General features: G+C 40.7%; 2 protein-coding genes across 2 annotated transcripts; one reads left to right on the top strand and one right to left on the bottom strand.

Annotated features, from left to right (window-relative positions):
* Positions 1-108,980: 108,980 nt before the first annotated feature.
* Positions 108,981-145,388, top strand: PHYHIPL (phytanoyl-CoA 2-hydroxylase interacting protein like). The gene is made up of 5 exons (XM_082002518.1): positions 108,981-109,290; positions 135,033-135,229; positions 139,913-140,087; positions 141,071-141,188; positions 144,649-145,388. The coding sequence occupies exons 1-5, from the start codon at positions 109,185-109,187 to the stop codon at positions 145,181-145,183; spliced, it is 1,131 nt and encodes a 376-aa protein (XP_081858644.1). The 5' UTR covers positions 108,981-109,184; the 3' UTR covers positions 145,184-145,388.
* Positions 145,389-147,556: 2,168 nt separating this feature from the next.
* Positions 147,557-274,876, bottom strand: FAM13C (family with sequence similarity 13 member C; the record flags this gene model as incomplete). Its single annotated transcript, XM_082002398.1, has 20 exons — positions 147,557-147,680; positions 148,433-148,534; positions 150,092-150,291; positions 151,527-151,622; positions 160,080-160,291; positions 162,717-162,798; positions 164,222-164,360; positions 165,308-165,518; positions 170,523-170,588; positions 170,983-171,133; positions 178,010-178,073; positions 186,862-186,983; positions 192,703-192,901; positions 194,619-194,675; positions 199,581-199,619; positions 241,989-242,029; positions 266,858-266,993; positions 272,490-272,673; positions 274,448-274,657; positions 274,852-274,876. The coding sequence occupies 20 exons, from the start codon at positions 274,874-274,876 to the stop codon at positions 147,557-147,559; spliced, it is 2,460 nt and encodes an 819-aa protein (XP_081858524.1).
* Between the last annotated feature and the right edge of the window lie 13,482 nt (positions 274,877-288,358).

Genomic DNA, 288,358 nt, shown 5'->3' with positions numbered 1-288,358 from the left:
TCTCTCTTTCATTTCCGTATCAATTTTTATATTGGCACTAATCAAATTTTTTTCAGGTGTTCCTGCGTTAAATCACATCTCACTATAATGGTACTAGAAACTGGTTCTTAGGCAGATTTTTTCCCTTTCTCTGTCTCCCTAGTGTAGTTATCTGATGAGATTGTTCCAAAATCAAGCCACTTGGTAGTGGACCAGTCCTATTACGCTCTTACAAAGCAGTCGTAATTCTGCTTGCAATAATACTCACTCACTTTAACAGATGCAATGAAAGACCAAAATGGACCTTGCAATATTAACCCTTTGCAGTCATCATATTTAAATGCTGCCTGTTATGCTAAAACTGTTTTTAATGGTTGTTTCAAAGCAAAGGGCTATTTTTAGTACCCTGCAACTAAAGGACACTTATTTATATCAGACTTTTATTTTTAGACTCTATACACCTACAATACGTAACAGATTAAACTGATCTACTGCAGATTTATGGTAGAGAACGAAAGGCATTCATCAAACTAGAGCTCTGGGCTGTCAGTTTGATTAAACAGACAACTAATCTAATTTGACAAGACAGCACTGTTGCCATTTAATAAATGACGCCTATTACTTACATGACTATGCATGCAGCAGTTAAGCGACCTACATGAAATAGGTGTAATAGCATCTGTTTTGTTGAATCTAGATGTGTCATTGTCAGCTGCAGAAGTGTTTAAAACTCTGGAGATGAACTATTTCTGAAACAAGTTATGTTCAACAGAAGGAGTCCATATTATAAGTGGCTAGAGCTAACTATTGCATTCTTATACTGTGAAAGTCCAAATAATTTGGCAATATTATTCCTCTGTCTTTACAGATGTCTTGTTATGGGTTTACGAAGGGTTCTGATATAATGAAGGAATTCATAAAGTGCCTCTTTCTGCAATGCAATATGAAGTTTCCAAGCGTTAATTTGTTGAAAAGCATTCCCATAAGAAATATTGTGAGTTACCTCTACTGTAATGTATTATTTATGTTCAGTGTACAAGCCTTTTGAGATGGACATAAACCACTGTCGAGTGCTCTTAACAGAAGGCATTAGAATAACATTTACAGTAGTTGGTTTTTATGCAAAAATGGGTGAGAAATAGTTTTGACACTTTTCATGGATAATTCTTTTAAGGTGAGAATACAAAATGTTGTATAGAGAAATTTGCACACACAAAGGGAATTTAAAGAAATTTATTACTTGTGGGCATAGATGATCAAGCAATAATATAACGTCTTATTGCGGTTAGCAAAAAATAACTGCTCAGTACTCATTTCAGCCATATCTACTTAATGATGTATAGCTGAGTGACTTCCCCTGTAGATCAAGTAGCAGTTAGCTTCCTCTGGTTTTAAAATTGTACTAGAGATCTGAATGGATAAAACTTCATCTTGTACACAGGCAGTTGATCACATCAAAGTTACTGTGCTCAAATGCCAAAAGTCAATATCCACATATCTGAGATATTTGTGTGTATGTGTGTTACACGGGCAAGAGCAACTTCATGGAAGGCCTCGTGGAAGCCACAATTTGTAATTCTAAAACTATTTACACTTGTCCTTACTTCTAAGCATGTAGATAGTTCCATTCACATGGACTACTTATGTGCTTACAGGTAAGCTGTCATTTAAATGTTTGCATTTGCAAGACCAGTGTTTGCAAATCGAATTGTATTCAGTTACGTTAATTTTATAAAATATTTTAATGAAATAAGTATTCAACAGCACTTTGTACAGAACTTTCTGCAACCCCTTCTTGCTTATTTTGCCTAAACTTAAAAGTATCAAAAAACCTCTGCACTCCTAGATTTTTTTAGTCTTTCGTAAGTACATACTATGTATCTAGACAGTACTATACTCAAAAACTGATTTTATTACAGTATTAAGTTGATGTGGTCTTTTGCTGAGCAGTGCTTATATCATCTACACCAAAGTGAAGAATTTCCCATTAACAACATTATTTTTCAATAGGGCTTCACACAAAAAGAAGAACACACTGGAAGAAAAAAATTTCTCACTTATTTTGATTCCACAAAGGGAATATAACAGTACAGTGTACCATATTGTTAGTGTTATATTATGCACAAATATTTGACTTGCTACATAAAAATGTTAGTTTTAAATCTGTGCCTTAATAGTGACCAGTTATCTGTAAATATAGAGCAGATACAGATTGTATTTTTGTGGGTTGTGTCCTTTTAGTGATTTTTTTTTTTAAAATAAAAGATGAAATTAAAACATTAAAAATGGGAATTTTCAAAAGTAATCAATGTTGCATAAAATAAATTTCTATAACTCCCTTGTATTCTGATTGGTTAATGAAGTATTTTTTATATAGACCCAGTTCCAGGGATGCTTGCTTGTTAATAAAATATAAAAAGCAGTATTTGACATAATTGCAACACGTTTCTTTCACACGATAATGCACCATGTGTTTTACTGTTCTTTTTATATCACATACAGTGTGTTTGTCTGCCTCTTAAATGACAATGCTTTTTTGAGATGCCTCTCTTTAAAAATGAATATGAAAGGAGTTAAATTAGCTCAGGTTCAGTTCATAGCAGGTTTTAATGGTTTGCCTTTCACATGAGTTTTATTCTTTCTTTTGTCTTCGCATTTTAATGACTATATTTTGGTGTAGTTAGCAGGACGGCTGTATGTATTTCATGATGGTCATTATACTATCACTTCCTTATTGTTTTTTTTCCACTTCTGTACTGGATTCTCTATTTCGGATGCTGGCCACGCAACCAGTCAGAATCTAGCGAGAGGCCTAGCTTTCACACTGAGGTAACATGTCCATAATGTTACATCAGTCTTGTCTGTTTGCTTGACATGTAGTGATACAAGCTTAATATTACTTACCTCACACAGTGCATTCAGGCATTTCATTATTCCAGTCTACTGTGTTTTCTTTGTTAACTATTTTACACACACAGGTCTCCACTTAACTTTTTCCTGGCTCACTGACTTTTTATAAATCTGAGTTACTTTTCTGAATACCTACTGGGAGTTGCGGATGTGGCAACAAGTCTGGGAAGGGGACAGATGAACAAGCTTGTGTTGAGGACAGCTGAAGGGTATGGTGCTGAGTACCAACTCACAAGGCACTGGCATAAACTATGTGGAAATCGCACAGGCAGGTGGACTTGCAAATTGCAGTGTCTCTGGTGCCTGAGCAACACTGAACTACAAAGTCTGAAACATGATAGTTTCCTTTGTGGACCATTTATTTGGGAGTACTGCTTCTAATGGACCATCATTTGGCTTCAGTCCGCAGAGTGGTAACGATGGCGTGGGAAAGAGGAGGAACAGCGATGGAGCGTCAGAGGTAGACGGCCGCTCTCCTTGCAGTGCGAGCAGTGTTCCCAGCAGCTGGCACGGCACGGCATGGACGGGATTGCTTCCTGAACAGAGAGGCTTCACTGTCCAGATGCTCATCACCTGTCTCTGCCACCAGTCTACCAGAAGAGCAAAACTGGTGATTTCCAGTCTGAGGAGGAAGATGTCTACTAAGAAATGTTGCCAATACACAAGAGAAGAGAGGTGGATTTGCCAAGCTGTGTAAAGGTTAACTGTCCTTACCGTTTGACCCCACACCAATCAAACCCTTGGTGGAGGAGGCTTATTTTGCCAAAGCCCTGGAAAACACGGTTACAAAAGGTGTATGAGTACTGCTGCAGGCCGGTCAGGAAAGGTGTGGTAGGCAAGGTTATTCAGAAATTTATATTTATACTGTTAAGTAAGCCAAGAAGTATTTGATTCCAGGCAGGTCTGGACACTGCTGGAGCTACCTTTTATACTTGAAGAACCAGCTTGCTTTGCGTCACAGACGTCTGAGCAAGCGAAAGGCTTGGCTTTTATTTGGAGTTCCTGCAAAGTTCTTGAGGATTTGAGAAGGTGGAAAAGCAAATGGACTTCTAGAAATGTTTGGAATATGCATCATTGGTGTCTACAGTATTTTCGACAGCTTCTCTGAAAGTGGAAAACTGTTAAAGACGTAGGCAGCTAGGGAAAGTGTTTACAGAATGCCTGAAATGATTAAAACCTTAAATGAGATTTTATTTTGAATTGGGGGTAGTTGTGAGTGAGGAAAACCCGCATCCTGAAAAACACCACACAATAAACTCATGCTTTTGGTATAAAATTCCTTTCTTTTTCTTTTGGTTTAAGATACTATCTGGGGTACTTCTACATCTGAAAACTAAATCCAGAAATTACAAGAGGCTTTTTGCAGATTAGGATTTGCCATTGCATTAAGGAAAAATTGGGGTTTATCGTTGTTTCCTGTGCTACAGACATACAGAAGTTTTTCTTTATAGTGTTCCTGATTTTAATGTTTTACATTTTTTCATGAAACAACAAAGAAAATTTTATCAGTTTTATAAATGTATACGTTTTATAAATTATGCAGGCTCAATAGCAGTCAGTAGTGTCTCCTGGCAGCCAAAAGAGCAAACCACATCCCGGGATGCATCAAACGCAGTATAACCAGTTGGTCAAAAGAGGTGATTATCCCACTGTATTCAGTGTTGTTGCAGCCTCACCTTGAATACTACGTTCAGTTCTGAGCCCCACAGTTTAGGAAGGTTGTGAAAGTCCTTGAATGTATCCAGAGGAGGGCAACAAAGCTGGTGAAAGGGCTGGAAGGCGTGTCCTGTCAGGAGTGGCTAAGGACTTTGGATTTGTTCTAGTTCGGAGAAAAGGAGGCTGAGAGGTGACTTCATTGCTCAGCAGCTTCCTGAGGAGGGGACATGGATAGGGAGGTGCTGAGCTCTGCTCTTCTCACATGGGAATGGTTCAAAGCTGTGCCAGGGGATGTTTAGACCAGACATTAGGAAGCATTTCTTTACCGAGGGGGTGGTCAAACACTGGAACAGGCTTCCTAGAAAGGTGATTGATGCCCCAAGCCTGTCAGTGTTTGAGGCATTTGGACAATGCCCTTAATAACAGGCTTTAACTTTTGGTCAGCCCTGAGTTGGTCAGGCAGTTGGACTAGATGACCATTGGGGGTCACTTCCAACTGAAAATACTCTATTCTATAAATCAAAGTGAAGTAGTAGAACAGTCATATTTGCCATTTTTTAATATTGACACAACTATCAGGAAGAGCTAATGGTTGTTAATTAGAAAATTTTTTCCTCTCACTTTGAAGAAAATACACTATTAAAGAACAGACTCAAATGTTAACAAACTACTTACTGTAATAATGTTTAATAGCAAAACAGACATAACAAAAAGTGAAAACAATTAACTCATAACCTCTCATGAAAAAAAAGCAAGTTTTCAGCCTTGAAGGAAAAAATTGTTTGCAAACTCTCAAGTTGTTGGTTGTTGGGGTTTGGGGTTTTTTTGATAAAATAGTACAGAAAATACTCTGAAATTCTTCAAACTACATGTGAGTATATCTACAGCATATTGTTTTGTTATTCCCAGTACTCTTCAGAGTATCTTGATCTATAATTATGAGAAGTATTCTATGAATTTCTTTTGACATTGAATTGAATCAGAGTAGATATGAATTATGTTGGGAAATGAAGATACTTGGTTATGAAGATGCAGAAACTTACGCGCTAGTCAAAGCATCATCTAGTGTCAAGTTTCTCCACTCTTCTAAGGAGTAAGATTTGGGCAATATTTGCTCTATTGAGAAATGCAGAACGATTCCAGATGTTTGATGAAAATATGAAGATGAATACATTGTGATGGAAATTACATAGTTTGTGCCAAAACTGTGTTGCAACTTCATGGAAACTAACAGATGGAAAAAGCAAAGCATAATATGAGAAAAAGAACCAATTATATAATGAAGTAAAAATTTGTCACTTATAACAATGGGTGGTGAATGTTTTAAGAAATAATGTTGCCACTAATGTAATAACCCTAGGACCATGAATTCATATGGATGTTGTTACTTTTTTGCTATGATAAAAATCACAGTTTGTCATCTATGAAGGAGAGAAGATTTGAAGAGGCCTGAAATGCACATGGCACGAGGTTATGGTTCTCAAAATTAAAACTATCGATGGAAAATGCAATCTCATGCTGTATATGGACCATATAGAAGAGAAGTGGAAAAGATGTAAGATTTTGGGAGGAAGAATAACGTGAGACACCTTCAGTAGACAGTAAATCTTGCTGTATGTGACATGAATGTACTAAGGGAAAAGAGAGATGGAACCCAAGAATGAATCCATTTAAAGTTCAGATAAAACAAAACATTCACAACCTATTTCTCTAGCAGGAGTCTTTCCACCATGCAGAACAGGTTTTGGTTTCTCAAGAGTAAGCCTCTATTTTCATGCCCAAGCTCACCTCAATGTGAAGTTGGTATTGCATGGTACCAAAAAGATCCTTACTCTGAAATAGCATGAATGCAGCCTTTGATGCTTAGCAATGACAGTTCAGTACTAAAAATGCTAATCCTTTTGGTACTGAATGATAACTTTTATGTAGCTGGGCATCTAGAAATCAGTACAAACAAGCTAACATGGTAAGTGAGGCCAAATTGCTGACAGATTTGAATCTTACTTGGAAACTGGATGGGAGACAACTAGCTAACTAATCCCTGTGGGCCAACAGATATTTTTGTGCAGCTATATTAAAATTATCTTTGTCCCAGCAGTGTTTCTCCTTGCACCAAACGGTGACAATAGCCAGCAGGCTGGAATGCTGAAGGCATCTGTCATGTAGGAAGGCTCCTCCTGCACGTGCCTCCAGTGCTGGTTTATCTTCCATCTTCACTGAAAATGGTTGCAGATGCTCCACTGTTGACTCAGTGTTTTCTTTCCGTTATACTTTTGGACTCCAAATGCTAGAGAGGGACAGTTTTTAAATTTTACAGGCAGTTTCATGAGGTTTTTGCTTGCACAAGCACAACATTCACTTATTTTCCTAGGAGTGATTAATGTGGAGAGTATCCAGAACCACTAGTGTGGATGAGACCTTTGAAGGATTTTTTTTTTTTTTTTTTAAGAGATTTAAAAGTCTTGACTGGAGACTAGAAATAACATTTCTGGCACTGTTGCCTGCCTTGGCTGCTGGTGGTGTCTGCTTACCTCTCCTAGATCTTGGCTCTCCCATACTTGGCTCTAGTTTCTGCTCTCTTCTGGTGAACAGTCAAGTTTCAGACAAATACTGTTGGAAACTTGTGAAGCATTTTAAATTTTCAGGCAGACTTGTGTTTCCTTTGCTTTTTGTGTTGGACTTAAAAACTATGGCAGTGAAGGTTCAGATGCTAATGGTCATCATTGGCCAGTGTGAGGAACGAAATTTGTAAGCGCAACATCAACAGTACGTTGTGATTACAAGGCCAGTTTAGATGAGGACATAATTTTTTCAGCTGTGCGGTTGATCATGAAGAGTAAGTAAAGGCAACATTAATTTACTTATTTGGTTGATTTTATTTATACGTTTACAGAAAGGAGCATCTATCCTTTCGCATAGTGTTCTTACTACAGTTTAAAAAGGATTATGCAAAATGACTCCACAGGGCAATTCGGTAACCAGTAACAGTGACATTCACAGACAGAAGGATTCTTTAATGTCCGCCCATTTCCTCTTTAACATTAGTTATTGGAGCACAACAGCACATTTCCTCCATGGTTCCCATCTGTCTGTAATATTTCTGCTGAGGCCAGTGGCCAGCACACCCATGTTCTTTAGCTGCGTATTAATACGTGGTTATTCTCTGCCCTGGAGCTGCTGCAGAGACAAGATAATGAAACCCTAAATCCGGAATCGCTTATGATCTAGTTCGTAGTGCATCTTCTTGCTGTGTAAACATGTAAGGAGGTACGAGAAAATTTCTAGACTGAACAGATACAATGGTCTGCTGAAAACTTTGAAACACAGTGTTTTCCAGTCCTCTCTCTGCTTAGTCGTTATGTGATGACTTTGTAAACTTTGTTTTACATCTGGTTCTGTTTGTCAAATCCCTTTCAAGTGTTTGGTATTTCGTGATTATACTATTTGGGATAAAATGGGCATTAAATCAAATACTGTATGAAAACGCATTGTCTTTTCAAAGCTCTACTAAAGTTGAATATTGGAGGGACTTTGTACCCTTGGTCTATGTGGAGTTTAAGTGAGATTTTATGGACATTTCAGAATTTGTGTGTATACATAAAACCCCATAATGTTATGAGAAAAAAATCACTGAGACACTGTCCCTTCCACCTCCCTCCACAAAGCCAGATTACAGTTCAGTGTTTCATCTTAAAGCATTTTTTTATCTAATTAAGATATTCTAAGCTCACAAAATCTGGCAGGAGACAAATGAAGTTCTTTATGGTTCCTGAAGGCAAATAGTTTTCTGATAAACATTCTGGTGTTTTTTCATGTGCTATTCAACATGGGAGGTGTGCGGAAATATCAAAAAGATGTTGAAAGCTTTCTTGCTTGACCTCTAACTCTTCATCAGGTCAGCTTTTCCTTTTGCTTGAATCTAGTGAACGTTCTGTGTTTAAGCATAGAAAAGAAACCGATGGTAGAGCCATACTTCCTTCCCCTATGCATGCTGTGATTTTGCCTACGTTTTTTGAAAACAAGTTCTCCAGACTTCTAAACTTGGTAAGACATTGTAAGCTGCTACATGTTCACCTACTTGGACATGAAAACTTGTGCTCTGTGATGAACAGGCTCTGAATTTTTGTGCCCAAGGGAACCAATTTATGCCCGTGTTTCATGCTGGAGCATGAAAAGGCAGAACTCCAAGATGGTATAAATTTTCAGGTCTTCCTTTTTCCCTTTTTCTTGCTAAGCCTCTTCTATGAAAGTAGAGTTCTTTCAATTCCCGTTAAATGAAGTGGACTGCCCCGGTTCAGTAGTTATTTGCCAAAACAAATGTAATGGTCTATCTGCTGGTGGCTACTCAAGTCTGCATAAAAGGGAGTTTTACTCCACGGGGACCCATAACTGAAACCAACAGTGGCAAATGCTTAATGGTTTGTTTTCCTTCCGCAGCCTTCACAACTTTCATTATGTAACACCCTAATGAAGAACACTTCCAGCACGATTTTCTTCTTATTTGCAAGGTATAATATCGCCGTGTTATAAACAAAGTGAGGGTTGGATGGTCAAAGATTAACATGAACAGCTGTTAGGAAAATTGTGGATGAAAGTGTCCATATTTGACTTTGGGAAGAGTTGCTGCAACAGGTCTTGAAGGAACAGAAAATACTGCAAACCTTTGCTTTTGTTGTTGCTTATTAGCTGGAGTGGTAATGATTAATGATTAGAGGAGGAGACCAACTGTGTGGTGCACTGTGCATTTTCAGGAGCTTTCTCTGAAGTGAATAATGGGCGAAGGGAGCATCTGCTTGGAAGTTTTAGAAACGTCACCAAATCACTGCTCTCAAGAAAGAGAGGTAGTGTTTCATGAATGTTTTTACTATCTCATTAAATGGTACTGAGCCTATTTTTGATAAATGTGGGTTCATACCTCTACTGAGAAAATTTGGAGGTCTTCAATTAACAACAACAAAAAACGCACTCTCTTAATTTTCAGTTATTTGCCAATATTTAGCAGGTGTTTCAATAAGCAATTTCCCTTCTAAGCAAAAAGGCTAACCTTACTTTATCTAGATTTAAAGGCAGAATCTATTTCCATAAGGTGATACTTAAGTTGCAATAAAGTCATGCTTTGATTTTTGCCTCTGCAAGTTAGCTCGATGGAGTTCCAGATACCTCTTACCGCAGGCTTCTGGCTCTCTCTAACCCCTTCTCCATCCTTTCCGGGCGCTGCCATTTAGTTCTTCAGCATCCCTTCTGCGATGGGAGCACCAGACATGGACTCGCTATTATTGCAGCAGCGTGGGCCGTACCCAAGACAACAGCAGTGCTGTAGCTTGAGGGGGGCATAGGGAGCCGTGATCCCAGATTTGGTGTGCTACTTTCCGAAAACAGGAAGAGAGACTCCTGCCTCTTTCTTTTCTTCCCCTCTGTTATTTCAAATCTGAAATAAAAGCGCTTTTTTTTTTTTTTTAATGGAGACAAAATCTAGAACCCTTCTCCTGCTTTGCTGTGTGGGCAGGTGCTGCCCCGCTCCGAGCAGCGCCGGGGAGCAGGCGCTGGGGCTCAGCGAGGCTCAGGGCCCCAGAGCACCCTGCCTGCGTGGACAGAAGTGAAAACAAAAGCTGTTTTCCAGAAGCCCTTCAGCCGGCTCCCCGAGGAGCTCCTGCTCGGCTGATTTACCTGCCCTCTCCCCCCTCGCCCTTTCCAGTGCCTCCAAATACTCTGTCTGGGCCACAGTCCTAAGCTAGGTGTCTCACAGGGGCCTGCTCCACCCAGGTTTATTACTTTTAAGTGGTACAAGGTGGCCAAGACCCACCCTGAGCCCCTGTGGTGGGTCAGCTGTGGGCAGATGTGAGGGGCCCCCCCCAGCTGCTCTCTCGCTCCCCCACCTCAGGGCAGGGGAGAAAATAAGGCGCAAAAGCTCATGGGTGGAGATCAGAGCAGGGATGTCCCTTACCCGTTACTGTCACAGGGGAAACGGACTCAACTTGGGGAAAATTAATTTCATTTCTTGACAAATAAAATAGATTTGGATGGTGAGAAACAAAGACAAGCTGGCCCCACCACCCCCCTTCCCCCCCTGTGGTGCCACCTGTGGGGCTGAGGGGATCAGTGGGGCAGCTGGAACTGGCTGGAACCAGCTGGAACCTGCTGGCACTGGCCGTGCCCCGCCCGGGGCAGCCCCCGCCTCTCCTCACAGAGAGCCCTTAGCCCCGCTGCTGCCCCACATCCCTCCTTGGCCCTCGTGAGCTCCCTCTCCCCAGCGTGGGTTTGGGAGCAGCCCTGGCCAGCTCTGACGTGGAAGATGCTGCTCTTGCTCATGGTGTCACCTTCAACCGAAGAGAGATGGCACCTGCGGCCGCCTCTCCCCCTCACCTAAGCACCTGCAGGCTGGGGAGCCGAGACTGGTTGTGCTGGTTTAACACGCAAGGGTAAGGATGTCCCGGCTGTGGGGAGCTATTGGGGAGTGGTGGTTTTGGTGCACAATGAGGTGCACCTGGAGTGGCTGCTGGTGAGCCACCCCAGGTCCAGGTGGGGGCCGTTGCTGGTGCCAAGTTGCCCTGGGTCCAGGTGGGAGCCATTGCTGGTGATGAGCTGCCCCCAGAGCCCGCCCTTCCCCAGGCACTGGCCAGATCAGGGCAACATGGGGCTTCAGCGCTGCGGAGTTGTGAGCAGTGTGTGGAGAAGATGTCTTTATTGCCACAAGCTCTTGCCTGCATTGCCCTGAAATGAGGAATGCCAGCCCTGGTGAGCGGAGATAGATGAGGCGGGAAGAGCGGTGTACCAGGAGCATCCGCAAAGGTAAGTCCTCTCTTAAAATCCTGTAGAAGAAACAACTTGATTGCAAAGCTGCCAGTGGCACGGCTGGGTCTGGGCAGTGTGTTCCTTCTCTTTGCTGTCTGTTAGATGCATGACGGGGTGCTTCATAGCAGGGCTTGGGTGTGCTGTCCCTGTAGGTGATACGTTTTCTGTGTGCTGGCTTGTCCTATAAGCCTCTAGTGTCTGGCTGCGTGGCTGAGTGTTAATGCCCGTATTTGGACCACAGAAGGGTTGTAGGGGATGCTTTAGTCTCTAAATGTTTGGTTTTCCTTGTTCTAAAATGCTTCTTTGTAGCCAGGCATATTTAGAATTGCAAATCTAGCCTCATCTAGGGCTTTGTTTGTCAGGTGTGGGTCTAAATACTTACACTAAATCAAATAGTAGCACCCTGAGGAAGCTCCCCTCCACCGCTGCATGCTCGGTCTCCAGCTCTGGGTGCTGCACTGGCAGAGACAGTGTGTTTCTGTGTATCACACTGCATGGTTTTAAATCGCATTCTAGGTGATAAGTTGTGTGATGAATTTAGGTCTTGGCTTTGGGAGAGAATCATGTTACTCACACAGGTCAAAAGTCATCCACAGTTTAAAAAAAGTTTTTGTAACAAATAAGTTTGGGGCAGACTGTTGAATATATTTAGTTACTTAATATGCATACAGATGTAACTTGCATCTTTATTGATTTGCTACCTTTGTGTGACTATAAGAGCAATCAAAAAGCAGTTATGATTCAAACTAGCAATATTTCTAAACATCCGATAGAGGAATTGCTTTCCATTTGGAGTCACTGATATTTTTGTGAGGCATGGGAGTAAAGGCAATAGCAGATGGCAAAAATTTCCAGCAACAGGCAGTGTGACATCTAAGCAGAGCTTTCCCAACACCCCTGCTGTGGTAGCAGATGGAGAGATTGGCAAGTAGGGAGGACATTACTTTTATAGTGCACAGTGCTTCGAAAGACAGGCTTTGCCGGGTGAGCCGGGCTTGGCAGGGCTGAGTGCGCTGCGGCGGCCAGAGCTGAGGGAAGAGTAACAAATACTAAGAAAGAGGATGCCAAAGGCGCCGCAAAAATGTAGCAGAACTCCTAATGGTTCTTGAGGTTTTCCTTGCTTTTGACCTTTTATGACTTTTTCCAAGGCAAAATATCAGAACTGCAGCTTTCCTATCAACCTGTGCATGTGCGTGCACACATACACAGAGAAAGGTGTTTCAGGATTTTGTAAACCTGTTAAACATTCGGAAACATCAAAACCTTTCTGTTGTTTCTGGGACAAATCAAACTTAAATATCTGAGCACATAATTCAGGTAATCGTTATCTGTACTTGCTACTGGAAGTGTTTAAAGTAATGTTTAATTGTGCTAGAAAATGAACCCACCTTTCTTCTGTTACAACTTTGATCTTTCAGAGCTGCTAGAAAACAAATTTTATGAAAGCTTCTGGGTTAGGTCTTATTTTACATCATGTGTTACCTACCTCATGTTTTCTTCTCTTCACTGAACCCAGCCAAAATGATAAAACTTTACCATCTTTTTATGAGCAACCTCTGTAGAACTAACATTTGGAACTGCAGTTCCACTGGTCAAATTAGTATGTGAAAATCTTCACTTTTTGGGCTTGTGTTGACTGGGTTGTTATTTTTAGGGCCTTTAAAATGATATCCTGACCAAGATGCCTCCACTTGTTGTGGCGGGATTGGACTAGATAACCTTTGATGGTCCTTTTCCAACCTAAACCATTCTACGATATCCTTAACAACTATGAAGCACAAATTTAAAAACTTCCAAATAACTTAGTTTAAAAACTGAGGGGTTTTAAGGAGTTGTTGATTGATTGTATTGCTGAACAATGAGTATGTTTAAAGGGAGACCATTTAGAGCATTTTCTTCTCTGCTTCTCAGGCTTTGCTATCAGCTTGTGGAAATAAAAAAGTGTTAGGTAGCTGGAGGGCTGGCATGTCAAACAGACATGAATCTCCTAGTGAAGCCACAGAGAAGTGTGCCGGGGCTTCACGGGTGCTCTGGTATGGTGCGATGAGAAGTGCACTTTCTCCCATGCACATCCCTTCCATGGTATATGGAAGGCTAAAGAGCTTCTGGTGTCAAAGAGGAGCACAAGGACAGCTGCAGCTCAAATTTAGGTCAGAAGCAATAAAAGAAACCTCCCTGTGAGTGTCACTTATTAATCATTAAAGTGAAAGTTTTTTCTTCCTTTGCATGTAAAGTTGCAGTAGGTTAAAATTGCTCTTAGTGGATTGTTAGCATGATACACTTGTACCTAGCTGAAGCTTTGTCTGAGAACTGTGACCTGTGGATTGTATTTTAAAATCTTCCACTGAGCTTTGAGGTGCCCAGAGGCACTGTCTGAACTCATCAGGAATTGTGAAGCAGCTGTATTTCATAAACTCGCTGGGTAATTGCCTCACAAAACAATATCGTTCTTGCTGAAATGATAAACCTCATTAGGTCAATATAGCAACACGTACTAAAGAATTTAAAACATACTTTTACAAGATTACATAAAAACATGACATGCTTATAGGCCTTATAACTAGTGAAGTCTGAGGAAAATTACCTAGTGCTTATTAAATTTTTCTTTTATTCTCTGAATTCTGTCATCAACAACACTGATGTACCTCGGCTATTACTCTCTTATTTTCTTCTCTCTGGTTAAAAAGCAAGTTAAACATTTCTGTAGTTTACACATTTCAATACTAAATAACTCTATTTTGTATGGCTTATGGATTTGAAGTAACTTCCACTTAATTTTTTTCTTATTTGAGCGTATGATTTATGTAACTTCAGGAAGGCAGGAAGAAGACTTGAGATGAGCTTAGGGAGCCAGTGATTAATGTTTTATTTTGTAAATGTTGTATTGCTTTGTAAATAACGTTAGCTTTTGGGAAGTTGCTTTTTGAGAAGTCACAGGAAGCTGGTGGTGTTCTGAGTATATTTATCCTTACTCTCTTCAGTGGTTAATATTGAATCAGATGTAGTACTGGAAATGGGAGATTCGGTGCATCTCGAGTTGTTTGCACAAAAGCTTAAGGTGGATTAAGTGTTTTGGCAAAAGTTGATTGCAGGAATTAAGATAAACCATGTGTGGGTTTGGGGTTTTTTTTTAAGCATAGAAAGGTATTTTTTGCGTGCATCCGTGAATGTGCAATTTTAATGCAGGTTTCTATAACCTGCTACTTTTTGTCTTGCTTTAAATTGGGAGATTAGCTGATAGTTCATCTTAAGAGGTCCTGAAGTTGCAGAGCGGAAGATCTTCCTGGTAAGAAATGAAAAACATATTTGTGCTCCCCAAGCAATGGGAAGAGGAGAGGTAAAACTTTTATAACTGCAGTGTGCTGCACAAGTACTTCAGCTGTATGTACTAAAAAAAGCGACTTTGTAAAGCCCTCCTTGGTCAAAGCAGGCGATGGCATACCTGGGAACGGTTGTGCTGGGGTAGGTCAAGGTCTGTCTGGTCCAGGACTGTGCTGCTAAGAGCCATGAATACTCCCTTGGATTTCCTCTTGGGCTCCAGCAGATTTCCTCAGAGGCTTCCACACAACAGAATCAGCTTTCATTTTGATAGTTCTTTTGATAACATGGAGAAAAGGTCCACCACTTGATTTTCTAAATGTCTTTTTCTTTTCCAAGTGTGTGTGAGAGGCACACAGCCTGGGCGCCCGCCTGGGGCAGCAGTGTCTGTCCCTCCCTGCCCGCTTCGCAGGCAGGGGCAAATTGCCATTGCTGCCGCAACCTTAACCTATCTTCTTCAGACAAACTCGTGACTTCTTGGGATTTTTGGGTCTTGGGGTTTCGGGGTTTGTTTTTTCCACGTTTAAAAGTGTTAACCTCATTTCTTGATCTACCCTAATATTGCCTGAGTGAAATACATGGATGAATGTGATGAGGGGGAAAGGTAATGTTATCCACATGTTCCTATGTTGTCCACACAGTAAAAAAGGGACAAAACAAACTCTTCAGTGCCTCAGGCCAGGCTCATTCCTTGGTTATACAGGTTACAACACTCTCCTCATGAGTGATGCTCTCATGGTACAATGCTGGGAAAATGTTCCTTTTTTTTATTTTTTTAAGAAGAAAAATGTTGTTTTTGTTATTAAATACTACAAGGATCCTTTCAAGTTCTCCAAGAAATCTCTAGAGCTTCCCCTTCCCAACCAATGCTGCCCTTGATTTGCAGTTGACCCCTGTGGGATGGAAGTCATCAGGAGAAAGTTCTTATTTTCCTGTATCTGTTTTCCTACACAGCCTTGTTGCTTTATTAATTTCACCAGAGTAGGCATGTGTTTTAAGTCTGATGACTTGTACTACGTTAGGAAATCCTCCCACAGCACAGACCTTTCTAAATATTGTTTGTTGACTTACGGGAACAAGATTGTTCCTGTTGCTCCATGCTGGCCTTCGGAAACGGACTGACATCTGCGTGTGGCAGCCACATGCTCTGGGAGACGGGGACAGCTCAGTCCCCTTCCTGTTTGCAGAGTCGAACCACCAACAACAAAGTAAAAATGCTGTTGTCTGAGAGGGGCCTTTCTGTGTTAAAATGTGTGGCAAGACAGCTTTGAAGAGGCATCCCTTCTATTGAAAAGAGATGTTTGCAGCCAGGAGGCTCCTGAGAGCCTCGCGTGCAAGCGTTGAGGGGGCAGGCGGTATGTCTGTATCTGTCAGCCTGCCTGAAAGAATTGGGCCAGGAGCATCCAATTAAAAAACCGGCACCGATTTTCTCTCATCCTAATCCCCATCCACCAAAAAAGTGAAAAACTGAGGAGGGGAGGGGGAGTATTTGGCATCTCCCCGAGGAATGCAATAATCCCAAATGTGGTGTGAGAGCACTTTGCGATCACACGCTGGCACTCGCTCCCCGTGGTTGCTGCCAGTTTCCCTCCCACGTGTGCTCAGTCTCGGAGGTAGTGTGAGCCTGAATGCTGGACAGTTAATCAACTGCAGGAAAATTAACGTTTTGGACACTGCTCTTCTGTTGCGAGGTGCTTGCTGTTTAATAAAACACAGCACGCTGTCACGTATCGCATGCTTACATGACCCTGCTGGCCGCCTGCTCTGCTGGCTTTTGTTTTTGGCTGGGGTTTAGCATTTCTCGGTGTTGATTTTCTCTCTTCTGTTGCCATTGCCGAGGGGAAGATGGGCTGTGCCGCGCTGGGGAGGGCAGCTGAAGTCTGGCCCCGACTGGCCTCTGTTTTCTCCAGGGCTGCGCGCTCTCGAGAAAGCGGCGTCCCCTTGTCCCTGGGTACCTGTGTGCAACCGGGAGAAACGCTTGCCATGTGGAAACTCTGTTTTGAACAGTCCTTTTGAGACTGTTGGAGGGAGAGGATGATGAAGGGGAGGTGAAGGGCCATCTGCTGAGAGGTGCACAGGTGTTTTCTATGGTGATTTCCCTGCAAATAAGAGGCTGCAAAATTTTTTGCTATGGCTATGAGCCTGCAGGTATGGAGCCAAAATGGCCTCCCATTGCAGACCTCTTCTCCCTTGAGGACAAAGATCCTTGCACGGTGTGGGGAGGCTTTTCAGAAAAAGCCTGCCAGCAGTGGTGGGGTTGTTCCCATGAGGGCAGAGCTGCGGGACAGGCACAGGCCAACCATGGAGAAGAGAGGAGTGGAGGTCTGCATGCAAATCTAGCACCTTACGTTGTTCACACCTGACAGCAGGCAGGATGCTGGCATGTGAAAACCAACCCATCCCTAAAAAAAACTTGAAGTCATTCTTTTGCTATGGTAAAACATATGAAAAATATTTCCTATGAAAAATAACTCCATTGAGATGCACGTGAAGTGTTTTGCCATTTACTGCCTAGAGTTTGGGTAACAGTAGTGCTGTCTCCTTCCAGTGAGGGTGATTTAGGGAGCGGTGTGTGATGTCTGTAAATCCCACATCAGCATTATCTGCCTGTGGGATGTGGTGTTGCCCAACGTGGCCTGACACACGGCCCCTGTGCTCTGGCCCAGCTTACGTGTTTTGTTCTGGAAGGACTCAGTTTGCCCCATCCCACTGGCCAATAAATATGTACAACTGCTGTAATTTTTTGCTTGAGCTTTAGCTTTTGTTCACTTTTATAATTTAAATAAATGGATGGAATGTGATAAAGAATAGAACAATGCATGTCCTGTGATATAATATCCAGAAAAGACTGCAAACAATATACCGTGACTCTTAAGGAGGATTTTTCAAGTTGGCTTTGCTCACATGGAAGTCTTCATTACTTTACCTTTTTCTAAGTAGTTTAAATATACTTATTTTCCAGCTCCATGACATTTGAAAAATGTAATGGTAATCTTGTTTCCTCATTTGCAGTTTCTTACAGGGCTTTTCTTGAGCACTGATCTCTGTCTTGGTAAAAACCCCACAATTTCAGCATTGAAAAGTAATGGACTGAAGTTGCTCTTGTGAAAGGTTTTCTTTCCTCTTTTTTCCTGGTATATGGAAAGATTTTAGAAACATAAGGAAAAGATATTCACATAGCATATAATTTAATTGACCTTCACCTTCAGAATGGTCCTTTTTGGACTGTTCTGCACCCTGGGGGAACGGTTAGAGAAGCTCTCGCCAGACCAAAAAAACTGGTTGCTATCAAGCAGTTGGGACGGTGCAGGCAGCGTGTTGTGCTCTGGGGTTATGGTCACAGACCAGCAAAGGAAGCCGCAGCTCAGAAAACAGCAGAGGCAAGTGGCTGGAAGAGGTATGCAATTTTAGGCTTGTCCAGAAACAACTGAGGCAAGTTTTTAGAGGGATAATTTAGTGAAAGGAAATCACTCTCCTCCCACCCGTCGCACGCAGGCAGGCAGATGCAAGGAGGGGTGGCCAGACAGAGGCAGAGGAGAAGGGAATGTTTTGTACTGACACGGCAACGGCGTTGTCTGGAGAGCAGCAGAAACTTTGTCACTGTTTCAAAATAAACAGATGATTTTGGACACAGAATAACACACAACAGGTCTTCAAGAAGACATTGACCACTGCCCGTCAGCAGAAGTGCACTCTCTCACCACAGGAAGAGCAAAGCTTTACCCCATAGATGAGGGGTAAAAGATGAGGGATGTGAAGGGAAACTGTTTTCTGGCATTGGTTTGCTGGCTGGGCAAGAAAGGAGCCTCTGGGCCCCTAACTGCTGCCCATCTGGGTCTGTTCAGCCCCTGGGGGCCACTTGCCTTTCCAGACAAAAAGCATCAGGATGCCTCTGAGGGAGGACAGCATTTGATCTCTCACTGCCTATACTCTAGAAGAAAAATCGCTATAAAGTCACTACAGTTATTTCCACCATTGAGGAACAAATGGAAAATATCAGCATGGGAAAAATTTTAATTGTTAGGGTGTTAACCTTTCCTCACCAATGAAACTGGTCCCGGCATGCATAGGCTGCTGTTGGGGAGCCAAATACGGTCCCAATTCAATTTAAGCTCTAGTGCTTTGTTTTATTAGGTACTTTTATATCTTAATATTTGCCTTAGGTGCCTCTAAAGTCCTGTCAGTAAAGCAGACATTATTGCAGCCAGCTGAGAGGTGCAGGATCTCAAGCGTGTTCCCATAAGCTTGGTAGGGTGGCTCCTGCCTTGGGAAAATGCTCTGTCATGCTCCTCAGTAGTGCTGGTCTGTGACGGCTTCCCTGGTGGTGGGCACTGAGAAGGTTTGTTGTTGTTTGGCCTTTCTTAAAGCAAGGCTTCTTGCTGAGCCAGCCTGCAGCTCTGCTTATTGCAAAAATGTAAATTTTGCATAATGACTCCCCTGTGCTTGAGCTCTCCTCTCCGCCCCTATTCTCCAGCGGACTGGGACGGACCAGGGTCCATTAGACTATAGATTTTACATTTTTAAAAAATTATTTTTCCATCACAAGGCTGCAGGCACGGCATTGCTTCGTATTGATTTCTGACAGCATTGCAAAGGGTGCATGAGATGATGTGTTTGCAGGGCCAGCTCATGTGTAGGGAACATCTGCAGAGCTGCACATCTGTCTCCACCCAGTCCCAAAGGGGAAAGCATGGGGGGAGAGCACTGATGTGAGAGAGCAAGGGCAGCACCCATCAAGTGGCTGACAAAAACATGCACCGTGGCTTATTAGTGGGACTGTCTTGGCCCCTGACTGAAGAAACTTGGAGTTTTCAGAATCTGAGAAAACTTGCACCTGCACTTCAGTCTGCTCCAAGAAAATTGCTCTGCTGCTGCAGTATGCAGCAGGGTCTGGGTTTGCTCAGCACCTAAAGACAAAGCAGAAGTGAATTGTTTAGCACATCATAAAGCACATCATTTCCAAAGAAGTTGACCCCAAATTGTCATGCAGGGGTCTGTTCCCCTTTGACTATTATATCCTGTCTATCTAAAACTGCAATCTCGCTTTTAGTATTTGTCTGCCTGAATAATTTCTAATGGGCCTAGGACTTCTGTAGCTAGGTGTCATGGTTTAACCCCAGCCATCAACTAAGCCCCACGCAGCCGCTCACTCACTTTCCCCACAATAGGATGGGGGAGAGAACTGGGAGGCTAAAAGTGAGAAAACTTGTGGCTTGAGAGAAATACAGTTTAATAGGTAAAACAAAAGCTGCACACGCAGGCAAAGCAAGGAATTCATTCACCACTTGCCATGGGCAGGCAGGTGTTCAGCCATCTCTATCTCCATCATGCATAACAGGTACTTGGGAAAACAAACGCCATCACTCTGAACGTTCCCTGTTTGTTCTTCTTCCCCCAGCTTTATATGCTGAGCGTGACGCCATATGGTATGGGATATCCCTGTGGTCAGTTGGGGTCAGCTGTCCCGGCTGTGCCCCCTCCCAGCTCCCCGTGTACCTCCAGCCCCATCGCTGGTGCGGTGGGGTGAGAGGCAGAAACGGCCTCGACTCTGTGTAAGCGCTGCTCAGCAGTAACTAAAACATCCCTGTGTTATCAACCCTGTTTCCAGCACAAATCCAAACCATAGCCCCATACTAGCTCCTGTGTAGAAAATTAACTCTATCCCAGCCAAAACTAGCACACTAGGACTGATGCTCAGACTGCAGTGCTGGATGTTCCTGCTGTCCACATTTGGATTGGAGACAGCTGCAGCTTTGCAAAGCATTTGATCTAGATCTGGACATGAAATTTAGCATTTCAGAGTTTTTTGCAGCCTATCAGGATACATAGAGCACAACAGTTATTTTAACTGTCTCAGAGCTGAGCAAATCTGGGAGTTCAGTCCTGTGAGCTCTCTGAAATGCTTCAGCTGCATCCCAGGGCTCTAAATGGAAGTTGTGACTCACAGATAGTGCAGCAGCAAGGGCCATAACCTGCAGGCTTTTTAGCTTACAGCAGGTAACAGAGGTGCTCGCAAGAGCTTGCCAGTGGCTTTTGTGTCCCCAGCAAATAGAAAGTTTTGGTCCTAGGATGATGACTGTACCACAAAAGACTTTCCCTGCTGCTCTCCTCTCCTTTCCTTGTGCCCTTCCCGTGTGCCATCATAGCTGGTATTTTGCAGAAGTGCGAGGCAGAGTTTTTTGTTACAGGCCTGGGTGCTTTGTTAAGGCACAGAGGCTGCCAGGGACCACATGGTTGCTGTTCACCTGGGAGCGGGGCAAATCCTCCAGTGCCCTGTAAATCCTGTGGTGCAATGGGTCCCCTTCCAGCATCTACAGCCTGAAGAAGGATGAAAAACCAGGACCTGTTCAAAAGTTAAAGTGTGCTTTAAAAACTAAAAAGTTAAAGTGTGCTTTAACTTTGCTTCAAAAGCAAAAGTTAAGGTGTGCTTCCTTCCCTCTTACATGCCTATTACAACAGTTCAGGTTTGCCATACAATAAAAGGCAAATTAGTTCACCAAGTCCCAGGGAACACCTATATACATAACCCCCCACTTTGTTACTTTTAATGTATTTCATGTGCCACTTACACCACTGTTTTCCCCACCTTCCTGATGGCCTTCTTACAAGGCAGATTTGCGTGAAAATAAATGGGACACACTGTGTGACTAATGGCTGTAAGGATGATGTTGTTTTCCTGTAAAGCAGGAAAGAAAAAAAAAAAAAAAACTGTTCTCAATTCCTCTGCTTAGGTGTGAAACTTGCCAGACAGCTTTCAAACCATGTAGGCACTTAATTCCCAGGAAAAAGCAGGATTTGTCTCTACAGTAATGAACTCGCTTTCTTTGGAAGATGTTGGTGCTATAAGAGGGTTTTCTCATCCAAGTGAGCATTTCCATTGCTTTATCACCCTTATTGCAAAGTAACATAAGAGGCAACACAATGAAATTTACTGTAACAAATTGATGCATTTAATAAGCTACGAAAAGTCTTTATATTTAAAAAAACCCAAACAAACAAAACCCCCAAACTAAAACAAACCACCTCCAGTAAATCCAAGAGTAGCTTGAATTTTTTTTTCTTCCCTTCAGCTCAGTCTGAGCTTCCCTGTGTCTGTTCCCAAAACAGTTTGGTCAGTGCATGTTTGGAGTATTGACTAAACCATTGATAGGAAAATTCAGCAACCCTGTACATTACTGCTATTTACAAAATGATTTAGCACTAATAGACATTGCAGAACCAAGACTGGTGGTTTGTGTTTGTTTTTTTTAATGGAGACTTTTCAAATTAGCATGCATGCAAACTTACATATTGTTTTGAAATTAAAATGAAATAGAATTTGGGAACTGGGGCACATAGAACCTTTTCTCTGCTTAAAATCTCTAACAAATGTATCTTCACTAGTTTCTGTCTACACAGGAGCTGAGAATGGGCTCTTAGAAGGCAGATTTTTGCCTGAGGAGCAGCATCATCGAAATATTTGCATTTGCCTTTCAATCTGAGTCGCTTACATAAATAATGGTTTGATTAACTGCAACTAGTTGTTCCTTGCACAACCATTTTAAAGATGCTAGGACTTGTAAAGACACAGCAGGTGTCTTGCACCTCTTGACCCGCTGCCGGAGAGCAACAGCGGTGGTGTTTGTGAAGCCTTGGAGCAACTCAAGTTTTAGATCTCTTCCTGCTTGAGATTTTTGTGAATTATGTACCGCAGTAATGTGTTAATCTCACAGCTTCTAAAAACATTTACTGTTAACAATGAAAACATTTTGGTCTTTGAGGGCAAACTTGCAACACTTCCAGAAATCATGTCAAGATGGAGCAAATTCCTGTGTTATCAGCCAGGATTATTGTCATTCATAATATAGCTGAAAGTGCAAAATGCTGTGTTGCATCACGACTTTGGTGTAGGTTTCTATAGTGCATTTGCCTTCCTTTGAAATACCTTGCGTAATTGAAATTGAACAACTTTGGTTTTGTTGGGGTTTCCCCCCCGCAAAAAAAAACCAAACCTACTTTACAATTAAAAAATAATGTGAATATTGTACAAACTTTTCTCCACACACAACAAAATTCTGGTCCATTTTCTGTTTTATCCTGTTTTGCCCATATGTTGGGAAGATTTCAGGAACCTGATGCTACATTCCTGCATGCAGTAGGAAGAAATTATATCCCTAGGATAAGGAATGAGCTACTTACTGATGTTTTAATAGGAGTTGTTTCTCAGTTCTGATGAAAGCACATTAGAGGTTTGTTTAAAAAAAAAAAACACCCACAGGTTTGAACACAGGGAGTTGATGGCCACAGCCTTGGTGGCTGCCGTGTCCCCAGAGGAGGGATCCGGGGAGGCTGTGGCTGCCCGGAGGAGCTGCTTTGTGTTCCTCCTCCTTCTGGCTGGGGCTATTGGGGAGAACTCTCCCAAGAGGGTGAACTTGGCTTTTGTGATCGTCCCCTCAGGCAGTTGTGGGCATCTGGGCAGTTTTGCAGCCCAGTCAGTTTCTTTTTCAACTGGGAAGTGAAAAATCCCCACTATAACTCTTGCACAGAGCGGAAGTGCTGCCCTTTACAGAAAGGCCCTTTCCCTGAAATACGGAAACTAGCCCAAAGTCCCCTATGGCTTTGGACTCTGTAGATATGGTGCAGCATTCATCTGGTTGGGAGATGGAGGGCTGCAGCAGTCCAGAGTGATAGTTTCCAGCCAAGGATTCATCCAGGTGAGGAGGAGGAGTCCTATAGGCGACTGGATAAGGTCCAGGGGAGGGGAGAGGGCACTTGCTGCGTATGTTTCTGTGCTGAAGATGCTGCAAATTCCTATCTCGCTGCCGATGCGCTGTGAATCGGGTGTCAAAGGCTTTGGAGCATAGGTCGGGAACACAAAACCCATCACTTAGAGCAGAATTGTGTGGCTTCCTTCACTTGGGAAAAATCTTGGTGTTAAAGGCATCTCAAGCCCCCAAAGCTCAAATGGAGTCTAAGATAGCACAAGCCTTTCTCATAACCATAGAAAATATATTTTAAAGTTGGGGAAAAAATGCAGCATTCATTTCCCATTTATCTGTTTCTGTATTTCCCCATTTTCTTTGAGCATCCCCAAAATGACAAAAATATTTTTTCCCCCTCCTGTTTCTGCTCTGACCACAAAAAAGCAATTCTGCGACTCTGATAGGAAACCTGTTCTCATGGGCTTCCCAATCCATATCCAGCTCAGGCACTGGCTCGGCTCTAGTTCAGCAATAAACCAGCCTCCAGATGTTTGGGGCTGGTACTAATAGCTGAGTTCACCCATTTTTTTCTCCAATTACATGCCTTTTGGGCTGCAGAATGTTCTTTGACAGACAGCCCAATATTGGTAACCTGACTGCTGACTGTGAGGTCAATGACAGCTGCGCAGGCTCAAACTCATAAATCCATTTTTCAGAGATCCGCATGCATGTACTAGAGAAATTGTTAGACCTTGGATACACAAATCAGTAAAATTCAGCAAAGTTAGCTGGTGACCTTGGATACACAAATCAGTAAAATAAAGCAACAGTAGCTGCCTGGTTTCTGAGTAACTTGGCTACAGCCTCGCCCTGTGCACTGGCATGTAATTTGCTCTCTGCTGTCACAGCCAGATTGTCTTTGCTGTCACTGTTTTTGAAGATTGACAGAGTACCAGTCAGGTTTCCTGTTTGCCAGACACATCAGTCTAGGCAATGTCCCACACAAACCTTGCTTCATTAGCTCTGCTATCTGGAGGTGTGTGTCTCATTTTCTGCAGCTCCTTGGGTATTTAGCGCTTTCTCTACTTGAAAACAGAAACTTCTCCCAGCTTGGCTTTTCAGGTCCTTTACAGTGAGTCAGAAGGACCTACCCTTGTTCTGTTGAAGCTCTAGTAGATGCCAGGAGGACTCTGGTTTACAATCACACTCTTTTTCTGAAGCTCTGTGACCTGCTTTGTATCAAACTGCATTTCAGAGCAAGCCAACTTAATGGCTTCCCTCAGGATATCAAACAGCAGTATATCAGTTTTCTTACTGAAATCCATAAACATTAAACTGTCTCCAATTAATTTCTTTAGTCCTTAACTTTTTCAGTTTCTTTTTAAAAAATACCATCAAGCTTGTTTGGTAATATTTTCCTTTAATGAGCGTATGTTGTTTGATTGCCAGACATGAGTCACCTTGACCTTGTTTTCAATTAGCATTTCATGCTCAGTAATGAAGGTGCCATATCATCTGTTGAAAATCCACTTTTCTTGTGAGACTTTGGAAATTTTAATTCCAAATTGCCAAATAACCAGTTTTTCTCCTTGCTCACAGCCAGCCCTCTGTCAAGCAACCTACTAAACAGGGAAAGGTTACCCTTTGACTCCTTAAAAATTATGATTCACTGCTGAAAAATATTCTGCTCTCATTTTCCTCTCCACTGTTGCTATGCCAGCAGTTTCCTAGATCAGGGAGGCTTAATCTTTTTTTTTTTTTCTTTTTAACCTCACAGTTATGAAAACATCTAAGGGTTTGATTGTGTTTCCATTTCTGTCTGTGAAAATTGTGCTGCTGAGGTGGAGGGGAGAGAGAAGGCCTGGGTGTACGGATCATGTTGACAGCTGCACCATCGTGACGAGGGTGCTCTCGCAGCGGCGCTGACTGCAAAGCCAAGGCTAAGAACTAAAGGGGGATACCTAGTTGAAAAGGTAGTGCTAGGATGCAGAGTTTACGTTTCTTAGGAAGTGGGACAGCTTTTGGAGTACATGTACATAAGAAAGATGGGCTTCACCTGAGCCAAGCCTGGTTGGTTATAGTTATTCTGGTGGCATTATACACCACCAAGGCTTATATGCATTCTTTCTCAAACTGAGAAAGTCTTTTCAAACTTCCATTTTGCATGGAAGACTGCACAAATCTGGGTGACACATCACAAGCAGACAAAATAGTGAAAATCCTGTAATCCAGGAATAAAAATTATAAAGTATAATAAAATTTGTGAAGGAATAACAAAGAATATTACAAGTAAATAGCCCCTGATAATCACAGCACATAAAACCAGACAAGAAACAAATGTAGATGCATTTTATACACAAATGCTACAGGTCTAAACAAAAAAAAACCCAACTACAGTGCAACTACATCTGGGATTTACTTAAATTGTAAGCAGTGCTAGATCCCCATTGAATTTATACAGTTGAGGTGATCTATACTTTGCAAAATTTCTGATATTTGTAAATTTTTGGGGAAGAATTTTTGTTTTGTAGCTACTAATTAATCAGTAGTAGATATCCACAGCTGCTTCTGTTTGCTCAGTTTTCCTTTGATATCAGTAGGCTTGGATGCAGTTTGAGAATTATACCAGAAACTGTTATTTAATAAGAACAGTAAACTGATTTAATGAAAGTTTAATTTCTGAAGGATTAAGTCTTTATGGGCTTTCATTCAGAGGTTGACTGCATAGCATTTAGAATGAACTTCTCTTAAATAATCAAAAAAGAACCTTTTTGTATAAAAACCTCTTGCAATCTTCCTTGTGACTTTCACGATTTATTTAATTTTTTAAAAAATACATTTTCATTTTTGCAGTATTGTAATCTGGACATGAATATTTAAATTGTGTCTGGATTGCTGACCAAAGCAGAAGCTATTGCAGAAGAGTCTCTTACATTCAACAAATTGAGAATTGCACAGCAAAACAACCAAAATATGGTGAATCTCAGTCTTCCTGTTCTGGTTCATTACACACAGAGTGAAATTCACTCTCCTCCCACTCAAGCTCACTTTTGCTAACCCAAACTGCTGGGTGGGTGAAATTTATCTCCTCAAGGAACTGATTTTGGGATTTGTGCCCAAGAGCAGCTGACCAGGTGCCTGAGAAGTAGGGCCCACCACAGTGCAGGGAGCATGTGGGAGTAGATTGTTTGCTTTATGAAGTTTAAGCAGCAAAATGAACTGTAAAACAGCTTTTCATGATTGAATGAAGTGTCTATCTGCATATAGAAGTATTCATATTCAAATGTATTTTATACAGAAGTATTAGACAACATACAAGCTTTTCCTTTTCACTGCTGAGATACTCATTCAGCAGCCTTGTTTCCTGCAAATTTGTTCACTCCGTTGACCACACAGATGCATTTGCTATTCTGTACTGAGCTGATCCACATTTAAAAAACCCTCAGAGGGTTTTTTAATGGAGTTGCTTTTCATTAATGCTTTGCTGATAATATATGTAGGAAGATGGGAAGAAATAAGTCATTTATTGTTTCATTTGAAGAAGTCACTTAGGAGTAAAAAGATTATTTTTTTTTTTCATGGAAAGTGTAATAGCCGACCTTTAAAAGACTGGGTTTATTGTTCTGATAAGATATTGAAGTCCATTTTTAAACTAAAATCTCTTTTCTAAGCCTCACATTCTTAAATGAGAAAATATAAATTATTTCATTGCTCATGGTTACTTACGCTGCACCACTGAAATGATAAACAAGTATTTAATTGGAAGTAAGATTAGTGGCTTCTTCTCTGTTCCTCTCTTCTCCCCCACATCCCCTCCAAGTCTGTTACAACTGTGAATGCAAGTTGTAAATAAGATATTATAGAAACAAATGTTTCTTGTTTGCATTGGAGCTCAACCAAAGTTTCAAATCTAGACACAAATACAGAATTGCTATTATATGTTAATTGCTTATTACAGAATCATATAATAGTTTGGTTGGAAGGGACCTTTAAAAGTCACCTAGTCTAACACCCCTGCAGTGAGCAGGGACATCTTCAACTAGATCAGGTAGCTGCTCTGAGCCCCGTCCAACCTGACCTGGAATGTTTCCAGGGAGGGGGCATCAACCACCTCACCTCTCTGGGCAACCTGTGCCAGTGGTTCACCACCCTCATTGTGGCAAATGTCATCTTTGTGTCTAGTTTAAATCTGCCCTCTTTTACTCTAAAACCATTACCTCTTGTCCTGTCACAACAGGCCCTGCTAAAAAGTCTGTCCCCATCTTTCTGGAGCACAAGTCTTATGAGGAGCGGCTGAGGGAACTGGGGTTGTTTAGTCTGGAGAAGAGGAGGCTGAGGGGAGACCTTATCGCTCTCTACAGCTGCCTGAAAGGGGGTTGTGATGAGGTGGGTGTTGGTCTCTTCTCCCAAGTAACCAGCGATAGGACAAGAAGAAATGGCCTCAAGTTGCACCAGGGGAGGTTTAGATTGGATATTAGGAAAAATTTCTTCACTGAGAGAGTGGTCAAGCATTTGGAACAGGCTGCCTGGGGAGGTGGTGGACTCACCATCACTGGAAGTGTTCAAAAAACATGTGGATATGGTTTAGTGGGCACGGTGGTGTTCAGCTGATGGTTGGATTTGATGATCTTAAAGGTCTTTTCCAACCTTAATGATTCTGTGATTTTTATAAGCCCACTTTAATTACTGGCAGGCTGCAATAAGGCCTCCCTGGAGCCTTCTCTTCTCCAGGCTGAACAACCCCAACTCTCTTAGCCTTTCTCCTTAGACCTAAGCTGAAGAATGGTTGCAACTGTCACAAATATTTTCTTTAATATCTTTTAAAATGAAGTTCCTTCCCAGAGTGTATAAATACTTCTGAGAATCACATCAGTTCAGTTGAATTACAGATAGCTCCTCAGAAAGATAAACTCACTACCCTGCAGCAATTTATTTTCCTTTAATTAAGAAAGTGATATATTGTCCTATTTTATCATCCTCTGAAAATATCTTAGGAGTATACTCCATTAACTGAGAGCTAATCTGAGCCGATACCCACTTTCTCTTTCCCCCTCGCTTAAATGGGAAGATTAATGTAATGCTTTGCTTTCAAGTAGGAATCAAGTTGTAGGATCTTAAATAGGATCAAATAGGAGAATTTAGACTTTGATGCCATCCAGTGCACCTTCCTCCATCTGGGATATGCCCAAATATTGTCCCCATTGCCTACTGGCTTCAGAAGACATAGCGAGGGAAGAAAATGCCTTTCCCCACACATTTGTTGCACAGACAACAGAGGATCTTGTAAGTGGTGGGTCTGTAACCCCATTGTGAAGTCTCCTGTTTTGGCAAGCCTGGGGAGGAACACGCTTCCCCACCTTGGCCTGTGTTTCTCACCTTCTTCCTCTCTGTGCTGTGTGCCACCAGCTCCTGAATTGCAGTTCGTTAAGAGAAAGGAACAGCAGTTTCTGCAAGGAGATGATGATTGGCAATAAAGTTGTTCCTTGTAAAAAGCAGCTGGATATGAATGGAAATGGCTCCAGCGTCAGAAGCAGCATCCTGCCATGTCCTCCCAAAGCTTAAAACAAGGAGAACAAATGCCTTAGAAGAAATATAAAATTGTATATAACGAATCCCACCCTCATCACGTTGCTTGTGGAGGCAGTGACTGCCCTGTTTTCCTCCCAGCTCTCTTTCTCTGTTCATGGCTTCAGGCTCTTGCATGGAGGTTTTCTGCCCGCTGCAGTAGAGCTGTGGAGCTCCCTAGAGACTGAGCGCACTCCCCTTTCTCTTTGACTTTGCCCCACCCAAACTTTGTGACTTAATAGGAGCTATTTCTTATTTCCTTTGGTGTAAATAAGGGGCTCAGCAATAAAAATGCTCATTTTAGCCTCCCAAAGAAAGGCTTATAATTAACTGCTATGTACTTTTTACCGCTGGACTCTATTGATCTGCAGGAAGAGCGAAGATGAGCCTGGGGATGGGGGGAGAAACATCACACGAAAATACTTTCTTTCCTGAATGCTTCCTCCCCCCGCTACTGATACAGCATTGATCCTCTGCTGTCCCTGTGGTCTGTGACTTTTGAGTCCGTGTTTTATAGTGCAAAGAGGGCACAGGGTCCTTCTTTGTGCCTGCAAAGTACCTAATGCGTTTGAGGCAGTAGGCTGTCAAGTAAGTGTTTGTCTGGAGACCTGCACAGCCTGTCTCATTTCAGGCTCCTACTTAACCTATCTTTTGTTTGTTTTAACTACTTGGGGAGGAGACCAACCCCACCGTTTCTCCGGCGCCACCCTTTCAATTTGGGTGAACTGTGTATTTTTTACTTATATGTGTGTATATAAGTATGTATTAGTTTTGGGTAAGCTAATGCAATTGTGAGAACTTTTCAGTTGTTTTTTTTTCTTCTTTTTTTATTGCCATTGGCAGAGTTTGAAACCATTTGAAATGCAGCCACATTGGCTTATGCTCTGTAAGAAACCAGGGGAAGGAATTGGTGTCTGCCAAATGGAAAAGGATAAAACCGGTGTAACGATATGTTGCAATCACGCTGCAAAACCTACCACAGTAAATTACTGCTGTAACAATCTCCTTCCTGTTGCGAAAGGCTCCAGCCCAGGCTTTCTTGTGTCTCTCTCTTTGACATTCCTGTTCTTGAGAGAAAGTTATCTCTGCAACCCTTAGCACTGAGTGACTGCTAAGCTTCTTGGAAGACAAACTGAAAGCAAAGATGGAGGCCAGGAGGAGCAGGTGCCTGGTTTTGGGCTGGGTGATGCTGCAGGACGTGAGTGCCATCAGTCTGTGGCAGCTGTGGGCACAGTGTTGTGGGCAAGGCTTCATCTGGCATGTTGGTCTTTGCTGTGTAGAGTCTTTTTCTTCTGTTTGCTTGCTGGTGGTTGGTATCAGTATTAGTAGGTCACCCTACGCTTTCATGGCATTGCCTGCATGACCCAGCTGTGGGGATGCTCTGCCCTCTCTGCCCTGTGCCTGCAGCAGCGGTTTGGCCAGGCTCAGTGGCCCAGGGCTACCGCGTTGCCCTCTGAGGTGGCCTGTGGGAAATGAGCTGCAGCTCCTGCTTTCGTCCGCCCCAGATGCATCTCCTCACCACAGATGTTGTGCTGTGTTTGGCACACAGTCATGTTTTGTTAACGCTGAATGAAGGAGTGAAAAGCAAGGGCGCCAGAAAACCGAATTGCTGTCCTGGTTTCAGAGTGATCCTCCTAAAGGGAGGGGTGAAGGTGATAACCTCAGTGTGGGAAAGTTTTCAGGCTGCTCTCTAAGTTGTTTATGTTCTGTGGAGAGAGTGGTTTGGGTCTCTGAATCCAACTGCATGTTTGAGTGAGAATTATTCATCTGTTTAGGGAAAGGAGGAAAGAAAGCCTCTGCTTTGAGGGAAAAGCAATGAGATCCTGGTGGTTTCAGAGGTGTAAGGTGATGGTCCTTTGACAGCGCTTTCCAGAAAAGCATCATACAAAACTTCATCTGATGGTTAGCATGAAAAGAGGAAAACACTGGGAGGAACGCAGAGCTGCCTTGTACTTAAAATGTGGAAACCACCCTGTATGATCCAGGATCCAGGCTGACAGACCAGTGACCAGGGAGGCACCTCTTTCCAGGGACTTCACCTCCTGCTGGTAAGATGGATGATGAGTATTGAGGATGCTGGGAATTACACAGAGACAAAATCTGGGAGTCCCTGAAAGCTGAGTGGAATGTAAACTCCCTTTTCTCAAGGCACTTTCCAGACTGGCAGACTGGGGCTCCTAGCACCCTGCACTTGCGTGCATACTTAGCTGGGTCCTGCTTCAGCTTTGGCTTTCCACAGCTGAACGTGCTGTGCTGTTTCCCCTGGATGTGAATCCTTCTAATTTCTCTTCCGTGGTGTTTATACAAATTTTTTTTTTTTTTAAACCCAAAGACATAATTATCTTCCTGTACTTGAAGTTCACCACCGCATCCTTGCACTCCCCGAGTCCCCAACCTCTGCTGCTTCCAATAATATTAATAAAACCTGAAAAGCCTTGCCTTGTCCTCTTTACAGCTACAAGAAAATAGATGTAGATTTAGCTGTGCTTTTCCCTTCAGATATCTGGCAGCACTCCCCTTCTTTTGCTCCAAGTCCTCCCTGTGAGGAATGAGCACAGCTGATCACAGGGATAAGGATCAGCTCAGGGGAGCATGTGCTGGCCAGGGAATTTTTTCCCTTTGCCCGTTGCTCCCCACCTCTGATGTCTCATGTGCATTTCACATTCTCCAAGCCCGGAGTCATCTGAAGTCACAGGCTAGAAGCAGCTTCTCTCCCCTGTCTGCGTAGACCAGATCACCCCAAGGGGATTTTCCCTTGTTAAGGTTGCCAGCAAAGTATTTTGCATGGCTTAAGTGGAGGTATCAAACTATTTCCCAGCTAAGGCCAGTTTGAACCAAAGGCTGTTATGAAGAAATGCTGTCTGTTACATTAATATGAGTGGTCAAGAAAAGCCCCAAATAAAAGCTCTGAATAGGCAAGATCCAGTTGGCCAACTTCTTTCTTTTCATTTCTCTTGTGAGTTTAACTAGACTTTCTCTCTTAAAATGAAATCTGATATTTATGGGAATATCTCATTCTCTCTAAAGCTACAAATTATTTTTTTTCATGAATAGACCAAATGCTACATATAAACCGCATGGAACAGATAAGTTGCAGTATGTTTAAAAAAAGTGGATTTTTTTTTTTTATATACCAGAAGTGGGTGTATCTCATTCTTTCATGCACTGGATGCTGTCTATGGAAAATCCATAAAACAAAATGGGAAATAAGAAACCAGTTCTCGGCTGCTGATGTAAAATGACAGAGAGGAGGAAGTTTCTGAATTACAATAGGTCAAGCAAAAGTTCCTCCCTGACTACTGTTTCAAAAGAAAATTGAACAAGTCTGAAATCAGTGGGATCAGTTTGGACTACTCAGTCCAGTTTTGCATCACGGGAGTTTGGTTTTATTACTTGTGATATTAAATTCTCTTGGCCGTAAGTACCTTTTAGCGAATGTCACAGAGTATCCATTTCAAACTATGTTTGGGTAATTACTCAAAGTGGAAAACAAAGGGAACAGAGTGTGGTTTGGGGTTAGACTGGAAAGGGATGGCACGTCTCGGAAGTGGGGTTTAGTTCCAGTGCTGTGAGGACCTTAGGTATCGGGAAAAGGAGAGTGGCTGGAGGCAAGCAGGAGCCCAGGCTGGGGTCTCGCTGCTTGGGGCTGTGCCATGAGGGGAGTATTTCTGCTTCAGTTGTGTCAAACGTCAGCTTCTCACCTTCATTGCTGCAAAGAGAATGTGTTGGGAAGCACAGAGAGTGGCTGCTACCACTCCGTATCTTCCTGGCCAGGTAGGGAGTAGGGGAGGTGCCTGGGCACTGCTCACCCCACGCCACCTTGGATGGGGGCTTCTTTTGCTCTTGCCCCATCCTTTGCTCCTTGAAAACCTCTGAGAAGTCTAGCTAGCAGTGAAGGAAAGGCCAGGCACTGCTGCCCCACCACCCTGCATTGCTTTAATCCTGTCATGGCGAGGAGAATCGTGGCAATGAATGACCCATGGAAACATGTAATTCACTGCAGCTGAAAGCTGCCTCACCAAAGGCATTTAGTTTATTATTTCTGTGTATTGCTCCAATAACGCTGGCTGTCAGGCCTGTATTCAGTAAATGAGAATTTGAGCTCTGGAAAGGTGTTTTGTTGCTGTCACAGCTAGTGTCTCGTCAGAGTTTCCAAGGTAATTCTGGTATTTTAGGAGACCAGTCCTGATTGTTTCAAAATGCACTGGGCTTAGTCCTGTATCAGCCTAAGGAATATGCTTCTTTATACACCCTTTTCTTAGGAGCATGCAAAGCAACTTTGCTTGTTTACTTTGACTGCTTTTTTTAAAGCTTTTTTGAGCAGACCTGCAGCCTGCTGTGGGATTTATCTCTGTTCTTCTGCTGCTTGTTGCCCACCTCTGTGATGGGCAGAATTGTGGATGGATAAGCACTCAGCTGGGAGATGCCCCGGTCAGATGCAACTCCCCCATCAGCCGCAGGAGAAAAGGTGACATTTTTACTCTGCTGGACCACTAGATGGGGAAATTGTATTTGCATTTTTGGCTTTTAAAATGGATCCTGGCAGCCAGGCTGGAGCTCTTGGTAGTAATGAAGTGTATCAAGCCTGTTATCTGTTAAGAGGTGCGTGGTGATGACTCAGACTTTGCCCCCCTCTTCAGCAATGCTGCCGCAGCTCCTCTGCAAGGACCCAGGCTCTGCTGAGCCACGCTGCGGCCTGATGCGCTTTTGGGGAGGTACTCTGCAAAATTGTCCTTTACCGATGTTCCTTCCTTCAAAAGGTTTCTGTGGTGTGGGGCAGCAGAGGGTTTGCTCCTTGGGGCCAGTGGGTGCCTGCCCCACTGCCAGCCTTTGCATGTAGCCCACAGCTTCACACGGGAAATGGGGAGAGGGCATAAATATTTCAACAGATTTCTGAACAGGGAGCTCCTGAGGCCAGGAAACTGTGAATATCCGAGAGATCACATCAGGTTCAAGACAGAAACACAAGGCTCAGGGCTTTCTCTTGCTTTTGGTATTTTGCTGTTGCTAAGCCATTGGCTTTTTCGTGATGAAAGTATTTCTGCACAGAGTGGCAGAAGTGACAGCTGTACGGTGACCCTGGGTCTGACAGGCTTGCAGGTAGGAGACCGCTGGTTGTGGAGCATGGTAATTCATAGGATGAGCTCAAGAAGATTTGGTAGGCACAAGAATATTTTGAAGTTGGGTATTAAAGATCTTTGCCCCAAACATCATGAGTATCAATTCTCAACCATTAGATCATTTTGATTTAAAGCAAACATTCTATGACACAGTGAACTCTCTTTCTTGTAAGAGACCAGTAAGACTGGTTATAGTCCATTTTGGATTACCCAAAGCTGTAAGTCCCCACAAGGTGATTGGTGACCTGGTAACGCTACGTAAAGATGCAGTTTTTAAAAAAAAAAAAAAAAAAAAAAAAAAGGGAAAGAATAAAAAAAGTAAAAAGGCAGAATGCAGGTCACAGGGATGATTTTCCTTGCTGCAGGGCGTGAATGATGGGATCGCAGCCTGATGCAGTGCTTTTGACTCAATGTTATAGCAATTCAATAACAACCTTGTCTATGCAGTGCTACTTACAGAGCAGATGTACCTTCTGCTAAGGTGTGTAAAGTATTTCAGACTTTCTACAGACAATATAACTTTGGAAAGCAGCTTTATTTCTCTAAAGGTAGTGCTGTACTATTTTGGGGGGGATATTTAAAGCAGTGCAACCATCGTGGTATGATAGAAGCTATAAAAAGGCACACCTCTCCCTGTGCAGGCAGGGAAATGTGCTATGCCATTAGAAGTTACCTTCACGCTACCATGACCAACTCCGTGCAGCTCTCTGTTCCCACATCTCCCTGCCAGTCTCTGTGGGGTGCAGGTTCTTCATGGTGTCTGGGCTTCCTCCTCACTGCACCGCCGCTGTACTCAGAGATGGGTCTTGTCGTAGCTGATGGATGCTTTTGTTACCCAAAGTTTTGAGTTTTGCTCAGTTACCCAAAATCAATGTCAGCTCAGAAAGAAGCCACAAGAATCTGTTTAAATAAGCACGCCTGCATCTTTTTAGCACTTGGAGCTACTGTAAATAGCTTAGCCAAAAATATGGATGGGTGTTTATATCCTTTCAGCTATTGCCACCAAGCAACTAGCGTGCCAAATATTTTTGCAGCAGTTGTGTGCTGTATCTGTACGTGCTTTATTAGAGGAATAATGTCTTTGGATTGGGGTGTGGAAGTCAGAGGTATTAAGGAAAGAAGATTCCTGTGAGTAACAGTTACAATTATCCTTCGGGTGATTTCAGTTAGCTGTTAAGGAAGACATCTTATGTTTAACCAGATTTGCCACTAGGACTCTACACTTCATTAGTTGAGAAACTTGTACAGGGTCCTTTTCTTCTATGCCTTTGGCTAGGAGAAGTCTCTGTCATGTACCACAGTGTGCTTGGGGGTGGATGATTTGTGGAAGTTTTCTCCTTTTGATTTATAGAAATGCTTCCATAAGGGAAACCTTAGGCCAAGGCTCCTCACGAACTGAGAAAGTCCTGATACAAGAGCAGCAATGCAGTGTGTGCTCAGGGGAGTCGATGTGCTTTGGTAGCAGCAAATCTTTTGTGTGTCATGGAATAGATGTAATCTTTCTGTTTCATGAAGTCATCTGCTTTTGCATTTTTATCCACAGATCTTAAAATGATTCACACAGGGTATAAGTAGGATTAATTCTGTCTTAAATATAAGGAAACAGAGAGTGCATGTGCATGCACACAGGAACAGAACTTCTCGCTCCCCAACCTGTGAGTCAACTTCAAATGGGATAAATGCATATTCCCAGGACGCTTCCAGTGATAGAAGGAAGAAACAAACCTTCTCCAGGGCCCTGATTTTATGATTGGAAAACCTTCCAGATGTATTGAGTCTTCATATCCTGACACGCGTGGCAGGTTGCACTGCTAAGTCCCTTGAAGCAAGTGGTGCTTTGGCTGAAAGCTACATGAACATCAGTGTCTCCTGCTTTGATGTCTTATATAATAGAGATTCTTGGGTTTCCTTCTGTTGTGCCAGAGGGGTGATCATGGTGTGAGTGGGAGGGTGAGGCAGCAATGCAGGAGAGTGTGGCAGCGCAGGGCTGGATCTCAAAGGCTTACGCAGTAGGCTGCAAAACTGAGGGCTGCTCTGGCATCCCAGCAGGGCAGACTGAGTTTCCAGTCACACCACAGTGACGGCACTGCAAAACACTTTCTTGCCTTCAAACTAACTTTCACACTTGGTGATGTGCACAAGGCGCTTTATGCACTCTTATTTTTCCAGACAACCTAGGGTTACTCTGTATCCTAAAGCATAAAAAGCCTTTTTCTGCAGAGTTAGATGGTGTCTGTCAGCTCCCCCCCATGTCTGATGGAGTTGAGGTTCAAAGATACTGCATCAAAATGAGGTTTTAAAAATTCATCTGTGAGCCAGCATAGGGAGATCTAGGAGGTGAGACATAATCACAGTCCAGCTTTCCTTGGGCGTTGAAATATAATAGAAATATCATTGTTACAGTCTTAGCTTGTATTTTATGCTCTTTGTCAAGAACTTATTTATCTATTATCTTGGTTTATTTATGGCCACTCTTTGGCTGGTGCAGGAGATACCACTGAGCTTTGGTGCTGCTTCTCACCGTCCTTTTGCAACCATTGGTTAAAGAAAAAAGCTGCAGATCACATACTGCATGTAAAGGATCAGTACCTTGGCAGGATAGCGATAGAACAGAATTGCTTATCCTTCTCATTTGGGTATATGGCTCACATGGGCTGGCTTTACAGACTGAATTGTGGAGAGGCATAAATACGTGACTGACAGTTTCTTCAGTCCCTCAAGGGCTTCCCAGAGCTCTCCATCTGAGAACTCACTTTTAATGGAGGACCATCTGCTGCAAACGCACACAGTTGTTAGCAAATGCCTACCTAATGCTGTTCCAAGCAACACCCAAGGTAGATGAAACAAATTAAGAAAATATGCCACCTGCTTTTCTATTTGTTTAGTTCATTGCATTTCACAACACATTGTGTACAGTCACTTTTACTGTTCCCCTGTGTGGTCTGTCAGATTTTGGTTTTGTAGGGTTTTTACACATGTGTGGTGAGAGATAATGGAGGAAACCATAAGGATTGTAAGATCACACAATAAATAGCTGGAATGCAGAAGTATGGTGCCTGAAGCTATCTGAAAACTGAAAATGGTTAGATTTGTAGTAAACAGCAATGTACCTTCAAAGCCCAAATTATCTTCAGTCTGCAAGTGTAAATTTATAGTTTCTTGCCATGTCCCTGTTGGTTAGGCTGCAATTCCCAATGCAGTTGGGAATGGTCGTCTTGTTGCTTTTGAGCCCACTAGTTACATCTATCCTTTAATTAATTAATTGTATCTCATTTGATTTCTAGAATGACTTACCAAACTCACTTTGCTTTCAAACTTCCTGACATCTAGACATTTTGTACAATTTGCATTTTCAATTAAAAATGATTTGCTTCTCTGACCTTTGATACACAATGTGAGCTTCATTTGGCCGCCTACTCTTTCATAGCCAACGTTATTAGCAAAAGCCTTTTAATTATTGAGATATGGTTGAATTCTGTGAGTTAACATTTACAAAGCTGAGTACCAAAATATTGTGATGCTGCGTATGACCGTTCCTAAGCTCTGAGACTCTGTTGTTCTCAAAACCTCACTATGCATAGGGCAAACAAGGTGCATCTTCATCTCGCCAACCTCTGCCTTGTCAGAGTAACTGCCAATGAAAGGTCAATATGTAGGCTGTGGGAATTGCCTGGGGTGCATCACTACACAGCATTATCAGTCCGATACCAGGCAGTGCTACAGAATGACTGTGACCAAAAATAAGAGTGCGGGACCCAAGTGTCAGGTTGAGATGACTTCATTTCAGATGCAGGATTTGTGACTGTGTGACTGTCCCTTCTTATTGAGAGGGAAGTGAAAAGGGATGCCCCTACCCACCCAGGGCAGCCCTTCTGTCCTCCCTCCTTGCCAGGGCAGCTGCCCTGGGTGGGTAGGGGCATCCCTTTTCCTTCCCTCCTGCTAAGAGCAGAGAGCTGAGCTGGCTTGGCCTTGGAAGGCTTTGTATTGGCTATTGTGACACCTGCAGTTTCCTTTCAGCAGTAGGTAGTTAGGGCTCTTCCCCTCTCCCTAATTTGGGGAAAATTACAGTTCAGCTACACAAGAGCAGCTCGAAGTCATGCACTGGTAATGGTACCCACTCTCCGATGAAGGAATCCTTTTTGCTCTCTCTCCCTAATTGAGTGGGCTGTCTCCACATGAAGCTGGTACAGCAAATAGCTAAGTGAGGATCTAGAAATCCCAACTGGGGGGTTTACATAAGCCTTTTGCTTTCTCTAGGCCCAGAGCTTGGATAAATAATAAATGCATCTCTGCTAGTGTGTCTTTGCAGACCTATCTCAGACAAATGCCCGCTTGTTCTCATATAAAATGTCCCAAGTGTCATAGGCCAAAACTAAAAAGTGTTGTTTTCTCTCTCTTCTCTCTCTCTTTTTTTTTTAATCTTCTTTCTGGCTTGGCTTTCAATTGCATCAGTAATACACACAGCTGCAGGCTGAACAGGGACACTCTATAATCTGGCCAGTATGACAGTGGTATTGCGTGGCACAGCCCAGAGCAGTCAGATTGTCATGTCTCGCAAAATCTGCCACCTCCTCATGACTCTCCACCTGCCAAGGGCCAAAGGGTGTGGGCTGGTGCTCTTGGGAGGGAATGTGGCCTTCCCACTCTGAATATCCCGCAAGGGCTCTGTACTTCCAATTTCTTTCCCTGCCCACATGCTGGGCATCACAGGTGACCTAAACCCTTGCAGATTAGCTGCTCCAGGGATTTTTCTGGTGGGTTTTTCTGTCCCCTGTGATTTCTTTGCTTTTGTGATCAAAGTACTCACCCTTTTTGTATACCTCACTCCCCCACTGCACACCCCAGGTTGTGGGGTGTCAGTGCAGGGCGAGTTGCACAGGCATCTAAGCATGCTGTGTTGCGTCCTAACCCTGTTATTAAACTCAGAAATTTTCTTGCGGATGCAGTATAAGTTGGTTTGCAAACCAAGAACTTGTTCTACGTGATTCTTGCAGCGGGAATACAAAGTTTCAGCACTTTCTCTGCACAGAGAAGTGTATTAATTATCTCTACCAAGTGTTACGGCATCATCAAAGTACCTGTGCTGCTCAATTTGCACAACATCCTCTGGATAACTTTACTGAGCTATGCTTGGAAAGAGCTGAAACTGCTCCAGGTGTCCCAGGCTGGGCCTGGCATTTCCTAGACTGCACTCAGGTTGCCAGGCATGCATGAGGGATGCAGCCTCCAAGCACATGAGACCCTGGCAAAATGTGAAAGTCAAAGAGAAATAGAAGAAAATAGATGGTAGGAGCTCAGTTCAAAATTGCAGGCAGTAACTGAGCTGCCTATCTATTTTTTTAATAATGTGGTCTTCTCCCTGTGCTGTCCTTAAAGACCACTTTGTGAAACCAATGGTAAAGAGCCTGTATGATTTACTGCCCAGTTTACTACAAAAAGCACACAATTCATTAAAAGAATTAAGGGATAATGTCATACTAAAAAGTGTACAGCCTGCAATGTAAACTAAACAGCTTGTAGGCATGGTTAAATGTCAGCACATCATGGGAGCATTTAATAACCACAAAAGCCACTTATTCCAAATATAAAGGACAACAAGAAGGAAAATATTTTGCTTTGGCTTGCAAGAATTTGAGAAGTCTGAACCACCTGATCTCTCAGGTTGGCCCTCAACATGGACTGGAGGAACAGGGTGAGGAGGTGGCTGGCTGAGGTGGTCCGGGGAAGTGAGTAATTAATCTTGGCCCTAATTTAGGGGAAAAAAGGTAGGTCAGCATTTACTGACTGGCTAAGGAAGCTGTGGCACTCGGCATCCTGTCTTATGTTTACCTGGCTTATTAAGCACTGGGGGGTGCACAGCAGCTAATACTGATTGCTCTTTTTAGATGAATGTAACCATGGTTTGAGAAACTGAGCTTTAAACTGTTGTTTGAGATCCCACCCTGCATTAAAAAGAAATGGGATGGGTAGGGAAGGAAAACGGGATTTTGGAGGGTCAGAAGTCTCATGACACTTTAAGTAATGCCAGTGCTCCCAAAGAGTCGGTCTTGCAGCTTTTAAAAAAGGCAGTGTCACACAGCAGCCCAGCGGGGCTGTGCACATCTGCCCGTGCCACCAGTGCCCTTTTCTGAAGGGAGCCGTGGGCTCTCCAGCAACACAGCCCAGGCCTGTCCTGCTGCGGGGTGGAGAGCTGCACGCCTGGGCTGAGCGGGCTGCCGCTCGCCTGGACTCTGGCTCTGTGTGGCTCTGATCCAGCCCCTGGATGTGCTGCTTTAGGGAAAGCATTTCCTAAATGCTTTGGGGAACTACAAATTCCCACGGACAGCCATCCATCCATTTGGCTTTGTAGTCTGCTGCTGCTTTTTTTCCCAATCTTCCACTTTGTTTTCTTTCCATACCGATTTGTTTTTCTCCTGTTCTGCACTCGGGCAGGGAGACTCTCGTCTCCTCCCAGCTCATGTGTGGCCCCAGCAGCTGCTGCCAGCACGGACTGACCACTCTTGTCATCAAGTAATGCAATTGTTGCTGCCAGGAGTCTTGCCCTGACTCTGGATACGTCGCAATTACTGTTTCAGCTGAAACCGTTGCCTGTGGCCACAAAGAACTATGTCTGATGGGGACATGGGCAGCCCTGCAGCAGCACGGGAGAATGGAGCTGCACTGCATGCTTTCACTCTGCCATGTGGGGTGAGAATGGGGCTGCCCTGCAATCCTGCATGTGGCCCTCGTGTGGTCAAAGCACAACAAACCCCAGTGCTGACACATGAAACGGTATAAAAGGATTGTTCACTTTCTTCCCATCTGCACTCCTCTCTCTGTGGCATGTGTCAATGGGGAGAAACAGCAATGGAGGCGTTTCCCTCTGGGATGGGAAGGAGCCGGGACTGCGATGCTTCCACCTCCCCATCCCCTGCATCCCACAGCCAGCAAAATTTCAAGGTACGTTTCGTTTTGTGAGAGGGCAGCAAACCACAGGGATGTCCTTGGGAGAATACTCTGTGTTCAGGGTGTGAAATTTCTCACTTTTTCTAGCTACCAGTGATGCTTCTCAACTGCAGCAATGATATTATTAACCCTGGCCTAGGCTCCTCCAAGGTAGAGCAATCTGCTGCAAAGCAGTCCCTCTCCTCAGGGTCAGAAGAAAATGGAGTCCCAGTCTGAAAGAGAACATAAGCTGTTGGTTTGCGTTTCAGTCTTGTTTTCCAGTGAACATTGCACACCTGCAGGACAGCATGATGCAGAGCAAAAGCAAACGTGGACAACTCTGGACACAATGGTGGCAACAGGGGCACAAGGAGGTCCCTGTAGGGACAGCAATGGGCAGGGAATACACATACTGCTTACATATTCTTCAGGCTCCCTTATCTCTTATGCCTGGGAAAGTACAGCACTGGCTGTGGGCCGGGATGGACCACGAATATGGCGAAACCTCAGTGCAGCTCCATAGAGGATGTTCAGGCTCAACCTGCCTGTGCCTTCGCCAGGCACTGATTCAAAACAGCTATTGAACTCCCTGCCAACATCTTCTGGCAGCAGCTTGGGCAGAAGTACAAAGGAAGAAACAGTCTTGGTACAAAAAGCAGCTTCTCTGCCCTGCTGATTAGGGACAGCGGAGCCGGTTCCCCTTCACAGAGCCACAAGGTGCTGGATGTGCTGCTCTGCTGCTGCCGAGTAGCAGCTTCATAATCTTCTCCTGTCACCTTGAGACCAAAGCTCCCAGTTCCTCTGCTGCACAGAGCCATGAGCCCCAAAGGGTCTCAAGAAATGGAGAATTTGGGAAACTCCTGAAAATTTCACCACTGGGGAAAACAGTGTGTTCCCCTGAGTGACACGGTCATTCAGGAACAGATTACATGACCACATGCTGACAAGCCCATGGTTATTCCTTTAATCTATCATTAGCATATGAGACGTTTTAAAAACAAAAACGAACTCCTTCAGGACAAAGAAGCCTTCACTGCTCTGCCAGGCAGTGTGCAACGGCTGGTTGCATTACCTGGAGGCTAGAAGTTGCTTGTGTCTCAGTCTGGGCTTTTCTGTCTGTAGTTGGATAGATGTGAGGAGATACTAAAGATGAGAAAGCACTGGGAAGAGAAGAGATTGAATGGTTTGAGATGAAGATAGTACTAACCACTGTACAATACTGTACAAAACAAGACCATCTTTGTTTTTTGTAAATGAAGTGTGTTCAACTGCTCTCTCCATCTCTTGTCTCTTTCTTTCATTAGTAAGACTGGTATTTCTGTTATTTTGATTAGCCTGCAGACAATATTGAAACGAAACTTAAACCTTTTTTGGAAATGGCTCATTTAATCAAAGAAATTTACGTGGAAGTACCGGGATAAATATGTACCTTCTGAACAGAACACCGAAGAGATGCAGATTTGAGATAAACCTGTGTGTGCTCTAGAGTAAATTATTCTAATTTCGCTGTGAATATAGTGCTTAGCAGAAATCCTGCCTGCTGCTAGGAAGAATAAGCCATGCTCAATTTATAAACACACACACATGCCCCCCAGCAGCAATATTGCTTGTCATTAATAACCACACACTGGAAGTGAGTGTTAGTTGAGTTAAACACTGATTCCCCTTTTTCTGTGTTTCACAGGTCTTGCCAAACTGTACGCACTAGCATGTGAACACAAACCATGGTAAATTCCAGTTGGGGAGAACCTAAACTCTTAACTGGTTTTGGTTTTTTTTTAAAAAAAAAAAAAAAGAAAAATCCTGATGCTTTAAAGGTGTGGATGGCAGAGGTATGGCAGCCAGCAGTGTCCCTGGGGATGGCTGAGTTTACTGGGTCAGCCGGTGTCTGTGTGCTCTGGGTTCCTGCCGGGTGCGGGAACAGCTCCTCGGGCCTCTCCACAGCCCTGTCAGTCACACACAGAGGGTAGTTGTATTTGGTATGCTCCGTTTGGCTTCCCTGCATCGCTCTTGGGTCTGTGCTCTCCATACCACGCAGGTGTTGTGCAATGGATTTTAAAGTAGTTTTCTGCTTGCTTTTATCTGGATAAACCTCAGGTTTGTGAGGTTGGCTTTCAGGATTTGTAAAGCTGTATCGATGGCAGCAACTGCACCTCCTGGGATGGGAGAAGGCTATGGAGGGAGCAAAGAGAAAGGTTGTTTGGGATATGGGTGTGATGGTGTTGGAATAACACAGTGCTAATAACTTTCCCGTCTATCTGAGAGTGTTTGTCGCCAAAAACACACAAATAAGAGCCTTTTCATGCAGAATTAATTTTGCTCTTCGCAGCCCAGTGGGCACATCTTTTTAATGGAGTCAGAGATGCACCTACACTGAGTGTGTTTATCTATGTGTGTGTGTCTGTATTTATATCTTAAAGCAGTCTGCATTGAACTGATGTTAACCTCTGTAAGAAAGCTCAAAAAATGTCTTAAGTCTCCAGGAGAGTTGAACTATATTTAGAAACCAGAGGGGGACTGCTGTTACGTTACGGGTTATTGCTGCTGCCAGCGCAGTGCTTAGGCAACATGTTGAGCTAAGGTGCGCTAAGATTTTAAAGATGTCTTGGGTGCATGGACTGTAAGCCTGGTACACTCAAACTATGCTACCAGAAATACCCCAGCCATCTGAACTAGGATTACCCTCAAGAGAATGAGCAACTTCTGATTTTCAAAACCCAGATCTGAGTTACCTTCAGCTCTAGGCTTTGCAATCCTGTTCAACTTCAGTTGATGGAGGATATAGTCTGTGTAGTTTCTATTGATCTGGTTATTTTTGCTGTATCCCTTCAACATGTTTTTAGGCTTTTATGTTGTTGTGTGGGGCTATGGTATCTCAGATAATTCAGGCCACTCACAGCCTGTCCACACCTCTGGTTTCTCCAACCTGTGGGACACTCTGTGTCCTTGCCTGCTCCTTGGGAGTTCACAAAATGTCCCCAGGGATTATAAATAGCCCTTTTTAGGGCAGTAGATATACAAGTGACAACTTATTGGAAAGAGATGCATCTAGGATGAATAACATGAGGTTTGATTCCTTGAGACGGTCTGTGCTTTCTGACCAGGCAGTGACAAAGTTTAGAGTGAGTTGTTCTGTGCGTGTGCGTGTGAGGCACCTTCCATTGTGGGATATGACTTGGTGTTTGAAATCCGGCCTAGCCTGAGAACTTGGTCTTTCATGCCAAAATCCTGTGAGCACCTGACCCACGGCAGAGGCTGTAGTGGGAGACTTTGGTGGCATTACAAATTTCCAAAAGCACGAGCTCTGGCAAGGGTGGTGTAATGAGGCAGCTGGAGAGCTGTCCTGGGATGGGGAGGTGTCTCTGCCCCCGCAATCCCTTTCACAGGGGTGGTATGGGGCAGAGTGCTCTACTGAGTATGTGGGTGTATGTCAACGTGGCACTGGAGGTTTTATAAGCCATGCCCAGCTTGCAGAAGTTTCAAAAATTCAGGACAGCTGCTATTCCCTAAATTATGCTGGGGGTCAGCAATGCTTGGTGCCTGGTGCACCTCCTCCCCCTCTTTCTTCACTGACCCTAGTGTCTGCAGAGCTGTTCCTCTCGCTTATTCTCTTCTCTCTGGCTGTAGTTGTTGTTGCACAGGTTTTTTTTTTCCTCTTAGCTGTATTACCCCAGAGGCACTACCACTGTCACTGGTGGGCTCGGCTTTGGCCAGCAGCAGGTCTGTCTTGGAGCCAGCTGGCGTGGACTCTATCGGACACAGGGGAAGCTTCTGGCAGCTTCTCACAGAAGCCACCCCTGCAGCCCCCCTGCTACCAAAACCTTACCACACAAACCCAATACACATGGAGAGACTCATACTGCTAGTACAGGAAATTATTGCATCATGTCCCTGCTCATTGCAGGGGGGCTGGACTAGAAGACCTTTAAAGGTGCCTTCCAACCGAAACTATTCTATGGTATATAAGAACACCAATTCTTATCTAAATAAACTAACTGTATGCATGGAATCATCTGTTTTATATAAACACTTCTCACGTAAGCAGATTATAGGTACTTCAGTCTGTGAAAGTCACTGTGCTCAAGCTGAAACCAGCTACCTTTTATAAGCCTGTGTAGGACAAAAAATAAGACTAAATTATCTATTTGAAAAGCTAGGGGAATTTCAGTTACTCAGATATCTGTTCAGAGCACCGTACGTTGCTACAGCTGCCCCTGCAGAAAGTGCCACAGGAGCACTGCTGCTCAGGAGCCGGTGGTGCCGGCACCGCACGAGTGCCTCGCGGTGAGTCGTGAGCTCCTGCTCTGACTTGGCGATGCAGCGATATGATGAAGAGCCCCTGTCTCCGACCTGTGCAACCACTGCTCATCCATCTTGATGCAATAGCCTCAGTGTTCCTGTGGTACACATCTGTGATTTGAAGCATGATATTAACAAATATTTTGTGCAAAAAAATCTAGTTTCTTCCCCCATTTCCATCCTGTTTAGGTTCTTATCCCAGGCTGACCAGCCTGAAATGGGAGTGCTTCATGCTTTAAATGTCATATCACTTATTTGTCACCCATGATGGTCCTCCCCTTCCTCAGGGAGGGTGAGAACGTGGGTTTTTTGTGGGAACACATGTTTTGTGCCCAGGCAGGTGAGGAGGAGCACGCCTGCAGGTGGGGAGAAATGGCTGGATCTGAGGTGGCTCTGCGGGTCCCCAGTGGCTGCTGCCTGCCTGGCCAGAGGCCATGTTCACCACAGCTTGCATCCAGGAGTTTATGGCAGTGACGGCATGTTACTACCTAAAAATTGACTTCATTCAACATTCTCCTAGTAACTGAAAACTTTACTGTACATCAGTGTCTTAGTAAAATATGGTGTTCTGCTCTTCTTATCCGATTCAAGCTGTAACATATAGTTATAAAAAATATTAGCAATGCATGTGTCTAAACTGTGAGTTCCCAGTTCATCCCAACAGCCGGAAAGCATTGCAGCTTGCCTGCAAGAGGCTGTGCACGGCTTTGAGGATGAGCATTAGCCTGACCTGCGTGGTGCAGCTGCACTCCAGCCTTGCAAGGGGCAAAATGCAGAATGCCAGGAAAAAACAAAACAGTCTCCAGCTACTTGGCTCTGAAGAGTTGGGGTCAGGGAGCATGTCTCCAGTGCCTGCCCTCTATTTTCACTAAAACAGATGAATTTTAGAGTAGGCGCTGACCTACATAATGTGGGAAGCCTTGCATGCAACTCTTCTTGGGAGATTAGCAGAGGGGCTGGGTGTGGGGTGTCAAGGGGTAATAACTTTTTTTTTACTTTTTTTTTTTCTTATTAGCTATTTAGAGTCCAACCTCATTATATCCATGCATTACAATTCAGTGGCTTTCGAATGAATGGATTAATTCAGTGTTGTTTTATCGCTTTCCTCCCGCACCCTGCAGCTGCGCAGTCTAAAGTTATCTTGTTTTCTCATTTATAAGTGTTGTAAAGGAAGCTCCCTGGAGATGATGCCGTGTGCTGAACACGAAAGCCTCTGCTGAGCTCGATTGCTGTGAACAATCATCATAACTCCTCAAAGATGCAGCCTGGCCCACACTTCACGGGGGATGTATTAACTGTACATTTCCCCTTTTTGCTGTTTCACCTAGGGATCTCTGCAAAACACCTAGAAAGGTGCAGAACATCAAGGCAGCAGTATTGATTTGTGAGGTTTGGGCTCTTTTTTTTTGGTCTGACTGTGAATTACACCTTCCAGCAACGGTGTCAAAGCAGCTGCAGGTCCAGAAAAATAGTATGAAGAATGGGAATTTGTGCTTTTCATTGCTTTTATATAGGAAATGCTGGATTTTTGTTTTTTTGTAAACAGAAATCTCTCACGCTGAGCATAACAGGCTTTAGAAAAAAGTATCTAGAGTATCTCAGGCCACTTCTGCTCAGTGGGCACTAGGAGGACTGTGGTAATATGCGCCGCATTTTAACAAAAACCTCCCATCTTCTTTGGCATAATGTTTGAAAAGCCTTGCTGGATTTCATCTTCCCTGGTAGATAATGAAAGTTAGATTTCAGGATGTACACTTATTCAGACCAGTAACTGGGAATGCTATCTGTATGTAGTGTATCTATGAAACATCCTTGACTTCTCCAGAGAAGGGACAGAGGGGTGATAAGTCTCATCCTTTAATGTCTGCAGCAGAGGTGCCCCAGGCCAGCCCTCCCCTGAGGGCTGGTGGAAAGAAAAGCCAGCAGCATTTCTAGCGTGCAAACTTCTCTAGGTACAAACTGTGCTGTAGGACCCCTCATTTCCCCGACGCTTTCCCCCTCCTGCAGGCTTCATCGGCCACATCTCACGTTTTCAGCGTTTGTGTTTCAGATGAAGAGGGATCACCCCAGGGCTTTGTGGTAGGGGCAGGTCCCACGCAGCACTGCCGCAGCTCTTTGCAGGGGAAATACAGGAAACAAAGGTTTTCCCCTGGCAAATGGGTGTTGGGTGCTAGAAGAAGGTGACACCTGCTTTGTGATGTAGGCAGGATGGCCATCAGTTGGAGGACAGCTCCACTGAAGCCGCTTTAGGATTTCAGAAGCTGAGCAGTAAACGTGACAGAATCAGTGGAGCCCTTTCCACCTGGTCACTGCATACTGTATGCTACAACCTCCTAGGAGCTGGTTATGTCTTTTGCTTTATCCAGAAGTTTGCTTTTACTTTAGTTCAAAAATCTCCTCTGATAAATCTGGGATAGCAACCCTCCCACTCAATTTTTTTTTTTTCTTCCTGTAGAATTTTAATATGAATAATTTCACAGCTGGAGATCTTAGACCTCTGTGCAAGTTCCCCTGTGAAATGAGCAGCCTGCCCACAGCCCTGGGAAACAGTGCAGCCAACGCAGGCAAGTGAATCTCTGTGGTTTGTTTGGAGGACACTGGAGGCAGGAGGGGTCTCAGAGATGACCCAGAAGGCTTGTTTTGACCTCCTGGTCTAAGGGACCTTGGGGTTACCTAATCTCCTCTAAGGATCACCTCTGTGGACGCTGTGGCCACACACACTGCACGGTCACAGGGAGGCTGAGCTCTCTGCAGTCGCACTGCTGAGAAATTGGGACACTGTTGGTGCTGCCATGAGGGCGTGGACGAGCCACCTTACCTCCAAACCAGCCCAGCCTGTGTCCTCTGCTGCCCAGCTGCTGGGCGTGCTGTGTATTTTGTTTAGGCTGGGTGTTCACAGGTCCTGACTTATATTGCCTTGTAGGATTCATTCCTCTGTCCTATGACTGATACCACTTTGCTCCTAAGATGAAATCTGTTGTCCTCCTGCCTCTTGCCAGCTATGGGTTCTTCCTGCAACAGGAAGAACAGCCAAGAAGCTGTGTCCCAGGAAGGCAGACTCACTTTCCAGGAGTAAACCGCAGCCTCAATCCAGAAGTGCTTTTCTCCATTCTGTGTGTTTAATTTTCTGTTTGATGTTGCATCAGGGAAAAGCTGACAGGTAATGGTAGTTAAAGAGTTCCCAAAGGCAAGGTACTTAGGCTGTAAAATTTCTTAGACTACTCCCTCCCTCTGTAGGCAATTAGTAAACTGCTCACTGAGATTTTTTTCCTATTAACAGGTTTAAGTAAGTGCATAGTCCTTATGCTGCTTTGGGTTTGGTACCTGATAACCCGAAACCCACATGTAGGTAAATGTGGAAAATAAATTACTTGCCAGTGTTTGTGGGCTATAACTCCAAGTCTAACTATGAGTGAGCTGACTTAATGCCACTTTAAAGGGGAGCTTGTTTATGAGGAGCTGGACGATAGATCTGCAGGAGGGAATTAGACTCAATGTGTCCTATACCTGTTAATTGAGTCAGGCTGAGGTGCTGGATGATGCCCAAGCAGGGAGGGTGCATTTAGACAACATCAGGGCTTCGTTTGCGCCTGTACTGCCCTGGTTGAAAGCTGGAGCTATGCCTGTAAAAAAGTCAAAGGCAAGTGATGAATCATCTTCATCCCTTGCAGCTGCTCCAGTGTCGATGTCTGTTTAGCAGAGGTGCTTTCAGCCTGGTTTCTGCTCGGCACTGCAGCACGATCAGAGAAGGACAAGCTGGGGGCTCTCTTAGGACCAAGAAAAGCCGGCGACAAACCCACTTGCGTGAGGTCATGCACTCCCTGGGATGCAGAGCTGTCAGCCCCCGTTTCTGGTTATGCTGGCAGACTCGCTCTGTGCTAGCTCATTAACTCGTGTAGAAATCATTCTCTCCCAGGGTAGCAAGAGCATCCATTTCTGCCAAAACCATTTCTTTGCAATTAGCTCCAAAGAGAAGGGCCCTTAGTGCAGAGATAAAACACCAGTGGGATGAGCAAGATGTTTGCTCCTTTCCTCTGAAAGTCTTTTGTTTTCGGGAAGGATGTGGCTGTCTTCTCATAATTAAGTTCTGGAAAATTATCTGCATCATTAGATGGAGGTTGTAGTGGGGAGAAGAGGTTTTTTTGATCTTAAAATCTAAGAACATTTATGTATGTTTGGGCAATTTATAAATTGTAAAATACAAATCTTTGGGAAAAGACTTAATGCAGAAGTCATTAATGCCAGCATTAGGTCAATGCAGAAAAATCCATTAGTGCAGCAGAAGCTTTCTGGTTTAATTTTGGCATTCTCTCTTACAATTATCTTTGTTTTACTTTTAACCAGAAGCACTAACCTTGATATTCACAGATGTAAGTGTAATATAGGAGGGGGAGGGACCTTTGGAGAGTCTTCAGTCCAACTCTAAGACAAGACCAAGTTCATCCACTTCACCCCTGAGAAATATTTGTGTAACCTCGTCTTAAAGCCTTCCACAAAGATTCCCCCAACTTCCAAAGAAAAAAATTGAGTGTCAGGCCCCAGACCATACTCTTTATTCTAACTGAGGCCTTATCAACATTGAAAAGAAAGGAATAATTGCCTGCCTTATTAATGCAGCCCATGAAATCTGCATCTGGTTCATCAGCATTGCTTTGCAAATTCCTGTTCAGCTCAAGATGACTCCTAACATTTTTCTACATATTGCTGCCTGACTAGTTATCGCTGACGTTGTACTGCAAATTTCATTTTGTCTTCCTCTGTGTAGGGATTTGCATGTATATAAAACGTTTTGAATCATGCCAGACAGGAAAGATATATATCAGAAGCAAATATGGCTTTGAAAGTCAATGTCGTTGCTAAGGTACAGTCAGTTACTCTGTGATAGCTGCTCCAATAACAGTGGAGAGATTTCATTTCCATTTGGTAGGGGTTATGTATTTTGTTTCTAACAAATATTAATAACTGTGGTAGACACTCATTTTCAGTTAAGCGGGAAGCTACTGATTTCCTGTTGTCCCCAGTACACATCTGAAGGTGAATATATTTATGTTCCAGACCATAGGAAATTTCGTGCATTTATTGCTACAGTAATTTGGGGTTTTGTGGCATACAGGAAAAGTCCATGAGACAGGATATATTCCGAGTAGCAGTGTCTTCTCATTGACTACAATTAGCTACAGTAGTTTTCTGTACCTGTTCTGACATAATTTTCCATTAATATAAAAATTTGAGCCCAGTGATATGTTCAGCTTTGTGATACAGACCTGGGGAAAGAAATTGTGCCGAACAGGTAGTACTATTTTAAATGTGGTTCAAAGACATTTTCAATACCTGAAGAGGCTATGTGAGATAGCTTAGGACTTCCTTGAATTTCTTGATATGTGATCTCTATGCATGGAGCTTTTGTTCTGTTTACGGGCGTAAAAACACCCGGGGCATGTGCAGATGAGGGTGTTAGCTTCAGCTTCAGGCAGCTGCAGTGACTCTAAATAGGAATAGGATAGATCACAATAATTTATCAACAGACTTGTTTTCAGTCTCCTGTTCTAGGCTGAAGAACCCCTTTGTGCAACAGCATAATAACCAGTGGGCAGATGACTTTGACTCTCTCACTCTCAGGGGCACATGAATAAGACCTAATGAAAATAGCAGGAAGACAAGAGCGATAGCTACTTCACGCTGCTAGCAAAGATAGTCCTTTCTAACACTCCATACATCTGCAACAGTCCGCATCTACAACACACTGGACAGGGCCAACAACTGTAAACTTTATCAGAGGACAATATGCGCTGTATTTTATGTTTATTCCAGATAAATTAACACAGGCCTGTTCTTCACTGGAGCAGAGAAAAGAAAGCAATTGTTTGTCACTCTGCAAAAACCTGGTTTGAAAAGAGCATTTTTAACCAAGAATATTTGGAACTTGAATGTTTGGTGATGAGAGGCTGATCTTCCACACTCTTATCTTTCACTGTCATCCTTTTTGTTTCTTAGAAAGAGGGACAGTATCTAAATATGCTACTTATGAGAAATGCAAAGCAATGTAGAGACATGTAGATCCAGTCCAAATTTTTGGTTATGGTGTCTTCATAGGCTCTAACAGAGATGTTTAATTCCCCGAAATGACATTTGCTCTTCTGCTCAAAACAAAGATGGTCTTTTACTAATTCTTAAAACCTGCATCCAATAGTAAGACAAATAGACTGAGCAAATCCTTCCTTACCAAAATAAAACATCTTTAAAATGCTATGTTTGGTCTCGTAGCAAAACTCCAACTGAATGCACCAAAATAAATGGGATGTTTGCCTCATAGCTGCTAGTAGGACTAGACACAAAACATCCAGTATAAATTATAAAACATAGGTGCAAAAATAGTTCAATTTTACATAATACAGCTGTGATAGATGTGCAGTGCAATAATAGCCTATGGAATGTTAGCCTGAAAGAAAATCTTTACTGTATTACCATGACAATAGTTTCCCCACTTCTACAAGTCTTTTTTTAATTTTTTCATTCTTTTATCCCTGCACTTTCCAAACAAACACTGATATATGATTAGGAGACATACTTGGAAAAGAAAGCCCAAAGAAGGTAAGGCTGAGATTATGTTTTTAAAACACTCCCTCCCAGCCTTGACTGGCATGGTTGGGTACGTTCCTCACAGGTGCCTCATGACTCGCTCTAGGAGTAAAACCTGAGATCTGCAGCTTGTGCTCCCCTGCATGCCCACTCCATACCCATCCCACAGACAGAAATACTGAAAAGCATTATTTAAGGTATTTTGAAACCTATGGCTCTAATAACGCCCTTATACAAATAACTCTTAGGAGTTATCCTAGAAAAAATATATGGTGAATTCATTGCTCTTGTACACAAGAGAGGACGTGAAACTGGATCAGGTATGAGGTAATGACTGAGATGTGGAGAGTATCATACAGAAGAAGACTGAAGGGCTTTATTTGTTCAGCCTAGGAAAGGGCAAGAGGATCTGTGATTACTTTCAATTAGATGAATCAAGGAAAGAAAGACCATGGAAAACTATTTTAGTTCAAATAAAAAGCTGTCATGAGGAAAACTGGGTATAAAGTAGTCACAAATCTAAAATGGAAATAAAATACAATTTCTAACCTTCACTAAAAAAAAAATTAGGTTGGGCAAAAAATGAGTTTTAAATGAAGTGTTTATTGGCTGTGGAACAAGGGGCATAATGGGGCAAAACTCAATGGCTATCCTTTGTTTAGGAAATCTTGAAGACTTATTTTTTCTTTTAAAGAATGCTAGGTGCAGCAGTTTGAAAAGCATTCATTGCTTATTGAAGAACCCTTTATGCTCAAGGGACCAATCTACTTAACGTTAATAGGTCTGTGGTGGTACAGCCTTTGGTTGTGTCACAGTTCACACTGAATAACAACCCTGCCACTCTTTGAAATACATGGGAAAACTTCCACTGGCTGTACTTACAGTAGCCCTTTGCTGTGAATTGGGCAATAGAGCATCCATCCCTGTTGATTTTGCAGCTCTGGCCGTGTTTCACAAAGTGCTCGGAGCAGGAAAACATGCAAGGACTGCTCCGACTGTGCCCACAAGCTGGCAAGCAATTCATAGTAAACAACCCATTAGGCTTTTTTTCCCCCTGTTTATTGTGAATTTACTGTGAGCAGATGGTTATAATGAATAAATTCAGCCTTCAGAATTACTTCATAAACATTTTTATACCTAAAAATTCCAGTCTGAAGCATTTGCTTTGACTTTGTCTTGACTGTTCATTCCAACAAGATGAACCCTTGCTCTGCTTCCTGCTTGGGAAGGCCAGAGGACTAGGAAGTGATGCTGCAATTTATAGCCCAAAGGCAGAAGATCCAAATGTCAAAAGCATCATGCTCCCTATTTCCAGCTTTCTGGGAGAGAGAGTCCTATAACGAGTTGGACTGAAATGTTGCCAAAGCCTCGGTCTAAAGCCCAGCTACGCACAGTTTGAAAAGCAGTAGTAGTTATGCTAGGATCAATTGAAAAAGTCAGCTATGCAAGCAAGCACATGCTATAGTTATCTTTTGATACTGTCTTTTACAATACTGTAAGTTTTAACTTCATTTCATTCAGTTAGTATCTATTACTGTTGTACTTCAAGTTCTTTTTTAATTAGAGTGCCTTTCCATAACAAAGGAAGGAAAACTATTTGGCTTGCTATCTTCTAGTCATCCCCTAGAAATTAAACTAGTGTATTCTGAATAGATACTCTGGAAGTAAGTATTCAAAGTAAACTCTCAAATGATGATTGTCAGGTTTCCAGGGACCACACTACTAATTACTTTTCTTTTGTTATCAAAGCTGTATCTGAAAATTGAGCAGTGCATTTACAGATGTGTTTTGGGGTTTTTTTCCCCCCACGCTACAACTAAAGGAAAATACACCATAATTTGTGAAAGACTATCAGGGTGCAAGGAATCACTTTTCCCTGTGTTTGTACAATGCTTGAAACAATTATGCACCTGAGCACTACTATAGCAGACACGAGTAGCAACGGTGTGATAAGTAGCCTATTAAAATGACAGTCAACGCCATGTGAATAATTTCCTTCTCATTTGTCACCAGTCACTGCAGGACTGGAGATGCAGGAACTTCTTTGTAAAGGCAGCTCCTCCAGCACACTTGCCTGGGTGCAGGGCTCGGAGAACAGGTTTGGGCTGCCCCGAGCATCCCGCAGTGGCTGCCCCGCAGCCCCCAGCACTGCTGTGCAGCCAGCCCGTGCAGCTGGCGAGGGCCAGTCTGCCCCTTAGTTGATTTTCTGTCTTGGATGTTTTGGCAGCATGAATGCCTGTATGGGAAGTACTTCTGAATGTGATCTTGGGTCAACCTGCTTCTGCCTTGTTTTCTGTGTTTGTGTGTGTATAACAAACGTTGTTGTGGATGGAAGACAATGATGTGTGATTGCATGAGGAAGATGCTGGCCTCTGGGAAGAGTTTGCTGACATCTGATTTGTAAAAGCAAGAAAAAAGATTGGGGTAGGTTGATATAAAACATGTTAAGTAAGCCTACTTTACATCCACCTTGCCTGCACAAAGATGAAGACCTTTTTCCGTGCAACTCTGCACATCTCGACGCCGTCCAGTGCCCAGTGCAGTGCCCCGAGGGCTGCCCTGCCTCAAGCCACTGTGCTGAGCTCTCAGAAATCACCAGGGTGTTGCCGGTGCTGGGAGCAGTGTCGCAGCTGTGCCAGCAGCACTCTGCCTGGTACAGGAGCAGCTACGCCAGCTTGCCTTGCCATGGGCATGCTCCTAAAAGCTAGGTGGGTAAAAACGCGATTATAACTCTCCAGCCCAGTAAGATCTTCTGCTTGTTTTAGGATGTGAGTTGGGCATCATCCTTCTTGCCACTGCGGTTAGGCTGGCAGAGATAGGGATGAGAGTAGGAACTGTCAAAGTGGTGGGATTAAGAGATAGTCCCCCTTGGTCCTGGTGGAGTCCCAGCATTTGACTTGCATCTTGTAATAGTGAGTGCAGTGTTTGGGGAGATCTAGGGGGGGGAAATGTTTTGTGCATTGTTTTGTTCCAGATTTGTATAAAAACTACTGGGAGATAAGAGCCAAGCTGTAAAGAGAGCCTGACTCTTCCCAGTGGTTAGGCGAGTCTCAAAAAAAGTGGGAGACCTTGCTCCATCCTCTGCTTGGCATCTTAGCTTAGCAGGACATCTTGACATCCAGGGCTTAGCAGGACCCCGGCTGCAGCTGCCTATCCCCACATGCTCTCTCTGCTGAATAACTGCACGCTGCGATGAGGTATCCCCTGCGCTCACCCCAAAATCCCAGATAATCTCATGGTCCTCAGAGCATGCACAGCAGATATGAGAGACTGAGCCCATGCAGCCTGGGAAGCCTCTGGATTGCAGTTTATCTGAAATAGATATATTTTAGTTTGGGGAACTGGTGCTTATCTATTGATTACAGCTCACAAGCACATACTTTCTTTGCCCTAATGAAGCTACGGATGCATGCTGTTTGATTTAAAGTTTGAAAAAAGCAATTGGCTCTGAAGACTAAACCCATATTACTGCAGAAATGAAGCACCTTTCCCATCAGAGTGCTTCAAAAAGGCCTAATGGCATAATTTCCCCAAAGTTACACAACATTAACTTTGTATGTTTTTTCCAGAAATGAGGGGAAATTATGTGAACATCTAATGCAATTAATTGATATAAATATGCCTTGTGGCAATAAAGAAAATCAAATAATGTTCTTCCTTAACGTAATGAATCAGTTAAGAAATTGTAAAGCAATAAATTTATCGGACTTTGAATTTAACAGCACACACTGGAAAAAATGATGCTGTTAGAGCCACGATTCTAGAAATGTTATATTTCTCTGAGGTAGCAACAGAAAAAGAGAAAGCTCAACTAAAACAGAATAAGCTGAATATCAATGTGTTTCATGCCTGATAATTAAGAAATCAATAACAATACTATATGATATGCCAGGCTCAGCTGCTTTTGACATTTCTAGGACCTGAACCTCCAGACTTTTATGTAAACACAGGATTTTATTCATGTGAGCATTATCGTTGTTGTCAGGGAGACAGTCACTGGTCTACCGTTGCCACACAGAGCATTTTAATCGTCCCTTCTCCAGTCAGAATTCCTGCTTTTAAAATAGCAGACAAAGGTTCCTTTTCTCACTTGCTTTGCATCTAGGGATTGCAGTTAGACAAGTCTTGCATCAGGTCATGTGTGATGAAGGGAAGAAGTCATTCTCAGAGAGAAAAGAGGCACCTATTATTAGTCTTCCCAAGACACGCTGTTGTAAAACAAAAACATTGATTTTTTTTTTCATTCTTACTGTGTTCTGTGCTGAAGCCTGCTATTTTTGCTGTTAGCTTTTCACATTTGTTCAACTGTTTTATTTGTTACTTTTTTTATTAAAGCAACAACCATCTTGTACCAAAAAAGAAAAAAAAAAAAAAAAAAAGGAGACTGGTAGGCAGATTTTTTAGTCTCTTGTCATTGAATTATTTTGGCACAGAAACTGCCAAAGACCAGCATGTCACAGAATTGTGGGAACCCTGTCTGCCGCTCGTGTGGTTTTAGTATTACTGAATAACTTACATTTTGTGGGAAAATGTGCAGTCCTTGTCACTTTTTATTTCCGTCTTCCCTATAAATTTAAATTTCTCAGTGAGACAGTATGGAACTGCTATAAACACGATAGGGATTGTGCAATAATTTCAGACCCCATAATTTAAAAATTGTGTCTGCTAATGCAGAATAACTGCTTCTCCAAAGACTAGCATGATTCACCTGCAAGTTCAGCCTCTTAACCCAACTGCTGACTCCCAAAGGCATCTGGGCTGTGACGTAGGTTTTGTGTAATTCAGGGCTAAAATAACCACACAAAAAAATACTCCAAAGTGGTTGGATTTGCGTGTCCCTCCGCACTGTGTTGACACTACAACTATGGTACGTCCTAAAACTGTGCTGAGCCATTAGGTGACATCTCATCCAGGTTTGCGTTTCTGTGCCCGGGCTAGGCTGGCCAGTTTTGGCAGGCTGAGTGGGGACATGACCACCCTGTATGTGCCAGGAGGAGGATGATGCCATGGTGAGAATTGTGTGAGACTGGTGAGAGATGGACTCCTGCTAACCCATGAGAGAGACGTGAATCTTTTTTGTACATCTAAACAAATAACTAATGGGCCTCTGGTGAATGGAAATGGGAAATTCAGAATTGATGTTGGTTTTGCAGCTTCCTAGTGGCCCCTGGCAAGTCAGATAGATCCTGTCTCCTACCTCTGTCTGTAAAGACCATTTATTACTTGTCTTGTGGGCACATTACAAGGGTTGCTTAGTTAATACTTGTGAAATGTGTTGGACAAGAGCTTGTTTCTTTCTAAACTCTTTCTGAGGTAACTATAAGCAGGTATTGGAGTGGTTTTTCAGAGCTACACTGTTACAACAAACAGCTAGTTTGTGAAGCAGCATTTTACAGTTTGGGTTGGTTTTTTTTCATGTTCTTCCCCAAGTTATTTGAAGAATTTCTCCAGGGAGAGTGCAGAGTAGGGAGAATTGAGCACCTCACAGGAAAAGCTTACTGAAACATTAAGGAAGCTGGGCTAAACCTTGGTATCAATGTTGATATTTCTTTTTAACATTGTAGTGGAAAGGAGGAATTCCAAGGATAAGTTGTTTAATTTTTATTTCATGGGTGAATCTATGAGAAAATGGTCTACTGCCAGCAAAAACTATAAATTTTATGATCTAAACTCATATACTACGTTGTTCTGTAGACCATACCAAAGAGAGAGACTTGGCTGAAATACCAAGCTGTTTCTTGGGGTTTTACTGGCTGCACTGTGGATCTTGCCCTCTGCAACGTGCAAATTCACTGAGATTTGTTCCCCATGTAAAATAATCCTTTTTCCTTGTGTCCATTGTGTTTATCAGACTATAAGATTTTTGTGATGGAGACTCCCTTTTTGCCTGTTTGGATTTTAACAAAATAATCCTCCTGCCCAGTAATAAGTGCTCATCTCTGCTCACCTACCTAACGTGATAAATTGGTGCCACAACTAATACCTGGCCATCATTATAATCTGTACAAGTATATTAAAGGATTCATAGTCGATGAAACTCTTTATCCCTAGACAGTAGACTTTCTTTAAAATTAGTATCAGGAAAAAACAGTTGTGCATAACCAAAGCTGTATCCATGTTTAGTTTGTATTTGATGAGCAGATTCTTTGGGAAAGCATATGTAAGCAGGGGTAGGGACTGAGACTATACAAATAGAATCAATTTTTATAATTTTGTTAGGGAAGCATTTAAATGAAAGGTAAGGAAAGATCTGATAAGGAATGAAAGCTTAATGTTCCATTTCAGGTGGAAAATAACATTTCAAATTACTTGACCAGGCATACGTCAAAACTTGAAAGAAAAATTTTCACTCTGCTCTGCTTATTCTTCTATATTAGCTTCTGGAAGTAAAATTTTCTTCCTGTGGCACTCTGGCATAACTTTTGCACAGTATCCATTTTGATTAGCACCACTGGACAAACTTGTGCCCAGGTTACAGGAGTAATTTATTGCTCAAGCAACAAGAGAAACCCATACTTGTTTGCAAACTACACAGCTTTAGTTACAGTTTAGTTAAACGAACTTTAGTTTAAGTGTAATTCATGTCATTCTAAGGCAAAACTTCCATGATACCGTTCTGAAACTAATAATATATTCAACAAATTGTCTTCCCAAGTGCATGCAGTGGCATATGTCTTTGTAGATTTAATATAAACTGAGCCTACTTTCAATAAAAAGCCACCAGAATCTTCCAAGCCAGTAGGGACCCACGTATTGTGTAAAAGTGTGGAATGCTAATAGAATAAACTGGTCAGCACCATTAATTTCTATTCCAGTATAAAATCCAGTTTTGCTCATTATGGAGGTCAATAAGGAATTTTGAAGTTTTCAAACAATTGTGGTGTTTTTTTCTTGACTGTTTGTTCAGAGTTGGCGAGGCTGGAAGGCAATGCTACCTCTACCTCATGATGTAGCTGTATTTTACAGTGTAGCCTAGGCACTACGTCTTAAAGTCATGTTGTATCTTACCAGGCTAGATTCTCCTCCTAATTACACTGGCATAAACAGTTGTAGCTTAATTGAATAATTGCTGTGAGAAGAAAGTACATGTTACTGAATTCACAGTCCAAATTCATGTTTTAAAAACAAACCCAGTAGACTCGGAAGCTATGCAGAGTGATGAATGTTGTGAGCTCTTGTAGAAGTTCAAAAGAGTTGCATAACGTTCCTGACAAATCCTTGCTTGGTGCATGTTAATAACCTGCTAATTCAACTGTGCGTTTTTGTATGATGTTCCATAAACAATAGAGATGTATGAAGTTTAGAAATCAGATGAATTTGCTCTTCTAGCAACAGAACCCAGTCTCCTTAATTCTTCTGAGAAGTACATTAGCCTATGCACTCCTGCAAGGGCTTCTTCTGGGTGTGCTTAAGGCATAAAGTGTGCGGCTGGGACCTGATCCTTTGGGTGAGCCATCTTTGGATATGGACCAGTCCATTGCTTTCAGGGAGACTTCTTGGAGTAAAACACTTCTCAATGAAAGCCAACACAGCATGGTGATAGACACACAGCAAAAATGATGCACAAAACTGTATTATGGGTCAAATGGAAAAGGTGTAGCTGGCAAATCTGTAAGCTGCGGCTATAATTTTTTGAAGTGCTTTAAAAATACTAGTTCAGACTCACAGCCTCCCTGAGGAGTGAGGAAATATAATCATGTCAGAGACACTTGCTGCTTGGTTAGGGTCATACACTTAGTGGCAAAATGGGGACTAGGAGCTGGAAACCCCAAGAACCTGAAAGGCTTGAGGATATTCCAGGTAAAATAGCAGTTAGTTCTCATAAGTATTTTATTCCTGGTGATTATGAGAAATTTTGCCTTGCAGTTCAGTTTCCTAACTCGACGAGTCCTGTTAAGATAGCAATACCGTAAAGAATTATTATGCATGAAAATTATTGAGAGGGAAAAGTTTACTTAACTGATACTTTACTAAAAAAAAAAAAAAACTTCCAATGCCATAGAGAAATCTGAACAACTTTTTAATGTTCCCATGAGGAGCCTTAAGGCGACTTTGAAAGGTGAATAAGATATGACCAAACTTTACCCTTAGTGAGGACTCGTTAGTCCCTCCCTAACAGGCTCACCCGGAACACTGAGAAGAGCCAGGGAGCTGGTAAGCCACTGCAGCTAGCCACTGTGGTATCACAGCGCACATCTATTTATGGATGCTTCCCTAAAGAAAGCTTATCAATAGACAGTGTGTTCGCTTCCCAGCTGTTCTGCAGCAGCCTCAGTAACCAGGACTCCTATCACATGGCTGTTGCAAATCCTTTCTTGGGCTAGACACACTATGCATGTAATCAACTGCCATTCAAGTTCGCTCATATGACATCCCCTGCAGAAATAAACAGATAAATTATTTACTGTGCAGGCAAGATGATACTGAATAATATGGCAGCTAAATATGTAGTTACACTAAGTTCCTGTGAACAGGACATAATTTATTCATAGTCAAGAAGTGCAAGAACCCTTTCGCAAGCTAGATTTTTGTCAGTCATGATGATTTTCCATGTGTTCTGTACTATAGGAAGTCCTCCTTGAAAAGAGGACAGTAAATTATTTACCATGCAGGGAGGATGATACTAAATGGTACAGCAGATAAACCGTGTAGCTGCAGTGAATTCACATGAGCATGATGTGATGTTCATGAACCATTTCTTTAGCCTGGCTTCCATGCTAAGCTGGTGATCACTGGCAGTTCATGTATGCTTTTCAGCTGTGAAACAGAGCTGTCTTCTGGGGAGCAGGCACAGGCTAGCCCTCTGACATCTGCAGAACATTCACGTCTGTCCAATAAACAAGTTTTTCTTGCTGTAAATCTACAGGAGGTATCTAAGTCATTATGGTGTCTCTAGATAGTGCTCTGCCTTTTTAAATTTGTTGTCATGTGGGGCCAGACCCTGCCTCTGGTGGACAGAGATGTAATCATTGCTCTGCAAGGTGATATATGTGCTGCTGAGTGATGGCTGCAGGACATGGTGCTCTCAAGGGTTGTTTTGAGGTGGAATTGCACCCTGCAGCTCATGTACAGCACACTGTGTACACAGTATAGTCTGCCATAGACACTGATATAATGTGACATATCATTAACCAGAATTCCTCCTTAAAGAGAGAAAAGAGAAAAATACCAATGATACCAAATAGCAAAGATAGCAGACAGCACCTTGAATACTGAAGTAAGTGGACTCAAATGCTCATCCACTACAGTGGCAGAATATTTGTTTTGAACACCAAACTCTCTTTGGAAGGCTGGAAGAGCTTGTTGTCATCAAAAAGGATTCTTCTTTGTTTTCTACAGAAGTGTTTTGAGGTGTCTGTGATGATTATTGTGGTTCCCGCATCATGTTCTAGGGCACCTGGAGCCTGGTTCAGGAAGGAAACCCCCCCCTGCTGCAGCCCCTAAGCCTGTGCTTTTGTCCCTTAGTAGGGAAAGAATATGAAACATCAGTGGTTACAAAATCTTTAAGGAATGAAACAAGGAGAAAAATTCACTTTTGGCTTCCTCATGCCTATCCGTAGAGTTCTTTTGTATGCTTGTCTCCATCTTAAGAACTTCTGCATCTCCTGCCTCCAACCTGTAGTGCCGTTGTACTCATTTTCTCTGGGGCGTGAGAGCTCCCGTCTCTCTCAAGCAGTGGCACAGTGAAGCTGAGTGGCTTGCCCTGAGCAACACAGCTTGTGACTATCTCGGGTGACTGGACAAACCTCCTTTCCTTCTGCAGTGCTGCTGAGGAAAAGGACTTGTCATCCTCTTTATAATTTAACATAGATGTAGCAGCACGAGAACCAGTCTGAATGCAGATTGGAGAACATGTACCTGCAGAGAGTTAAAATCTGCTCGTCCGATTCATTCATGTAAGACTATATATAAATGTGTGTGTTGAAGATAAATTAGCTATCATAGCTAATTTATTCTGCATACTTCTTATTAGCCATGTTAATTCCCTTAACTCACCCCACCATATTTCTCATCTTTGCCTCGATTCTGTTTTGATCCTCTTAGCACTGGTTTGAATAAGTTTTATACCATGAATGCTGGGTTAAAACACTTCCAGAAACAGCCCTATGCTTACGCTTGCTTGTGTAGCATTTCTCACTTAGAGCATGGAGTTTTTGTGGTTTGTTTTTACTTTATGGACCCTCTTCCAAACACAGTGGGTTTTGGTTTTGCCTTATTGTGCCTCACAATTTCTGGAAGCAGATGTATTTACTTGCTTGTCACCTACTTCTGTACAATAAAATTGCTCCTTGATTAAAGCCTACACTGAAGCCCTGAGCCCAGCCCTGTGTCTATAGGGACTGTGCGGTCCTTTCTAGGATGCAGAAGGAAGACCTGTGTCTTACTGAGTATTTATAAGGGGTGATGCCATTTCAAGTAGAATAGAAGACTATGTAAAACAATGTTTGTTGAAGTCGTTTAGTAAGAAGTGCTAAGAAAACACCCCGCACCATGCAGTACACCTGGGAAAATACTGTTCCTTTTCCTGCTGTGGAAGTTGTACACTGATTTTGCAAATGCATTTGTTGTTCAGTTTTTGAATTAATGCCTTCTGCAACAAGATTTTCCCAGCAGATTTCTGAGAAACTATATGCTGCTCATGCATCTTTATATGCTGCATCCTGCATCTCAGCTGTGGGATGCACCACAGGTTGTGTCCATGCATGGTTAACACAGTGACTGAGCCTGGGAGCTCCATTTACCTTCCCACAAGACTGAAAACTCCATTTTGACTGCGAGGCTGCTCCTTGCCTCCCATTTCTTAGGGAGCTCACTAAAGACTTGCAGTATGGAGTTTTTGGCTAAGTGCTATACTGTCAAAATCTAATTGCTGTAACCAGTTAGAGCTAAACTGTGGCTCTCCCGGCAGACAAGAGGCTGCTGGGGAGGAAGTCACCCTGGCAACACTGCTTGCAGGTACCTGCTGGGGATGGCTGATGAGAGCTCATCAGGGAGCTCTTGCAGAGCAGCAATGGGTTTTTGCAAAAGCGACTATGGCTTTTGCTCTCTCAGGCTATTTCCAGCAGCTCAGTGAGAAACCCAGAGAGACGAAGGAAATCCTGCTTTCCTTAAGAATGTCAGACCTCCAGGGACTAGGAAAGGAAAGGAGAGTTAGTGATAACCATTGCTTTTCCAGAGTGTTGTTTCTGTGATGACCTGTCACTTCACTCCTTTGGTAAAAGCTGTGCCATATTCAAAATGCCGTGAAAAGTATTTTCATTCACAACTATTAGAAACTTTCTGCAGATTTATCTGGAAATCAAAATTATCCTCCAGTGGGAAGAGGGTGTTAAAGCATAGTGGGAGCCTGAGTCTCTGCTGGGATACAGCTGCCTGGGGATGCAGCAACCCAGCACCTCACAGTCGTTTGGTGAAATGCTCAGCCAGTGCCACCGTCGCAGCATATGCAAGTCTCCTGGGCTTTCTGTTCAAATAGCGGGACAGCCTGACCTTTATGAACTGTTGTTTAGAATTTTATAACTGTATTTCAGAAATTTTGTTTATCTTTTCTGCTTTTTTTTATAGCTACAAAGGTGATTGTCTCATATTTTTGCAAGTAGGGCATGAGGTTTCTGCATGGGGAAAAAAAGGGCTATTTTATAGCCATTCATACAACAAACTGTTTTCTAATCAGGTAAATGTTATCCTTTTCATCAAAGTTTGAGCCTTCTGTAGTGCAAAGCTGTTAACTATGATCATTCCCTCAAGGACATTAGATAGTCTTTCAGCCAAGCTGAGCTTTGAGTTATTTCTCTAGAAACAGATTTAAACCAACACAGACCCTCAGCATCGGAGCAGGGCATCTGTGTAGCTGCTATTTCAAAAGCACCTTTAGCTGTGGGACACTTCAAGGAAAATCCGTGCTCTGGAGCAGAGCCTTTCTGCTCCCTCCGATCTTCTTTGTCAGGAATCTGCCACTCCTTCAAGTCTGCTCTTAGAATAAGACTGCAATTAGAAAAAGCTGGTTGGGGTGTCAATTCATATTGGCAGAATATTCCCATTTAAAAAAAAAAAAATCAACACAAAAAAGAACCAACCCATGCAACAAGCAAAACCAATCAGTCTTTTGCCTGTCAGGTGCATGTCCCATCTGCTGCCCAAGTGAGCAGGTCAGGTGAGCAGAAGACATTGCCCGTGCTCAGCTGGCAGATGCAGGTGGGCATCTCTTGCTGTTTGCCTGTTCTGAGAATGTCCCTCTGAGATCTAAAATCTCTTGCTGTGTTTAATTTACAAAACTCTCTGTTAATATTACCCCCAAATGCTTCTAATGGAATTACTTAAGCTTCAGTTTCTCAGGTTATCTGTCTCTGGAAATACAGCTTGAGAGAGAACTTTCCAACACTTGAGGCAAAACCCAGTGGCTTGATTCTAACATGTATTTCTAAGCAAAATGAATGGTACTAAGAGCTCTGATATATCTGGTCCTTCATTTAAACACCCTCAAACATGAACTTTGATATGTAGATTATGAATGATGAGTGCCATATTTTAAGGAGTTTGCGAGGTAGAAATAAGGAACATTTGGGTAAACTGGAAGTTATCACATTCATAAAAAGCATGAGCAGATTAATCAAAAAGGATGTTTTTTAAAATAAGATCAAAACTGATATATGCCGGAGGCTTTCTGACTTCACTGAGGAATATATTTTCATCAAATAGCGATTTGCTGCATCTCTTCATAAAAAGCTAGGCTTTTACTCTAATTTTAATGAGACCTGCAGCAGCAAAATATTTCCATGTTGATGTTTAGAAAGCATGTAATCCAGTAGTTAAATGCTATACAGGAACATACTATTGACGATACCTTTATAATTATTCCTCAGAAAGTTTACAATAGCATAGCTTTCGGTAGTTGAATATGTATCTACACAAGAGTATGCACAGATCCCAGCAGAATAAATCTCTTCTGTTATAATAAAAAAGAAAATAAATCCAATACATGCAGAGTGGGAAAGTTCCAAAGCAGGCACAAAGCACTGCAACAATTTAAATTGAGAGAATCACTTGGCAGGCTCCAGCTTTCCTGAACAAAACAAACTAGTGAGATAGAGCAATTAGTAGCTGTGTGAGGATGTCCTTATCTTTAACGAATCTCTGATAACTGCTGCTTTCCACAAGACCTCATTAAAACCTTGCAAATTTGGAGGTAGGAAGAGATTGGCTTTTTGGATTGAAGTCTTTGCGAGTGCTTGCCGGATGACCAGCTGGTCACCCCCCACTAAAACAAGTTGTCATTCACAGACAGAGTTAACAAAACAGAGCCGGGGGACACACCACCAACGTGCTGCAGAGAACTGGTGAAAGGGGACATAAGAGCAGTGATGTTTGGGGGCAAGGCATTTACCAAAACATTGTCAAGAGATGTGCAAACCCCATTTTCCTTCCCTTGTGGGTGCGATACAAATTTATTAGTGTTATTAGCACAGCTTTTTTTTTTTACTCTAGTGTAATAGGAGGCCTTTGCAGAAAGTCTTTTTCTGCTGTCCATCAGGAACTAGCCTGCAAACAGGAGTTTGTTCCTGTTCCTTGCAATCAGTGCTGGCTTGTCGTGCCCGCAGCTTGTGAAAGAAAATCGGCCTTTTCTGATGATGGTAATTCTTCAGACAGCATGAGGGCTGGAGGAGGTGGGGATTCAAGACACCCTGCCTAAAATTTGTCATGTCAGTTAAAAGTGTCCAGTTCAATTTGAAAAAACAAGGGTGAAACATTTCTGCAACAGCCAAAAGTAACAACGGGCCTTGACAACAACCCATGTAGCCTGTTGTTTCAGAGAGTGACTGTAGCCCATAGAGAAGAGTGATATTTCAACTAGTCACTGACTTAAAAAAGGAAATATGCTTTGAGTAGTGACAATTACAGCACAGAAATGTCATCTCAGGTTTTGATCAGAGCATATATTAAAGGAAAAAAATAACACATATATTTTACCTTATGTCTTCTCTCTGGCTAATACATAAATAAGGTTTGGGGAAACAGGGGGTTTAAAAATTGGATCATTTGTCTGCTCCAACGCATGTATTTTGCTGAACCCTATTTCTCAGACCTTCTGATTTGTTACTTTGGCATGAGTGCTTCACATTTTTATTCTACTGTTCTGATCTAAATTGTGGTTTCTCTGATAAAATACAGACAGCTCAGCAAAGTGAAAAATACACAAGAGCCTCATCGCTGCAGCTTCCTGTGACGTAAAGAAGCAGAAAACTTGATTTACTTGACCAGGCATGCAGTTATTTGTCAATGTCCTTTCCTCATGATTCCTGGGCTAGGGCAAAGTGCTGATACAGTGTTTTCTGACCCAATGTCTAAGATACTTCCTATGGTATTCCCATGGCTTCTTTCTTCAGCAATGTACTTTGTTTACACAAGTTTTAAGTAATAACATTTTAATTTTTCCTTGCTTCCTTTGGCATTGTTTGCTTCAAACCTTCTCCTGCAGGCAGCATCATAAATCTTGCATAAGGTGCCTATACCTTTCTTGTCATGGCATTAAGGAGTTCAGCGAGTCCGCAGTCACAGTCACTGGTCTTGCTGCGTTTGCTCCCTGCTTTTTCTGCTTCAGTGCAGGTGCTAGTTCCTGTTCGTTGTTAGCTACAATAAAATTTCTTTATTATCTGTCCACTATAATGTTTTTATTACAGGTGTTCCACTCTTTCTTTGTCTTTGTCTTTTTTTATGCTGTCAATTTAACCACTGGCTATGATCTCATGTCTTGGTTTGATATCTGAAAGCCTGATGGGAGCTCTCTGATTACATCAGATGTTCTGAAATAATTTCCCAGTTGATGTGGTCTCAGGAAAAACAAGCAGTGCGTGGTGCGCTTTGCGTGTGTCCCTACTACCTGTCGCACCTGAAAAGGAGGTAATTTTTGGTACATGTTCTTTGCTCTTATGCACAAAGCTGCTTTCAAACACAAAAGCACCACTGTACTCACCAGGCAGCAGTGTATCAAAGCACGCGCCAATTTTCACAAAACATCCTCCTTCTCTTGTGTTCAGTGCATTCCTGAGTTATTGGGCTAGGGTGCCTTTGCAGGAAAGCTGGACTTTTGACAATAATTAACTAGTCATTTTATGCTGGCATTGGCAGTGTAAAGAAACTGTGAGTGCAATACCTTTTAAACGCAAAACTGCTTTCTGCAGGCTGTGAAATGGTTTCCATTCTCCAGCGTTGACCTTGGGAGCACAGGGGAGAAGCTGGTGTTCAAAGCAGAGTTACGGAGCTGTGTGTTACCACACCATCACGTGGTGATCAAAATACTCCTCCCACGTGGTAGCGGTGAGGCCCCAGCAACTGTCAGCACGGTATCGGGAAAAGTATTGGGAAGATGTTGATTTTAGCAACCAAGATTGCCAAGGCCATTGTTTTTGATAGGACTGTTTGGTTGTCAGGGCCTTGGCACTTAGGTTAGGTAAATCTTGTATTCCCTTCTCTCTGCAATGTCATGTTTATCAGGTTTCTCCATACACTTAGTGTGACTTGGCACTGAGAATGAAGGCAGGCAATTATGGGCAAAAATTACATAGCTAATAGATAGTAAAGTGTGTTGTCTCCTGATCTTACCTCTATGCACTGATCTAAACCTCCTTCTCCTCTTCATGTTAGCTCTTCTCTGCTGCCTCTTTTCTTTGCTGAGCCTCCAGATTAACCGTCTTGAAAACTTGGGTATCTTGTGTTGTATGTAAAGCTGTAGTAAGACATTTATATAACCTGTCAGTTGAAACAAGGAATAAAAATAGAAATAGTCACACAATGTATAAGTCATTCATAAAACAAACTACACAGCTTTGCACCTAGGGGCGGCGTATTAAAAGAAAAATTCCCCGGGCTGGAGGGTTCTGGCTTAGCAGTTTTCCACTTGTGCTCCCCTTGTGAAAGAAAAAAGCACTGGGGCAGGTGGGAGAACTGCAGAAGCACAGTGGGCTGCTGCGCTGGCCGGGGAGGGCTGTGGGGGGGACGTGGCAGCTACCCTCCCAGCTTCAGCTTGTGCAGTGCATTTTGTCTTTACCCCAAGCCCATAAATAACCAGGAGACCAAATTCTAGCTGCTACAATTGACACACACGTGGATTTCCTACAGAAAAGCAGTTGAATTCTACTGTAATCTAGTATGACTTTCAAACTATCATAAGCAGCTTATTCTTTTTCTTCCATGACAGTGCTTCTAAATCATACAGATTTTACAGATAGGATTTTAAGCCATAAAGAATAGAGCGATCTGTACTAAGGTAACTGGAACCATTTAATTTGCCAAGTTTATCAACAGCCTTTGGCCTGCACAGAATTCAGATAATATTTAGGGAAAATTAGGAACCTGGAAGGGGATGGATCTGAATTAGTTTTCTGATGATGCATATGTCTGTTAACTGGAATCCTATAGAGACCTTTGCTTGTATTAATTAATTGGCAAATAAGAACAGATTAGTCCTGATTCAAATGCATTACTGCTGTAAAGCCCATCAGAAGATACGAGTAGGGAACCTTTTGTGGGCCATAAATAAAATGGGAGAACATGACACACAATTTCCTAAGTCCCCCTCCAAACTGTGATGAAAAAAAAAAATCAGGGCTTATGGGAAATTTGAGCCTTAAGCTCATATGTCGAAGTTCTTAGGGGCCCAAAGTGAAGCATTATTAAAGTTCTTAATTGTAAGGCCAAATTTTCTATTTTAAAATGTCTTGCTCTTTATACGCTGCATTTTGAACCTAATTTCTAAGGAGGAAATGAGTTAGTTGGTGGGCCAGAAATCAGTGTTTACAGAGAAGCTGGTGATTGTGGACTGATTACATCAATAATAGATAGAAACAGGACCAGTGCCAACCGCTGTTGTCTATGGTGACTGATTCCCAACATCTGCTGGGACCAAGCTGGAGAAAAATAAGGACAAATATGACATGTGTGTATATGTGGGCACACAGAGAGAAAAATCGCAAAGAAATCTCGAAGATTGCTAAGATTTTTCGACATGGCCAAAAAGCCAATATTCCTTGGCAATGTGAAAATATTGTTTTGGCTAAAAGCATATCCTTTTTAGGAACTTTAGGAACAAATAAAGTCAGGAATTGGAAATATAGAATGTAAAAACTAGGGGAAAATCAAACAGCATACATTAGAAGTATGGAGGAGCAGGAAAGATCAAGAATATCACCATCATTCTGCATGAGCATGGAATTTCCTTAGTGACATTTCCAAAAAATGGACTGGTTCTCATTTTGTAGAGAAAGGCAAGAAAAATCTTAGGAAAAAAAATTCTGACAGAGAGAACTGAAGAATAAGAGTATAATTAACGTGGTCAGACAAACTTGATTTCAGCCTCTGAGATAAATTTACTTTTTGACCGAGATGTATATTTTTATCACTTAGCATTGCAACGTGGAACCTGTAAAGTGCACTTCACTGAATGATGAACGGGCTAAATGGTAGGCGCAGTTTCTCAGTAATCTGAGAGTAAGCATTAAAAATGGGATAACACAGTGACTGGTAGAATATTAAGTAACAGGATGAGCAGGGTATCAGAGATATCCGAGCCACTTGCTAAACTGATTAACTGATTCATTGGAAGAATACACCTTTAGGAACAAGGATTGTCAGCTGCATGTATGGAAAGGGGAGCTGTGCCTGTTGCTGAATATGACAGGCAACTGAGACAATATTCCATGTGCAACTTACAATATGTATTCGGCACTGGAAAGAAAATCCATAGATGGCTAAAGGAGGCATAATAAATAGGAAAAATTGGGTGATGCTGTTTTGTATACCTTTGGCAGATTGGTATTGGGGAAGATGATAGGATCATGGTTAAAAAAAAAAAAGAGGGGGAAAAAAAAAAAGCAGCAGCCAGGAAACAGTAGAATGTGGTAAGAATTCCTAAACTGATTTGAGGGCTAGAGATAATGCCTTCCATGAAGAGGCTTAAGGAGCTCAATCTGTTTAGTTCATCAGGAGGAGGCTTGAGGGGTGACTTGATTACAACATATAAACACTGTAATGGGTTCTAACGGGCTCTTGATTCTAGTGGAGAAAGGCATGAGGAGGATCATCAGCTGGATGCTGCAGCCAGATGAGTGCAAATAGTAAGCCAAGAATGTTTAACACTGACAGTGATTTCCAATTGGAACAAGATATCAAAGAAAGTGACATATTCTGATGAAGTATCCAGTTCTGTACTGACTGCTTTTCAGCACACCATGATTTAGTCTGACAAAAAGTCACTGGATTCAGTTCTGGAGCCTTTAATAAGCAGGCCTGGCTATAAGATCTGCTTGTTTTCCCTCTGGCCCTCTATTAATATATTTCTGGAATAGATACACTTGTATATTGAGTAAAGAACACTAGAAACTCTACTATTTTGGTATAATGATGAACTCCAGCACATTCTGTTACTGTATAATAAGTTGGACTCGCTGAAACATCATTTTATTTTCTGGAAAAACAAAAAAATTTAGAAAAATTTCTAAAGTTTCCCTTAAATATGCTTTTGATAAATTGCTTCTCCCTCTCCTCCAAAGCTCTGGTAAAAATGGGGTGTCTTCTGACAATGTATACTTAGATTTTTTTTTTTTTTTAAAGTATTTTCAAAGCAAAGACGCTGAAGAGGATTTTGAGTGATGCATTGGGCAATCTCAGGTAGCTCTTGATGCATGTGTGCCATATGGCAAAAACTATTTGTGGTATAGCAGTTCTCACATGTCAGTTTTGGGATTTGTGTCTTCTGAAAGGCCCTGCATTTTCAACCCCAAAGCCAGGTTACCAAAGTCATGTGTGCTTTTGCAGAGCAGCTGCACTGAATTAGCAATACTGTAGGTTTTCCAGTGTTTCAGTCCTGACCACAATAAACTATCCAGTGCACTGAGACTACTTTTATAGTTCCAGAACCATTTACTGACTACTGCAGAAACTGGCAAGGCAGGCAATAATTCATGGTAATTGTGATAAATTTCTGTGTCAATATTTTAAAATATGTGGTCTCAAACAATGTGCTACATCTTACATAAAGCGCACACGGTGCATGCAGATTGGGAGCTATACCTTGCCGCAGGCTGGTAGATCTCAGGTGGTGCTTGCTGTCCCTTCCCCTCCCTTGCCTTCGCCATCTCAGAAACATTACAGCACTGCAGCATGTAGGCTTCACATCACAGCAAATACTAACTTTTGCTACATACACTGTGAAAAGAGAATGCCTGCTGCTATGAACACGATGAAAAATTATTTATCTGAACCAGCAACGCTGTGTTAAAAGGCTCCGTGTTACTGTGAGTTACTTCACTACAAAATGCATTTGCCAAAGCACATGTGTGAATGTGGGGAGAGAGTCCACAAGCTGAAGCTGATCCACAAATGAATTTTGCTTTTGTTCAGAAAAACATGACCTCCCTTTTTGTAAACCAGACATATATTAATTTGCCAACCATTCATGTCATCCAAATTTGAAGCCAAAATGTGCCCCCAGATGGGGGAGGGGGCATTTATCCATTTACTCATGGGTAAATCAGTGTTAGAGATGCATGTGCTTAAAGGCTAAAATGGATCTTTTCTGAATAGGCTTGGGGTGCATTCCTAAAAGCTGATAGTGTTTCATTGCAAGGCTCACTTTGATAGATGGAGGTTGCCCTGTTTGTGAAGCACAGTACTGAATGTCATAAGATTGATTGGGATATTTAAATAAATGAAAATGAGTGTACAACTTTATGGAGCTTGACCGTTATGCAGAATCTTCCTGCTAATAAAATTAATGGACAATAGTTAGCTAGTGCATGAAAATATATGTTAAAGCAATTATAGGACAGAAAAGTAAATGTTTAAAGAGGAAAAATCTGGCAATAATATCGTGCTCTGCAGAACAGAGATTCATGGCAAAATTCCATAGCAAAGTGATCTATTTAATCTGATTTATGAGTACTTTTCTTCTTTAAAAAAAGCAATCAAACTCTATGAATATGATTAGAATCAAAATAGATGCTAAAAGGGGAAATATTTATATGGGCTTACAATTCAGAATTTTAGCGGTGATGAGGCCAAAATGAACGTAATCCAAAAGCCAGAAATCTCTGATTGTATTTAGAACAATAGTGTTAAACAAAATAATCTGATCAATTTACTGTATAAAAACCCACAGGGTATATCAGTGCCAACATATTACGCTTGAAGAGACAGCATGCTTTCAAAGTACTAAATAATGGGGAGTTTTTAAAAAACATTAATAGTGAAAATGAGGACACAGAACTGTCCCTTTGCAGGCAGAGGAAGGAACTCAGCAGTATTTACGATGAACCGACCACAGCTGAACTCTAGAAACAGAGCAGCTACCGCTGTGTTTGTAAGTGCAGAAAATGTCTGCCTGTCTGCATTAGGTACCTCTTGCATGCCATCAAGTCATTAGATGAAAGACCTTGAGGATGAGGTAGAGTTCTTTAGTTCTTCCCATGCACAATCTTTCTTTTTCTTGGAACGCAACCGTGGAGGGGAGGTAGCATGGCATTCAGACAAGTAACTGCGATGCAACTGAAGAAGTACGAATATTCAAAACAAGAAATCAGGAAAATTAATTTTGTCAGCAAAGTAGCTAAATGTTGGTTTAACCTGACTGAACATACCACGACTTATACTGAGTGGTGATTCTTCTCCTTTTAACCTCCTTGAGGTGTTTATTGTTATAATGAGCAAAATACATCTTTGTAGAGCTAAGTTTTCAGGTTAGGCTGGTTAGGGGCTGTCAGTTCTAGGACTTCCCCCAGCACATGAGCCAAAGATCCTGCCTTGGCGAAGGTACAAGAGGAGATGTTGGGCTCTTTCACCTTCAAGTGCTGCCCTGACAACCCTTACAGCTGTCCCTTGCCTCCCCAGCTGCAAAGTAGCAACTCTGGCTGAACTCCTGCAGCTTTGAACACATTTCTGATATGTGTTTGTTTAAGCTTCTCTTTAAACATGGCAGCATTTCTTTCCTGGGTAATTTCTTAAGAGCTTTGCTATCTTTACTGTTAGAAACATTTTTATTTTTTTGTCAACGTGGTGGGGGGAAAAAGGTTGAAAGTGAGTAAAATGGCTAAAGGTGGCTTCTGACATAATTTTCCTCTTGGTGTATTTGCAGCTTGTTTGATATGACAACATAGAGTATCATTCCAGAATTTGAGGGTCATTCCTCAGTAATCTCAGGGTAGCAAAAAAGGCAGTTTCAGAGCAGAAATCAAGCCTATTCTTGGCTCAGGTTTCCTGTCCTGTGTCCGAACCATTACAAATCAAAATTCACGTGTTCCTGGTGCACAGACACACAATAAACCACAAATAGCAACATGCAGGACTTTTGCTACTGTCTGGGGGAAAAAAAAAAATGCTACAATGCCCTCAGTGGTTTTGGACTTTTTTCTTAGTTCTGCTTCATGATAAAGGCCTTGTACATTAAAACTCTGAGACACATACTCTGAGATACCTTTTCATCCACAGTTTTCTTCTTGTAGAGCATGGCAGCATTTTCAGGCTGAGCAGTGATTTCTTGCCAGAAAAGCAGCCAAAGGTAGGCTTAAGCTTTCATGGCTTGTCTGTTCCTATTTTCCACCAGTTGCTTGAGACTGAAATAAAAATACTGACCACCCAACTTGAATATTTCTGGGACTGGTGTGCCTTTAAAAAATAACACTAAGAGCACTTTATGTAAACCACAGAGTTTAGTAACTGCGTCCCCCCCACCCAAGAACAATATATAAAATGTTTTGACCTCACATTATCCTCTACCAGCATCTGGCTTCATCATTCAAATTATTTCATATTATGTTTGGGGCAGAGAAAAGATCATAAGCAGACATTTTAAGCACAGGACTCAAAGGTCTGGCAGTGCCCTACAGGTGACTTCAGATCTAAACCGTTCCTTTGGGTCAGGTTGTGCAGCTGCTTTGGTAGCTTATGCACAACCTGGTGCCCCATGATGTACCGTTCCATGAAGTTCTTGTACAAACCATGTGCAGGGAGAGGCGCTTCAGAAACATCTTATGGTTAACTGGGTTTCAGTGTACCTTTGAGCGCGCAGATACATTACGTAGTACCAAGGACATCATTGCCTGTGGGGCGATGCAGATTTGCAGTCTGCCCTCCCCTTCTCCCTTCCTGAGTGCCTCCAGGAGCTGCAGGGCTAGCGTCTGCCATGCACGTGCTTTTTCCCCCGAACACTGAGGTGTGTGCAGGAGAAAGTGTTGAGGGCTTATATGTAAATTATGCTGGCAAGAAAAATTTAAGATGATGAGGTTGCTAGGTGCTCTCCGAGAAGCCAATGCAAGTGCTGGGGGCAGAGCTGGCAGTGTGCGTGCCGGAGGACTCGCTGCAAGGCTCTTCGCCTGCTGGAGTGGCATGTCTGCTTGCTGTGAGCCATCCTGTCCCACCGCGGAGAAGCATTTCCAGGCAGAGGTGTTGACTGTTGATGTGGTATGATAGAGAAGCTTGTACATGCTGGTAGCTGAATGGTCCTGTTAGTACTGCAGAGCATGTTAAATATCTTTCAAACCCTTCAGGATGAGATGCCATCTAAATGTAGTAGACTGGTGTGGAAAAATTCTTGTCTGTGCTTACCATATAGGTCAAATTCTTCTCCCTTAGTGTCAGTGAGGTCTCTGACTCCTGTAGGAGCAGGGCAGGACGCTTCGTTTTTGAGGAAGGTATTTCTTTGCAATACATAGTGCTTGTGGAATAACGCTGCTTTGACCTGCTCTTTTTGTGGAAAAGAATAGTATGTTTTACCTTTATTCATTTGCTCTGAAAATACTTTTGCTTTAACTTAGCAAGGCACAATAATTGAGACCTCGCAAGTACTGCTGCCTTTGTACTAATTGTTGCCCTGGACCTGGGCTAGGACGTGGGTGATTCCCTTCGGACTTGCACGCTGTGACTGTCCTTACGCAGCAGCTGGGATTCTTTCAACTACGAGCTTTTCTTTCCCCTTTCTTAGCTATGGGTTTTGTGTATCCTTTTGCCTCTATCTTGTCACAACAACAACAACACAGAGCTGAGGTCAGATTTTAGATCTGAATGCTTTCCTCAAACAGCTGGGTACTGTCTCCCTCCCGATTCCACGAATTGGTACAATAAACTTTATCAAGCACTATGTAACGATTCCCTTTTAAATAGCAAAATGTTTTTTCTGGCTCCTGTTTGTGTTGCTCCTGGTGACTCAAAAGGCCTGTAAAGTCGCTTCCCCTGCCAGGCTCGCTCTCGGTGGGATGCTTTAGCAGCCTGCAGTTTGGATGCATGCGAACAGACATGTGCTGTTTTCCAAGGCAAGCACCCATTCGTTAGTGCGAGCTGCTTGCGTTCTCCTCTCCGCAGGAGCTCTTCCCCATTGAACTTTTGAACCACCGAAGCAAATCGAATCATGTAGCTCTACAAAATGGAAACCGGCATTTGCGTGAAGTGTTCCAGCTTCAGCACAGTTGCCTTGGGAAGCAAGGCCAACAGAGAAACGCATTGTCCTGGATGACTAAAGAATAAGGGCCTGTTAAACAAGTCTTGTCTCTCAAGTTTCTCATGTCTTCCTTGTGTTGTCTTTTAGGCGTGACCGTGTATGTAAGATATATTTTTGCAAGATTTTTCCTGTTCGACTGTGATTGCTGAAATGTGTGCAATACCTGCTAATACGGTTTCCAGGATTGGTCAGAGAGTGGGAACCAGTGCCAGAAATAATAGCCCTAAGTTTATAAACACCGTACGTACTTTCAGTCTTGTGACAAGGTCAAATACAGTCTTGTGTTTCAGTCCTGTGACAATGTACTGGTTCTTACAAATGGGACTTCTTCAGACCCACTTTCCAGGCTCCCTATGCACCATCTCCTTCAAGGCAAAGCACATGCGTGCTGCCCTGCGAGCCAAGCAGCTCCTGTGGATGTATCGGGCTGTATGTGGGGGCATGGCCAGTAGCCACAGAGCAGGATCTCAGAGCAAAGGGCCTGACATGAAGGGCATCTGTGGGCTCCCAGGGCAGCTCTTCTCCTGCCTTAGCAGCCCAAGCAGAGGATGCAGCGGAGCAGAGGAAGACAGGAGCAGTGGCAGTGCACCCAGCTGCCGACAGCAAGTCAAGCAGCAATGTTGGGCAGAGGTGGTGAGGGAGGATTCATATGAGCACACTTTAGTCCTGACAGGTCGAGTGCAGTGAAAAATGGAGGCAGGAATAAAAAAAAAATGTTTCTCTTTAAGCCTGTAAGTAATAATTAAAGAAATGTATTGATCTGTTATTCTTGAAACAACTTCTTAAAAATATTGCCATGAAACTGCCCTTTAGTGTACATTTCAAACCTACCACTTTCCTAAAATGAGTTTAGAGTGACCACACCTGCCTTAGGAATGCTGCATCACTGGAAGGAAAGTTCAAAAAGTAAACCCTAACCAGAAGCATTTCCATGGCCAGGTGAATTGTGTATTGGAGTAAAGAATGCTTCTTAGCTGATCTCTGGTGGACTTCTTTTCCAGTAACACATTAGCTCAAATCTTGTTGCATTTTAAGTCTGTTGTCTTCAGAATAATGTCCTCAAGCTTGAGAGGACAGCACTGATTCAAAACGCCTTCATCTTTCACGCAAAGATGCTTACAAGCTTACACAACAGCAGTGAGTCATTCGCATAGGATCATGTTTTTATTCACATAGCAAAAGTAAAACTGGTGTTCTCAGCTCCAGCATTGCTAATATGCAGGACACATATAAGGGATGTGTTTTATGCCCTAGAAAAAACAAATTATTAGCGAGTGATGATACCTCTATAGTGGACAATCATTCTGTCTTTCATTAGTATTAACGTATTTTTCATGTTCCTTTTCCTTGTTTCCAAGTGGAAATAAATCTGAATGATATCTCTGAACTTCAGCTGGGAGTAGGAAAGGTCGAAGGTGCTACAAGCTCCTCATATGTTAGCAGCACTACAGCTGTTAGGCTTGCTCTTCATCCTTAATACAGTGTTAATTAATCCTGCTAAGAATGTCTTATGGTTTATACAAGCTTTAACAAGTGAACATTGGTCTATCTTTTTCACCGAGGGCATGATTCAGCAAGTCTTTTTGCACTTGCCTGAATGGAGGAATGTGCTAATCTCACGGAAATTAGCTGTAACGCATCACTGAAGTGAGGTATTGGGGCTGGGTCAAACCTGTAAAATGAAGCAAAGTTGATTTTAAGCAAAATCATCAGCTTTCACTGCAACTGGTATTCATATCTTTTGTATTTGGCTGTATAAATTTCAGTTATGTAGCCAAGGTAACTGGCTCCATCTAGGTGGAGCTGGTCATTGGAGAGGATCCCAAGATGAGGATGGGGTAGAATGAGGTGCCTGTCCTACTGCAGTGACTGTAGAGGGACCCTAGATAGTTGTTAGAATCTCTAACGTATACATGTCTACACATGGCCAGTGAGCTGAACCCTACCTAACTCCTCACTCCGGTGATCAGCTCATGTCAGATGTATAATCAGACCGCATTGTTTAAAAAAAAAAAAAAGGCACATTAAGCAAAGGGTATATGGCAGCACAATATGTGGCCTTTGTTTTTTAACTAGCTTTTTGTTGGTTTCAACTAATTATCAGTGCTACGAGATAAATGAGCTTTTAATTTTACATTATTTTTAAATATCTAGAAATAGAACGTCATGTTTAAGTCCAGTAAGCAACCATGTTATAAAACCCTTGAAAGCAAGGACATTCAAATTTAATGATTTTTGCAGGGCACTAACATATTTCACTGTGTTTGAGTAGAGATCTCTACATATTACAAACTTGAAGACAACATAAAATAAATGTGTCCTGTGCCAATATAGTTGCTTAATCATCTTCCTGGAATTATTCTGTACTGAATGACATTTGCATCTACAGATCTACTGTGCATTATAACAGATTGGCTGCAGACAAAACAGAAAATGTGTGCTAAAATTTGATACACAAATCAATAAATCATGTGTCCCTTTAAATATAATGAAAGTAAAGGCTCATATTGATCTACATCAACTCTGATTAGAGTTGCATGGTATTCTCTTTTAAAAAAAAGGCAGAATAGCTGCTGCTAATTGAATTGCAGGCATCAGATATTACATAGCTAGTTCCCATTGCTGTCAGACAGAGGAGCCAAAACAAGTAGGGAGACACAGGAGCAGCTTCTATAAAATGGTGTCTGTTTGAAAACTGGAGTTTTACAGTGTATTTTCTACAGCTCAAGTGTTCATTGCACTTTTCATTGGTAAGAAAAAAACCCCAAACCATGGAAGGGAATCCCATCTCTGAGCTGAATAAATATTGGCATGCTTTGAAGTTTATTTAAGGGATCTTAGAGAAACTTTCTAAGAATGCAGTAACAGGGCCTATGGTGCCAACATATTCTAAGGAGAAGTAAAACTTTTCCCAAGATAACATGTGTCTTCACTTAATTTTTAAAATAAGGTATCTAAATGCTTATAGGTGCTAATTTGACTAAATGTGATGCTCTTTTTGCCCATGGATGCTAGCTGTACCTGCCCTCTGCACCCTTCCTTCAGCCTCCCTGCAGCCTTCCCTCTGCGCAGGAGGGCCAGTGTACGAAAGGCAGCCTCTTGCAGCTCAAAAGCTTGTGAAGTGCCAGGATATCCAGACAGGCAGAAAGTCCAAAATCCTCTTTGGCTTCCTTCGCAGCTTGTTAATTCATACTGCATTTTTATTTGTGACTTTGGCTTCAAAATAATGTATATCCAGATTGTCTGGGTTGGGAACGCTTTATCATCAAAACCTGCTATTGGCATGGTGTTATTTTGCCCTTCAGTAGGTTTCCATTTGATTGCCTTCCCAGGGCTTGTGCAAGGTGGTGTTTTCCGAAGAGGACTGTGGAACAGACAGAACCCAGTTGTCAGACTTTAGGACATGTAACACCTCCTGTGTGAGAAGGGTTTGTGGAGGTAGGGATGCAGGGCAAAGTGTAAGCCCTCTCTGTGGGCTCAGAGTGCATGCTTACTAGGGAAATTCTGCAGCTTGCTGTATATGAGAGTCTGCAAATGCCTACATGCGTTTTCTCTTCAAAATGTCGATCTTGTATTTAAGACAAGGATAGGGACCACTTTCAAAGAATAAACAAATTCTGGCGAGAAGAAGGAGAAAGACAGTGGTTGAGCAGTATTTTTCTCCCTCTTCATTTGCTCTTTCCTGTGAAGTAACAAACCTTAGGTACAGAAGTGAGTGCTGCTCTGCACTTTATGAACATGCTGAGGCAGCAATGTACAGCACTACATGCAGGACCATAACATAGATTCCAGGGGCATACTGTCAACTATTTTACCGTTGCCTTTTCTTGTGAAAACTAGCATTCCTCAAAAATGAAAGATTGTGCCTCTTCTCCCAGATCAAACTTCTCCAAATTTCTTTTAAGACCTTATGCAAAGAACATGGAACAAGTCTGTAAGATGAGACTTGTGGGTAGGAACCAGGTGAATAGCAAAACAGATCTGGCTACAAGTTCAGAACCCCACACACATTTTCCTTTGGAAGAAAGCACAAGTCTTATGAGGAGCAGCTGAGGGAACTGGGGTTGTTTAGTCTGGAGAAGAGGAGGCTGAGGGGAGAACTCATTGCTCTCTACAGCTGCCTGAAAGGGCGTTGTGGTGAGGTGGGTGTTGGTCTCTTCTCCTAAGTAACTAGTGATAGGACGAGAGGAAATGGCCTCAAGTTGCGCCAGGGGAGGTTTAGATTGGATATTAGGAAAAATTTCTTCGCTGAGAGAGTGGTCAAGCATTGGAACAGGCTGCCCAGGGAAGTGGTGGAGTCACCATAACTGGAAGTGTTCAAAAAAACATGTGGACGTGGCACTTCAGGACATGGTTTAGTGGGCATGGTGGTGTTGGGTTGGTCATTGGACTTGATCTGAAAGGTCTTTTCCAACCTTAACAATTTTGTGAAAAAAACAGCCAGAACCAAGTATCTCGAGCATATTTCCTGACCCTGAAGAAGTTTAAGTGTTGCTTTCCTCTAGCATTGGATAAAGTACGTTGGTACAATGAACTTAGGCTCTCCCTACTTCACCTGTGTGGTTTTCCTTAGGACTTTATCTCACTCCTTCTCTTGCTGTAAATTTAGAGAGACAGCCAAATTACTATCACATGTAGTACCCTCACCACTAGCGCTGTGCCAAGGGCCTTAGACTCTCTCTCAGCCCTGGTCTGTCAGATAAATTCTAACTGTGTTAGTCATTAGGCAGTACCATACCTCAGCACAAAGTAGGTGCTGCTTTGGGTTATCTGTGGTGCCACCAGTACATCTTGCTCTTGTTGATTCCAGTGGAAGTGCTAATTTCATGTTACATGTTATCAAAGGATATCAGGTCATCCTTTTTACACAAGCTTTTCACAGGTTACATCTGTACATTCTTCAAAACAGGAGTAAAGGGCTCATTTCCATGCCATGTCCTAGGAAAACTGCTTTTCTGACTCATTGCAGGACCGTTTGTAAGCATCGGTAAGGATGGAAACATACATTGATATATTTGGAGCTTGAAATGGAGGACCGTGCATGAAAGTGGGACACCAGTGGCTAATGCTCCTGACTGACATTTATACAGAAAACCACCTTGGGATTTACTCTAGGAATGAAGTGTGTGGATAGGTCTCCTCTCTGTCCCTGAGAGTAGCTGAGGAATGCTGTACTGTTCGTTCACCATGTCTTCAGACTTTTCTCATAATCCTCTAAGAAATATGGGCAAATCAATTAATAAAAGTTGTACTTCGGAAACAGTCCATCTTCTTTCCCTTGTCAGAGGGAGTTTTGTGTGCTGTACCTCCAAACGTACTAGAAAATGAGTGCTTTTTTAACGTTGCCCATTCTTTGTGTTCATTATTGAGTTCTTTTTTACACTGATTAAGTAGTACTGGCTGCCCACAAAAGATTAAGAACCCATACGGATTGCTTATCTAAGCTCAAATCTTGTATACAATTAAAATCCTCATGCAATTTTAGCTATGCTTTGAAATTCAAATGGATTAAGAGAAAAGCTCCTTAAGGAGATTGCAACTAGTTAGATATTTTATTGTATGTAAATGTACATACATGCTTACAGACAGATATGCATAATGTGATAGTGTAGTCTGCTTTATCAGAGTCATAGGTGGATTTAGAAAAGTCCCCAGTTCCAAAGTAGCAGAAAGGTACAGAAGTTCTCTTCCTCTGCTGCAGATAAGATCTGAGTTTTGGCCTTGTTCTGGAAAAATCACACATACTCAATGTTAGTTTAAACTCATGTACGGAGGCTATGTTTCACATGTAACAGCCTTCAGAACAGCATATCAGCGTTTAGAGGTAGAATGCTACTGAAATTCAATAGGAACTGGGCAGCTAACTCTTTCAAACCCCTTGGAAAATCCCTGTCCAAATGTGGAGGAATAAGCTGCAAAACAGATTAAAAACGTACTTGCAACAACTTCTACGAACATCTGAATGTGAAGTATTTTTAAGGCCCTTCCTGTCCCAACTGTCCCCTCTCATTAAGCACTAAACACATCCTCATCTCTGTGAAGCAAGATTCTGTGCTTTAAAAGCCATCCCATTTTAACGTATAGAAAAACTTTGGTTTTGGCCCCGTGTTGAAACTAACTTCTCTTGGGCTTTGAGGCAGAGTTAGCTTTCCAGAAATGATCTATACTTTAATGTAGACAGCAGACTGGAAATGCCAGCTGTCTCAACCTGTTCAACAGTATAAAACTTCAAGATAAGTCTCGAGGCAGAATGGTTGCTGGCCAGAGGGTAGAAAAGGTTATTAAAGGTGTTTAATAGGTGCATGTATCAAATAGCTTTGTGGTTTACACATAGATGTACAGTTTATCACAGGACTATCGCTTCCAGGCATTCCTGGCTGTATGTAAAATATGCATGCCAGCCCTGGCTTTTTTGTGCTTGAATACAATGTTTCCCGGGAACAGCAAAATCTGTAGAAGTCAGAGATCAAAACTGAATGTTATTTCCAAAAAACCAACAGCTCACAGGATGCTGTCATGGAAACCTTCCTTACAGAGCCCTTAGCATAATCGGCAATCATCCCACACTATGCTGCAGAAGCCTTCATCTGTCACCACACCAGACTCTCTAGTCTATAAATTGTAGTCACAATAAAAATACAGGTTTTCCTTGCACGACAATGCTTTTTGTGGACAAGTGGTGCAGCCTGCTTTTCGTGCCTGAGTATCTGGCTATACATTGCAAAGCTATGTGGGATCAGATGGACTTTATTTCCTTAAGAAAACTGGAATTTCCTCTTTCCTCTGAAACCCCTGTTAATATCAAAAGCTACTGTGCTTTCATGAACACTTTTTAGCTTGCTGCTGGCGTGGGGTATAACTCCTACTTGATCATGTCCCATCAAAATCAGCATTGCATTGCACCTACTCACAGGTGTTTTTGTTTATCCTTCACAAAATCTTTGTGGTTATTAGTTATATTTCCTGAATTCATTTGTCTTTTTCCAGACAACAAGTACAAAGAGACATGGTACCAAATTTCCAGACAGTAAGTCAGGCAACAATTTCTTGTCTTTATCAAATGCAAAGTATAGGCAGATTAACCCATTGCAAAGATATAACATGACAGTGATATTTAGACTGTGAGAGGCAGAAGTAGCAGAGAGGTTTTGTATTTATATGAAAAATGAGATGAAGTTTTGCAATTATATAACAAAAGGGTTTATATTGTGTCAGATTAATTTCCAAGCCACGTGCCCCAGAAAAATTCCAATGAATGAGAAACCACAAAGCTGTTCAGATAGTTGCATTCTCATAGCTTATCTACCAGCCAACTTTGGCTATATATGCATACTTAAGTGAAGGGGACAATATGTTCAAACATGTCTCACAGTATGGTTTTACTTGCATCCTTAGTTTCCAGGTGGAATTGGAAAGTTGAATCAGGGCATTGGGAATTTATTACAGGGAGAAAAGAGGGACATAACTGATCTTTTCTTGGTTTGTGTTCAGACTGTTCCAGGTAGCTGATTCCAACAATATATAAGCGATTTTTTTTTCTATGCCTTTTAGTGCGGGTGGTTCAGTGCCGAAAGGGCATCAGTGAATATTTAAACAGATTGCACTAACCAGAATGTATGTTGAAAACAAAACCAAAAAACCTCAAACTTTGCGTGATGGAAATATAGTGATTCATAACCCTTAGTTATCCTCGAAATGATAAAAGAAAAATAGAAAGATATATATGCTCGTCTATGCCTGTTACAGAGTTACCTTCTGTACTCTTTGTAGGTATTATATCTTCTGAAACTAGTCCCAGGAAATATTACAAGTTGTTGTAACCTAAAACCTTATTAAGATTGTCCATTACCATAGGTCTACCTCTGAATAAAAAATCAAAAGCATGCCCAATATCTCCTTTCTCATCATGCATGTTTGCAATCAAGTGTTAGAAATGAAGTCATATAAATTATGCAGTTCAGTGTAGGACTCTCCTAGTTCTCACTGCACAGCAAATAAAATCACAAGAAAATAATCACAGGGGCTACACAAAAATGGCGATCGTGAAAAATCCTAGGACAAATAAGGAGCTGCCAGAAATTGGTTCTCTCTGAGTTGGGCTGCAAAGAATAAAGAGCTAAGCGTAGGAGATAACGGGCTTGGAAAATCTCACAAAAGTTAATAGTGCTTGTAACACTGTGTGGTATCAACTTTGCTTTGTGGCCTCTTATAAAAGAATGTCACAACACCACAGGAGGGACAGGGAGGGAGATGGCATCTGTGCATTGTGGAGTAGTGGGGAACACAATGAAGTCTGATTTTCACTTTGGTTTTTGGTCTCACATAGCATTTGTGAGACTGCCTCTTCCCCTATCTACCAGATCTGTTTTTCAAGTGAGTGAAAAAACTACTAAGTTTTATGCTAAAGATGTTAGGGGATAAGTTTCCCTTGTGTTTCTGTGCAAGTTGAACTAAGTAAATCTGGAGAAAAAGAAAGCTCTTAATTTATTTTGTGCTTGAATAGACATTATCTGCTGTGTTGTTACTCCATGCTGTGTGCTTACTTCCCAGCAAAAAACATTTGAATTACTCCACTTGAAAGATCTGTCTGTACTGACTGACTACTGGCTCCAGTTCTCGTCTTCTGCTTTAGTTATGTTGTGATAGTTGCAACAAAATGAGATTAAAGAAAAATTTGGAGTACGTTGTATGAGTCTTCCCTGACAGATTTTGAGAGGCTTTCCTCATTGGATCAGAGAGAATACTCATCCCACCCAACTTAAAGCTGTACATGGGGTGTATTGGGAAAGAAAGTCTCTTTCTCAGATCTTTTTTTTCCTCCCTAAAAAAAGGGATCCCAAATAAGAGTTTCTGACTTTCTATTCAATATTTAAATTGCTTAGAAGCTCAAGTAATTTTTGGAAGAGGTCTTCTGCCTTCTGCTTTCATTTCCTCCCTTTTAATAGGAAATTCTTTGTTCCTGCATCTGAAAGTGAAGAAAAGTACACTTCATTAAGCCTGCGATTGTTTAGAACTCAGAAGTGTAGATTGATTAGCAAATACTCTACAATAGCTCTTATAATAGAGTGCTTTAAATAAATGGGTTTTAAACTATTCTTACAGTTTCTAGTGCTTTTTATACAGTCTAAGCATGCTGTGTACACTATTCTTTGACTCTGCTGTGTTCCTGGAGGGGAATGAATCGGAATATTCTGAATGCCTTATGTAACGTATTTAGAGAACTTTTTTGTTTGTATCTTTGTTTGAATTTCTTGGACGGAATTAATTAATGGTAAAGTATAAAGGCCAACTTTGAAATCCTAGCTGACTTATACACTAGAGCTCAATTTGTATTCTACATCAAGGAAATGTTTGGATTTGAAAGAAGGACACCATTATCAAAAAGACTTCTGTAGAGGGCTCTGCTCTTCAGAGCACCATCTCTTTGCAATAGGAATGGAGTTTTAACATTTGGGTAATTCAAAGGGAAATTGATTTTTTGATCAGAGTACATATTTAATTCCTTATTAAAAATTAAATGCATAACAGGAAATAGTAACTGATTTGGGATAGGAAAAAAATTATAAAGGTTGAATTTGTTTAAAACATTGTTAATTTCAGAGGAAAGGTAGAGAGGATAAAGTCTGTAGCCTGGGCTTTTATGGTCCTGTAAAAATCTGATGGGGTAACAGCTTTTAAGAAAGAGAAAGATTCTTTTTTGTTTTCATATCCATATTTGCATTGCAATTTTGTAACTATATTCCTTTGTAGAGTAGTACACTACTGCAGTATGTTAAGGATTAGTTTCTCGGTGGGTATAAATTTGTCTAGCTTCATTGAAAACAGTGGAATAACAATAATTTACATCAGCTTCCACATGTGGTCTTCAAGAGTTTGATCAGCTGATCACTGCAGCAACGGGGAAGTGGGCAGGAGAACCCTGTCTTTTGTCTTTGCAGAAAACGGATTATTCATGAAATGCCATGTTCAGTTTTACAGACAGCTAAAATATTATCTTACAGTATTGTTAACGTGTGCTTCACCCCTCTGCCAGCCCCATTGTGGGATGGGCAAAAGAGAGCGGATGGAGGTCCTGCTTGCACACTACGCTTCCCTAGACTTCAGGTTCTGCATTCAGGAAGGGCTTTCCTTGTGGGCAAAGCAACTCTGATTAAGCGATAACAGAGGAAATAAAAAAATCCAATAATTTGGGGCTATAACACATACATTCCAGAGTATACTATAGGAACAACATTAGCTCTTGGTCTGAACGTGGTGGGGCCCAAGGGAAGTTTGACACCTAGTTTTTGTAGAAGACTAGGCCTTGTGTTACAGCTGTAGGAAGCAGAAATCTCAACAAGGCCAGAGGGTTTCAAGTCCATGCTTTAAGTTCAGGAAATGCATGGGAATTTTTTCCAGTCTAAAGATCTCAAACCTTGGAGAGAGCCAACCTTGCTGATTTTTTTTTTTTTTTTTTAAATCTATTTCTTGTGTTCTCAGGCCTTGGAGTATGTGCATTCAAATCTGTGCAAAGTCAGCGTAATGCTCTGGTAGCTCATACACAGAGCCTAGCAGTAGGGTATTAAGACTTCTAGGTAGATGAAAGATCTTGTCTTTATGCTTTCCAAGATTACCTTCCCTGTCAAAGAGAGATTAGACAGGAGGGAGTAGAGTGTTGATAATATCTTTTACGCTTTTGAATATTTGTAGGGTAGAGAGAGGTTTGGTTGAGATGTTTTTTTCTGGTTTTAAAATAATTTTTCTCCTCAGACTAGTAGCTCTTTTTTTCTCCTGAAATACTATGTATTTTCTGCCTCATTTATTTATCTCTGGCATCTTGGCATGGTCCTGAGAAATGTTAAGTACAGTCCAGTCTGTGTCTTTAGAAACAGTGGGGCATTAAAGACAATTTTGTAGTATCAAACTCTAAGTGAGACTATTTATCGCAGCGCCATCGTATTCCCTTGTCCTATTTCTCTGATACCGGTAAACTTCAGTATTCCTACAAGAGAAAGGGAATTAGGATATGGGCAGTAACTGGTGTACAGAAAGTAGCCCAGCTTCTCTGGCCTGTTTGACACTGGGCAGTCATGGATTTCCTCCAGAGCTGTCGAGAGTGCTGTGGACAAGCCCGTGTTTATACTCCTGCAGTACAATGTGAGCAGTGGCACAGAAAGGCTGTTGGGCTCCTGCCAAAGGGCCCCACAAAGGCAGCCAGATCATCTCCCTGCAATGCAAATACGATGACAGTGGCAGCAGGGGAAGCCTGGTTGTGCAGCCACCTCCCTCCTCTCCCCTGCTCACCCTCACCAATTCTGGTACTGGGAGAGTACATGTACCGAGAGGGAAGTTACAAGGAGCACTGATTGCAAAGGGATTTGGGGAGGTGGGCGGCCTTCAGAGCTCCCAGATCACACCCACGTGACTTTGGGATAGGACTAGCAGCACCCCAGGTCCCTTATTTGACCCTTCACTTCAGGTGTCTTTGGTGTTTGGCCAGTGGCCAGAGTGGGCAGGACCGTTCCCCGCACGAGGCCCCAATGCAACTTTCAACAAAACCTCTTCTCTCTGTGCCCGAAAGAGGGGACTGGCGGGAGGAGCACCGGGAGGGCAGCGCGGAGCCCTCTGTGAGGAGAACAGCCCACGGAGGAGTTGCCATCTCCAGCGGGAGCTGCTCCTCAAGCAAGGATCCCAGTCGGTCACCCAGTGCACAAGGTATGGCAGTCCTGGGGCAGAGAGAGACTGGAAAGAGGGAGGAAAGGGAACTAGAAAAGAGCTGAGCAACTAGGAGAGGAAGGTGATGAAGACAGCAAAGCAAGCAGGACAGAGGGACTTGGAAGAACATGACCGTCTGCCTGCAGGGAGAAGGAGATTCAATGAGAAGTTCAGATATGTGACAAGAAGGGGATAGTGGTGCTGTGGAGAGCAGGAGGAGAATTTATTGTAGAATTAATAGCAATCCTGACTATGCAATGTCTGAGGGATTTGAGTGGGAATACCCACGTTATACAGGCGAATCTGATGTGCATTTTCCTTTAGTTTTTTACTCTGCTGGTATTAAGTATTTTTGCCTGGTTCCCACATGTATCCAGAGTTTAACTTGTGTTATTCTACACTGTTGATCTTCTAAGCCATGAAGTTGGAAAACTATCTAAAAACAACTTTCAAAACCAAAAGTTTCCCTTCCTGAAATCAGCAGGAAGGGATTCACTGCATCTCAGTCCATCAGGTTTCCTGTCTGTTCAAAAGGTTATGGCTGATTCCATGAAATGAGTACATTTTATATTTATTTATTTTTGGAGGAAAGGAGTACATGATTTGGGAATGTAAGAGACTCTGTCCTCTTCTGAAGGGAAGGTTAGACCTGCTCTTTAGCATGTGACAAAGCTCAAATATGATTTGTTCTCTTGGACTTGAATGCCTTCTGATCCCAGATGCTCAAGGATAAAGGTTTTCTTGTTTGTTTGTGGCTTGTTTTCTGAGTGGAGTTTTATTTATTTATATATGTGCAGAATGATCTCTATTCTACTGGATGGGACATCAGGCTATTTATTTTGGCACCTAGTTTGAGAAGTAGGTGCTTCTACTGTGCATCTGAAGTGTTTTTGCTTAAGTCCCCTTAGGATTATAAAACCCACCAGAATATTGTTTCACTGCAAAATGAAGAGTGAGTAGTACTCGGCTTTATAAATTTCTCAACACTTTCCACACTCTGTCAAATTCATACGTATAACATTCCATTTTCATGAATCTCACATGGGTCAGCATGCTTGGCTTTACTTTTTTTTTTCTTCTTCATTTAAATTCTTATTGGAAAGCTAGTTATGTAGGGTATTAAGTTCTTCCAGCTGTCCTTATTTTGATGCAAGATTGTTCACTGCTTGATTAAGTAAACTTGTCCAAAATAACACTTATAAAATAACCATAACATAATATATGTCATGGCAGAGTACTTTCATACAAAATGTTTTTTTACAGTATTTCCTTACCAACATTTCTCCTAAGGCTTATTTGGTACTTGGAAGGCATGCTGGAGATGGCCAGTACAGCCATGGCTTAAGTCTTATCCTGTCATTATCAAACGCACAAAACATACAACACCATATACAGATAGGATCTGTATCCATGGAATGGCTACAAGCCAGACTTAACTCACTAGGTAGTATCAGCTCAAAAAGAGAAATCAGAGCTGGGAACAGCAGATACAGTGACGCACCTCAGCCACCCCTGAGCAATGTGTGAATATATGCATTTGGGTTGATGGGGCTCTCCTGTGTCCTTGGGACACTGAAAACACCCTGGGAGAGAACAAGTAGTAGATTCATTCCTCAACTTCTTTGCTGTCCAGCCAAACTGGTGATTGGTGTCCAGCCAAACTGGCATGAGGTGGTTCTTTCACCTCCTCGGTATATACAAATGAGACAGCTTAAAATATAGCCTTAGTCTCCAGCTGGAAGAGAAGTGGTGACGTTGCTGCGTGGTCGGGCTCTCCACTCCTCTGTCATGCCTGGGGCTGGCCCGTCCCCATGAGCTCTTCACTCCTCTCAGGCAGTGGGGATATAAAAATTATACCCACCCCTGCCATGGTCTTTCTTGTCTGCCTGCTGCTAAAAGCAGTCTAATGATATCTCACTTTCCAGAGCAACATTTCAGGATCTTAATTTTCATTCAGAAGGTGCAATTTTGTGTTTTGGTTTTTTGTGTGAGGGAATGTTGCAGTTTGATATTTCTCTACGGATATAAACTTCAAGCTTTTAGACTTAAGGGATAGGATGGAGAAAGTATTTTCCTTTTTATGCTTATGACAATAAAGGTAAATATCTATATTAATGAGGCTTATTGAAAGTATTTTATTAGGGAATGTGCAAGTCATTAACTTTTCAGTAAGAAAGTGTAAATGACTCTTCTTATATTAGCATGTGAAACTATAAAACTTAATTTCCTATGCATGTAAGAGCATTTTTGTCCATCACAGTAGCCAAAGCACTTTAATAAGTCATTTTAGTTTGAAACAGTGCTGTCATTTAGTACTGTAATTTTTTCCTCCGCTGCCTTACATTCCCAAATTCTTTCATAAAAGACAGCATATGATTTTGTGAACATAAAAATAAAAACATGGGGAATGTTCTGTGGATAGAATCCTCATTTTGGAAACTGGTTTGGAGAGTGGATAAGCATCATTACTACTGAATGGAAAATTACCTGAGCAGCCAGCTAGTTTTACTAGCAGCTTGATAGGACATTTTGTTGCATTTGGTTTAGAATTTCTCGGTGTTAAAAAGCATGCTTACTCTGTGGTTCACGTACATGCTAGCAGCGAGATACTAGTAGACACTGTAGAAAGAAATAAAAATTAGGAATTTATTAACTTAGGGTGTTTGCATAGGTCTTGAAAATAAATCACAATTTTATATCACCTTACCAAATCTAGTGTGTTCATTTTCAATGAAATGGACTAAAAGATCAAGTCAAGTGTTATAGTGTATATTTTGAGTTTGCTCCAGTTCTGTGTTTGCTGCTATTTGTGTCCGTAAATCAACCTATTTGAAGCTTCACAGACAAAATTTCTTGAAAATCTCAGCTGTTCGGGCTCTTCAAAATGGTGATGTTTCAGTTCTTGATGTTATGATAAATTTTATTATGGAGGACTTTCTTCTAAGGGAACATATATGGCATAAAGTATAGAGCACTGGGCTCTGAGAATTATTGAGAATTAGTAGCTGTGTAGGAATGACAGTCAGAATAGTAGCAGTGGTGGACTGAGGCACAGAAAAAAGGTCATTTGGAGAAGGTGGAGGAAGAAAGATAGCCTTGCTCCTCACAGAGAGAAATGTCATAGCAAAATGAAAACAGAACGTGACTAGTAGAAACCTAACACCAGTTAATTTTTTCCTAATAGAAGAATATAGTGAATCTTTGTGTAAGGGTTGCAAGAGATCCACAGGAAGAAACCTCACAGCAAGAAATAGTTGTAGAAACACACCCCACTGAGGTCTAGTGCCAATTTTATCTACAATATTGTCTTTGTTGTTTAACTCCAATAGTTACGAAATGTATAAAATTCATGTGAAACAGAAACAATTTCCTTAGTCCTAAAATGATAATTTTAACATCCTTCCTGTTTCTAACAGCAGCAAAAAAATAATGTTGGAAATAACTTAAGTGCTTCCATTTTATGAGTGCACATATATAGCACATAGAAACCAAGCCTCATCGTAACAAAAATTGTCATGTGCACTTGGCAACAGCAGACCTGTAAGGCTTGAGTCAGCTGAGAAAAAGTGCCATGTTGAGCATTATACTATTTTTCTCTGGATAATTCAGTGTGTGAATTATTTCACTATTATTTCACTGTTTCCCCATACACTGTTTCCCCCTACAGAGACAGCAATTTTATGTATACAGCATTTAAGCACCCGTGAAGGCCTGCTGACATTTGCTGGGGTTACACATAAAATCCTGCTGTGGATGCAGAGAATATGCAGCTTCTTCCTCAAAAAGGCTAGTCATGTCTTCACATATGATGAGATATTTATCGAGTACAATGTTAACAGCTACCATATTGCTGTACTCCCACGTTGACGCAAATGTTGGCAAAAGCTACTGTGCCAGCTGCCCACTTACACAATCTAGTGGTACCTTTGCTATTCCTCAAATCCGCAAATTGCCATTTTCATCCAATTAATGCTGAAACACTGGTGGGTTTTTTCTGCTTCACATATTAGCAGATTTCTGTCAGAATATAAAAGATGAAGATGGATACACAGGAGCCTGTCAAAGAAGACCAAACACAGCAAAGTTAAGACTTTTTCAATGATAGAAAACACCCTGGAGTGGTCTGTGGCAATATTATGAAAGGGAACCAAGGATTAGTGCAGAGAGTCAGGAGATTAAACCTTAATTAAAATGAGCACTTGCATACAGTACATATGGCAGACAACTATTCTTGCAGCTGTAATGGAGTCTTCCTGCAGTTACACAGGTCCTACCTCTCATCCTACCCAAGGAGTGGGCTTCTGCAGTGGCTGCTGGAAGACAGGTTGTTTAGGTCAGTATAGAAACATGCAACTATGGAAGACTCCCCATGGCATGGTGTTTCTCTGTAACAGGCTAAGGTGACTTCCATAATCAGCTTTTGTGCTTTTGTATCTAAACTGCACGCGTGCATTTTGCCCTTCTGCTCATAGACTGTGCTCCTCCAGCCCATGATGGTATGTTTACTATCAAGTCAAAGCATGCGAGGCTGCATTCCTGTCTTGGGTGCATGGAAGTGGAGGTGACGATCATTTCTGATAACTTTACATCTCTATAAGTGTTTACCTCAGATCTAAGACTCTGCCTGCTGACCTCCAAAATATGCTTCAAAGGCATATTCAAGACTTGAATTTGTGTCCCTTTTTATTTCTGTTTACATTAGTTTCTAACACAGTTATATTTCTCAAGTTTAAAAAAGAAAAAAGACAACTTGATTTGGTGCGTGCCATTTCTGTGGTTGTGTAATCACTTTTCTCTGTCCATGGAGCTTTATTTTGATTATCAGGAGGAATTTTATACTCTGTAGACTTGTGATGAAAAAGAGGCATGTAAAGATTACACAGTGGTGGTGGTAATCATCAAAATGTGAGGAAAAAACCCTGCAACTTTTGTTCATGTACATCTTTTCAGAACTCAATGGCCACTTCAATATTTTGAAATAGAAATACAGAATATCAAAACGTATCTAATGACATGCTAACCTCTTTCCAAAATACCAGCAGTACTGTTCTTGTTTGGAGTTTGTGTCCTAAGTCAACAGAGGTTTTGGAGTGTCACTGTTTCAGTGCTTTCAAAACTCCTGATGTTATAATCCATTGCTATCCAATGTTTTATTATTCTCAGTAGGACATTTACGGGAGAGATGAAATGTGACTAAGCCATAATTAATCCTTTCAGAAGTTCTAGCTGCATACTTGTGGCTGCATGGAAATATTCACTCAAGTAGAAAGCTGGAGGGTCTCTAGGTTGTGATGTTCGCCAGTTTTGGTGTAATGTTATTTTGGGGACATGTTTGATAGTTTAGAAGCAAAGTCTAGAAATAGACATCCACATGTACATCTCTTAAGCTAGCAGGGCTTCTGCTGCTCAGACTCTCTTGATAACTTCATTCCTTTACTTTCTTCAGGGATCACTGCACATAAAGCATTCCTCCAGATTGTTGCCAAATTATTTGTTTATAGTTTCAGGGCATATTATGCTTAAATTGCTTGAGATAGTGTCATAACAGGTATAAACTAATTATTCTAATCAGTGTTGAAATACAGTGCCGTTAAGTTCTAGGTGTCATTTTAGAATGTCTTCCTGTGAAAATCCTTCTGTGCTGTTCCACTGAGGCTAACTGGGCTGGATTCTTCTGTTTCAATCCATGTGTCAAAATCAGTGAATTTCCTTCTTGCTATCACTCTGGGAAGAAAGAACATAATCCCTGTTTTAGGGGACTTCATAAGAGATATTTTATCCTTACACTTTTCCTTATCCTCTGTTCCTTACTTGACAAATATATAGGTGATATATATAAATACAAAAAAATTTATATTGCATATGCTGTTATTAGGTGAATGACTTAAAAAGGCAACTCAGCAAAAGAGGATTGAGAGGGGGAGAATGAAAACCATGACTTTAGTACAGAAGGAAAAGCAAAAAGTTTTCAGAAGCAGAGAAAAACTGTTACTTCAGAATTCTAATCAGCAGTATTAGAGATTTTTAAAGTAATAATGTCTGGTGGGGCACGTACAGAGGAGCACTAAGAAAACTCAGCTATCTGGTGACTGCCAAATGATACTGCTCTGCAGCCACTGCCTCCAACACAAACAGCTCAGCTAGATGTAAGTATCCTTACTGGAGACAATCAATCACATATGGAACAGAGCAGTTATAAATGTCTGCCGTTCATATATGTTCAGTTATTTTTGCAACTAAGCTATATTTGTGTCCAAAAGAAATATTTGGATAACTAAATGTCTCCCTCCTAGAAGGAGTGGAGAAAAAAAGAGTGCAAACTGTCAGCATAGGTCAAGAAATAATTGAAATTCAGAATTCAGTGCCCGGATGCATTTCATCTTCAGAACCAAAACGTTGCCACCCTATGCATTGGTGCCTTAGGCTTAAGTACCTAATGCCACAGTGAATGAAGAGATCCAGACAGCCAATTTACTGTTTATGAAGGAAAACAACACAGTAAGCGGAAGGAGGAAGAGCACTGTTAGAATATTATAAAAATTGCAGAGATAGTTTAAAGAAAATTGTTAATAGAAAAGATACCTTTGAGCAGAAAGTTACCTTCTTGAAATTCCCCATGTCTGTGTTTCTCAACATGACAATAGCGAAATGCTTTAAAAACATTGATTTCTTTTTTTGCTGTGAAGGTCTGCCCCACAAAGCACACTTGTGTTAGAAATTTGTCAAGTATGTATCTGCACACTGTGGGTTACCAGGTCTCCAGATCTGTCTCAAGAAGTCTGTCTAAAATGTGATGAACTCCGTGGCATATATAGCATCGGCCAGACACAAAAACAGATTCACTTGCTGGGCGTAGGACAGCAAAGCAGGAGACTCATGGAGCTGGTGTGTGCAACAACAGCACTGAGCATCAGAGCCAGAGAGCTCAGCAGGGCTAACGCTATCAGCCGCTGTGGTAACACGTCTGTTCGCATTTAGTAATTCGGTTGTAAACGTGTGAAAGTCTTATTTTCTTATGTGACTGAATCTAGTCAGATGATCAATATGCCATCGCTGGTTTTCCCCAATGAAACAAGAACATGCAGTATATATTCCCCTAGTTTTGGGGTTTTTTTTCCTCCTTACTTTCACTCTTTTTGAAGGTTCTCTCTACCTTATATTTCAGAGCTATTCTGCAGGGTTTAAGAGGAGACTGGTGCAAGTACTATGTTTGGGTTTGTTCTACCTGTGATATTTCGTTGTAAATGTAGCCAATGGTAGGAGCTTCAACCTTTTTTCCCTCAAGTATGACCTTGATCTTACTGCCAAGGAAATGCACACCAACCACTGTTTTGCATTTTAAGGAAACGTTGCAAGCAGAAAAAAATTTACAAGTTTTTTATACAACATGCATGTTTAGGCTGTGTTTTCCATTTGACCGGCTGATAAAGTCCAGCATGAAAACATTTTAATGTTAACTAATTTCAGAATTACAGCTTTTTGAACAGATCAAAAAAAAAAAAAAATCGGGTATGAGCCCTTTGTTTATAACTAGTGTAGCAACAGGGCAGAGGTGAAATTTCCTTAGTTACGTCTGTTTTTAAGAACCCAGTCTTTACCAGTGCATTATTCCAAATCCTTCACTGAGTAATTTGCATGATGATTTCAGTGTATGTGAGTCTCATCGCCAGCAAATTCATTTATTAGAATGTATATGAAGGACAAACATAGAAGGACCGGATTAATAAAAAAGTTTGAGCAAATGCTGGTGGACTTTTTTTCCAGTATTTTCTCAGTTCTCTTAAGAACCGATTTAAATCTCACCTAAAAGCGGTGAAAAAACCTCCATCACTTACTGAGTTTTTGAAGTCTGTGAGGCTTCTATAGCTCATGCTCAGAAGCAAGGACAGGACAGACCCTCTCCTAATTTTGACCTTTTTTCTGTAGGTATGAAACTTGTTGAGGTATTCTCACATTACTACAAACAGCCTCCACCCGTGAACACTGTTAATCTCTCTGGTATATTCAGGTCTTGCATGTGTTGTCTTTGTGCCATCTTATCTGAGCACAATGTTCTTAAATCTTGGGGTATGACACATGGTATAGCAAACGAAGATAAAGGAAGGAACAGAGCAGACAGTAATAAATGTGAATAAAAAGGGCAAAAGAGCCTCTCCACATTTTCCATCCATTCTGCTACCCTTGCTTCCTTTCCCTTCTCTTTATCTTTTGTTTTACATTCTGGTCTCTCTGCCATCAAGATTTTAGGCATTTTAAGTCATTTCCTCTGTCTGTCTCTACTACAAGCATGAGTTATGAGGAACAAGCAGTAATGAATGAATGCACTCTTCCTTAGGAGCAACAAGCAATACGCTTACAGCAGGAGCTGCTGACGCAGCACGTTGGGAGGCTGAACGGAGTAGCAGGGCACGGTTTCATAAATCAGCGTGCAAAAACTGTCAGACAGCGTGTGTCACCATGTGGTAGCTGGTTAGGAAGAACAAGCTGCTTTTCTCCAACATGAACCTACCCCAGGAACAACTCATTTGCAATCTCTAGGCTCCAGTTTTCGGAGCTTTTTGTCAGTTATGTTTTGTTTTTACTTAGGATTAAAACTTAGTTGCTTAGTTACCTCCCATTTCATTCACTGAACATCTGGTTAGCTAAACACCAGGTAGTGGATTATCACACAGGATTCTGTGGGGAGGTGCAACTCTTACTTGAGTTTCTTGTGTATATTTAAAAGAGGGGGAATTATATTTCTGTTGGCTTTTTATTAGCTTTGGATGTTCAGAAAAGACTTCAAAATGGTAATACCTGTTTTGCGCTCCAGATCCCCTGCTGTTTTGCTGTTCAAAATCTGCTCTTTACATGTTTTCTTTCTCAGTCCTTACGTAAGGAGGTTACATAAGAGAAGACTGTAATCTCCAAAATAATTTACCATATTAAACAGCAACTACCATCAATGGATCTTTATGAGCCGCCTGGAGCAGAAATGAGACACGTGGCTGTTTTTTTGGAAACTGGTTGTTTGCAGTACTCGTCAATGCTTGCTGCCAATTGTGGGCAGATGCCATCAACAGTCATTACGCAGCTCTGAAAATAGTATCAAACTCGATGGGGACAGGTCCTCAAACAATTGATAAACTGCCTCTGAATGATGGAAATGTGTGGAGTCCATTCTCTCCACCAGCCTCCTGCCTCTCAAGGAACCTGCAAACTCAGAGCTAGGGCAGTGTGGGGAGGGAGTACTCAGTTGGAGGGTACATGTCAAGCTGAAGTCTTCTCACCGCAAGAGTTATGGTTTCTCTGTGTGCCCCTGCTCTGTCCTCAGGGAGAGGGGCATGACTAGCATGTGCCTGCTGATCCCTGCAGCAGTGCCGTGTCATCTCTGGAAATGGCAAATTACATTCGCCCCTTATTGCTCTTCCCTTTTCTGTCCTCCCACAGAAACCACTGGTAAGCAAACACAGTGAGCAGGAGAAAGCACTTTGGGGAGGAGAAGGGCAAAGAGGTTTTGAGAGCACCTCTGCCATGTGTGTGTGCTTCTTTGGCCACTGCACTGTGCCCTGGGAAGGGGAGAAACAGCATCAGAGTGCAGAGGGGCTCCTGCTCCTCCATCTTGCCCACTTTCCTAACCTGTGTGAACTAGGCATCGAGAGGTGGTGCGTGACTCTGGCAGCACTCCTGCAATTGCTGTGTTATGTACAAGGGGACAACCTGCCATGGTCTCATATTCATACGTTTTCCCAAATCTGACTTCCTCTGGTTAGCTCCCATGAGAGGATAAAGAGTACAGAAAGCAGCTTTCTTTCCCCTTCCTTCCCCTGCCCTCACAAGTCTTGAGAGGAACACTGCCTTCTCCTTTTCTTTGAGAAGTGCTGGCGAGCACAGGCTGTTACAGTCCACCACATATAGTGCCTTGGCATCAGAAGTGGTCAGCTGCTCCCATGCTCCGGTTTGCTTGCCGGCGTGTGGCAGAGGGCATGAGAGAAATATACTTCTGAAATGAGGCACAGCAAGCGTTGCATGCCTGCAGCTCCAGCCGAGCCTGCCAGTGTTTGTCTGCTCTTTAGTTAGCAGGTAGAACATTACAAGTGACTTGCACTTAGGTGCTCCCCTGTGTAAAAAACCCCTCTGATCTCTAGCAGGCCTGGAAGACATGATTTAAGGCTATAAGAAATGTGTTGTTTAGCCTTTTTGGAAGTGTACAGCTAGTGTTCGTGTGGTAATATTATCTTTAAAATACAAGAGTCCTTTGTAAAGGCTACTGATACTGCTAAATGTAATGACAGGAAAAAATTATTTTTAAGATATGTCTCTGTCAGAACAATATTCTGTTTGTCAGAAATAGCCAACGGTCCTCCCACAGCAGAAGCCGGCTGGATATCTCTTTGCTATTTGCTTCTCCTCCTTTACACTCTCTAGAGGGGTGCATGCAGTGGGGCTTTCTATCTGTTTGTCTACTTTCCCAAAACAAGGAGGACACTACAGCAATAATATTTTGTGACAAAAATGCTGCTCTGAAGCAAAGTTTGTTATGAGCTATATAGCAGAACGTACTGTTACGCTTTCTTTGTGCAGGGAGTGATGTCTTTATTTAAGAGTAGTTGCAGCAACAGGAATATTTCTGACTACAGTTTTTGTTTTTATGCTTTTCCAAGCATTCTCCTCCTCCCTTCTGGTTGTTCTTGAAGTTGTGACATGAGATCAGGGAAGCTTAAGAGCTTAAGTGACTTCTTAGCGTACCATCATTTCAAGATGAATAAGCGTTCATGAAGACAGCCTGCAGGAAGGGAATTGAAGTACTCTTTGAATGCCCTGACTTTATAATTCATACAAAAGTCTCTTGGCAGGAGCATGCCCAGTATTGAAAACTTTGCCTTAGGGTTCAGATGGATCAAGCAGTAATAAGACTCCATGGCTAGTTGAGGGGGAGGAAGAGGAGAAAACAATTTAAAAGCAGTGAAAGAAGATACCCACGATCATTGTTGTAGCAAAGCTTTTGCTCCCACAGCCTGTGGAACCAACCACATAATAGGTTGGAGAACTGACCCTGCTCTCAGTTGCCTGCCTTGCAGCTGCATGGGGGATTGGAGCAGTGCAGTGGCCAAAGAAGCACACACACATGGGGGATTGGAGCCTCAGTCTGGGAACAACTGGCTGAAGGAGAGGGAGCTGGCTGCTCTGCTCAGCTGTGTTTTGAGATGAGCAATTTTCTGCTGATGTCAGAGAGAGTTTGACAGTATAAGGAGTTCAGACCACCATCCCTAGAGAGGGTGGAGAAATCTAAAATGAGAAAATAGCGACAAGACCATACGTTCTCTCTAAAACTAGTTGCATGATCTATTTCAGTCTGAATATATTTGTCGATAATGTGTTTTTCCCAGCAAGATACAGGGAGGAGGTTTTACTCCAAGAATTCACAGTTTGCATAAAGCTTGCATAATATTTCCATTTAGACAGTGCTGTCAGGCAGTCATTTTAATGAGTGCTGAAAACCCCAAACCAACTGTAGTCTAATCCTACTGCTTGCTCCTATTTCTGTATTGACACTCCTGGCACCTCCCAGGCATTTGCCTTCTGCAACCAAACAGCCACACATTGGGTGTGAGCATCTTTGCCCAAACTGTCTGCTATGTCATAATGCTTGCTGTTAACAACTGTTCTCAAAAGTTTTAAATGCTGAAGCACTGTGCACCAAAATAAAACCAAGACCCACATAGCTTGTTTTCCCCCGTGGTAGCCATCATGTTCACTGCATTTTTTTTTTTTGGTCGTTTTTGTAAGTTTTAATTAAGAAGGTAGTTTGGAACTACCTGGTGAGAGAAGTAGGGGAGACCAACATCTACTTTCACAGCTAGGCTTCCAATGTGTGTCTCATTTGTCAGTAAGCATCTCTTATCCCTCCTAAGCATGGGAAGAAGTCCTGAAAACATCTTGGAGCGCCTGTGTTTTCTCCCTGAATTATTTGCGGTCACATTTTTACCAGACATAACTGCTTCTGTGCTGGAAGCAGGAAGGTTTGCTTGCAGTTCGGATAGAGGCCAGTCACATGCATTTTTGGTGTTTGTGATAGCCCTGCTATTAACTCCTGAGGGCATAAGACTTAGTGGTCAGGCTATATATAGCCTGTGGGTCTGATAGCTGCTAATCTCATTAACCCTCGGACTTAGCTTGATTTATACTTCATTTGCTCCCCATAGTTTATAGTGATATATTACTCAACTTCAAGAAAGAAGAAAACCACAGAGTAGATGATAAAAAAGTGGTCACGGAGCATTTTTGCTCAGGCCTTAAACTCTGTGCAGAGAATGGAGGATTTGGATATAATTTAGTGCCACGGGCATTCATTTCTATTGCACTATTAGGCAAATGCGAATAGGCCATGGTCAGTGATGAAGAATTTCAGTTTTGCGTTTCTCTTTAGGCTCACTCTGTGCCATATCTGCCTTTTCTGGATAACTTTGCTTTAATAATTTTTATGAGCGTAAACACACATGTAGTAATAAGTTTCTAGAGTTTTTATGATAAATGGACATTTGGCTCTGCTCCAAAAATATGCACAGGTTTCAGTACTTGTGTTAAAACCAGGGCTAATTCATTCCTGGCAGGAGCTGTGTAGTGGTACACAGAAATCGAGAGGGTTTTGTGCTCGATTTTTGTATGACGTTAACTATATCACTGTAGACGTGTATAATTAGGCTGGTGCAACCTCTAAATTAATTTGATGGAGCTGGAGCTACAGCTACAAAACATGTTTAAAAGGGTAGTGACTTTCTAAAAATTTAAGGAAATAAACTGTAGCAGTGTAGCTATTGCCCACACAAAATAGTAGAACTAATCTAGGTGACTAGCATTTAAAGTACAAAACTCTGTATAGCTCCACCTTACACCATTACTTTTGTTGCTTTGCTGGATCTGCTGTTGTAAAACTTTTCTGTCGTTTATATGCACAAATCTGTATTTCCACAGCATGACCAGGCATATGTTGTGAGACTGATAAAATGCATGAAGACAGCTTTCTTGTCTAGCAGTGGCTACTGTAAATAGTTATGCTAAGGACAAGGCACCAAGAAAATTTTATTTAACTAAATAAAACCAACCACTTCAACACAGAAAGCAACTTTTTTTTGCTTTTTTTGCTGTTGTCTACCTCACTTCCCCTCCCTGCCCCAGAAATGACCAGGTGGATGTCATGTGGTTAAACCTATAAAAATACTGTCAGTGGCTAAATTGAATTTATGTGGAGATGTATTAATCAGAAGCTGGCATTGAGACAGATGGGAGTAGATTTCTCCATTTTTAGACTAAAAATGGAGAAAAATAAGAGAGAAGGGAGTTAAGAAGAAGAATAATATTGGTATAAAAAGGAAAAAATAGAGAAATAACTCTGGTAATCTGGTAAAAAAAGCTTATGCAGGATACCAGGTTAGCAGTTAGCAAGGAAGAAAAAGAGGAAATTAGAGAAGAAGAATTTACAGGTGATGGGCTTTTGACGCAAGTTCAGCAGATCACAGATAAGCAGTGATCAGATGAGTCTGAAAACAGACCCGCGTTCCATCACACAGGAGCCACTGTCAGACCTCTGTCATTAGGCAACAGCTGTGCCTGGATAAACGGCTACTTGTTCTGCTTTGCAGCCAGCACTTTCCCTGCGAGCCTGTGTCGATGAAGCCCCCTGAACTTTGGACGAGGAGATGACGGGCTAGTGTTAGCCTAGAAGAGAGATTTTTGCCCTATTTGTTTGCTGTTCTCATTTCTCATCCCAGAATATATTGCAGATTATCAGAGACTGCTGTTGCAAATACATATAAGAGTAATTTAGGGAGCATTCACAAAGACTAGATTTAGCCTTAGGATGCTTTTCTCCCCCAGCTTCCTGTAGAATCAAGAGAAAATGTTTCCTCTGGGGCAACTCAGAGCACCTACAATGAGCTCCCATTGAGACACTCTGCAGAGGATTTTACCAATCCCCAGTGGCTGTGGAAAGATCCTAGGGCAAATAAGCTCCTTAGGCTAAACGTGGCCTTTGCAACTATCCTCCTGTGCAGCCTGGTTTAAGAACCAAGAGCAACAGATCAGTCACTAACAGATTTTGGAGTCAGTTCTATGATTTTCAAGGCTCACACAAGGCCAGAATTCCTCCACTGACTTTAACCACTCTGGGGCACTGCATATGTACAGCAACCGGAAATCTGTAAGGACTCTTAGAGTACAATGAATAACATGCTGCAGGGCTGCCATATATTCAGAACACAAGTAACAGTGATAGGACACCATTCAGAGCAGAACGTGGTTTAATTAAAATTCTTGTGGATGTTATTAACAAAACAGTGCTATAAACTAACAGTCACTTTATTGTCTGTTCATGTACTCTCTCTATCTAATCTACCTGTATATGGGTGCTTAGTGGGCATATGTTCCTACCAGAGCAAGCACATGTAAAATGCAGCTCTTAATTCCTGTTTCTAATGTATTTCCTTCTGATATTCTAATTGTGGGTCACATATTTAAATAATCATAGATCTGAAAGACAATGTAAGAGCTTGTAGTAAGTGACTATGAGTCAAGTGAGTGAAATTTAAGACTAGTCTCACTACGTATCCAGGCTCTGAGCCAAGGAGAGGGAATGTCTGGGTGTTCCTCCTCTCATTCATTTAACATAATTTTTCTCCTGTTTCCTTAGCAGTTAATTAGCTGTGTTCATGGTAGCAGTGGGGGATAAGACAATGCTGTCTTTCCTGTCTTGCCACGTCATCTCAGTCATAGCATATCTTGATGGTACAAAAGCTGGCAGGCATCTACATTAATCTAGAACAACCACCTTCTGTGCTTATACAAAAAGCTTAAAGCTCTATAGTTATAAGAAAACTAGGTCAGTAGATGACATTGCGGAACTAGTCACCTAGACTTTCTTTATTAACTTTATATATTATTGAACTGTACTTCTTTCTTGGCTGTCTTTGAAGAGTTGTGATGTCATCCAATGAAAGGATGTAGTGTTATGAGGAAAACCTAATGCACAGGATCAGTCAAGAGAGTTTAAGAAAAGCCTTTGTGGAAAGGGGAAGGGCAGTAGGAAAGACTTTAGAAGATTCTGTAATGGAAAGCTAGCAGAAATGTGTCTTGTTTCCATGAAAATGGGGAAACACAGACAAGAGAATGGGTCACTGTGGGCTACTTAAGCAAGTAAAAGTAAAATACAAACTGCACTGGAAATAGAAAACTGGAGGGCCACCAAAATAGGCTTTTGTATCCCAAGTTTAGTACACATGAGAAAAACAGGGACAGCAGGAGGATACACTGAAACAGTTGCCAAGAGGTAAAAGATAATATGAAGAGACTGTGTTATAAGTCCTAAAGGCACAATAATGCAAAAGGACTCAACCAAGAAAATATTAATTGTAACTAATTTGTAATAAGGAGATAAATTTTTGAGACCAGTTCTTATTCCCACTAAAACTAACTGGACATTTGCCATGAAGTTTATTGGGAAAGGGATTAAATTTTGAATAATGAGTTGGTGAAGAAATCATTGATGTAATTGTGAACTGCTGGGAAAAAATAACTAAGAACAAATGCATCTGAGGTGTCCCTTTGGGTATTTATAGAACTGATGGAACAACTAGTTGCTAAAAAACCCCAGATAATTGAGGAAGTATCAGGAGACTAATAAAAGGTCAGCATGTCACAAGTCTTTAAAAATTGAATTAAAAGTAACTATGGAAACTATTGTCTTATGGGCATGGCTCCAAATTGAAATAAATAGTATAAATATTAAAGCAGAAAGGGAAAATGTATTCATATGGAGGTGAACAGTATAATGAGACTCAGATATGACACAGGTGTACTACAGTAAACTAAGCCAGAAAAATTAGAACGTTTATCCTTCCACTTCTTTTTAAGATGAAGCCAGCAGATAAGTAGAGTACAGAATAGCATCAGGACTTTACAAAGGCATTTGGTGCCCTGCCACATAATATCTTAAGGGAATTACTGAAACAAGTCAGCCTGGGCTAAAATTCACTTAAAAGTGTCACAGACTGGCCAGTGAACTGTAGACAGAAAGTAAAGCTGAATAGCAGTCAGCACTGTTGAGGATAAGTAGCCGGTAGTATCCTTTAAAGATCAAAATATGGTCCAATATCTGGAGGATAAAACACTAATTAAATGTGAAAATGATACTAAAGTAGGAAGAATAATTAACAGCACAGAGGAGAGAGGAAATACAAAAGGTTCTAGTTGTTCTCTAGGGGTACTATGGCTCTAATAAAGTGAGGCTAAACTTAAAAGAAAAGCATATTAATAAATGATAATGCTAAGCATTGACAGTACTTTGTGCCCATTAGGCAACAAGTAAATTTTATGAAGCTACAAATACATTAGTTTTGTCTGTGAAAGAATTTGTCTTTCTTAAATGCTTATTCAGACTTTATAAATCTGATCAGAAAACTGAATTTGGAAAGCAGCAGCTTAAATGGCATAATAAAATGATAATTTGCTTAATATTATTCTGTATATTTGGGAGGAACATTTCTTTTCAATTATTTACATTGCTCAGAGTAGGTTGGGAGTTACACACCCAGATGATACAGTCCGAGGGCTCCACACTCTGAAGTGTTCATTACGAATGAGGACGATGTGGTGGTGGTGGGTGGTAAGGATTAGATACCAGGGCGTTTCCTTGATTGTGCTGGGTCAGACCAAAGACCTACCTGGCCCAGTATAGTCTTTTTAGCAGTGGCTGAAAATGGATGCTTACAGAAGATGAAGAGCAGGACAAGCACATATAACAGTCTTCAGTAACTCTTCCCTAGACTCTAATAGTTTTCAGCTTAAGGACTCTGAATCACTTGGAGGTTTAGTAACTCTAAAGAATTTCTTTTCTGTGAACTTTTCCAGCCTCTCCTTGAACCAATGCAAACTTTTAACATCGACACTATCCTTTGGCCTTACAAGTTTAGCACCAATTGCATCAAGTACCACCTCCTTCTGTTTGTTTTAAAGTTGCTTGCTATTAACTGCATTTGACACCCTCTAACTCTTGTACTGGGAGACTTGACAAACAGTCAGACTTTGGCTACGCTCTTTGTGCTACTCATGCTTTAGTGAATATCACACATGCCCTCAGTTGCCTTTTTCACAGACTGATTGTCTTTTTATCTGAGTAGTAGACTAGCTTTTCCTCATACAGAAGCCATTTCACATCATACTATACAAAAAACTACAGATTCATGAGTAGATCCCCTGGCACCAGAAGTCACAAGATTATCTCAGAATTGTATCTTTGATGTTTTAAAGTATGCTTTGTGGCCTTGCAAGAGAAGTCTGAATGCATGAACTGAATGCAGTTGCTGAAATTAAGTCTTTGTAACAGGGAAGGAGAGACATTTTCAGATGTATTGACTACTGCATGCACCTTGCTGGAGAGTTCCCAGAAATAGCAAGGACATCCCAGTATCACAAGCAACATTAAGGCAGAAAAGAGCAGACAGATCCCTTTCCAAGAGAGCTGCAGCCTCACTGCTGGACTTGGTGTCAGGGTGCCTGGCTGCTCTTGTTAACCTTTGCAGAGAGTGGGAGAAAGAGGGAGACTCACTCCAGAGGTAAAACTAAGTGCTGCTGCTCTGCCTTGGATTTTCCTAGAGAAAAAAGGGGGACCTGTGCCATCATCCTCCTTGTTTGAACATTTGAGGAGGCTCATTGCTACCTGAGAAAAAACAAAGAGGTTCCTGGTGAGATACCATGCCTAGTACTCTAAATTGTCATACATCAATGTTTGTCTCCGTGTAGAAAAGGAAGTTGTGTCACACTGCACATTAACTGTACCTAGTCACGGCTTTTACTTAGGGTCTTAAATCCAGTCAGTCCTTCTGTCACCAGTGTGTGGATTTTACTTCAATCCTATGGTATTTCAAGAATATCTTGCACACAATCCTTTGCAAGTGTGTGTCTTTGCACGCTGAAAGACTGACATGTCCTCTGAAGACAAAGAATGACTGTGAAATTGCAAAGCATTTTTTTTCCATGAAACTTCAGGAGTTAGTTGCTAATGCTCCTCTTAGGACTGACCTAAAATGCTGGATACTGGTTTTGACCCTTCTATTTAGCTGACTTTTAATATTTTGCTTTTATCCTCAAAAGTGACATATTAAGGGGGGTGGGGGAAGGCTGTCTTTGTTTCTGCTCTTGTTTTTCTTTCCTGAAAACTGTCTGTAGCCTTTCTGCCTTCTGCTTGCACAGTCCACTGAGCAATAATACAAGCCTCTTTTATTCCCAAGTGGGAAGAAAGAGCTAGAACTCTGAGCCTTGCTGAAGTCTGAGAAAGGAGGTTTCTTTTATAACTTGCAAATAAAAACCTGCTAGTGTGAAATACAAAAGTGTTTTCAAATAGGCAGAACAGGGTTGCCTTGCAGCTCTGTGCTGTACTCTGCTGCTGCTGCAGAACCCTTTTCCCAAAATGGAGCACAGGCAGGACAGAACTTCGTAATGGTGTGTGGCTTGGTTTGTGGGGAGGAGAGGAGCACATAGCACCTTTTCCTCTTGCTTTTATGGCTCGAATGAGGTTGTGGCTTTTAGGAGAGAAGCCACACGCTTCTCCGGCTGCCTGCCTCTCTGTCTGTCTGCTGTAGGGTGGTAGCCCTGCAGCAAGATCTTGGTAACCTACCTGGGAGGCTGTGAATGCCAGGCTAAGGCACTGTGAACCTAGCAGGCAAGAGGCGTGTGTCACAGAACAGGAGCTTTAGGAGTACTTTGGACTTGCTGGCATCCAGTGCTGACCAAGCAGTGTTGAGTGCTGCATGTGTCGTGCTAGAAAATGATGCTTCTCTCTCCTTATGTGAGGTTGCAATAATAACAGATCCACTCTTGTTGAACTACAGAAATTGGTAATACTCTGTTCAATGTTGAAAGCACTAAAGGCTGCTGTTGTGGCAAAACCTTTGCAAGCTTTTGCAGTTCTAAACACATGACACACTGCTGTCTCTAATGTTGTGCTGCCATTGGCAGACATCCCATTACATAATGTTGACCCACATTTGTGATATGTGACATTTTTTGCTAAACGCTGTCAGGGATAATCCATCACAGAATAAACTTTCTGATTATAGGCTGAGAGTCTGCCTGTCATCCTTTAGCACAAATGTAACTTGTGCCTCAGACAATGCTATTCTTTTTTAAGACAAGCAGAGTACAATTCTTTCAGGTAAGAAAAACACCAAGAGAGTATCGCGTGCTTTGAGACTGAAACACCTAGGACTAAATTCACCACAGAATGATTTCAGAGAATCACATCTGGGAGTAATTTGAGCTTTAAAAAAATGTTGAGCCCTAGCCCAGGTGATGGGAGTAGCGATTGGCTGAAGGAAGCATGAAGTCTGAAGTGTGACTCTGCAAAATTCTGTCTCAGGCAGGTCCGGCTTTTTTCATGCTTCAGAAAAGCGGAGCTGTGGAAAAGGTTTCTCTGCTCTACTCTTCCACTGAAGTCTGCCAGTATTTGTAGACTAACCAGTTTTTTCTTTAAAAAAAAAAAAAAAAAAAAGGTGTAAGGGGAGATAAATAGATATAGCTCGGCCAGGAGTTATTACTATAAGGCAGCTGAGGAATGAGAGGCCTTGGAGGAATGGCAACACCCCCAAAGCTGTCTGCTTTCAGAGCGCTACGCAAAATCCATCCGTTCTTAAAAACCTGATTTCAGTTGCATAGAATAAAAAGTAGAGGGTAGAAAGGTGTGTAAAATAGAGGCAGAACAAAATGGGAATTCTCCTAGTATTCAAGAACAGGGTCTGCTTCAAATGGACTTTATATAATGTTGTAGCAAAAAAGTAACAAGATCGTGTGAGCTGCTGAAGTGTCTGCCACATTGTGGAAAGGAATGAATGTGGAACATAAGGCCGAGAGACTAAATATACTGTCTTCAGAGAAAGAAATTTTCCAGCCTTATCTAGGAGATGAGTGTGTGCTAAGAACAGTTGCAATATCGAGGAGAAAGGTTTGCTTCTGTGCAAGGAATGAATACTTGTCAGAGACAAAATTAAAACCTGATGAATGCAGTCTCACCCACTTTCATTTCTTCCCTCTCGGATTCTACATTTGTCCTCATTCTGTCTGCGTGTTCATTCATATATTCCTCTCCCCCCCCAGCTCCCCATTGACTCACACTCTCCCTCCCTGTTTGTTATCGCTTCCTTTTTATTTTCTCTTCCTTTAGGTTTCCTTCCCACTCATTCCATTTCTTCTCTGTCTGACCCCTCTGCACACATTTTCCTTCGTGCTGAAGAAACAGCAGAGACAAAGAGGAAGAAAAAATAGGAGTGAGGAAGGGAGGGGGCGAAGAGGAGGCAGCGTGGGAAGGGTGCTCAGCATTGCGCTTTCTCCCCAAGCTGCACTACAGATCTTTGAAGGTGCTGTAGGAGTCAGGGCTCCTAAAACCTGTTACTTTCTCCCAGGCAGCAGCACTTGGCAGCAGCTCTGTGAAAGGTAATGCCAGAGCTCATTTCCTCAGATTAGTGTCCCTAGAAACCATCATAAAGAATAGAATAACCCCAAAGTCCAGTGGAAAGCCACCTCTGAGTGACAAACATCTGGCTGTGCGTGGAGCTTGCTACCACGCTGGATCAGTGAGGACTGGGAGGAGACTGGGTGGCTCTTGGGACTCCAAAAAGGGGAACAGGAGCTTTAGGAGTACTTTGGACTTGCTGGCCAAGAAACCTCTCGGCCTCAAGCTTGTTGGGGGCCTGTGTGCAATGAACCGGTGTTTCTCAAAGCAGCCAGTGCTGGTGTCTCGAAATTGATGGCCAAATGGTGCCAATTTCGGTTTAGGGAAACAACAAAGGTGCCAGGAATCCTTATTGTAACATGTGGTAGGAAATGGGCTGAAACCACTTTATCTGGAGGCTGGTGTTCCCACCCCAGCAGGATGAATTTGATCCCAAAGTTGATCTGTAAAGTGCAGAAAGCGCTGTGCTCCCTCAGCTCCCAAGTCCCAGAGGCTGCTCCCTTGCCCACCCTGCGGCCTGTGGTGAGGAGGGAGCTGAGCTGCCACACCCACGGGTGATGCAGTGCCACACAGGTTTTAATTTATTCTCCTGTTGCTCTTTATTTAAATTTTCTCCTTTTCTGGCCCCGTTCTTGTTCCTGAAGCTGTTAACTGAGATGGAATAGTTTCTCTCTGATAAAAAAGAGAATCCTACTTTTCACAGAAGGTTGGTAGGTACAGTGCGGGTTATTTCTCCTTCCCACAAAAAGAGCATGAGAAAAGCGTGCAGGTAGCCAGAAAGAACTCATTCCTGTGCCCTGTCCTGCCACCCATAACCTTCTGCCGGCTTTTCTTGTTTGATCAGTTTAGCAAGGGCTAATATTTCTTTCTTCAAGCTCTTGTGTCATTGAAGGGTCGAAGTGAACGCAGGCAGCGCTCGCGGTTTGGTGTGCTTTATGTACAGCGGTGGTGGTGGCGTACCGTGTGCTGAGGGAGGGGAAATGGGTAGCCGTGGGTCGCTGGGGGTTTTGCCTTGAGGCGGCTCTCGTCCGGCCGAAAGAACCCCTCGAAATACGACGCCCAACGCCGCCGAGCAGGATGGGGGTAGGCAGCTGCGCCCGCCGGCGGCCGGGCGGAGCCCAGGCCCGCTGCTCGCAGGGACGGCACCCCGGGATCTCCGGTGCCGCCCGGCCGGGCAGGGCAGGGCCCCTCGGGAGGAGCCCGGGCCCGCCCGCCGCGCGCCCTCGGCGGCGCCTCCCGCCGGCCGTTACTAACGGTCGCCGCGTGCAGGGGTCGGTGCGTGCCCGAGTGGGGCTGCGGGCTGTGAGGGGCAGCGCGGCGGCGGGGAAGGGCCGGGCGAGGCGGCTGGCGAGGCCGGGCAAGACTGCCGGTGGCGGGCAGGGGGAGCTCGGGGGGCCGCGGCGCCGCTCCCCGCCGCCGTTACATAAGCGGGGAGGAGGGGGAGCGGGGCGAGCCGCCGTTTTGACGCGGCGGCCCCTTTAAACGCGGCGGCCGGGGTGCGATGAGCGCGCGCCTCTCTGCTGCCCCCCTCCCCGCCTCGCTGCAGTGACAAATCCGCTCCCCGCCCGCCTCCGCCGAGCCCAGCCGAGCCGGGCGGCGCCGGGAAGCGCTGCCGCGCGGTTCTGCACCGCCCGCCGCGGAGCCGGCCAGCCCCAGCCCCGGCCCCAGCCCCGACGGCGCGACAGCAGGGAGCGGCGAGGGGCGCGATGGAGGCTCCGCGCCTGGCGCACACCATGAGCAGCCCCACTAGCCCCTGCGAGGAGGTGATCAAGAACCTGAGCCTGGAGGCGATTCAGCTCTGCGATAGGGACGGTAAGTCCAGGCTCGGCGCGGCTAATCCCTGCAGACGCAAGATGCTGCTGCCCTCATGGATGCTAATGCAAATTAATCCCCGCGGCGTATGGTCCTTTGTTATCCCCCATGTATTTGTAGGTGCGAGTGCTCCCCACCCCTCTCGCCGCCGCCGCCGCCACCCTCTAGCCACTGAGAACAAAAGAAAAAAGAGAAGGTTGCACCTTGCTGGAGGGAAGGGAGGGAAACCCGCCGCTCCCTGGGAAGCCATCCCTGGCGTTGCAGTGCCTTTCCCCCTGGGCGAGCCTGCTGCACAGCCCTGCCAGGGCTGGACGCTGGGGTTTATTCCGGGAGAGGCGTTAAGGAGAACTAGAGCAGGCGCTGCAGAGAGTCCAGAGCTAGTGACGGGGCAGCGGCCCCGGTGGGTGATCTCCAAAACTCCTTTGTATTGTAGGGCAGTTCCTGTGCTTAAAATACACGGACGGATCTGCTGGCCGGCGTGTGCTAACGGCGAGACTTGTTGCCGGTCGCTTATGCGAGCGGTGAGGCGGGGGGTGGGCCGGGGCGCGGGGGCAGAGGGAGCGGCAGGCGGCGGGGCCGCCGGGCCCTGCGCTTCAGCACCGCGGACAGCACTGAGCCGGCGGCGGGCCCGGCCTCTGCCCTGCCGGGCCAGAGCGCGGTGCCCGGACACAGCGGCAGTCCTGCCCCGGAAGGCGCAGCTAGACGGGCGAACAGATGAAGTTTGCTTTTAGAATTGCAGGTGCGGTTATTAAAGATTACCTGGGTGGAAGCAACCAGACAGTTGTAAGGTGGTGATGAGGGACAGCCAGAACAAATGTACATGCTTAAAGCAACATTGGAGGCTGATCGTGGTAGAAGAGAGTACTGTTGTTTATGCACAGAGGAACTGAACTGAACAGAGGAACCGATAGCCAAACAGCGAAAAATTATTTCATCGTAGAGTGGCATATAATTTGTGCTCATATACCAGATTATTCTCATCTTCTCATTTGACATTGAATTATCAAAAATAGCTTCTCATTTTTTGGATGCAAAATGTGCTTTGGATGTGGAATATATGTTACCTGGTAAATATACTGAGGAATGGAGATACTGTGCCAGTGAATAGTGCAGCTGAATTAATGAAACTATTTCCTTGTTGTGTTTGTATTTTTGGAGCATAGGTGATGGTTATAGAAAGAGTCAGTCTGTTTTTTACAAATTAGCTGTGATGAAATACTTACTTCTTTGACCTAGGCAGACTTAACATTTTAAATGCTGGATTTTTGTAATATCTATATTTTTCTTGAAATAGTCAAGAAAATTAAAGGTATTGAAGAGTCTTTTGAGTAATTATTTTTGTAGCTGCATTGGAAATTCTTTGAATTTTTTGATGTTTGAATTAAGATATAATGTGCACTTCCATCCACTCATGTCTAACTCACGGCCTAGAGAAACTGAACTATGTTTATAGTAGTGGAGGGTAGACCGTTCTTTTGTTAAAACACTTTTTCAGGTATATTTCTTTCTATTAACACTAGAGAAAAATTAAAATAGATATGCAATCCTTCATATTTGTCTACCCCAAGTAATAGTAGTGAAGTACTCTATGTTAATCCCTGCAGACTCTATTTGGTTCAACATACTGTAGTTAAAGGACTGCTCGATTTCTATGGAATAGTGTCGTACAGGCAAGCAAATGGAAAAATGTAGCATTTTAATTTTAATACCCTTTTGAATAAGCTTCACTGGAAAACAACAACTTTCCTGTGGATCTGGCTTTACAAACAAATCTTCAAGTAAGCCACTGTCATACGGGTCGTAGCTTCCTACAACACATGGTTGAATTTCTGAAGGAGGCACCCATATTGGGCATGTAAGATATGCATCTCAGTGCCTAATTTGGCACAAGACTGCACTTGAGCATACTTCAGTATTTCCTACAGGTGGCACTTATATATCAAAAAGCTTGTTTTGATGGGAACATAAAAACTAGAAAGAAAAGGTTAAGATGTTACTCTTTCTAGGTAAGCGTGCAAACGTACATGCAACACGTTTAGATGCCTAATTGTGTACATGGGCTTAGTGTATTTATATTACAAATACTTATGATTTATTTTAGGGTATCTTTGTTGTAAAAGATTTAGTTCTTAAGGTGATATGTTGGCATCACTGAGGTTAATCCAAGTTTTGTGATAAATATCAATATATTATCTGTAGTGAATTAAAAATATGCTAGATTTTCATATCCTTGATCTCTTAGATGTAGTAACTGTAAAGGCAACCAACATTACATATCCAACTATGATAAATTCTGCAGCACACTTAGTTTGGAATTGCAGGCAGTAGAAACATAAACAATAATGGAATATTTATGCAGAAAATAACATATTTTTCTTGTTTTCTAAGATGAGGGAATTAATACTGAAATATTTTGTATTCAGAAACCTGGGTTATACCTCCTATGGAGGTATATGTAAGAGCCAGAAATCCAGGAACTGGAGCGAGCAATTAAAAATATCACAACAATTCAGATCTTTTAAGATATTTTTTTTTCTGTTTTTTTCCAGTCATTTTTTTTGGAAGCATTGTCATCTCTCTTAACGAATCAAGACCATTTAGAAAACTTACAAATGTCAAATAAAAGAAGACAAATGTATGCATTTTGGGGATTTTCTTTTTTTAAATAAAAACACCTATTAAGATTTGGTTTAAAGTGAATGCAATGTTATAAAGTCAATTATCAGTTCTTATTTTCAGCATTCTCCACTGTTTACAAATGCATCTTGCATTATTTTTTCATATTATTTTAGGTAGGTCTACTAGAACAACTTAGTATTAGTCTATTGCACAGTCTAACATGTAGTTCCTTAGAACTCTGCTGAACTCACTTTGTGTATGGGAAAAAGTGTATCGTTTGTTATTTTCCTTTGTCGTATTTGAGCATTGCAGCCATATTTCTGTAAACGTAGGCCAGGAAAGAATGTTTAATCTGTGCTAAAAATTCTGGTGACCTTTTCACAACATTTGTATTAGCCCTACCTAGGATTTGTGATTAAACCTTTAGCAGATGGATGCCCTTTGTGTCATGAGCAGGCCAATTCTATGAAAATATATCTAACTTCAGAAAATCATAAGCATTTTAAAAAACCTGTGCTTTTCACAGACTTGGTAGAACAGTCTTACATTTTAGCGGCTGAATTTCCTGAAGCTCCACATTGTGGTTGCACAGCGCTCCCCTTACAGATACTGCACTTTGGCTGCTGGGGTCCTGCCCGAGTGAGAGCAGCGATGCTGTCATCTGCTTTCCCTGCTCTTACAGTTGGCATAGACTGCTGGAAAGCAGAGGATACCTATCAAAGCACAGAAAGGAGAAAAGCAGAGCAACAAACCTTCAACGAGGATGTTGGAACTTGGGAGACACAGCGTGGGGAGAGGGGCAGGAAAACTGGCCCAGAAGGCACTAATAGAGGCTGAGGCAGTGGCTGGTCAAGGGTGGAAGAACAGGAAAGACTTAGAAGCTAGGGATGTTTGTGAGGATCACATTAAATGGGAAGGCAGAAGTGGGCAAAATGACCCTGAATGAGAACAGGAAAAGAAGATGAAGGAGGAAGGGAGGTAATCCAAGTTCAGGCAGGGTGCTCAGGGAAGTAAGACTGGGGGCGGTCACCCAGATTAGATGAATTGGATGAATGAGGGTGGAATGAGAATTGGGAACCTGTGAAGAGTAAACCTGGAGACTTGTCTGCAAAGAAGAGACAGAAAGTACAAGAACGTGGAGGGGGGAACTGGCCAGTGTGGACCACAGAGGTTAGGAGTAAATGTATGGAACTGGGACTGGCTGAGCAAGGAGACTGGGACTGAAAGGACAGCCTTGGGAATGAAGAGCAGGACTTTTGAAGTGTGACTGGGGAGTAGAAGAAGGGGTGGGACAGGAACACATTCAAGGATCAGTGCTGAAGTGGCCATGCTTTGGTGTGACAGCTGGAGAAAGGTCAGTGTGTATCCTGGAAACATTCAAGGCCAGGTTGTATGGTTGCTCTGAGCAACCTGGTCAAGTTGAAGATGTCCCTGCTCACTGCAGGGGGGTTGGACTAGGTGACTTTTAAAGGTCCCTTCCAACCCAAACTATTCTATGATTCTATCAGCACATGCCATCTTCCAAAGCCACACATGGCCCCAGGATACCAAATTCTACTTGTTCGTTTGCCAGCAAAGAACCGTACCATGGTATCAGGGCTTCAGGGGTACTGAGAGTCATCAGCTGCAGCTGACATCAGTGAGAGTAGTATTTTGAAAATACAAAGCATGGTGCTAAATGCTTTGAGAAAAGGGATGTTAACCACCTTAAATAGGCACTGAAAGTTAGTAACCATCTTTTAGCTTCTCTGTGCCTCAGTATTCCATGTGTAAAATGGAAGGAGTATTATTGCCTCCCCTCACAGAGATGTTTTCAAAATAAACTAATGAATGTTTGTTAAGTAGCCAGGCACTGTAGTAGCCTGGAAAACCCATGAGGTGCATGGAAAAACCCATGATGAAATTCATAATTTTCTCTTCAGAGCAGAATATGAATAATGTGTAGCAAATAAGTCCTGGGACTACACACTGAACAATAGCAAATAGCTGCTACAAGAAAAATAGTTCATTATGTACACACTATTCATTATATATGCTGAATGAGTCAGAATTTATGTGGAAAAAATAGTACGTAATCATGCAGTTAAAGACTATATCATAATCTGAACAAAGAAAGGGGCCAATTTAAGGTTTTTCAAGTATGCTTCATTCTTATATTTGCTAACTATTGATGGCTTGAACTATACAATCCCAGTAAGTGTTTTAAAAGTTTTTTTTTTTTTCCTGTGTTTGCTTCATATATTTGAAGATTGTATTTGGGGATCAGGATCAGGATCAGAACTGGAATGGGTGTCTTGGCCAGTTTCAGTTGCATAAATCAATTTCATCACCTTCCAAACGCTTGACACCATCAAAATTGTTTAGTCTAACAAGCTTGTATAAAAGCATTACATCATGCAAGCTAAGATGCCATTTCTGTCTTATGTAAACAATTTCCATCTTTGGCTTTCCATGTTATTTGAGCATGTGTCATGTTTTCTTATTTATTTCAGAAGTTTGTTATTATGCTGCATTTATTGGAGCATTCTGAAAGATATTTCTGGAGTTTGTAAATGGGAGTTTTCATGGCTATATCATGTACAAATTTGCCTCTTAAACAGAAGGGGTAAAGTGGCTTCATCCAGTCTATGGATGCATTCTTAATATCCCTTTTTTGGCATTATGGAGCAGTATCACTGCTATTTCTGAAATGTTATCCTGTAAGTCTCAGAGACAGGGAAAAATTGAATTTCTAGGTAGACTCCCACACGAAGGACAACTGAGAGATCCAAATTGGCAGTAATTCTTAGTATCCTGAATGGTTGGACTTGCATAGTTGTTTGGGTTTTTTTAAACTGTGAGAGTTCTGATCACAGGAATAAACGGTTCATATTTTTGTATCCAGCATAATAGAGAGGTGCTTGTAACTGTGATATTTTGATAGGACACAACATTGAGGCATATTTCTTGTTGTTTTTATTCCTCTCCCAACTGTAAGTTTGGAGATTTAAATTTGGTCTCTTGGAAATGGAAACTGTATCACTTTTCTAGGGTTTGAATGACGGAATGGCCAACTAAGAAATCTATTTCTTCCATAAAATTTCATCTAACCTGTCTGAACTTTAAAATAGAGTTGTGTGGGGGTTTTTTTGGTTTTTTTTTTTTTTTTTTTTTTGGTGGCAAGCAATAATGCTGCTTCAGGTAGGAGCTAAAATCTGGTACATAGTTTCAGAAGCTCTGTTGCAAAGAAAATTACCTATTGTGGTTTTAGCTTTGCATTCTTGCCAGAGACTAAGATTTTCACATGTAATATTCCTTACTGTTAGGACCCAGAAAAATACTAAATGGAGCTAAGCAACTATTTTAAAGTCTGCATGAATGCTCTTTAGAATTGTGGAAGAGAAGAAAACTCATGATTTGCTTATGTCTTTCACTTCAGCTTACCATTGCAAGTATTTTACCCTGTCTTATTTTTCATCATAAGCTATGATGCCATGAATAACTAGCAAGACTTTGCCAGAAACTGGCTATTCAACATCCCTGTGTCAAGAAATGTAGTCATCCTCATTCTTCCTCTATATTCTTTAAATTCTAGAGTTATTTTTCCTCCTCCTTCCTCCCTCCTCATCTCCTTTTAAAGCTTTATGCCACTAAAATCTTCTAATTGATTATTAACTATTTTGACTAGCAGTGACCAAATTATATGTTATGAGCTATTTAAATCTTGCCTGATATTCTATTTGTGCCCCCATTGATTCAATTATTTGTCACTGATACTTTTCTAGATCCTTTATAAAGCAACTGAAATGCTTGATGTATTATTATGCTAGACTCACATACTGAAGCACTGTTCTCTCCCAGTGCTATACGCTGATATTGCTAGGTTGAAACTCAAATATATGATGTGGGGTTTGTAGTTAATTTCTGCTGATTATAATTAAGGCTTTTTAAACATTACTGTCTCCCATGTCCCTTCTTCTTTTGTGTTTGTTTCAGATTATAGTTCCCAGATGCGTTCTGTCAACAGAATCCATTTTATCATTTTCTGCCTATGTTCCTAAGACATCTTGTGCTTGCAGCTCCTTCTATTTTGATGTTGTCTGTAATACAGAAATATGATCTCTCTTTCCAGATCATTCATAAAGATGCTTATTTAGCCTGGAACTGTCCACAGGCTCTGTGGTAGCCCAGTAGACACCTGACCTCTTTAGCTGTTTTGCCATGTATCAATCTCACCTCTGCCAGCCAGTGTTCAGCTCTGCAAATCAGTAGTTCTTAGTAAGTACAGTGACAGGAGGAATCATTTAGGGAAGAGAAATTCTACTCCCTTCAGCATCTGAGAAGCAGGAATGCCAAGCCAACCCCTCACTTAAAATTTCATCTTCTACAAATCTCAAAGTCAAAACCTGTTTTCTTGAGTAAGAGTTAAGCCGTTGGTATCCTCTTCATCTGTTTCATCTTCCATCTTAAACTAGATGTAGCAATTTTCTGCTCGGTCTACTACTCTGATGGCTCTACCATCTCTCATAAACTATGTTCTGAGCTTGCTTCTCCGAATGCGCTATTTACCCTCCAGTTATACCTGTATAATCTAGATCAGAGTCTGCCCTACAGGCCACTTCAGCTTTTACAGCAGCTTCCCACTGAGGTCCCTAGTCCCAGAGCCATGGTTTCTAGAACAAGCAGAATATCCCTTTTGTCATGTAAGGTGAGGGGAGGAGAGACTATATCACATTCTTATTTAGAGTTCTCTAGTATTTCACCATTCATTTTTGAATGGGTTCCAGTCAGGTATTGCTGTGTTCAACTGTCTCCAAACGCTTGCTGAAGCTTATCTTTCTGACCTTGCATTTTCCTTCTGGGACTTTTCTGCCTCGTTAATTTTCCATTTTTTTCCTCCAAAATCTAGAAAGATCTCCTCCTTTACCCATTCCTTGTAATTTTCTCTACCTTTTATTATTCATGACCTCTATATAGCAGGTTTGAAGGTCCCAGCTTTTCTGAGTAAGGTAGTTTTCAGTTACCTTTGTGCTGCTGAAGTAGTGCCAGCATCTCTAACCACAACTGAGGAGGTAATTTTCAAAAGTCCTTAAAGTCTGTGTTTGTTTTTCTTAGTCCACTTGGTACAGTAGGTACGTCTGCCGTGCTGCCAGCACACATGGCCTTTTGTGCTTTGTGTGACCTGGAAGGCTATATTTAACTCTGGCTAGAACACAGCCCAGAATCATCCACTATGTTTTCTCTTCTCTTTTGATAGAAGTTTTAAGCATTTTACTTGCAGATTACTGTCTTCAAAAATTTATAAACATGTCTGAAAAAATGATAGAAACACTGCCAATATATGATACATGTATAAAATACGTCACTGCTAGAGGAAAATATGAACAAATATAATGTCTATGACATTGAAACTAAAGAAAGCTGTGCTCCAGGATCACTTCCTGTGGTTTCTACCCTAGGTTTTGTTTATACAGTGGAGCATCCTTTATTTGACCTTGAAAACATTTCCTTTGGCACCGAAGGTTTGGTTAGAATTCGTTGTAGTGTTTGTAGCTGGATCAGTTTTCACAGCAGTGTTTGTAATTGGATCATTAATCAATTCTATTTTATTGTTTTCACAGAGTGTTCTTGTTTTATTTATGCTTGAATGAACAAGCTGGTTTGCATGGATATTTTCAAAAACAATGATTAGCTCTACTGTTTTTATAACCTAACAACAGTTTCTCTGAGCCTTGACAGTTCTAGCTGCTGCCAAAAAGGGGAAACCTTAACACTAGTTTGGCGCTACTCTTTCATTCCTGCAGAATGACAGAAAGTATTATCAGAGTTGCGCTCTTTTAGTTCCAAGTATGGAGTGGCATCTGGAGTTTATTTCTCCAATATTGTTAAGTCAGACACAGCTGGCAGCTCTAGGAGAAGCATAGTTTGAGGAATTCCCGTGTTAAGCTTTGTATATCAATGCACTCTTGTTAGAAGAATTCTGCAGTTTGCAATTGTCAGAAGCATGCCATAAATTTATTCCCCGAGCTGTTCCATTGGCTTCAATAAGACTGTGTAAAAACAAATTTGCGTTCGTAATGCAGCATGATTAAAATCTTACAACTACTGTATTTTCCTAACTTTTGTTGTGCATATTCTATCTTGTTTCATATGGATAGGCACCTAATTTGGAATTTCTCTCTTTAAATTGCAGTTTGTGTGGATTTCATCTATCTTTAGTTTTGGGGTAGAAGTAACATTTTTAAAGGACTATGCTGGGGTTTTTTGCAGTTCACTTCTATGTATACTCATAGTTGAAGACATATGGACTTCAAAATCAGCAGGATAAAAAGTTGTTAAAAGGCTCTTTCAATGTTGGCCAGCCATAAGTACTAGTATACAAGTATCAGTGGGGTTATTCATGCTGTGTCGTTGGTCCTTTTAATCCAACTTCTGTAAAGGGAATGTATACATTAGTTTATATAAACTAAGGGATAAAGTTAAGAGCAGAGTGTGGAGCAGATTGTATTTTAATGCTACTAAGGTGCATCTGATGACATAAAGTAAATAGTATGCACTTACACTTTTATGATGCAATTTATGCTGGTAATTTAATATAAATGCTCAGTAGTAAACATGTGGCTTTCAGAGCGGTAATGTTTCTGACGAATTTCTAGCATTTACACTTTCAGTGCAATTTCAAGGCATATCTCTCATCACAGGAATTGAAAATCCCCAAGCCTATCTGCTCTCTGAATCCATTACATCACAGAGAAGTCCTGTGTCTCTTGTGGAACATACTGGAATTTTAGCCAGTGGTATATGTGCTCTGATGACACAGTTACCATCTAACCCTTCATGAAAGGACAGATTTGAGCAGTAAGACTTCACATGCAATTGATTGGGATTGCCTCACCTCTGCCCATGTGTAGAGGTTACTTTCTCTTCCCTCCTGGATGGAGGCACCTGAAACTCCAGGTACATTTCTTTGTTTCCTCTGTGAACTGCGTTGTACCATGCTTTGGAACCTCCACCCATTGAATATGTTGCTTCTGTACTTCACTTTGTCACCCTGTTTAGGAAGCATGGGCTGCTTAAATAATCTTTGATTTACAGGGATCTGTGTATAGCAGCCTGTCTAGGGTATGAGGGTTTAATTTCAAGTTTTGTGACACATCAGGTAGCCAGGTTCCCCAGCATGACCTGTGGTAGTAGGAACATGTCCGGTACTCTGTGCTTTCTCATAACTGTACAAGTGCAGGGAAGACAGAATCAGGTCCTGTATGTGAAAAATAAAATATTATTCTCCTCCTTTCTATTTTTTTATATTCTGTAATGCTTAGCTGGTTGCTGGGTTGCTTCCTTGAGCAAACCATCAGCAAACCACCTAGGCTGCCTGGTGAGACTGTCAGCCCTAATGCAAGTGGGCAGCACTTGAGATGGAAGCTGTACAGCAAAACTAAATTCTTCAGTATACCTTAGTATGCTTGTTATATTTAGCTCATATAGTAGGGAGTGTGAGCTAGAAAGCATTACCTGAGATGCTTTTAAATGCTGTAAATCCAAAAGATGAAAAACTAATCTAAACATGAATTTTTTTTAAGTAATGTACCCAAGGGGACTTGGTTGGCTTACTGAATTTGTAGTAGGTTGTGCAGTTATTCCTCTACAGGTAATAATTCCATTTTGTCTCACTATGATCATGATTGATCACTTGTTACGATCCAATGACTGTTTGATAGCCTGAATGATAAGACTACGGAAGATTTTGTAACAGAAACTATTTAAAATACACAACTGAGCTGTGTTTTTTTAAAAAAATAATTCTGGAACTATTGAGGACCATGGTGTTCCAATGGATTTGAAACTGATCGTTCAGAATTGGTATAGGTTTCTTTTAGCTTAATTTTTACTTAATTACATCAAAATTTCAGTTTGAGTTTTGTCCTCTTCATTAGACAATCTTCATTAGAGAATCTACACGAGATATCTGTTAGAATTGCCATCAGGATAGTTAAGACTTTTAATAAACCCACACAGTCTATATGGTATCTGCTATGGCAGACCCACATCCAAAGACTTTGACCATGTTTGCTTGCCCTAGGAAACCAGTTAAAAATGAAACAAAACAGAACAACTCCAGCTCCTGCCAAAAAAGGCTCTCAAAACCCCTATACCTTTATTTGTCAGGGCCTGAGAGAAAGTCTGAAACCTGCATTAAAATGAAATAAATAAAAAAAGTACAAGCTACAGAGTAGAATTTCCTGAACAATTGTGAATACGTAATACATTTCAAATCACAGTTGAAAAGCACAAACTGGTGTAAAACAGAGCCAAGTCCTATTCCTTACAAGAGATCTGTGTGAAAAGCACACAGCAATTACCAGTGCACTGAAGTAAAGAAATGCTCATTCATGCTGCACGCTGCCAGGGTATCCAGTGAGTTACAAAAGCCCACTCATGCTGAGCTCCCTACTTTCTCAAGAAAATTGCTTAGTAAAATTTTGTTCTTCAGCCTTGAGTTCTCTCTGCTGCCCTTCAAGTGATGAGTTTTGCCTTTGTCCCTGGGCTTCCTTTTGCTTGAAAGAAAAGTGGATCTTAAACAAAAATCCTTGTGCGGTCAAGGCAGTCATAGTTTTCAGACAAGCTGGCAGGTCACATTAAAGCTCATGTGAATACAAGGCTGCCTTTCCTTGCTAGATTTGAGCTCACATGACTTAACATGAAGTAGAGAACACATTTTTGGTTTTGGTTAAGACACAGCTGCAATAAATGTCACAAGTTGTTGCCAGCCAAATAAGAATGAGGTAAACAAGTATGAGCATGAGGTTCATAGTAATAAACTGAAATGAAAGTGTGTGTTTGTCTCTCTCTTTTGTTTAGTGGCATGCGAAAGCACAAATCATGAAAGGCCACTCACTTCTCTAATAGAGAGTTAATGTTAAAAGCAGCCGAAGATTAAGGCCAGTGCTTTGCCCTCAGTTACACTGTGTTAGATGAAGAGCATTGGAGCAGTTAGGCCAGCGACTCAGAGCAGTGTAACTTGGATCGGAATCTGGCCCCAAGCAACTTGTCCAGGGTCATACAGTCAGTGCCTTCATCTGTGGGATCTGTTTTATTTCGTTGTTAGTCTTGGAGACATAGGCAGTTCCACAGTCTCAGAGGCAGCTGTCCTTGTTTATTCATCAGAAGAGAAAAACCTCATGCCGTAAGAAGCTCCTGATCCCTTCCCGCTCCAAAATCTGCCCCTTTAGTAATCAACAGCGTGGGAGTCTGCTGAAAAATGTCACTCCCTGTTTTCCAGCAAAACAGTACTGAGAGAGCATCCTTCTGAAAATGCACCACAAAATGGGTCTGAGTGCAGTCTGAAGTATGGTCAGGATTTCATAAGGATGCATAACTACTTGACAATGCAGGCTTCTCCTGGAAAATGAATAAAGTACTTGTGATAAATTGATCTGCTTTTACAGTAGTGCTTCTGATGTAGTTACTTTCAAAATCGGGAATTCTGTATAACTGAAGGTATGCATTATACGCAAATCCTAGTATATGTAAGTGGCTGTAAAGTTAATTTTAATTTTTAAATGACATTTAAATTAAGCTAGATGTTTTAGAACCTTTTGCATCCCTTATTACCTTCTTTCCCTTTCAGCAGCTGAGAAATGCTCATTTTAATTAAAATTTGTTTTTAAAATGCATCCTATAGTTGACACATGCTGAGAAGAGCTACTTACCACCCATGTACTGTAAGCTTGCTGTACTGAACAAAATGGGAGCATTACTTTAATTAGTAGTAAATATTGTGATGGCTTAGTGTTTGTGGTCTACTATAATGTCCTGTTTGATTTCAAGAAGGTAGAATTGCACTAGCCTAGCTCTGACAGTCACAGGCATGAAGAGCAATGGTGTGTCAGTAGGAGTTGTAGTGCAGCTGTAGCTATTTTTTGCCACACTGCAATTCTCATTCCATAGAAGGTTGCAGAGAAGATTGTTTAGCTTCAACATGACAATGTACAGTAAAAAATAAAACCATGTCTTCAGTATAAGCAGTCTAAGAGAACTTTAGTGGGAACAGTATATTGGTATAAATCTTTTTGCATATATGAGTCACTCAGCAGACAGGATGAGGAGCAAGATGCTGATGTCTGGTGATGTTATTTGCACTCAGGCTCAGCTTATCTGGCCAATTCAGTTTAATTGTTTTTGATATTCATGAGTCATAGAAGGAGATCCCACCACTTGTCCTCAGGTCTCCACCACAAAGATTTGGTTAGTCCTTAGCGCATGGTAGGATCAACAGATCTGCGTATCTTAGGGAATAAGGAGAAAAGTAGGCATGATGGCACGTCAATTTAATCTTCTGGGCCAGGTGGTTTTTTTAGCGTCTTACAATTTTTCCGGTACTTAGCGAAGAAATGTGTACCTCCATGATTATTCACAACCTTCCAGTTGTATATTTTTATCTGATAATGAAATTCCTCCTTTTTCATAATTTCCTCACATATTTTTGTAACACAGCGAAAATTAAATTTTGTGTGCATGTGTGCATTTTACTGAGATAACACTCTTCAACTTACATGTAATAAAAATGTGGTAATAGTGGCCCAACCTTGTGGAACATCAAGTACTTTATAGAAGCATAGAGGCATCCAGTTTTCATAAAAATTTTCTTCCAAAAATATCCATAAGGAGTAAGGGAAACACTAAAAAGATATAACTGTATCGACAGATACTTGCATCTATTTCCATTTTAGTACTCTGTCTATTAGAAGGTCTAGGATTTTGGCTGCTATTGACATTCTGGAAATGTGGTTTAGTTTTGAATGAGTAAAGTATAAATACTAAATACTTTCCAAGAAATCAGGATACCAAATAAGAATTTAATCTGAGTGAAAGAATAAGGTCAGCCTTGCCATATTAGCCATTGATCAGATTTTCCGTCAGGTTTTGTCTTATGCTTTGGGTTTGTGAAACTCGTGTGTGCATCCACAATTCACTTTCAGCCATAGGTATGAGTTGTTAGATATTTGCAGTCAAGTTTTCAGAAGCTGTCAAGTAACTCAAATCCTGTTGATTTCAGTAAGGCTCTTCTAAATCATTTAGGTACCCCCGAAGATGTTACCAAATGTTACTGAAATTTTTGCTTCAAGTAAGGACGGGTCAAAAGTCCAAGAAAAGAATTGGCACCGAGTTGGAACAATTGGCTGATAACAACAAAGGACAACTCACAGTGATATATCTGAAGCTTCTTTATGGTAGTAACAAAAGAGGAAATTATTATTTTGGGAAACTAATTTAAAGATGCAATTGAATGCATTCTTGATTTTTAATTAAAATTAATTAAATTACAGTTATTAAATAATTTAGCAATAATTGTAGCTAGCAGGATATAAATTCATTTACATTCAAGCTTAAATGGTTCTGAGATGTTTGATCCTCTTAGTGCTTTCAGAAAAAATATTGTGGGGATCAGTGAAAAACTGAAGTATTTGACACAGAAATTCAGGGAAATTATTCTTGAAAAGTTTATCCCTTTTAAAGTATCAGTCCAAAGGATGTTTCTGAGTCAGTGAGATGTATATTTCTTTGCTATGGGAGTTCAGAAATTGACTGCAGTGTAATACTTACTTTTTTCCCCCATGTTCTTTTTCTTGTTTCTCCTTGGTGGGAATCTTGCAAATCAGCAGAGGTTGCTGTTGTGTCATGAGAATTGACGAATGTAATTTAGGAAATAATTACAAAGGGTAACTTCAGCTAGCTCTTAACTTCTGTGACCTCCCTCTCTAGTCTCTGAAAAGAATTAGACTCCTCCAGGGCAAAGTTAAATGTGAGAGATAATGGTAGGTACTCAGATTTTCCAGTTTAGGAAACTGCCCTTCTTCACTGAATGAAAAGCGAGCCTGAGGAGACTCACTGCCCAAGGCTGATGTTGGTCTTTGTTAGTATTTTCTTCTTTTTTAGCATAGTAAGAGTATGAGTGGTTTCCACAGTAGTGCACCATAGCAGTATTGCACATGAACATCATTGCAAGTCATATGTATAAAATCTTTTGGACAGTACCCTTTGCTTTTGAGTTAGAGGATGCATCTTTTGTATAAAATTTATTCCAGGTGTAATTCCGCAGACATCTGTGGTCTTACTGCAGAAGTGAATGTTGTTCCTGCTTTTTCCTTTTTCCTGTATCTACTGTCATTTTTAAGAAGCAAAGAAATGTTTGGGGTTTATTATCTTTAACTTTGAAGGAGTACATATGGCCCAACAAATCCACTCTTGAGAATTTTGTATCTAAGCCAAAATTTATATTCCACAGAAATGTTATAATGGGACTATTTGATTTCTGCTTACTAATTATAGTAACCTTCTCTGTACAGATACACTTAATTTCCCGATGAACCTAATGTTGCATTCAGTGTCCACTGAGAGAATGCTTGAGCTGTCAACCAAATCCCTACAGTTCTGATGGCATAATCATTTTCCAAAATATACCAGTGTAGCTCTTTATTTGTCACTATTAGCTGTCAGGTTTGCCACACTTGCATTGTGTGTTCCCATTGGTGTTAGCGGAAAACATACTTATACACGTTTGAGGAGATGAAGCCTCTGAAGTCTCATCTGCACAAGCTTTCAAAATACATGGTAGTCAAGTGCTTTTGCTAAGGGCAAATGAGCATCCCAGTTGAGTTAGTATTCAAGTAAATGGCAAAACTTCAAGGCTGTGCTGAATGCCTGCCTTTCTGTGCACTGTCCTTCCATTGCTGTACTACACCTCCTGTCAGGTAGCAGCTGGGTCTCTGAGCCGTCTTCGTGAAATGAGAGGCTGCTTGCAGAACAAGGTTTCAGTCCTGTAGTTGACAGCAGGCAGTGAGAAGCCAGGCTTGGGCGAGAGCAGGGTGCTGCTCGGTGGGAACTAAGAGCCTGCACAGTTGTTGCTGTCAGTGGCAGGACTGAGATATTGGGCTGCTCCTGATTTGAATCATGGGACCATTTGTAGAGTACATTTGTTCTCCATGTGAGATGGAGGAAGAATTGAGTCCTTTGTAAGAGGCTGAGAGAAGTTCTTTAATACAGAAACGAGGCAATCTGGAGATTGCTCGGTGCTTTATGTAGGCAGAGTTTCGGGGTACCCTCTCTGCCGAAGAAATCAGCTCTACTAAAGGCACAGTTGTGCTTGCAGAGTCTAGTTGTGTTGTCTTTGTTTTGCAACGTGGAATATTCCTGCTGAAGTCAATGGTGTAGATTAGTGGGAAACAGATAAATTAAGACTTGAGTTAAAACCAAGTAACAAGAGAATCTGGATGTATACGAACATTTCAAAAACACTCAGTAAATCTAGATATGCATGTTATAGTTGTAACTCAGTAATGCTTTATTTTCAAAACTATTTTTTAAAATATTTGCCAGAGTGCACATTATTTTACTAGAAAATGCACAACAGTAGTATCGGAAATAAGGAGAAGATTTAGAGGGATTTATCCCTCTAACAGGATTTATAGAGCCAGACATTCTCTCTTTATTTAATGTAGGAATGGTTTTACAAGGATACTTATTTAGAAAATATTCTTAAATATGCTTATATAAAAATCTGTATTGGGAGTTAGTTTACCAGGATTCTGGGGGAGAGAAGAGAGATAATTAAGAGTCTAAGACTATTCACTCATTTTTTGTACGTGAAAAGAAACACGAATAAAGCATACATGTTACTTATGTGGTTATGGATAGCAAGTTGAACTTTGAAATAGAAAAGCTATCCTGGAGAAGTGGCACTTCCGTGGCTTGTGATTTTATAAATATCGTTGCATTTGTATTTTCTCTGTGTGACTTCATTGTCTCTCTTGAACAAGGTGTGGCAGTGAACACTGAAATTCTTGATATTCAGGTTAATTATTTCCTTGGTTGGGGTATATTGTCCTGGTCCTGTAAAACAGGAGTGAGTCCCAGCTGGACAGGGACCCATTCATTCCAGTGCTCAGAAGGAAAATATGATACTGTATTTTTGCTTAGTTAAATTTAAAGTGTGTGGCTAGTATGTAATTTCCTGGTACTTTCGTGTCAAGTTTGATGGTTATACAGAAAGAATAATTCTCCCTTTTATTGAATTTTTGAGGAAATAAAATACCTCCACAGTAAGTTGGAGGATTCAATCTGATTTAAAGCACTCAAATATTGTCACTCTGTATCAGTTTTCTAGAATTACAAACTTAATATTTTACCCTTGTAGAGCTGATATATGAACAACCAGCTGAGTTATCAAGACAGGGAAAGGTAGAAATTTTTCCATTTCAGAAGGTGTAAAGATGCCTCTGTTCATTTCATGGGAGTTACTGTTTCTAAATGAGTTGTTTTCAGTTGTTAGTATCAGTATCTAGTAAGAAAATTTCTTATGTCATGGTACCTAGATGCTCTTTATGAAGTGGATCCCCTCTCATCAAATATTTCTACTTCAAAAGGTCATAGCTAATGTCTCTCATTGTATTGAAAATGTTAACCTTAGAAAAACACTTTCTGTTTTCCCCAACGGATATATTCTAAGACCTGAATTTAAAAAAAATGCGATTTGTATTACAAGATTTTGTTTAGCTTTTGGTGTGTTTATTATGTGTGCTATTGGTATCTGTGTATAATGTAAACCAGATCTTTCAGGGTCTCAAAAATTGCCTTACCTTATCATTTATTCCTCTATGCCTCTCATCCTCATCTAGGTATCTTCTGATTTTCAGGTATCTTCACAGAATGTATTAAGGATCCAGAGTTAGCTTTTAATTTTGTGCTATGTGGGTACAGTCTCACCTTGCTTATTTTCTGGCTCACAAACCTTAGTCACAATTCCCTTATCAAATTCCTAGGTTTTCATGGAGCTGACACTTCACACAAGTAACTGCAGGGGTTGGTTAATATCTTGTGTGTCTTTCTAAAGACAGTGCAGTGCAGCACTTGTTGCACCGTCTTCTGCATGACAGCAGCCCAGATAAACCCCAATCTATGTGAAATAGATGAGTGAGATTACGTCAATGTAGGAGAATATTGTGGTGACATAGAAGTGGCATGACGACTGTTCCGCTGGCTTTCCTCCCAGTTGCTGGTTGTGGGATATCACCAGGGCTTCCTTGTGCTTTTTGGCATTCCCAGTAACTTCAGAAGCTTCCAGGTGTCTTACCTGCCATAAAAAATTGCAGCAACCTAGAGGCTGCTTTGAGTTGCCTTAGCACAGCCCCAGTTTGGATGAATGGAACAATTGCCTCTGAATCTAGGCTTTCTTCTTTGTAGCAAACTTTCAGTCCTGGGCCACAGGTCAGTGTTAGAGGTGGAGGTTCTTCAGGAGCTTGGCATGTTATATAATCTTAGTTTTCTTCACTGTTTGTATAATCCCCCTAAAATATGTGCTTGTATCACCTAGTTTGCAATCACCTTTCCCTCCCATCACAAAGATATTTTTCTTCATATAAATGTCAAAATATCTAATTTTTTGAACGTGTCTTGAACTGTTTTCAACTTTGTTGCTGCTCGAGGTAAATTCAGAGAACAGCTAGTCCTCAGATAGATTTTGAGTAGGACCTGTTATTTACTTTGCTGTTGGTCTACCAAGTTTTAATTGAGCCATAAGTGAGTGCATTGACTTTAAGAAGTAGTGACACTTATGTATTTTCAATTAAATTCTTTGGGAATTATTAAATTCCATTGCTTTTAACATTATGTTTATTTGAAATCTCTAAATATATGCATGTCTTCTGGAAAATTAAACCGAGGTTTTGCAGCGTTGTTTTTTGCAAGTCATTGTGAAACCAAGGTTTAAGAAACTGCTGTCCTGAACTACTTAGCTGTCACCTCTTCAGCTGAGAATGTGGTAGCTAGACTAGTGAGCTCTTAGGATGTTTCAGTGTAACTTTCAGATGGAACATACAGAGTTGTAACTGGAAGCAGCCATCACTAAGAAGCATTCCACTGTTTGTGTTGTGTTTTAGACCTAGACCATATTAAATTCAAAGAGATTCATCCTCAGATAAAGTAAACCTCTTAATAGCAACATTTCAGATGCAAGGACAAGCATGAGATTTACAAAGTACAAACTGACAGCCCAAAATGCCTTAATGTTTTTTACGTATCCTCAGGGAACATGTTTTCGAAGATCCACGGCAATGGTGTTGGCAGCTTAAGGAAAGGCATAATAGTGATTTTTGAAAGCCCACTCCAAAAGCATCAGAAGTCCATGTTTCCTACAGCATGACTTTAAAGACACTGAAGATTTACCCCCGAGTACAAAGAAACTTAGAGGCAGATGATTTGTCTTTGTCTGTACAACTGGAAATTTTCCAGTGTGATGCCAAAAGGGGCAGATCTATGTATCCATGTTGAGGGGGATTCATAATGGGTTTACATGAAAATGTAAGTTACACTTCATTAAGCTGATGTAATTTGCATCTTGAGGGACAGAAGGACAAAGCCTTAGCAGGAAACACAGTTGACAAGAGATTTTAAAGTAATGCAAGGAAAAGCCATTTTATCTCTTCTCTTTTCTGTCGGTTGTTCTGCTGGCATGTTTGGGGTGTGTGATATAAAGCACATTTACATCACCTCGGGGTTGTGTAACTTGCCACCACTACTTAGGACAGCTCTGAGTTTGGCTGAGTGACGATTCAAACAGACCTCCACTTTATTCCAAATTCTGTTTAGATATTTACATTTTTTTCCACATATAAAATGAATAAATAATTTTTGCCCAGCTATTGGACAAGTATCTAGATTGGTTGAATCTAAACCCCGTGAAGGGGAAATAGCAATCTGAAGAGCCTTCTTATATTACTTTAATGGTCACTCCCCCTAATATCCAAATCTAAATTGCAGCTAAATAGTAATATTTTACATCTATATTTTGTCATCCATACTTACTGAAGGAATACATTCATGGCTCCAGCAGAAAAAGGGGTTTCATCTGGCACTGCTTTCTTTCAATTTCTCCAGAATTAATGGACATCATTGCAGTTGAATGAATATTTCACGAGTTTACTTCACACTGAGTACAAGCAATCACACTCATTATGGCTGTAATATTTGTAGTTTTTTCCTTGTTGATGGATGGCTGTTATGTCATTGTATTCAGTCATTTGCAGGTTCTGTTTTCTGTGAATTTGTTTCATGACTGCTGGATAATTTTTCATGCTTGCATAGTGCAGCAAGCTACATAGTTAATGCTGTGAAAGGTGGCAGATTAGTGTTATGGATGGAGTTATGGGAAAGAGAGTGTGATTTGATTGCTGATTACAAATTGCAGGAGTTCTGCATGCTTAGGAGTTCTACTGGAGTGTGTTTGGTATACCGCCTTTGTGGATGAACCCATCTTTTTAATGTTTCCAAATGATTAATTCTATTCAAACTATGGGAAACACAGATGTATGTGTAGGGATTCTACATCCTCATTAAACGTATATCATACTGCTTCACTTAATTTTTTTTTTCCATTGTTAATGGTTAATAGCAGGAATGTATCAGAGTCAAAACTTCTGTAAGCAAGGTCACAGGAACCCAGAAATTTATTATTTGATTGGTCTAGTTTCATAAAACTCACTCCTGTGAGCTGTAAGTATGCCTAGAGGGTGGATTACAAATTAACCCTTTCAGGATTTCTTTTGTGGATAACATAAAGTTTGTCTGTGAAATGAAAAATCAATAGGCACGTACTGCCTTGCCCTACTGTGAAGTTCTGCATTTTTAGAACTAAAGAAAAAGAACATTAAGTATTCTAAAACTATAAAAATTCAGTGATTGTGAATGCTCAGTAACTACCAATCAGAGGCTGTATTAAGGTTCTTTTCCACCATCCTTCCGCTGCTGCAGATGTAATGATCCAGCCTGTTTTGAGTGACGAGGCGAATTAAAAAAAAAACCACATCCTTTTCCAAATCTTCTCAGTGTGGACTTAACAATTTCCAAGTCTTACCATTTGTCTCCAGCAGTGACAGATGAAAGCCATGAATGTTGAATGGGAATTTTCTGCCTTTTTTTTCCCCCATTCAGAGATAATTTATGTAAGTAGAAGACATAATAAGGATACTAAATTAAGTGTGTCTATGAGTATATAAATAAAATTGGTTTGTTACCCATTTGCCAGCATTTTGCCTGAGCTGCAGCAGTGAGTATCATAACTGCTTTAAACTTGATTAGACAATTTAACTTGAAATTTAACTCTGGATATGGCAGAGAGAGATAAGCCTGTGAATAGGAGCATAAAACATTAATCTTGCAGTTCTCCAGCTGATCTCAGTAAAGCTGGCATGTTGTATTTATTCTTTGGCTTTGAAGAAATTTAAAGTCTTATGCTTCCAGTGTGACCTATGCACACATGAGTGGTCTTTGACTTCTATTCTACAGGTCAAGAATCACTGGGCCCTTTTGCTTGTTCTGAAAGTGAACTGTTTTTTTGTGAAAACAGAGGTGTTTCTGCAGCACCCAGGGATGGCATGCCTAATTTTTTTGGCAGGGTAGACCAGCTTTGTTTGACTACTAGCTCTTCTGTTTCTGCCTAAAACAGACCTGAAAGCAGGGTTTCTATCCAGTCCCACAGTGGCTTCCAGTGTTGAAGCAAAATGAATGTGCAAAATGAAGTAGCATTTTAATTGGAAGCTGATCTATTTTAATTAGATATGAAGCTGTTCAGAGCAGCATTTCCTATGCTACTTTAATTTTCAATGTTTGTATGTGTCGTGATGCTTCATCAAAGAAAGATCAGTTTAGCCTCAGTGGAGTGGCAAAGTGACTAACATGAAAGCAGCCAGTTCTAAGGTCTTCTCCGCCTATTTTCACATCCGTAACAGAACTAACTTCCTTTCAGCTGGAGTTTTGGAGTGCTTTAGGGCAACTGTGTGCTGGTTTTGAGTAAGTTCAGCTGCTATTTCTGCTTTTAGTAGACATCCTTTTTCCTGATGTTGATCTATACTTTAAATTGATCCTGGTATAAAGAAGTGTCTTGAAGTGGACATGCTTTCCAGTATGAAAAACAATTCAAAATATTCACCAAAGCACAAGTGGAAAAAAGGCAAGGTACAAATATGTTACATTTTTATGTTAGTATCTGTCAGTTTTTGATCTCCATGACACCTGCATTTGACTTACCACACACCCAAAGTCTCCAGTTTTAACAGTTGTAGGCCACTAAGCAGCCTTTTGTAGCAGCCAGCATTTTTAAGTGGTTTGATTGACAGTATTGTTGTCATATTGGTGACAATATGACCCTAGTTGAACCCCCACTTTAACAGCAGATAGTAGTATTTTCTTAAACACCTGACTTCCAAGTTAGCTCAAAGTTACCCTTCTGCTATTGAAAATTCTGCCCATTCTTACTATTTTATCTTATAATTATATAACTACACATTAGAGTAGTTGTAATGCTTTTATAATATTGATAAACTCTAATGGATATATTCCACATTATGTAGTTGTTATAAGTGATGCACATATGTTATCAGACTGGATGGGATATTTTTACTCTCCTTCTGTGCTACCCTGTCATCTTCGTTTCTTCTAGTTAATTATGGTACAGTGATGTCAACCACTGTATCTCACATTTTTGTCATATTCCAGTACATCTCAGGACAAAATGCTGCTCCTAACATTGAAAAGCACTAGTTTTTTGCAGGATCCAGATTCTGAGTTAGAGCTTATGCTTTACAAGAGAATGCTGCTTCAAAATTTCTTGGTGGGCAAAGCTGGTCTAATACCTGCATGTTTGGTTCCTAGGATCGATCAGTCAGGTCTAAGAGAGCAAAAGCATGCTTTTCATGCTCTGTCCTTTCTTTCCTTGTTCCCATGCAATGCTGCACCGATTGCTACTCAAAAGTCACCAGTTACCAATACTCACTGAATCATCATTCTCCTTATTAACACTATGTATCATTATCAGGTTCCCATTACTGCCTGTCAACTCAATGGATTTTGGCATCCAGGACTATACAAATATGTATCAAAATATTAAGTATGCATTACAAATATCACAGATACTTCATATTCTAAATAGAAGGAAAAAGGTAGTATTGCTTGCTGGTGATGATTTTGAGGTATTTTACTTTCTTATTTCATATTCTGTTCGTATTCTGTTTGTATTTCAAAATATGTAAAATGATTTTTTTTTTTTCACTTTCAAAGAGCTTTAAAGATTTCAGGAAATAGTTTATTTTGGATTTTGATCCATCACAAAAAGAAGATAGCTTAGCACATAGTAATGCAAGTGGTTTCTTTTTCTCAGACTTATATTGTGTTAAAAATTACCTGGAGATTTTCTGCTAGACATTTACTTCAACTATTTATTCACTTCTTAAGCAAAGAAATTAAAAGGATCAGGAGTGCAGACATCTAAAGATGTATGCCAGACATTAATCCCAAGAATTGCACTGAAAACAATACCCACTTACAGAAGCACTTTTGCTCTTTGACTGTCATCAGTGTGCTCTGAACAAAATCTTTTTTCACCTCTGTTACTTTTTGTCAACGGTCATTATTGCTTGCACATGTCACCTGAAGCTCAAACTACCTTGGCTGTTTGCTACACAGCTAAGGCCCATAGGTATGGAGTATAGCAGCTCACTTTTGAAGCAAAGAAGTTGCATATTAACGTATCGTGGGTATGTATATGGCTTGGATTTCCTGACTGCGTGTCTGTTCAGGTCTTTATTCGGTTATTCAGTGTGCTGGGATCCGAGTCCGTCCAGCTCTCCAGGAGGTCTGAGAACCTCAGCAGCCTCACTTCGTCTTCTGCTTAAACACAGAGCCTCACTCCTGGAAGAGCGATCATATGTAGCCTTTTCACTGTACCTGGTTGAGCTTTCAGTCATTTCTCAAATACAAAATCCTTACAAAAGAAGGCAATGCCATTTTCTACCTGCTGGCTTTCTGAAATCTCATGTTGGGAAAAGCACTTACCATGTATTTCATATGAAGAGAAAGCTTTCAGTAATGACTGGTATTTCTGAGCCTATTGCAGCCAGCGCAGCTGTTGAAAATGTCATTGTGGATGGCACAGATAGGGTAGGATTTTGAGCAAGAGCATGCACTATCTGACTTTGATATTAATGGAAAAGGAAAAAGAAAAGCAATAGGATGTTTGAAGAATAGACAACCTGTTGGATGTAGATGCATAAAACGGAACAAAAATAGAGAAAGTGTTGCTATTGGTTCTTGAAATCATGAGTAAAATTACTTTATTCAGAATACTAGCTGGAAATCTATGGGTTTTGCAGACTCTGGGATTGAATTTCAAATACCCGTAAGGAGAGTTTTGAACAGTCAGGCCAACCTTAATATTCCTGCACTGAGGTGTTGGTATAATTCTTTGACAGTGTATATTAAGAGGTTGAAATGTCCATAATGATTTCCAAGTCAAATTTTTATTATTGTTACTGACCAGACTCACCTTCTGTGGCCAGTTTTTTATCAGTTATGACAGAAGTATAAATACTATCTTTTTCTACAATTAGATGTGACTAAAAATAATTCTGACAATGTGTTTCTTCACATCTCTGCATGGGCTTCTTATCTTCCTCATCTGGACAGAATTTGGGATCTTTCCTCTCTTACGCAGATATTAGGCTTGTTTCTCTCCTTTGTTTCTTTCTGTTCTTATCTATGTTTGATTTTTTTTAATGCTCTGTTTCTTTGCCCCTCTTACATAATCTTCTGTTTTTTTCCTTTTTACCGACTCCTTTTTCTCATCTTTCTGCTTTTTTTTAATTGTTCGCTTTTGACTTGTGTCTCATGTAGTACAAGATCACCTAATGTTTCTGAGTTTTAACGTTCACAGAAAGCTCTACTACAAGGTTGCCTTGGGAACCAAGGGAAGACCTAATTTTAGAACCTGTGACGCTTTTGGGGGTCAATGGTCATTTGTTCATCTACCATTTGCACTTAGAGAAAGTAGAAAAAACTTCCCAAGTGTTGTGGTTTAGCCCCAGCCAGCAACCAAGCACCACACAGCTGCTTGCTTGCTCCCCCCGCTGGTGGGATGGGGGAGAGAATTGGCAGGGTAAAAGTGAGAAAACACGTTTATTAAATTTTAAAAAACCAACCAAACTCTTTTATGAAATTAAACAGTTTAATAGGGAAAACAAAAGCCGTGCACACAAGCAAAGCAAAGCAAGGAATCCATTCACCACTTCCTACGGGCAGGCAGGTGTTCAGCCATCTCCAGGGAAGCAGGGCTCCCTCACGTGTAGCGGGTACTTGGGAAGACAAACGCCATCACTCTGAACGTCTTCCCCCTTCCTCCTCCTCCCCCAGCTTTATATGCTGAGCGTGACGCCATATGGTATGGGATATCCCTGTGGTCAGTCGGGGTCAGCTGTCCTGGCTGTGTCCCCTCCCAGCTCCCCGTGCACCCCCAGCCCCCTCGCTGGTGGGGTGGGCTGAGAGGCAGAAACGGCCTTGACTCTGTGTAAGCGCTGCTCAGCAGTAACTAAAACATCCCTGTGTTATCAACCCTGTTTCCAGCACAAATCCAAACCATAGCCCCATACTGGCTACTAGGAAGAAAAATAACTATCCCAGCCAAAACCCGCACAGCAAGAAAACTGCAGGGTCTCCGCTGGGCAAATAGAATAGAGAAAATAAAGACATGAAAATGAAATTGGTGTCTATGTCCTTTTTACTGTGGCTCAACAAAGTCATCACTGTTAATTGTTTCACTGCAAAGGAGATAGTATTGTATATATGTATATATGTATGTGTTTATACATGCACCATCTATAAACCTTGAAGAGACTGGTTTTACTTTGTGCTTGAAAAATAGGTTTAGGATAAGTCTTTCTATGTGTATCTATTTCATTGACAGGTATGGATGGGGCATGTTGTTAACTGTGGCCATTGCTGGCATCTTAACATTTTGGCACCAGATAGCTCCAAATGTTTCTTACTCTCAAGCTGCAACTGCACAGAGCTGTGATACTAGCCAGCCTTTGCAGCCCTTTCACATGTTATTAGTGCTTATTCATGTGAGGAATTCCATTCCTTTCCAATATTTCCCATCACTGACGTTAAGACTTGTGTAATTGTACCTCATAGTTGCTTCTGAGTACCACCTATGAGACTTTGTAAAAGGCTGTTCAGAAATGTAATTGTATTGGAGCATGGAAAACGGGTATCTAACAGGTCTTTAACTGGATGAATCATGTTTATTTTTTATGCAGGGAATAAATCACAAGATAGTGGGATTGCAGAGATGGAGGAACTTCCGGTCCCACACAACATCAAAATAAGTAACATCACATGTGATTCCTTCAAGATTTCTTGGGACATGGATTCTAAATCCAAGGACCGCATTACTCATTACTTCATTGATCTCAACAAGAAAGAAAACAAGAACTCCAACAAATTTAAACACAAGGTAATTTCCCTTTAAAAATCAAGGTAGAAATAGTTGATTTTAAAGAGATGAATCTCAGTGTTTTATTAACCTTTCAAAGCCAGACCATGGGAAACAGATATTGGATATCCAGCAAAGGTGGGTTTTGATTAACCTGATTTTTTTTTTTTTTTTTTTAAACTCAGAATACCTTCTCTGTCTCTAGCACGTGTGTTTGTACACAGAAATACATTTGTTTCATAGAGAACTGAACATTGCCTTCTCTGTGTCATTTGAAAACAGTTTTGGAACCTGTACAATGTATTGCAAGACAGACATTTTTATTCCTGACTAGTTCTTAATCATTATTTAAACAATTTATGTATTCTGCGCCTGTCCTTGTTCAGTGACAGACTCGTGAGAGCAACACATGTCATTTCAGCAGAAGAGTCACAAATTCTAATGCACTTCTAGGAAGGCTTCCAGCAATTTTAGTTTGCAGCATTCAGCACTGTGACCTGAATATTCATCTGGCCTCTTTCCTCAAGTCACTGATGCAGGGACATACTGCATGCATTACAGAATCTCCACTTAGCAAATCCAGCAACATTTGCTTTCACCTCAGAATAGTTGAAATACTGAGATGTCCAGAGAAACATGAAATGAGATAGAAGATTAAACAACAAAATCATCTCTGAATTTAAAAACAATGTTGGCAACATCTCTAAAAGATAAGGTTTGCCAAGGCACAAATATCTATCCAGACAAATATGAGAGCTCTAATTCTATCAACACCTAAATTACTATTGGTTTATAAGCCAGTGGGATAACCAGGAAATACTTCCAACAATTTCTCTGAGTCTTTTTATTGTGAGAGTATTTTTCCTGTGATTTCTGTTAATAGCAGGTGTATAATTTTGACATTTCCTTATTTGACTTCTTTTTTTTTAATGTGGTTGGAAGTAACATATGCATTAAACGTAATGAAAAATCATTTACTACTGCTTGAAATTCAGAATTTTATGTGTTTGGCCAAGATGTTGCAGTTGCTAGTTTCCAGTGTGCAAAGCACTACCAAATTTAATGTTACAATAGGCATTTATTATGACACATTTTTAATTGTAATAGCAAATAAAGTAGGGTATGTTTGTTTTTTTCCTCACTGTTGTTACTTTTGGCCTGAGAGTCTTTGAATTTGAATTCCAATTTTATACTGCAGAAATAAATACACCTTCAAATATAAATGCTTACTGGCATGGATTCTTTTAAATTTCTTTCACTTTCTTGATCTACATGTTTTTTCATTCATGTGCAAAATGGTGTAAAGTTGTATCATTTGTTTTTGTAAAAGGTAGAGCCACCCTAGCAGATCAAACTCTATATACACTTCAAAATCTGTATCACAGAGATGAGAGTAGTGTTAAAATGGAGAGGAAAAAACAAGGATATTGGTAGGGTAATAAAGATAAACCATTAGATTTATTTTCTTTTTCTCAGCAATTCCCTGGCTTTTTACTGTGATGAAGCGTTTAGTCAAAGGAGAGAAGTAATTGGTTTTGTAAGATCAGGAGGCTGAAGTCTATGAACCAAAATGATGAATTTCAAGTTGGATGTCTTGTCAGAATTAACTTTAAAATTTCCTGGTACTAATTGTGTTAGTGACTTGGTAAAGCTTTTTTTTGTGTGGTTGTTTTCCCCCCACCCCCGGACAGAATGATGGAAATCCAGACAGCAGACAGAGTGGGCAAGAGAACCACACAGGCTGAATACTCTAACACCTATCTCTGCCAGAGCACATATGTGTTTGCTTTCATGCATCTTCAGTACTAATTAATTTTTTTAACACACTTTTTACAATGAGCTTTTGTTGAGAAATTAAAAATTGCTTAAATCCAAAATTTGCCCTAACCCTTGTGTGGTTAGACACTTGCATCCTTCCCCAGCTGAGGCTCAGCGGCAGACTGCTGGGCAGGGAGCTGATAACCTGGCAGCTGCAGCACCAGGGACTGAATCCTTCCAGAATCCCAAAGCCACTGAACCGGCCCCCAGCCATCCATTGCCTTCATAACAAAGCTGTTGTGTAAAGGGGAAGGATATCACTGCCCCTTCTCCTTGCAGAGCTTTTTAGAAAGAAAAGAGTGAGCCCTACCACTTAGTTATAAAAAAGAGCATTGGGACTTACTTTCAGGAGTCGTCTACCTGTCAGGCTGTGGAAGGAGATGGGCATCTTCAGGGGAAAAAAAAAATCCTCCTTACATTGCTTATGGGTAGGGTAAGTCACTGTCTGCAAGTGCCTGTCTCCCTCACAGGTTGTAAACCCAGATGACCAGCTTAAACTATTTTCCAACTTGTAGAGAGTTAGTGTTAAGTCTCTGTTTGCTCACATGGCCGTAAGCAGGTGACTTGGGATATAGAATTAACCTGGTAGGTAGATAGATGCTGTGCCTCGGGAGAGGGAGCTGCTTGTGTCCCTTGTGTACCTGGGAGAGCGTACATGAATGATTTCGTCCTTTCACCACTACTTCTTTTGGCAAATATATAAAGTGTATTCAGCATATTTAGGGTGCATACAGTTTTCCTATTTATGACCATTGACATTGTATCTGTGAAGGAAGAGGTTTGTATTGGTAGTAGTATGTAAAGACTAGAATTCTAATAAGACTTTGTCTTTTTCTGAATGCAATTTGCATACTTTGACGTATGGAAGTATGATTATTCCCATGTAGTAGGAAATGAGGCTCAGATATTTAGCAAAACTAGAACTAGAACTTGGGCATACTGAATTCCCACAATGTGTCCTACGAACAGACCTGGCAAAGGGAAGGGTAAGATAAAATGGGAGAAAGCCAAAAACTAAAAGCTGCTGCTTTGGCGGTGAAACGAGACTGCAAAGCAGGCATCTTTTCCCAAAACGGAGAGAGGTAGTGTGACTCGTATACCTCGCTGCTTAGTTATTCCATTCTTCCAGGTTGTTATTGCTGTCTAGGTACCTTTAGAGTTGTCTGATGTGTGCTGGTGCTGGAGCAGCCATCTGCCACTCCAGAATCCTGGCTGTCCTTGAGCTGGCATATAACCTCCTTTGCACTGCTTTGGGGGCTCAGCTGGGGATGAGAGCCGAGCAGATGAAAGGAAGAAATGGAGAATCCCCAGAGAAATTTCAACATGAACATTTCAACATTTTTTCCTGAGGTCAGTATAGCGACCTTAAAAAAAAGAAAAAAAAAAAAAAAAAAAGAGAAGTGTTTGCTTAGAAAAAGAATGACAGATTAGAGTTACGCAAAGCATCATACCTGCCTCTCCTCCCCAACTGTGCAAGAGATAAACCCCTCTATTTAGTGGTTTTACGTAGTCTGCCCCTTTTTGGTAACAGTTAGAAGAGTTTCCTGGTGCAGAGCTGGAAGGTAAGGCTCTGACGGATGGGGTAAGGAGGCTTTTAATGTTACAGGAAAACTGACACAATTAATGGGGGCAAAACTGGGTTGTGGGCACAGAGACCTGACCGAGGTGGAGGCAGTTTTTACCACAGCCAAAGAGAAGATGACAGGAAGACTAATGATAGTAACTGTAGCAGCTGCTGACTGCATTAGCAGTAGCAAATTCAGTCCACTGGGATGCTGTTGCAGTATAATTCCAGGGTGATAGCTTTAAACGTCATTTGGAGTTTCTTTCATTTTCCCTCGTAATTTTTCTCTATCTTTTATATATTATTTCAGAGTGCACAACCGAATCCTTCACAGAGGAAGCTTTATCCCAACTGTTATTTGATTTAAACGAGAATTAGCAAAAAAGAAATCGTGACAAAAAAACCTTACCCTTGATTATCAATCACATTTCAGTTCTTGTAATAGCACAAGCTGCTAATTTTACAGTTTCTTAACACAGAAACCAAAGACTATTTTTGCTGACAGAAAAACAATGAAAGAAAGATGTTTTTCCACAATAGAAGGCCAGGAAAAAAAAAAAATCTTTAAGACCCTGCTTACAGCTCATGAACAGCAAACGTTTCTGTTTCTTTTTTTCTTAAGGGACTACTGTGCTAGTATTTATAGGTGGACAGCTATGGACGTTATCTGAAATGGAGCAAAATGGAGTATTTGAAATGGTGGCAGGGTGGGAAGCAAGCAGTGCAAAGGCAGGCACAAACTATCTAGCTGCGTGTTTGGCTTGTTCTGGCTCTTCCTGTACATAAGGGTATTTTGATACCTGTAAAACAAAGTTACTCTACAACACATTTAATTTTCTCTGTTGAAGTTTAGTTTGGAAGATATCAACAGCAATATAGCTGGACTGACTGACAGCCGGAGGAATTTTGTTTGGTTACACTGACTGAAAGAAAACAGTGGCAATGAGAGCACAAGGAGCAATTAAATTAAGATATCCTTTTGCTCAGTAGCATGTCTTTCTCTGTTTGCATAGTTCCGCACAAATGGCCCTAGGCTGAATGACATATTCGGGCTACGTGTGATAGTATCAGTCTGTAGCCACGTGGAACTAGTAATGAACTCGTACATGCAGGTTATCACCGTAGCTCTTAAAGCAGACCTTAGACCATTGTCCTTGGCCACCCTGTAAACTTTGCTGCACCAATGGACTGTAAGAAGTAACTGAGGTTTACACAGAAGAGCCAGGGGTTGGGGATGACATTGCAAAAACAACAAAGGAAGGGGCGGTGGATTGGTTTGATTGCACTGCTGACTTGTGTGGTGTTCTTTTTGTTTCCATCAGGATGTACCCACTAAACTGGTGGCCAAAGCTGTTCCTTTGCCTATGACGGTCCGCGGGCACTGGTTCTTGAGCCCAAGAACAGAATACACAGTAGCAGTGCAGACAGCATCAAAGCAAGTTGACGGCGATTATGTTGTTTCCGAGTGGAGTGAAATCATTGAATTTTGCACAGCAGGTAATATCGCTGAGGAAACACGCACCACAGGATGTATGCAATTAACACTGGCTTTGCGGCCTGAGTGGGTTAGCCATCTACCAGTGCCAGCTCGGCTCGGAGCGTTACAGCAGTCACACTGGGAACTGGAATTCTAACTTTAGGATTTGTGTGTGCTCAGGTTTGGCGCGGTAACGATGAGGCAGCTGGACTGCCCCTTTGTTCTGCAATAGCTTAGCTGCCAAAAGTGCTGTGCCTGGCCCCACTGCTTGTCTCAGGCTAGGAAAGGAGGCTGGTGAACCGAAGTGGAGCAGGGCCACTTGTGTGCCTGTTGCTGGCTACTAGCACCTGTGGAGAAAAGACGGAGTGGCAGCTCCCTAACAGACAGCTTTCTTAAGAGGTTCTGCTCTCACTTCTCTGCCTGCCGCAAAGCCTGCGCACCACCAAGGCCCTGTCTCGAGGATCAGTATAGCCTGTCACTGATTTAGAAGTCTCTTCCTTTGATGCTGGTCACCTAGCGCCAATGTGCTCGCCTGTGTGAAAGCTGAGTGCTGAGGCGAGCTCTCCGAGTCCCGTGTTGGTTGAGATGCCCTTGAGGCTGCGCCCTAAGCAAGCTTTTTTAGTTATGTCAGTTGTTACTGGCTCACGACTGGGTACACTGTAGCAAACAGTTTTTATCAAATGGCATAAGCCAGAGAGGGCAGTTGTCTGTGGTCCCAGATACAGGGAATCCAGCTCTAACACCAGCAATTCCGAGTGCAGGGCTGCTGTAGGCTTGCAGAGTATTCCCAGGGGGAATCAACCATGCCTGTTCCTGCTGTTTGTCTGTTGCCACTGTTGGAAACTGGCGCTGGTCTATACGCTTTCCATATAGCTGCTGCATGATGTGAGGTATGTTACCAAGGCTCTGTTCCCAATTTTAAGTCTGCGCATTTGTGTAGCTTTTGGAGAGTATTGTGGTTTTTCATGCCCCCCATACTAGCAGATTGTCTTTTTCTTTCCAGATTATTCAAAAGTTCACCTAACACAGCTACTGGAAAAAGCTGAAGTGATTGCAGGCCGTATGCTTAAACTGTCTGTGTTTTATCGGAATCAGCACAAAGAGTACTTTGATTATATCAGGTAAGAAAGTACACATATGCAAAATTGTTTGGAAAATTAAGGGAGTAATGAAAATAAGTAAATGGAGGCAGCTGTGCTAAAGCTAGAGCAGAATGTCTACGCTTTATTGCCAGTTCAGAAGAAGGGAAAGCATAAAATACAACTCATTTCTTCCACCTTGCTTAACTCGGCACTGCCATTAGGCAATAAAGTTTGTGTTTTGAAGCAGAAACTGGAGTACTCACGGGGTCTCCAGCCTGATTAAAGGGTCTGTTATCATAATGGAGTGTTTAGTGGCCAAATACTTGTATTGTACTAAGAAATTCAGAGTGAGGTGTCTAATAGTAGGAGAGCACAAGTGTGTGTGTAGGCATTTGCCCGCAGATAAAAGAGTTCCGTCTCAAGAATTTGCTCTCCATGTACAACCGCTCCATTTCTATGCCCAAATGTAGTAACTGGGGCTCTGCAATCCCAATGTTAATTTACAGATCATGTGGGGAGTGAGAGGGGATGATGTTTAGGCAATTTTACAACACTGTGCTTCAGTTGGAATGGATACATGGGATAGCTGGAGGTAGGTTCCTTATTCCTGTGGGAGACGCAGTGTGCCTTCACACTTGAAACTGGAAGCATCATTACAATAGAAAAGAAGACTTTCCAGTCGAAGGATTCAAAGATCATGTACTGACTGAGCAGGAGCAGCCACCGTGCAGTGGTAACCTTCCACCATTAGAAGAACGTGGATGAGAGGTAAGCAGAGTGTCGACACCTGTTGCAGCACTGTGTTGGAAGGGGGGCAGCACTGACTATGCCGCTCTAATATGCGTGGGGAGACAGGGCGGCTGCTGTGCCACATAGTTCCAGTTTTATGTGGGCGTCGCACTAGTACCTGTCTAGAACTGAAAGTTTTTTAAAACTGCTGAATTAAAAAAATACTGGGGGGAATCCAAAGAGCAGACTACACCACCCTCAGAAACATTCCCACTTTGTAGTCACGAGTACCTGCTTGAATCCAGGAGTGTCTTGTCTATTCCAGAGCGTGGGGTTTGCTCTTTCCCTTCTGTGTTTTGGAAGAATTACTTTATTGCACATACTGACAAAGCAGCAAAACTTAGTGGAGGCAGAGAATGAATTGCAGCTGTTGAGGGTCTTTGAGGACCTCGTAAATCTCTGCTGCCATCCTTTATTTATTTTATCTGCTGCCATCTGCTAGATGCCAGAGAAGGGAAATGCCTGTGGTGGTTCTGATTCTCGTATAGCTTTGTTTTCAGCTGTGTAACCATAGCGCACCTGCATTTGTGTTCATAGAGCGTTGAAAATTGCCACTGAGGTGCGTTTATAGCTGTGGTTTTGGCCTTGTTCTGCCAAATGTGATGCTAATTGATTGCACTGTATCTTTTCCCCTCCCTCCTGTTATGTTCTTTCTTGGTTCAATAGAAATAGAGACTAGTTTGTTTTCCCTTCTGTTAGTGAGCTAGAGAGACAAAAAGGTGCGTGTTACCAGGTCAGTGTGAAGCCCGAATGCCTGTAACTGTCTCACGGTTGCCTTTCCTGGACAGAAATGTACTAAATATGGTCACAAGGGCTAGTCCTTCCACAATGCACCCTTCTGAACGTTGCGTTAAAAACCCTACCACATGCCTCCTTTCAGGAAAAAACCCTTGTCTGGTGTCGTAACCGTGCTAAAGCAGCAACCCCTAAACGTAGGGGGTGAAAGTCTGAGCTTGTAAAGTAGTGTTCTCGTCCCTCGGCTGGGAGCGCCGAAGAGCAGCTTAGATCCCCGGGAAGAGTGACCTATAGTTAGCCTAATTGGCCACTGGATGTCAGTATCTTGCCACAGAGATGGAACTGCAAGAAGCCTGGCTGTTCAGGTTGCAGAGGCCGTGCTTGTTCAAACGGATTCCGCCCCCCCCCCCCCCAAAGTAATCAGTTCAGTCATAAAATACCAATTATGTACCCCCCACCCCAATCCATGTCTTGTGACACAGGGCTTGGGACATTAACTATGGAGTATTTCAATGGTACAGAAAACTTTTGAAATTTATCTTAGAGTCAAAATTAAGATTTGCTGTTTGCTGCTGAGGAAATTGGCAGTAATGAAAAAAATCACAGTTGGAGACATTACAAAACAGCTCTAAATTAACCCAGTATGTATACACTGAATTTTTTTGCTGTGACTGCTACCTCCCACTTTAACCAAGTTTAACCCTCTCCCACACAGCACCATTTTACCTGGAGCTGTTGCAAGTTAAAAGCAGAAAGAGAAGTCTGTCTTGGCTAGTTTCCCCTCTCCTCACAAAACAAGCAAGCAAGCAAACAAACACCCCCCCCCCCCCAACCAAAAAAACAAACACAAAAACAGGAGGGGGGGGGGGGGAAGAGTAAAACTAAAGCCCGAGAGGGATGTAAGACTCCCCAGCCTCAGGCATTTTTCATCTGTCGATGTCTCTAAAGGCATTTTCCAAGGGTGCCTAGTAAATCTGGTGTTTTGCATGGCTGACAAAAGGGAATGTTTCCCTTTCTGGTATCAGGCAGTCGCAGAGCGGCACTTCCAGAGCTGTGTGGGGCACAAGTTCTGGGGAACATTCTGCTATATGTAAAATCTCGGGTGCTAAAGAGGATGAGATGGGGTGTTTCAGGCTGTTCTCCTAAAATTAGCAGCCTATTGCTGCTGAGTGAAATTTGGGATTTAGGGTTTTAAAAATTCACTTGTTACACTGAACATTTCTTTTCACTGAAACCAAACTGCGCTCAGCTTGCAAAAGGAAAAAAAAAAAAGGTTAGCATTGTACTTTTTTTCCTCTTAAGACTAGTGCTGCAGAAGCTGGACACCACCCAAAGTGGAGACCAACCAAATTGCCTAATACTCTGTGCCCAGCTCTGCTCTGATTCAGCTGTAGAAAAATTAGACCTGAAATTATTATCTGGGGGGCAGAAAGCTATGGCAGACTGTACATTCCTTCCTATAAGCTCTCTGAAAAACACTGTTCGTGAGTAACTTTCACTGGCAGTTTTCTGTATGAAATATATACTGCTTATGCTAAAAATATGCATTAGTCTGTTCAGCACATTGAGACTGACTTGCAGTTTTTGACATGTGATTAAACTAAAATGTGTTTATCATTAGACTTGTAGTGGAAGGCTGAACAAATCAGCTCATTAAAGATATTGGTGGTTTGGGGGCTTTTTTGTTTGTCCTATTGTTTGCCTGCGTGTAGCACCTGCACAGCTCGCAACTGACGCAGAAGCCAGACAGGAAAAGCAGGTTTTTCCCATTGAGCAGGAGTTATTCTAGCTCTTTCTGAGCCTGGTGTCACTTGATTTTCTTGGTCCTAAGATCATGACATTAACCACAGTTTTCAGTTTAACAGTTTTCCTTTGTGTCCCTTCAGTACTGTTACCAACCAGCATGACGACCTAACTTTGCCCTTTTTCTTTACCGCGTGTTACAAAATAAACAATACCAGTCATTCGTTTGTAGAGAGCATCACGGGAATGCTATGCAGCCCTCTGTTAAGGATAACAGTGGCAGCCATGGCTCTCCGATCAGTGGGAAGCTGGAAGGCATCTTCTTCAGCTGCAACACCGAGTTTAACACTGGGAAGCCACCGCAAGATTCACCGTACGGAAGATACAGGTTTGAGATTGCAGCGGAAAAACTCTTCAACCCCAATACTAACTTGTACTTTGGAGACTTCTACTGCATGTACACAGCCTACCACTACGTCATTCTCGTTATCGCCCCTGTTGGATCGCCAGGAGACGAATTCTGTAAGCAGCGCCTGCCTCAACTAAACATAAAAGATAATAAATTTCTGACCTGCGATGAAGACGACGGTGTCATGGTTTACCATCATGCCCAGGATGTTATTTTGGAAGTAATTTACACTGATCCTGTGGATCTCTCCCTCGGCACAGTTGCGGAAATTACCGGTCACCAACTAATGAGCTTGTCTACTGCAAACGCAAAGAAAGATCCCAGCTGCAAGACCTGCAATATCAGTGTTGGACGTTAAAACTTCCCCCATTACTTAGGAGCCTTCACACCTCCGTTGCCCATCTCCATCGTCAGACATTTTTGTCAGAAGCATGCACAGGCTGCTGCCACCAAAAGCAAAGACGAGTCTTCAAAACCTCCAATAGCGTTTTTAGTATTTCTTCTCTCCCTCTTTCCCTTCTGTTCCCCCGATGCTTTAAATGATTAGAAGTCCTGGATTTCTTTCTGGCAACCATTTATACCTAGATGCTGCAAAAATTGTTTTCTGTTTCTTGCCAAACATAACAAAATCCTATATAAACTGCTTTAGCAAAATGAAAATAACTGCTTATAAATGGTGTTTAAATATGCATTCATTTTAACTACAGGACAAATACTGGGATAACTCCGAACAGCATGAAAGGTTGTAACTGCAGCATGATTTAAATTTCAGAGCCTAGAAATGTCAGCACTTCCACCGTGTTGTTTGACAGTGTTATTTATGTTATTTATATTAGCTAACTGAAAACAGAAACTGTGTCTCGACATAATAAATATAATAGAAAAATATTTTATTTGTACTGTTGTATAAAATATTATACAATCATATAGAATATATAGATTACATTTTAATATCAATTGTATACATATGTCATGAAATCATTTTCCCTTATCAAAGATGTAGTTTGTAAACTTCAAATAGCTCTGTATCTGTTCCTGTTGCTCTAGATGACTTTAATTAAACAGATTTACGAAGGAGACCATTTCCGATTCATAAAAGTTATAAATTATTGAGTACACTGAAACAACAAACCTCTGAGAAATAAAAAATTCCTTTTCTAGTGTTCATACTTTTTCCTCCAAGCTAATGGAAAATGTGTATGTCTTCAAAATCATGCTGAGCCATTACATACACTATAAATACAAACATGGTTGGTACATAATAGGCTTTATAAAATGAAAATCATCTTACCGAGATAGATAGAAAACAGGTTGCCTGTATCATGTGGTCAATACAAAATGACAGTTAAAGCAAAACACTAAACATGACTCAACTTACTTATTCAAGTCCCTTTTTTTTTAATTCTTCCTTCCTTTATGTCTGGGCTAGGTATTTCCCAGAATCCCCACTTTTCATTTCTAGTACAAAACCCACTGACAATCCTTCTGTTAAATAGTCCATCACAAATAGTGAAAAAAAATCTCCTTACTATTACAAAGTGTGGTGCTCTGAAAGTTAAGAAAGATGCATAATTCCAATGGAAAAATATCCTTTTTTATAATCTTATTTTTAGTAAACAAGAAGTCTAGAGTTCCTCATCAGAAACCTGTGACACTCAGTTAGTTAGTTATGTGCCATGTACTTCATCTATCCAAAATATCTTGGCATAATGCAATAATCTAGTCTGCTTTTAATATATATATGTGGCAATTTGTAACACAAGAAATACTTCGACATTTTACAAAGTGCATGCGTCTAAACGAGCTTTGGTAGTCAGAAAAGCAAAAGTTATAGCATCAGGCAAAATAAAGTGCAAAGTTTAATACAGAAATAAAAATTAGCATGTAGTTGATCTATTTACGGACCTGTAAGTACCATGAGCCAGGTCCTGTGAACCATAGTGAAAAGGACAGCAGCCACTACCTTTGTTTTCTCTCTTCCCAGTAAACTGTATCATCTATTTTGTTTTGCCAAACACTTTCTCTCTTATTTCTAAAAAAAAACGCCCCAGTAGTTCCATGTGGCAATCGTGTTCTGTCCGCCTTCCTTTGCATAGGCAGCATCACTTTGCTCTACTCCCAGAAATTTTAGACCAAATCCTGACACTGGTTGTTTGTATGCACCTTCCTTTGAGGCTACTGGAATCAAATGGCAACTCTGTCTTGACAGTATGTTCACCAGTCTTTCCTTCATTCGTTTTAAGCTCACGTTTCTTCTTTTAATGTAGTGAATCAGCACATTGAGAACTGACATCACTACTTACTTACTTAATTATAGCGCCTGTTAATTCTGGAAAGAAATGTGTGGTACATTATCATGTACGAAGATGTACCAAAAACCTGCAGAGCATTTCCTCACACTGTTTGTTTAAAACTAAGAGGGGGTCAGGCTGAGGATCTACAATGCTTCAGTGTCCTTTTAATTTCTAACATTCTCACAGTGCACTTACTTCAAGGCTTTCTCAAAAGGAAAAAAAATATATACTATAGTCCACTCACCCGTGCTTAATAGTCTTGCATATTGCTGTCCTCTCTCATCCCAGCTAGAATAATTGGTAAAGTGCATCAGAAATCTCAATGTGTCAAATAACTGTGCAGCAGACCAAGACCTGTAAAACTACTTCCTCTTTTTCATCACTTGTTTGTTCGCTTGTTTTTTGCTAGAGAACAATAGCACAGCATTGCATTTGCTTCAAATCGTTTTGGAAATATCATGCTTACTGATGAGAACCTCCAAGAGCCTGATTTTGGCTTTTGTGTGCTTGTATTCGGAGTATTCCTCCGCCATTGGCACCCGATCTTCCTTCTGAGGACTCCTATGAGAAGCAAATGAAAGTGCCATCACTTTTATGAGTAAGAGGAGAAACAATCTTTAAAATTAATTCTGCAACAACTAACCAGGATTCAGCTGGATTATTTTTTTGTAGGTGACTAAAGATAAGTAAGTTGACAGGACCAAAAAGCTCTAATAGACAGAAATGAAATCACAGTATGATTTTGCACACAGTAAGTAATTTTCTTTCTTGTAAACTATGCAAGCATAACCACCTCCTTCCTAAATATGCAGAGAAGTTACTACATAGCGCTCTGAAAACTCTTACCAGAATACTACATTCCTGTATCCTCCACGATTTTCAGCAAACAAGTTTGCAAAACGAAGGGAGGAGGATAAACAAAGAGTGAAAAGCAGCCAGTATTTATCTATGGGTGAAAGAAACAGCGGTTTCTGTTTTTAGATCTGGGCTTTTAAAAATGGCCCAACCGGTCCTCGAGAAAGACCCTTTAGCAGCCTCCCTTCAGCTCAGGGAAGATCCTGTGCCGAGGCAGGGTTTACACCCATTGCTGCCATGTCCGGGGAGATCCCCAGATCCAGCCTGTCCTCAGCGATGCCTGAGCAGGGAGAGAGACATCTCCACAGAGACCAAGCACCTCCACGGTACCTTCCAGGCCCCAGCCGCAGCTTCTTTGGCCTGTTCACAGCAGAGTACCCACCCTAGCAGAAACACACACATCTGCATAGGAGCCCAAAGGGGAGAAGGTGAGAGCTTTTGCTGCGCTGGTTATTTACCTTCCTGTCTGTTTATAGAAGTGTTCCTCAAACTCTCTCAGAGCTTTGCGAAGCCTTTTCTTATCTGCTCTTGTTTCTCTCAGATGTTCGAGCAGAACGGGCCTGTAAACCAGAGACAAGAACATGAAACCCCCGTGTGCTTGAAGTGTTGTAAAAGTGGCTTTGGGTAATAAGCAGCCTGCTGCTATGGGCCGTGGCAAGTGCTGATCTCAGTGCCCCGAGACACTCCACCATGTCCCTCCAGCTATGGATAATAACTGGTAGCACCATCACCCGCAATAAACAGTTGTGCTCCTTCCCCTTTACTAGTATTCTCACCCTCCTAATAAAGTGAAGGCAGCGACTTTATAGACAACCTGGGAAGATAAGCTTTCAGGACTGAGCCTTGCTAGTGGTCTTAATTCTGTGTGGAATTAATGGAGTTGACAGGGCTCAGCATCTCACAGGAAATGCTCTGCGTCTCTGTAACTGAATTAATAAAGTAAGTCGACATCCAAGCCCTGCACCTAAAAAACAGCTGTAACCAAACGTTACTATGATGCAACGGAAATGCTAGTTCTGCTACCCAGAATCATTATTTATGGAGGCTGTGTTTCAGCTGATAGTTGGAGAATAAGGTTCTTAAGCAGAGAAAGAATTCCGTTACGACATATGCAGCTGATTTTTTTTCCCCGTAATAACAAAGTGCGCAGAAATATCTTCACAGCATTTGTGAGCAAACTACTGCATTCATAGTTGAGTGAGTTCGTTACATAGAAAACCAAGACATTTTTATTTACTCTCCGTTTTTGTAGGGCCGAGGCAACTTCATTTATGCACCTAAGAGCGCTCCCAACCAAAACACAAGAAAAAGATACCATCCCGTGAGAACATATCTGTTCCTGGAGGGCATATTCTTCAACAAGTGTCAGGGCTGAGTGGTAACAGCCTATGTGCATCATGAGGTATGGTGTCTCATGCAACCCAAAATTCTTAACTACAGATCAGGAGGGCAACTTTATTTTGGCTTTATAATGGAGGGTAGGAGAGCAGCCTGAAGTTTTCTGGTCAGCCAGACACTAATAACTATTCTCATGCAAGGAAGAAATTGATTTTACATGCCTCCAATGGCCTCCCATGTGACCATGTATTGCAAGGTCCTGCACTCGGCTCACCTGTTGCTGCTTCTATGCCTCACGTCTCTGGCATTTTTACATCACTCACACAGTCAGTGCCAGCGTGCACACAGGAGCACACTATCCTGTGTGGCCGAACTCTGCTTATGTTCTTACAAAGCAGTCAAAACAAAGTAGTTATCTACCTAAAAATTTTGCAGCAATTTTATGTAGGTACGCATACCTTTACAATGCCATTCTGTCACATCTACCACTCTGTACGTGTAGTTATTTCTCCTATCTATCTGCTCACATTCCATCACCTTTCTCTTCATGGACTTGGCACAAAGTTGTTTGTTTGAAAAAATAGCTGAAACCACAGGTTATGCTGCCCAAACAACAACTATCCTCTGCCTCTTTCTTTTCTCCCATAAGAAAACACTGAATCACTCACTTTGGCATAGAATATTCCCATGCAGTAAATACGGATGATGTTTCATTTACAAAGTCTACATGAAATATTGTAAAACATTCGGGGGGCGGGGGAGGGAAAGACAGAACTTACATTGTTGCCTCATGTAAATTGGACATAGACAAAGCTGTTTGCCTGAAAGCTTTCTTTTCATCCAGAGGTGAAACATAGGCAGGCTCACTCTCCTCCTGAGAGTAACAGAGGTGCTCATCAACAGGGAGGCAAGATACCGGACCAGATGATAACTCATGGCTGCTTTGAGAACGGTCTTCATCTGAGTCTTCCTCCTCCTGCTTGTAAAATAGAAAGCATTATTAAATGATTTGTTTACATTAGAATACTAACAATTAGTGGGATGACAACATAAAGAATTAGGATTTAACCTCCTGGGTGTATTTGTTGAAATAGATTACACATATTGAAAGCTCTACCCAGGTCTACCCAAGATGGTTCATGAGAGGTCTCCTGGAGCCCATCGAATTATTGTGTATTGTCCACCATGACTAAACAGGGCAGAAGCTGGCCCTGCTTCTGAGTACCTCTAGCCAGCAATTTATTTCTCTTTACTTAAAAGCCTTTGTAAGAAGCAAAGATTTAAAGAACATTCTGTATTTACGTAAGCAGTGCAGTCTCGCTGGAACTTATACCATCTACTGTTTGTATTATGTCCGGAAATTCTGACTGTAACAAGAGCTGGAGGTAGAGATCCCGCAGTTTTGTAGCTACAGGTATTAACTACCAAAATAGAGTGAATTTACTGTCTTCCTCACGTTCCCTCATCCTCAGAAGAAAAGTTGAGCTTTTGAAACTAAGGCTTAAACACAAAAACTCAAAGGAGCAAAGCTCCTAAGAAGTAACACGAGGGAACTTCAGTTACATTTTTAAATAAAATATCCGTGTGTGTACAAAGATCTACGCTTGGATTTTTCAAAGACATCTAAAGCTCCGCTATCATCCAACAAGACAATAATTCATAATTTCTAAAATGAACCCAGCCCCAACTACGCTTAGATTAGTATTTTTGAGACGTGCTAATTAACTTCCAAATAGCCAGATTCTACTAACTACTCACAGTGAGACCAGTACTGTTACATTACATTGATAAATTATTAATTAAAGTACTACAAATGATATTTATGTCCTATGTGATTGAGACAAACATCGTCAGCAAAATAGGGAAGACAGCTATAGTGACACCACAGTGCTTCATGGAAGGAGATAGGTTTCATTCTGTGTTGCATATGTTTTACCCATAACAGAAAACCAACGTCCGCCTTTCACCTCTTACCCAGTCACTTCAAGTGATTGCCTCAGAAACTGCTGCCATACATTACAACCTCTGGCATGCTTAGAAGCTGAATTTTACAGCGCTTTTGCTCTATTTGAAATAACCACACCCTGCATTAACCAATGAGCAGATTCTTCAAATATCAGCAGTTCTATTGCTGCCAAAGTGACACACAGGTTCAAATCAAACGCAGCATTTACTATGCTTTCTTGAGAACGGATATCAGTTCTTCAAACTTACAATTGTTGTGATCAAAGATGGAGTTGCAAGAAGTTTCTTGAGAATTCTGTATCTGTCGTAAAGAGGTTTCATGAGACTCTTCTCTTGCTTAGTTACCTAAAGAGAAAGCATAACAAAATATAGTCCTCCAAAATTAAAAATAAAAAATAAAAAAATAAGTTTCTCATTTGCTCCTGTAAAGCTGAGAAAGCTATTAGAAGAGTATGACCTGATGTGCATTTTGCTTCCGTAGATATTCCATTGGAACTGTAGTTTAATCCATACTGTTTTTAAAAAAAGGAAAATGACAATCTATTTTCTAATGGAAAATACCCAATGCGGATTTCTCACTTCCTTCAGCCACACCGCCCAGGCAGAGGGTAAACTATTCTCTGTCCTTTCTGAAGATGTTAATAGAGTTGTAAGAGTTAAGCTACGCTTCTACCGTGCGCTGCATTGGTATCTCACTCGCTTAACTGTAACGATGGCAACAGGCTAGCTACAGGAACATACAGCTACAGTCTCCACGGCCAGCATTCTCAGCAGCCCAGAGGGATGGAGAGCACGGAGAACAGAGTTTTGTGTGTTCAGTGAGCTGGCTCCATGCAGAACTGCTCTCTGCGTCCTTCCCTGGAACTGCTTTCCACAATCAGGATTAACTGTCTGTTCATTTAGTTTGCTCTTGCTCTTTTATAAGCACTAGGAGCATTGATTTGGAATCATATCTTAGATCAGGTATTCAGAGCCTCATCCAGCCACAAATGTTTGTAAATACAAAAATAAACCTTATGGAAACTGTCTGTGCAGTAGACCAACTTACTGTATTAAGGGGAAAAAGAGCAAATCCCACAAGAAAAAGCAAACAAACCACAAAAACAGAAAAACATGTTCCTCACTGATTAAATGTCAAAACAGAGTCATTTGCAAACCAGTCCACCATCAGCCTCTGCTCCTCAACATACATGCCTGTCAGCACCTGTTGGGTACAACTTCAGTGTCTTTCGGGACTGCAGGTGCGCTACTGCACCAAAGCCCAGCTACACACGCTCAGGTGAGTGAACCCACAGCAGGCTTGAAGGCTTTTTTTTACAGGCTGGCTGACAGATGGACAATAGTCCAGAGGTGCTCAGAAAAGAAACAGAGCGGAAACACCTGGTCATCAGGAGTAAGGGTGACAGTAGACAGAGGCAGGTTGATGACACCACATTTTTCTGACCGATTGAGTAGTTAGGGACTGTTCCTTCGGGCATGCTGCACTGCAGAACGTCAGGGCTTGCCTGTTCCACTTCTCTTCCCCAGTCTTCGTGTTCCATTTGCTTGCAACACATAAGAGCTCCAGGAATGCCAAACAAGCCAGAATAAATCACTTTCTGGTTTAAAACCAGTCAGAGTCCTCTCTGCCTGACTTTGCTCAAGTAAGTCTGGGTAAAGATGGTGCTCATCCATGTGACAGACACATCAGCCAGACAAACATCGTTGCCTGCGCCCTTCGCTGTGTTTTGAGGCTGCTGTATTCATAACACACTGAATATGCAGCAACTTGACAATCTCTTCTGATGAGGTCTCTCTTTGTACTCTCAGTGGAGGTTTCTGCAACAACTGCAACAATTTCTAGGACTGAATTTTGCTATTTGCTTAAAAAACAAAACAAAACAAAAAACCTACAACAAACCACCAAAGTTTTTGCAGAATAGACTAAACTTCTGATTATTTTCTTGGATTCCCAGTACACCCCATTCAAATTAACCCTTTGGTAATGCTATGGTGTGATACGTGTTAAATGACAAAGCATGCCATGGGTTGCTAGTTCAAACATCTAAAGCAGGGAATCTTGAGGCTTCAGCAGTCAGTGTTCAAGTGTTGTGAAAAGGCATTTTCTGCACTGGGACACCCCTTTGCTAGCAGAGAGGCATTTTGTTTTGTTGGCTGATGTCACCGGAGTGCCTCTGCCTGGGCAGTCACCGACTTGCCTTCTCCAAGTCATCACCTTCCGGCTTTTACAAACTGCGTGAGCTTCCCCAGCAGATCTCCTTCCTGGGCCCCTCCAGCTCTGAGCTGGGCACAGGGCTCGTGCTTGCCTCTGAGCTTGGGCCTTGCTGGCCTCGCTCTCCAGCTGTTCTTGGTGGCCAGGATGCGTGCAGGCTCTTCACCCCTTTCCCTCAGGAAAATACATGGATATAGATACAAAGATCAAAATGTGCTTCTCTAAAATACATGATTATGTAAGTATGCAACTGCAACTGTGTGGAGCATCTCCAGATCGCTTGTTTATTTTCAACAACAACAAAAAAAGTAAAAATCTTGCCTAACTTCCTTTTCCCTGCTTTAAATTCTTGACTGTCCCTGAGCTTTCTGTGACCTGAAGTCAGAGGGGTTTGGCAGACCTAGGATTCCCTCATGGCTGCTTAGTATCACTGACCATTTCTTTCCTTATGCAGTTAGCGTCCTCTTTCTTAGCTGGTTATACAGCTGCTTCAACCTTGAGAAGAAACACCCTCTCTGAACCCCGTGCTACAAAGCATGCCCTATTGTTCTCTTTTCTATCTTTGAATTTTCAAGTTTCTTCTACCTCTATATCACACTAATAACTCAATTTCTTTTTTGTTCTCCTTCTTAGAAAATCTAATTTCTTCATACCCTTCCTATGCGTTCTCTCCATCCCTCAGTTCTCATTCCAAGCCCAAAGACGACGGACAAAAATGATTTTATGCAAGATGCAGAGAGATCAGATTCAGATCATAGTAATTATAAGAGCTGGCATATGTTTGGGCACGTGTTGGTGCCACTCCCCTTTTCCTCTACCAGAACAATTACTAGCCAGAAATAGAGACAGTCATAAGAATACAGACAGAGACATCAAACAGGAATTCCTCGACTGTGTAGAGACAAATCTTCATCATCTCACCAGAAGTGGCAATTTTTTGTTTTGTACCTACATTCAGCAATTATGTCCTTTGAAAGGATTTTAATTAATAGTTTTAAGTGCTGCTGTAAAATAAATGAAAACACAGATGACAGGTCATGTCATTTTTGTATTTCATGTCTCAGACGGTGCCCTATAAACCTTTCTCAGCTGCTAAGCATTCTAACCTTTCGTATGTCACGGCACAGCTACAGTATGCCTGAGCCAAGTCTGCTGTGGATATGTAATTCTCCACCTTTATCACCAAGACCTGCAACTGCCAATCATGAAGAGAGATGCAGGGCCACTAGAAACTTGCCTTTCTATTTTATTTTTAAAACTATAAACCAAATTCATCAGTATCAGGCAGTAACATTTATACCTGAAGATTAGTTTGAAATAACTAAAATTACGTTAATCATGTAAAATTCATCTAAATATGTTTAATATACGAGTCCAAAAATACTTGTTAGAGAAGTTAGATAATTTTTAATTTACCTATCTTTCCATGGTATACTTACAGGTTGTCCATGAATACACTCAAAATATAGTAGACATTTCTGAAGACTGATTTTTTCCAAAGCCATTTGTTTTTTTGTCATATCCTATTTAAAAAAGTTATTTATAAGATTATGAGTCACGGTTTCATGGCAAGGATAAAGGTAGGTATCTGTTTAATAATCTATTCTCCCCAGATAAATGTTAATAATGAATTCTGTTTCTGTCCACACTGAGGTCAATAGGGACTCAGCACTGACTTAACAGGAACAGAGTCCAGATTTACATGACTGATGTTTTAAATGAATCAAAGTACATGTTACCCTCTCAAAGCCTAATGCAAAGCTGACAACAGCTACGAGATACTTCTACTGATTAGAGTAGGTGTTAGCTGAGGCCTTTACCGGTGGAAAATACACTGTATTTACTTTGCCTGGCCAAAGTGGAGTCTCTGTGGCCTGAACTTGTGCTCGTTCTTCTGCAGAAAGATGCATGAATGAAAATGTACCGAAACGCTGGCATCTTATTTTTCTTAATATCATTATATAAAATCTAATACTTGATTGCCTTGATTTCTTTCAAAATGACTATTCTACAAAAGCAATTTAATGAGCTTCATGTCAGGGAGCAGTATTAGGCTACTGACAGAACACTGCATCCTTATCTGGAAAAGTTTCCAAGGGTACAAACTATGGTCTTAGTCAATAAGGCAAGAAGCTTCGTGTGTTGCTCGATCAGAGCCTGCATCTGAACAATTTTTCTGGGAATACCAGTTGACAGAAAGTCTAAACAAGCAGAGGTTTTTTCTTGAATATCACATCCAAACTGCATGGACACGGGGTATATCTCATCGGTGGGGTTTTGGAAAGGCAGGCTCACAAAGGACAACTGCAGCATCTGAGTAGAAGGTGTTGACACTGAGGTCCCACAGATATCAGTGTGCAGTACTAGAACACTTTCCAATGTTTAGGTAACGTTTATGAACAGTCGTTGTAACTGAAAAACGGAAGAAGTATATTTCTCATCCATTCTACAGAGAAATCAATGAGGTCTGTATGTTGTTAACTTCTATTTGCTAGATCACTTCATAAATCATAGATAGCATTCCCCATTACATATTAAATATGATTTAGTTGTAACAAATGAAAACAACCATTCTAGACAGAATACTTAGAAACTTGCAAAAATGCAGAGAAGACATTCCTCAACTTTTTAATTGTTCATCAAGAGAAATAGATTTGCCTTGGCTGGTAAGGGATGAAGAATAGAAAGCAAACACAAATAAAAAGCAAACGCAACATATTTACAGAGTGGAATAATAGAGTCACAGCGAAATCCCTAAATACCCAATCGTTGTGGTGCCATGCTTAACACCCATAACTGCTGAACACACTAGCAAAAGGTGCTCTCTCTACAATGAAATGGAAGAATAACCCGATCAGCCAGCAGGACATTGCGGCTGGACAGCATGCATCCGTGGAACCGCCGTGGGGGAGCTGCAGAAAGGGCAGCCCTTTGCTAACGATGGGAATGGAGGTGGGCTTTCTTCCTCAGTCACAGTTCTTGCTCTGCCGGGCTGAACACCTAACACTAGCAGTTTACTTCTGTTCGAAAATGACAATACGAATCACTGGAACCAGAAAGATGACTGCTCATTTTTCAACAATGCGATTTGTCAGTGTTGGTGACAGACCGATATATGTATAGGTGCCTGCTGCAGGGAGCACACTATTTCTCTCCTCCTTTCCCTTTTCCCTTCTCTTTCCAAGAAGATCTGCTCGTGACACTTGCATATTTTCATCTGGCTCAGAACAGCAAGGAGCATGTGAAGCTAATGTCATTTTCCACAGTCTCTGCCAGATCACGACAGATCTGTATGAATTAGGGCCAAGTGTCCGGCGGTTTGGAGAAGAGCTCATCCACCACCATGAAGTAATGTGAAGAGTGATGGAGTTGGGGGCGGGGAGGCGGCGGGTGTGCCTTTCTGGAGAAAGCCGATAACTAGGTTTTTTTATTGACAACTTGGGACAAATATTATTAATAATTAGCCTCTACTTTTTGAACATGTATCAAGCCCTGAAGAAGTAAGGCTCTTCTAATATCAAAGGAGTGCCTTACTATTAACTTAAGCAGGAGCAAAACCTTTTTTGTTTGCTGCCCAAATGCAAAAACAGTGCAGAACCACTAATCCCATTTTGCCTTAAAGGTCTGCATGAATTAACCACTCCACAATTATCTGCCATTCACATTAAGAGAAGAGCCGATAACTAGAATGCAGGAGTATTATAAAGTAGTTAATTGGTTTACTTATTGCTAATTCTGCAATTAATACAAGGTTAATTCTTTCAAAAACTATTAAGCCTGGAGCAGCTGAATGGTTAGGAGGAAACAGGGAGTGATCGTTAGTATTGATTTTACACATGAGAAACAATCTCAAGAGGTTTAGCATTTGGGCCTATTTCATTAGCTTGTTTTATTAGCAATCTCAGGACGGGTTTGTGTTCAGCTAAGTTGGAAAGGGCTGATAATTTCAAAATCAGAGAAGGCGGGGGAATCACAAACTACGGAGTTGTCTGAGACATCTTAGCACTGTAGGCTGCAGCATGAAATTAAATGCTAATTAAGTAAAACCATTGCTTCATAGCCAAGGAAAAGATGAACTGAAGCGGGTCAATAATGAGAGGACAGATACATAAAAGGTAATCAGTCTGAGAAAAGCCTTGGGGGACAGACTGCAAATCTTCAAACTAAATAGAAGGCAAAAGTTGTTTGTTGCATATAAAGGAAGAAAAAGGAGACTACATGTAAAGCTGAGGTGGTAGTTTGGTTTTCATAACTTGGGACAAAAAGGCACACAAAATACTGTATACAGCTGTCTTCCTCACTAGTAAGTTCCCCGAATGCCCCTCAAGCTTGCTGTTCCATATTCACATGTTCTGCTATTTCAAATTCAGATCCTGTGGTTTGTCCACTTTGGACATACTGGGTGGTTCAGTATTTTACTCTGCACCTCTCAGAAGGTCACTCATTCTCTCATTGGTACTTCAGCAGGGCCTTACAGGCTTTCCACAGTTGAACTTCAGGGGAGACCTCAGCAAGCTTTTATGGAAACACTATCCTTGCCCAAAATAACCAAGTCTTGAACAAAAAAACCCATGTAGCTGCTATTAGTTTACTATTAATGTAGCTCAGATTCTGGTATGGGATCTAAACGTTATATACAAAATAAAATGCTGCACATAAAGAATATCTACAGTGACACCAAAGTTGCATGTAGCTGAAATGAAGCCTTTGATCTTTGCTGTAGCCAGCAGATAGCCTTGATTCATTTCACATCACGAATGCTATAAAACTCATTCTCCCCCAAAAGTCCAGGATGACTCACAATCAAAAAACAACGATTTTTAATGTTAAATTTAAGGATCTACTAAAATATATGATTTTGAAATAGATCAATTTGACTTCATATTATTCCTTTTCAAGCCTCTGTTCCATAGCAGTTTCGTACAGCTATGATAAAACACCTTTGCTAATGAATGGGTAGTTCTTTCAACACAAGTTATCTCTACAAGAATACAAGAAGAAAACAAGTAAGACCTTAAAAAAATTTTGAAAATATTAACTTGTGCAAGCATTTAATTCACATTATATTATTATCTGTGAGAATATTTCAAGCCAGCACTGTCGTTGCACAGATTTAGGAGGTTCCCTCTTAGAAAATCAGAAGTAGTCCAATTAATCAAAAAATGAGTAGGACAGAGACCCACACCCAACTTACTCTTAAAAGAGAGTTTTTTTGGAGAGGATTTCCTCACTGACATCTGTTTTGGTGTCATCTGATCGCATTCCTTGCATAATAAAAAAAATTTAACAACTGAAAATATTATTATACAGTCTGCACTGTTGGGATTTCAGGACTATATACAGAACAGCATGAGTTTGTTGTTATCTTTTGTTTTCTTACAAAGGAGTTCTGGTTATGAAACACTTTTTCCATTTTGGGTTTTTAAAAAAAGTAGTTTATAAAAAGAAACAAATAAAAAGTCAGTCATGTATGCAGAGCTCAAGATCTGAGAAGCACGGCATCATTATCCACAGTTCTAGTTTTCATACAGTAACTAGTTGTTTAAGGGCCAAGAATAGAAACAAAACAAAACAAATTATCTGTGCTGCGTACTTTCTGCTACTGTCTCGTCCCACACACACCACACCTCCCCCCCCCCCCCCAATAATTTCTTCGTTCTCACATAGTTTAGCATTTCATTCTTCTTCACTCCTCCCTGTCCCCATATCACCCCCTCCCCTTTTTCATTCATCAGCCAGAGACTAAATGTTACTGTCAACAAGTTTAGATTTTAGGTACCTTTGATGACGGAACTTATTGTCTTGCATCCGGAATAGCAATATAATTTGAAAGCAAAAATAGCCCCCCCAAAAAGCATTGTTATGGACAGTATGTATTGCAGAACAACAACTTCAGACAGACCCTATAATGTGCCAGTAGTGTGAAGGTACAGCAGAATTTTAAAATATGTACTAGTTTGAAAACAACAATAAATTGCCCAGCCAAGCAAGCGCATGTTTCATGGAATATTGCTCCTAAATTTAGAAGAGTAACTGAGAACGTGGCAGAGCAGAGGCAGTATCAGCACAAGTAAACGTACAAGATCAGAAGGGCAAAGCAGTCTGGATGGTTGTGCATCTTAGCGTAGTGCTATTGACTGGGCAGAGGCTTTCAATATTTCTCAGGTGAGAAGGGACCTTTACTGTCAAAATAACCTCAGGAACATTTTTAGTCGCACAGCTTCTGTGGACTCAAGGTAGGATTGCTTTTGCTGTCACCATCTTCAATACATGGGAATATGCGCTTCCTGTGCACACAACCTCAGGCAGGCAAGTTTCAGCAGTGTCTGGCAAAAAGTTATATACATGCATCTCTGAGCAAAAAGTGCTTAGCACTATTTGAAAAAACCTTCTGCACCTCTTTTTCTGTGCAGCTCTTCACAGAAAAGAAAACTGCACTAGAGCTCCCATCTTGTTGGAGAGAAAATGCACTGCAGTGCCAGAAGACACAGGATGCACACCCACCAGCATACCCCAAGACAGCTACACACTAACTGGTATCTGCCTCAGATGGTAAAGTTCTGAAAGAAACAGCCATACTTGTTAAGTACCTTAATAGTCTCAGGAAGGTTGAAATGTTGTCTTTTCTCCTTTAATCGTCTCAATACACTATCCATGGTTTCTTCTACTGTGGGAGCTGGTTCTGTGCTCGTGGCCGCCTGTGTCCCAGCCTCTTTAGAGGTCCCAGTGCTTTCGCAATGATAATTTATTTGGGGTGCTCTGGAAGTACAGTTTTGCTCTTCTGACATTCTGAGTTTCAGCTCTGAAAGGCAAATAAATATATTAGAAATATTTGCAAGGAAGTTTCCTCTGACACTACAAGAAAAAAAACATCCTTACTTCTTGCATGCAATTATTACCACATCACTGTTGTGTAGGAAAGTAACTGCTTCACTTCAACATGTAACATCTTTTACCTGGTTGAAGTGAAATCCAATGGTCAAGGGATGAGATGTGTCCAGGCCAGTGAAACCTATAGCCCATATGTACGTGTCTGTTTCCTCCAAGCCAGTCTTTGACATATGAGGTGCTACCATGGGTGAGGACTGAAGGGGCACCGGGTTAAAGAGTGGGGTCTGGGTAGGAATCAGTGCAGAATTTGAGTGGGAGTGGGGATAGGAAAGAGGCTTGAAAGGACAAACAGTGCTGGAGAGTATTTGTGAGAGGTTTGATGTGGGTGGGATATGGAAGCAGAGCTCGCTCTCTCTCTCCCTTCTCCTCACTAAACCCATGCACCCTCAATTGATCCGATGTCTGGGTAAGTAAGAACATGTCTAAGCCAGCTGTGGGGATTGTTGACCAAGGATGTAGTCCTTCACAGATGCCTTCCTGGACAAGAGGCAGTGTCTCCGCAGCCACCTGCCGCACTCTCACCCCAGCTGTGCTGGCCTGCCCTCCTGTGCCGCTCCACAAGTGAGGAGGGGGGTGGAGGCCCTCCCCTGAGAAGGGCTGGAGAGGCTAAGCTGTGCCACAGAGCCCGCCGTGCCAGCTGCCAGGCTGCTGGAGCCATGTGCTCCAGGTCTGCATAACCAGCCCAATTTAAACCATAACCCTCCCTTCCAGGGGCTTGCATTGGTTAATGCAATGCTAGGCTAGTAGCCTAGCCCAGCCAGGCTACTGAGAATCGGCCACTTTGCTTAAATGACTTCCCTTGGCAGAAGAGCACCTGAGCAACCCAGCAGAAGACATACAGGTTACAGTGTGTCCTAATTTCGCAGTCAGCAACGTGTCTAGATGCAGTAGAGTAAGTATATTAGCCTGACACCAAGCCAAAGGCCCTGGAGCTCCAGGGACCTGCACAGAGCAATGATGAAATTGAACTGAGGTCTGAATTAGCTCCCGTAAAACCAGGCTTTGTTCCTAGAGTGTGCCTGGCTGGTGAAGGACCTTGGGCAAGGCAGGAGATTGATGGCTCCAAATGTGTTAGATTTATTGAAATCCATGCAGAAACAGTAACATCATTTTTAGCTGTTACAATCGGAGGATACAGGCCAGGTTTGTAGGGAGAAATAGTAATTTTTATTAAACTCATAGAGCTAGGAGCATGGACAAGCCTTACGAACTTGAAGAAGGACCTACAAGCACTTGAGTGCTTTTCCATTTCAGTTCCTCCTGTCTCATGAACCTCATGAATCTTGCTTCACTTAAAAGCGGTGTCATTATTCAGGATAATAAAATCAAGGGTGTTCACAGGACCAAGGCACTTTGGGTATGAAGGTGAGGCTGATCTGTGAAAGCCAGACCCCCTGGCTAGCTGAAGCAGTGGTTCAATCAGATGATTTTCAGAAAGTTAACTATGTAGTTTGGCCATTTCCTCTCATTTGCCCTTCCTGGATTTGTAACACAGAGTTCAAGGGTGGCGGGGGTGGAAATCTAGTAACTAGGCAGCCCAGTATTTAAGGAAGAACTTTCCAGAAGAAATTTACTGGAAGATGAGTTTCTAATTCTTTATTTACCACAATCACACACTCTATATCTACATTCTTAACTATATATCCATATAGTTAAGCTAATATCCAAAACAAGAGATGAAACATAATACTACAACTTAGTTAGTAGTGAGAATCCATTTATAATGGGGAAGAAGATTTAGAAGAATTCTAAATGACCTTTCAAAAAAAAAAAAAAAAAAAATAATCAGTCCTGGCTACATTCTCCCTGAGGGCAAGCATGTGATAAACTCACAGACGTTAATGGAGTGGTATGCAGACAGTCAAGGGCAAAACTTGAACCTCAAGACCAAATCTAATACCTGGGAAAGATCCATTTTTATGATAAAAAGAAAAATAAAAGCTTTAGGGTTGTGTAACCTCAGTCCTAAGGAAACATTTTGCACTATCACAAGGACACTTTTAACTTTGTAGTACTGTATTTCAGACATTTATAAAAATATTCGGACTAACATTTCTTTTGCCTGAATTTTTATAATTATGAGGGAGAGATAATGTCTTTTTTTCCCTTCCCCTTCTTAGCCTTGTTATGAGAGTTCAGCAGGCTTATTTTAATCCCTGCCTTCATGAATCAAGGCAAGTCATACTAGCTCGTATCTTTGTCATTGGGAGGCTTGTTGCCACGCACTAGTGAAAAATAAGCAGAGCACTGAGGTTAGAAAACTAACTCTAAAATATTCCAGGTCTCATACTTCCAAAAACTTCAGCAATAAAGTGAAATGACATGCTGTTATGTACCTTTCAGCTGCTTACGGGCTTTGGCCAAATCATTCATCCATTTCAGAACTTCAGGATTGGACGTCTTGTCACCATGTGAAGGCTGAATGTAAAGTAAAAGGAAGAGCAAAAAGCAGCAATTGATGGTTATACAGTCAAATGGATAAAAACCTATCCACACGCATTGTGCTAAAAAAAGCCTGTAGTTCCAACTGCACTATATCAATGTGTCATGCAGAGCATTTGGCTTGATCATGGTACTAATTTATCATGCCTTATCTCTCCCCATTGTGGCACAGTGCTATATGGATCCAGTATTTTGGCTCTGATCCTAAAAAAATATTGAAGTCCTTGACTAATTGGGTAAGTAATCTCAGTGACTTCAAAAGGACTGATCAAATATCTAATGTTTGTTAGTCAAGTTCCTAAGTGATTTGCAGGATGGTAACCGAAGCACTCTGTCTCTTGCAGGGATAAGCCCTTAATGCTTTAAGACAGGTATTCTCTTGGGAAACAGCATTTTAACCATTTCAACTGTACTGCTTAACTGATCAAATGAAAAAAACCCTGTGCAACAGAGTGATTTCAAAAGGAACAAACAACAAAAACTTTGCAGATCAGTTCTTTCTTTGCATTTAGAAATTGCCTCCGAACTAAAATCAGTTTACACTGCATCTTCAAAACTCAAGACATTTAAAATGGCAAAACAGTTTTGCAAAACTAAACCACTGAAATAAATTGTTTTCTGGTCACAATGTGGTGTCTGTTTAAGTATGGAATTTTACTCCTAGGAGTATATGATGACCATAGGGTAGTACAATTTACAAATGTACCTTTAAGTTTGCAGTCATTGATGAGATTACAAGGTAATACACAATTTGCTGAATTTTAATGTGGTCATAAAATATCACAAACTTCCGTGTTTCATATTGTACACATCCTTAATGTCACGGAAGTTTTGATATGTTTATACTGCACAATTCACATTACACAAACTATCTTAATAAGAGTGATGGTCTTGCATACACCACACGGAGCATGCCATTGACCTCAAACAATCCCCCACCAGCAACGCACAACAATTTTTATTTCTCTAATTTCTGCCATGGGCTTCCATTGAGCCCTGTGCTGTGGAGGTTTACAGGAGTTTGCCTGAATGAAGGAATCAGCGCAGCAGAGCAAGGGTTTCCAAGCAAATGACTTCTACAAAGTAAGTAAGTAGCTTTTCATCTTTTGAATTGTTTTGGTTCACAAGCCTGTCGGCTGTATTTCACCGATTCACACTTCTCACACACCAAAAGATGGATAAATTGCAACAAAGGTAATCCAAAGAAAATGCAAACTAGACTCTCGTAACTGCTGCCTACACTGAAAGATGATAAAAAGATATCCCCTCATTGATGATTTTCCTATTTCATTTTACCAAAAATACCTTTTGTCCCATTGTTTTGCATAAGCTTAGATACACTGGGATTCTTGCTTGCCTCTTGTAGTATTACCCTTTATCTTTTCAATTATTAACTTACCAGGTATTTTTTTTCTTGCTCAAACCTTTCTTCATACTTCCTTATTTTTCTCTTGAGACTCTGAAGGTGCTTGGTAAGTTGTGCTACTGTTTGTGGTTCTTTGCACTCTTCACAGTTACATCTAGAAGAACTTCTTGGCCTGCAAACGCCGAAAGCGTAGTAGTTGGATCAAAGAACCGGTTATAATGGACCATGCCTTGCTTCAGGCACACTTAACACTTTCCTAACACTTCAGCATTTGCAGCTAGGTTCTTTCACAGGATAGAGATGGTTTCGTTTTACAAAGTAAGCATAAAATAATTGCTTTTGCTTGAAGATACCCCTAGGGCATACTAATGAGTTCACCATCTGTCTTTCATTCTCTCTCTCTTTTTAATTAATTGTGGGATTTCTGAATATTTTTCAAAATTTTAATCTAATAGGTCACAACCTGGTCCAGTATTTACATTTAACTTCTGCATCTTACTTCACAGATCTTCCAACTCTAGCAGGAGACTCTAATGACATGATTTGTAAAAGTAAGCCCAGGGATTTTTTTATTACTGGGAATAAACATTATCACTTTGAAGGCAGTTTAGTTTCTGATTGTTTACAACTGCAAATCAATAGAACTGATTAGGATTCACATGCAGCTGACAGCTATGTACATAAGCTTTTAAGAAAGTTTGGTTTCTGTCTGAAACTCACAGCTTGGTTTATCACATGTATGAACTGTTCGTATGTTCTGTGATGCTCCCATATCTAGTGAATGACTCAAGCTATAGTTCTATTACAGCTGAAATTTTTAGTATTATACTTTGATAGGCCTCCCAATCTTATGTTCACTCATCAGAGTAATTACTAACTAACATTTAAAACTGTCCTTGCTCTCTATAATTAACAAAGACTTCAAACAATATTGTACTGTGTTATTACTGAAAAAATGCTAGATCCCATTTCTGGTATTGCAAATTAACCATGTCGAAATATGCTACAATGTGAAATTTTCCGGTTTATGACATCACAGTAGCTGAAAAAAACATGAAGAGTCAAAGATCATGGATTGTACAGAAATTATTCAAAATATCTAGAAATATATTTTCTTACATCATGAAAGGTTGAGCACTTGGTGGAGAAGGGGCAGACTCTGTGTCTAGATTAAATCTCTGGCTTTGGCTAAAGATAGAGCAGCGCGGTGACAAAAGAGGATTGTCTCCATCTGTAATGTGATACAGCAGTCGACTGGTCCCTAGGGAGTGATGTTCTTGTGGGCTGCTGTCCATGTCATTCTGCCAGTCTCTGTGGGCTGGCACAGGCTCTAGAAAGAAAGCATAAACCAGTATGGACTGACGGTCACCCACAAGATATTTAGCTACCTAGATAAATACAAATCTGTACTTACAGAACTATGCAAAGCATTAAGTATTCAAAGTAAACAGCAAATAGTTTAGCAAAGTATCACATGCAGGATGAACGTAATACTGAGGATGAGAAAAACAGAAAGGACAGCTATTGGCTTAGCAGAAAGCAGTTTTGAGTTCCACAGGAGAAGGTGGGTGGGTGTGTTTGTAAACTATGAAGTATAATATAAAGATGGAGAGTTTCCCAGAATAGTAGCATTAATCGTATTTTCATAGCTCTGTTTGCTTTTGAAAGCCACATTCCTGAAGAAGATGACAAATGTACAAAACAAGTTTAATTTTGCGATTTAGCATTTAGCCCTTTGGTCAAGAAAAAGGCAGATGCTAAGAACCTCCAGTGTTGCTTGCAGTATCCCGCAGAATTTCGTTACGGTTCGAAGTAACACACACGTGGGTCTCAAGAACACAAGACAGGAAAATAACAACAACCAATAACATTCAAGGTAGTTATTCAAGGTAGTGTGCAGTGACTGCTGCTTGGCAGAGTCATGCTTAAGATACTATGTTAATATTGTCTTTGATTATAAATGGAAACCTCGCCTCGGGTGTCTCAAAAGGTAAAATTTGTTTTATAGAGATGATCAAGCTAGAAATCAGAATGATTTATTCTGAACTGAGAAAGTAGGAATTGGTGAACGTCATCACACTGATTCTCTTTGTGGGTAACATGGAAAATAATGGGCATGTTACAGAGCCTACCTCCAGGGAATACCAAGAGTTCATCTTGCCTTTGCTGTACCTGGGTACCTGAATGGGAAGAATGAGTCAACTTTCCTCCTCGCCCTCCCTGGGCGAAATGGTGACGATGATCCAGCCTAGTTGATATTTTTGCTATTATATGATTGTGCTTTAAAGCAGATTATATTTTTAAGGCAAAACTCCATGCTCTTATAAAAGCTCTCCCCCAAAAAACAGTTAATATATGTTAGAGCAAAGAACGTGCTCTCTCCTAGGTTCCCCTGTATCAGTTTCCATAGTATATACTATTTTGCACCAGCCATGTTATTTTTTTTTCCTCTAAAACCATGTACATATATAGCCTTTGAATTCATATAAATTATTTTATATTTTCAGGCAGCATGTGTGCTATTTCTAATCAGTATTGTATTTGCAGTACAGCACGCACCCTAATACATTTCACAGAATCTTTTTATTCAATGAAAGCCTGAAACTGCACAGAAGAACAACTGTACATGGATTTACTCACAGAAGAGCAGGCAGGTTTAGGAAAGTTCTCCCAGCTTCATTTTCTTTCCATTTTCTCCTTTGTACAAGGGACATGACATTCCCATGGTGAGTGGGTATTTCCTTCAGGGTTTTAATGGAACCTTCGTAATGCATTTTTTATTTGACCTCTACCCAACAGATACTGAAGCTACAAATCGCAATTGCTGCACTGGGACAGCGGGGACAAACCAGCTCTGAATGGCACCCTTCCTAGAAATCAACTATTGATTTAAAAAATAATAGTTACAATGGCCAAAAATATTTTATCAGGTACTATCCAACTGGTTTTGCTCTACAGACAACAAAAAATCCAATTGTACATTGTATAATCACAGTGTACTCTGTCATGCAAAAGTTACATGTGACTTCTGCATCTATAAGTACACCTACTCTAACAGCATCATCAATTATAATTACGTTAAGCATTTTCACACTGAGACAATGTAACTGAATATTAATTCTAACATAGCATCTTTCATCTGAGTACTTCTTACTCTGCAGGTCAAATTCAACTCTCCAAGATAGCAGTGCAACACCCAAAACTTCTAAATTGTGCATGAAATTCAAATATTCCCGTAGAGAGATCGAGAAAGGCATCTGTGAGAAGCAAGGGTAAAGCATTGTATCAGCCATGGGAAATTATGTACACAGACAATATACAGTGATAAAGGCTGGAATAAATGTTGTTCTGCAAACAGAAGTGTCTCTTTCTGGCAAGTAATCTTTCCTTATCCTCTAAGACTTAAAAAAATTACTAGTTTTGGTTGGGTTTTGTTTCTCTCTCTCTCTTTTTTTTTTTTTTTACTTCTGAAAAACAATATTGTCAATGAGAAGAAACTGGCTTCCTTCCTTTTGTTTCACAATCTTTGCACTGCAAGAAACATATAATCACTGTGAAATAGGTTGACTAAGAATAGTTTCACCATTTCTCATGCTGTTATTAAAAGGAATACTTTTTTTACAGTCATATCAAGTAGCAGTCTCTTCACTGTGAAAGGAAAATGATGTTATAAAAAAATCAGCCAGTCTGTGTATGATAGGTGCAAGAAAAAAGTTTCCAGCGTTTGAACTCTGATTTTCTGTGGACCTAGAAGTACTCCTCTTGCAGGAGGCAGGCTGTACTGCTGATAAACTATATAGTCACAGGCATTTGCTCCTTTTCATATTTACAACCAAATGATTTTACTAGGCCCAACCCAGTTTCAGAAATGGAAGAAAAGTTCACATCAAGACGAAACACTCCTGGAATATAGATGCAAACGACAAGCAGTGGTCCAGAAGCGGTCAGCAAGTCATTCAAACTGATTCATTTACGTGGCCCAATTACTGTTAACAGCGGAACATCTCCGGATGATGACAAGTTATAACCAATCCCATTTTTAATTACAACTTAGGGCCATCATCCCGATTCCAGTTCCGTGCAGATCCTAAACAAGATGCTAAGCACTATCCTGAGAGCAGCCCATGAACTGACCAAATATCTACCTGTCTTTGTGTGTCTGATCTAACTTTAGCCTCTATTTTTGCCAAAACTGGGAACTAAAGCCACCTCTAGCCAAGCCAGTAAGTTGCCCCTTAGCCTGCATCTCCTCCACCTCATCTGCTCAGTCCAGCTTAGCACTGACAAGAGCTTATCACAGGACTTAAAGCCAAGATCTACTATCTTGTAGGATGCAGTATGCTTTAATCATACAAGTCATATGGTACAAGACAGTATTCCTGCATGTGACATTCTTTAAGTAAAACAATAATACACTGAAATCTGTTGTATATAAAAAAGAATATGCAGATGTAACATGTTCATCCCTTAGCACATTACATACGTGAATGTGAGGATCATAATTTTTAATTTAAAAGACACTTAGACCATCTTGTAGTTAAGTTCAGCTGCTCACTGCTCAAGTCACATATTTGATGTATACTCATATCCAAAAGCTATGAAAATAATTCACACTCTGCTTTTCCTTTTTTCCCTTAAAAAACCTAGCTTAGTACCCCCTTGCAATTCTTTGTGGTCTCATTTTTCAGCTCTAATTCAAGTTTTTTCATATGCAGAAATAAACAGGAAATTGCCGACTTTGCTCAGAGATAAGAATTACTGTTCACCCCTTAAAATTTGCATTCTGAAATACTCTGTCACTTTACTAGACTGTTCTAGCTTCATTCACCATACACATAATGTAATTTTTTCTAATTTTTGTTGACTGGGATGAAAGAAATTAAATAGATTATACAACCACATTTATTTTAAAAATAATACATTTGTACTTTGTTAAAATTTTTATTGCCTGATTCACTGAGCAAAGGGTAATAACTAGAGATGTAGTATATATGGCACATCCTCTAAAAACTCTGTCCCTAGCCTGGTACAAATCTCTGGACTTCCATCCAAGTTGGAGCAGAAATAGCCAATAGTCCCACGTGAAAACCATACCTAAACTGGATGTATCAGAAGATTTCAGTAGTAATTTACGAAACAGAATTAGGACTAGCTCATCTATGCAAAATGGCATGTTATTAAAAAAAATGCAAACCACAAAGCAGATGTTAGCAGGTATGAGCATACATTAAAATCCATTAAATAGGTAAGCTTTAACTAAAGCAGAAGTTTGAACTGCTAGAGTGACAGAGCACGCTCTGAACCGTGTGAGAGAAATGCTACATCATCCAACGTTTGCCTGTGTAGCTGGAGATAGGCAAATAGGAGCTACGGAGGGTATCGGAAGTAGGGGTCACTAACAGTATGAATTAAAACAAAATCCAATCAAAACAGCAAAAATAAGCAAAGGAAGCAATTATGAACCATCCTAACAATGAATTATGAAACTACCAGAACAAAATGTTTCAGTAAACTACTGGAAAAGGAGGCAAAAGCCACCCTGCCATAAAGGAAACGAGTCAGTGCAGATTTTGGATGGGCTGCAGAATGTCTCTGCCTGTGCAGCAGATCTCAGATACGAGATCTGCCTCTGCCTCAGATCCACACCAAGGGACTAGCACCAGTGCAAGTTCCATACCTGTACCCAAGAGCTATTAAGGTAGTTGCCTAGCTGGGCTAAAGCATCCTTTTTTTTTTTTTTTGAACTAAAACCGAGGATATTTAGTATTTTTTATATTCCTTCATCTTTATAACAAGTTGGATTCTACCTACCATTTTCCTTAGTTGTACAATGCAAACCTCAAACTTTAGAATCTATTAAGCAGAACACTATCATCTCTGATTTTTTTTAGGTAAATAACTCACTGTTATTTCTTGCTGAAAATTCTGAGCAAACAGACTCTGAAATAAGTTCTTCTGTACACAGCCTTTACTCTGACATAAAACATAGTTGCAAAGGGGTTACTGACCTATCTGCCCTAATTTGGACCAGACATGGTGAACGATTTAAGTACTTGTGTATTCATGTCCCTTGTCTGTGAGATGTGTTAGTCATATTGCCTTTGACCTATTTTTCACGAACAGTGATTCCTCTGCTACCGAGCATCACGACTCTGCCAGCCCTGTGACTACAAGCTATGAATTGACAAAAATAGTGCCGAGCCTTAGGGCTCTTTATTTGCAAGTTCTGGTTTCCATATTGAGGGAAGAGGGAGAGATAACACACCACAGTTTGCCCAGATGGGTAACAATACAGGTTCATGAATGATTAAAATCCACATGCTGTCAAACTCACCTTCGCTATCTCTCTGCTGATGCATTAAATTAAAATCAATAATAGGAGAAATGAAGTGATATTGGTCTGACAAAAAGAATGACAAAAATAGAATTACATGATATGGCAGGTGATCTCACACAATACAGACATAGGAAGTAAAGAGCATAAATTTCCTTGAAAAAAAACCCCAAAAAACAGATTTAAACCAAAAATAAAAGAATCAGGATTCTTAAAACCTGTCTGAAAAGCAAGACTCCCTCTCAGAAAAACAGAATGTTATAGCCATTAATTTCCATTCTTTTGACAGGTATCACCCCTTTTTACATTACACAGCATTTGCATCAGGAAATGGTGCTTTGCATTAGCTCTGCACTGTTTCCTAGAAGACTACAAATCTGATATTAAACTGCAAGTCACAAGGCTTTTCTATAATTGCAGATGAGAGCAGATGAGAACACATCGTGACATGATTGCTTACCTCCACAACTGGCCCCATCAGCTTGCACACTGGTTTGGACTGATGAAGGGGCTGGGTCCTTGGGTGCCGGCAGCTGAGGAGTTTCTTCCTGGGTTGGCAGAAATGCAGAGCACAGATCGGTTTCAAGGGCTTGTAGCTTCAACAAAGAATTCTGCAGACAAAAGCAGAACATTGGGCTAGATGGAGAACAACAGAATACGGCGATAGCTCTTCAACTCACTGAGCCCATTAGCAGTGCCTGCAAAGGGGTGTTCCACTAGCAGCTCCGAGAGGACGTGCAAGAGAACAAACGTGCACTATTCCACGAGTTTCCTGACTTCTGGTTATTTAAGTCCCAATTTACATGGATTATTCATGACACGTGGGAAAGATGACTTTGTCAGCAAAAGACAATTTATTCTAGGAAGCCAAACAGAGATGGTGTCCCTTTTCTTGGTCTTGAAGCAATACCGTAAGCAAGTATTTCATTCATTGGGCTGACATCACAATCTGATGACATTATGTCCCTCCCCATTTACCATTCATAAAAAAACAAATCTCCCTCTCCAGCCTATTGTGCAGTATGCAGCAGTGAACAAAAAGAGTTACGGAGAACATGCTCCCTCATGGGATTCTTGGAAGAGATATTTTTAATTAGCTTTTTTAGAGATACTTCTTTATGTATCTCTAAAAATAGAGATTTTTATGTCTACATCTTCTTTATGTCGACATAGCTTTTATGTAGGCTGCTGCTTCTACAGGGCAAGCAGATCATTTCCTATCTGCTGCAAAGGTAAAATTAACAGATCATTGTCACTTGCTGCAGACAAATCAATGAGGACAAGGCTAGTTATCTGTAACATCACTTCCAGCCACTGTGCCACGCTTGGTCCATTTCTCATTTTAACCTTCAATGCTGCATGCAATATTCAGCTGTACAATCTGACACAAGCATCTTGCTGTGATGAAAATGCTGTGAAAGCCCTAATCACCATCTGACTGGGCAAAATGAGTCACTACTGATATCCCACACATTCAGTTCCCCTCTCTCAAGGGAAATACAGCTTGCAACACAAAAAAAAAAATATCACACAAGGCTGTCTTAATAAGCACACAGCTGGCACACACAAAATTATATGTAAAATGCTAAGTCACTCAGATGGTACATATTTGTGAAGTGCAATTTCGGGGGGGGGGGGCGCGGAAAAATCTGACTTGCAACAGAAAAAAAATTCCTCAAGTTTATACCCTGAAAAGCTCCTTTCCCCACACTGTCAAAGACCTGAAACCAATCTATTGATTCATTTAATGAAATAATGAATTTATTTTGTGGAGTAATTTCCTTTGTGTAACAATATGACACCTATATAGTAAGTAGTTTAGTATGTCTTTGTGTTATTAAAATTGTAATACAGCCCTTTTATAAACCCAAGGATGTCAGTATTTTTAGGTAAAATAAAAATTAAAAAAGGAAACTAATCTGGCTGAGAACAGCAGGGAAGATTTCAGCCTTTATCCTTTCATTCCTTTTATAGAATTCAGGCAGTGAAAAGGAAGCAGAAAGTAGCTCTTTCTAGGAGATACCTCAAAATAGGGAAGTTTCAAAAAAGCACAAGGTCACCGTAACTAGATCCTGCGACCCCCTATGTGCTGTCATCCCAATCTGATGACATTATATCCCTTCCCGAAATCGATATCCCCTTCCACAAAACAGATTAGGTTACAGTCAAGCACTTAGACTTTGGCCTCAGCTTGGGTAAAAAAGGAAATCTAGGAACACCTTCCCTCTCCTGGTCCCAGAGCAAACAGGAGCTCTTGCTATTCCTGTCAGAAGCAGCTTGATAGGAGACACGTGAGCAAAGAAACGGCTTGCTTTATACATTTATTTTAACATTAAGTTCCTCTCCCCTGTTGTCACGATACATTTTGACATCTCATCCTATAACACCAGGAAAGAACTGATTGCAAGATCAAGCACTGATTCACAATGAAATGCCTAAATGTAATAGTATCCTTTAAAAATATGGCATGATATAGAGCTGGTTTCTACCATCTGAGGCTGAAGATACTTTTACTATTCCCAGGTACAGGTTGCATTAACAACCTACTCTGGCCCAGCTGCCTTTTGTAAGGGTAATTTAGTCATCTTGACCAGCAATGCCTCATCTTCACACCTCAGTTTCTCCAGGACTCTTGAATGATTGGCATCTTTTCCTTGTCACTTACTCACACTGTTCGGTCCAATATTTTACATATATTACTTCAAACTAATCTGGATCCTTTGACCTGTCTGCTAGAAAGAGTATACCATATGTCCCCAACATGGGCTTTATCAGTGAAGACCAATATAACAAATTTACTCAGCCTCTCTTTACAGCCGAATCACCTTAGTGCCCATTTTACATCTCAGCCAGCCAGCAGTCCCAGCAATACCCTACCTGGCTTCCTGCTTTTGGTGTGTTTAGTAGACTTCTTACCATCAATTTGAGCATCTTTGACGAGTCACTTTCAAAGTGTTCTTTAATCCTCTACAGGGCTTTCTTGAACTAGAGGCAGAATGATGGAAATCATCTCGCCTTCAACATCTTTCAAGTAGCAGTGAATTTTCCTTGTCAAGGGAAGAGTGCTGACTTGAATCGTACCCACAGCACTGTTTTGGGAAGAGTTTTCATGGCATGACAGGCCTCATTTTCCACTGCCTCTCACCCCAGCTAGATCCAAATGAAGTGACTGTGGAATTACCACAACAGACGGGCAGCGTTCTACAGTCACTAATGTCATCAAGCAGAACACAGCTATACCAGTTACAGACCAGTGAGGGAACTGATCCCAGCCCAGACCTTATCACTGCTGATGGAGAGTAAGGAAAACATAGGCAAACATACCAGAAGAACATACCAACAAGGTGAGCACAGGCAAATAACCGACAAATAGACCTAAGCTTCACAGCTACTTCAAGCATTTGACAAAAATTTCCCGTATCAAGAAAACACATTCACTTTACATCACTATTTCTTACGAGACTAATCTAAATTAATATTTATGGCAAGTTCAGCACACAAGCATTCACACAGACTACATTGTTCAACATTGTATTTTGGCAATGCTTATGCTGTAATTCACCAGCTGGTTTATATTCAGTTGCTCTAAATTGTATTTTTCACCCATCTGTGGAAGGTGGGTGGATGGCAAATTTCCAGTCACTGCCAAATACTAAAAAAAAGTCATATAATAATAATAACAACAGAAATATCTTATATGATTTCTTGAATGTGTCCTTGACAGGGATTTGATGTAGGAAGAGAAGGAGTAAGTAGCTTTGATCATTTTGATGTTACCAAGGGAGATGATGAATCTAGAGTATGCCATCAACCTCATCTTACTCCTAAAACACAGATGAGTACTATGGTACTGCCACAGTGCACTATACATGGAAAGCCACCACATATTCATGGGAACACGTGTAAGGAGACGTAGCTTTAAACAAAGGCCAAGCACAAAGCTGCCCAGGGTCACCAACTCATGGGCAACAGGAGCATTCTAGGAAGTGGTAGGGATGACCTTGCGGCCTGCCCTGCCACGTGTCCTGTCCCTCTCAAAGGTCTGCTTGAAGTACTGGCAATGCCAGAGCAGCCAGGCTGGATCCTGCCAGCCTCAGACCTCCTGCTTTGTGGCAGGAGCAGTGCAGCACCCTGTTTCTGCAACTGCAGCCCAAGCAGAGCAAGAAGGTGCTCTGGGAAAGGACATGGCCATATATATCAGCAACTGGTCCTCTATCTTTGGACTTGCTGGGGGTAGGCCAACATGTTACCAGCTGCCAGCAGAAGGAAGGCAAGAAGAGAGAAAAATAAAGTCTTAGCCCTGTCTTCATCTTCTCAAACCGCCCAAGTTCATATTTAAAATGGATCCCGAAGTTTCTTTGGAAAAATAACCATATTGTTGCCTCTGAAGAATAGTATTTTGCAAGTTTGAAAAAGAAGCTATTACAATTGTCTTGGACAAAGGTTTCTTATCTCTTCTTATGTCCTCTTAAAGGAACTGACAATTCAAAGAACTTGAGCTATACCAATTCCACTAAAAGGAAAAAAAAAATCCTACATTATTCCAGATCAAAGATAATGGAAAAATAAAGACATTTACAGGAAGTCCGAGGAAAACAAAGAGAGAAAGTGTGGTATTTCTCTCCTATTTGTAACTTTTGCTAATGCTTTAAGAAAACATAGTCATTGAAGTATCATACTCTTGCCTGCTGGAGAAAACATAGTACAAAAGGATTGCCATTTGTAGAGGAAGCTCAGCCTGTAACAAAGAAACCATCTTTACAAACAAGCCTGTAGACTGTACCCCACTGACCACCCTCTTTCTTTCCAATGATTATTAAAAATCAAGAGTTGAGGGCAAGGAATTATTGAGATGATAGATAACCTCTTAAATCTGGAGATAAATACCACACACCTACACTCACACTGCTAAATCCCTCTAGAGAATGGGACACTGAATGAACAAATACTCCCAATTTATCACCAAAATGCTGTGGCAACGAGTGGGAGTCTCCTGAAACAGCTTATAAACTTTTTCAGTAGGTGTCATCAGTAACTCCCTCTCCAGGTGGAGGTCCCTGCAGGACCAGCACCATGTGACATACTGGCCAGCACGTCCAGGGGGCCATAGCCTGATGGGAGGTAGTGTGCCAAATGGAGCCCCGCAGCCCTGCACCCTCCCTTATTGCACCAAGAGCTACAGCACTGCCATATCTGCTCATCAGTCAGTGCTCACTGCATATCCACAGAGAGAGCAGATAGCTAGCAACGGCCAAAAGAGAGACACTGCTGTTAGAAGTAATTCCTTTACCTGAAAAAGCATTACTATTATCAGCATCCTTTGTTTCATCCTTGTGGACATCCTAAGGTCTGGTAAATTTCAGAACCGAGGGAAGAGGGAAAGGGAACAGGTCTGCCCTACTCATGGACCCTGCCTGGTCTCAGCTTGAAGGCTGAGAGGGAGAAGGGAGGGGAAGCAAAGCCCAGACTCGGTGCTTTCTGCATGAACTGAAACCACCCTGCTGTGCACATGGTGTTCTGAATATTAAGGATGCCTGCACCCCGCCCCTGGGCCTGCTCCTGCCCCTCCAGGACAGGAAGGCAGCTACTCTATCCAGTTTACTGATAGATTTACTGGATTTATGAAATCAGCTGGGGCAGTGAAGGAGAATAAGCCAAGCTTTCAGTATTTAATGGCCTTTGAAGTGATTCATATAGAAAAGAAACTAAGCAAATATCAACCTGTTCAATTTCTTCCAGCTAAGGAAATTAATGCTTTTGTATGTCACATTAGAACAGTGACGTACAAAAGCATCTCCTTTGCTTTTTAATCTGAGACTTCAGGTTAAAGTAAGATAGCCGTATTTTATGTGAACGTAAATAACACTCTGCAGTATCTGTTATGGCAATATTTGTGTCTTGAGGCATATGACATTTTCAATTCAGAACTTCCTTTATGGGGAGCAAACAAGCAACAATAAGATAGAACAAGATATGCCCAGGGTCTGTGTAATGCCACGTGTGAGCAGTGAGGAGAGACGCCACTTTCTCTAATCCAAGAAAGGAATTTATTTTATGACGACACATGTCCATTTGGGTTTGCAGGAGATTTGAGACACAATACAAATTAAGATTTTGCAAAAGAAAACATCAGAATGTAACCCTTGCTCATTCCCCATAAATTATTAGCAATTGATTTTAATGCCTGATCTAATTATCTGTTTTAGTATCTTATACTGATTTTATTTATTATAGTATTTTATCTTAACCTTTAAGGAGTCCTTTGCAAGAATTTTAAATTGAAGCTTTTAAGCAGAAGCTTTGGTGATTATTTGCAATGGGGCTTCTCAAAAGAAACAGTAACTTCATGATTCCTCACAGGGCCTTAACTGGCTAGACAGAGGCTGAGTATATTCCGTTATATTGGTCATGGAATGTGCCTTGCAAGTTAGCACTTCGATTTTCAACAGTGAGCTGCACAGCAATGACACAAAAGCACAGGAAATAATTCATTGTAAGGAGAAGATTAAGTCTGAATTTCTTTAAAGGGACACATTGTGGCTTTCCCCTAATGAAAGTCAGGCATCTATTAATAGACACAGATGTTCTCTGGCTGATTATGGAAACAAAGCTGTTTCTTCCATGGTTTGAAAGGAATGGGCTTCCCTTCTCCCCAACTTCTGTCATTCTGTTGTCCTGGTTTACACTTACAAATATTGTCGGCTCTTTGTTTAAGTCCAGTATTGTTCACTGCCCTTGCAGTACGTAAGCATACTCTATGTTAGCATGCAGGCACCCTCGTTTGTGGGAGATACTTTACAAGGTTTCCCACTTTGAATAACTGCAAATCTTGGTTTTGGCCTCCAGTATATTTCTGATTGTGAGAATCTAGACCAGGCTCACCCATTGTTTGACATGACCACACAAACAGCTTCGTTGTGCTCTACTCTCACACTATCCTCCTGCCATAATCCCTGTGAAAACAGCTCGTTTCAAGTGTCACAGGTGTTATTTGGCTTTCCTTGCTTCCTCTCTTCACTCCAACCCTTCCCTCCTCCCATCTTACACGAAGAGTACCTTTTAGACTACATTGTAGTTTATTTATGCAGGATGTAGCAACCTCGAGAACTCTTTATTTTTAAACAAAACATAACTGATAGCTGAACACATTTGAGCTGTAACATGAGGAAAAAATCAAATGTTCTTAAAAGATAGCATTTCACTCAGTCAATATTGAATGTTTAATTCTTTTCTGAGCACAAACAGAAAGCAGCATAAAGTTGGTTTAAAATATTTTAAAAATCTCTTGCTTCCAGCTTTTAAACTATTATAGCAGTCTCATATCACATTTTTAAGCTTTCTTCCAAAAACATGACTAGAATGATTCATTAAAAAGCTAACCTAAGATTCTCAAGTGATTACATTATTCCAAGACCTTGGAATTAACAAAACCCAAACAGCTAATACAAAATCTGTGATATCATATTTCAACTTTTGGTTAAGCTTACCTCATTGAAGCTGTTAAATTGCTCAGTTGCTTCTTTTGGTGAAATGCATGTGTTCTGATCTATTCTACAAAACAAAACAAGAATTTTCACTCAACAGATTGCTTATCTGTGCCGCAAATATTTCAAACTTTTCATCATGTCTGTACATAAATTACAAGTTATTGTATGAAGTGGTTTCATTAAAAAAATAACATTTCTATGAAAGTTACATCTGTATTTTATACCTCATTCAAAACAACAGTGACTTTACTGGAATCCTAAATAGTATATTTAAACTGTGACCGAGGTCCTGGAAATTATAACATTAAAATCCAGGCCCACTCTGTCACAAAAAAAGTCCTACAGAAGCATGATTAGTTCTCAGTATCTTGGTAAGCTAATAGGGTTAAACCCAGGAAAAAGCTCAAACGTATGTTTAAATCTAAGCACTATTTGTCCCACATGCTTTAAGTCAGGAACAACAGTTTTCCTCTATCAAAGCTATAAAGAATAAATCTTTCCATATTTAAACTTGATGGTATTTCAGGCTCTCAATCTTCAACTTTCTGCTCAAGTTCTGTTTTGCAAATTTCACAAAGACCCAAGGGACTCTCATGAGGAGCTGGAAATGCTTAGAGTAAGAGAGATGTCTACATTTTCTAATGAGTGTCACTCTGCAGCCATTAGAGATGCCCATACCTTTGATTTTCCCTCAGTGTATTACTGCTTCTCCTCATGGAAATATTATTAATATTTAATTAATTATTAATATAATTAATATTGCCTGGACTGGCAAGTGGAAAATCTCTTCCCTCTGACTATAGCTAATGAGACAACTGTGCCCCATCCAGGCAGATGTGGCCATGGCCTCGGGCTCCACACACCTACCAGCTTACAAATTCACTCTGCCAAGGAATGAAACTGAAGCCTAACAAAAACCTCCCATAGATTAGATGAGCATGTTGAATAGCCTCATACCACAGCTCTGTCCTTCTCCAAAGCAAACAGAGGCTTTCCACACTCAGCTTCAAAGCCTGACACGGGTGTATCACAAGTTGACTTGCAACCCGGCTGAAGCAAGAAAACTATTGCTGTCTCAGAGAATGAGATTTCTCATTGCTGAAAAGGTGGAAATGTTTGCAGGCCCCTGCGAGACTCACTCACAGACATGATCAAAACTAACACAGATTTCTGTGTGTTAGTTCCGATTCCTATGAAAATAATTCGTATTTTCAACCTATTGCGCTCAAGAGTCATCCGAGCAAAACCAAATAGCTTTTAAAGTCTCTGGAGACCTCAAAAACAGTAGAGACAGATGAGGAGGCCTTTGCTGTAGTTCTTCATAGATTTATGAGGCATTTAAAGACTCAAGTGATGGATATGCCACTTTCCTTATCAAAACAGACATATTAGATAGCTACACGAGGGTGAACAACCGCTTGCCTCCAAACAGGATCCAAGGCGTGCAATTCACACAGGAACAAAAATGAGTCGTTTTTTTGGTGGTACATCTAGCACCAGAATGGGAGGTCTCGCAGGCCAGCCAGCCTGCACGTCCCTCAACATACACAGGTACATATTCAGAAGGGAGTGATTTCTGGAGGTACTTGAGCAGCAAGGTGCCTTGGCTGGCTGTTATACAAGCACCTATACACATCTCTAGGTAGCTCTCCACATATATATTCTTTCTGCTATCTCACCTGAAAATGAATAGTAAATGTCTCCATAATGTGAAGAGAACAGAAGGAAAATGGAATTACAGAAGGAAGAAGGTTAATGCCTAACAACCAGTCTCTAGCTTTTAGGCAGCAGAAGAGAGTTAAAGAAAACTGAGAAAAAGCAAGGGGAGAGCAAAAGGACTAATTTAATAGGAAAGAGTGAAATATTTACAGTTTGGATTAGTAACATGTAAAGGACTTGCAAGGCCACGAACAGCTGAAGAATTAATTCACTCATGAAGAAAAAAGTATTTAGAGTGATTTATTGCCTTGAACTAGAGCTAGACATACAGGAAAGGAAGAAAAGGACACATGTCAGATTTGTACACGTCTAGTATTCATTTGGATGACTCCTTTCAGGGTGCGTAACACAGCAAATGTGAAGTCTCCTTAAAAAAAACCAAAACAACAAAAAACTAAATGCTTACAGGTGCCATACGAAGGTCTACGTAATTCACAGCTGTATCACTCATAAGTCTTGCACTCTGGAGAGTAAAAAGTTTACAGCACCTCTGAAGTACCACCTCTCTCTCATTCAGGATTATGTCCTTGCCTGCTGCTTTAGGGATGCGGAAATCTTGCATTTTATTGTTTCTTTTTCACTAAAAATACTGGACTAAAATGCTCTTAGTTTTGCCTTCTTTGGATTCTGAAATCATTAAGGCGAGTTAACCATTTTCGTGTGAAGACCATTTACATTAAGAGTCATATATGTATGCTGAGCTGATCATATTCTATATATAGAGTTTTGGGGTATGCTTTTTTGTTTTCACCAAGATTAACTGCTCAGCTAGGCAAATGCAGGTTATCTGATTGTCGCCAGGCAACAAAGGGCTTACCATTTAATATCTATGGGTTGGATCCTACTCTCATTAGAAGTCAATTATGAAATATCCATTAACTTCAAAAGCAGCAGGAACAAGCCCTAATTTTCCATCTGTGCTGAGTGCATTAAAATTATTTTAAGCCTTAGCTGAAATTTTGAATAATTGCAGGCAACCCTTATTTTGTATAATTTACATTATATAAAATAACGAAAATGGAATTCTCTCTGTGGCTATTACTCAAATATATGTTATATCATTCTACGTAAAACATGAAAGGCCTGATCTCTGACCCTCCCTATAGGTTGGCAACTCCGGCTTTGGCAGAATTATCCTGTTCTGCGTGGCACAGATGACAAAGATGTAAACCAGTAACATCTACATTTGAAGCTTGTGGACATAACAAAAAAAAACAAACCCTCTAAATACTATTTATCGTAACAGAGCTCCTACCAGACTTCAAGGGGAAGATCAATTTGCATGAGCAGTGAGCTGTCTAAAAACCAGACCAGAACATGTGAATTATTGAATTATGCATGATATCACTTCTAAATTCACATAAAATTCAAACAAAACCACATAATTTTAAAAACTAGGAAAAATGTCTTAAGATAACCTAAGAAAATTCACTTGTTACTTCCCAGACTAAACCCAAAAAGGAGTATTACATCCTGTAATTTGCAAGTCTTAATCCAGTCCAACCCCAGATTACACTAACTAGATCCTCAGGAGACTTACGTGTTTATGCACCACAACGCCACACATGCTCAGTGTCTTGGGCAAATTAATGTATTAGTGATGCCAGGATAAATCCTGGCAAGCAAACCACGTGCTACTGTGGGATGAAACCACTTTTCCAGATTCGCTTTCAGTCTATCCTGGCCCAATACTCCTTTCCCTGCCTCCAGTCTAGCAATCAGTTTTATCCTTCCCACTGTGCCGGTGACCCACCAGGTTAACAGCTCAGAAAGGGTAGTCTCAGTACCGCAACAGAGGACTGGTTCAGCTTATCCAGAGGTTACATCACACAAGTTCACAGAAAGGCGGACCCCGCAGCTGGCACACCTCAGTGGCAGGAAAACAAAAAGGTCCTCTCTGAGACCTCCACAAATGGCAAAAAGCATTATGAAATTCAAACACAGACGCCTCCTTAATACAGGGCTGCATATGAATGTTTCAAAAGCATGCCTGGGAAGGGCAAAGCAATACAGAACTGCAACAGGCTTTTGGACGAACATAAAGTGTGCACTTGCGGTGAAAGAAACAACACTGTTAAGGGCCCAAGGCTGCTTGGATACATCCTACGCTACTCCTTGGGCAGTCCCTGAATGCTGGAATAAGCAGCCACCCAGAGAGGCACTGCCTGTCTCATCAATCACAGCAGTTAGGTTGGCTGTGGACGACCACACTTGTTTTTCTTATTATGAGCACCTCTTGTACTCACCAGGCACAGTCCTTACTTGGGCTATAGTAAGATGAGGGGGTTTTTGCCTTTCTGTCCTCTCCCCACTCTGCCTTTTTCACCTTTTTTCTTTCCTTTTTTTTTTTTCTTTTTTTCTTTTTCTTTAAGTGTGTTGCAACCCAAGAGCTTTGGGTTGTATCTTGTATCCAATGATATAAGAAGTATCATTGGAACCATAAACACCAATATTTTAGTATCAAGATTCCTGAAGAAATTGTTCTTAGGAACTGGTCTGTCACTTCCCAGAAAAGCAATGTTTCATCAGCAAATTCTGATTTGCTGACAGAGAGCTATTTGCAGACACATATCGCTCATGATGAATTTGAGCCAGGTCTGAGGCAGGACTTGGAGGGAATCTGGCCAAGTTTTCTCCCTGCTCACCTGGCCGCCTGTGCAGGAACGCAGCCTCACAAGTTCTGCCTCACCCGCACAGGTCCGCCATATGGCACGGGGACATCAGCACTTCTGCAGCTTCCCTCCCACACACCCCTGAGTTGTAGCTGTTTAGCAGAAAGCGTGGAAACTATGAGAGTCTCCCTTGAACTGCACTCTCAAAAGCTACTTGCCTTGAAAACTTAAAAATACTGAAAGCCTCACTAGAGCTTGATCTCCCTCTGAGGAGCACAGAAACCCTGGGAGAATCTGGCTGAGGCCAAGATCCAGGGCAGCCCAGGGCTCCTGGCATTTCCAATTTTCCTGGACAGCAGTCATAGGTCTGGCAGCAGCTGCCACCTTAAAGCCCCTGCAGAAAGTAGGGACCAACCCAGTGACCATTTGAGTCCTCCTAAATAAAACCACTCCACCTCCAATTTCATTTGGGGAATGGGGAAGAGAGGGAACTTTCAGGAATTTTTCTTTGGCAGAAAACTTCACCCCAAAGTGTAGTTCCCACACTGACTTGGAATGCAACCTTCTCTGAAACACTGACATTCCCACTGCCCAGGAGTCCTACATTTCACCCCCTCTCTGTGTAACAGGCATCTGAAGAAAACACCATCCTCTATTCAGGTAACTGCATACACAGTTCTGCAATCCACATTGGTTTTGCCGACTGCCTTTGAGAAGGCAATTGGGAAGAGCAGCTTTTTGTAATCATATGTATTGTTCCATACTGGCTTTCCTATTCTCTGTTAAAAAAAAGGCAATTCTCTTTATTGTAACATTTGTTCCTGGGGCCTGAATATAACTTTTATCTCCCAAAGGTGCAGATTACATTACACTCTTACCCAAACCCAACTACAGACAATGACTAGACCAGTATTCAATGTAACCACTAGCAACAGTATTAGAAATTCTTGTTCTTGTAATGAAATGTAAAGGTTTCCTTCCATGCAGATGGCATTTCATATTCTAAATTGATGCTGATGTTCATAAATCATGCATGATAAACATCTCTTGAAATTAAAATCCTTGATTCACAGGTCAGGTATATCTTAGCCAAGGACAAGACGGTATTCCCTCATTCTTCCGACTGTAAACCTCTTCACCAAGTCTATTCTTCCATTTCCCTCAAATCCCACTAAAACTTTTCCCTCACTGTTTCAGCAGTTATCATAAAATGAAAGTACCCCCCCAAAACCCAATCAACACATATACTTATGAGTCATATTTCTGTAGATTTTTTTCTCTTGTATTGCCTGTTCTGTTTTTCTCTGCCACGCATCTGTTTACGAACATCCCCTGTTAAGTTACCCTGAATTCAGATTGCTCTGCTTAACAGGGACTGTACTGAAAAGATTTTCATATCTCAGTGGTTTTTAATCTATATTTAGACAAATTAAAACTATCTTGTTTTTAGATGCTCCACACTCACTGGAACAGATTTTTTAAAAAACTCTGTACCGTTCAGAGGCATCTAGACCTTTAAATTCCATGAGACTAATGACAGAACTATAGCATTCTGCAGAAACTAAATTAAAGCATAAGTAACAACTAGAAATAATCAATCTTGCTGCTTAGTACAAGACAGAAATAAATCCATCTTCTCCTATCATCCCCACACACATCTGATAGACAAAGGAGCCTGCCCAGTGGCACACTGCAGCAGTGTGGCCATCTCCTCTTCTCCAAAAGACCAGAAAGCTTTTGGTCTACGAGTTAGGGACCCTAGGCAGATGTAGTGTTCCAAAGCATTGCTAATTTTGCCAGTAATCTAGCAAAACCAGGGTGGCAGATAGTGAAACCTCACGACAAGACAGACATTGAGGTGCTGGAGCGTGTCCAGAGAAGGGCAATGAAGCTGGTGAGGGGTCTGGAGAACAAGTCTTACGAGGAGCGGCTGAGGGAACTGGGGTTGTTCAGTCTGGAGAAGAGAAGGCTGAGGAGGGAGACCTTATCGCTCTCTACAACTACCTGAAAGGTGGTTGTAGCAGGGTGCGTGTTAGACTCTTCTCCCAAGTAACAAGTGACAGGACGAGAGGAAACGGCCTCAAGTTGTACCAGGAGAGGTTTAGATTGGATATTAGGAAAAATTTCTTCACCAAAAGGGTTGTCAAGCATTGGAACAGAATGCCCAGGGAAGTGGTTGAGTCACCATCCCTGGAGGTTTTTAAAAGACATGTAGATGTCGTGCTTAGGGACATGGTTTAGTGGTGGCCTTGGCAGTACTAGGTTAACAGTTGGACTCGATGATCTTAAAAGTCTTTTCCAACCTAAACGATCTATGATTCTAATCTCAAGTTTTGTGGTGCTAGCAGATGTGTTCTGTCAAAATCTAGCTCTGATTGCTGCCTGCTACCAAGACTGAATACATAACCTTTGCCGTGTCCCAGAGCAGAGAAAGCAGAAAACAATTCAAAGCGTCACACCCCGGCAGCTATGTTTCACAGTCTGCTGCATGAGCCAGCAACCCGCACGAGCCAAGACATGGGCATGCAACTGCTCTGGCCCTATCAAAGCTGACAGACTGCAGAGGGATGGGGCAAGCTGCTGGTGACCCTTTAAGAGAAGTCACCAGATACAGTGACCCTCAAACTGAATGTGGTAACTTCAGCATATGTAATTCAAAGTCCCCTGCCCAGCTAGGTGGTGGGAATGTTTTTTCCAAGGACAGTTAAGACAGTTGAAGTAAATAAAGTGTGTGTGAGAACCATGCGTTAATGCTTGTTTACTCCATCTTTGAAGTTCCTTACTTGAGAGTAAAGTCGCCTCCATCTTGTAATATAATGAAACTAAGACATGGCCAGAGTTGAGTTTGATCACTATGCTTTCACAGCTCTTATCATGGTAAATCCAGGTACCATTATTTAACAGATTTAGCACTTGTGGATAGCAGGTTTCCTAAGTAGCTACCCTGGTGTTAAACAGGAATAAATAGCAGAGTGAACAATGGTTTAATACCAGGCAAACTAAAAAAGACAAACTCTTGAAGCGGACAGTGGAACTTTGTTGTAGTTGCTGTTTTATTCATGCACACTCTACTCCGGTTCTTATCTTTAAAGTCCAAGTTTCTTTTGTCATGTTCATCAATCAAAATTAACCAATGTTATTTCACTATCTACCCATACACAGACGTCCTACCAGCACAGCCACTAGGTAGGTCTAGCTCTCCTATACCAACCTCACTTTCTTCGTAAGAAATCCATGTGATTTTTTCCTAGCATAAAGAATGCCAGAAAAAGAGAAGGCAAGCTTCCTAGGCTGGGGCTAATTAGAAACACTTTCTGAGGTGCAGGACTTTCCAGTGTCTCAGTTGCAAATACAAACACTGGAAGGTGAAAGCAGCTTGTGAAAGCTAATTAAATGCTTGGTCATTCTGCTAAAGCTTCCTTTGAGAGCACAAATTAGTATCATTTACAATGCTGACTACTAAAAGCTGTGGTGAAGGCAACCAGTTCATTTCACATAAAGCACCAAATTGCAACTGGATGGCAACTGTCACTACTAACCTAGTCCTGACTTGAAACAGAACGTGGAGGCAATGAGCTCTGTATTGTCCACTAGCTGTGTCCTGACCCACTGAGCGTTCCTGGGATGTACAGTTGCTGCTCTGGTCCCTCCAAAATAAGCCAGAGCTTCTGCCACACAGCACCAAGGCTGTTAAGCACATTGAAGCAGAGAACAAAGAGCGGAGACCTGATTCACCTGCCTGAAACTCTATGTGCACAGCAAAGCAGGGCTAAATCAACACCTGAGCATGGGAAATTGGTAAAGTAGTGCCCCAAAAACTGATGGCTCCGAAGAGCATGATCTTATTCACACAATCCAAGCCTGTCAGTAAGAGCTAAAACTTACCCTTATGACACACCCTTACTGATAGATTGGGTCAGTTGGGCAAGTTGAAAACCCATTTCTAGCCTTTTGCACAGCCATGAAGGATCAGAGGAGGAACTGTGAATTCCAATAGTTACCATAGCTGAGTTACTTCATGATCAGCTGAGTTAACCTAACATCAAAGCTCAGCTAATGCCTGACCTGAACACCCTGTACCCTTCCCAGCATTAGAACAGCCACAGCACCCAGGGTCTAAACTGTAGGTAAATGCATATGCATGCTAAAATCAGGTGTGTGGCTTCCCATTCCTGTTTCTCAGTAAGAACACAGCTCTGAGAAAGAATGCAGCAAATCAGCACTGGGGGAAAAAGAAAATGTATGTCAAGATATTTTTGAAACTTGGCACAGAGGAATTGAAGTTTCTAAACTGAGGATGTTCTTCCTGCTTGAAAAGTAAGGGGTTTAAATAATGATGAAATTTGCATTCTTATCTTCATCCCTTTCACTTTCTCCAAACAGTTCTAGGCATATAAATACAGAATACAACTGCCAGTGGGAGCCAGGAATCTGAATATTTTATACAAAAGGCAGCAAATGAATTAACCTTTCCTAGAGTAAATCAGAAGTGAAATGCACTTGTCTTATCCCAAGGCTTACCTTGGTTGAAATTTCACAACTGCTTCCTGGCATCTGAAGGCCACGTTCTGTGCATAGTCATTAGCTGAGGATCCACCCTTCCCCTGCCAAACCGCGAGGCCCCCCAATGCACTTTCCAGCTCCTGCACAAAGGGGTGGGGGGAAAAAAAACAAAACAAAAAAAAAATTGAATGCCCTGTCAGTACCAATCAGGTTTAGCTGAATATTTTGCTTTAAGAAAAAAAGAGCTCCATGAGACCAGATGCTGATTGCAATTCTTTGTTACTTTTTGGTAATAATGCTGGAACAACTGGAAAACACAGACTAGAAAAGGTTCTAAATAAAGTAGTATCTCTTTTCACTGTAAAACATTTTTGAAACCAAAGCAGACTGTAATGCATTTTCTGTTTATTAGTTATGTAACAGATGTCGGCTTCTGAGCTAAGAGGTGTTATACACAGAGTTCAATTTTTTGCTTATGTATACATTCACATTTCATTTGAAATTATTTACTCATGTGTCAGTGATATTTTGTTACTTGGGCATCAGAAAAATTTTGGCAGACAGAAGCAAATGCAGTTCACTTAAGATTTGTATGGTTTGACCAGTTTCCTTTTTCCGTTTGCTCCTTCCCTAGCATTAGCATAGCTTTATGAATAGAGTACCACTGCAGCAGGAGTGAAAGGCAGTGAGGGAAAAAAGTCACATCAGCCAACCTGCCACACAGGAAATAAAAAAGCCAATTTAGTCCAACAAATTGAGGAAGGGAATAGGAATTCAAAAGCTATGCATTTTACTCCAAGTTTTCGAAAACCAGTTGTAGGGCTGTGACAAGAGTGTTCAGCACATCTTCATCTCCTTACCTATAAAATGGGTTGTAATATTTCTGTTCACTATTTAAGTTAATCAGTCGAAGAAAGTCAGTCCAGTTAAGGTGCAAAACCTGCATTAAAGCAGTAAACTTGCTTCAGCAGAAGTCTCTTCTGCAACAAATGCTCCTCTCCAGTATCAGCAGAGAGAACATGGCAATTCAAGATGCTTTCTGCTAGATGAAAGGGAAAGCTGAGGACTAGAATATATGCTGGTAATATGCACTCACTTGCAGGCTTCATGTTTGAGGATTCGGGTGGGTTTTGGTTGTGTTGTCTTTTTTTTTTTCTTTTTTTCTTTGTTGTTGTTCATAAGTTATGTCATTAGGATGTCAAAGAGTAACCCTAGGGAAACACCCTTGATGGAACCTCTATTTCTTAAGACCAATGAAATCCATTCCTGATGTGTCAAAGGCATCCAACAGTATAGTGCTGTCTTTATTACATTTTTTTCTTCTTCACTACAGAGAGTGAACCTTCTACAAACAGGCTGCATCTGGTAAGCAGTCTGTGAAGATGGAAATCTCCAGACATTGCTGAGAAGACTCAGGGCTGCATGATCACTACTATGATATCTGCTTTGTACACAGAATAATACATGGGTTTGGAAGCGGCCAAAAATTATCGATACACATGTTGAGATAGATCAAGTTCTGTTACACAAGCTAGATTTTTTAAAAAAAAACTATTTTCCTTAAAAAAATCACAGCATATCATAACCCATCTCTGTCAGAGCATATGAATTACACTACAGGCATACAAACCTTTGCTGTGTTTATGCAGCAGCTTAATCTGCTCTTGAACTCCAGAAAGTGCCTTGCACCCTTCATATGCTTTAACCAACACACAAACACTTCCGTCTCTTCAAATGCAAGTGCCATGCAAATACTCTACCAGCATTTGGGATCACAGCCCTGGCATACTTCATGGTGCTGTGTCAATATAGGAAATAGCTAGGACTGAATCCTGAGCAGAAGTGCCTCCTAACCCTCCTGAAAATGCCAGTCCATACAAGAAAATAAGCAGGTACATTTAATGGACAGTGAATTGAACCGATTTAATCCACAATGGAAGGTATGGTTTAAACATAAAGAGTATACCTAAAAAACTGAACTGGAACTTGCAAGCTGCATGACACATTCATGTCTTCATGCAGCTAATGTGTTAACACCGGCTCTGTTTTTTTTTTTTATTCCAGTGCATTTAAAACCACAATTTTAATGTCAAATTACTGCAAGTTCTTTGAAATCCATACAATTTTCCCACTTAATTTATACTCAAAATACAAAATTTCACACTGCAGTTTTCAGCATTCCCATCTCTAGGCATTGACTGTCAACCCATCATTTCATTTTTATAGTCATTTACCTTGATAATATGACTTTAAAACTGAACTTTTACTGTCTCTACCTATTAGCTAGCATGTTAGTGTCAGTTTTATATGTCTCAGTATCACTAAGGAATTTGAGGATGACTCACTTAATAATCTATATTCACGACTGTGCATCAAAGGTGAGTGACAGGAGAAAGGATTAGGCAAGGAAAGCAAACTTCCCATTCCTCACCATCTGTTCTCACACTGACTCCCCAGAGTATGTTTTGAGCATATGCTTCCTCACCTCGTGACGTCAAATAAATCCTAATTAATTTGCTTTTCTATAAATTAACATTGCAGATTTGCTAAAGAAGCTCATGAAACCATAGGATAGATGAAACCAAGTAGCTGGAGTACAGCAGTGTAATCACATTCCAGCAGCTTCCCTCTCTTCCCATACTTTGGAAAGGTTACAGCTGCCCCCATACTCAGCTCCTGCCCCAAAAGAAAAAACTGCATGCAACATCCAAAGTACAGCTTTACTCTAGTGACATTTTATCAAGTGGTCAAGTGAAGTCACTTGGTACTGCACTTTTATTAGACTTGCTCCTGTTAATCATCACTGTAAATTTAATAACCTTTTCTTCATCAAGACCTATGGTACATGACCACAGTACTACACTTGTTTAAAAAAAAAAAAAATATCAGAGGCACAGGAATCACACTTTAGCAGACTCAGAACCTTGTGAGGCTCAAAATCCCCAAGTTGGCCAGCACTGCTCTACTTGAACACAGAGGTCTGTTCCCTCTCAGTGACCTTTCTACAATGGAAATCCCCTGGATTCTCACTAGCAGAAAGGCACACAAAATTGGTTCCCATCCAAACAGATTTTAATCCTTCCAACACATGCACATTATCTCCCTATTCTGATTTTAAAGGGAACAATTTTCAAAAAAAGCAACTCATGGGCTTAGAAATCAGAGGAATGAGTAGCAAACATTTCCTTGGCTTGTCAGAGCAACACCTTTAAAAGAGATACTATCACTGCAATACCGCTACTGTTTATTTCTGATGCTACAGAGAAGTCAGGCTGGGAAAGTGAGACGACTGTTGAAAAAGCACTCTACCATTAAACTCAGGAAAACAAGTTTAATCACCATGCACAGTGCATCATGCTTTTCTTTCATAAATGCATGTACTCAGATATTGCTGTTTGTCAGCTCAAAATCACCTGCTTGTAACTACATCATTTATCTCATTGAGTGGCTTGGTGGCAAGGGTTTTCACAAAAGGAAGGTAAATGCAGTTGCATCAGTCTGGCCCACTTTTCCAGATAATAACAATCTGCCATGTACATATAAACAAAGCTACCAGAAACAACACAGCAGCACTTTGCTTTCAGCTTCAAAATGTAAAGAAGCAGTTGCTAACCAGTTCACGACTAGGGCTGCTAACACAGCTGCAACAGGGTTCAGGAGGTCATAACGCATCAAGGATGCCAATAAGAACACCCATACAGAAACAAACCCCTCACTGAGCTCTTCTGCAAGCAGAGCCTTGTTTTTCATAGGCACTTTCAACAAAGCCAGGAGCCAGATTCTTGCTTCAAGAACAAAAGCCCTTGAGGGAGCTGAAGATGTAGCAAGGCAAGCACTCAGGGTCAAGGAGCATGCACATCATTACTAATGAGAATGGAGGCTGTGTGGAATGAAGGGCTTGGTAGATGCTTTCTCCAAAACAGCTTCCTTGTGCAAATTGTTCCAAGAGGCAAACTCTTTCCTCTACAGCAAGCACCACTGAACTCAGGATAGGATATAGGATATCCACTGAAAAGGCTTTCACAGTACTAGGATACAGTTCCCTCTATGAATGACTGGAGTTCCTGGTATGGAGGGATGTTTGCTTTGTGCTTATGTTTTATATTACATTCAAAGCTCTACACTAGCCCTCATCCCTCAAGTACTCCTGTCAAATCAAAGATGGGATAAAATAGTGACTACGCATCTTACCTCTTCCAGTATGCCAGAGATGTCAGCAATGGGTAGTATGGGGGTTTAGGACCACTTTTGCCTGTCCTAATTTAAGCCCTTGAGTCATGTGACAGTTATCTGCCTGACACTGTTTTTCCTTCCAGAGGGTGCATATCTAACTCGCACTGGTATTTTATGGCAGTCTAATTATATACTCAAAAAGTTTCCCATGCAAATATATCAACATTTTCATTTAACCACTTAAGGACATGTAAAATACCACAGAGCAGCAAATCTGTGCCGTGTTAGCTTTTACTGGGTGAGAGATAGAGGCAAGACATACACAGGGAGCAGGCAGATGGGAGACTCAGAAGTAGCTGAAAGAGCAACAGATGATCTATGAGACAGGTCTTGCCCTGTTTATGACTTCTTCATGACTCCTCGTCCTGATAAGCCTCCACTTGCCCTTCATAGGGCAAAATTTCCCATAATTTTTCTTATCTGCTGATAAACATACGCACCTCACCTCCCTGCAGCCTAAATAACATTTCGTAGTAACGTAATACAGTCACAAAAAAATCAGCAGTTATTACTTCATCTCAGGGATGAACTCCAGCAAAAACATGCAAGAAGGTTAGGGCAAGAGTTGACATCTGATATTCTGAAAGAGACTGTGATAATACCATTATATTGCCATTTGTTTTTACTTTTTCCTCTGGGATTTGAAAGGCTATTCCTCACTTAAAAGGTAAGACATGCAATCCAAAATGATGAATTCCCATTCTAAATTTGAAAAAAATAACCAAAATCATTCTTGGCCTACAATGGGTTCAAAGCACATCAGAAAGCGCCCTTCAAATTTCTATCTACAAACAAGAAGAGACAGAAATAAAATACAGATATCTCTCAGGCCTTGTCCCTACTACAGGCCAACAATCTACCAACGTTAACATCAACTGTCTTGGTTATGAGCATATTTCTAGCTGAGGGGCCAAACCTGGACCAGAGCTCTATCCCCTACAGTGCACATGAAACATGACTAGGGAAGCACCAGGGGAGAACAGAGGCACTTCCAGCAGCTGCTGGGAGGCTGTAACTCTGCAGTCTACGTAGCAATGTACCTCCACAAACAGCAGCAGAAGCTTCTTCATTTCTAGTCTTATTTTACAGCCTTTAGAAAAGTTACAGTTCTGCTCCCCTCAGCTCAACCTGGGGAAGCCTATGGGCAAGAGCACCAGTACTAGAATCTGCACTGGAATAGATTATTTAAATATATGAGAAAAAATGGTAAGTAAAATAAAGGGAAAGTACAAAATCCCTCCATTGGCAGCCAAAATACCAGTGCAAGAGATCCTCAGTCATAGAAAAAAAACCCAGAAAAGATCTATTCAAGTGCTGCAACTACCAAGATTTTTGTACTTGGTGCAAGCAGCCACAGGACATCTAAAGAGATATTTGCACATCTTCACCTATGCTCTCCACTCCAGATAGCAGTTGCAACACACCCCTCTGCAATACCGTGGCTGAAATAAATTGTTTGTCATTACAGGAGGGTTCCAGGGCTCCAGGCCCCTGAAAATCAGGGTAGATTATTGTGGGGTCTCAGTCACGTCATGGATTACCAGGGAGTCCCACTTTGCGTTTCAAAATGTGTGTTTGCTCAGACACTGTGCCATAAACCTACCCTTGGTAAGTTTAGTTCTTTACCTGATTTTCCTCATGGCTTTTTCCATTTTCTAGTTTTGCAAAGGGCTTAGGTTTTCTTAGCTTTAAGTTGCCCATTTCAGGCTTTAGAGCGTAGTCAATTACAGCCTGCTGCTTGTGCTGCTGAGTATCTTCCAAAGGCAGATGCCTTTCCTCTAAGACAGCAGCATTATCTGGATAATTTTCTTTGTTATCATCATCTCTGTAAGAAAATAAAATTGAAATGCATCAGGCAGGACTTTAGACACTTGTCAAAACATTATGAAGGAAGAACAGCAACAAGTTCTTAGCTATTCAGGGCATTTTAATTTTACCAAGTTGAGTAGTCTACACACCAAATGCTGCATATGTTAGTAAAACGGATCTGAAAGGCTACTGTTTATTGTCAAATCACAAGCTAAACTATCGTTGGTATTGTATTACACATTCAACTGTAGAGCCATTTAAATAAGACTAGTTTTAGAGGCATTCTTTGGCTTCAACCCTATCGTTCATATACCTCAAAATCTGAAACTGCCTTTTTCATGCAGAAGACCTTGCCCTGTCCAATGATTCACACTAGGTTATAATCTCACAAAAATGTAACATACAATAATTCTTCCCTTCCGACAGTCTCTGTTTTCGAAGGCCTTTGGACAAAGCAAGGGAGGCAGGAAGGCATACAAAGTAGGGTTTGAGCAGCCAGAGATGTGTTTGGGTGGAAGGGACAAGTATGTGCTCCCAGTTTGGAGAAAAGGTTTTCCTGTATAACAATACATCTGGTAGTTTAAACAGACACTGTTGCTCGCAGATGCTCAGTTAAGCACTGAATCTGGGACAGGTATTCTCGAACTCCACTTAGCCTACCAACCTGTCTTAAGAAGATCATGCTAGTCTTATCCACACCCCATCAATCCAACCTTCGACTGGTCTAATGGTCCTGGGAGCATCTCCCTGGCACCATTAAGAAAGGTACCACAAGCAAATGCAAGGCTGTCTGCTTAGTTGGCAGGATGAGAAGATCGGCATTACCGCTCTGAAATCCCTTGCTGTTGCTTAGTTTGCAGGTGGAATTTCAGATGCTAGCTTCAGCTGGTAAAATCCTAATGGTTAGCTGAGAGATGACGTCTCTCCCGGAGTGAAACTTCCACAACTGCGGAAATCTAGGACTACTGAATTAAAGTCCCCAGAGATATTTTTAGAAAGCGTAACTTGCTAATTCAGTGTTTTCTCCTAAGGATTCTGAACTGCTAAACCCACTTTCCATCTGTGGCCCATCAGCATCCAGATGGATGCTCACAGGGTGCCTGTGGAGTTAACCACCATTGCTGCCCATGCCTTCTGTGAGTGTGCTCCAAGGCAGTTGTTATAGTTACAGGGTAGGGTACTTTATATCCTACGGGCATTTCAAGAATGTGCAGAAGTGTTGCTAATTTTAAGGTATCATCTGATTTAAAAATCTTTCTGAAAGGTTAAGTTGCATTCTCTAGCAATCAACATATACTAACATAGCCATGCCTCAAGAATATTTCAGTTAAATTACAACTTGAAGGACTTCTTTTCACAGAGACACTCATCAATGAGCATATCCTTGCACAGTTGCAAAACTCCATTTACTACTTTGTATCAGCTGCTGTACAGTAAAGTTCAATGTATTAGCATCAGAGCTGCATCTGACTGAAAGTAATGTTATGTGAAGTTAAGGACACAGACCATAATATATTTACTTATATAGTAACAACATTAATTAATCTTAATATTGTTTACACATAAGTATACAAGATAAATATGCATTTCCCTGCAATACTAATAGCCTCAGCAGGTAATACCCCAGAAATCCTGCACTCTCTTGAGAATAAAGGTGTTTTTCTAGTTGTTTAACAGAAGCACTCTGAGCTTTTTTTATTGCCAATGGATTTCAGACAAAATTTGCAGAATACCTGGGGCTGGAACTGGCTGCTTGATCTTCATGTGCAGAGTCTGAATCCCCATCACACCTTGAAAATGGATACAAAACAATTGCTGATTTTCGGCCAGCTGCAGAAATTTAGCTGTTAATAACATGACAGTGCAGCTCAAAGTATAAACACAATTCTCCTTCTCACACCTTAGCTGGAGTCATTTAATGCCATAGCTGCTCTATGATAGTCTAAATCTCAGAGGAAGAAGAGGATTTGAGTTGTTAAGTGTACATAATTTGGTATATAATTTTCAGCCAGACAGAAATAATAATCACAAAGAATTCAGATGTTACCATAAAAATTACAGGAAAATTAGAAGAAATTCTGTGTTTCAATTGCTTATTGTATAGTTCACATTAAAAAAAAAATTAGAAACAATCGGCTAAGGGTGTTTTTCTCCTAGACTCACAAAAATATTAACTATAGTAGGGTAGTCATTCTTTGTGCAGCAGGAAAAAGAATCTCCAAATAAAAGTGATTGTTAGTCTTAAAAAGTGAGCTAGCATAATTTTTTAAGATGCCTGAAGAATCATATGCAATTACATCCCCTTAAGTTACAAACAACAGAATTGTCATAAGGCTGCCTAATCAAAAAAGAAGTCTTGATAAACATGCTAACGCAGTGTTGAATACTATATTGTGCAGCATGGCTGAACTTTGCAGAATGATGTAGCTGCGAAGCCTATGAGCAGTCTTTCTTCAAATAAATATACATATATATGTATGCACACGCTCCTAAAAAAAAAATATGCATACACCCTTTCTAGGTATTATTTCTGGGGAAAAGTCAGGGCCCTCGCCTCACCCTCTATTCATAGTCACAAGGCACAGGCACTCACCAGGCCTGGAACACTTCAAGTTTGCTGGCAGACGAATCTCTTCATTATGGGGGAAGCAGCCTGTACTTCTGCTGACTTCTTAAATTTTCAGAAGAGCTGCCCCACTTAGGGCAGAGCACATTAACTGATAAATTCATAGCTCTGTGTTGCAATTTGATGGCAAGGTTTCTAATATATTCTAGTATCTTTATCAAAAGATAAGACTGCAGCAGAAAATATTTAAAGGGACACTCAAGTGTTTACAATTCCTGAATACATCAGTATACGGATGAAAGCATTTGCTGCTCACAAATGGAACATATAACTACAGTTGCAGATGACCCCTAATCACACAATATTCCTGCAACAGGCTGGGTTCTCCCCACGAGGCAGGGTGGGATGACAGATGGAAGATGGGGTTGATGTACAAAATGGATAAATTCATTGTAGAAACCTAGCTGCCTTTGCCTATGGATGCCAGTCACACCTTCCCCTCTGCTCTATCACTAATTACCTTACAGGTCTCTGACACCAGCAAGGTGTGAGGATATACTGGGGTATGAAGAAGGAAGCCCAGTACGAGAGGCACAAGGAACCTGGATGGAAAACATGATGGAAAATTTCAGAGGGAGAAAAACATAGCAAGAAAATGTGCTGCGAGGAGACGCTGCCAAGATCAGAGCTAGATGGACAGAGCTCGCGAGTACGGTAAGATGTCACCAGGCATGCTGTGCACCATGGGCCAGGACACAGTCAACAAAACACAGGGACCATCTAAAGGGACAAACTTCTCCCTCCTGTGTGTGCCACGGGAAGAGGAGATGAGAGGAAACAGCTCTGTTGCCAGCTTTTGCTCACCCCCTGCTCTCACCAGTCACCACACTTGGCAGCCTTTGGTCGTGAAAGACCATTTTGGTGACTGGGAACATTCTCTGGAGGGACGACGGATGACTGAGCACAGATCCATCAGCCAAGTCTATGTGTGCATAGACTCCTTAATTTGGGGAAGTGCCCTGAGGGTAGCTTTCCCTGAGTCGGCTGTAATGAGGTGATCTTGAGAAGTAGAGATCCTAACTTAGCATCCAGCAACTGATAAAAGTTATAAAACAAGACAGAACTTACAAACAACATAAGTAAGCATGACAAAATGTATTTCAATAACCAGACAGCAGTAGATAGGAAAGATAAGCAATAAATGAATCAGAGAAGACTGAGTCCATCATGTAATAAAAAGATTGTGAGGAAGTTCAGAAGCAACACACTCTGAAATTGTTAACAGAAATTTTTCTCTTTGTAAGAATAACTATTAACCAAGAAAGCTCACTCACACAAGACAGTGCTTGAGGCTAAGACCACAGCAGGACCTTTAAAAAGATGAATCCATGATATAATGCAAATATCCATCATAAAAGCACCGAGTGTTTTTACCTTGGTTTCTTTAAGAAATGGAGCTTATGTGTTCATGTCACTTGTCTGCACATATCAACAGAGACATGCACACACTCCTCTCCTCTCACAGTAACTTGGAAATCTTGTTGTCCAATTTGAGCTACATTTAACAGGTAGAGGGATATTAAGAGTTTGACAAGTTTTGTGAAAGCTCGTGACCACATAGTAGAGTTCCCACCAACTCAAAAACTGGAGCAGCATCTAACACATTCCTAAAACATCAGAGAATACGCCAGAACAGCTTCAAGCCATAAATTGATATGGGTTTGAAACTTACATTGGGCAGGAAGTATGTCTTTTGACAAAACCAGTGATGTGAATCCTTTTCCTTCAGTGCCCAATCTAACTACTGACTGATGGTTATGTCTCTTAAATGTAAATACATCCATTACTGGTCTTACGGCACTGGCCAGAGTCAGGGCAAAGATGGGATCCCAGTCTAGATAGACTGCTGCTCTGACTGTTTATAGTACTGTCTCTGTAATTTTCTTACAAGGATCTCTGGTTTAATGGGATTAGCTTTCTTAACTTTATTCCATTTTCACCTTTCCATAGGAGCCATTTCAGTACAACTTGACAACTGCTCCCTTTTGCTGGCTTGACCCTTAAGATGTTCATGTGAACAATTTCTAACCCAGCTCCATGCTGGAAGCTTAGCAGCCCCAGGTACTGGCCTTGTCTGAAGAAATGTTCCTGAAAGTATTGTAGCACTGATTTTATAACTTTCAGGAAGCCCCGAATTGCCTTTGCCACAAATAAAGACAGAAATTGTCAAATGAGGATGTCTAAAGTTGCATGGCAAGCTCTTTATTCAGCTAAATACAAGTAACCTATTTTCAGATACAGCCAGCACAAACAACTAGTGCTGAAATCAGTAAGAATTGTGTATCCTCAGCAGTTCTAAAAAACAGGCTTTGAGGGGAGGATCTGGACATGATTTAGGGAAATCGGCTCTGGAAACCAAGTTTGTTCATTTGGACAATGCTTTTCAGATGTCATTGTTCACTCGCTTTGTTTTCTAAAAGCATGTTTCTATTTCTATGTTTGGGAAGGGAAGATTAAATATTAAAGCCCCTGAAACAGACCCAGCAACAGCTTAAATGAGGTAAATTCACCCTTCAGGCAATGCCTGGCCCAGCCCCAGCTCTGCCACGCTGCTGCCTCTGAGCTCGGCACAGCACAGCACCGTCTGCACCCCTCTCCCTTTCCCCAGGACAGTGCTGGCACTACGCAGTCAGCTTTGACACCATCCTGGCCTTTGTCTTAATGATCACATGAAGCACCACAGAGAAAGGCCATCACCTTCAAGTCCCAGAAACCTCAAGGGTGAGGCAGACACAGGGGCCGCTCCAGGGGAGTATCTATAGGAAACAATGGATGTACTTAGGGATAGAGAAAAGGGAAGGAGAAAGAAAGATGGAAAATGTACTATCTGTAACCTGGTTATTCTTCTGTGAAGGGGGATCATTCCAGAATTTTACAGATCGCAATTCAGCCCTTAGGGGTTGAAAATAGGGACAGAGGAAAAAAATTAAAAACGACTTAATGATTTATTAGCTTCTGTTAAGTCTTTCCATATCTGCCACAATCACACAAAAAGAGTGACTAACTTAAAAATCTTAAATAAAGCAAGGCAATGTAAGCAAATAAAATGAAGCAGTGTATGAGAAAGAAATTATTTGGTTCCCCGTAAAATGTTGCTTTTCTTGTAGTGATTTTGACAATACTTAGGGATGGCTCAGGCAATTACAACTTGGCCTGCTTTCAGAATGTATTCTGTCCCCACAAGACTTAGGCAAACAGCTCACTATCTAGCTAGGTTTTATAAAATTATGAGCATTTTAGCAGTGTAAAACTCACCTAATACACAAACAAATCTATCAATCATTTACTTCCTGAGAAACTGCTTGGCACATTACTGCTGAAGAATCTTCCCTAAGAGCTTTTGAAACAATCAAAAGCATGCAAAATAATAATGTAGAGAACACAAAAATTTAAGTGTTTTAGACTGAAATAAAACAAAAGACCATTTAATTTGTAATAGTTCCTAAAGCCTTTGCCTTTCTAACTTTCTAATGTTCTCCCTTGTCCTATTCTGTTGTTTCTGTAAAACAACAACAAAAAATCAATATATATATCCTTATAATCATGATATATATATGAAAGGCCTTCCAATGAGTTCATGGAATTGATTACAAAGAAATGACATATTTGGCACTTGGCCTGTCTAAATAATGTATAGTTGGGTTTTTTTTTAAGTGTTTGCAGAGAATTTTTTTTTCTGATAATGCCTGGAGGAAGCACAGACCATGTGTTCTTAGAAAACTGACATACTTGTGTTTGTCAAGATCATCAGCACCAGAAATGAACAATATTCTCACAGGAGATTTATCCTACACTGAAAATCATGCATTTAAACATGTGTGATGTGCATCAAACATATGTTCTCCCAGAAAGGTATTTCACTGATAGATGGTCACAGAGCATGTAAAGGCAGCTGTTTCATGCAATCCTTCCCATACAGTCAGTAATATTCTTAGATTACAGAAAAGGGAATCAAAATATATGACAGATAGCTTGGGACTTCTCACATACCGCTTACAATTATTCTCTACAGTAACTAAAATAATCATTCTTATTTAAAAATAAGGACATCTTTAAAGTGTTCACTTACTCTGCTAAAGCTGTCGTGTTGAAGGAATTATCCTGAATGCTGAAACAGAAACAAGAAAACATCAGATAAGTCAGCAAGGCAGGCAGGCTCCCTGTATTCTTCTCAGTTGTAGGAACACATGCACAAACATGGTATTGCAAGGCAAGTCTCTGTGTGTCAGCTCTACATGCACGACTGTACCTTCAGCTGCTCTGCACATGCTCATAATCAAGGAGCCACAGGGATTAGTCCTACAACACTCACAAAGCCCATCCAGCAGCGCTTTGAATTAATACAGGGATGCAGGTACTCCGTGCGTCTCACAAAGGAATCATATTCTTTTATAACTGTAACAGTGCTGCTAATAAAGGCTTAGGTTTACAAATAAGTATTTGGCATTCCGTCCTTTAAACATTTGCTCTATGTAATTGGCTCATCAAACACAGTTGTTTTTATTACTTAAATAGGGTTGCTCAGCTAAGATCTCTGGAGGTTTTTTCTTCTTGTTTAGTGGTCTCTTACACACTCAGCTCATGGCCAAACCCCAGGGGAAGCTATGAAAAAATAATCTGGCAGAAACAACAGTTCAAGTAGCAAAAGGTTATTTAAGCTAACAGCAAGCAATAGATGAAACTGTTCCTATGAAAGGAATAGGCTGCTGTGCTCCTGCAATAAAATGTTTCAGACCTGATGTAATGCATTTGGTAAGGGTCAACTCAGGATACCATAAACTGCTGTTTTTGAGGCAGTGGTGGAATTCCCCCTTGAACAACACCTCTCAAATCCAGTAAATACACTGTTGGATCACCCTGATATCTTATAGCAGCAGGAAAAAAAAACAAACAAACAAAACAAAAACCACCTCACTGCTACAAACCAGAGCTGGGATTTTTTTTGTTTGGGTTGGGGAGAAGACAATGCAGACAACATTGAGCACTCCCGATTGTGACAATGGCACCTCACAGGTGACAGCACCAAGTGGAGCAGGGATACAGAGAGGTGCAGCATCCTCCTCCCCGCAGCAGCTTATGCCGCTGCATGGCCTTGACACACATTCCCCAGGCAGCAGCAGCCGCCAGGAGCCACAGCCGTGACAATTTCTCTTCTCTCACCAACAACACTAACAACTTATCTTATCTTCAACTCTTCCCAACCTTCCTACCTGCTTGCACACACAGTTTCGCTCTTTTCTTTCCCATATTTGTATATATGTTGATTTATTAAAAATCACCTGGGGGTCAGAATATCACAGCTAGCCTAGAGGGACTTCTGCCCTGCGGTGTAGTAGGTTTTGTGAGAGAAGGGTGAACAGAAAAGCTAAGTATAATGGTTAGCATTTAAATCTTGCCTTAGACCTAAAATTTAAAAATTTTCTCCTCCTGTCTCCAGTGTCTTGGGTCTGATGGTACAAATATAAATTTCTTTATTGTTTTTCTATTTGCAGGAGAGCACCTGAAAAAAGCAAGGTACACTTATAGCTGTCGTGGCAATCAAATACTCAATTTACATATTCAAGAAGTACAAGGCCATTTAAAAAATCTGATAGTATTTTTAATAAATATATTTCAGAACACCTAAGTGCTTTAGCTCTTGATTTTTAATGGTCAGACTAGTTTACAGCTAGCCTTTTAAGCGTGTAATGGAGGAATCACAACTTTTTATCACAAAATCACATTGATAAGCATCACAGCTTGGTTGTGAGCTTGGTTAGAGCTTAAAGAGAGACTGGGTATTTACCCCACTCCACTACATACACCCACACACCAAGGGGAGCAAACACAGAATGCTTCTGTAAACATAACTTCTCCATTTCTACGTGCAAAAGTTAAGGTGAAGTTTTCTGCTAATTCATGCCTTGTGCAAACATACTGCAGGGCTTTGCTGCCATTACTAGTAACAGAACATGACTAAAGATCAGTTTGTGAAACAGGGATGCTTCAGAGTGAGAACAAGTTGAAAATGTCATCACTTTTCCACTGTTTATCTGAACTTCAGTGCTATACAGCTGTTGCTAAATCTCTTCTAGGCAAGCACTTTACATTTATTTCAGGTCACTCATTTTAAAGATGGTGCTTGACCAGTTTTACTGGATAGTCTCTTCTTACAGGGTTGTGAAATCAATCCACAAAAAACAAATTTCATGTAAAACAGGATAGTATTAATAAATACATAAAAGTAAAGGCCAAGTAAAGCCAGGATCCTGTTTCAGCGCTAATCTCTCAATCACATAGATGAAGCCATCCTACTCCTGGGGGAACCCAAAGGAGGAACTACAACGGACTCACAATAACTTCTTTTCCTCACAGAAGGAACACATTTCTCTTTAGGGGCAAAAGCTAATTTCACTAACGATGTTGGCTTGGGCCTATTGGCTGAGTCTGCTTCCTGTCACATGCTCTGGGTGAGACTAGAGCAGGCAAAGAGCCCTTAGCCTTACCCTGCCTTACAAGGCAGAGCCAAAGATGGTTGAACCTGCTTCTCTGTTTCCCTCTAAGTCCCAGGCACAGGGAAAACATAATACTGCTGTTACCGCCTCCTTTTCAACAATGACATTAAAGTCAATTAAGCCTGTAATGCTATAAAACATCACTCTTCAAAATACTGAAATTCTCAGTGACAGATGTATTTCATTGCCATATTCAGATGACATCAGGTGTCTCATCATCCTAAAGTCCCAATGAAAATAATGCTATACCTATATGTGAAGTAAGCTTTGGACTTCGCCACTGAGTAGCAGATTTACTTCTAAGGATTTTATGACTTTGAAGTAATGAGAATTAATATTTCTGAAATTATGGAAAGAAAGGCTTTTAAATCAGTTTTTCCTTATTTATGCCGAACAGCTTAAGTGATTAATATTTTTGCAGTATCGTATCTATGGAAAGACACTTTCTCTGTTAAAAAGCTCCCCAATTTATACAGTTTTGTTCTCATTCTCTTTTGCCAGATGTTGATCAAGGCAACATAAATATCACATGCCACATCTCAGCTGACAACAAAAATGTTGGAGAACTCCAAAGCAAACATTAACGTATATTTTGGAGATACCAGGATTCAGAAATACGTTGCTATTCACTTCTGAAAAATTGACTGATATATTGCCTATTTGTGGCTGACAAATAGATTGGCATTGAAATTCCATTTTTTATTTGGTTTGTATGATCAAGAGAATTACTGCTAGGTCAGAAGGAAGACTGAAACAGGAATCACTTAGCCTCCATCTCAATTTTGCACATAATAGAGACTCATACTCAATATAAATGATATGTTCATAAGCTCAGACAGCATTAGTTGGTACTATAAACAGGTAACAGGCAGTGAATGCTTTACAAAGACAGTATGGTCTAGCTGCAGAAGACGGCAAAAGAAGAGAGGTAGCGAGACAAAAGTTGTCAGAAGTGGTTCTGGCCTCAGGAGAACAGAAGAAAGCGCAACAATCAAGATCGAAAGGCCAGAAAAAAAGGAGGAATAGTGAAGCTTGCCAAGCTACAGTCATCTAAATGGTCACAAACACAAATACTCACATGCACACACAAACAACCCTCTGCAGACTTTGTGGCAGCTTGGTTTCACCTGCAGAACAGAACCTTTGCCTCCATTTCCAGTAGTTGCTCACGTCAGTAAATGACTCCATTCTCTTAAGGGCATTTCTGACTCGGGTAAATGATGAGGCCTTTCAGCCTTAACTACAGAATAATGAATTTGTATTGGGAAATAAACTGTATGTTTAGAGGGAGAATTACATATTTACAAAGAACCCTGAACTCTCTAAGGTTCTGGGAAAGTTAGTATTTCTGCATTTAATATCTACTATCTAATGACAAATTCAGTGCAATCCTATAGGGTGTGATTAGCATTTATTACAAGACTATTTTCTTTATTATTATTTGTGATTCCACAGAGTCCAAAGTGCTCATGCAGAAATTGCTGCATCAGAGGCAATTACATATTGTGCTATGGCTAGGCCATACAAGGGAGCTGCACCAGACACTATGGAGGGACACAAGAGATGCCGTACGACACGCTGTGTGTGATGAGGAGCCCAAGGTGACTCCCTCCAGCTCTGGGAAGAAGTTACTCATGTTCCACTACCCAAATAAAGGGAAAGTTGGAATGATTTCCCTCCTACTGCCTCTCTGGATGAAGTCAAGATATCCCTGCCAGAACCAGCTGAGCTCAGAGACTCATAAAAATATTGAGCAAATTTGTTTGCCTTGGAGTACATGTGTTCCTGCCAAGTAGCAATACCCTGAGGTGCTCCAACAGTCCTTTGTCTCCCTCTCAAATTGTACCAACACAGAGACACACTCACTCCTACCTGTATGCACACACAGCATATGCTGTCACAGATGTACTGAGTCTGGCTGAGATGGAGTTAATTTTCCCCATAGCAGCCCTCATAGTGCTGTGCGTTGTACTGCTAGCTAGGAAGGTGTTGATAACACAACGGTGGTTTGGCTACTGCTGAGCAGTGCTGTCTCTCCAACATCCTCCCCTCACCAGTAGGCTGTGGGTGGGCAAGATCTTGGGAGGGGGCACAGCCAGGACAGCTGACCCAAACTGGCCAAAGGGACATTCCATACCATATGATGTCAGCTCAGCAATAAAAGCTAAGAGAAAGGACGTGGAAGCAGGCGGCATTCGTTTTTTACGTTTGTCTTCTGGAGCAACTGCTAGGTGTACTGAACCCCTGCTTCCCGAGAAGTGGCTGGACATCACCTGCTGATGGGGAGTAAAGAATAAATCTTCTGTTTTCCTTTGCTTCAGCATGCAGACTCTGCTTTTGCTTTATTAAACTGCCTTTATCTTGACCCACTTGTTTTTTCCATCTTATTTTCTCCCTGTCCTTCTGCTGAGGAGGCGAGTGATAGAGTGGCTTGGTGGCACCTGGCATCCAGCCAGGGTCAACCCACCACACTGGACAAAATACATTCAACTCCGCCAAGAAGCGGATTAAATATGCTTGTTTGTCAGGTCACACTACTACTTCTGGGGTCACGCTTATGACAGAACACTCTTATTTAATCAGAAAAACTGAGGGACTCTGCAGTAACTCATCTCTGCCTTCAGCAAGTCCATTCTCTTCCAACACACAGGATTTTCCTATGGGATAAGAGCAGGGATCATCCTGCAGCAAAATACTAGCCCCGTGGATCGCTCTAGTGCCTTGCCCTTTCTTCAAAGGTAATCCCGGAGGATACTTTTGCTATTTTCCAATCAGTAAGGCATAAACTAAGGAGCTGCCATGTGAGAGAACTCGCATGCCTCTTTCCTGTAGTGATAAATACTGAATGCTACACTCTACAGCTCAAAACATTCATGTGTTTACCGACTTGCTCTCTTGACGTGCAGTCCACGTTTTTATGGGTAACATTCTCAGAGACATCAGAAAACATCTTAAGGCAAACTAAAATACAGTAATTACATGTAGAAGCTGGTTAGTAAGCACTCAATCCAGTTTCTATATCTGTGATTTTCTCCGTGACCTAATTAGCACATCATCTGAGTGAATGGACCTGGTGGAAAAAAAAGCATTCTGCTGATCTTGCTGTCTGTCTTAAAATGCACAATCTCATGCATGCAGGAAGAGACTCAAGCTGAGCATAGGTGCAGACACAGTTGTTGTAATCCAATCCAGGGCAATTCCATAAGGCGCATATACATTGGGTTGGATAAACTGCAACTGCATAGGTTATATTTCCTGAAGATATTTCAGTGAGCAATCAAACTGCACATATTTCCTTACTCAAGCCTTCTAAGCAGTGGGCCCATGAATCTCATACACAATCCCATAGTACACCCAGCTTCACACTGGGGGAGATACATCTACCCTGTAGCTCATAAGGCACAGCCACCCATCAGTTATTTTAAAGAGAAAAATATCATGTAAATGCACAACTTTGTGCAGACTGGAAATTCTGATTTGTGAACACTTCAGTCTCATCACTTGGGTTACGTTTCTGCAGCTCTAACCCTGCCAACGGGGAAACCTCCCAAGACCATGGGTAACCACTGGGGCAGGGAGCCCACACTAAGCTCCCTGCTGGAAGGCTACACTGCTGCTGGTGTCCTGGTTACTTAGTATAAGTCTACTCCATATAGGTCTGCTGACTTGGGCAAGTGTGTTAAGCTGGAAATGTAGCACTGTGGCTCTAATTTTGTTATTAAAGAACAAGCTGCTTTATACATCATCTCTACTGAAAATCTCTGTAGAGATGCCAAAGAATGATTATCCAGCATGCACCAGACTGCATGATAAACCTAATTGTACCAGTCAAACTGGTGCTAGTGACTGAGCCATTATAGGCACTAAAACTTGCTTGACTGCGGTCATCAATGCAGATAATTTAATGCCACCACAGATGACAAAACTATTTCCAGCAAGTTTACATCAAAGTCAGGCTAGACTCAACACAGCACTAATGCAAAATCAGTTTTTCCTCTGAGCATTACAAGACGGGGAAAAGTACACACACAGACACCCCCCCCCCTAATTCTAACTGAGGTGCGCAGAATGCTTCAACAGATCACTACACCTAAAAGTAAACATTCTTATTTAAGAAGCCTTGATCTTTACCACTAATTACTTAAGAAAACACCAGAGTTGCAAGAGTGGTCTCTCTGAATTAATTTATCTGCCTGATGTGTCTGCAAGCTCACCATGTTCCTTGTGCTTGTGATAGCAGGAAGAGAAGAGAGGCAAATAAAGGCAAAAGTGGTGGTGGCTTTTTAAAACAGTGTTCCCTCCTTTTTGTCTGAGCTATCTAACAGTGCAGGAATGCTGCAGGGCCACATTCCTCCTCTACACTCCCAGTCTGATTATTTTAGAGGCCTACTGAGAAAAACAGACAACATTAACAGTATTAAATATTATTACATATAGTAAAGTTATTAAGAGGAATTAGCATCTTGTGAACATCAAAATTAAGGAAAGCCAGAATTAGGAAGTTCCATACTTTGTGTTTCTTCATCTGAAGACAACTGCAGAGAACTAGACAGCTCAGCCAGGAGGAGATTTCACTCTCAAACATTCAAGTATTTCCTTTTCTTACTAAGAGTGCAGATCTTGCTGAACAATTGGAATGTGATCAGATAGGTAGAGGCCAGACTGTAATTTATGAACAAATGTACAGCTTTCCCAGCATTTTCCAATACAAAATTAAATGGAAAGGTGAACTTGAGCTAAACCACATTCTCAAAAAGTTGAATATTTGAAAGTAAAAACAATCAAAGAGCTGCTCATACATTCAAAAACCATTAATGCCTTTCTCTGTTGGGTCTGTAGATGAGTGGAGCCACACAATTTGGTTCTTGTTAAGCTCAGACACGAGAAAGACATATGCAAGATATGTATGAAGATGCCCTCATGATTCCTGGCTGTCTTTTGGGGAGATGACTGTCACCATCTAGAGCCATGCTGATTATACTGGGTAATCTATTTGTTTTCTGAAAGCAAAAAATAAAGAAGAAAGCACATGTTTTTTTTTTTCTCGGATTTCCCCTTGCAGAGCTCTTCCTCAGGACCTGCAAATCCACTTGTGGAACCTGTGTGCACATACACACACATGCATGTATAAACATATTTATGTTTCTTCCAAACAGTTATTCACAGAACCATAAATCTGAAAGACTTCAGTATTTGACTTTTTCCACATCCATCTGTAGCAGTACACTTATTTATGATGTACTTTGCAAATCTTGCTCACTATACTCCACTTAACTAGCAGAGTAATACATACTACCCCGGTTCACCTGTAGCTTTATCTTCCCAGCAGCACAGAAGCCAGAATGACATAAACCAAAATCTATACCAATGTAGAAGTCACATAACAAAACCAACTTACAGCAATTGCTGCCTAATGTCAGAGCTTATTCTCAGTGACATATAGGCAACACTTCTTTAATTAGCATTATCCAAGAGCTCCATTATCTGCAATTACATGTTTTCAAAGGGCACCTGGCCTTCTCCCCAAGCATGCAGGGTGCATCACATGACAACCACTAATTAGTCCTATTGATGTCTGAGGGACAGTTCAGGTAACATTAAAAACAGATTCACACTGAATCCCCTCTAGGCCTCTTTCTAGTTTACAAAATATATGTGTGTGTATTTCTATGCTCTGATTACAAGCAGAAAACACCAACAGGCTGCTCTCAGAGGGCTGGGCAACTGTATAGGAGGTCCATGCAAAGCTGTGCTAGTTTACACCACCCGAGGATGTTGCCCACGATACTTGCCCAGCAGGGCTGACCCTTTGATCTGATGTGCCTGCATACTTTCTGGGTATAAAGCCAGACAGACCTTTCAAATCCTTGAATATTTCTTTTTCATAGCTTGCTTACTACTTTCTATTTTTGTTGCACTGCAGGAAAATCTAACTGCTACAGACAGATTATGAAGTATTAATGTATAAACTAATCAGAGATACGAAATGTAAAACTACACCATTATATGCCACTTAACTTCAACACAAACTACTTCCTATTTATGAATTTAGATCGTATTCAGAGAATTCTGAAAAACCACTACTGTTTGTGTGACTCCAAGAGTGATCACTAAAATTCAGAAAGAGAACAGTAATAAATGCAGTTACAAAAGTATAAACGGTAACTTAAGAGTCCCGTAGCATAATAAATAACCAGAACCACTTCTCATTTGGAAACAAAAGAAAGTACAGGCAGTAACACACAGACATTTAGGAGTGAATTTAGCTTTACAGTGCACTCCTCTGCACATTTGAAATCTCTGAAAAACTAAAGATAACATTGCTTCTTACATCCGGGGAAAAAAAAGGAATCTCCATTTGCACACACAAGATACAACTGTACAAGACACAGGATCCCACAGAGAGCTTTTTGACCCCATTCACTGCAGACAATATCTTTGTACATATGGATCTTGTTACTCCTTTGCCTAGTGTTTATTAATTTCAGGGGCTAGCAGGGTCAGAGAGAAGTTGATGTATTAAGTCAAAATTGATGTAATGTGTTTATTTACATGTCCTTTTCTGAACTTGCTGCATGCATCACATAAATATAAAACCAAGACAGATTCAACTTCTCACAAGCCCCTCTGAGCCATGGTAAAAGCCTACCAAGAACTGCATTTTGTTAATTTATTTCTGGTTGTCAATTAATTTATAATATTTCTAATATTTCTCCCCAGCCATCTTACCTCTCACAGAGAGGAAAAGCTGTCCACATGGCAAAAAATTTTGGGCAGGGAGAAAAGACAGAGAAGAATGTGATGGCCACAAGGAATGAAACTGATATTGGAGGACATAATAGGAAGGCACGAATGAAATCCAGAACAAATACAACATATGCAAACAATCACAATGTAAAACAATTGTGATGGGAAGCTGGGGGAGTTCCCTTCTGGGCATTAGCTCATCTATTTTTGTGGGGGTTTGTGAAGCTTCAGTTGCTCATTCTCATTTCCACCACAAAATTGCATGATAATGAATCCCACCATTTTTTTTCCCAAGTTGTTTTTCTGAATTTCTATTCACTATAACGTATAGTCAATGACATTTGAAAACCACTGATTCAGACCATTAACTTTTCCAATATCATGATCCACTGACATCAGAAAAGCCTCATCAGTTATGGCATATTCCCCTGCACTTGTATTTCACCGAGATGCCAAGCCATTCAATATTAGCAGCCACAGTCAGTGGTCAACACCTGCTCCTTGCTGTTTTAATTTCTCCTCATAGCAAGTAGTCCTCCTCCATTTGGCTTCTATTTCTATCCAGGCTCGTCATCTGTGCTAGTGTGCTACCACCTACTATTTTAACTTATCAGAAGGAAAATGCATTGCTCCCCAGCACAGATAAAAGTTTGTTCTTCCAAAGTTTGAGAAAATGTTTAACTCTCAACACATTTTGGTTTTCTTTGTTTGTCCCAGTAAGCAAAATACATTCCTTTTTTCTTTTAGATTGAGGGAAAGACAGAGGAAATTCTATTTCACCCGAACGTACATTCTCCGCAGATTATGTCTTTCAACACAGTAAAACATCCAGGACAGGACACACAACTCTACAGAAATTAAATAATACAATCCTGTTACGTAATAATCAGCTTTGTGGCATAAAACCAGAACCCTACAGAAAATATAAGTAATGGCACAGAGATGTCTAATACGCGTGTTTGAATTTACGTTCTCATTACTTAAAAGCATTTTCTTTCCTGTGACAGTTTGTTTGGGGAAGAGATAAACCTGTGGCAGGCACTGAAACACAGGGAACATAGGACCTAATTTCCTTACAAAGCTGAGGAAATATCCATAGAACCACACACCATCTGTACTCTTGGCTTCTTATTCTCCTGCCGCACTGTGTACTGCTTAAGTGTGTGCACTTTTCTCTTGTGAGCTGGCTTGGTTCCCCTGCTGTGCAAGAAATACCCTGAGGTAGGACAGAGCTCAAGCGTGTCTGCAGACATGCCCTGGACCAGTACCACTGGGACATCTCCATTTCTTAGGTAATGGAGTTTCTTGCCCCAAATACAGAGATCTGAGTTCTGGCATAGCCAAACCACAGGTGACCTACCACCTATGGCACCACAGAAAGGTCGTTAAAACAGACCATGATTTTCATGAGGCCAAGCTCTGCAGCTCTTTCCAACCCCTAAGGGGAGGTCCCTTTCCAAGGATCAAGACAAATCTCACTCAGTGAGACTTTGCACAAGAGCTGCCTTTTCGTTCTGACTTGCAATGTCTCACAGAGGTCTCCCAAATTAGTTCAGTAAACTGCTGAAGTGCACACAGAAGACAGCAGTCAGTCCTTTGGTTATAAAATGAATTCCACGGGGTTTTTTTCAATTGCTTATTTGTTTTAATATATTCTCATCCCAGGTTAGCAACAGCTTTGAAGGCTCAAAAAGAATTTGAAAGCAAGAGTTCTCTTTGGGATGACCTTGTACAGCTTTACAACAACTGATGACACTAAACAAATGACTCTTTCTCACATAAATTTGGTGCCAATGAAAACTACTTGTGACTCAAGTATTTCCTGTATAGATCTGCTGAAAGGATACAGAAGCATATGGCAAAGACATTTATGCAGGAAGCAGCTTCACCACTTTGCTATCTATTGCAATAGTTTTGTTACAAAAGGGCAGCTGAAAATTACTTTTCCCATTTGAGGCATTTAAACCCTTTGTTGTAAAGCACATTGAGTGCTCTTCATGACATCTTCACATTTTGTAACTCAAATTGTCTGTCCCCTGACCTGTTTGATAAACTAGAAAAAGCTGTTTGGGGTTTTACATTATTCATCAGAGAAGTAAAACCAAGACATTTTCATTCTAATTTTAGTAATATTTTTCATTTAGCAGTCATGCAGCATCAATCAGCAAGATACCAGTCACGGAAGAAAGCTTTATTTCTAGATGAGCTATCCATTTTTAGAGAGAATAAGAGTATTCAGAAAAATTCTCAGAAGCAGAGCCAGTGAAAAATAATAAATAATCCTTTGAAACCATGACTGTAATATCTATTTTTTTTTCTGTAAAGATTATAAGGAAATGATGTCTTGCCCTTATATTAACAAAAATCCTGACAGTACTTACTAAAAAAGAGCAACAAATATTGCTGTCTAAATGTAGGTATATTCAGGAATATTCAGAGCTACAGTAACTTCACTCTCTTTGCCGATGCTTGAAGAACTACAGCCTACATTTTCCAACCCAAATCCAGGCTCCCAAACCCACATTTAAGCACCTACACAGTTTCAGACTAATTTTAGGTAGCCACCAAGCTGAAAATGTTTGGCCAAAACATATTATGCTAATTTTTTTTTCTCAAGTTATAGTTGTAAAGGCTCTTGGGATTATGTCTAACACTACAGCTGTGTTGATGCATGCACACTACAAATATAGAAGGAAAAAACCCCAACACTTCCAAACCCAGCTTCAACAGTTATTAAGCCATCAACCCAATTACCATCTCAAGATGTATTTGTGCACATCCCCCTTTTTTATTTTTTTACGTTCCTCACAGATCATCTCCATTCTATATAAGTACCCCAAAGCTCCTGTCTCAGCCACTGTAGGTGGAAAGACAGCTAATGTAAACCAGGATGACTATTAACATCTCCTCCTAGTCCCCAGAGAAATGGTGCAAATCATGGATCGACAGTGAGGTCCCACACTTGCTTGTCTCTCTCCTCGACTCAACAGTTGGCAGATATTTCAGTGCTCGTTTTATGCAACCAGCCATTCAAGTGTTTTGAAAGAACGGGCCAAATAATGACATTGTAAACTGCCCAATGCAAAAATGTATTCAGACAGGGCATGACGCAGAGTAGGGAAAAGCCATTCTCCAAAGCAGTAATAGTTCCTAATACAGCATTACTCGTAGCTGCGTGGAGAAACAGGAAAACCAGATAATCTACAGCTACCAAAAAGGAAGCATGACTCAATTCAAATGACTCATGGTTGTGACTAACCTGTTTAATAGCTCTCTTTTTAAAAAGACAGCCTTCAGATCATTTATGCGTGTTCTTTCTCAACTGCCTTTCATTCTGTAATTTTAAAATGATTACCAAAGCACAATCACAGTGTAGATCTAAGCAAGTCACAATGACATATAAATGTATCTTAAAGCTTTAAATAAAATATATAGTAAGTGTTAGGAAAGCCTATTTGTTCAGAATCTAGATTATTTCTTAGTCAAACATAAGGCAAATACAACTGGAATGCCAGACTGGAGGGATGGAGGGTTGAGTCATGCTGCTATCAGGTGCCTGCACCCTGCCTGCAGGTGCTCTACAACTTACTGCTCAGTCATATTATAGTTTTGCACAGTGAATTTCAAGCAAAATAAAAAAGGAGCTGAGTCCTCTCTTAGAAGCAAATGCAGCTGAGGTCAGGAACAGCAATGCTTTTAAGGAGAGCCAGAAGAACAGTAATCTTCTGGCAAAAAGCATTTTGCTGTTTCAAATCAATAGGGATATCAAATCTATAAAAGAGAGGAAGGAGTTCATTCATTATTATCCCAGTCTTCAATGCAGGGTAAACATTCCTCCTCATACACCATTAAAATGAATCCCCACTATTTAAAAACGTTTATAAAACCATAACTACTGTTTGCACCTGTGATGTAGAGTGGGCAAATGAATTTATTACTAGTTCATTTTTACAAATAGTCATATGCCAAAGTAAAGAGCAAGTAGGAAGGAGAAAAGGAACCAAATGAAACCCATTCTCCAACTGCATCACCAAAGAAAGCTTTCTAATCTCAACTCTTACCACAAAGTGTCCTGTCACCCTTTGCAGCAAATGTTCATATCCACCCAATGCAGCCAGCACTAACTGAAAAGGCTGTGAAATCAGCTGAAGAGACATACTGAAATTATCCACTATATGGTGCTGTAATTCATCTGCTATTCTACTCTATCATTTGGTGAAATCTATAGAAGTACCACGTTTCAAAATTACACTTACACCTAAAACTACACATACAATAAATCATCCATGTAACAGTTCTCAAGAGTCTCTAAGTAGGTTTATCTGACATTGCCACTAATGGAAAAAAGGATTAATGGGCTTTATTATTATTTACTACCCTCTCCTGGACAATTGCTTTCCCCAAGTTGTTGCTAAGGGCCTTTGTCTGAATCCCTACTTACAGCCTTAGGTGGCAGAAGGGAACAAAATGTTTGTACTGTCACTTGGGGGATCAGACCCTAACCAAGGACATACTAAATTTAATCCATACTGTAGGAAGCCTTTGTTTGATTGATTAACAACTGCTATAGACCAGGTAAGCATCTCTCTCTGCTATCTGGGAGAACATTTCCAGGTAATTTGTCAGAAAATATTTAGTTACATGTGCTGATGAATTCCTGAGTTTCTACTATCCTCAGCATCCTCACTTCCTTGGTTGTGCACTGTACACTTTTCAACAAATCTGAAACTGCTTCATACTCAAAAGTATGATAAACTGATTACAATTAATGCAGCAGTCATTGTTACAAACCATGTAATACACCTCCAAGAGTTTCATCTTATGCATCAAAGCTGCAGAGGCCCTGTAAATAATAAATATGCCAATGCACGCATATTCAAGCTCTCACCCAAATACCTTTTGGCTCACAGCAAAATAAGACTATAAAGCATTTCCTCAGTTTAGTTTTAGGAGGTTGCCATTTAATTTTCTGGGAAAAATTACATTATGCAAAAGCTCTATTATGCCACCCTGCATTTCATTAATATTTCATTTGTTGGCAGAAGCCCGTTTCAATTTTCAAAACCCATTATGAATGTAAGGAATGACGTCCATGAAAAGGGCTAGTCACAACACTGCTGCACCTTGACATGAATAATCATCAAGATTTTTCATAATGTCCTCTGATCTGTGCAAAAAATAACTTTCAATTTAAAAGGAAAACTTTGAGAAATAGTAGAACTGGAAACACATGCCTCAGATTTAGTCCAAAAAATAGTGACCTTTTCCCATATTGTTTAAAAGTAGTCTTGACAAAATGAGATAGTTATTAGCAGTAGCAATCTGTTTACATAGCAATACAAAGTGCACAACTAGAATAACGCCGGGACATACTCTGTCCCATGGCAGTGAAATTGCATACAAAACATTACATACATACAAAAGAATTAGTAAGAATTTCAGAGGGATACTGAAAAATTCCTGCAGGTCTCAGTCAGATACCTGGACAGGCTTTTTTTACCTGTCTGTATTGTAACAGTTTGCAAAACCTGCAAATGAAAAGTCACAGCAGCTACCATTGAGGTTAATTCTCAATCTCTCTCATATGGTGGGTTACATAGGACTTCATCAAAAACAATGCAGTTCCCCTGCTGCAGAAGCACAGGCCTGAGGTATGCACATAATAGCCAAAGCATGCAGCAACCCTCATCTCCAACCTCATATATGTATTTTCCTGGAAAGCTGACAGGTTGTTAAAATGTTAGATGGGAGCTCCTAGGAGATTAGCAGCTAGATTAACCTCATGCAACAGAAAAGTTCTGCTTTGCAGATACCCTAAAATTACCTTGCTTTCTCTTACATTTTTGTTGTTTTCTCTTCACCTGCTTCATCTCCCACTTCCAAAGCTGCTGGCCTCCTCAGGCTCTCAGGAGGACAAATCTTAGAAGTTGTTACTTAAGGTGTCTCTTCATCAATTAAAGACTTTAAGGAAATAACTTCAAAATTTTTCATATATAAGCAGACCACCTGGTTCTTCCGTAAGTCATAAGGAGGCGAGCAGCAACTCTTCTTCTAACTCAGGACCACCGCTGTCATTTTAAAGTGTCATTACAGCATTGATGTAGACAGCACAATCCATTTCTTGGTGCAGAGCAGCCATCTAAGCTATGAAACATCCTGAGAATCTTAAGAATTGCATAGTTGCTGTAACTCAAACCACCATCCAGCCATCTGTGTTTCTATGTGTGTTTTCACAGTGCACAGTTTTCAGAATGTAATTTTTGCTATTGCTTAGGTCAACAAGACATACTCCTTAAGAGGAAGAATTCATCCAATTGTATGGTTTAAAATCACCATGCAATTTTGAGAATCTGAAAACCTGTCATTAATGTAGTAAAACATTCTTGTAAATCCATTTAAGATACAGACACAGGCAACATCTACATAACAAAGTACCTTCCTACTACCACTCACACAAACAAAAATTAGAAATATAGCAGCACTATTTGAATGGCGCTTCTTAACATGACTTTGCTAAATCCCTAGACATTGAATATCAGCTTGAATATTCTTTTCCAATTTTCTTTCAAAGTAACATCAAAACTGAAAAGGTCTGGAGCCATAAACAAAGAGATGAAAAAAAGTGTTGTTGCTTCCTTAAAAATCTGAGAGATTTTTATCTAATAATGTGATCAAATAGAGAACTGAAGGGGTCAAAAAAAATGTTAGTGCCTGGCAGGGATGTGCTGATGCTCTTGGGTGCACTGACACTAAGTCAGTAACCCACTAAAGCCCCTTGTTCCACCCACCATGTATGCAAAAAAAGCCTTTTGACTTGTGGGATCAAAACCAGATTCAGGGCAAGGTAAAAAAGGGAAAAATGGCACTGCTCTTACACCTGAAAAAAATTAAAAGTTAATGTATTGTTGTGGGTGAGGAGAAATAAAACCTGATAAAACACTGAAAAGGGTAGAAGTATCTCAGTTCATGGTTGTCAAGAAGGCTGACAAAACCTGAATTGTTCAAGTGGGGTGGGAAGAAGCACTGGAAGAAAATGGAGGAGGGGGGAATGGGTCTCTCATTGAACTTGAAAAAGGGAAGACAGAGAATGGAAAAGACTGAATCTTGGTAAGTTTCCTGTAAGCACAGAAAGCATTAATTATGATAACAGAAATATTAAACTAGAAGAAAAAGCACCGATAAGAGCCAAGGTAATTTATCTTTCCTGTATTTATAGACACACAAATTCCTGGGTTTTTTTTTTGCAAAATTTGCAATAAAGACCCTGCAAACCAAACTGTTTAGATGAGACATCTTGTGAGTGACCTATTCTTACTATGCATTGTAAAGACACTGTCATGCTTGACATCATTTCCATCTGTATCCAAAAATAGGCTGTAGGACCTCTGAAAATTTGCAAATCTAATTAATCCAGGGCAGAGGTAACTATGCTTGCTTTATTTTGCATTTCATTCAAAAAAATTGTAGACGTTATACTATCTTTTTCATTGAATTAATGCTCAGGCATATGCATGACCATAAAAAGCCATCTGGTAATTCTAGCCATGGAATCAAGCCCAGTGACTGTTCTTTAACCTTAGCACCCCAGATAGCTAGGATTCAATTTTTATGAAACAGATACACAGACAGTAACATATGCAAACAGGAAAACACAATCTGCATTTTTCCTTTGTTTATATAGTCATTAAGCTGGATTTCTATGTGTGCAAATTATCAGCTGGTTGCATAAGTATGTGTGCAATAATTATCTGCATTAAATCATGATAAAACTAATGCAAATTATATGGGAAACAGACAGTTTTCTCATGTGCCTATTTTGATCTTCTGGCAGTTTGATTATACACTGGTTTTTAGAATATTCTATGGCATACAGTTTACAACTTAACCTCTGTGAGTTTGGAACAATTAGAAATAATTACAGAACTGACTGATAAGAACTTCAAATAAAATTAAAATTAGAATTACCATAAAATTAAAAAGAAGTATTTTTGTACCTATTTTCCTTTCTGGATGTGATGAAAGCTAGTTTTACTTTAAAAAAAAAAGTTTTAATTCCTTAACAGAATTGTATGAACCTTTTTTGGTATACAGCTACCTCAGATGAGTATATGATTTATACTTTGATTTATAGTTCTATCAGCCACAGCCAGATTTACATTTTAATTAATTCTCTCCCATTGACAGCTCTAATTTGCAGATGTTGTGCACATAGGCTTTCACTCTAAAACAGAAGCAGAAATTCTGGCATGTTCAATATTTGGAGAGATTCGTATCTGCAATGATAGAGGCTAAACAGACAGGACAGATGGGCAGAGGAGACTGGGGAACAGAAATAAATTAGGACTTGATGCTACCTGAGTACCAATTTATCTGGAAGCTAGTATGTTAAATGAGTAATTTTCTCTAGTTAGAATACTTCTTTCCAGCTAGATTCAAATATTTCAGTAATACTTCTTAATGGATCGAATTTTTTTCTTTAAAAATGTTTGATTTTTGTCAAATGCTAATGCACAAAATCAGAATGTGCCCGGCTAATTTATACAGTGCCTAACAGCAACCCTTGAATGGGTTTCTACAACTAAACTAAAAACACACTTGTTCAGAACTCCATCAGTTAGTCATCAGTGACAAACTGATAAAGAAGAAGTGAAAAGTACCAACACAGTACCTGTATTTATCCAAAATAAAACGTTTTCATTTGCAGATTTTTTTAAAGAAAAAAAATACTAAATAGTCTCCTAGAGTTACTTACAAAGAAAAAGTAAGAAAAGAGATGCTTACGTTCTCCCTATCCTTCTTTTCTCAGTCACTCAACCTCCTACCGTTCCCATAATTCATGCAGAAACGGTATTGGGAATCACAGCTCAATCTGTCTGTCCTGGAGCGTGAATATGAACTTTGGCTGTTCATGTCCAGTTTGCGCCAAACTGTGGGCTACAGAGAGTTAATCTCTCCTGACCTCTCCTGTTCCAGTTTGTACCATAACTCAACACAAAGGAGGATTAGGACTCTGGATGCACCTCTTAGTTTAATGACACCCAACGGCCCATGTGAATCACATTCCCCAAACATAAACATAGAAATGTCTCAATGAACTTAGAAAAGAAAAATTGCTTGGGAGGTTAAAAACTAAAGTTTTCACCAAATGCAATCTGCATAAAACTGCACTTTTTAGTCAGTATATTGTTCTATTAACAAGGCACATTAAAACTCAGACTAAAATATACATTGCTGAACAGAAAATCATCCAAGTCAACCTCTGGCTGGAGATGACCTGAAATGATTCAAACATCCTAGCACCAACTACGTCTCACTTGAGACCTAATGCCAGCCAAGAGGAAAGAGCAGTTCAGGAGCTCAGGTGCCGTTCCTGCCTTCTGAATGCATCCTCACATGTGACCATGTTCAGTAAATCTGTTCATCACTTGAGGGGAGGGACGTCACACACTGAGCTCCTGTCCTAGTCTTACCACACCAGTGAAACAAGCAGATACTCTTCTGGAGGATGAGGCAAAGATGCGCGAGCGTTTTTTCACAGCAACTTTGTCAGACAAAATGAAAAGCCCAGCACCATTCAACAGAGATACTACAAAGCAGTCAATGCCCTCCCTCAGCAGGCTACTAAAGACATTTATACAGTATTTTGCAGAGAAATCCTAGATTATAGTTTGTCATCTGAGCTAGCTAAAAGTCTTTTATTTAGAGTAGTGTGACATAGAAAGAAGTAATAACAGCAGTTTAACAGTGCAATTGCGTTGCCTCCTGTCAGTTCATTACATGGGCAAAGAAAGGACCATCACAAAAATAAGTATGTATATAGATGCGCCCAGTTTTAGTTTCCAATATTCACCATTAAAGGCATCAGAGATTTAAAATTGGCACCAGAACTCAGGTATTTCAGTGGCACTGAATTTAATATTCTTACCACTTGCAGTAACTTTCAGGACCAACATCCTTTTACAAGTCACGGTATTCATTAGAATACTAATGGCACTCAGTTGCATCAAATAGAACAGTGTACATAAAGCTCTTTCAAGGTCAAATCCAGCTTACATTCACAAATGGAATAGAAGGGCCATAAAGTGAGAACCAACTCAAGATGGAAGTTTAGTTTTGACTGACACAAATCAGAAGTGTTGGTTAATGAATTATTCCCAGTGAATTAAATAAATGAGATATTCTTCCTGCCTGGTGCATTGTAGGCATTTTCATCTAATATTTCACACCAAATGGATGAATCACATGTTTCTTGATCTGCCCTCATGGAAAACCTTGACTCATCTTCCCAGGCACTAATAAAAACCTTAGCAATAACACTCTTAATAAGCAACAAGCACTGAGAAACATATAAAAATTATTTGCTTATCAACAGTTATAAATATTTTAAACTGAATATTTTTTTAAACAGCAAAAACAGAAGCAACATGCTCTGAAGCCACTTAATGTTACAGCAAGCTGTGCTCGACACACCACCCTGGTGGGATGTGACAAGGGTGGTATGATCTGTCACTGAGTCCCGCATGGCCTCGAACCACCTGCAGGCCAACAGACACTGTGTTCAGGCACCCAAAGTGATCCAGTTCTTTGCATACAACAGATGTATCCCACATAACTAGAGCAGAACTGCTGTCCCCTTGGCTCTAACGTGCCCAGCATACTCCAGGCTACCAGATGCTGCAATGCAGACATGTTTTCCCTTGTCTAGATGTTCCCTGGGAAATTGATCCAGCTAATTTATGGCCACTAGACTGTCAGAGCATCATAAACTACTTTCTCAACTCCTAGTGATGGGCTTCATTAATTTTATTAAAACACAAATTTCACATTAGATTTTTGATCTGTTATTTTGACAAAGCCACTAATTCTCAGACAGATAATTTTCATCAAGCATACATTATTTTCTGCTAGGATACAGTATATATTCTATTCCAAATTACATAAAGCCTCTGCGCAAACTAATGATATATTATCCCCTGTGATACCTTTATGTACAATAAACAGTCCCAGAGTCCCTAAATTATTCAGCACAATGTGCTTCAGAAGCAGAATTTGCTCGTATTTCTTTTGGTGAAATATAGTTGGAAGCCAAGTGGTTCTATTTAACCCATTCCCTCAGTCAAGCAGCACTCGTTTGGTTAACTTTAAGCAAAAGAAATGTATCTTTTCTTTTGATCTTCATTTTCATTTTTTAAACTAATCTAGGAGGTCTGAATCACCCTATTTTACCTTCAGTTCAAGCCTCACAAATAAGCATATCACAAAAGCTAAGGAACTATGACAGATGACAAAAAGCACTGTGTAGTTGAAGATAAAGAAGAGAAAGACAAATTAGTTAAGTGCTGGAGTAAATCAACCAGGGATGTTGCTCAATCTTCATCTCTGGTAGAGAGATCAGGTTAGACAAATGTCTGTAAAGAATGTTTTAAGTGGAGTTTACCTTGCCTTTGGGCAAAAGTATGGATTAGATGACCTCTTGAGGTTTCTTTCAGATCTGAGTCTACGAATATAGCAGCATTAATCACTGCCTGTCTTTGGAGTTACCTTCATGGGCCTTGTAACTCTCAGGATGACACTCAAGAAGAACCGCAGCTACTATAGCAACATCACAGAGCTACTTCACCTTCTTCTATAGGGCAAACCAACAACTATCAGACTTGCTATAACATGCATTTTTTTCTTCATCTGACTGTATCTTACCAGGTAAGACACAGTGTTTTAACGAATTTCAAGCAACAGGCTTTCTAGTTGGCTGGCAAAACCTTTATAAATCATCTGTCAAGAAGCAAAAAGCAACATACTTCCAGGGTTCATGGAGTTGCGAGTTTGAGAGCTGCTTGAAGGGAATGAGGAATAAGGGACCTTATTCCTGCACCTGTAGGTTCCTGGCACTGCCCCAAGACCATCTGTGCAAAAACCTGTGGGAAGGTGAGCTTTATCCAATTCAAAGTATTAAATGTTTTTCCTGTTCTGTTCCCCCTTGGTACACTTACACTTCTGCTCTTCTCAAAAGCCTGTCACCATTCAAAAGAGCTACGACAAATTAAAATAATGCTTTCCATTCTAAAGTCTCCTTAGTAGGAGCTAAGAATGGTAATAACAGCATGAAAGCCAGGCATCCATTTTTATCACCTCCTCACTGCCCAACATCTCCAGGTCAGAAAGACATTTCCAATTTCTTTTTTGGCATCCACAGAACACGTTTCAGGAATGCACAGTTCTGTGTGAGCAAGAAATCCAGAGATACAGGTAGTGTCTTTGTGGAGCAGGCTGACAGAAACTGATACTGTAATACTTGTGCATTTAAAAAAAAAAAAAAAAAAGGGTAAAGTTTTAAACTAACATAATTATTTCTTACCCCGAACTGTTCATTCAATTGTACCTAAAGTATGGCTTGAAACATAATGGGCAAGCTGCAGCAGAAAGCATTTCCAGAATTCAGTTCTTCTTCTTTCATCACGCACCTCAAAGCAAATGACAGCTGATATAAGAGAAAAATAGCCTAACATATTGAGACAAGTAAACAGGGAGCAATTCAGAGAGAAGAAAACAAGATTGTACTTGCATTTTATTCTTTTGGCTTTAAAGTGAGTACCTGGCTGAGGCATTATGAACTGTCATAACAGAACAGTAGCGTATATTTCTTTGCATTATTACATTTTTGTTTCTGTTTTTAAGAGCCTATTAGTCCCAAATGCCTAAAGAGAACATCACATGCTGCATTAAGGAAAGTTTTGCCATGCTTCAGAGTGACCAATGACGGTCGAAGCAGCAGCTGCTTTGTCAAAGTAACAAATGCAAAATCTAATGTGAAATTTGTGTTTCATTAATATGAATATTGCAAATGTTTCATTACTTTACACACATTCAACATTCAGGTTAATTGATTCCCAAGAATTTCAATGCTTTCTAAAACTTCTTGAAAAAAAATTTTTTTTTCAGCAGTACATTTGGTTGCAAGATTGAAGTCCCTGTACTCTGATCAGTATCTCATCTGGACAATCGCTATTACTACAAATTCAATAAAAGGCAAAAAAAATTACTTCAGGGGTATTTTTTGCCTTTTTTACAGTCAAAACTTTATTACTATGAAGCATTGATTAAATTCCTCTATTTGTTTTTTAAAGGCACTAATTAAAACTAAAATCTTTTATTATGTAGCAAATAATTTATGAACAAGGTCAATCAAACTACTATTGTTCCAAAATCTGGTAAACTCTCAGGAACATTTTGTTGTTGACACTGTACAGCTTGGTTTTCAGCAATACTTAACATACCTCATATCTGAGGAAATATGTATAAAGTAGAATATACACTTTTGAAAAGGAACAAAGATGACATTCAAACAGACACTAATATAAAGCAAGTCTTTCAATAACGTAAAATAAAATCACTAAAAGCAGGATGCCAAATGAAGAACAGAATGTAAGTTCCTAACAGTCTGCAGGGAAATGACCAAAATTATTTTACTGTTCTGGAACTTCATCACAGTATCTTTGGCATCCTATTGAACAGAAAAAAAAAAAAAAAAGATTCCTTTATATATATACACACACACATACACAGAGGTACATGTATATGGTTACTTACATATATTCTCCCCGCTTTTTGATGTTTCTACTTTTAACTCCACCGATGAAGCAGAACTTCGGAGTTCTGTTCTGCTTAGTTATTCCCTAACTTTTCATTAAAAGCTATCATGATAGAAAATGATGCAAGTGATGAGTACCTTTAGGATCAAAGAGCTTCACAGCAGCTTGGTATAAAATTTTAGTAGCTCATAAGTGAGACAGATGTTCAGATCTATTGATCTATCATTGAGATATTAGCTCCTAAATACCTATCTATGTCACTCTTTACAGTAGTGCTTTGGAAAACATTTAAAGAAATCACCTTCTAGAATCTGTCACCATGCACACCAGAGCCCTAACTCACCCTGAGAGGAAACACTCACATTACCAGCACCAAACTGCTATTTGCAGGATAAACATCAGCACCACCAGTATTCCCACCAGAAAGGTCAAGGGCTCAGTGTATCAGTCATTTCACTGCCCAGCTCACCTCTGGAAGAGTTCAAAGCACTTCAATGCCCACTCTGAAGCATGGCAAAATTTTCCTTAATGCAACGTGTGTTGTTCTCTTCTTTAGGCATTTGGGACTAATCAGCTCTTACAAAACAGAAAGAAAAATGTAATAAAACAAAGGAAACATACCTCACAATTGACAACATCTGGCAGGCCATCATGTTCTCAGTAAAAAAGGATCATTTTAATGGACTTCATGCATACTGAAGAAAAGAAGATCTCAAGAGATCACCAATGCCTTTTTGGTACGTCAAATCTTAGAAAATTCTCCAGGCACAAGGCAACATTTTTCTATCTAACTGTATTAGACAACATCATGCGAAAACATTGTGGTGCTGATCAGTGGAGATAAACCATATAGGGGGAATAGCAGGGTCATCTCTGTGATACATCAACGCTCATGATGAGTGGCAAACAAATCTCAGATTTTCTAAACAATAGGGACACATACCAACTGATGAAGGACATCCTGTTGTCACATAGCTCAGATGCTAAGGTTTATGCCAACCTTAATAACAAAGCAAAACTAATACTGGAACTCCCAGAGGACCACAAATGTCTAAATCTATATCCAGAATTATGCAGATGGTGGTTTTCCACATTTTCAACCATTATCACAATGTTTTTCCTTTTAAACAGACAAACAAGCATTTGAAATGCAGCAGTATTGTCTTTTATGGTTTGGTGTTGTGTTTGTTGTTTTTTTTCCTATTGTCATTGTTTAAAAAAAGAACAAGTATTGACATCTTGAGACCTCTGCAGCTGTCCTGGAGTCATTAATCTCTCTGCCTGACCTAACACAATAAGCCTTTGCTTATTTTTCACTGATACCTGGTGATAGTCTTGCACACACCCCTGATGCAAGAGCTTGTTAATGGTCATATTTGTAACAGAGACCATAAAATGTAATACTAGAAATAAATCACTCTCTTTTGTAAAGAAAAAAAACCAGTACTGTATTTAAAATGTGAAAACATTTCAACAAGCCTATCATTCTCCGTTACCAGTACCTTGAAGAAAGTAAATTTTTCATGCTTTAAGTGGAAGCCAGAATGCTGACTGTCATACAATTACAGACTCACTGAAATTCTACCAAGAGGCAAAACAATAAACACACTTTAAAACAAATCTCTCTACTAATCAAACCTAGCCTTGCTAAACTCCTTGAGAAATCTCTTCTTCCTTGCAGTTTCTGGGAGTTTAAATTTTCTGAATTTGACCTTTCCTTATTCACATTCTGGGCCTCAATCAATTTCATTTTTATGTACATGCAGACATGTTGGTGAACACATGCAATATGTTTATACCAATTATAGAAACATTTTTTGATGAACAGTTTGTTTTCCATGTGTTCTTTGTGCAAAGGTACCACCTACAGCTCTAACTTCCTAGGACAGTTAGGTCTTACTACCTCCATGGAAAAGACTCTTCCATCTCATCACTGCCACTCTTGGTTTTTCCATTAGTCTCCTGCACAGACTGCTGTATTTATGCGAGAAATACACTTCACAAGACACCAAAGTGTTCAAAAAGCAATAGAAAAAGATCACAAAATGACAAAGGAAACTATCCCAAGGTGAATTATTCATTGTTCAGTTCCAGCACTTGTGTTACTCAGTATCATCCACCCATGCCTTGATGTCATTTTAGAAATAAGTTCTACCAAAACTAGAAATCACATACTGTCTAAGGACAAGCCAGGACAACGTATGTAGCAGTATAGGTTTTTCCTTATATTTATTACATACATATTTTAAAGCCCTTAGATAAATTGTTTTGTTATTGCATCCCAAATATTAAAGAAGCAATTTATAGCTTGTTAATTTTATGGCTCATTAATTGTAACTCAGTCAACTTATATCTGTCTCAGCTCAAGAAAGAGTGAGATTTACAGTGAACTTAGCATACAAAAAAGCCCCGCCAGTAACCCAAGGCAGTACTGAGAAACAGGTTGAGGAAAGGAGAACAGAAAAGAGGTATGTCATGAACCTGTAATTCTATCTGCCTCATTTTCAGATCAAGAAAATAATCAGAGGAGTGACCACTAAAACAAAATTAATACACACAATATATTCTGTACTCTGAACTTATGACAATGCTGTGTTGAGGATTTTTTTCCCCATCTCAATGATTTATCTGGACTTCCTGTGAAAAAGTTGAATCTGACCTTGCTCACTACAGGAATCTCTGTGCAAAGGGCTAGCCAGCAGTAATGATTGGCCTCCTTCCTGAGAGGCCAGCTATTTAAAAACCAAAGGTTTTCCCAGAAAACTTAAGAAAGAAAAATTCTTTATGGTCTCAGCTGGCATCCAGCTTGTTACGCAAAGTTGGAAGATGAACTAATGAAGTTTGGCGGCTTTTTATTTGTTTCACTCAGAGCTGTTAATTTCTTTTAGATTAATGCTTTGTTATTAATATGCTTATTACATTCCACACAAAAATATTGAAATATACTACAATATTTTAATGCTTTTTTCTTTTTCTTTTAAGACTCTTCGGATCTTTTTCTTTATTACCACATTTAATATTATGGAAAAATAAATAAACAAATACCTTCATATGGTGATGTCTAACCCCGTAATCTTTAAAGAACAGAATCCCACAAATTTTTCATGTTGTTTTTGTGGAATAGCTAAGAAGTACACTGCATTTTATATTTCTGTGAAAAGTTTAACATTTTTAACAGTTTGTTGTCAAACTACTCCTCATAGTTTATTCAAAGGAGCTGAGGGCAGCAAGTTTTTAAGAACACTATGCCTGTCACATAGATAAGGGTATAATCTGCAACAAAATTCAGTTGTCAAGTGCAAGGGCAAGTGATCTAGAATATTGCAAAGAAGAAAAGAATGGAAATACTATATATAAAAAAAAAAAAAATCAGTGCAAATTGGTATTTCATTTTGCCCAGAGATAAGATTTCTGAGGCAGCAATTGTTTTTTCCAGTCCTCTCCTTTAATTCATTAATCTTAGGAACATAATGGTTTTAAGCTAAACAAATAAATCTCTGCCAACTGTTTAATACTACCTTTTGGAAATTGGGTGAAGTTCTTATCTCACGTCTGTCTTGCCACCGGAGAACTGCAAGTGTTAGCCTATGTTAACCTCCCTCAATCAACAGTCCTCACTAAAGCACTTGGCATTCCTTATAATGGAGCATCAGATGAACAATCTCTCTCAATTAGGGTTTTGGGTTTTTTTGTGACTGCTCTTCTAAAGTAACTTTTCCCCCCCCCCCTCCACCTCTCTTTCCATCATGGAAAAGATTCATTGCATTGAATACGTGGAGAATTAAGCTTTTAAAGACAGGCAGACTGCAGGGCTAAAATCACTCTGTTTTAGGAGTCCTGACTCAGGGAAGGAGATGTACATGCAGGCATGTAACCCAGCTGGGCAGATGTTTAGAGAGATGGTGCACTGGCAGCTCTTACCCCAATCGGTGATATCTCAACACTTCTGCAAAGCAGCCCATAACTAACCGTGGGTTTATGGAACCCTTTATACAGGCTTATTTGAAAGTGTTGACGCTCTCAGTGGCATCAGCCTCCCGTTATTTTTTATTTATTTATTTGCAAGCCAAGATATAATTTTCATTGCTTGTCTTGGGCAATCCATAAGCCAAATTAAGATTGCATCTATATTTCCTTTCTAAGCAAGACAGAAAGACAATGATTGATAGCAAATACTAAACATTTCTTGAAATTGAATTGGCAGAAATTCAGAGAATACTGTCCATGGGTAAATTATTATCACTCATCAGCCTGTCTCAGTGAGGGCACTTGTTTCCTGAGTCTGTGGTGAGATACTGAGATAATTCTTATTAATTTAGTGACTTTGGGGAGATATATGTGGCATCTTTTGGTATCAAGTTTGATTTAACAGTCTACAATTGACAGCAGCATGTCTGGAGAAACCTGTATCAGACTTTCTTGCCCAACTGTGATATTACATGTCTATTTTTTTAATGAGACCTGTTTTATCACCTTAGTTTTAGATATCACATTAGAAACTTTCAGCAGGTTATAAACTCCTTGAGCTTGGAACAGTTCAGAAAGAAAGAATCTTTGCCAGGGGAGAACCATGTTATGGTGAGATTATTTTTAGTTCTTGAGAAAACTAGACAAAATATTACATCAATCTAGATAGGAAATTGCCTAAAAATAGGCATATTCAGGTTTTTTTCCTTTTGTCCTTTATGTTTCTCATACTAGTGATCGTCTCCTAGCAGAAACACACACCAAGTGGAGCTCAGTCTCTGGGAACCAGAAAATATAATCCCTCAAAGCCTTGTCTCTCAAATTTTTATTTCCTACATTTTCCAATTGGTTCAAAATACAGCCAATAGAAGTAGTAAACTATCCTTTCTCCCTCACCAATATACCTTGATCCTCCCTGATATGCAATGGTCGGGCAGAATAAGACATTGATCCCAGTAGTAAAATACATGCACTGTTTGCCCCTTAATACCTACTTATGTCGTTCATTAATATTAACGGCATTTATGCATGTGTTTTAACAGGACAATTATCTACCCAAGGGTCTTATTCTGCACCATTTTCTGTAACTCCAAAGATAATGGAAAAAAAGAGAAGGCTGCACAGCTTTTGGATGTCAAGATCATGCTTACAGTGTAAATTGATATACTTATTTCTAGAGGGGTTAAAAGAGTGCCTGAGGTGTAAAATTGCAGTTGTTCTTAATGGAATTTGAACTTCAGCTAGCCACAATAATGTTAAGAGTATTAGAAAAGATGTTACAGTAAAATACAGCTTGAGCAATTAAACTAGTATGTAAGGCTTGACTGAAAGCTGAAACATTATCTCCACCTTAACATACAGAAGTAAAAGCTGGGAATACATGGAAGGTATCCATCTATGTCTAAATACTGAAATTTACCATATGGAATGATAGTGTAACAAATGCCAGAACTGATCAATGTTCAGAAATGTCATCTCTCAAATTATGCAAAAAAGCCAATGGAATTGCCTCAGCCCTTAACGACACCATTCCTTCATTGTCAACAGGAACATGTGAAAGTGTCTCTCTGCCAAAAAGTTTTTGTCCTGACTAGCAAGATTTAACAACATAAAGAACACACAAAAGAAGAAGCCCAAGGTAGACACAGACAGATAAAACTATCCTTATGCTCTATGTCACAACATGAAAGGGAGACTGTATAAGGAGCCCAAATCTCTCCTGCAGTCAAAAGCAAGCTTTAGTTGAATTTTGGATCATCTGGTTATCAAGCAACAAAAAAAGGCATCTCCTCGTGAGAAATTAAAATTTTCCTGAACATCCTCATTTCAAGCAGATAGGGAAAAGAGCCCCATGTAACAGTCAGCAACCAGCTCAGGTGCCTGTGTTAACCAGGTAGGTAAGCTGGATGTAAGGGGTATTCCAGTAGCATTCTAGATGATAAAAAACAGCACAGGCACCGAATGCGATCTCAAATGTCTATCCAAAAATTAGGCAAAAATGGTAGGCTTCTCATAAAAATACGTTTATATAGCTGTGGATATTGTATAGCTAGAAGTATTCACTTTAAGATAAGCATGAATATCTCAGTCTGATGAACAGGCAATAAAGGAGCATAAAGTAAATTATGTTACTGGTACATGTTTGGCTTTTCACTCAACATGAAAGTATGACACAAAAAGTCAACTTATACAGAAAAGTACAAAAACTAAACATAAAGATTTATAATTTATTTTCAAGTATTTCCAGCATAACTTTCCTGGGAACCTGCAACCACATCTGCTGTAGTCACTGCTGCAATTATAATATAGTGTGTAGACAAAGCCAAGTTAATTTTAAACTAGTTAGTTCAACTACAGGCACTTCTTTCTTTGCCACAGTGAGGCCAGAGCTCAGCATGGGCTCCTTTCTCTCTTTAAGAAGCTCCTAACTTGATTTTTATAACTTACATGGGTCTCTACAGCCACACTGATGTTAGTTAGCTAACCCAAAACTGTCCTTTTGCCTACATTATACAGCAATTTTGGCTACCAGACTTCAGTAGACAAGTAGACATATAGAACAGAAATCTTTACAATAAAAATCCCATGCAAATCAAGCCACTGATGCATGCCATAAATACATAATAAAATAAATGTTTTACTGCTTTTAAAGTGTATTTGAAAAAGAAGCTTTTTTTGGCATCAATCTGAGCAACTGTGTTCAAAAAAGAATGAAATGGACAGATGAACCTATTTCAAAGAGAGAGAATAAAGTGGGATGTTGATGTAACATTTGTAAGAAATCCATATTTTCTTAGTGACCATTTCATAATATTTTCATTACCACGACCACCACCCCCCACCTTTCAGCTCCACTGAAGGGAGACTAAACAAGCTGTCCATCACATACTAAACTGCAGGACAAGGGTCCCTCCTCCCATTGTGAAGCTCATATGCTCAGAGAGTCCGTATGCTTGCTGCACCTCTGGCTCATGAAACCTTTCCTTGACTACATCACAGCCTTGGCAGGAGCAAGATGTAGATTTACCTCCTTCCTGGCAGTCCAAAGATATGTATCAGCATCACTGCAAAATTACACTGTATTTTCTCTAGGGTTTCGTGACACCTGAGACTGTATGCTTTAGATGGATATTATCCAGGAGTCCACCCACACTGTACTTGCACCATCTGCTTTCCCAGTATAGCCATATTACACTTTTACAAGTCTCATAAAATCTTCTATGGTCTTTCTAGGTGCTCAGACATGACCAGACTGAGGGCTTAAAATATTCTCAAAAAACAACATTCCAGAAAATTTTCCAATTTACCGTTTTAGTTATGTACAGCTTACTTAAAACTCTGTTACCACCTTTCAGGGCAATCCTTGCTCTTCTGAACAAATCTCTTAAAATAAAACACACAAGAAAAACAAGAAACCACGACAGAAATAATTCCCTCAGGAATCTATGGACTATGAAGGGACACAGTTATTGAACAAATGACAAAATGGAAGTACTTTTTACACAAAATTGCGATTTTGAAAAAAAAAAACAAACTTAACTTTCTGCCTCAAAAAATTAAGAAGAAATACAACACACAGAATTCAAAATACAACTAGGGAGGAGAAGGGCATTCTGGCTACTGCCCTGAAAGCCTCTATCAAGGTGCTTCTCTTCAGGGCAGATGGTGAAGGAGTCATTGATTTAATTTTCTTAAGGGGCAACATGGAAAAAAAAAAGCAGTATTTTGGCACATCAAGGATTTTGCTGGAAAGAGATTTATCCATGAGAAAACATGTGCTGCATGCAGTTTTAATGAGATTCTGTATCTGTCTCACTAAATTACATTTTTTAATCTGCAAATGGTAAAGGACGAAAGCTGACAATTGTAAGGGCTTAGCTAAAACTTGTTCTTAGATTTTTTTTGGTGAAGGAAAAATACATAGTCATAAGACAGCAAAAATAAACCTATGGTCTGAATTTTAGTCAGGATATTGTCTTTCCTGTTACCAGTTTTGTATAGTTTCTAGAGCAACACAGTTGGAAATGTAAGCAGCAGACTTCTCAGAGCTTCCTGTGAAAGACAGATAGCTTTTTTCATGCTGAATCTAAAGCCCAACAAGATTATAGTACGTATTTTTTGCTTCACAGAACTGTCAAGATAAAAAAACACATTTGTTCTTTTGTGCTCACATTAAAAGAGTAAATGAACTATATATCAGCCTTCTCAAACTTATAAAAATATTTCTCAAACTCAAACAGATTTGATATCACAATTGATATAAAAACAAGACTTCAGCAGTGTGATTGGAGGCTTGCCTGCTTTCAATGTAATCAGCCATCTTTTCCTTTTAATATTTGAAGTCTTCCACCTGCAGGCTATTAGCTTTAGTGCTTTGTAGAGAAAGAGTCAAAAGAACTGATCAATAGAAAATACCAGCCATGTTTGCCAGCCAACAGAAACATCAGAGGTGACATGCAAAGCTAGCCAATATGAAGTAGCTCAGCATGAATTTTCCATTAACTCAGGAATATGCTATTTCTATGGAAAACTACTGAACTACAAATCTAGGAAGAAAATGCTGCTGCTGACATATCCATTTCAACATATTACACTGAAACCAAAACAGAAATTCAGAGTTTGCTTTTATGAAGATTATAGTGTGAAGTAGTAGGAAAAATACTAAAAAACAAAACAAAACAAAAAAAAAAACCCCCACAGTTATTCCTTTTGAAGCCATGGCTATAGGACATGGAAAACAAATAATCACTGTTTTTGAGAGATACTCCAATTTCACTATACCCCATGTATGATGCAAAAATGCCAATGTTTTGGCAAGCCCTGAATGAAAATGGAAAATACTTTGGAAAACTAGGTGGCAAATGAGTGTCAGTATTTCATAGAAAAATCATCAATATCAGAGAAAATAATAAGCAGTCACTGAAAAAAAAAAAAACAACCTTAACTAATAAATTGCAGATATATTACCCACACATTCATGCACAAACCTGTCTGGGCCAGGTGTACCAACTGGATGACTTATACTGCCCACTGCATCGGATCGCAATATTAACACCACATTAGCAATCCTCTACTAAGTCAGTATTATTACCTGGGAAAAAGGATGAAAAGGGCATTCAATATTGACATGTTGCACATGGTCTGAGAACGAAATGAAACATGGTTACCTTTAAAAGGAAGAGAACAAAATAGCCAACATATGCATTGGTATAAAGTCAAAACTCTATTTCAGTTTGCAAAGGGCCTTAATAAAACTCACACGGTACTCCCATGGTTGCCCTGCCTGTGCAGGCACAGGGGCAGGCAGGGCAGAAATCAACAGAAAGCTTAGGAGACCAAATATAGCCCCCAAAGCACTGCTAGGCCTTAAATCAAACCCCAGCTCCAGACATTAGGGAAAGTTTTTGAAATCCCAAGGCGCTGTCCCTGAGCACTGCTGGCTTTTGGTGCCGACTGCCACAATGCTACCCAACACAGCATGCTTCCAGCATGAGCCAGAGAGCAGCCATGAGCTCGGTGCATCTCCTGCCCTGACCACAAGGCCTGAACTTGTTTCAGATCCAGGGGCCTGAATACACCATCCACGTGTCCAGTATCTTCATCAGCCACAGCTGGATTACACAAGATTTGTCTGACTTTGCTCAAAAAGAAAAGTACACTTACCACTTCTAAGGTGTGCAATCCATCAAAGTCGAAAACAAACATCCAGAGTTTCCATTACCTTCCATAAAACAATAACAAGCATTGCACCAAAAACTAGGGAAGATACATTTTATTTTCCTTCCTTTCCCCAGCAGTGGAGGTTTTCTCTTAAAGTACTGCACACAAACCAGGGTCAGGCTTTCCTTTCTCAGTAGCAATGTGGCTTAAGACAAGACCAATGAGTACAAACATTTTCAGAATCCAAGCAGTGCACAAAATTGTACTTCTAAAACAAAACTAAATCTTTTTCCTGTTGCAAATAGCCTCATACTGGAAAGGATTATCTAAGAGTATACTAGTCCATCACTGCAGGTCTATACTGGTACAACTTTATATAATAACAGGCTCTAATTGGAGTAAGACAGGCATGACTCAGATGTTAGATGGTATCTAACTATACAGTTACTAATGAATTTCTGACACTGGCCATACACAAGAAAGGATCCACAACCATATAAAACATCAGCTGTAGTACTTGCAAAACACTTGTCCTCTAGCAAAGAGCTGGCTAGAAGCTTTTTCATTCTAAACTCAATGAATTGTCACTAAAATATCCCATAGCATCAGAAAGGGAGCACTTTGCAGAGACATACAAGTCTTAAGATAACTTTTTATCAAGAAATCTTTTTGGATTAAGAACTCTGGTATAACATGGCAAAAGAACGACACAGTGTGATCTGAAAATTAAAAAAAAAACTGCAGTTGAGACAGAGTAGAAAACAGTCTCTCATTAATAAGTCAAGCTCTTGGAGAACTAAGAATTAACTACAAGGCAGTAAAACAATTTCTGTCTTGAGAAGGAATATTGAAAGCCAATAGAGGAAGAAACAGTTGTCTTTTTAAAATCTAAAGCATAATCACAGAAGCAGAGCTCAAATCAGAGAGCAGAACGGGGCGGGGCGGGGAAGAAGCATCATTTGCTGCCTGCTGGACCTGCTGGTCATGCTGAAGGAAGCTCACTTCAAAGGTCAGATGGTCTCTGGTCCAGATAAGAAGCTGTGTCTTTGAGAAAAAGGATGAAAGGAACAATCTTAGGCTCCTTTTGCCTGTCACAGTTCAAGGAGCGTCTGCATGATGGTCCTAGTCATGATTTAGTTTTACTCGCAGTAGTCCTGCAAGGAGCAGGGAGTTGGACTCGATGATCCTGATGGGTCTCTTCCAACTTGAGATATTCTATGGTCAGAGAACTGGGATAAGACATAGAGGAAGTTTATGATCACTAGTGCTACCTAAAAGAAAAAATGCATACTTAAGAAAGCTTGGCAACCTTCTTCAGCTGTTTCCTTCAGACGCCACACATTCCTGAGCAATGAACACGTATCAGAGTTTTCCTAGGGCACCTGGAAAGGTTGGAGGTGCAGCACTGATCCAGAGTGCAGAGAACCAATGCTCCAGGGTACCATGCAGGAGTATTGGAAGTCCAGGTGAATTACAGACAACCTAAAGAGACCAAAACTGGAAGCCCCCACACACCCAAGGACTTGGCATGGGGTGAGGAGACCCATGGGTCAAGCATGAGTGCTACACATAGTGGTGCCAGGGGCATTAATCCTCCACTCAACAGCAAAAGAAGATTTAAATGTATATCACAGCTCAGTTCCTCTTCGGTTGCCCACAGGTGTGCCATCTGAACAGAAGTCTGACAGCATGGATCATTCATTGCAACACAACACATATTGAAATAGGTCCCTTTCCCTCACACCAGGATTCTGGACTTTTACTAATGCTTTCCCTTCTTCCTTCCAGGCAAAAGCCTGTGGCATGTGACAAGAGGGTATTGGGACATTTACTTAGTAACAAAAGTTCTCTGAGCCTTTTCTGTAGAACAAAAACATTGCCTTCAAACCACTGAAGTGGTAAAAGAAAAAGGCTGTCCCATTAATTAGGAAGAGCGTCCACAGCATTCCCCATTGGTCATATCAAAAACATTATAGACTTCATCCTTCTAGTTACCACCAGAAATATTTTATCAAAAATATTCAGGACTATGCAGTGAAAAGCAGTGCTAAATAATATTTTTGTTAGCCACCAAAATTATTTCACTACTTCATAGAGAGCCAAAAAATTAATTTACTTTCTTCACTGAAGTTTACCATACTTGAATCCTCAGATCAACTGAATCTTCAAATCACAAGAAAGCCAAAGCAAAGCACATAGCATTTCAACCCAATATGCCAGGGATGCAGGGAAGTTGAAATATTAGAGCAAATTAATAACTGTTTGATGAAATATAAGGCAAAATCAGAGGCTTTGTATATTGCTAGTAGTTTAGAAGTGCCTTCGAATTCTAGGTTCAGAATATTTCATTAAACCTGACAATTAATTAGTGGGCCTAATGACTCCCTCTTCAGCAATCTGAGAGAAATGAACAGGAACATCTTTTCTGGCCACGTCCATCCTCTCTGGAAATGTTTTGCAATATGTTGCACTAAGAAACTAGCATTCCTGCTCTCTTGTGCAAAGAGGTCTTTTTTTCAGGTTTTTGTGCCATTACTCTCAATTACTAAATTACTCCAAAATAATTACATAGATTTAAACAGCTAAATGTCTTGTGGTATCAAAGAAAGCATCAAGGAGTATCAGGGAACTTCTTTCCCAACCCATTGAATTTCTGTTCTCAGTAATAAAGCAAGATCTGATCCACAGTTACATCATGGAAAATAACATTACCACTGTTTTTATGATGATTCATATCCTCTAATTTTCAAATTCTCTTGACGGTCCTGCTGTGCCACAAACAGCATTAATGTCACACTAGAAGAAAATCACAGATCTTAAGTGCAATTTCTGAGAAAGGAGTTCATAAAATTCATAATCTGTTATTTTCCAGGCTCAGCCATTGTCAACGATGTATCTTCAGGACAGTAACAAAGTCAATGGACAACACAGGTCTTCAATATTTCTCAAAATAACATACCACATAAAGTGCAAAACATATTTGACCATAAAAATAAAAACCCTAAAATATTGCCTATTGACAGTGCTCTTTAAAAAAAAAAAAAAAAAATCTTTGCATACCACCTTTCCCATGCAGTCTGAGTCATGAAAAATGTAAGATGTTGCAGCTAGGGTAAGAAGCTAAGATAAGATAAATTCAATTAGTTGCAGAGTTCTGCTCTTTAACTTCGTTTTAGCAGCAAATAAAATCAGCTCTGAGACACTTTCTTTCATACCCTTCCTGTGTGAAGAAAGATTTGCTCCCGCTAAAGCTAAGGAACTGCTCCAAAAGCAGAGCCCAGTACCAGGCTGCATTACCATAGCTGCTTTCACTGGCAGGAACGGTGCATAAAGAACTAGGCATTCAGCATTCCCTCCCTTCTGCTCCTCATGCCTTTGTACTGCCCATTAACAACACAATGACTCTGTCCTTGAAGCCAAGAGCTGGTCCACAGATAGGAATAGTACACGCAAAAGGAGTTGGCTATTTATATGCTTTGCATATGCTTTAATTACACTATCACTACAGCACACAACAGCAACACGCTTTATAAAGCACTGACAAATTTTATGGTAATTAGGAAGCCCAATTAGCAATTCTCACACCATGGGCAGATTTTGTTTGATTCAGTAACAGTTGAAGAGAGAAAAATTTAGAAGAAAAAAAGGCTTAAAGGTATCTGAAGTTAGACACAGAGGAATCTAAGTCTGTAATTTAAAGTATATTTAACATATGTTTGAAATTTGTTCTTCTCAACAAGAGCTCTGACTTCAGTATGTGCTTCCTGAATAAGTTCTGCAGCATTTTTTCCTCTCATTGACATAACTGGCTTATACTTTCTCTGGAAAATAGTTTTATCCCATAAGAACAACTACCAAGAGCTAAGAGCAAATGCAACTTTAATTTAGCAAGTTACACACCATCATAAAACATTTCTGAATAGAAATATGATCAGCAGTTATACTAGTATAGGTAACACTCAAATGAGAGACAGTTACCAATTACCTCAACTTAGGAAAAGAAACCTGTTTTTATAACACAAAATGGTTCCCTGTGGTGATTTACACACCTTTCACTCTTAAGGTATCTACTGCCCAAGGTGATCTTATTCAGTTCCCAGTCAAAATACATCACCAGCTGGATCAGTCCTGATCAAATGCAGTCCTGTTATTCCAAAGCAGTTTAGAAAGGTGTCCAGGTATGTCAGCCTTGAAATGTTGTTGTTTGATATGACAGACAGTGTAAGTTGGACGTAAAGCAAGCCCAACCTCAGACTTGGGAAGAATTCTGAATTTTGTAGCTCAGTAGTGTCCCCAGTGTAAACTGGACTGACTTCTCTTTTTACATAGGCTACACAAAGCTCTTAAGTTAAATAAAATCTTTTTTCGTATGAAATCAATAGGGAAACAGTTCATGTAATTTTATTTCTTCAGCTACACCCATGCAGCTGATACCACTCATGATCCTCAACATTGTTTCAGCTTTCACGGATATTAGGACTTGCCTCATTCAATTTATTGTAGCATTAGTCATACTGAGATACAGACATGCGCTTTACAGCTGTGAGAAAAATAAGCTACTTGACAGCAATTAAGGTAAAACTTTGCTTTGGCATAAATGCTGGAAAACTGCTATTTCCTCAGTCTCTCATGCTCCCCAAAGAAAGGGTGAAATGTTAGAAAATTTTAATGACAGCTCATAAGGGGAAATGAGGGAAATTCAGAGAATTACACTTGCAGATTAAAATACGGTAACGTAAAACTTCTGTAGAGTTCTACTGTCAACCCCCAATGCTGAAAATGAACCCACTAAACTACAATTTACAATGATTGCAGACAACACTTCTCAAGGATTTTGCACACGTGTCAGTGGTTATTGGATGTAATTTTACTAGAGATTGGATGAGAACTATTCTCTCTCATTTTGAAAATACTCAAAAAGTCTGTCCTTTTTTTTTCCAACAGTGAAAGTTAAAAATGAAAGCTTGACATTTAGCACAATACCTACTTAGAAAGAGTAGTTCCATAATTTATGCCTGCATCCACATCAAAACCACTTGAAATATTCCCTGCTGCATACTCTATCTCCATATAGAGGACTCAAAAGTGCACACACACATGGATGGATACAGCAGAACTGAGCTGACTCTGGAAAGTGGATAAAGTTAGCTACAACCATTCATGATGATCTATTAGACAAGATGTGCCTGCATCTGCTCAGTCTGGGTCTATCCCTTGGTGTCTACAGGCAATGCCCAAAATGACTGGACTTGCTTTCTCTTGACCAGCCTGATTGCGTAAACAGAAAGAATTAGTGTTAACAATATTACTGTTAAAAAAAAAAAAAAAAAAAAAGAGTAAAAAAATATTAGTGTAAATGGTTGAGTAGCAGCAACAGCAATGAGAACAGGTCTTTCCAAATGGGTGTGCAGGAGCTGAAACAGTGGTAGCATACCACATTACACATTACTCTGGAGTAAGGGTGCACATGCACATGATGGGGAAGTAGTATTAAGCCTATTTACTTAAGCTAGTACAAAAGGCTGTGTGGATGCATTGTCCTTTAACCAGGTTTATTTTGGTTTAATTTATGTCAAGCAGAAAAAAGTTAAGAAAAACTACACCTACTCTGAAAACCAAAAGGAAAAAAGTATCATGGAGAATTTTACGTTACTTTAGCTAACACCAAAGTAAGCCTGTGTACGCAAGTATGCATGTGGACAGACATACAAAACCGTAGATTTCTTTAAAACTCTCACCTACAGGATGTAAAAAGGGTACTTGGGAGACTAAAGCAAAGCCAAGAGCATTTGCTGATTAATATGTCTTCATCATTGACCTCACTACCAAGAAACACCACATTTTTTATTTCCTACATTTGTACATGGGGAAAAAAAACACCAAAAAGTAATTCTAGTGTACTGCAAGAGTTGGTAAATCAAGCCTACTGTGTAGCCATAGATTTCCAAACCCTAGGCAAGTTTTCTGAATCAAAGACAAAAAAATCAGTTTAAAATATAAAGTATGATCAGAAAAAAATCTGATCAGAAAAAGACACTCTATAAAGTTTTGTTACACACTTGCCTTTGCTCATCAATTTTGCCATCTTTGATCTTCGCTATAAATTGCCACTGCATTTGCATATCTTATGAAAAGCATATTAGGAGAGTGAAGGAGGGAAGTGAAACAGCAGTCTTGCGATCCCTTCCTTCAAAACAAACACACTTCATCCATTTCAAACTTGTCTTTGTCAACTTGGTAGTTTGTTAATCCCAAGAGAGTTTCTAACAAAACTTTCTTGATATATGGGACAGGGCATGTCGGTTTTATATTGCTAATGTTTTACATTCTAAGCTTTCTGGTTACTTTGCACATCTTTTGCAAAAAGGCAACAGGATTATATTGTCATTGGAAGGTGTATAATGGAGCTAGGGAGGACAAAAGACCAGTTTCCCATAATAACAACAGTGCTATTTGTGCCTACTAGGTTCAACAGTATTTAGCATCCTGTACATTCAGACTAGTGACACTACCCCGATATAATGTGCTGCCACGGGGTTCAGCGGTAGCTGCAGTTACCCTTGAATTTAGCCAGCAGAGTTGGCAAATCTAATTATATTTATCAACTAGCTTTTACATGAAAAGAAGTAACAACAAACAAAGCCCAACAGGATGAATCTGACATAATTAATTGTTCACAAAATAAAAATATCCCGTGGTATATCTAGAATCCTATATACGCTAGCAGTCTGTTCCCAAGACAGACATTTTTATTTGCCCTTAATAACAAACTTAAAGGGATTAAAATTGCCTAAGCATATTGATAGACATCTATCAAAGACATTTCTGTATATCAGTCCCAAACTGACAGATTTGTATACGCAATCAAGTTAAGCCTCCTACTTTAAAAGGGCGTAACACTAAACCAGCTAAATAAAAGACAACTCCTGTTGCACAAAACTAAAGTAACAGAAGTCTGTAGCTTGTTATCAAAAGTGTGAGTCATCCTCACTTTTCCGTTATAAAAAGAATTTGATAAAAGTTGTATTATTAGGACAAGTTTTAGTTCCAGAATATGAGAGCACCAGATAGAAAAAAGACAGTAAGTAACTGAAAAAGAGACCCATCATCTGTTTTATCTGACAATGTTTACATTATAAAAGAAACCAGCAACACCATATAGGCATACTAAACAACAAATAACGTATTCAAAGTCAGTGATGTGAAGGCAAGTGCATGGGTGCTCTCAGTTCAGAGCTAGCCATGAATTTTGGAAAGCTAAAGTAGCTTTACTGTCCTTTCCCAGCCACGTAATCTTGATAACACCTTTCTTTACTGATGTATTTACTGAGAAACTGGGAAGCACTTAATTGTGCTTAGATTTAACAGAAAGGTGATTTTATGGTAGCCGAATACCAACACTTCGGTTCTGAATCAGTAAGTTTCACAGTCATCAGGTTTCTTAACTACAATACCTATTCCCATCACAGCAGACTGAGGCTCTCTCTTCTACATACTTACTTCATTAGTGTTTGTCTTTGTGCAATACACATCTTTTGGGTGGCAGACTGTCACATCTAAGAGCTGGTTTCAGAAGCGACCTTCTTGTGGCGTTGGATAATTTTTTTAAACCAACAATGTCGCTCAATGCAAGTAGTGTCCCTGCTTGTTGGAGTTCAGGTCACTTCATTCAGATGCTCCATTCCCTGCTCGGGCAAGAATGTGCCATGCTAACTTGAACTAAATGGTCAAATGGTTAGTTCATCCTATTCTGCCAGAAACAAATGACTATGCATTTTCACTCCAGCAGAGGCAATAACAAGCAGCTGGCATTACAGCTCTGTACCTGGTACCCCTGACTGGCCTAAAGGTTTGCAAAGTGCATATTTACCAACAGTATTTGCTTACTTTTGTTTAAATGAAAACAAACAATTGAGGAAGTTCACATCAGCAATTGGCCCACTTGCTAATACTTATTAAGCAAATAATGAAGCACTGCTTCCAAAGCAGGCATATTCAAATTTATTTCCTGAAAAATTTGTCTTTTGCTGATCTTCACCAGACCTTAGTCGTAAAAGAATGACCACCAGTGAACGCTAAGTTCTCTGAGAAATGTCAATCTGTTGTCCCAAGGATACATGAATTAGACTTGAATTTTCTGCAGGAATTTCAGTTAGCAAGACAAAGTCATGGCAGATAAATATTTGAGCATGAGTTTGTTTTTTTTTTTTTAAAGTCTAAAACGTATGGCACAAACTCAAGACAGAAAACTTGGCTTTAATTTCACGGTGTGCCCAAAGGGATTTAAACTTAAATGCCTGAGCATTTGCAGTCTCCCTGTTGATATGTTCTCCAGTGTTTACAAAATTTATGCACGCACATTTTTTTTTTCATTGCAGATTCTGAAATTCGTCTGTTTTATAACCCAGATGAACATCCAAACCATTACTTACCAATTGTGTAAGATAGGAAAGACTTAAATTTAGTGTTATCAGCAAAGAACAATCACCAGTTTTTCCAGTATTATCAAAAATGTAGAAAAAATGCACAGAATTCCTATTATATACTGAACCCAGTACTGTATCTCAGATCCAGAAATGAGTTAGGACTACATGCAAGTCTTCCATCTGACCTAAACGACGAGTATGATTTGGAAGATACCCTCTCACAGAACAGACCATTATTTCAATAGTACTTGGCAATTTCTCTGGTGATAAAGGCTCCACATTGGGAGGTAATATCTACTGGAAAATAAAGATGGTATCTTTTGAAATCTGCTCTCTTGACTTTTGTCTCCCAAATGATGTATTATACTCCCTTATTGCTCCACTAGTATTTGATTAGCTTTTGGGAAATGCCAGCTTGTCTCTGCTTCAATAGCTTTGTCTAAAACCTTGAATTATCTTTCCTAGTTCTCTCAGAAAGCTATTTCCTAACTAATGTGGTTTATTAATCTGCTGCATTTCTGGCAAAGCAAGCAGAATAGTAAGTGGGACACTTCAGCAGTGTCTGGCATTACAAAATATCTGGGAAATACTTGAAGTTGCTCTAACCATAACATCTTTTCTTTGTCTTTTTCACTGCAGAGCACAATAAATTTCACCTCCATTATGGTGTTTCAGTGGAATCTCAGAACAAAACCCACAAAATCTGAAAGACTGGAACATGTACCATTATTTTCCAGCAGCTATTAGCTTAGTCTATGTATTTCTACTCCAAAATGCAAATACAGGTGGGAATGCATCACTGTATTTTTAAGCCTTATGGGTAAAAATATTCCCTGCAGAAATTTTTTGTCTAAGCTATGGTCCTGTGGTCAGACCAGCCAAATGCTCAAGAAATGATGCAAGTTAGTCTTGGGGCACAACATAATACTGTTTGCTTACATAAATGCAAGTCTCATAAAAGCCAAGTCTTTCTGACAGAAACACATTGAAGTATTTCATCTTTCTTTAGACATCAGTTTTTCTCTCTCCAGAAAATTTAACCATCTGCATAAAGCACAGTCATTGCATACCACAACTCTCTCCAAAAAGAATATTTCAAGATGCTGACTTCACCGCCAGCCCCATCCTGTTCCCAGGAGTAAGCACACACAGTTATTGATATATTTACTCTGATTGCATCTCAGCCTACTGGTGCAATACCACACCAGTAGAAACCTGTGAAACACTTCCTGAAACTAGACAGGTCATCCTTGCAGCTTAGGAAATACCAACATGTGACCCGTAATATAGGTATGTATAAACAGAATAAAAAAAATCAGAGGCGTACTGAAAAAAAACACCCCACCAAACAACCCACCCAAGAATGAAGAATACATTTGTTTGGGGGTCAGTTGATGACACTGGCCGCCTAGGCCTCAATTTATCTGTCTACAGCTGATATACATCAGCATTAAGACTTTGAGAAGTTTCATTTTTTAGGTCATTCCTCCAACAAGCCAATTATCATTACATTATAGAAGCGTATTAGACAGACTGGTAATGAGATATCAAAAGTTTCCAAGCAGCAGTTAAATAACAGGTGCTTTCACCTTACCTTAATAACATGAGTCTCTCTCTATCTTCTGTGTTGTTTTCCTATGTAGAGAAAAGAAACAAAATGTACAATGCTGAACTTCAATTCAAGACCAGCTTGGTCCACTGTTCAGTTGTGCTGTTCTTGTCTATTTTCAGGAGGACAAACACTTCTTGTTCATTTAGGTGTTTGTAATTTTCTTGTCACAGTCAAGATCACACCCTATAATTTTCCTGGCTCGCAGCCATGTGAGGAGCAGGAAACTCATTAACACAATCATAATAGAAACCGCTGGAAACCCCATCATTTTTAAAACGTTAAAATATGATTTTTTAATGGCCATTAAATTAGTGGCACCTTTCTACATATGATAAAGCAGTAACTCAGTAGAAACATAAATAAAGAAGTGTACTAAAAAAATACCCAGACCATAAAGTATACCTATGTACAGCACTTTTTTTGAAAGGAGGGAGGGGGAGAAGTGGGAAAAAAAAGAATAAGAAAAAAAAAAAAACAAAAAAAAAAAGAAAAAAACCCCCTGTTTGGGCAATAAAAGATGTTCGTTTTATTATACAATGGTAATAAACCCAAACTAACATGGACACCCCAGTTTGGATTCAGAAGATTACTTTCCCAAGCCCAAACTTTCTGACATTGCTGTAGCCTGAGTGCAGTCATGTCTCCTCCCCAAGAAAATTTGGCTCTGCTGCTTTTCACACTGATGCCACGGTTAAATTCCCTTCTGCCCAGGGTACCTACAATTTTACACAATTTAAGAGCTATAATAACCTTGTAATTGGTAAACATTGTGGCAAACAGAAGATATAAATCTGAAACAATACGAGCTCTTAGTTGAATATGGGAGGCATCTATAAGAAACACCAAGGTAGCCAAGTGGGAAGTATTTTAAAAGACTCTCCCCAAACCACCCAGAGCTTCTACCATTTAACACTGAACTACGTTCCAGCTTTGAAAGACATCAGTGGTACTATTTTAATTTATTTTAAGAGATAATACAGTTTTGAATCAGATTTTGTGTTGTGTGGACCCCAGACAGTTAGTGATATAATTGGAAAAAGGAAAAACTATTCTGGCTTTGCTAGACTTTTTATCCTTTCATCCCTTGTGATTTTTCCCGCCTCAGTGCTGTGTCCTAATCTAGAAAATTAGGACATGACAAATATTCATCATTTTGTAGTATAGACAAAAAAGTGTTATTGTAATTACATCTGCCATGTAGTTATGTAGTAATGAAACAGCCACTACATACCTAATCAGAGCTACTCAGGAAGAACTTGTCATGCACAAAAAGTGATCAAGTAACCTTCTATTAACTCAAGCCACCTTACGATAATTGTAATAAAAACGGAAACTTCTGATTTAGGCCCGGAGTCAGGCAAACACGCATGTGCTTAACTTGAAGAACTTAAATATGCTAAGCGCTTGCTAAGTAGGTTGGCAAGCACTGAACTGCCTTGTTAAATAAAGCAAAATCTAAATCTTAAGCCACACACACAGAGCAGTCAGTTCCTGCCAAGAGGAATTTCATGCATAGCACTAACTACATGATTTCCATTCATTTACATTACTAATACTAATAATGCTCAGGTGAAAAGGAAGGTGATGGGCTCAACAGCTCTTAGATGCAGCCCTTTTGTATGTGAGAATGCCAACCTAGAACTTTTTCACTTTCTTTCTTTGCTCTCCTCCCCTAATACATGCATATAGTTTCCAGTATCATTGTAAATCTCCTTGACTGTAAATAAGGATTTGCAGTTTTTTCATCTTGATCCCCAAATGTACTGGTTCCCGCTTTTCATCACTGCAGTGTGCTGGATTTACCAACCAATATACCTGTATGAACATTGCAGACACTCTGGGACAAGGGAAACTGCTGCTGGGCAGATGGGTAGGACCTCCTGAGGTCTCTCCTATTCTGAGTTATTCTGCAATCCTAAACCAGCCAGTTCCCACAGCTCTGTGGCTGCAGTACTCACTCAGGATGGGAAAGCAAGGTTCAATCCCCTTGTCTCCCCAGGAGTGTACCCTAACCGCTGCAAACTCCAGTGGGTGAGTGCATTTCATCCCACCCGATGCAGCTGCCTTATTTAATTCTGGCCTTGCTCCAATATTTTGTTAAACATTTGGGGACTGAACTGAGGCCTCACTCTTCCTCTGCAGTGACTACAGTTCCCGTAGGTTAAAGAGTCAGCATAATTTTTGTTCAAACTCCCTCTAGGATGATCAGCTTTTAATTATTGCATGGTCTTCACTGGAATCTTTTCAACAAGGGTTATTAAGTGTTATCTTCCTGAACTTTACAATGCGAGCAAAGAAAATAAACTCTTTTTAGAAGTGGTACAGCTATGAAGAATACATAGCACACACAGGGTTATTGTTTACTTCACTATACCTTAAGCATACATAACTATTTTTTAATTGCACATGGATTTCTGCATAAGACCAACGATTTCTCCAGGGATCTTTGCAGTTAGTTAGTGTAACAACTCTTGCAACAATGTGAAAATACATCCCATCCAGCCAAGGAGTCTGAAGCCACAGAAAAGGAAAACAGGTCTGCAAAATAAATAACGTTGTGTATCTATCTGACATAGGCACACAAACACATTGAAATTTTTAATTCCCCCCCCCAATCCCCACCCATTTTAAAATTAGGCTTCGCCTCTAGATTTTTTTACTTCTTCCACTAATAGCTAAGCCACCGCAGGATTGCTCACAAAGCTACTGCATGTTGCATTTGACCAAGTTGGTATTTGAGGTAGAGGATAAAATATGCCAAAGAGAAGCCATTTGTTTGACAGTACCTTAGGGTATTTTAAGTGAAAAACTGCAATGCAAAAGGTGAATTTTAATCAGTACACTGAGGCAGTACATAATAAAAATTTCACACTTTCTGTAACCACAGGTTTGCTAATACAAGTAAAATTTCCAATCTCCTTTGAAAATGCAAGTCACTAAACAAATCCTATGGGGTAATTTTTGATCTGAAGGTTGTATACTAATGACTTTACCTACTACTGCCCAATCACAAAGATAGAAATATTAAAAGGTGTCAGAAGTTTTCATTTTGGAGAGGTTCAGGGGAGTCTACTGTAAATTAAATTCAGCAGTTCTGCATGTTTCCCACCATTGGCCCCATGTAATAGCATTCTTCATCCATGCACTTTTCCCAGAGAAGCATCTCCCTTTTCCACCGATGCAGCAGAAAGCCAGCAGAGAACAGGCTATTCCTTCAAATGTTGCCATTGAGGACACTTTCTCCAGAATCTAATACAAAAAACCCAAAAGGTAGCCTCAAACTCATCTCCGCCAGTGGCAGGAATATTTAAAGATAAGGCAGTATTTCTCAGAAATGCATGCCCTTATAACCCATCATCTTCCCCACAGTTTTCTGACATAATGACTTGAATTTGTTCTGCTAAACTTTGCTATGACAAGTATCTTTCTAGCATCCTATTAAAAGAAAATAATAAGAGTACTGCTGGGAGAGAAGATGTAACGCAAAGTCTCAGAGAAAGATCGCACACACCACTGAATACAGTACCTTAAAATTCACAGCAGAATGAGCTGCTGTGAGCAAACCCCTGTGACAATTTATTAAAACATAACTTTTGAGAGATCACCTGCTACAGGGAGAAAGCAAAATGGGCCTCTTATAGGTACAGAAAACCTGAGTCAGTATCTAGGGCTGCTTGGTTCAGTTACTCTCCAGCTATCTTGACACTTCCAAGAACCAGGAGCTAGAATTTGCATTCAAAATATAACTAGAGCTCAACAATATATGTATTCATTTACATTTTTTTAAATATATGCATCTTCTCCAAGTATGTAATATACAAGAATTACTTTAAACTTCAGTTTCCTTTTTCTCTTATTGAAATTATACTGTAATGCCCAGTAACACTGTTATAATGTTTAGTCTCAGTACTCTCTTTCAAAGCTCTTTCATTACTATGTTTGGTAATCATTTACTAATCTGAGGTCATATAACCTCAAGAATGTACTAAATAAATCATCCATGGTAATAATACCTGCTTCACCAACAAGATTTTTTGAACTGAATTATTTTAGTGTGAAAGAAAGTGAGGTATATCTTACAGTTGTAACCTACATACTTTACTACTCAATTGCAATATTCTACCTGCATTTAAATCAGGATGCAATATTCTTGTGCCACTTGCTATTGAGAATTCACCTTTTTAACAGAACCTAGGAGATTCTGAGCACAGATATACATGATTTCACCCCGAAGGAATAAAATTAATCTTGAAAAATAAAATTGTACATAATTAAAACTTTGAAAGAAACACATTAGTACAAATATCTCTTGAAATGGAAGATATTTAAGTATTCACTATTACAATGAGTTAAGTCTTTAATCTCAAAATTTATTAATGGATCTCCTCTACAGAATACTAGAAATTAGTAGGGGCAGAGATTTTAGGTTTTTACTGTATTTTCTCTCTCATTCTAAGGCCAGAACAGACAAGTCTAGCTTTTCTGGAATTATCATAGAACACTGATTTGCTGCAGTCTGAGTTTATCTCAGTTGATAAAAACTTAACAGCATATTACTTTTAATTAGGGGAAAGTTTTGTGAAAACACATATATCAAAATTTTAAAATGTTTATTAATTTAACAGAAACAGTCATTTTCAACTTTAAAAACCTCACTCAGAGAGTTAGTAAAAACCAGGCATCATTCACTGCATTATCGAGTAACTCTTGAAACTGATCTAAGTGTGAATTCAGGATTTCTCTACACTGATGAATGAAAGCAGAATGATACATGCTAAACTCTGAAAAAAGGCTTTATAATTACCCTGATTAAATGTGTCTATAATACTATCTTCATTTTTTCTTGTTCTGTTTGATGCATATTAAAACCTCATTTTATAGATATGTAACCTTACTACTCTGACCTGGTTCCTTCCTCCCTGCCCAAACTCAGCCCTGCAATATGAAACACTGCAACACCACTTGTTTGTAGTGCTTAGAAAGCATATTTTGAGGGTTTACTTTCCCCAGTAATATTCATTGATTGTATCATCCCAGCATCTCTAGCTCTTCATAGACTTGTAATGAGAAGCTTTCAAAGGCCTGCTGCAGAATAGCTTTATAATAAAACCCATACAGGGAAGAAGTGTTTGTCCTGTTCAGTTACTGTTCAAGCTGGCCTAGAAGTCAGCTTGCTACCTAACTCAAATTTCAGCTGACACATTGCCTCACAGGGCACGATTGTTTTGGCACACTGCATGCAAGATAGACAAGTATTTTGAAGATGCAGGAATTCTAACATTTCTTTTTTAGTCTCTTTTAAAAGTCCTTGCTAATACCTCACCTATAAGTTTCAGCTCATTAGCACTACGTAACTGACTTTTTGGGCGCAAGGAGCAGAAAGAGGATGCATTTCTTTACTAGTCTGGTTTTTGTGAACCAGAAACATGGGCAACTGCAATAGTGTGGGGGCTGATTTGTTTCTGAACACCATAAACCAAACTCAATTTTGGGAAGCCTGTAAATAAATGAAGTGTTAAGCTGTTAGCAATAATCTAGTGCAGCTTAGCTTGGGAAAGAGACATAGAAATGCTTTGGAAACAAATTTCATACGGAAGGAAGGGAAGAAGAGCGCGAGAGGAGGAGAGCGCGCGAGAGAGTGCGAGAGAGAGAGCGCGCGCGAGAGAGAGGGAGAGAAAGCCGGGAGAGGGAGAGAGAGAGAAAGCAAGGGAAAGAAATCAGTCAATCACACTGTATTGGGGAGTGGACACCACATCACACACAGAAAAGAGTCTGGAATGGGAATATGCTCCAGCCCCGCAGATTTTACAAGGCATCGCAGTATCTGTCAACTTTTCCAACTTTGAGAAACTCCCGAACTTTTTCTGGAAAAAAATCCAGGAAAAGTCCTCTCCGTTCTCCTTCGCTCATTACCCAAACACCATGGGAGCCTGTCAGTGCTCCCCATGCAGGTAGGCAATGCTACCAAAGTTCCTTCTTTAAAGAAAAGCAGTTTTAACCTGCTGGGCATTTTAAACACCACCTTCATCACTAGACTTCAACTACATGGCTCCGTTTACATCTCTCTTCTCACTTCTTATTTCCTTACATTATTTACACAGTCAAGCATCACATCCCACACAGCTCAGGCAATGTGGCAGCTGTTGAGTGCAGTGCCAGACCAGCAGCTCAAGAGCAAGCTGTCTCAGCAGATTGACAATCAACAGGGATATTGATACTTCCTAGCACACTTGACCTGCTTGGTGGTGCAAAACAGGAGCAAAAACGGAGCATGGCTCAAGTGAGCTCCCAAGAAGCATAAAAATTCAAATTTTGCCGTTACTCTTGTAACTTCTTTCAATAGCAATAGAGAGTGAGAAACACTATTTATTTTCCTGCAAAAATGAAAGACTACGCCCTTTTGCAAAAAGCCCACTTGGAACACATACCATTGTTCATCAGATAAGAGAAAATTCTAACCACATTCACAGCTATTTGTTACTATTGAAGTTAAATAACAGAGAGGGCAGAAGCAAGTCAGTCCCAGATGGTGGCATGTGGGGAAAACCATACTGCTCCATTAAAGATGTGCTTTTAATTAACATCCATCTGAATTATTATAATTAAAGATTTTACCACAGGTGTTCTTAGAATAATTACCTTTTATTTCCTTGTGCAGTGCACATCCCAGGAAATGGGAATCGAGACTATTTCTCAATTTCAATAATTTCTCAATTATTTTTTTAATTTATTGCTTTTTAATTGTTTTATTATTGAGGTTTTCTTTGTGCTTTTTTGTCCCTTTTCAGATTCCTATAGGCTTTTTCAAGACCTCAGATGGCCAGGTGCAATTCTGAGCAATTAACAAAATACAGACTGCATTTTATATGTTTGGATCCAGGAAAACCAGTTCATACAAAGAGTTATAAATTTACTTTTGGACTTGGGAATAAATGGCTCATTTTTGTCACTGGTGTTGCACATGTGGTACTAATTTCCTTCAGTTTGTTCTGGAGATTGGTATCTCTTTTACTGTTGCATTTGTATACAGGTCTTAGCAGATGACCTTGCTGCACATCAACTGTTGCAATGTGTACTGAATACAGAAGACCGAGTAGCTGCCGTGATCTTTTTTCCATGAGACTAATTGTGCAGGTCAATGCATTAAGCAGTGATTCTGCGGTTTCCTATTAACATTTGTGTTGATAATATAACAACATATTGTGAACTGGCAATTAGGAAACACAGACCAAGAGAAACAGGCTCCTGCTTCATCTGTGCTGCAAAGATACGTTGGGTCACAGTTTTCCCATGAGTTTGAAATTCATAGTTCGTAATTTTATTAGAACAGAGAGAGAGGGCTGAAGATAGGATTTCATCAAGGAAGGAGAATAATAACGCACAAAGGAGAAAGATTTGAGGCAGAGAGTCCTGCCCTCTCTCGCATTAGCTCCTGCCAGATGTGCAGCAGTTTTTAGTATGCAAGATTACATTCTGAAATTATTCTTACCTGTGTCTTCCAGTCTAGGGAAAACAAACAACAATAACCCAAGAATAAACACGAGCATTCATCTTTTCCTTATGTTTATCTCTGATTATATCTTTATACTGAAATAATATTCAGCCATAGGCAGTCTTCAGAAACTGAAGAGACCTTTGAAGTAGCACCTTCTGAGACAAAGGAACAGCATCAAATGGCATATATGCTGGTTTCAGTTTAACAGACAGAAACTTAAGGTGCTAATATCACATTCACAGAGCTATCAGTGTTCAGCACAGCTAAGAAGCCGTTGAGGAAGAGAGGTCCCCACTTTCCTCCTAGATAAATGGATGCAAGAGGGTGTGGGCTCACCTGCATGTGAAACAGCACTGGAGATGTTGACCTTCCAGCCGCAAGTTCTCATTTAATATGCTCATTCAATGTAAGTGTGCAGGAAAAAATTTCAAGGGCATTGTAAAAGTTATGATGTTGTGAATCTAAAACCATGTATTGCCTCCATTACAGTCTTCTCCAACAGCCCCAAAAAGGTAGTCCATATATGACCACATATGACAATGCAGCTGTTCTTACAGCTACTTCTATAAAGATTTGATAGCAACTAATGCTAGAAACCCAATTATTGCTGAGTAAGTCACCTCAGTCACCTTATGCCTTTTTGATTTTGTCTTTTTATTTTAAGGACATTGACAGACAAAGAATTGAGAAAAAAATATTTCAATGTTGTCAGTATTTGGAAGTAAATAAAGAAAAGAAAATTTTCCCTAAGTCCTCACTTAGGACTCCAATTCTTCTTTTCTTTCATCAGATCCCACCCCAAAATTGAGTATCTGGCTGTAACTAGATAAAAATTAAGTCTGCTTTGAAATAATCTTTGGGATTTCCGTGTGTCAGCTTTCAAAGACAGGCAGAAACATTCAGTGTCTATTTATTTAAACTCCTGTCCAGAATAAGACCTTGTTACTGTTGGCTCTTACCAAGCAAGCCTAGAGCATAAAGCAGCTTTTGCCAAGAAACACTGAGATTCTTCCTTGTAGAGTAATTCCCAAGCTTCTGACTGTCTTGTTCCCACAGTGCTTCATTAGTTGAAGAACGGAATAAAAGGGCTTCTGTTTACGTAAGAACAGATATTAATAGAGTCCATGCTCATTTCCATTGCATGCCATGCAAGGACATACAAAATGACCATTTTAGTTAACACATGAGTGAAACCCTTCTGCTAAATGGTCACTGATGTGAGCAGGTTTAATCAGAAAATGGAAATTTCATGGGGGATTGATTTTGGAGGCACAAATGGGGGGCAAAGAGACAGAAATAACTTTAAAAGTAATTCCTAGGTCTGTATTTCAAGAATCTTAAAAGTTTAGCCCTACAGAGCCTACATTCCACCCACATTTTATCAGTGTTACTTTCCATCTTGCTCAGCGTGTGATATAGGAAAGCTGTACTTAGTGCACCAAACAAAAAAAGTGATACAGAACTCAAGAGCAGATCTGCTGAACAGCCTGTCCTTAACTGTGCAACCCATTCACAGTGCTTCTCCTTACTAAAGTGGGGATATTTGCCTGAGATATGTTAGAACCATTTCATCAGTACCCCTGCTTATCCAAAACTCTATTCATGGTCAAGTTTCACTCCACCTTTTCTTTGCTTATACTGAGAAATAAGGGAAGGAGAAGAAATCGAAGCTTGAAGTCAGTTACAAGGTTTAATCTTTCCACTGTCCACTAAGCAACTTGGCTTAAACCTCCCTGACCGCTGCTAGCAGCTTGCATGGTTTATCTTCCCTGCAAAACAGCAAGGCTTCCATCACAAACATCCCAGAGTAGCATTACGTCTGGTCCGACAAACAAGAGGAAGAGCACAAAGGCTTTAAAGTAGAAACATCCCTACTTTTCGCCCACCTCAGGGTTGTGTACAAGAGCTGGTTGTGAGTCGGTTTTCTCCCACAGCATGGGGAAGTGAAAGAAGGATGAACAATAGGTACCTGAAGACACGTTTTGTCAAGGCATGACAAGCAAAGTACAACGGTAAGTGCCTCTCTGCAACGAAGCGCTGCATTCCCTAACCAGAACTGCATGAGCTAATGTGGCCCCAGAGATACCCTAAAAATCCAGCCACCTATATTCTAAATACACCATGTGCCTGTAGGAACAGCCTACCATCAACATACCATCAACTATAGGAAGAGCCTAAAAAGACTGTAGAAATCGTAAGAAATTATGGTTTGTGAAAAAAAAAACCTTTTGCAAACAACCTGCAATTGGCACTTCTTAGACTTTTAATGAGTCTTTTCTCTTTACTAAGACTGCTAGCAACTGTATGTAACCAGTGTCAAACCCTCCACACGCTCACACATTGGACTGTCCAGTTGGTTCTTTTTTCTGAATGCCTACAGAGACATTGCAAGCAGTACTTTCTGTAAATGAAGTGCTGTCACTGACTGGAAAGTAGCTCATGCAAACAGACAACTTAGAGATATGGCAAATATCTGGCTTCTCAAGAATGACAAGGAGCCAACAAACAATACTTACTTTATATTCAAATCCAAATGAAACCCATCCCAAAGTAAGGGTTTTTAGAATGTTTGAGGAAGGTCTCCAGCACACAGATTTTTAGAATATATGTTGACATTCTATAGGGCAATCCAGGAAATGTAACTTGAGTCATAGCTGGCAGGGAAATCCAGCTCTCTAACATGCAAGCTTATAGAGCAGCTAAAAAGGAAAGATGAGATGTTGTAGAAGAAATTTAAGTTCTGAGACCATGTTGCGGCAAGAAGTGTGAAATAGGTGGCTATTGAAAAAGAATGAGTTAAAAAACAGAGGCAAAATGAGTGCTGCAGAATTGCCTACACTCTTTCAGATTAATCCTGACAATATTGTCATAACTTCTTCCTTTCCTAATTGATCTTATTTGTTGAAAGAGCTAAAAAAGAACAAAAATTTCCACACAAATTCAGAGAGATACTAGCAGTAAGGCTGAGGCCAGAAAAGGTACCTTGGCTTGCTTGACTTAATTACAAAGATTTTTATAAGGGACATCAAGACATAATTCAAGCAATGTAGCACATACATAGAATGACAAAAAGGGAAAAAAATGCAAACCACATCAAAAACATTAGCACTAAGTGTCAGATTTTAAAGGATATTTGAAAAGTTTAAAAGCTGTAATGGGTATACTTAATCTGCCTTCAGATGTTCAGTATCTAAAAGCATGACTAACATGCATGAACATTTTAAAGTGACATATTGGTGAAATTCTCACTTCGCCATGTTTCTCAGCATCAGTCTGACTTTGTCCACTCACCAGTTGTGAGGTGTCTCTAATGCCTTGAATGAGGACAGAAATACATCTTTGGGCCAGCATTGGCACAAGTACAGAAACATCACAGGTCTGAGAGCAACAGTGCACAGAGGGTATCTGTCCTATTCCCCTTCTCTTACCCACCAAGCACAAGCAAAGCAGAGCTGAGAAGAGCTAAGACGGGGGCTTAACAGGAGATGGAAATATATACACTGCTTGCTCCCCTCCTTCTGTTGTGATACGTTTTCTCTCTCAAGAAGAGAACAGTGGGGATTACTTTTCTCATTATGCAGTTCTGAATTTACATCCATTGAACACAGAGGAAAATTATGTTAACCATTGGTTCCCAATGTTCATCCCCACTGAAAGCAGAATGGCATCAGTAAAAACAGTGTATTTGCACTGACAGCATCATCATGCTGAGAACTGAGTGGGAGAGTAAATCCCTGAGAATGGTTGTACTAGTTGAGACACATTCTCAGTCCAGTTTTGATAAGAAATTCCATCAAGGATATAATAAATACTTCCCAGAAAAGCTTTATCAAACCTTGCATACAGCCATACTCAGTTTCTACTTTGATGAACTGATATTTCCCACCTAAAAACAGGCCTGGCTGAAAAACTGCCTATCGTTGACAATGATCAAGCAAAAATAATGTGGTAAAGAACACTGAGTCAGCTCAAGCTTACCAGAGCTATTGAGATAGCAGGTATGCACTTCCATGTCTGCCTTCACAGAGGAGAAGGAGAAGTCTCAGAAAAACTTCAGCAGAGCTAAGGTGGTTCATGAATAATTTGAATTCTCTAAGGAAAAAAAAAAGTCTCTAAGACTAATGACTCTTGCAGGTACCCTGACGGCATCTGGAAATGCTGGAGACTGGAAAACATCAAATATAGTGGCAGCAAACAGAGACAGTACATCCCTGTGGTGTCACTGCAAGTTACAGAAGAATTTAACCAGTTGGTAAAGGAAAATTTGAAAAGGAATATGGAAACATAATATTAAAAAATACATACGTCATATTGAACCATTAATTCAACTCATTCTGCAATGTGCTTGTGTCTGCCAGGGCTGCGGTTAATAGAACCATATGAAACTCAGAATGCAATTAAGTCTTGGAGAAAGCACAGTTGGAGGCTGTGTCAGTTTCTATAGCAACCTGAAAGGCTCAAGACTAGTAACAAGAGATTAACTTAAGGCAAGATAAGTACGTATCACTCTCATTTACCATTTTCTCTGCTTCCAAACGGGCAATGTATTTTTAATTTAAACAACACCGAATTGCAGCCAAATGTCCTACTTGTTATTAACTAGGGCAAAAATAACCCTTAAAAACATCCTTTAAAGAAATTAAAGAATTTCAGAATTGCAGAGTCATCCAAACGTCACTAATTAATTCAATCAAAATGGAAGGCAGTGAACTTGAATGCTGCCAGAAGATTAGAATGAGGCTTCAAGATAGGGAACATGACAGTCATAGTAAGAGTTTGCTGATGTCAACACACTGTACGCTTATGAACAAATCCTCTTGATGTATTTTTCTGGATTACGCTTCAGATCTGGTTTTAAGTCTTCAAAACAGCAAGGGCAAGATAAAGAAGAATTTCTGTAAGCTCTACAGAACTTTTTTTTCTTTTTTTTCCCAATACTCTCTTCAGTAGAGAAAGACAATACTGAAGAAACCTCATCCAGTATTTTACCTGGCATTTAAGAGCTATTATTCAAAGGTTCAGTTGAGACTGCAGTCACCCTTTTGAACTCCTGTCCACCTTACATACAAATAGAGTACATGAAAGATTCCCTGGCCACATCCCCAGTGCAACCTGTTACTCTGAACTTGTTTTACTTCATCATTTTAAAACAACTGATATGTGCATAAGACATTCAGGAGCATGTATGCATCCAGGAAACAAACATGTAGTGACAACACATACCACAACTACTGAAAGCAGTTACATCAGCTAAATAGCTAGTCCAAACTAATTTACCCTATCCAGCCTGCCAGGTAACATAGAGCTAGAACTAGCACCTCTGCACAGCACTGGGTTGTCCTGCACAGTATTTGTTAGCATCAGACTAATGAAAGAAAAATATCGCTACCCCTACTTCACTACTAATTGGTGAATTAACTAAGTGCATGGTTGATTCCCCATGTGTTGCAAGGATTACCTGCCTCAGATAACACAAACTTCTTGGGCTGACCCAACCGTGTCTTCAAACCCTCATGTGGTTCTGCCTGCTTGATGAGCTTTTTTTAGTTGGAATTTGTTGACTTGTTGCCTATTTGAGGAAAAAATGCAGATACCCTGTGAAAATTTCAAGAAGTCACTGTTATGGAATTCAACATGTTTGTTCCACTTCACTGAAGATATTCCAACCTGCCCATGATAGTATCTAAGCTCCACCTGAAGTAATGAGACTGGCATAGCATTATTCACAATGGAACAAGTTCTACAAGTTCTCTGCTTCTGCTATGGTGGGAGGTTGCCTGTTGTATGTACAGAGCACAAGAAAACAATAAGCTTTGTTTTTTGTCAAGAGCATACTATGTTCTCTGCCATAAGTAAAATATTTCACCTTGTAAAATGCCTTGAAAGTACTCTGGTTCAGAAATAGTACTCTCTTCTCCACAAGATCATTCCAGAGTCAAAAGCGGCATTACCCAGGGAGCTCTACCACATCAGCTACACAAATCAGAGTAGAAGTGACACAGAAATAACCTTTTTAGTGGCATAGCTGGGCACTGATCCATTGAGGGCTTCTAACATTTGGACTAAGGCCTTCAATCTCTACCCAAAGCAACTCACAGCCACATGAAATACTCTAGGATTTTATCCAACATTTTCCCTTCCTAGGAAAAAAACCTCTGCAACAAGAGCTGTAGAACCAGGCTGAGATGCATTGAGGTAGGGAAAAAACCTTGCCATCCCTCTAGATGAGGAACAATTTACATCACCTCCATCAGTACAATGCTTAATTCAGAGATAGGTGACTTCTCTCTGGTTTAGCATCATATTAGACAAAGAGCAAGTAGTTTAACAGGTGCAAAGTGCATCAGAGTAGTGAAAATTTCCTCCTATTGGTTTTAATTTAACAAGGAAAAAGAAATAAAGAATCTCTCTAATGCCAAGTGCTTTTTCTACTTTGTAACAGCAACAAAGAAATATACAACACTTTTTCACTTTCAAGACACCCCCTCCACCACCACCCCCCCCCAAGAAAAAGGAAAAGGGTATACCTAAAGCCTAGCAGTTTCCAGAATTAATACTTTGTTCTGAGTGGAAGAGCTGCAACAGGGGGAGATGAGGACACCACTCTCAACTTCTTCACTGAAGTGATTTCATTGAAGTGATTTGTAAGCTGATACCAAAGAATTAATTTATTATTCTATTTTCCACTACTAATTTTTTTCTCCTTTTCAACAGTTGAAAAGCCGCAACTGAAGACCATACAGGGACAGCAGCAGCCCTTCAACTCTGAAGTTAATTTTGATTAAAAAAATCCCACATTACATAAAAATTTCAAAGAAGGGAACATTATATATTGTAGAGTCTATTAAGTGGGAAGAAGTTGAAGAGATCCATCATTCCCCTCAATATTCTTAGGAGCTGACCTGTCCTTTAATTGAAGTTACCATATCCTACTTTGAAGTTTCTTTTCCTTTTCTAGAGTGGCTGTGGCAGTGTCAAGCTTCTCAAGAGAGACAGCTTAATAACAATATGAAAAATGCTGCCCTCCTCTTCTGCACATAAAGTTTTTTTTTTTTGTTCATTTTGACTCAATATGAACTTCTCTCCCTTAAAGATATAATGTAGTCTTCACTGGAGGAAAATGCAGCAACCACATAGAAAGGGATTAAATACATAAATCAGATCAAAGCTTTGCAAAGTTGTTCGTGGGTTGTTTTTTTTTTATCGTGGTTTAGGAGATCCCTAAGCACACTTATCAAAACAGCATATCTGTGAATTTTAAGCATAGAAATGAATTAATCTCCTTCCTGTCCTGCTACAGACTTTAGAAACAAGCAGACTTCATAAAAAATGACAATTACATGGATCTGGATTTGCTGTAGACATTAGAAACAAACAGACTTTATAAGGAATGACATTTAAATGCATCTGGATTTAGATTTCATCTACTTATGGTCTCTCCGGTCAGAAAGCACGATGACTTGTGAATACAGGGGATAAGGAACACTGGAAAGTAAGTCAACACTGGTTGCTGCTGCTAACAAATAACTCATGCTCTAGGAGATCTATAAGGAGATTTTGTTTTAGTTGACAAGTTTGCCTGCAACTAGAAAGTTGCTAGAAACATTTTTATTCCACAGCTTGCACGAAGCAAAGACTATTTTCTTTATAATACACATTGCTAAGGACAGGTGACAAGAAAGGCATATACAGCTCATTGATAATCTAGACTACAGCAGCTTGCTGCTCTGTCAACAAGCAGTTTTCACAAGTTGCTTAAGATTCTTACATGAACCGTGCTTAGTGGTTGCAAAGGGTAATTAAATAGCTACAGCTCTTCTGTACTGTTCTACAGCCGATTTAATATTCATTTTGAAGACAGCTTATCTTCCTCTTCACTCACCCTCAACCCCAACCACATTTTTGTTAAGCATGGAAAGCATTACGGAATATAAATGGTTACCAAAATAGCTAGGAATTTGGTTAGACTAAATATTAAGGACACGAAAGCAAGAGTGAAAAGCAAAGCAAAGCAGCAGATCAGATATTTAACCAAGGAAATTGTCCATTCATCCATCATTCCTTGCAATTAAGCAGTAGACTGCTCATGATACTTTCCTAGTGAAAATATGCAAAAGACAAACAGATTTTTAGAAGTACTGTATGGTTTTGAGTTACATTGTGCTGCATATATCCAAATTCAGCTCACTCTTGTGGTGGTGCAGGTCCCCATCCCCCAACCTCGCCTTTGCTCCTGAGCCACTCTACAACCTGAGGAATTCAGTTGCCTGGCAAACCTTGGCCTTTGACCAGAGAGCTTGGCAGTTGAGGGCTCCTTGACCATACCAAGCACTCTTGCGTAGCTGAGGAGGGGAATGGCACTGATTGTACCAGGAATGCAGTTGCCTGACCAGTGTTAAGAATGAGAACATGACTAACTAATCATCTCCTGACAGCCCTGGAATGACGAGTACCAGTGTTACTGGAGACTTAAGAAATTACCTGTCTGGATTGTGGCCAGGATGGACGTTCACTGATGCTTAAAGTCAATCATCTCACAACCCTATAAACAGCAGTTCTAAGCAAGGCCCTTTGAGCTCTTGGACCACGGTGGGCTGTGACCAGCATCTCCCTCTGAGTGGGACAGCTCTCAGGGCTCGTGAACTCCCAAGTTAGCAAGGTTTGGAGGACCATCACCAGAGATCAGCACAGACCTGGGCTGAAACCCCTACTTCGAGAATCAACCCTTCACTCATTGAGAAATGCAAAGGCATTTAACATGAGTATTTCACGGAACTCTAGGGGAAATTTTTAACAAGTACCTTTGTATATATATTTTTCTTCCTATGTATCTTCTTACATATATATCTCTTTTATCTGTATCTCTTCATATACCTGTCTTTATCTACATCTCTGTGTGTGTGCAATTTGAGAACTTTATTATGTTTTTAAGTTGTGTTGTTAAGCTTTATTAGAAAGTTCTATAATCTAACATTGTGATTTGCCTTAATAGTGTTAGTGAATTTTAAATTACTGCAATTTTATATTAGATTGTTGCCATTCTAAAGTTACACAAAACACAAAATCATATGTTACATCACCACACTACAATCCCCTGCTCTTAATCCCTTTAGTCATAAACTGTTGTTCAAGTGTGGGACTACGAGGGGATTCAGCCGCACCTAGACTGCTCTGAGTAGGCGTTTAGAAAGCAAGGGGGTCCACTCTGAGCCTCATGACGCAAAAGGAGCGTCTCTCTCACTTTCTTTTCCTAATCTACATATAAGTCACACCAACCTGATTCGATTTCCCTGTGAAAATCATTTCCCGCAATCCATGCGTAAACCATTCTAACCCAGTTCTAATTTGATTTCTCTTTGTATGCTTTTTCCATGTTGAGTAAGTAATAGAGTGGTCCTTGCCATCGAATTCTGTTAAGCTGTGCTTTTTACAAATTTATATTAAAATCATTTGCTTCCTAATATTTTTGGTGGTGATTCTTTAAGCGGCCTAAACCACTCATTCCTGACAACCGTTTATCATTTCTTCATGGTCCTCTTGTATTGACCAATAAAAAAATTATGAAGCTCAAAGTTATCCACGTAATTCCCAGACAGTTTGAAAATAAAATCAGGAAGAACTAAAATAATATCAGATAAAGAGTTCTAAATCATAATTACTTCACTTGATCTCCACCACAACTCTGAAAATATTAAAGCCATCATATGGACACCTTGGTAGACCAAAAAGTTTCTTTCCCCCCCCCCCCCCTTCAAATATAGTCCCATTCAGCTTAATGTTTTTTGGGAGGAGGAGTGGGGAAGAATATAAATAAAACACACAAAAATCGTAAAGTTACAGAGCTTAGAGTCTATAAAGAACTCCCTATCATCTCCTGTCGTTCTCTACTTACACCCACATAATTACCTTGTGTAGCTTTACCGTTCCCCCGCCTCCAGAGGTTACACAGGGATGAGCCTTTCCCTGACCCAGCACCCAGGCTCCTCTCCTGCCTATGCCAGGCAGAAACACCAGCAGCCCTCTGCTTGGGAATCCTCTGCATCTTCCGGCCACCCCATGGGCAAGATGGAAGGGAGGTTGGTTTTAACCTGTGGCTTTGGCAAACGGCTCCCTCCTCTGCCCAGCTCCCCATGCACGGATGCAGACGCGATGCGTCTCCCGAAGTAATTAAAAGCTGAGCTCCTACAGCTGGTCTCGCATGCAGCCCAGCAACACCAGCAACTCCCAGCTGGATCCCAGCAATGCTGGATTGAACAGCAGCAGCCCCTCAAGTATTTCCTTGTCCTCCTAAGAGCTTACAGAAAAATTCAGTCCCGATCAGCATCCTTTAACATGATTCATCTCCAGGCACAGCCGACTACCTCACCACTTGGCAGAACAGCCTAAGGGCCACACTACTATTTCTTTGCTAGCCAGAATCCTTGCACACGCATCTGCAGTCCTCTGGGAACAGGGCAACATCTAATTAAAGCAGACAGTCAGTGAAAATTCAAAGGTCAGAATTAAAGTTGTTGACAGAACCTCAGCTTCAAGCGTCCATCTAAATTACCAGCAACACAAGCCAACCCATGCATGCAAAGCCAAACTGCAGTAATGTTTGTTTAAATTAAAAATGGTCTTTGAACTGTCTAGAAATGCATTTGGAAAAGAAAGTACATATGGAGGTGTTATGTTATTTGGACTTATTAAAACTTTCTGAAGTATCATGCTTTTTCCATAATACTTTTACAGGTTTTTTCCAGTTATTCGTCCCTGATTTTTCCATAAATATCTAGGGTTTTTTTTTCTTTTCTTTTTTTGAGGGGGGAAAAAAAAAAAGGATGTATCAGTGAATCAGGACAACTTAGACTAAACTTTTCTAATCACGAACCCTGGGGAACAGGTGCAGCACACAACTTTTCCATACATTTCCTTTTGTTTCCCATATTTTTGGCTCAATTGCATTTTTATTTTTATTACTGGCATATTTCATCCCTTACCTTTTTCATAGCGAAATAAAAAGGTACCCAATATTTAGTTTCATAGTTCTGGAAACTATTCAGCAGAAATGCTGACTCATTAACATGCATTTCCTTTTTTACTTCCAGCAAAGAAGTTAAATACTGCTGGCTCTGCTTGACTGCAAAACCCCAAATAAAGTGGGAAAGAGTGAAACTGCTTTATGCTAGGAGCATGCCAATATGTTTTCAAGATTTATCCAAGCCTTTCTGCATACAACTACAATAACTGCTAGCCCTATTCTTCTCTCAATTAGGGTTGTTTAAGTACTTCAGCATGTTTGCATCTTTGCTAGAATAGGTGAAATAAACCAATTAAAGAGGAACAAAGCAGTCCAGGAATTGCTGAGGCAGGGGGTGGGGGCAGCTTCAGGGAAATCTGCCCATTCAGAATATGCCTATTAAATTCACTGTTGCACAGCTCTACAACTAATGACAATTAAGTGAAGTACAATTAACTACAGTTAAATTAAAAATGGGATTTTATTATTTTGGTTTTTTTCTGACAGTGGATTTTTTTTCCAGTTTGTGTTTTATTCTATATTTCTTGCCTGCTTTTCTGAAAACATTTCCCGCTCCCATCCTTAACCTTGATGAAATGAAAAGACACTAAGGGTTTAAAATAATGTCATTTTTTTCCCTTAATATTACAGCCAGTGACAAGTAAAAAGGCTCAAATATTTTGATGCTTGCATATCACAAGCCTTTCAGTAAAAATATTTTTAATTTCCCAAGCAATGATCTTCCTATCAAAGACTTCCCTTCTGATTTTGTTTTTTCAAAAAGCCCTGATCATCAGCAAACAAATCAAATTGCTTGTGTACACCAAAGAAAATGAATACAAAAGTGGTAAGAGATTTTATTGGTAGTCCTGCTGAGCTAAGGAAGGTGACATGAACACAAAATAAAAAAGGTTTGTATTTCATAATGGTTTGGAAGTGAATTCATACCCTTCCTTCATGCTTCTCTGATATCAGTAATTATCTGAAGAAGGAACAGGCTGATGTTCTGATATGTTACAAAAATAGAAATGTAATACCTAATTTTAAGATAGGTACTCGGAACATATTAAAGGGTTATGTTCAAAGCAAATAACAGCACTGGAGTGAGAGAGAACAATGCTGACACCAAGTGGAAGAAAACACTGCCAGCTTCATCCTCTATTGCAACCTTGAGATGCCTGAAAATCTCAGAGCCACAAGTCTTAGGTTTAGGTAGTGTGGTAAACTTCAAAAACACCAGAGGAAGACCACACAGATCCTCTGAAAGCAGAAATCTGTGTTATCCTAATGTGTACACTAGCTGACTAATTATAATACTCTTGCTTGCAGTGTAGCTGATCTTAGTAAGCAAAGCTGCCAGTCTGAACATACCAGGTACTACTGTCCTTCACAAATTGCAGATAAAACTCTTTAATCTGCAATCAATGTAAGTTCTGAGAGCCTGACTATGGTAGAGGCTTTTGAAATGCTCTGTTCACAGCAAAGCTGAAAACAGGCATTCACAGACTGAGAAGTAACAAAGGTGAGTCTCCATTTAATTGGTTTCTGTACAGCATACTGCCTTCAAAACCTTTTTTTCCAAGCCAGGAAAGGCCTTTCTCAGTGACCAGTTTTAGAAAGACCTTCTCCCTCACACACTTTCTATCATTATTGAATGATAGTGATTGGTGCAATCAGCTAGTGTGATTGCCTGAGCCCTGTTCTTGTATTATTGATTCCATTAAAGAATCACAGGATTTCAGTTTGACCAGCTTCCCTCTTCTGTGCTGAAGCTGCTTGTTACTGTAAAGCACAGCCAACGGTGTGCTTCACATCACACACAGCACACCTTCTCCTGCCAATATTCTCTCCTTGTGCAGCCTTCCCCAGCCAAAAAATTAAATTATAAAGATTTACATATTGGGAGGAGGGTGAAGAGAGAAAAGAGATAAGAAAAATGGATAGCAACAAAATCCACTAAGTCATAGAAAGGGGTTGAAGCAGTGTCCCAGAGCACTTGTACAGCAAGTCAAGAGAAACTCCCAGCCATGCTGGAGCAAACATTAAATCAGTGACATTCCCTCCACACCCTACAGTTCGCTAAAAATTGAGCCCAGGCATGCTTGTCACTTCCAAGTTACAGATCTCCAGTACAAAGGACGGTCTGCTGCAGATCACAGGCACAACACAGAAGTAGCACCTCACTCTCTCCGTGCCCTATTCCCTCCACCAATAGGCAGAAAGTCTCTGGCACTGAGAGCTAGAAGGAGTAACAATTACTCCAGCCACATCCACTTCGGTTGTTTTAAGTCACACTTGTCTAGGCTACAGTGGTTTTTATCAAATCCTTATGCCTACAGGCAGTAAAATATTCTGCAACGTTTATCCAGAAGAAAAAACAAAACAAAACACATCCTTACAATCTATTTGCCACAATTTCTGTGGATATCCAGGTCCTACTTTGATCCTCAATGTATTGCATTTTTTATCCAGTCTTCTGGTTTGGGCAGTACTCAAATACAAAATTAAAACTTAATGTTTAATGAGTCCATGCTTTTGCTAAATTTACAAAGGTTAGGGAAAATACTTTTTCTGTGGAGTGGGAAATAATATGAAGTCTTTCTATAATGTAACAGCAATCCCTACAGAAACATTGACAAATCTCCTGGCAGTTCACATGGTACACACAGGATTTGCTATGTTTACGTCTAAACCCAACTCAAAGTTGTCATTGCTAAGCAAAGAACTTAAATGAAAGAAAATAATCAAGACCTGCACCAGTTTAAACTTAGGAACAATTGTTAAAAGCCACAAATAAGAATTGGAACTCTGATCCCCTACCCAAGAAAATTTATTTTGCAAGACAATTTAGTCTAACCTGGAAATTTCAGTTTACTAGACCATGAGACAGTAACTGTTTGTTTGTTCTGAATGATTTCAACTAACTCCACAAGCATTGTCATGGGATTAGCAAAGGAAAACACCAATTAAATTATTACTGTCCTCCCAATTGAGGACAGTCCATTTGGGAGACCGCAATTCCTTGTTAAGGCAGTGTCAGATGAGAGTGAGGCACCTCCCCCCCCCCCAAAACAGGGTTAATACAAAAACATCCATTTCCTCTTTGAAAAGGACTAAAAATCTAAGACTGACCAAATGCCAGACCACAAACACCTTTCCAATAAAACCATAATTTGAGTAGATACAGTCTCTATGAAATATTTAGTTGCACTGTTCTGACTGACTCCAAACCACACTGCAGTTTCAGAAATTCACTCTAAGGTGTCTGCGGTCAACCTCCAGGTCCAGGATTCTATCCAGCTCCACTTCCCCAGCCCCTATGGATCTCTGCATTCCCTTTATAATGGGGTTCCACAATTGTAGGGAGTAGATACATGGGATCCAATCAATAGGCAGTCCCTGCAGTCTTACTGATACATAGTGAAGCACACATAAAAGGACAAAGGAAGAAAAGAAAACAAGAAATGAGACTAATTTCCTCAGGATGTAGGCTCTTCTTCTAACGGATCCCATGCTTTGATGGTGATACATGTGGTGGCTTGTACGCACCCTAGTCATGCTTCTTTTTGTTTGCAAGACAAAGGTAGCATGCATAATTCAGGAAAGATTTATCTATGATTTCTGTACGAAAAGGAGGTATGGGAAAAACACTGTTGGACTAGATGCAAAAAAAAAAAAATCCATAGTCAACTTTTATCTAGAACGTGAGATTCATAAATTATGAGGGCAAACAGCATGACAAATTGCTATTAGCAGGGTTTGGTTCATAATTTAATTACACTATAGAAGTTAAGCTAATTTTGTACACCCCCAACACAGCTAGTCATATGCTTCAGATTAAACACCATTATCTAGAGAGGCTTCAGGTCAAAAAAAAAAAAAACAAAACACCAAAGCATCAAAGTGTCTAGCCTCCCTTTAAAGAATGATTTAAGCCAAACAGGGAAATCACTTTAGTACCAGTGGAGTTTGCAAGCTACGACAGAAGGTTATAGGACAGCTTTAAATGCTAACGGACTCTCAGGGTGGTACATTTAAAAAAATATCTAAAATGTTTTTTTAAAAAATTTACAAAAACCTGGCAGGATTTTACAGCATTCCAATTCTATTTTAAGAAAAAAAAAAAGTACAACATAAAACGGGTAGGAAAAAGGACAAGTTAAAATACAGAGTTGCTTAGATATATGTTTTAAAACACTATCTTTGTATGGAATAGGTAGCTGTGAATAGCCTACTCTCCAGCCCAGGGTAATAGTTCTGAACTATCAGACTGGTGCCTTTCAAAAACTTGCAAATTCTTCTCCCAGTCTGTCAGTCTGAAGCAGTCTGCAGACGCAGAGTAAGTGGGATGACTCCTGGCACTTCAAGATACTAAGAGTTCTGCTCAGGAGCAATCAGTCTTGCCCATCTCAGCCTACAAACACCACAACTGAAGGTTAAGCCAATGTCAGCTGTATGGCATGCCTGTCAGATTAGAATGGCTTTAATTTGTTAAAGCTCAATTAATTAGGGTAACGTATAATGTTGTGGAAAAAAAGGCACCCCAACAACAACAACAAAGTCACACGAATTACGTAGTTCAAATGCAAGTATCTGTGTAACTGCTTTAAGTTATTTGATGAGAAACAGCCAATAAAAGCAAGTCTCATTTCCAGGAAGCTACAAGGGATCCGAGCCAGGTTTGCCATTTCATTTTTTGCTTCTTTTGCTGGAACTAGAACATGCACTTTTAATATGTTTAGTTTGTAAACCTAACTTTGATGTTTCCAGTTTAGTGGACTTTGAGCAATTGTTATATTATGAAAGATGAAGGGTACCTATCCAACGTGCTAGGTTTCCTGCCAGAAATTACAAAAACAAGATCAACCACTGAATACTGAATTCCCTTCTCGCCCACATATGGGATTTCTTTCATAAGCTTACCTCAGAGCAGGAGAGTGCCTCATGGCTATGCCTTGTCTGAGGTTTTATTAAAGAACTTGAAAGGATCTTTTCAGTAGAATTCTTTCCCACATCACCACAATCCCAGACAGACTGTGACATTTTGCAGAATTACAGGGAGTGAAGTTGCTTCTAAAACAAAAGCACTGCGATAGAAAGCCAGGTTTCCTGACTTCTCTAATACCTTTCCAGTTTCCTTTAGCCGATGATGCTTCTTGTAGTTTTGCAAGCAGAAGCATATATAATAGGATAGCTAATATTTCCATCTTGCATGCTCATTTAAGTACAGATTGCAGGAATTCTCAAAGATGGTAGTGACATGGGACATCTTCAGAGATTAAGGGGAGATGGAGGTGTGGCTCCAACACTGCCTTTGTGTGAAACAATCCTACTTTTAGATTTGGGGCCATGTCCTGTGACATAGCAGGAATATTTCAGAAACATCCTTGTATCAATGCATTCTGTTCTCTGTACCTACAACTGTACATGATTTATTTTAAAAGACAGGTTCCAAGGAGCATTCCAGTCTCAATAAAATGTTTGGGATACATAATATCCTCTAAATACTGAATTTTACTTTTTATTAGAAGTTTGCTGGTTTTCCTTAACAGAGATACTTGGAGAAAGAAGCCAGGAAATTAAGGAGTTACAAACATGAGCAGCATGATTTAAAATTACATGCAATGCAAATCTTTCATAACGCTTCACCTGATCTGGCACACTGCTATCAATCTAGTCATGAACCACGAGGATGTATGGTAACTGCAGGGTGCAGTATTAAACTGTAGGTTTTGCTACAACATTTCCTTCATGTCTTTTTCTAAAAATCAATTTCAAGAGAAGCAGCAATGATACATCACATCACAAACTGAAAACAAGACTTATATTGACCCTTTCCCTAAACTAGCATTTGTCTATCATGTTTCTTCCACCAGGAGGTTTTTCACAAAAAAGGCAAAAAATGACTCAAAGTACTAACAATGTTTAGAAAAGAATATGCCCAAGGAGGAGCTGAAACATACAGTGAGTTCTGGAAAGGTGAGAGGAGTTTCACCCTTCTGGTTTTGCTTCCCTGCATTGCCACTGTAGAGCCAAACACACACAAAATAAAAAGTACTTCACTTGATAAAAAATCCAGTGGCTTTGATCTAACAAAGCTCAGCATTAAGATATTTAAAGTGGAACAACTTGGGATTTTATTCTTGACCTTTACTTTTGCACTTGCATTTTTTTCAAAATCAGAATTTTAAACATTCATGTTTCCCTCTAGCTTAGGCATATGAATATTTACATTGCTGGCAACAAGTTATAGTCATTAATTATACTGTGTGTAAGCAAATATATTTCCGTTTGTAGGTTTCAAACTAATGAAGCACTTTTGATTAGTTGCTGAAGCAATCAACGTAACTTTCTTACCTGAAGGCCATCTGCCTGTCTCTGTGAGAAAGAAGGGTTCAGGTCAAGAAAAAGCATCTCATGGTGTTGAAGCAAATACAGCAGGAGGCCATTATAAAGCCTTTGCTCTTCACAAGCCAAGGGACTGACAGGGACCCTAAGGAAAGAGGAGGTGAATTAAGTTCAAGAGCTCTCAGATCACAGTGATGGAGCCCTAGTTTGCTGGAATGGTTCACAACACAATGAATCTTTGAGGTAATACAGCAAAATAGCTAGAACCTGACAGCAACTCAGACATGAAGTTCATAAAACCAGGGATGAAGACGACAAAAAAAAAACATTCCCCAGAAAGTTGGCATCACTCACTGGCATTGGAGTTGGAAGAGAGTTGTTTTGTTCTAGCTTAGTTTATGAAGGTGAACTTTGATGGCTATAGTGTCTTAGTACCAGAACTGCCTGGAAAAAAAAACATAGGTAAGAAACTGTTTCAGTCTTGTAATTTATAAATTCACAGACATCAGGCACATCATGCAGTGGAATTTATGGATGCTCCCACTAACAGATTGGTTTTTAGTTGTTTATTCTATTAATAAATCATAGTTGAACTTGTACTATCCACACAAGTAGACCACACTGGAATCATTTAAAGTCAAGGGATTCTTTATATGGGATTCTAACCTTGTTCCCTGAACGAACTGTGTATTCCCCTTATAAACTCTTTGGAAGCTTCGAGGACATTTACGTAAATGCTGTCACCTTAATCCAGCCTCTCCAGCCATGCTGCACCAACTCAGTTCCACCCAGCACAGTATTAATATTTAAACAAAAAATTCATAAACTCTGAAGACTAACGTGGAGACATGCACACACCAGTCTTCTGTTTGCCAAATCAGTACATTCATTATTCGTGATTTTAAAGTACAAATATACACACTGAGCCCAATTGCTTTCATTCACATTCTTCTTTTGTAAACTTACTGTTGTTTCCATATGAACTTGAGTTTGGGCTCCTTTTGAAAGGAGATGGTTTAAGCAGAGTTACAGCCAGGTACAATGTAGACAGATTTACAGGATAAACTACTGTGTCATCACTTCTTTCTTTAGGGTTGGCTAACATTTCTCCTTCTTGTATTCCTATGCTTCTCTGGACAGACTCCGCTTCTCCACAAAAAGCAAGCCTGCCTGTAAACCTGGTTGACTGAGCAACAGCCTTTCCTGCCTACAACAATCCTAAGAGATTATTCATTGCTTACCCAAACATTAGCACCCTCAACTCACAGGCCATACAAACAATCTTTTTAGTCCCTTGCCTTCCTTTTCAGCTTAACTTAGACATATGTTCCCAAATCCATCTCTACCAGCTGTTAACTTGTTATTAGCAAGGAGCACTCCATAAGCTGTTCATGAAGATAAACAGCTCTCACGCTACTTTGTGGGTCCCACTTTCCCTTACTAGCAGCCTATGTTTTCGGTGCCCTGTTCTCATTTCATCTTAAAACAAATCTAAGCTATACTCTGGGATGCAACCCTACAGCTGACTCCAAATATCAACATCTGCTCATCCACAGATATTCACAGGTAGCAACAGATGTATATTCCAAATATATATTTGGTTTTACCTGCAGCCACCTTCCACAATGACTTTCAATTAATTTTGTAAAATAATCACTTCCTGCCTCTTCAGACACTTCTACTGCTAGCAGAAGGTATATTATCAGCCTAACAATAGAGGAACCATGTTCATACACTGCTAAATCCAGGAACATGTTCATAGGGAGAGCACAGCTATGAAGTATATTCTGCACTTCACCATAAAAGCCCTGTGATCAGCTGTAGTGCAACACAAACACAGTGCAAATCAAACTCACTACAAATAAGAAACAAATCAAACTTGATCATCAGGAGTCAGCTACTCGTTTCCTTCAGTCTATAGCTTTCAAAGTTGCATTGCCACAAAGTGCAAGCTAGAAAATCCATACAGTCCTTTGCCTTGGCTTTGTTCAGGAGATCTGCTAAGGTTCCCTGCTGGCAGAGGCTTGCTGCAAATTTACAGAAAGAATGAGTCAAAGTGAGTAGAAGCAAACAGCTGGTTGACTAGCATCCTTGTACACTCATGCAAGAATTACTTACTGAGGTTTGTAGCAGAAATCTCTTTACCAAGATGAGGCATCACAAAGTACCCATAGATACTTAAATAACATCAGTTGAATCTCTGATAAAAGCAAAGCAACACATTCTCCTCAGCATTTTACAGAGACTAGCAGGACATGAAACAGTTCACAAGGATGAACGGCAACAGAAATAAGTAGTTCAGAGGATGGGCAGAAAGAAATCATCAGTGTAAGTTGATAGAAGAGTGAAGCTTAGCAAAGAAAGTCTAGGGAGTAACCAGCCTCATACTTGACCTACAAGTTATGTTTTTGGCTCCCTTACCTACAAGGAGGTGAGATTCCAGGGTCACAACAGATTCCAGGGTCAAAAATCTAAGATAAAAGCAATGTGAAAGGTGCTGGTGGAGCAACCTAACACCAGTTACGTTTTACTCAGTTATGCTTTTTCTGAAACATACCTTCTTTCCTTAATCCCACTTTGGGTCCCACCACTCTGAAGGGGAACAAGAAACATATATACTAATAATATAACAGGAAACATATATATTAATAACATAACAGAATTCTTCCAATATGAGGATGATTTTAGTCAAATAATATAAGCAGCATTAAATTAAGGGGCTGCAACAGACTAAAAATAGAGAAGAGACAGCTTATTTAACATTCAGTTTTCACACAAGCAGTCATATTAGCTTCCTAGCATTTAAAATTCATAATAGGAGTTTTCTGTAAGTCTGTAACTAGACTTCCAATATAATACCTGTGCTAAAGCTTGTATTTTTTGTGCTGCAATTACCATAGTTACTGATTGTGAAGTATATGCAGTTTAGGCTTGCAAGGTATAATGAGCAGCAAGTTTTATATTCTAATTTTGTGTCCCCAAGGCCCATATGTGTTCCATGTTCTAAATACCAAATATTCCAACTCAGTCACTTCAGTGAAACTACAAACATGACAGGTCTCCACAAATAAAAGTGTCAACAGATTGACACAGGTGATAATCACAGACAGAATTTACACGTGAATATAAATAGATCAAAAATTTAAAGTAAAAAGGCTTATAAACAACCTAGTCGGCATTAAACAAGTAAAAGAAGGAAGAAGTAATTGTACAAAAATGCAGATTGCCAGAACACATGCAGAACAGTTTTAACACCTGCAATGAAATAGTGTCATAAGTGGAGCTGCCATTACATACAGAAGGTTTTTCCAACAATTGCATGGGGTATACATTTCTGCAGATTAGATCTAGAGTTGTTTTTTCCCCTTTCGCGTTCTGACTAAACACCTATGGCAAGTACTATCCAATGTGTCTCAGTTTCCAGTGAATCTACACTGACTGCCAAATGTTTCATAATGTGGTGGCTAATTGCACTAATTCTTGCTCTGAAAACATAAAGGATATTTATGATCTTATTCCCTGTGTCAGCACATATGGTTTGCCACATTAGACTACCTTGAATCTTGCTGCTGCACAGGGTAATACAAATGGTTTATTCTGAATCATTTGAGGCCTCAGGTCACTCAGCAGGAAGTGGTACAGCAATCTGAGAGAAAATGCCAATTGCAAGGCTGTCCTCTCCACACAACTACCAAAAAGGTCATTTTTCATAATCCTAGGAGGTAACTTTCCGAGGACAGCACTAGTTACACACTTTACAAAAAATAAGCTCCAGACTTACTGGTTTCTCTCCCAGAGCTGGTAACATCAGAATGACTGTAAAAAGCTGGAGTTAATGTTCACAGGGCAGACAGACTTCTATTTATGGTAGCTGTGCTGTCTTGACAAGTCACTGGCAGGGAAACCCGATGCTGATCATTTTCAAGGCTTCTCAGACAGGTCACTGCCACAAGCATTTAGTTTAGCACCAAGTGTACTTTAAAAACCAGATAGAGGGGCATGTTCACAAGTAGCTGGACCATCTCCCAAAATAGTGTGGGATGCTGAAAAACTGAAACAGCTCATGAATCAACACGGGAGCCTACTGGATTCTCATTTGTAGACACAGAAATCAGTGGCCACACGTTCAGGCAATTTGGGAACGGAGATCAAGGAATAAAATAAAGTATTCTTGCATGTGTGTGCATACACAGAAGCCCCATGTGATAGCAGAGGGGGTCTGATGGCAGAAGAGTGACAGTCAGTGCAGTTCTTGTTGCGTTAGTGTGAGGGTCAAGTGATAGATTTTTGGTGAAGGACTTTTGGCATCAGGCTGTTACCTGTTTATACGTATCACCACACAACTAATCCACACACTGGGAAGTAAGCCTCGTCTGCCTGCACTCATTTACTAATTTTAGCATGCAGATATTAAGGAGCTTGGGGTTTGGTTGTAGAACTGCTTTGTTCCATCACTGAACATCCTCCACGGTGAAGCCTATTCTCACAGGAGTGAATGGCTATTACGGTGGCAGGCGGCGAACTCCTACCACACTACATGTTGTTAGATTCTTCTCCTTAGCTGTGCTTTTGCTAAAGTAAGGGTCCTTTTAGCTATATCACCTGCAAAGGTTATATCCTGGTACATCTGGTGATAAGCCCACAGATCAGGTAAACAGAGGCAGACATACAGACCTTTGGAAAGAGCAGCAAGCTTTAAGGGCGCAGTTCCCCAAAACAAAGCCTGTCATTGATTTCTAATATACTTGGTACAAATTTCACTGAACATATCTTCTTAATAACTTACTTGGCTTGCCATACAAAGAAAGTGAAAAATAACAAGGCTTTTTTTTACTGCATAGAAAATACTAATTGTTAACATACACATTTTGCAAAGTGCCATTGGCTTATAGTTCACATTAAGCTGGAATGGCTACGATCCACTAAAACAAAGGTTTACACCTGTAAGACAGATAGAAACATTTTAACATCCTCTAGTGTCAACATGAAGGATAGGACAGAGAACTAAACTGCTCCATCTTCACTGGAAAATCCTACATTATCAGATCACTCTAAGGCTGTTCCTTCTCATGACCTTGACTTACACGACATATGCCCTCCCACCTTTCTTTATTAGCATCCAGTTATGTGTCCACGCACCATCACCCCAAATCTCTAGCTTCAGCCCAGCACTCACTGCTTGCAAGCTCAGCTCGCTTCTGCTCGGATGTCAGCTTGCATTTTAGTGGCAGGAGCAGAATGAGTTACTTCTCTTCCTTGATAGAAGAGACTCCTCTCTCTCATATCAAATGCTATTACAAGGTCAAAGTTAGTCTTGGCTTTTCAGAATCAAGGCAGCCTTTAAGCAGCCTCCACAGCCAGCACTTAGCTTGGCTAAGAAAAGAGGAGTAGTTCTCCATTCCTCATGCCTCTTCTTTTCAGGTGGTTTCTTACTTGAGGCTGGACCTGGACAGTCAGAGCCTAATAGGACGAAGGTGGTCAGCCAGCTCAGAATCTGTCACATCTGCCCATAATATATTGTATAAACATTTAACTATCAAAATGCTCCACTTACTACAGGACATACAGTTACGACAGCAAGCCTCACCATAAAGCATGATCTAGTACTACTATTTAAGGTAGCTAAATAGAGATTACTCACTTGAACAGAGCAGGTCCAAACACAATGGCTAGGTTTTCCAGAGTCATGAAATTCACTGTGCTGTATGTTGCTACCTTTATCAGGAAAGCAGACAGGAACTGCAGAAGGTTTTGATGGGCTTTGGGCAGGCAGCTGAGCAACCGTCTCAGGTTCTCTATGCATTCTGCTGTGTGAATTTTGTGCTCTGGGGTGGGGGAAAAAATTGTTACATAGATATTCCTAACACAATTTTCATCATAGCCATTATGATAGATCCAAAAAAAGAGAGGTGGTTTTAAAACATGTCAGAGCATAATAAAGAATAAATATGTCCTAAATAAAGAATTTGTACTTTTGACAATTTTTACATATTAATATTTAAGTACCATGGATTTTCCAGATACTGAGTTTTATATACACTGTTTCTGCTATTCTTCCTGTTATGACAGAATCATCTAGCACTTGCTGCTTTTCTAATGGAATTGCAAGCAGTAGTCATGTGCCTAAATCCTTAGAGCTGCCTTTAAAGATGATACAGGACTGTCAGCCTTGACTCTCCCCAGAGATTTTACACATGCTGTATGATTCTCATTAAGAGGAATAAGAAATTGTACCCTTTCAGCCCCACATCATCTTCATTTCCTGACTAATTGGTAGCTCATCATCTAAAAACATTTTTGCTCTATAAATATGCAACTGTAGTTATACAAGAGATGTTTAAAAATCTGAATTGGGGATACTTAGCATTTTCTTGGTTCTCATTCTTCAAAGGAGAGTTAGAAGGCAGAAAATGGATTCACAAACAATTCTATTTGATCAGTAGTTCAGAATTAGTATGATAAAAGTCTGCTGGTTATTAGAACTGAGATGACAGTACTGCTCAATAACTGGCAGCTGATGCTCAAATTTGCCCTAGATCACCAGGACACATCTACATAGCTTTGACATTGTGAATAGCAAATCATGCCCTATAGGGCAATTTCAGCCCTAAAAAATACATTTCATAAAGGCCAAGACCTATGGTGCTCAATCTATTAATGAGATTCAGAAAATGTGATGGATAAGGGGAAAAAAAAAAAACCAAACACAAAGAAAGAAAGAAAAAAAAGAACAGCAAGACCATCCAGGGTAGTCAAAACAAGGTGCTTGCAAAAAACTGTAGATATTTCAGCATAGACTTTCATAGTTGATGAAAATGACTCCTTTTCTCTTTTTTCCTTTTTTTTTTTTTTTTGTAAACACATACGTAACTTGGCACTTAGCAGATCAAGTCTGAAGAAAAGCAACCTGCAATTTAACCCACAAAACCCACTTATTTTTATGCATACACCTGAATTAGTTTTCACTCAAAATCACTGGGCAGAATCGTCTGAATGCATTAGCTCAGCCATGAATAAGGAACTAGAGAGTGGATTGCTGCAGGTACTCAACTTGGCTTTGCATTTTGAATGCTTCATGCTGCTCCACGCGCTGCTGTCCAAGATGACTATAAGAAAACTGTTAAAAAGTACTAAATAGGAACAGGGATGTACAAAAAGGCTCCTGTACAAGGGAAGGTTAAATAGAGAAAGAGGCTTCAGCTTGGAAGAGGGAGAAGAGAGGCAGTGGCTATATAAAGGCAGAAGCAGCATGATGATAGTGATTAGATTAAAAATAAAAATGTTATCACAGTAATGCGTAAGGTATCCAATTTAAAAAGAAAACATGCAGAAGAACTACTTTTTCGAAGAATACAGGACAGGATTACAGAACGCCCTATCCTATTGGGGATACTGAGGAGTCCAAAAGCTTTAATGAACTAAAAAAAAAAAAAAAAAAAGACTATAGACAGGTTCCTGGAAGACTGATCCACCAAAAGCAATTAAATATCAGTCTCAGGTCAAGGAAACTTAAATCCTTGCTTATAGGAAGGTGCAATGAACACATTATCTGTCACTGTCAGAGAAAGGACAGAAGCTTGGAAAGTTCCCATTCTGTACCTTGGAAAGTTTTTAGCAAGCCAGAACAGATGTTGCCTGGAAAAACGGCCACTGGCAGTTCTTTCAGAAAGAGTTTCAGGAGACTGGCCACAGAATCAACATCTCCGTCATTAATAAGGTCTACTTCTTCTCCTTGATTGTATTTCTGCTTCAATTCCTTGATTTTATTTACTGAACCACTAATTCGAAATACACCCACATGCTCCAGACCTGTTTAAGAAGAAGTAAGAAATAGTAAGCAACGGTTGCATTACCATATCTGTGTGATAAGAACTGGATCACGAAAAGCAAGAGCTCCTCTAAAAAAGCATAGTAATTGTAAAAATGGACTTTTCAGCAGTTACAGATGTAAAGTAAGCTTAAAGAATAAGAGTTTCCAGAGACCAGAGAAAACAGGAACTTACCAAATACTTCTAGGTACTCCACCATCTGTGTCACAAGAAAAGGAACTCCACATTGTGTTGCGTCCTGTATGAGGGTTTCCAGAGGAACACCAAATGTACTTCTTTCTCTGACAAATTGTAGATCTGGTGAGACTTTATTTACTGTGTGCCTGACTTGAACAGAAGATAATGATTTCTGGGGAATAAAAACAGTCAAGTGATAAGCAGAAAATTGTTTTTATGATTTTAAAGCCCAAGGGTCTACATCTTAGGTAAAATTATTGTCCTCATTATAGCATCTTACTACAGATTTTACTTCTACTGCATGTTCTTAAAATACTAGTATCATTCTTCTTCTGTAGAGCTGAGACACGACCTGCAATGGGGTGAATCCTAATAAAACCCATTCACACCTATATTCAGAGAAAATGTTGAGGCAGATGCCCTGTTTAGGACAGGGAGGAGTTGCTAAACCTCTTCCTCAAGAACTGCCCCGACAGTCAGGAAACAGAGTGACCAAGTGCTAGTGCACAACCTTCCAACACCGTGAAATTCGTGAATTTCTACCCAATTCACAAAGATAAAAAATTCAAGATTCGTGGGGGAGGCTGAAGAGAAATTTAAGCAACAGCCACGGCAGGATCCATGGTAGGTAAAGGATTCCCATCTGCTCATCCGGTTATTCCGAATTTCTTACCCCATTAACCGATGCGAAAACATACGTAAGAAATCACGAGCAACCTGCACTCGGGAGCTGCTTTTTCATCTTGTTAGGCTGCCCAGTACAGGGGCTGAAGCGCAGGCGGGCTGTGGCGCCGGGCGCCTGGGCACAGCGGCAGCAGCGGGGCTGAGCGCTCTCTGTGAGGAGAGGCGGGGGCTGCCCCGGGCGGGGCACGGCCGGTTCTGGCTGGTTCTAGCAGGTTCTGCGGCCAGGCCTGCTGAGCCCCTCAGCCACGCTGGCGGTGCCGCAGGGGACGTGTTTAAGAAAGGGGGAAATGCCGCCCAGCCACAGGAGCCCTTGCTCCCTTATCCTCTTTCCCTCCTCTTCCACCCCCTCCCTGCCTTGCCAGCAGGTGACATTACCCACTGTGCTACATTTTGCCCTCATTTTCCCCTCAGGCGGGCTGCGCTCGCAGCCATGGAGGAGAGGACCCATTTCTACCCACTCGCACATTTTACACCCCACAGTGAGAGCAGAACATCCGGATTTACCAGTTCTGCATCAGGAATTATTTCTTTTTAAAGGGGAACTTTAACTTTCCTGTAGCATCATCCCAACACATTCTAAAACTAGCCTTTTAAATATTTTTATTGCTATGTTTTTAGAGGGAAAAAGGAAAGACTTTCCTATAGACCTGTAGCTGAACCATTGTAGAAAAGCTGTTTTTCAGCTTGTAACACACACGCCTTCAGTAAAGCCACAAGCCAGAGCTCGAGGAGGCCACGTCCAGCCGTGCTGCCATGGCGAATGCACACAAACATGCGCTGAAACACTGAGACTCCATTTTGCTCTTTCGCTACATAAAAGCGAGCTTAGAATGTGATGCTAATGCTGAAGCATTAACAATTACCTAGAAGGAACCAATATCAGCACGTACCAAACATCCTTTTTACATGGTTGCTATATACAAGCTGTGAGACGTTAAAAAAAGCCTCTAAAGTATCTAGGATATATTATGCTAAATATCTCCTCTTTCCCTCCTCAGGCGGAGCCGCTGGGTTGAGGGTAGCAGCGCAGCCTTCTCAGAAATAAGGAAAGATACAAGAAAGGACTCAAGAAGCCAGACATAGATTCACTTACACAAATTGAAAGGGAGGCACTTGCTCCCATGTTAGACTGCAGGAGAGCGTCGGTATTTCAGCTGTGCTGCTCAGAAGACACCATCACCTTTCTTCCATTCACAAATCCATGAGGTCCAGCCAAAGCTAACTGCAGCCATTGGGCTGTTCCTCTGTAATTAGCTTATCGTAGCATAATTGCCAGGCATCATCTTAATCCATAGTTTCACTCCAAATTTTGCTGAAGGTAGAAATTAACTGCTAGCAGAAGTGGATTACTTGGAGCCAGCATTTGCCTCCCGAGTCACCCTGCACAAGCAGACGGATGTGTTACCGTCAGATGTTTCCATGGCACCTCACACACATAATGGCACGGCTTCCTGAAGCATGCCGATTGTGTGCCTGATATTTACTTCTTTGCAGGTTTTTTCAATGCAGGTTTGCAGTTATTCATACTACCTGCTGTCCATTCTGCCTGCTAACAGCAGTAAGTAAAATATTTTGAGATGGCTGGCAGCGTGTACGTATTATTAGATACACATTTATATAACACCTGCACAATCACTTTGGTAAGCATACAAGCAAGGATCTACCCGGCCTTTGAAACGAGGAAGATGTAGATGCTGTTAAACCCAACATCTTCTATTATAATTCTTTCAGATATAAAGCCTCTCCTAGGAAATAAGCCACAATGAAGCAAGTAATGTCACAGTTAAATCTCATCGGGGGGGATTCTTAATACAAATTTAGCAGGTACATACCAAACAAAACCAAAACACACAAAGTAAAAAAAAAAAACCCAACAAGCAGGCGCTGAGGCAGACCCCCTTGGTGGAGTACTAGAAAAGTAAGAGTTAGTCTGCTAATGCATTGGACTGCTGGTTCAGCACAGATGGCAGAGGCAATTCCCTCTTCCTTAGCAGAGGGAATACCACTTACAAAATAGTGCAGATTTTTAGCCCACTTACCTCTCCACAAGATCCCACGATGAGGTCTGGAAATGGTATGGTTTAAGGCTTCTTTGCCCTACAATTTGAGCCTTTCCTGCCCAGGTGGTTTGAGAAGCGACCTCACAGAGGTGATGGTCTTACCTTTACATTAGGGCATGCCAACTCCCACCACCCAGGTGCAGCCAGGACATGGCTAATTCCCTAGAAAGGAGGGTTCATGTCTGGACAGAAATTCCTCACTGCAACCTCTGTTTGCTCCAGACCTCGTCTTTCCAGCCCTCAGAAAATTATGCATTTACCTTGCTGTGCACCAGAAGAGGCTGGATGAGTTAGCCGGCCCAGCGGGCATTTATTCCCTTTCTCCACGGTGCATGGGCCAGTCCCGCAGCACGGCTGGCTCTCTCCAAGCCCATTTTGGCCAGTGGCTTGCAAAGCTCAGCTTCTCCTCAACACCACTGCTCCCTGGGGCCCCCTCACCTGCTCTGCCCATGGGCTGAACTGTGGGCAGGTGCCACCTTGCCCAGCAGCCCAGCCTCCTCCAAGACACCAAAAAAGGGGACCCCCCAGCCCATGGCTATCTGCTGGTGCCCGCCCAGCAGCCCTCCCCACCACCCCAGGCAGGGGCAGCCTGGCCTCCACACCACAGATATGCTCCACCTGTGCCCATCACCACAGCTGTGGCTGCTTGAGGGGCCCTGCCCCTGCCCTGACCCCTCCAGCACTGCCACCCTACAACATTAACCACTTCACAGCTAAGCCTCTTCAAAGCTGTGGGGCCCACAGGCTGTGCCGAGGCTGATGGTGCTGTCTCCCCAGCGCTGCTCCATAGAAAAGTGACTGCTAAAAAGGAGAGGAAAATGTGTTGGTCCTCCCATACCCCACGGTGTGACTGCCCTTCTCTGTCACTGCAGTATGTTGTCCACTGCTTATATGTGAGAGGATACAGGAGGCATTTTCGTGTGCGACATCCCCTTCCTGCTGCATTCAAATCCTCTGCCTCACCAGTGCCCTCCAGCCACCATGAACAGTGCTTTCCCATCCTCCATGCCCTCACCTAGTTTACTGCTGTGTTTTGCAAGGCTGGAGCAGGAGCAGCTCCCCCACCTTCGCTGGGTCCCTCTGGGACAGACAAAAGAACAAGGCACTCAGAGCCACCAGAGCCCCAGCTAACCTGCTCATGGGCTGGCAGCAATTTGCTCTCTGCAGAGAAACATCTCACAAAAAAGCCCTGTGCAAAAAAATCCAGGGAAAAAAAAAAAAATCAACAACTCTCTAACTTTTCGCTCTCTGCCCCACAGCACATTTCCACCCTCCATCTTACTAACATCACAGGAATCCTCCACTCTCCCCTGCTTCAGCTGAACGTGTAAACTCTAGGCAAATACCTTTTAAAGCAACAAATTCCTGTCCTGAGCAGCAAGCACAATTTTTTTCTATTCGATCACTGCAGGGCAAACAAGGCAGCAGTGACTGCAGTCAGCCGCTTGGTCTCTAGTGCTCCTCCAACTGCAATTATTGAAGAATTTGTTTTCAAGACCTGCCTGTTGGGTCCAAAAGCAAAATACAGTGAGGTTTATAGAAAATTAAGGCATTTCAGTTTCCCAGAAAGCCTGCAACAGCTAGAGGGCACACGAGGCTTGCTGGAGAGGTGGTCCTGCAAACCTCACTTCAGACACCACAAGGAGACCCAAGCCCTGGACAGGATTTTCCTTTTGTACAAAGCAAGACAGTTCAGAGGGATGATTTCTCCTCGTATTGCTGTTGTACAAAGAGCAGAAGGCCGCAGGCAGCACAGATTAAACATATAACCGCTCATACTGTGTAGCTGCAATCCAAACCCTTCCTTCACAACCTCTGGATCAAAGTCAGTCCCTGCAGGACTTCAGCTATATGAATAGGATGTGTGGTACTTTGAGCAGACACCCTGACTTCAAGGGCCGCATTTAAATTAAAACCAAAACTTTTGGTGTCCCAACACCCTGCTGCCCAGGGCAAGGCTTGTGAGGAAAGGCAGTGCCCTGGCCTGGGCGGTGCGAGGGGCTGGGGTGCATTGGGGATTGCTTTTGTACTCTTTTCACTGGGCATGGCCTCCAGCCGCTGAAAGGGCTGCTTTTGAGGCCTGCTGATGCCTCAAAAAGATAGGGAAAGAATAAACGTGAGAGGAAACCAGAAAAGCTGAGTCTTCTTCCTTAGAAAAGAAGTTTTTTACAGAAGCCTTAGGAACAACAGGATCTCTGTGGGAGAGGGCAGAGGTAAATCCACTGTCAGCAGCAGTAGAAAACAATAGCAGCAAGAAAAATAATTAACCGAGGCTGTATGGTTCATTTCAGAGTTTGCCTTCAAAACTGCAAGCAGCCTGCTCTGCTAACCTAGTGATGTGTGTCTGGGTTTCAGGTGTCTCCAAGCACACAGCCAAAGAGGAAAGCAAGCCCTTCTTGGTGGGCGAGAGCCAAGCAGCTCACTCTGCCGTGGCCCAGGTCCAGCTGGAGAGGCTGTGGTGGCTCTGGATTAGAAGTAAACACTGGGGAAAGCAGCCCCACAGATCTCACCTCAAGAGTAGCTTGCAAACTGCAGCCTTTGAGCTCTGCATGCTCAGGATCAGAGTAGAACTGTGGGGTTTATAAACACATAAAACTTGACCTAAAGAAAAGAAATTCAATCCAATTGCAACTGCTAGCCAGCCTCATTATCCAGTGACGTCAAAAACAACTTTTCAAGGATATGCGGGCATGAAACACTGATTAAAAAAATCAGTACTATACATTTTTCATTTAAAGCATTGTCCACCCATAAATGCTGTGTTCTGGTATCTAATGTTATCCTAAAACAGAATTTGTGATGCCTTGATTTTAATGGTGTTGATGCCTTGGTGTATTTAGAGTGTTTAGGTCTTTTTTTCTTGTTTTTTCAAGTGGATAACTGCAAAGAAGAAAAAACCTTTCCACTGTGTCAGAAGGCCAGAGAACACCATAAATACAAATAAATCAGCTCATGCAAACATCACTAAATTTGTCTCATCTGTAGTAAACACTCCAGACTCCCTGCGACTGGTCTGCTGGAGTTGCTAAATTATGCTGTTGATACAGGAAGATCATATGAACTGACTGTGTTGTATCCAGAACACTGGACATGGTAAGTGCACATAATCAACCTCTACGTCATTTCAGCCGCTTTAAAAACCTTTTCTTCCCATATATCAAAATAAATGCCAGCCCAGTGGAGGAGAAGGCCACGGGGTAGCATCCCACAGGACCTCACAGCTAACAGCATTGCTTTTTGCCAACAGGAAAATCGGCACACGTGCCCCAGCCAGCCAGTCAGCACTTCACAACCGCAAGACCCACGGTGTAGTACGCCATCTCTTTCCCACCCCAGTGCTGGGGCCTGGGGCCAGTGTGGGGTAAAAAAAGAGCCAGAGAGACTCTGTGGGAGCTGAGTGAGGTGGAGAGGCGCCGTGAGACAAGAGAGCGTAAGAAGCTAATGTTGTAGCAGGGGACACAGGACTCCAACACTGTTCAGAACTGAGGAGCTCAGAGAAAAGTCACTGGCATAAGTAGGAACACTATTGCTCTGACTGCAATTTATATGACTTTTAAAAAATAGGATAAAACACCATGACAAGCCCACACCAAGTGAGTGTGTGCTGACCTCTTACACTTCACAGCTGACAGCCTCAACAAGTAGGACTGGAAAGACTAAAAAGCCCTAGCAAGTCGTCCGACCAGAAGGAAAACAGAAAAGTTATATTGTCTACTCCTTGGCTCAAAATAACCAAAACTGTCCCACTCAAGAATGTATTTTTTCCTTTCTCTATGTAATCTTTTGGGAACAGCATGATCATTTGCCAAATACACTATGATGCAACGGTTGCACCATCTCAGCCTTGACAACCCTTGTGTGCTTAGCCCATAAAAGCATCCCTGAATTATCACAAAAAACAGTCAGGGACAGATACATGCAGATGAGTTTCCATGAGATGAACCTGTCTTACCGGCTTTCGAAGCAGGTTTTCATTGCCACCCTAGACACACAGCATTTATATTTTATTCCAATTCGTCATGAGCTACTTTAAACTGAAAAACGAGTAAGTTCTGAAAAAGTGCTGGTAGAGAAACTATAGTGAGTCTCAAACAAAAGGGAAAAAATGGAAATATGAGCTACAACCAAGGCAAAAGTAGAGACAGGGAAAAAAATGCATCTAGTATTAGGTAATCATTGGCAAGAAATGAGGCATGAAAAAATGGTATTTCTATCACTACTGTATCAATATACAATATTATATATCAATTAATATAAAATATATATCAATTAATATAAAAATATATTGATATTATATTAATATCAATATATTTTCCCACATCTTAGCTGCTAAAAGCCACGGTACAGACTTATAGGATGGTTGCCACATATCCTTCATCACAATATTTTGACTGCCAACTATGTCTACTCACCAAGCTAAATTATGAGAAAGGAAGAGTTGCTGTCCTGACAAGAAAGCAGCTCTCCCCTGCTGCTACATGCATGGCTTTTCACTGTGCCTATGGAGAGAGCACAGGCCACAGTCCCCCCTGCCAGGCAAGCTCTTGTCAGCTGCCAGCAGTGTCCCCTCTAACTTTGTTTTATTTCTGCTCACAGCTAATCGGGTGGTCTCTTCAGGATGTGGCTGCCCAGGGGCAAAGACAGGTATGTCTCCACAGCCAGCGCCAGGCAGGCGCAAGTGAACTACCCCCTTCACCATCAGCGAGGCACATGTTAGTCCGGTGCTGTGCCTGAGCAAATATCTCCTGAGTCACAGCAAGGCTCTTTGTTACTGTAGACGCAGCACTACGTTAATCCACCTGGCAAGCTTGGAGTTGCTTCCCTCTATCTGCACCCATCTCTGGCAAGGGATGTGTTGGTGTCCTGCGGTGGCTCAGCAGAGCCTATTTCCAGGCAGCTGAATTACAGGCATGTGGAGAACTGCCCAACGAAACAGTGGGAGGCACATGTTCTGACTGCTTGCTTGCCTTCCCGCTCCCCCAGCCTATTAAACTCTCTAACATCATTTTTCTTTTAAAGGCTTTAGAAAAGCATGCACCAAACTGCACACTCCGCTGGCAGTTTTGCAGAAGTGAAAGCAACTGGCAAATGGCAGGTCAATAACTGTCAATAGTCTTCTTCCTCTTGGAGTGAAATGTCACTAAGGTTGAATTGGAGCCTGCCTTTCTCCGCTTCCTGTTTTGAATTTCACTTTCTTCCTCTAATCTCCACCTGGCACCTAAACCTCTTCATTTTCTTGATGCTGTTCCAGGGAAAACAAGTCAGCATTCAAAATTCAGTATTGCTTCATTATCTAAAGGCACTATCTTGCTGTTGCAGCTAAAGAGCAGAACATCAGCAAAAATAGCTGTGGGCTGAAAACTATTGCAATGAAGCAAGTAAAGCTCTTTTTCAGGCCTTACAAATTATTTAAAACCCATTTCGGTCTGTATCATGAAGTTAAACCACACATGAATAAGGCTGACAACTGAGCTCTCTATTCAGGCAATTAACTGAGTGAAACCAAATCCCGAACTTTGACACAGAGGGTAAATTTGAGGGGAAAACCACGTCCAAAGTAGCTGGAGGTATAGCTGTACCCAGTAAAGGCTCTACCTGGTAAAAACTAAGCACAGGCACAAGGGCTATTCTGCAACTAAACATTCTGACCACTGTTCCTTATTTGAATTCATATGCCAGTGTATATTGTTTACTGGAAAAAACACAGAAAGAAATACATCATAGGAAGAAGAACTATCCTCCCTCCCCAGAGTCTTATCATCGCCGCCAGAAAGGCAGATATTAAATCTGCTTCTTGGTGCAGTTTACACAGAAAAAAGCAAGTTTTGGGGCTAAAAACTCTGTTGATTGAGTGGCAATTACTGAACAGGTATTTAAATGTAATCAGGAAATAATAACTAAGGAGAATTTTCTTTCAGTTTGGCTGATCCCAGGTTTATTTCTCCACAAAAGAGGAAGCTGAAAAGCAAAATGCAAAGCAACACCAAATTTTTGTAATCATGGTTCTTCCCTATCTGCTCATTTTCACAGAGAATTTGAATTGTTGGACTAGTTTTAGCAAAAGCTACAAGTACCAGGCCAGTTTCTGCAGCCCTAGTCATTCTCCCAGGAAGACGGATCTCCCATGGGGCTCCATCCACAAGCTGGTCACTGGTTTCTGACAGCTTCCCACGGCTGTTGGGAAACTTCGCTTCCAGCTTCAGCTCTAGACAGCTCACGGCCTATGAATCTCCAGCTGAAGCAATTATCTCTGGCACCATACACGGCCATTTTGCATAAGTAATACAGTTCCAACACAATATTACCTCTTTGAAGAAATCTTTAAAGAGCTGTAAAGAAATAAAATATGGTTAGTCCTTTCCTCCTCTGCCTCTAGCTTGCACAGCACCTGAGCTGGGGATAAAAAAGGAAAAACAGGAATATAGTATGTGGAGGCTTCAGCATCCTCTTGCACCATGGACACTGCCCTAACCCATGTAAAAGTGAGGCAGAGGTGGGTTTTTATTGGTATTTCCAATAGCATATAATTTCAATACCTTTGGTCCTTACTGATTCAACATTGTTTCAAATCAGTCGCTCCTGTCTATTATGTTCAGTTAACTCTGCCTTCTGCAGTCTGTGATACTCCTTCCCGAGCAAAATCACAGAAAACTCAAAAAGGTAGAAGACCCACAAAAGGGAAATCTTCCCTCCAGAGAAAACTGAGATGACAGCAGCAGCTCCATCAAGCTTTCCAGTTCCAGGCAAGATGATGAAACCCTGTTTTCAGTAATTCAGCCTGTCATATGTAAATTCAAGTCTCGTATTTCTGAAGTACAAGGTACATGGTGTGCTCAGTGGGAATTCCCTCTTCCCCATTTCTCTCTCCCAGGAATCTTTTTCGTAGCCAAAAAGGTCATCTATACACCCAAAATGACTACTTAATTGTTACCTATAATTGACGGTGCCTGGGGAGATACCAGATTGTCAAGCTCAGTATCGTAAAAGCACTTTTTTTGTCCATTATTCCCTGGCAGCACCTCCACATAACCCTGTTTTATTTGAAGCAACTATTAATTAATTGAAGCATTTTTATGAACCCTTACACACAGTAGGTATTGCAATTCAAGACATGCCAGATGATTTCAGTTAGCCTGATTTGCAAAGATGGTCCCCTAAGTAATGCAAAGCAGGGAGACAGCCACTCTAACCCAGGGACCTTTTAATTAAACAGCAAAGTAATTTGATTCCAGCAGAAGACAGCATGACCTAACAGAACTTGATATGCATGTCATCTATCCAGTTTTAAAGTTATAACCACAAAAAACCCACACAATTTAGATACTATCTGTAAATATAGAGTTGGTCAGAGCACTGGCCATTTACAAAAGGGGGGAGCCAGGTATTCATCTTGTTATGCAGCAACATCTCCTAGTCATTGCTGTTAATCACTAAAAACATGTTTACTTTTTAACATGTAAGAGAGTTTCAGCCCGCAATGAGAGAAACGGGGCGGGGGGGTGACACAGGACGGGCATGGAAACAACATCAATTTGAACTAAAAGAAAATGTTTTTGCAAGTTTTACTATGCCAAGCCAGATGAAGCTTGGAGCCAAAGCCAGCTGGGAACAATGTAGGCTGCGGTCTCACTGCACAGGGACACAACCACACGGGCAGCTTACAAAGGAATTGCTCCAAGCTCCTTCCCACCTGTGCACTGCAGCACACTATGGCACGTTGTGCTAGCGGTGACACGTGAGCCTGCACTGTAAAAACGATGACCTGATCTCAGTCATAAAAAGAAAGTATTTCCGTGGCTTCCCTGACTGGGTTTACAAGACAGCACCCACAAGAATGCACTGCTGGATGCCTTGAGCAAGCCAGAAAACACAACTTGAAACTATGGCTTGGAAAACTCACTGGACTTAATCCCTCTGCAGAGGCACTGGGGCTCAGCAGGGATGCTCCCCTGAAGACTCCTGAGGTATGTATTCGAGGACTGAGCATTCCACGATACTCTTAGCGGCACGCTAGGTCAGGAGACTGGAGGCACCCGAGTATTACCTCTCATGCTCCAGGCACGTGACTCTCCTACCTCTCACCATGCGCTAGGTCACAAAGCTGCAGTGCACACAGCTCAAAAGCTGCACCTGACACAGGAGAGCCGAAGAGGAGAATGCACAGCAGTGAGAGCCCAGAGCCAAACGATTTGTCCTGTCTGCAACTCTTCCTTATCAGATGTGCACAAGACTCCCATTCCTCATTAAACAAAGTCTCGAGCATCTGCAGGTAGAGAATCTGAGAAATCTGCATTCATACCAGTCATATTTGATTCCAGTTCTATAGCTCTGACCGAGAATTTCAGTGAGTCGCTCATTTCAGACACCTTGGCCTTTAGATTCTGGCAACATGAAATTATTTTAGGGCTAATAAAATCAATTTGTACTGATGTAATTGTTTTAGTGCTAATAAAAAAAACCCAAGAAAGTGAATACTCCACAAATCAAACAAAGATAGCTAAAGCTGACCAACAGTGTTGTTGCAAAAAACCATGGACACAACAAAGAAAAATAACATGAGAAGCTATTGCAGAAAATGTGAGGCCCTACAATGGGGACATCAAAGAAAGGAAGCTAGCCTTTCCCACAGAGCCATGAAAGCAACAACAAACCAGAAGCAGACCAGCTATTCAGAGAAACTTGAAATCACTATGTCATGGCAGGGGGGTTGGACTAGACGATCTTTACAGGTGCCTTCCAACCAAAATGATTCTATGATTTAGTTCCTGCAACAAAATCATTACGTGATATAGCACCGTACAAGACGAGCATCTGTATATTGGCTTCTAAGAGCTGTTTCAATTTAAAAGCACAACTACCTTTCTCCCCCAAAAAATTTAAAAAGCAAAATAGATTTTGGTAAACAAGAGAGCATACTGACACATCTCTGAAGAGTACTTCTCATAAGACGACTGACAAGCTTTTAACTTGGCTCTTCATCATAATTAATTGAGTCTAGAGCAAAACATCACTGAAATAGTCTTTTCAATCTGAGGAATTCTATTCCATACTACAAAGAAGCTTTTGCCACTTTGAAATACCTGTCCAACTTCTGTATGACTTGTCTTTTGCCATTTTAATCTGACCAGTATCATGCTCAGCCCAACATATTCACCAGACTTGTCCTCCTGAAAGGCCTTAGGTGAAATATCTTTCAAATAAAAAAATACCTGTGTAAGTTTAATGCTATGCAAACATCTCAACCAATTTTTATAGCATAGGATCTGTAGCCCTTACTCAGCACATTGGTTCAATGTCCGTATGTGATGCAAGAAACCAGTATCAGCATGATGTAGACAAATTAACAGCTACCAAAAGAATGCAATCCGTTTTTGCAGCTAACCACAAGGACCATCAGTTGAGCAAGGCACAAAATAGATTTTAATCTAATAAAACTTAGCAGTTTCATTTGTCTTGTGTTTTGGTGACTACAATAAATTTTAAGATTTGCAAATAAGAAGATAAATGTTCTATTCATGACTGACTCCACAGTAACCATATGTAATTTATGCAATTAACAATAACTTTTTCTTCTACAAGACAGAGTAATTATTTAAGCATCTTACTCTTTCTGTCCAGATCTGTTTGTCAGGGACTACAAACTCTAGATGCAGAATTCTACATTGCAGAACTACGTACCTACCTATCTACCTACCTCTACCACCCTGTCAATGCTGATGACCTATTTTTCAAGCAAATGAGGCCCAGATAATCATGTTGTACCGCTCCTGCCACCTTCCAAAAAAACATTTGAACCTATGGGCTGATTTGAATGAAGCATGCTAGACAGAAGGAGGAAAGGCACTCAGATAATACTCAAGTTGCATCATCTCTGGAAATCTTCTTGGAAGGGAGCCCTGCAAAACTAGAGAAAGAAAAAAAAAAAGAAACATTAAACCTTAGGTCTTGCTTATCAATTAAAGTCAAGATTAGTATGGTCACAGTGCTCAACTGGCTAGGGCTAGCAGTCCTAACACATACTGCCTGCAGCGGAAATACAAAATTCTTCAACAGCTAGGGCTCTTTCCTCACTGATGGGTAAAGTCACATCAGGAAACTATCACAGATAGTTTCACTAGTCATATTTCCAAACATATCAAGCTGCCTAATAATAGACTACATTTCGATTGCAAAAGTGTGCTACATATTGCCCAATCATTAATTCCAGATGATTTTTTTTTTTCAAACAGACAACTAATTTAACATCAGTTTCATCTTTAAAGGACTCAAAATGTATTGTTGGCAGGAAGTGAGAGACTTTAAAAGATATTAATCTGAAGGCACACGTACCCTGATTATATCCAGCATATCACCACAGTTTCCTTAAGATGTGTAAAATGTGGTACTACTTTTATATGCACGCGGTAAAATATGACTACAGCTGCCCTACAGCACATAAAACAGGTGCAAATCCACATCAGATACCCAGGGTTCCAGGAACTGGAGTTGCATTTATGCCTATATTGAATACTCACTACTTTTTCCACATGCATTGAATAAGCAATCCAGGAAAAAAACCCACACACAGTAGTTACACCCAGTTGAGAAATGGAGGGAAAAAATAGGGAGACAAACTAACTGCATCTTTATTTTTGTGATGTTTTAATACAAATTTCTAGTGAATCCCAGAAAGTCAGCAAAAACTGTCTGAAGTCAAGCTGGATTTTCCTACCTTGGACCAGAAGAAGGAACATCACTTGCACTTGCATCTGCCTCACTTA

This window comes from Phaethon aethereus (assembly GCF_964289735.1).
Source record: "Phaethon aethereus genome assembly, chromosome: 7".
Taxonomy (NCBI): Eukaryota; Metazoa; Chordata; class Aves; order Phaethontiformes; family Phaethontidae; genus Phaethon; species Phaethon aethereus.
Note: the sequence above shows the minus strand (reverse complement) of the source record. Positions and strands in the feature narration are given on the sequence as shown.

Excerpts from the sequence above, each read along its gene's own strand:
- PHYHIPL (XM_082002518.1), top strand. The coding sequence starts at position 109,185 with ATGGAGGCTCCGCGCCTGGCGCACACCATGAGCAGCCCCACTAGCCCC. Across the intron at positions 140,088-141,070 it reads CATTGAATTTTGCACAGCAG|ATTATTCAAAAGTTCACCTA; the intron begins GTAATATCGCTG and ends TTTTCTTTCCAG. Across the intron at positions 141,189-144,648 it reads GAGTACTTTGATTATATCAG|AGAGCATCACGGGAATGCTA; the intron begins GTAAGAAAGTAC and ends ATTCGTTTGTAG.